The sequence below is a fragment of the Ursus americanus genome, chromosome 2, assembly GCF_024610735.1.
Source record: "Ursus americanus isolate L20-20 chromosome 2, mUrsAme1.1.p, whole genome shotgun sequence".
NCBI lineage: Eukaryota > Metazoa > Chordata > Mammalia > Carnivora > Ursidae > Ursus > Ursus americanus.
The window spans coordinates 4984280-5211366 of NC_142128.1; the positions used below are offsets into that span (position 1 = coordinate 4984280).

Consider the following 227087-nt stretch of genomic DNA (forward strand, 5'->3'; position numbering starts at 1 on the left):
TTCAGTGCTCACTTTTGGGATTAACGCCACAACTTACTTCCTGATGAAGAATGGTTATGGAATTTCACCTTTGTGGCCCTTTCAACACTAGTAAGATTTGTAAGATCAGGAGGGCCATAGGGATGGACTCAGTAATTTACTTGCCTTTCCCCCAAGTGACTTTGAGATGATTGAATAGAGAATGAGAAGGAATTAAAGAGCCAATTCCTTAATAGTCACCTTTGTTTTGTGGTAGTTCAAAATGCTTCCCTTGGAAGTCACACTAGATGTTTGCCTTCCAATTTCATTTTCCATTCAGTGTTCTATTAAGTAAGTACCCCCGCAGTCCACCTTTTAATACAGCACCTGAGCAACTTACATAGGAAGAGGGTTTGGGGGTTTTTGTGTGTGTGTGTTTTGTTAACCATCCCTTAGCGTTCTCCGCCAGAACAGGCTCTTGGGGGCGGGATTACTCAGCCCCTTCCCCCCCTTTCTGTGCCTTGAAATCAAACAGAAGGCCTTTTCCTCTAAAGAATTTCAGTGCCACTTATTACAGCAAACTGACAACATAAGTGGAGAAGTTACAAAAGATATTAGGAAGTCCCTGCCTTCAAACAGCTGGGTCTTTGGCTGAGAGGTAAGCCAACTTGCCCCAGAAACTTGTTTTCTTCCAGAGCAGCGCTTAATCCAAAGTGAATGCTGTTTGGAGATTTCACTTTGCCTCTGTTCGTACAAACTGTATGACCTACACAGATTACTTAGCCCATTGCCTTTACCAAAACTGTCTTTATGCTGAAGGCAAACTCAGCTCGGGTGCTCCACCTCCCAATCCACATAAAGAACAAAAAGTGTTAGAGGGAGAAGTTAGATTTTCCAAGAACCTCCAGACACTTAGGGAGCTTGTAGTGGTTGCTGGAAATGCCCCACCAGATCCCCATTACTGGCTGATGCATGCATTCCCCTCCCAGCTGCTATGAGTGTTAGCTGCGAATAACTCACAGCTGCCCCTCCTCTTGACAGCTGTTCCTGGCCGAAGGCGGGAGCTGCTGCACGGGGAGGTTAACCATGCCTACCACCCCCTTACAGTCTATACCAGTGGCCCGCTGACAAAGGGGTTCAGAAAGGCCTTGCTTCAACTTGTGACCAGCCTCTTCGTGGTGCAGTGCACGCTCCAGGGCGCCAGTGGGATCAGAGAGAAGTTCGTTTTCCACTGCATCCTGACTTGACTCCTTTCCCTGCCCCCTTCCTCCCTTCCCTTTCTCCCCAGAGCACAGTGCATATACAGCATGGGCATCTGAATTCTGTTTCAAGCCCTGCTTCTAGGTAGCCTGGCTTGAGACAGCAGGTACCAGAAAAGGTCCTAGGAAGCAGAATCTAAGGATAAGATTCTAGGTGATTTGTGAGGCACTGATCTCCGTGCTGTTGGGTAAGGTCCCACCCAGGGGAAAGTGGGATGGGAAATGAGTAGAAGGGCATGCACTGGCTTATTCAATCTCTGTGAACGTTGGGGAAAATAGTCATTGAAAGAACTGTGATATTCAATGACCACTGCTGCTTTAAAGAAGGAAAATGATAGGGTCCGGGCAATTATCAATGTAAAGCAAAGCATAGAAGCCAGAGAGACGTTTCAGTGCCCTGCCATGATGATCGTCTGCAGTCAAAGGACAGGCAGGCAGTCCCGAGGACCAGGCTCAGGGGTTCACTTTGAAGAAACACAACTTCAGAAGTGATTGACTTCTCTCAGCCATGGTCAGTCTCCATCACCAGAGTCAGGGCTCTGATAAAGAAGAGGTGGAATCCCAAGACTAGGGATGAGAACGTCAGATTGCTCCGAACCTTTTGGGCCTTCAGAAGTGGCCCATTCCAGCCCCTCAACCTAAAGACGATGCAGAAGCCTCAAATGAGGCAAGTACCTATAAGATGATGCATTCTTCAGGATCTGCCCCATAGTCCCCGTGGCCACGAGACCAGTCGCAAAGGTTAAGTCCCAGTATGGCCCGATTGGACAAGTGTTAGTCCTATTTAGGGAGGAGAGGAATGATACATTGAAGGAGCTGTAGGACCTGGCTGATACACACCAGCAGGACTGTCAGTGAGCCTGTAAATGGATCTCAAGGGGCTAGATCAAGGGTGGGGGAGGGGTAATAAAGGAGACTTTGTAGATCTAGGGGCACCCTCCCACAATATTGATCTAAACTTTGAGTGGGCCAGTATGGATGGTACTTGACAAAAAGAAATGAGCCACATTAAATAAGGACACCACCACGACTTCCATGGTATTTAGGGGAAGATGGGATCAATAGGCCCCGGGGAGGGGCGCCTGGGTGGCTCAGTCATTAAGAGTCGGCCTTCGGCTCAGGGCGTGATCCCGGCATTCTGGGATCGAGCCCCATGTCGGGCTCCTCTGCTGGGAGCCTGCTTCTTCCTCTCCCACTCCCCCTGCTTGTGTTCCCTCTCTCGCTGGCTGTCTATCTCTGTCAAATAAATAAATAAAATCTTAAAAAAAAAAAATAGGCCCGGGGAAATGAACATCCTAGAATGGATACTACCAGCTGACTATACTATGAGCTGAAAAGGCCTGGAGGACACTGCTTCCCAAGGTCGGGGTTGGGGGCACCATCGGCCTTGAGAAACTCAATGATGGCTGTCATCTGTAGGTCAGAGGGGTAATAGGATCCTAGAGTGACAGAGGCTGGGTGGCAGCACTTACCCCTCAGAAGCAAGGTGGGCATGAGTAGGCAGCAGGCAGAGAGGGGCACCTGACTTGCAGGGCTCCATGGAGGCTAACAGATCATCGGGCAAGACAGATGGGCAGTCAACAAAGACATACTAAATATGATTAATATATATATCATTTGATATAGTCAAAATCATCTTTCTAGTTTCACCACCTGAGCCAATTTTCAGATCCAAAACACCCATTCAGTGAAAGGGCAGCCAGATCCATGGATGTGTACGCAATAGTGATTCTCCAAATACTTCACCAAAGAAACCTCTGGCCATTTAATTTGTTTGGGGTAAGCATAGTCTAGGAAAGAGGAATACCTGGATATTTCCAGGCTGTTGGTTTATAGAGACAATGAGGACGGATGGGAACCTAAAGCACCCCAAAGTCTCCCTTTTTGCTAAGGGAGTAAGGACATACGGGGTCAAAAAATACATTGGCTCCATGGGCCCACAGTGGTCATTTCCCCAGTGTCCAAACATAATATCCAAATGGTCATACTTACAGGTTGACCGAACCCTCATATTGGTTTTTTGACTTGTAAAGTATGAGCTAGTCTAGTAGAAAAAGCCACATAGAAGCCCCCAAACTGCCCTCTCTGGCCTAAAGAGTAACTCTTGGAGGGAATGCCTGAGAATATTAGTGTTGTACCTTATGGTTACGGAAGGTGCAAGGCTATTGGTCTCCATCGCATGTGGATTTAATTCACCAGGCTGGACCCTGAAAACACTGGATGAGTCAGGGAGGGTAACAACCAACCTCTGTGAGCATAACCATCAAAAACATATCTACACCAGCTTTGTTCCACCACCACCTGCCCTGCCCCTGAGAGTTCCACACCCACAACAGAGTGGAGCAGTGCTTAGGATCTCTCAGTCAATCCTCGCTCTAAGGCCCTCAGAACAAACAAAACCAGACCCTTCACTGCTTACAGCTCATAATCACTGCAAACAAAGGAGAAATCACATAAACACCAAAAAAATGGGTTAATCATAAAGCATACTCGAAAGATGTGCCTACCATATTTTGCCACAAAAGGAACACAAAGAAAGAAAAGAGGAGTACCTACCTTTCACTATAAGAGTGATCAGACGACACAATCAATAAACTTGTCCCCGCAGCCCGGGCGGAGACACAGTCATCAGAGTGCTGTCTGGGGACAGACACACTAGATATAAATTCCAGCTCCAGCTTTTATTTATTAATTGTGCTCTTTGGTCTTGTTTTAGACTCTCATGAAATGAAAGGTTTGTTTAATTTACCAAAGCCAACTTTATCCTAATGGGTAATTAACACCCCTTTCTCCCAATCCAACATAAGACATCAAAGCCCAAAGTTTTTGTGGTTTTTTTTTAAGATTTTCAAAATTTATTTATCTGACAGAGAGAGATGGCAAGAGAGGGAACACAAGCAAGGGGAGTGGAAGAGGGAGAAGCAGGCTTCCTGCTGAGCAGGGAGCCGGATGCAGGGCTTGATCCGAACACCCTGGGATCATGACCTGAGCTGAAGGCAGACACTTAATGGCTGAGCCACCCAGGCGCCCCAGCCCAAAAGTTTTCAAGGAAAGATACATTTGATTTTCCTGAGGATCACGGTCTCCTATGAAGGAAATCTGCGGCTATGGTTCACCAAATCTTAGACCTGGTTTATTTTTGGGTGACAAATCCCAAGTCACTCCTTTATGTATTGCCAAAATATTAATTTAAAACCCAGAATAAACCACGCATTGGAGATATGATATCTATTTTCCAGAGACCATTTTGTTTAGAATACAGAGTTATACATAATTAGTTACTCCACATCCTGGCAATGCTCCAATTTAGAAGGTAAAGCTTAGGAAGCACTGAGAATAACCCTCCCAGGAGGGGACATTAAGGAAAAGTTTTATGAAGACAGTGACACTTGAAATGGGTCTTTGAGGATTAAGTAGAATTTTTTCTAGACAAATAAAGGATAGGAAAACAATGCCAGGATTTCAGGAGCAAAAGCTATTTGAAAGCAAGCAAAGCTTATCCCCCTTAGAACTCTGTTGCCTGGGGCGTCTAGGTGGCTTTGTCAGTTAAGCGTCTGCCTTTGGCTCAGGTCATGATCCTAGGGTCCTGGTATCAAGCTCGCTGTTGGGCTTTCTGCTCAGCGGGGAGCCTGCTTTGCCTTCTCCCTCTGCCTGCCTCTCCCCCTGCTTGTGCTCTCTCTGTCTGTCAAATAAAGTAAAATCTTTAAAAAATAAAAAAATAAAAAAAACACCTCTGTTGTCCTTGGAAATGTGCAAAAATGAACACTGATAATACAGTTGATAGCAAGGAAAAGTTCAGCATGTAACTTGATTCAGCAGGCTTGGGGTTTCAAAGGAGAAACTCTGAGAGGTCTAATCAGGTCTAACTGGCTGGTTGAGACTTCCCAGATTTATAATGGAAATCAATACCTGTCCAATTCAAAAACATGAATGCATGTTACCCTAAACAATGATTAGACATGGCCCTGGAATTTTGCCCTCCCCCCCAAAAAAAACACAAGATATTTCTATCAGAATGGAGACAATTTATCGTTATCTGTATACCTCAATTGAAGAAAAGCAAAAATATGTGAGACCCATTAAGAGCTTTCAGGTAAGTGGCTGATTAAAACATGAACATAAAAAAGTCAACTGAATGTGAATTTACTTAATGCCATGGAACTATACACTTGAAAATGATTAAAATGATAAATCTTATTTACATTTTATCACAATAAAAAAGCCAGTTGACATCTATATACCAGCAATATCTAATTAGAAAAGTAACAATCACAAGAACGAAAGCAAAATGCTGAGGAATAAATAACAAACTTGAAAAATGTGCAAGGTCCAAAACTCATGACCAAGGGTTCTAAAAAAAGATTTTCTTTTCTTTTTTTTTTTTTTTTAAGATTTTTCTGAATGAAGGATGATACTTTGGTTTGTAAAGATTTTACAAACTATACTATAGTATACTATAACTGATTGTAAACAAATTCTTTCTAGAACTCAATAAAATGCCTAGAGTATAAATATTAAAATTAATTTACAAATGCAGTGCAGTAAGTCCTGGAAGGACTCCTGTGGCACTTTCGAAGATGTTGGAATTTTCATCTGAGCAACAAAGCCATTCGCTAATGCTCTCCACGCTTAACTACCTATAGTAACTACCTAAGTAACTCTCTTTCTCTTGAAACAGTTCACACATTGGTTGAGCAAATACCCGGCTAGCATCTACTCTGAGAGTCAGTAAGAGAAGTGATGTGCTAGTGCCTGCCTTCAGTGAGTTTTTAGAATATTTACATGAAGCAGGTGAGCTATGAGAGCCAATTTGGCAGGAAGGAAGTGTGGGAGAAAACAATGTAATGGGAGGGGGCAGATCAGAGGGAGGGGAAGTTCAGAGCGGGTTCCCTGAGACTGAACCCAGCGGACTGAGTAGCGAGGCGCAAGGTGAAATTAGTAGGGGCAGCTCAGAGCGGAGAAACACGAAACAGATGGGGGGAGCAAGTCAGGACAGGGAAGGAGAACTTGATACGTATTTCACCTTGGCCAGTATCTGAAGGAAACTTCATCAGAACTGTAGCAGAAAAATTTCTCAACATAGCAAAGGACGCCGAAGGAAGAGGCTACCACAGCACTCAGAGTTCCTCTGTTCTGAAGAATGACAATCCATCTCTGATGTTAGACTCGAGGCTTCAGTTTTGAAGAATAGATTAGTGATTGTTAACAGAGGTTATTATGGGCCAGAGGTTACTTGTAAAGATTTACACACATTCTTGCAACTACTTCGGGAGATAGGTACTATGGGGCATTTCCATTTTATGGGTGAGTAAACAGAGGCAAAGAGACATTAACTAATCTGTGCAAGGTCACACCAGCTAGTAAGTGGCAGAATCCGTATTCTTAAAGCTCCAAGCCAACACCGTCCTGGAGAGCTTTCTGCAACGATGGTGAAGTCCTACGTAACATAGTAGGTACTAGTCACATGCAGCTGTTTGCTCCTTGAAGTGTGGCACGGTATGCCTGAAGAACTAGGTTTCAAATCTAATTTTAACTAATTTAAATTAAAATGTCCACAGGAGGCTACTGTATTGGACACACGGCTCGAAGCTATTCTGATTAGAGAATGGTCGCTGTAGAATTGTTTATAATATTGAAAGAAACAACTTAAATGGAAGAATGTCTAAGACGGACTACGAAATATACACAACTTGAATGAGGGGCGTGGAGAAATCTGGTAAGAATTACAAAATCTGGACATTTATCGGGGAGGAGGGTCGGGGCAAATATACATTGCATACAATACAGACCCACCCTGTCTGGGATCCCCGATTATTTTCTGGTCTTCAACCAACTCCAGTGGATCCTGAATAAGCAGTCTCTAGTAATGTGATCCAATAAAAATATAATGTGACCCACATACATATTTCTAAATTTTCTAGTAGTCACATTTAAAAAGGTTTTTTAAAGGTGAGATTAGGGGTGCCTGGGTGGCGCAGTCGTTAAGCGTCTGCCTTCAGCTCAGGGCGTGATCTCGGCGTTATGGGATCGAGCCCCACATCAGGCTCCTCCGCTATGAACCTGCTTCTTCCTCTCCCACTCCCCCTGCTTGTGTTCCCTCTCTCGCTGGCTGTCTCTATCTCTGTCAAATAAATAAATAAAATCTTAAAAAAAAAAAAAAGAGTCTGCTTTCAGTTCAGGTCATGATCCCAGGGTCCTGGGATCGAGCTCTGCATCGGGCTGCCTGCTTGGCGGGAAGCCTGCTTCTCCCTCTCACATTCCCCCTGCTTGTGTTCCCTCTCTTGCTGTCTCTCTCTGTCAAATAAATAAATAAAATCTTAATAAATAAATAAATAAATAAATAAATAAATGAGATTAATTTTAATAATATACTTGATTTAATCCAATATACCCCAAATATTATCATTTAATCATGTGGTATGAGCCACATAGCAGCTTGCTCACTAGCCACTAGCCTATTGGATAATAAAGATCTGTAGAATACCAATCATCAGAGAAGAAACTATTCTATATCTACTTGGAGGCAAAAGTTCCTTAAGGCACATTACTGAGTGATAAAAGCAAGCTGCAGAACTGTACATTAAAAAAAAAAAAAAATCCAAGGGCTCCTGGGTGGCTCAGTCGGTTAAGTGTCTGCCTCTTGATTTCAGCTCAGGTCATGATCTCAGGGTCCTGGGATCAAGCCCCATGTCAAACTCCACACTCAGTGGGGAGTCTGCTTCAGGTGTCTCTCTCCGTCCTTCTGCCCCTCCCCCCCTCAAATAAATATTTTTTAAAAACCCAAAACTCTTTAAGCATGATATTTTTTCTATGATACTGAATAACTTACTTCACAGACATTCCTTAGAGATCCTTCCACTGAAGACTATCATGGTATTTATAAAGCATAGCTAACAATTTTTATCTCATTGCTTTTTTTTTTTTTAAGATTTTATTTATTTATTCGACAGAGATAGAGACAGCCAGCGAGAGAGGGAACACAAGCAGGGGGAGTGGGAGACGAAGAAGCAGGCTCCCAGCAGAGGAGCCTGATGTGGGGCTCGATCCCATAACGCCAGGATCACGCCCTGAGCCGAAGGCAGACGCTTAACGCTGTGCCACCCAGGCGCCCCTCTCATTGCTTTTTTTAAAAAGTGTGGTAAGCTACAACATGAAATTTATTTTTTTAAAGATTTTTTATTTTGAAGTAATCTCTCTACCCAGCGTGGGTCTCAAACTCACAACCCACTCCACACAGGATCGATGTAGCACACTCCACTGACTGAGCCAGCCGGGTCCCCTCAAAGTGTGCAGGTTAGTGGCATTAAGTACATTCTCAGTCTACCGCAACCATCGCACTACCTAGTTCCAGAACTTTTTCACCACCCTAAGTGGAAACCTACACTTCCCATTTGCTCTGCCACCAGCCCCTGGCCACCATTAGTCTGGTGTCTATATCTATGGATTCACCTATTCTAGGTATTTGATATAAAAGGAATCACGTGCCATGGGGTGTCTTATATCCAGCTTTTTTCACATAGCATGTTTTCAAGATTTATCCACATTGTAGGATATATCGGTACTTCATTCCTTGTTATGACTGAATAATAGTCCACGGCATGGACAGATCACATTTTATTTATCCATTCATCATCCACTGATGGACGTTTGAGTTATTTCCACCTTTGGATATCAGGAACAGAGCAACTATGAACATTTAGGTACAAGTTTTAGTTTGAATACCTGTTTTCAGTTCTCTGGGGTACAAACCCAGGAGTGGAATCGCTGGGTCATATATGGTCAATCTAAACCACTATACTATTTTCCACACTGACTGCACCGTGTTGCATTCCCACCTGCAACGTTTGAGGGTCCCAATATCTTCGCATCCTTGCCAACACCTGGTACTTCCTTTTTCCTTTTCCTGGTGAGTGCGAAGTAATCTCTCATTGTGGTTTTCCATTTCCCTAACGACTAAAGATGTCGAGCATCTTTTCACACGCTCATTAGCCATTCATCTTTGGAGAAATGTCTATTCAACTAGTTTGCCAATTTTTAAATTGGGTTACTTGCCTTTTTATTGTTGAGTTGTAAGAGTTCTTTATACTGGTTACTAGACTCTTACCAGATATTTGATGGGGAATTATTTTCTCTCGTGGGGGTTGTTGTTTTACTCTCTTGATAGTGTCCTTTAATGCACAAAAGTTTTTAATTTTAATGAAGCCCAGTTATTTTTTCTTTTGTTGTTTGTTCTTTTGGTGTGGGTTTTTAATAAATTCCCTTTATAATATTAAGGAAGTTTCCTTCTATGGCTAGTCTTTTGCATGTTTTTATCATGACAGAATGTTAGCTTTTATCAAATGTTTTTTTCTACATGAATTAAGATGATCAGATGGTTGGGGTTTTTTCCCCTTACTTCTGTGAATGTGGTGTATTACACTGATTGATTTTCTGCTTGTTGACCCACACTGGCATTCCTGAGATAAATCCCATTTATAATCATTGCAACATGCTTCTGGATTCGGTTTATTAGTATTTTGTTGAGAATTTTTTTTTTAAGATTTTATTTATTTATTTGACAGAGAGAGACAGCGAGAGGGAACACAAGCAAGGGGAGTGTGAGGGGGAGAAGCAGGCTTCCCGCTGAGCATGGAGCCCGATGCGGGGTTCGACCCCAGGACTCTGAGATCATGACCTGAGCTGAAGGCAGACTCTTAATGGCTGAGCCACCCAGGAGCCCCATTTTGTTGAGAATTTTTTTTTAAAAGATTTTATTTATTTATTTGACAGAGATAGAGACAGTCAGCGAGAGAGGGAACACAAGCAGGGGGAGTGGGAGAGGAAGAAGCAGGCTCATAGCAGAGGAGCCTGATGTGGGGCTCGATCCCATCACGCTGGGATCACGCCCTGAGCCGAAGGCAGACGCTTAACCGCTCTGCCACCCAGGCGCCCCTTGTTGAGAATTTTTGCACTTATATTCATAATGGATATCAGTCTCCAGTTTTCTTGTGATGTTTTCATCTGGCGTTAGTATCAAGATAGTGTCGGCACCACAGAGTGAGATAGAAAGTGTTTCCTCCTTTTTCTATTTTTGGTAGAGTTTGAGAAGTACTGGTGGTAATTCTTCCAGAAATATTTTGTAGAATTCAACAGCGAAGCTATCTCGTCCTGGACTTTCTTTGTTGGGAGGTTTTGGATTATTGATTCAGTCTTGTAATTTGTTACACATCACATTAATAGAACAAGATCTTCTCAATTATTGTAGGAAGAGTCTTTGACAAAATCCAACAGGCTTTCACGATAAAAAACACTTAATTCAGATTTTCTATTTCTTTTTTTTTTTTTTAAGATTTTATTTATTTATTTGACCGAGATAGACAGCCAGCGAGAGAGGGAACACAAGCAGGGGAGTGAGAGAGGAAGAAGCAGGCTCCCAGCGGAGGAGCCTGATGTGGGGCTTGATCCCAGAACGCCGGGATCACGCCCTGAGCCGAAGGCAGACACTTAACGACTGCGCCACCCAGGCGCCCCCAGATTTTCTATTTCTTAATTCAGTTTGGGGAGTTTGTATGTTTCCAGTAATTTGCCCATTTCATCTACATTATATAATTTATTGGTGTATACTTGTTCATAGTATTCTCTATTCTCTTATAACACTTTTTTTTTGGTAAGATCAGCAGTAAGGTCCCCATTTTCATTTCTGATTTTATTTATGAGTCTTCTCTCTCTTTTTCTTTGTCAATCTAGTGAAAGGTTCATCAATTTTATTTATCTTTTCAAATAGCCAAATTTGGTTTTATTGATTTTATCTATTGCTCTATTCACGATTTCTTATTTCTGCTCTAACCTTGGTCTTTTCCTCCCTCTGCTAACTTTGGACTTAGTTTGATCTTCTCTATCTCGATCCCTCAAGTGCAAGTTATTAACTCGAGACTTTTTAAAATATAGGCATCATAGCTATAAATTTCTGTTTTCATTGCATGTCATAAGTTTTGATTATTTTTGTTTTTGTTCATCTCAAAATATTTTCTAACTTATTTTGTGATTTCTTCTATGACCAGTTTGTTGTTTAAGAATGTATTGTTTAGGGACGCCTGGCGGGTTCGGTACGTTAAGTGTCTGCCTGCGGCTCAGGTCATGATCTCAGGGTCCTGGGATTGAACCCCATGTAGGGCTCCCAGCTCAGCGGGGAGTCTGCTTCTCTCTCTGCCCCTCCCCCTGCTCATGCTCTCTTTTCTCTCCCTCTCTCAAATAATTACACAAAATCTTTAAAAAAAAGAATGTATTGTTTACAAATAAAAAAATACACATGATATATATATATATATATATATATATATATATATATATATATATTAAAAAAAGACTTGCATGGCTGGTTCAGTAAGAAGAACATGCAATTCTTCATCTTGGGGCTGTGAATTTAACCCCATGTGGGATGTAGTGATTACTAAAAAAATAAATGAATAAATAAACTTTTAAAAAATATTTAAAAACAGAATATTGTTTAATTTACACATTTTGTGAATTCTCTAGTTTTCCTCCTAGATTTCTTGTTTCATTCCATTGTGATCAGAGAAGATATTTTGCGTGATTCCATTTCTTTTGAATTTATCATGACTTGTTTTGTGGCCTAACATATGATCTCCTGGAGAACGCTGCCTTACAGTGTTGTTCCTCCTTATTTCCCCACTGATCTCCTGTCTAGTTACTTTATTCATTATTCAAAGTGAGGTATTTAAGTCCCCAAACTACTACCGTACAACTCTCTATTTCTCCATTCGCTTCGGTCGACTTTTTCTTCATATATCTGGAGACTCTGTTAGGCATGTATATAATTGTTACATCTTCTCAATGAAGTCACCCTTTTATCATTAAATAATACTCTTCTTTGTCTCTTGTAACAATTTTGATTTAAAGTGTATTTTACAGGGCGCCTGGGTGGCTCAGTCGGTTAAGAGTCTGCCCTCGGCTCAGGTCATGATCCCAGAGTCCCCAGATCAGACCCTGTATCAGGCTCCCTGCTCAGTGGGGAGCCTGCTTCTCCCTCTGCCCCTCACCCCACTCTTGTGCTCTCTCCACGCTCCTTCTCAAATAAATAAATAAAATCTTAAAAAAAAGAATAAAGTCTACTTTATATGATAGTAGTGTAGGCACTCCAGCTCTCTTCTGGCTATTATTAGCATGAAATATACTTTTCTGTTTTGTTTTGTTTTGTTTTGTTTTTTACTTTCAAACTTTGTGTGTGATAGAGGGTGGGGTTTTGGTTTTTTTGGTTTCTTGAGGTTTTTAAATTTTTATTTTTAAAGATTTATTTATTTATTTATTTATTTATTTATTTAAAGATTTTATTTATTTATTTGACAGAGAGAGAGACCGCCAGCAAGAGAGGGAACACAAGCAGGGGGAGTGGGAGAGGAAGAAGCAGGCTCCCAGCAGAAGAGCCTGATGTGGGGCTCAATCCCAGAACGCTGGGATTACGCCCTGAGCCGAAGGCAGACGCTTAACGACTGAGCCACCCAGGCGCCCCTAAAGATTTATTTATTTTTATTTTAGAGAGAGAGGGAGCGTGAGCATGTGCATGTGCAAATGGGGGTAGGAGTAGAGAGAGAATCTTCAGGCAGACTCCCTGCTGAGCACAGAGCTTGACTTGTGGCCCAATCTCATCACTCATGAGATCACAACCCAAGTCGAAACCAAGAGCTGGACAGCCAACTGACTGAGCCACCCAGGAGCCCTACAGTTTTGTTTTGTTTTTCCATCCATTCTGCCAATCTCTGTCTTTTAATTGGAGAGTTTAACCCGTTAAATTTAAAGTAAGGAAGAACTAATTTCTGCCAGTTTTCTATGTGCGTTCTGGATGTCACATCTTTGTCGTTGCTCAATTCCTCCACTCCTGCCTTCTTTTGTAGTTAATTGATTGCAGTGTCCTGTTTTGATTCCTTTCTTATTTCTTTATATGTATGGATAGAAATACATACGTGTGCTCTCTATATATAGATGATTATACACATGTATGTAAATATATATAAATATATGAATGTATATATTTAGTTGTGCCCTTAGTTACTTTGAAGACTACAATGAACATCTTAAACTTGTAACACCTTAGTTTGAATTAACACCAACTTAGTTTTAATATTAACAACAAATCTGTTCCTATATTTTGCCATCCTTTCCCTTTACAGTGTTACTGTCACAGATTATATCTGAATACATAGTTTTCACGTGAACACAGATTTATAAATATTGTTCTATGCATTTGTCTCTTAAATCACATGGGAAAATGGATGAGTTACATACAATAACAATAATCGTGACTTTTATATATTTACCTATGTAGTTACCTTTACCAATGTTCTTTATTTCTTTGTATAGCTTCAAGTTACTATCTCGTATCCCTTCATTTCAGTCCATAGCACTCCCTTTAGCATTTCTTGTAGAGAAGGTCTACTAGTAACAAACTCTGTCAGCTTTTGTTTCTTTGGGAATGTCTTAATTTCTTGCATTCTTTTTTTTAAGTTTTTTTTAATTTATTTGAGAGAGAGAGTGAGAGAGCATGAGTGGGGGGAAGGGCAGAGAAAGGGAGAAGCAGACTCCCTGCTGAGCAGGGAACCTGATTCAGGGCTGGATCCCAGGACCCCAGGATCATGACCTGAGCCGAAGGCAGAAGTTTACCTGACTGAGCCACCCTGGCACCCCGATTTCTCCTTCATTTCTGAAGGATAGTTTTGCCAGGCATAGAATTCTTGGTTAACAGGTTTCGTTTTTCAGCACTCTAAATATGTCAACCCACTGCCTGCTGGCCTCCATGGCTTCTGATGAGAAATCTACTGTTAATCTGGCTGAAGAGCCTTTGTATGTTACAAGTTGCTTCTCTCCCTGTTCTCAAGATTCTTTTTGTCCTTGTTGTCCTGTGTCTTGGTGTGTATCAATATGTGTTCATTCTACTTGAGTTCACTGGTTTCTTGAATATGTAGATTCATGTCTTTCATCAGATTTGGAAATTTTTCAACAATTTTTTTCTTCAAATATTCTTTCTGCCCCTTTCCTCTCTCTTTTCTCCTTCTGGGACTCTCATAATGTGTATGTTAGTCCACTTGATGGTGTTCCACAGGTCACTTCGTCTCTGTTCATTTTTCTTCATTGTTTTCTCTTTCTGCTTCTCAGATTGGAATATTTCCTCAGACTAATTTTCACATTTGTTGATTCTTTTGTCTGCTCAAATCTGCTGTTGAACCCCTCTGCAAATTTTTTCATTTCAACTATTGTACTTTTAAGCTCTAAAATTTCGATTTACTTCCTTTTTTTTTTTTTTTTAATAATGTCTGTCTCTTTGCTGATATTCCCTATTTGTTAAGACATTATCCTCTGGTTTTCTTCAGGTTCTTTTTTTTTTTTTTTTTTTTGATAGTTTCCTTTAGCTCTTGGAACATAGTTAAGACAGTTGCTTTAATGTCTGTGTTTTCTCAGGGACAGTTTCTGTTTGTGATATTTTGATTTATTATTTTAAAAATATTTAGTTTCCATCCCCATTCTTGGCAGAGGGCTCCTAAAACCCTTGTAAATTCCTAAGTGAAAAGAGCAGTAGAAGCATCTTTTGTTCTAATGAGTTGACTCTGGGTGGGCTTCTAGATAGCTCCCGGATGGGAGCTGTCCATCTGAAAACTAGCCCATGATTAGAACCTTGGGAAGGGGCTGGAAATGGAGTTAATAACTGATCATGCCTACAGGAGGCAGCCACCATAAAATCCCAACATTGTGGGGGTTCATAGAGCGTCCAGGTTGGTGAACACATTTAAGTACCAGGAGGGCGATGCACCCCAAGTCCATGGGGACAGAAGTTCCTGTGCTCTGCACCTTCTCAGACTTCACTCTATGCATTTCTTCATCTGGCTGTTCATCTGTATCCCTTATCATTTCCTTTAATAAACTGGTAAGTGTGAGTGTTTCCCTGAGTTCTGTGAGCTGTTCTAACAAATAATTGAATCCAAGGTGGGGGGGGGGGTCACAAGAACCTCTGATTTGTAGACAAGTTGGACAGAAGTCTTGGGCAACCTGGGGACCTACTAATTGCTATTGGTATCTGCAGTGGGGGGCAGCACCTGTGTAGCTCAGTTGGTTAAGCGTCTCATCTGCCTTTGGCTCAGATCATGATCCTGGGGTCCTGGGATCTGGCCCTCTGTCAGTCTCCCTGCTCAGCGGGGAGCCTGCTTCTCCCTCTCCCTCTGCCCCAGCTTGCTCTCTATCTCAAATGGATGAATAAAATCTTTAAAAAAAAAAAATGAAGTGGGGGGCAGTCTCATGAGAGTGAGCCCTTAACTTGTGAGATCTAACACTATTGATAGTGTCAGAATTGGGTTAGATTGTGGGACACCCAAGTAGTGTCACAGAATTGCTGGGTGTGGGAATAAACTCCACACATCTAGTGTCAGAAGTGTTGTGGGTGTGGTCATTGTGTGAGAGTAAAGGAGAAACACAGTAAAGCAGTAATGTAGATTTTCCCCTTTTCACCATTCATTTTTTTGGTCCTGGGAATGGGCCATACTTTCTTGTGTCTTTGCACACTTCATATTTTTCATTAAAAACTGGATGGATATTTTGAGTATTGTTAAAAAAGGAAAGAAAGAAAGAAAGAAAGAAAGAAAGAAAGAAAGAAAGAAGAAAAGAAAGAAAAAAAGGGACTCCCTAGTTCTCTTCAGATTGCTTCTGTGTCAGGGCATTCCTTCAACAATTAGCCAGGCTATTTACAACTCTGCCTTAGCCTTCACTTCCTGTTTATGCAGAGTCTAGAGACCAGCCCTCAGTGAAAGCTTATGATCTTTCCCAGGTCTTTTCTAAACATGCATCTTGCCCCGGCCATGCACATGGATTTCTAGGTCCTCCAGTATGTGAGGGAGTCTTTCAAAGCCCCTTTCCCCAAAGTTTCTCACTCTCCAGCTTTTCCTCTCCAGCTTTCAGCATGTCTGTTATTTATCTCAACTGTTATTTCTTGCCCTGGATGGCAGTGGCTTGTCCATTTGGCTTTCATTCTTTTCCAGGAACATCCTCCGTGTAACCATGGCCATCTTTCCACCCTGAGAGAGTTCTGGATTAGGAAGAACAAAGGCAGGTCCCTTGTGTCAGTTCTTCAGGGAGCCCACAGGCAAGTTGAAACAGACTGACAGAATTCCTTCATATCAAGGTCTCCTGAAGTTCTGGACTAGATGTGCACACTGGGAATGATGGCGCCTTCGAGACTGCTGCTGCTTCAGGAAAGGATGGGGTGAGGCTAAGTTCAAGTGCCAGATCCTCATCCCAGCCTGTTTTGGTGACCTTTCTCATGGTTAAGTATTTGCTTAGTGACTATAAACCTTTGACTATCTTCCAGAGTTTTGATAAAGTTGATTCTGATAGTTTTTGCCAGGATTCTCAGTGTTACAGGGAGAGACAGCCCCTGGAGATCCCTACTCTACCATTTTTGCTGACATCACGCTTAAGAATTTTTTTTAATGCCTATTTGTTTTTGTTTGGGCATAATATATAAGTGTTACACATGAAAAATATGGGAAATGTGGTCACTGGGGATCTTCAGAGAGTTCGAGGAGCACTAATCACCAGTCTCTTGGTTATTCTGATACTCCATTTCCCCCACTTTCTTGGAAAAGTGGTAAAAACTATAAACCAAGGTGATGCATTGTTTTGTCTTCCATTGATGCTGAAATTGAGAGTGATCATTTCAGTTGAAGAGAAGGATGGATAAAACAGAGTTGGGGACTGTAGCCTTTCCATGAACATAAGGAGATGACATGGAAATCAGAAGACAAAACCGGAGAAAAGAGCAGTGATGTAAAATGGCATGAGCTTTCAAATGAAGGATAGGAAACATACAAAGGACCATGTAACATCTTAGATTTAAAATAACTTCTCTCAGGAAGCAGCCCAGTGATGAGGGGACATCATGAGGCCTGGTCTCCAGCAGCTGCCCCAGAGCCACTAGAGGGACAGCTGGACCTGCCCGATGGCCATGGCCAAGAGCAACTGGGACACGGTGACAGTGCTTTGCAAGAAGGGCACCAAATCCAAGCAAGCCATCTTAGCAGCTCTGGGACGAGGAGAAGATATGGAGACTTCCAAGAAATGGGCTGCTGGCCAGAACAAACAGCATTTGACTGGCAAGACCACAGCCAAGCTGGACTGGGAGACTAAGGAGCTGCACCACCACTGGGTGACCCTGGAGGTAGGTGGACAAGGTGATCCAGCAGGGTCAGCAGAGCAAGGCGCTGACTCAGAAGGACTTAGTGACGAAAATCAACAAAAAGCCGTGGGTCATAGTGGACTACAAGAGTGGACAGGCCATTCTTAAAAACCAGGTTCTGGGCAAAATCAAGAGAGCTTGGCCTCAAGCTCCAGGGGAAGGATATTGGGAAGCCAATTGAGAAGGGGCCAAGGGTGATTCGAACACAAAGCCTGGAAGTCAGTGCAATCCAGCTGATCATGCCTGACTGGTCCCCCTTGACTCCCAGCTCCAGTGTGGGTCTCTTCACGTGGAGGAGCGGAACGCAGGGCATCTGCCTAGGAACCCTCTCTACCCATACCCAGTCAACCAAAACCTATAAGTAATAAGTAAATAGAACAACTTCTATCTATTCAGGAACAAAACCGTAATGTGTGTTATTACTGTAGTAATTACATATGGTTCCTGTTTTTTGCAGCAATGTAGAAACACAAGAATAAAAATAAGATGAGAGAGAAGATCAGTATCATCAGTAGAAACCCAATTAGAGTATAAAAGGTTGGCTGATTTAGAAAGATACATATATAGGTCAAATGATCTCTACAAATTAACAAGAACAACTTAGAACATGTTATGAGCAGTGATTCTCATGTCTCATGACACAATAGTAAATAGTAAATTACAAACCGAAATAACTTACAGGACTTAAGCGAAGAATGTGATCAAACATAACCAAGGGAGACATGCCAAATGCCAGGGCTGTAACTCAATATTGAACCAGTATCATGTGTCCCCAAATTAAATTCTGACTGTGGTAAATCTGATTGCAAAGGGATTCTTCCTGGAACATAATAAATTGCTTATAAACTAAATATATGATACCTTTTAATGAAGTTATGAATGTCATGTAATGAATCTCAAGAGGATGCCTTCTGGAAGTTAGCGAAAACGTTGTAAATGCTCTCTGGGCAATAAACATTAAGTTATGAGTACTGCTATGCCCATCGGTCATCTTCTTTCCCCAACCCCCCAACAGTTCACGCCTTCATTCACTCATCATTTTTTCCATTGAGCGTGTCCCTTCAACATACAAGTGTGTGCATGATACAGAGAAAAAGGAAGAGTCAGAGACATATTTGGGGAGGAAAGAAGTAGAATTGGCTTCAAAAAGTAACGTCCACAATAAAGGGTACTTAGGGCTCTGGGGGGTGGATACAAGCACTAGGGAAGTCCACAGTGGGGGGCACGGACAGAGGGGGACAAAGGGAGAGCTGCAAGGGGAGCGTTCTGGGCTGAACTGTGTCCTCCCAAAATATGTTGGTGTCCTAACTCCCACTACCCGAGAATGGGACCTTATTTGGAGACAGGGTCTTTGTAGAAGTCACCAAGTTTTAAAAAATGAAGTCCTGAAAGAGGGCCTTAATCCAATAACTGTGTCATTATAGAAAAGGGGGAATTTGGACACAGACACACACAGACACACACACACACACACACACGGAGAACACCATGTGAAGATGAAGGCAGAGATTGGGGTGATGCTTCTATAGGGCCATGGGGACACCAGTGATGGCCAGCATATCAGCAAGAGCTAGGAGAGAGGCGTGGAACAGACCTTCCCTCACAGCCTCAGAAGAACCAACCCTGTTCACACTCTGACCTTGGACTTTCAGCACCAGAACTGTAAGAAGATTCATTTTTCTTGTTTAAGGCTTCCAGTCTGTGGTGGTTGGTTATGGCAGCCCTAGCAAACTAATAAAGGGAGCGAGGTAATGCGTTATGTATAAATGCAACACGTCACATTTCATTACAGACCTGAGGGATAAGTAATAGGAAGTCAGGTGAAGTGGGGCTGGGGCAGGGGAATGTTCTGGGCAGAAGGAACCAGATTTGCATTTATTAATCATGTTTTTTAAATTGTCTATATCTCATGATGTTTTTGACATCTTAAAAAGTTTGCTGGCCTGGGGCGCCTGGGTGGCTCAGTCCTTAAGTGTCTGCCTTCGGCTCAGGTCATGATCCCAATGTCCTGGGATCAAGCCCCGTGTCAGGTTCCCTGCTCAGTGGGGAGCCTGCTTCTCCCTCTCCAACTCCCCCCTGCTTGTGTTCCCTCTCTCACTCTCGCTCTCCATCAAATAAATAAACACAATCTTAAAAAAAAGCTTGCCGGCCAGCCGAGACTGTCCCTCCCAGGGCTGGGGCTAGCCAATTCTTAGAGATAGCAAAAGGCTTGGTCAACCAGTACAAACCAACCCATCCCAGGTATACAGACCCAGCCACCTCCTTATCGAATGACCACACACAAGCCAATATTTCCTCTGCCCTCAATCATCCCAGCCAACTAGAGACCACTCCTATAGCCCAAAGCCTGTCGGAATTATTCCAATGAGCCAGTCCTAAACTGCTTTCGCTCAGCAGAGTGGAAACCCCAACAAAGTCTGTGGCTTCTGCTCCCCTCTCACTCCTGTGTTCTGCCTCCTGACCAAGACCTGATGCTTCCCCTGTGGCCTTGCATGGCGTGCGGTGACCGTCCTCCCCCCCCCCCCCGGACCTGTGAGTACAATACATTTCTTCCTTCCAAGCCCTGTTTTTGTTTCCTCCTGTGGCTGCACTGATACCATGCCACACCCAACATTTATGTTCTTAGGTTTCAAGGAGAGGTGCAGGGGTGTGGGGAGAACCAGAGAGAAGGGAAGCATGATGTCTAACTCACCTTGATGAGTAATGAAGATACAAAATTAAACGCTTGCAGAAGACCTCTTTCTGCCTAGATTCTAACGGCAAAACACCAATGAGCAGAAGCTATCACCAGGGTCAGGGTATCTGACCTGACTGACGTCAGCCAGTGCCGGCAGGAAAGATCAGCGTCCTAGGAGCAAAGATGAAGAATCATCATTAGGAACAGTTCTTAACACTCGCCAACAGTTAAGTTCCTCTGCCCGAGGCACCTCTTCCATATGATTTAAATATGTTAACTCATTTACTTGGTACAACAAGACTCCGAAGTAGGTATCATTAGTATTTCCATTTTACAGATTAGAGGTTAATGACTTCGCTCATAATCTCACAATTAGTGTCAGAATGTATATTCATCAGCATTGAACTGTATGTGCACAGATTTACCGTAAGACTGGAAATGGGGGCTTGCGACAGAGGGGTTTTCTAGGTAGACAGGACAGCATATGCAAAGGCTGAAATAAAAGACAAGGAGGGAAGAGAGCTCAGTGTGTAGATCATCTTAAGGAGCTGGTGGAGAAGATCCACAACTCCCTCTGAAAAATATCTCAGCTTAGTACAATAAAGGAGGATTAAAGAAGTCTTGCTATTACCAGAGTGGTTTCTCTGATCTCGATGTTGTCAGTCAGTGTCTGTGGTGGGATGAAGTCTCCCAGACAGAGTTGCTTACAGGGTAATAAGGTAAGAAATACATGAGTGCTCATAAAATAATGTATTAAGAGTATCTGCTATCGTGATACGCTGTATACCAGCTAAGTCTTCTATACCATCTATATGAATTACACATGCTAACTCATTATGCTCAAAAACACTACGAGGAAGGGAGAAGTAGATGTCTGTTTTACACGTACCCAAAAATGAAAAGAGAATGGCTTAAAAACAGATAACACCATGAGAGCTCCTCCAAGCAAATAAATGGGGAGGAGACATTGGCAACGGTAGTCAGAAGGGGGGCATCATGGGTGATGCCAATCCGTCCTTACTGGGAGATCTGAAAATATTCTCCAATTGTGTCCAACTCTGTTATAGAAATTCTGCACGTGAGTATTTAACACGCAGGAATAGGGGAGCCTGGGTGGCTCAGGCAGTTAAGCGTCTGCCTTCAGCTCAGGTCACGATCTCGGTCATGATCTCAGCATCCTGGGATTGAGCCCCGCAACGGACTCCCCGCTCCTCCCTCTCCCTCTGCCTGCCACTCCCCCTGCTTGTACTCTGTCCAGTAAGTAAGCAAAATCTTTAAAATAAAAAATAAAATGCAGGAATAAAAAAGTTCTTGAAGTCAAATCATTGACTGAAAAAGCAAGTTTTAGAACAATACATACAACATGCAATAAGAATCCAAACACTAGAGGCCAAAATATTATATGCTTTCTTTGGGAACGTCTATCTATGCATGTAAATGAATAGAACAAGATTTGGACAAATAGAAAATGGAAAGAGCTTAATTCTCAAAAGGGAAAAGAAGATGGGATAGAGTATAGTCAAATGCAACTTGATTCAAATGAAATGTTTTAATTTTTCCCAGAAGAGTTTACCTATTCCTTGTGTAGTGCTTTTAATAAAAATTTTGTTTCGCCAAAGATCTGATTTTGTTTTGGCTTTCACTCTATTCATCTAAACTAACCTTGAGAAGGCAAATGTTTGATTCCAGAAATCCACCCTTAAGGCATTGGTGAGCGTAACAAAGAGACTGCTTTCAGGTAATTATAAAAGATAATTTTTTTAAAGATTTTATTTATTTATTCGATAGAGATAGAGACAGCCAGTGAGAGAGGGAACACAAGCAGGGGGAGTGGGAGAGGAAGAAGCAGGCTCATAGCGGAGGAGCCTGATGTAGGGCTCGATCCCATAACGCCGGGATCACGCCCTGAGCCGAAGGCAGACGCTTAACTGCTGTGCCACCCAGGCGCCCCTATAAAAGATAATTTTTAAAAAAGATTTCAGCAGTGTAAAATTTTAGAGCTTGGGTCTAGGATTCCTGGACAGCAAGTTTGATGTGTTTCCTCCAGGAGGAGCAACTTTGTACAACTACCGGGAATAGGTAGGTATTAAATAATATGAAGTTCCTTTTCACAAATGCGTCCTTACACTTTCATGTTAAGAACTTATTAAGAGGAGTCATTCCAGGCATTAAACATGTTTTAAGTGCTCATCTGAGCAATACAATAAACTCATGGGTTCACACATTTAACTGCAGGGTCTTTTTTATGACTTTGCACACAGTTAAGAGAAAGAAATGATGAGTCAATTAGACATCAAGAGTTCTTGCACTATAGGTGAGAAGGGGAGAGAGGTGTTAAGGAGAACTGAGAAAGATGAGTAGAAAAAACCAGGGGGAATGGGGGCTGGGTCCCACAGTAGATGTGGGAGCCAGGGTTTGGAGAACCTAATGGCTACCTCAAGTCAGAAAAATACCCCAGAGTAAGGCTGGATAAAAACGGAAGACCAGGGGTGCCTGGGTGGCTCAGCTGTTAAGCGTCTGCCTTAAGCTCAGGGCCTGATCCCAGTGTTTTGGGATCGAGCCCCGCATCAGGCTCCTCCACTGGGAGCCTGCTTCTTCCTCTCCCACTCCCTCTGCTTGTGTTCCCTCTCTGTCTAATAAATAAATAAAATCTTAAAAAAAAAAAAAAAAGGAAGACCAAAGGAGAGACCATTCCTTGGGCTCCGAGTTTCCCTGGTCTGAGTGATGGCCTTTAGTCTGGCAGATAGAATCAAACCTCCTATGGACAAAGTTGAAAACATCAGCTCTAACAAGGCAAAACACTAACAAGGACGAAAAGTTACGGAAAGATACAAAAGACCAAGTACGTCTTCTATGTGATTTATACACCTTAACTCTTGAGGACCTAAAACCACCTTGGCAGTTTGGTACCATTAATAATTCCATTTTACAGTTAGGAAAAGGAGACAGGAGGTTAAAAGTAACTCTGTTAGCCCATTAGTACAAATCCACCTTTGCCAGAGATCCCAAAATATTTCCTACTGGTTCCTAACCACTCCACCAACAGCTCTGAATAAGCAGGTTGAGACACATCCTGAAACAAATTGAAACAAATGAAGAACAGACCTACTTTTAAGGGGAAGGGTTCTCAAAGAGCCAGAGAAAAAAGCAAGTTGCCGAACAATATGTAAAGTTGCATCCTGTAAGGCAATAAAAACACAAATCCCAAAAAACTAATGATGTACTGTATGGTGACAAACATAACATCATGAAAAAACAAAACAAAACACAAATCCTAAATAATATGTATTTTCTGTGGGGTGTATGTACCTATAAACTTCAAAATATATCTGTGTACATATATGTATATATACCTATAAATATATTTATATATATTGGAGGCGCCTGGCTGGCTCTCTGTGAAGCACGTAGCTCCGGATCACGGATTGTGAGCTGGAGCCCCACAGTAGGTGTAGAGATTACTTTAAAAAAAAAAAATCTTTTAAATAAATAAATAAATAAATATAGACTGGAGTTACACAGATAGTATATAAATAAATATATTTGTTGGGGTTTGTGTGTATATAAATACAATCATGTAAATATGCACGTATAAGCATATGTATTTATATGTATAATAAAAGTATATTTAATATATTTACATCTATCTATATGTATATATAAATACAGTTATATGTACCCACACATATGTCCTCACATTATTACTTGGAGTGTGTGTTTTACCGTCCTACGATATAGTATCTTGCGTATTGATCTGCAACATATATGTATGTGTATGTGTATGCTAATCAATATAAAAATCAGGACGCTCGACAGATAAACTGCTTACTTCTGGGGAGGGGAGAAAGACCGAGATTGGGTGTAACGGTCAGTCGGAGTTTTAGACCTTCTCGAAGACCGCCGAGAGGGTAGGCCGGGGACGCAGATTGGGGTCCCCCGGGGCGTGGCGGGAAGCAGCAGAGCCCACGCCCCGCAGGCCACCGCCCGAGGAGCAGCCCACCTGCGCTCCTGCGCCGGGGGGTGCGCCCGCGCCGGACCGGCCCATCCTCCCCTCCAGGGAGAAGGAAAGGGCGGAGCCTGAGGCAGGACCCGCCCCCGCCAGCGGCGCGCTGGAGGCCTGGGCGGGTCTTCCGCTTCGCGAGGGGCTACTTCCGGATCCGGTGGCGAACGGCGGGCGTTCCGAGTTAGGTGGTGCTGGGCAGGCGGGGAATTTGTGCTGAGGCCAGCGCGCGATGAGAGTTGCTGGGAGGCAGCTTAGGGGCCGGGGAGTGCGGGGCGAGGGGCGGAGGGCGGCGGGGCGGAGGACTCGAACCCCAAGCGTGATGGCTAGGGGTCAGGTTGGATATCCCAGTAAAGGGAAGGGCTTGTGGACCAAGAGTAGGAGGTTGGAGGATGTGTGTGGAGCTCATCTCAGTTAACCGTTGAAAAGAGAAGCCACAACCGTCAGAAAATCTCACCTTACAGCAGGAGAATAAAGGATGTCAGAGGCAGACACTCTCACCAGGCTACTCTGATTCGGAAGATCACACTCAGCGCACAGCAGCTAGAATCCAGTCTTCCAGGAACCAAGACCAAAGGATCAGACCTAACCAAAGAAAATACTGCTACTGGGTGACAGTTACAAAGAGCTGGCCATAAATATGTGAACCGACTTAATCCTCACCGCGATCCCTTAAGGTTAGGTGGTGGTAAAACCTTAACAAAGGAGCTGAGGCAAATGTTAAAGACTTTAAAATCGCAGCTAGTAGTGGCAGAAGTCCCTGTAAACGTTCAACTGGTTACAGAGGTGGTTTTTCAAGTAGTCTGAGGTATCGACATTGGAGACGCCTAATTCAGTTTGGGGAATGGCTGAATTAAGTATGGAATACTGTTGTACTAACATGGGAAGTTCCCCCAGGACGTATTTTGGAGTGGAGAACAAAATGCAGGTTGCGGAACAATATGTATTTAGTCTTTCTTTCAGGCAAATGCTGTTTTATTGTGGTACATACTTATCTCTGTAAATGAACAGAGGAAAAACTGGAATAATGTACATTAAACGATAACATGACTACGGAGGGAAGGGGGGACAGGGATTTAAGCCAGCTATGGCAAAATAGAGCTTTATTCTCATTCATGTGGTTTGGAGGGGAATGTAGCCAGAAAAACATGTATGTTTCTTATATAATAACTGTAAAATGACTAAAAATTACATTTTTATCTTTTTGAGCGTCCACTCTGTTATAAATGGCATTTAAATAGTTTGGGAGAAAAAAATCCACCATTAAGGGGTGGAGAATTGGGGGTTATGAGAATATGAACATGAAAGTATTCCTGGGGAATCCCCAAAAGAATGTTAAAAGACATTTTGGACAGTGCAGTAATTCACTGTTTAGTCTCAAGGAGCTTAAAAAACTGCTATCCGAAACCCGTTCTATGTCTACATCACATGGCTCATTGGGTGGAAACTGAAAGGCATTAAGTAATGTCCACTTTTCAAATAGGCATCCTGATATTTTCAGTGGAAATATTTTGTAGACTAACTTTATAAAATGGGGATTTTTATTTACAAAGCTATTCATTTCAATAATAGTATTAATGATTATCTAACATTTTATACCTGTCAATTTTGTAACCCTATATAAAAATTGTTAAAAATGAAAAACATCTCTTGCACATTGCTCTGGGGTTGAGGCCCCCAAACCGAAAGAGGTAAGTCCTAGGATTAAAATGGGAGTAACCCACCCTCATTGGCAGTAACCACTTGAAATTGCCATTTAAAATATATCAGTGGACATAAGGAATGTAAGGACCAATTTTGGTTTGAAGATCCCTGGATTATTCACTTTATTTAAGAAAGAGGAAAGCAGACAGAGATGTGCTCACCTGAAAAGTCTCCTTTGCTCTGGGACTTCCTGTCAAGTGGTTGGCAAGATCCCATAAATTAGGGTTCTAATCCGGATGACATCACAACTGTTGCCTGGTAGCCAGCCAGATCAACAGAATTTTCATGAGGTGTTGGCTTAGGGCATTCCTTACCCTGGTAAGATGCTTGAAGTCTAGTTTAGGGTATGTATTAATTATTGCTGTGTAACAAATTAGCCCCCTGCCAAACACAGGAAACATATTTTCCCCTCACGGTTTCTGAGGGTTGGGAATCAGATCAGTGCAGCTTGGTGGTTCTGGCTCAGTCCATCAGGTTGCAATCAAGCAGTTGTTCTGGGCAGCAGTCATCTGACATCTCAAGACGGCAGCATCCCATCTACTGGGGATAAAGAATCTGCTCCAAGTGCACTTCTGTGTCCCTGGCAGGCCTCAGGTCCCCATCACCCCTATTTGGGCTGCTCACGACGTGGCAGTTTGTTTTCACCCAGAGCGAGAGATGGGGGAGAGCAAGATGGAAGCCACAGTGTCTTTTAAACTAATCTTAGAAGTTACGTACCATCTATTCGCTGTATGCTAGTGATCATACAGACCAACCTTAGTACAATGTGAGAGGGAACATGAAAAGGGTATGAAGACCAGGAAGCAGAGATCACTGGGGCGATCTTGAAAGCCAGCTTCCACAGTGTGAGACCATTTCCCAAACTCTCACTCTCATTGATAATTACCAGATACCTACAGGGTGCTAAAGCTGTAGTAGAAATAAAGGAATTAGGAACACTACAAACTGGAGGATGAAACACTGATACAATTTCCTTAACATCAGATGGATGACGAGAAATGGATAAAATGTATACAACCACAGTTCTACACACATACTAAACTCATTATTAGTTACCTTGTGTAATATTCTTTTTTTTTTTTAAGATTTTATTTATTTATTTATTCGACAGAGAGAGAGACAGCCAGCGAGAGAGGGAACACAAGCAGGGGGAGTGGGAGAGGAAGAAGCAGGCTCATAGCGGAGGAGCCTGATGTGGGGCTCGATCCCACAACGCCGGGATCACGCCCTGAGCTGAAGGCAGACGCTTAACCGCTGTGTCACCCAGGCGCCCCCCCTTGTGTAATATTCTTAAACAACCCTTTGTTTATCCATCCAACTGAGACAGTATCTCTTAATTACCCACTAGATTAAAAAAAATCACATTTCTACCTCTTACCATCTTATTACTTCCAAACATGTATGGAAATAACATTAACTTTACACTGTTAAGGTTTATAGCATTTACTTTCTGTTGGGTAACCATAACACGTAACGCGATGATTACTAAAGGTAGCTAGTGGTGGCTTCCTCTGACTTTCCTGATATCCCCCCAGTTGAGAGAATTGACTTTGAAGTCCATGTGGGTATTGATTAGGAGGGTTGGTACTGGGGTTGGTAGAGGAGAAACTGGGTTGGCAATTGTGCATACACATACACACAGACACTGCCCAAAAGAGGAAGGCCTACTCTGGAATGCCAACTCTTTTGTTCAGGGTTTCTGGAGTTGGCTCTCTGACTTAGGGTAGATTGAAAGATGTTTGTGACTCTTGTAGCAAAAAAAGCCTGAGAGTCTGTGGCATGATGTGGCAATAGAAACCTACAAAATACCACCATTGCATCCTTCTAATCAACTTTGAGAACTCCCGTCCTTGCCATGAAGAAGTTTCCATCCCTTTAGAGAGTTTGTCTTTGTTTCACTGTGAGGGAAAAGCGATACTGTACATGCAGTGTAGGTGGAGAAAGTGGGTAAGGGTGCCGTCTATGCAGCCAAAGGTCAACAGTTGTTAAGTCATTTCTGTCCTACTTCTTGTGTGACTCCGTCCCTGCTCTAGAGGCTAAAACTACAAGAACAATTTCCAACTCTGCTCTGACCCTCTCTCATGAATGCTTAAGTCATGGGTCTTACTTTTCTGTTCATTCGTGTGATCCCATAGACTACCACGAGAGTGGCCTGAGCAGAGACTGGCAAGGAAGGCTGGAGTAGCTCTTGAAAGGCCCTGTAGGCCATGCAGGGAGTCTCAATTTTGTTCTAAATGCAGTGGAAGGGCTGACCCACCCCAAGACCCAACTGGCCCTCCTGGTTTCATCTTCAGATAACTACTTTCTTTTAGGAGAAATAGCTTTTGGCCTGGTACTGGGTCTTAGTAGAGACTGAGTGCTTAACTATGGACCACCAAATTACCATAGAGCCTGAGCTGCTTATCATGAACTGGGTGTTATCTGATCCGCTAAGCCCTAAAGTTGGGTGTGTGCAGGAGCACATCCATCATGTAAATGGTATATGTGAGATCATGTCCAGGCACGCCCCAAGTGCACAGATTCCATGAAGAAATGGCTCAAATGCCCATGGCCCCCCACTCCTGCTACAATACCTTCTCTTTCCAAGCCTGCGTGTATGGCTTCATGGGGGAGTTCTCTATGATCAGAGCTTGTACAGAGACAGGGAAGACTCGGGTCTTGTTTTCAGATTGTTCTGCACAATAGGCAGGCACCACTGGAAAGTGGACAGCTGCAGCATAACAGCCCTTTTCTGGAACATCCCTGAAGGACAATGGTGAAGGGAAATCCTCCCAGTGAACAGAACTTCCAGGCAATGTATCCGATTGTTCATTTTACTTGGACGGAGAAATGGCCAGATACATGATTATATACTGCTTCGTGGGATGTGGCCAATGATTTGGCTGGATTGTCAAGGACTTGGAAGTAATATGATTGGAAAGTTGGTGACAAGGAAGTTTGGGGAAGGGATTTGGCTAGATCTCTTTCAGATGGGTGAAAAATGTGAAGATATGTGTAGCCCATGTGAATGCTCACCAAAGAGTGATCTCAGCAGAGGATTTTCATAATCAGGTCGTGGATACTATCTAGTCATCCTCTTTCCTCAGCCACTCCCGTCGTCACCCAGTGGGCTAACGAGCAAACTGGCTGTGGTGGCAGGGATGGAGGTCATAGATGGGCTCAGCAACATGGACTTCCACCCACCAAGACCGTCCTGGCTAGAGCCCCTGCTGAGTGCCCAATCTACCAGCAGCAGAGACCAACACTGAACCCCCAGTATGGCATCATTCCCTGGAGTGCTGAGCCAGGTCGATTACGTCAGACCACTTCTCTCATGGAAGGAGCAGTGTTTTGTTTTTACTAAAATAGATACTGTAGGCACAGATTTGCCTTCTCTGTGTGCAATTATTCTGCCAAAACTACCCTTTGTGGACCTACAGAATGTCTTATCCGCTGTCATGGTATTCCACACAGCATTGCTTCTAATAAAGGAATCCATTTTCCAGCAAATGAAATATGGCAATTGACCCTTGCCCGTGGACGTCTCTTGTCTTACCATGTTTCCTACCTTCCTGAAGCAACTGACTGGATGGAATGGCCGTTTGAAGACTCAGTGACCGTGCCTGTTAGGTGGCCACACCTTGCAGGACTGGGGTAAGGTTCTCCAGAGAGCTGTTTATGTTCTGAGTCAGTGTCCAATAAATATATGGTGCTGTTTCTCCCTCATCCAGGATCCATAGGCCTGTGAATCAAGGAGTTGAAATGGGAGTGGCACTACTCAGTATTAACCCCAAGTGACTCTAGTATTTTGCTTCCTGTCTCTGTGACCTATACTCTACTGGCTTAGAGGTCTTCGTTCCAAAACGAGGTCGAAAAGGTCTTATTTCTTCTACCAGCAGACACAACAATGCTTCAACTGAACTTCAAGTTAAGACCATCATATAGCCACCTTAGGCTCCTCATGACCCCAAACCAACAAGAAAAGAAGGGAGTTACTATACTGGCTGGGGTGATTGATCCTGACTACCACGGAGAGATTGGACTTACTTCCACAATGGAAGTAAGAAAGAGTCTGGAATACATGAGATCCCTGAGGGTGATTCTTGGGATTATCTTGCCCTATGATTAAAGTCAATGGAAAACTACAACAACCCAATCTATGCAAGACTACTAATGGACCATACTCTTCAAGAAAGGAGGTTCGGATTGCCCCATCAAGTAAAGAACTATGGGCAGCTGAGGTGCTTGCTGAGGACAAAGGGAATACGGAATGGGTGGTGGAAGAAGGTAGTGAGTTATAAATGCCAGCTACAACCTTATGACCAATTACAGCAACAAGAACTGTAACTGTCATGAGTATTTGTTCCTTATTTTGTTATGACCGTGTTTGTGTAAGTGCGTGCATGCATATTACCCATCTACCGAATATCTTTATTTTCTTCATTCTCTTATCCTCTTATCACGTGACATAAGATGCATTGACTTTGTATCATAGTATTTAAGCACTGTTAAGTTTACATCATAGTTTTTAAGTTATAAGGTATCCAAGAAGAGTGAGCATCTCCCAAGGACTTTCGTCCTCTTCTGAGGAAAGGCGTAGTGCACTTTGGGTTCTGGTCAGGATAGTTGTGTCATGTCAGGCAGGAGTATGACCTTCTCGCTGTCTTTGTTTGGGGACTAAGTATGGGATAACAGGATGCATACGTGTGCCAGGTTGACAAGGGATGGACTCGCGATGTTTAATGTGTCAACATGGCTGGGCCATGGCCAGATATTTGATTAAATATTATTCTGGATGTCTCTGTGAGGAGTTTTTTGATGAGGTGAAACATTTAAATCAGTGGATTTTGTGTAAAGTGGATGGCCCTTCATAACCTGAGTGTGCCTCATCCAATCAGTCAAAGGACTTCCTGAACCAAAAGACCGACTTCCTCCGAGCAAGAAGGAATTCTGCCAGTAGACAGCGTTTGGACTTGACCAGCAACATCAGCTCTTCCCTGGCCCATCCTGCAGATTTTATTTATTTATTTTTAACCTTTCCTTTTTTTTTTTTTTTAAGATTTTATTTATTTATTTGACAGAGAGAAAGCAAGAGAGCACAAGCAGGGGGGAGCAGCAGAGGGAGAGGGAGAAGCAGGCTCCTCACTGAACAGGGAGCCCAATGCGGGGCTCGATCCCAGGACCCTGGGCTCTTCTCTTAAAAGAAAAAAAGTGCTTCTCTTAAAAGAAAAAAAAAAACATTTACAGATGTAGTTAAATTCCTATTTTGAATCATTTCTGGTCCCACTCTTCTCCCTTCCTCTCAAGAGGTAATCTCTTTCTTAAAGTCAGATATCATTCCCATCCATATTTTATTTTATTTATTTTATTTTATTTTATTTTTTTAAAAGATTTTACTTATGTATTTGAGAGAGAGAAAGAGAGCACAAGTGGGTGGAAGGGCAGAGGGACAAGCAGACTCCCCACTGAACTCAAGGAGCAGGATACGGGGCTCAATCCCAAGACCCTGAGATCATGACCTGAGTTGAAGTCAGACGCTTAACTGACTGAGCCACCCGGGTGCTTCCCCATCCATATTTTACTATTTCTACAATAAATACATGTCCCAGAATAATATTCTTTTTTGTGTATTCAAAAAAAAATTTACATACATGACATCATACTGTACTTTACAAGGTCAAATTTAGGGCCAAACTGCCTGTGTGTGTGTTTGCGTGTGTTTGTTTTTTTTTTTTTTCTTCACCTACCACATGAAGTGCACTAACTTAACTAAGCACCTTGAATCTTGTTGAATCATTGTAACAGTTCTATAATATTCATTTGCATATAATATATATATATATATGTATATATATATATATATATATATATATATATATATATATATATATATATATAATGTATTTGCTTATTTCCCTATTGATGGACCATACAAGGGAGTCCAAAGGAAATCCAGCCACAAAGGAATCTCTTTCTGGGGTGGCAAAAGGTGTTTTAAAAATCAGATAGTGGTGATGGTGGCCCAACTCTGAGTATACTAAAAACCAGTCATTTGTACATTCGAGAAGAATTTTAGGATGAGTTTTGTGGTATGTAAATTATCTCAATAAAGCTTAAAAAAAAAGAGAGAGAGAGAGCAATTACAAGTGACTTGAAAAAAAAAAAATCCTGGTTGCCCCAAACACAAAAGGCTGTGTGACCTGAGGCAAGCTGTTTATTTGAAAAGCTCTCTTTGCCTCTATGTTCTCAACTATAAAATGGGATAATTACAGCACCTAACCTGTAAATTTGTAATGAGGACTGAATGAATTAACATTTGTGAAAGCACATTTGTGAAAGCATTTGTGAAAGCACTTGTGAAAACAGGGTGAGGGAGCAGAGCTGACACAGTGCTCAATAAATGTTAGCAATTATTATTTTATTATTATTGTTATCACAAAACCTTCTGCAACTTATGCCGTGTTGTTTTCAATGTTCATGATAAGGCATGTGGACATACACATATGTATGTATCCTTGGGCACATATAGAAGTGTCCAAAGGGAGGGCACCTGGGTGGCTCAGTCAGTTAAGCGTCTGCCTTTGGCTCAGGTCAAGATCCTGGGGTCCTGGGATCAAGTTCAGGGTCCTGGGATCAAGTCCTCCATTGGCATCGGGCTCCCAGCGGGGAATCTCCTTCTCCCTCTCCTTCTGCCCGACCCCGCCCCCCCCCCTCCCGCTCGTGCATGCTCTGTCTCTCAAATAAATAAATAAATAAATAAATAAAATCTTAAAAAAAAAAAAGAGGTGCCCAAATGGAACCTCAATGGAAATTAGATTAGTGGATCTTGGTATGCACCATTTAATGTTACTCATTATCCCTAAGTAGCTCTTTAGTAACGTATGATCTCTCCTTTTCCTCCACATCCTCACCCACGCTTGGTATGAAAGACTAACTTTGCAAATATAATAGTTTGAGATGATAGTTCACCATTTAATTTGCACTTACCTGTACCTAGCAAACTTTGTGTATCTTTTTCTATGTTTATTGGCCGTTTGGGTTCCTTTCCAGTTAACTGCATGTTTAATATTGCATGCTTATATGTTATATCATGTTTCTATTTTTTAATTAATTTGTGGGCAGCCTAGATATAGTCTGGTTACGGAGTAAAGGCCGACTCATGTTTTAGGCATGGACAAGTGGCTGGATTGTGCGCTGCTTGAACGAAGTGAAGCAGTGGAAAACGAATTTTAGAAGGAATATCATGAGTTTGCTTTCAGAAATTTGAGGTGCTTTTGAGTCATCCAAGAGAACAAGTCTGTGCTGCAGAGATACATTTGGGAGTTGTCAGCTTATAGAGGGTATGCAAAGTGATAGCAATGCATATGGTTATCTCCTGAGAGAATTTGGAGTGATGTGACAAGAGCCCTTCAGAATTATGCATTTGGATAAGGAGAATCCAGAAAGGGATCCTGAGATGGAGGGCCAGTAAAATAGAGGAAAAACTAGAATTGTGTGATACCATGGAAGCCAAGAGAGGAATGTGCTCTTCCCCTGCCCCACCCCCACCCCCAGTTTTTGTAATGGCTGCATAAGGTTTTACTGCATGGGTGTACCCCAACTGATCTTCTATTTGGGAACTTGGATTTATCCCAGTGCTTTTCTAATATAAACTACACTTTGATGATCACTCTTGTAGATTTATCTTTTTTCACTATTCTGATTATTTCCTTTGTATATACTCCTGTATGTAGGTTAAAAAGTATGCCTATTCACTCCTCCGCTGGTAGCCTGCTTCTTCCTCTCCCACTCCCCCTGCTTGTGTTCCCTCTCTCACCGGCTGTCTCTCTCTGTCAAATAAATAAATAAAATCTTAAAAAAAAAAAGTATGCCTATTCAAATATTTTCACTATTAGTTGAGTATTGTCTTCTAGAAATGTTGCCTTCATTTATAGTCCTACCTGAATGGGTTTGCTGCTTTCTCCATTCTGCTGGTGGTGGAAAGTGGCAAGAACTGGATATTGCATACCTACATTTTTATTGGTTGCAAAGTGTGCCATTGTATGGATGTTTATAATTTACTCAATTATATTGTCTTCTTATTTTTGGTATTATAACCAGTGTTGCAATTAATACTGTTGCTAAATCTTTTTGCACATTAACCTGTTCCTTAGAATAAATTACTGAAAGTGGAATCGATGAGTCAAAAGTATTTACATGTTTATAGTTGTGGATACATATAGATAAATCACCCTCCATAAAGGCTGTGTTCTTCCCATGAACATAGTGGGGAAAGAGGCATCTCTAATCTTTGGATAAACCATGTCCAAATTGCTTCTATCAGGCCGAATGCATCCCGTATGATTTTATAAGAAACCTGTGCTCAAATAAAATTCTTAAGCAATACTGCTTTTGCAACATCTTAAGCAACATCGCACTGGGGTTGAGGCTCAAAATCTGAAAGGCTTTTCATTCCAGCTGCATTATCTGATCTGGGATCTAAGAATTATTTCCAACAGCATTGTGTTGGCAACCAAGTCATTAGAGACATTTCCAGAGGGCAGAGGATTTTTGAAGCTGAGGGCTTCAAATCACAGTTGAGACAGTGTGGCCATGGAGTCACTTGGGAAAGGTGGTCTCAGGTTTGAAATCAGTTCAATGGAAAGTTCAGTCTTAAAAGCAGCGAATATTTGTTCGGTTGGATTCGCTTTGGAATCGAAGTATTTCACGTTTTGTTGTTTTAACGGTTGACCAAAATAGGTTCAGTTGTTGTTGAGACAGGTCTTGTAGAACCTTTTTTCTTCTTTTGAAAAACAAATGACAAATAGTCACTGTTGTATCTGCAGAAAGTATGTATTTGGATTTAGAAGCTCTGCAGACACGGGAGTCTTCCATTAGCATCCGAGTCTTGACGTGAGATGTGAGCGCTCCGACTCTTGTGCGGGTACTAAGATCTCAAGGGTGGCTGGGAGCGCAGGTTGAGGTCCCCGCCGGCGTGGCGGGCGTCCTGAACCCATACCCCAGCGGCCGCCAGCCACCGCCCGGGGAGCTGCCCACCAGCGCGCCTGCGCCAGGGTGAGCCCGCACGGGACCCGCCCACTCTCCCCTCCTAGAGGAGGGGAAGGGCGGAGCTTGAGACAGGGCTTGTCCCTGCCCGCGGCGCGCGGGAGGCAGAGGCGCGTCTTCCGCCTCGTGAGGAGACAACTTCCGCATCCGGTGGCAGGTGCCACTAGTGCAGAGTGAGGCAGTCCTGGGCTGCGACCCGCGCGCGGCGGGTCATGCTGGGAGGCAGCTCCGGGGCCCGGGAGCGCGAGGCGGAGGGCAGCGGGGCAGAGGCTTTGCCTGCGCCGCCCGCCATCGAGTTCCCGGCCGACGGCTCGGACCCCAAGTATGATGGTGAGGGACCCGGAGTGCCTCGGCGCCCCTCCCCTTGCACCCGTCCACCTTCATTCGCGGGCGGCCAGGGAGGCAGCGAGCATCGCCGCGGCCCCGGGGCGAATTCGGCTGGATCCGGGCTCGAACCGGCAGCGCAGCGGTGCAGTACGGGGGGCGGCGGGAGGGCGGTCTGGGTAAGGTAAACATTGGTTGACACGGGTGTCTGCGACCCCCTCGTTTGTTTTTGTTTCTGTCCCCTGGTTTCCTCTTTGCGGATTCGGCTCCGGACGTCCTAATATTTCCCTCGGGCTGCTTTCCAGCTCCGAGCCCTGTGGTTTTGTCACACGATGAGAATGAACTTTGTAAACCTCTAGAACGGGACTTTGCAGACCTTATCCGCTTAGCAGTTTGGGTTAAGTGTTTTAATTTGTAGCTTCACTTGCCTTTTGCTTCCCTGATAGGGGAGCTAAAGACTCCTCATGGTGGGTCGGTTTAAAGAAAAGAAATGCCCAGGTTTTTTTTGAGGCTTTGGGTTACTGGGGGTTACGGCGTTAAGTCAGGCAAGTTATTCTGCATAAAGTGAGGGGTACTTAAAACATTGACTCCAACCAGTTCAAAGTATCCAGTATTTTATTGAAATTTCATAGGGTCTTTAATTACTACCAGTTGTTTTGGCAGTTTTTAAAGCTAAATTGTGCCATCAAGAATGAATAATATTGATTCAGGGAGGTTTTTACTTTATAGTGCTTCGAATAGGATGATTACAAGGAATACGCGTTCAGTTGATGCATGAAACAAATATTAAAATGTTGCAATGGATTTGAAGTTGCAAGTGGAGTTGAAAATGTTAATTTATTCCTTAAGTCCTTCGATCTTCACCCTTAATACTGTCTATAATTCTTGACCCTAAAGGGAGACAGAAACAGACCGTGGTGGTCATTTAAATAGGTCGTTGACAGAGGACAGTTTTAAGAGAACTGTTTTTTAATGAACTGATTTTTTCACATGTAACCCGGTGTACTACAGGAAGTGTTATGTCAAGGGAAAAGCCTCAGCTGTAAACATGCAAGTCTGTCTTTGCTGTCACATTGTGATAAGGTTTTCTGCAAAGGAAAGATTATTCTTGAAGGGAGTGATCTTAGATAAGCTTTGAAAAATTCCCTTCTGCTAGGTTACTAATAATACTGTTGTGTTTACATATTGGCCTTTCTTCCAAAAAGGCCCAGAATATCCAACATAATTTATCTTTTTTATGGGAAAAATAAGGTCTACGAAAAAATGTAGTTTGATTTTTAGTAGATGTAGAAACAGCAGTAGTCTGGGCAGTAGTCTGTATGATGCAAGGAGGTCACTTTGCCAGTTTATGGTAGAGTCAGAAAATTCAAAACCTAGATGTACCTCTCAAACCTGTGTTCTGCAGTCTTGTTATGTAGGGACCAACTTTGATCAAAGTTACTGTATTTTCCCCCCGCTGTGGAACAGCATGCAGCAGGAGGGCAACAGTAAGCCCATTGCCAGACTCACTGGCTTTTTTTTTTTTTCTTTCATCTGACACAAGTTTTTCAGAATTTTTACCTCAGATTAATCCTTTAGGCTCCTCCCTTATTTAATAATGGACCATTTATTCAGATTCCCTGAATACTTTCCGGAGGCGCCGGAAGTAGGTGATCCCTCTCCTGTTTGCCTCTTCCCCTCGGAGTTGGCAGAAGTCTAGAACTCTAATTCACCTAGGATGTCATCTCATTTCTTCTTCTTTTATAAGAGGGCCTGACCTCGGCTTTCCTATTAGCCACTTTTCCTCTTTTACTTGATCAGGACCGAGACGGGAAGCGCTCAGCTTTAGCTTTCATTTCCTTACGGTTTTACTCCTTGCGTTTGAGTATTTGTCCACTGCTCTTTTTTAAAGTGGCCATTTTCTTGGTGTAGTTGGTTCATTTGACTCTGATCATTGGTTTTTTTTGTTTTTTTTTCCTGTTGAAAAGTAGAATGTCCTCATTATAGAACACAGAAAAGTATGAGCATAGAGAAGCAGAAAACCCTCCAAACGCTAATCTCATCACTGTTGACAATTCAGTGTATTGAAAAGATTTTTTTTTTCACGTTACAAAGTATGTTGAAATTGTAGAAAAGCCTGAAGAAGCGAATTTAAAAACCACAATCTCATCACCCAGAGATTACTGTTTACATTTTGGCATAGCCAGTGAAAATTTATTTGCTGAGTTTGCTTTTAAAACTCTTTGTCAAAGATACCATAAACGATTAAAGATTTCTGATTTCGTCCAAATAAGATAAAAATTTAGAGAAATCATTTGGAAAAATTTAAGGAACTAAAAAAGAGGGGAAAGTCACCTGTATTCACATCCCAGAGAACTCACTGCTAACAATTTGGTCTATTCATTTGCAAATATTAATGAGAGCTGCTGTAAGCCAGGTAGATGCCTAGATACTAAGGATCAAACAGGCAGGTTGAAAAACAGCATGTTCACTAGTTTCATTTCTTTTTTTTTTTCTTTCTTTTTTTTTTTTTTTTAAAGATTTTTAAATTTATTTATGTGACAGAGAGACAGCCAGCGAGAGAGGGAACACAGCAGGGGAGTGGGAGAGGAAGAAGCAGGCTCCCAGCAGAGGAGCCTGATGTGGGGCTTGATCCCGGAACGCCAGGGTCACGCTCTGAGCCGAAGGCAGACGCTTAACGACTGCGCTACCCAGGCACCCCCACTAGTTTCATTTCTTGTACAAATTCTGTTGATATATAATGGGAAACGGAGCAGAGATTTTGTCTGTTTTGTTCTTTGTATTGTCTGTACATTTATATAGCTATGAAATAAATATGTTTTTAAATTGTGAGCATAGAAGTATGATAAATCTTTTATGTCCCGCTTTTTAAATGTGATGTTATATTAGCATTTTCTTATGATAAATTAGCCTTCATAAGAGCATCACATTTTGTATTGTCATTTTAGTCTTCACCCAGTTGTTGGAAAATAGGTTTCTTTTTTATCATTAGAAATAATAATGGGTTTGATACCTATATACAAGTCTTTGTTGATATCTGATTTTTCCTCAAACTACATCTATAGGAGTAGGATTTGTCAGGTTAAAGAAATACATTAAAAAAAAGTTTTGATACATTTTGGTAGAATGATGACTAGAGAGGTGGTGTTGGTTTGTATGAAACTATCTAGCCTCGCCTTCATTAGTATTACTGTTTTATAGCTCGTCTCTTTGACTTGATAATGGACTATCCATGATTATCTTTTTAATTAATTAATTTTTAAACCTGTTTTATTTTATTTGACAGAGGGAGAGAGAGAGAGCACAAGAAGGGGGAGTGGCAGGCAGAGGGAGAGGGAGAAGCAGGCTCCCCGCTGAGCAGGGAGCCAGACATGGGGCTCAATCCCAGGACCCCAGGATCATGACCTGAGCTGAAGGCAGACGCTTAACCGACTGACCCACCCAGGCACCCCCATGATTATCTTCTTATATACCATAATTTCCAATAGCTGCCTAATCTGTTATATGTCTATAACTTAGCAACTTTTCAGTATTCTAAACAGTGTTATGCTGAACATCTTACAGATATATATTTGTTGTGCTTTGTAAATATTTTCAAAAAACTAGACGTGCCGAGTCAAAGGTTTGCGCATTTTGAGTTCTACGATATATTTGTTGCTAAATGTTGCAAACACTTTTACCTCCCTGTGATTGAAAATGTCTCCTTTTCTGTGCCCATAACAATACCATGTATTCCAGGCTTGAAGTGGTGGTTATCAGTCTAATGGCAAATTCTGGTACCATAGTTATTTTACTATGTATATCATTAGTTACTCGTTGTGTTAAACCTATTTGAGTTTTAATTGTGCTTCATTTTATTGTAAGAACTCTATATAAATTTTACTGCCTTTTCTTTTTCTTGTCATGTGTAGTGCAGATCTGTGTACTATATCTGAATTTGTGATTCATGTTTTAACTTTCAGATGTCTTTACGTAGAGAAGTTATTACATGGGCACATTTTGCATTCTTTCCCTGCCCCCATACGTGCAGGTGTTTTTTTGGTCACCTTATAAGTCAGAAAGGAAATTGGTGATGAGGTCTGAATTTGGAAACTTTGACTTTTCCAGGACCTCTGTAGATTATAGAGGAGGATGGAATAATTTGAGATGGGGAGGATTTTTAGCAGGTATGGGATGTATGGTCCCTGTTTTTGCAGGGCATTTCCAGTACATCGGGTCCACAGCTCTTGAGAGTTTGTAGTGTCTCATCTTTCCCCTAACAGCCCTCTTAGAGTTTTCACTCTCATTCACACCTCCATCCTCCCATTCCTGGTGTTGTATGATTGGCTAGTCCATTTCTTTCTCGCTGTCTCTGGGACCTTTTCTTTCCTCCATGTTTCTGTCCTTTACCTCCTTTACTACGCTCTTGTTGCCTGCCTCTTCCTGTCTTCCTGTTACATGTTTCCAGAACAGTTTTCTCAGACATATTTCCTTCTCACTATTTGTGGTCCGTTCAAACAGTAAGCGAGAACTTACAGCTTGAAGTGCCAGCTTGCCCACCTGCTTGGTCTTGTGTGGTGGGAAGACGATGGACCTGGTGTCGTTCCGATCTGTTTACAAGTTCCTTAACTGCTTTGTGAGGTCAGTGTCCTCATCTGTAACGCGAGAGCGGAGACCCTTCTTTCCACTGTTTTGTGAGGATTTGAGGCTGTGCACGTGGAACAGTTGGCACACAGGCAGCACGTGCCCCAGGTGGTTCCTCTGCTTCCTCCTTCGCCCTCTTCCCGCTGCCAGACTCCCCTCTTTATGCTGGCGCCTGGGCTGTCCTCTTGAAGGAAGCCATCCTGTTCCTTTTGTTCACTTGGGTGTTTATTTACTCATTTCTTTTTTTCTGCCTTTGCACACACCGTTACTTCCACAACTCTCACCCTCCCCCCATGGCATCCTACCAGTAGTCTTCCAACTTCCAGAATTCAACTCAACACTCAATTCCAGAAAGTCTGTCTTGATTAACCCCACTCAACCTAACTACCATTTTATGTTTCATTTCCTTAAAGGTCAATAGTTTGTGTTTCATTAATTAGAAGATGCTGTTTTGTCATTATGAGATATGTTTCCTGTTTATTAACATTTTTTCCTCTTTTAATTTTTAGAATCCGATGTCCCAGCAGAACTCCAGGTATTAAAAGGACCCCTACAGCAGCCGACTTTCCCTTTTGCAGTTGCAAACCAACTCTTGCTTGTCTCTTTGCTGGAGCACTTGAGCCATGTGCACGAGCCAAACCCTCTCCGTTCAAGACAGGTGTTTAAATGTTAGTAAGAATAAATCTTGCTAAGTAAACCTTGTAAAAATACTATGTTGTTTGATGTTGTGGGTCTGAGAAGCAGCTGGTAGATAAACATTTGAAATAAGTATTAATAATTTTTATTTTTTGAATGTATTTTATATTTTCCTTTGGGTAATTCCTTATGAATATAATCACCAGGGACCCCCAAAGATTAATAACCATAAAATTGGGTGTATTTACATAAGTAAAAGATGGTTCTTTTGTCTCTATAACATGATGATTCATGTAATTTTTGAAGATCTGTCATGGTTTGGTCCGTGAGCAGGAGAACGAACATCATAGGTACTCATTCTGAGCTAGCTCTTGACCAGAGCCCCGGACCAGCTGCATTCCTTGTTGAATAGGAAACTGTTTTTCTCTACACACTGAATACTAATGACACCAAATGTGTGGTTTTTTTCCCCCTCTGCTGACTGGTTCTCTGACACCAGCTGGGTGTCCTACAATTCAATTCAATCCTGACACTGTCTACCTGGAGTTAGTGTCCGATCCCACGGGCTAAGGGCTCAGAGTACCACAGACTGCCTTCAGATGTCAGTTGCAAGTAATGGGTCCCCAGTGTCCTCAGGTTACCCATCCTTGTGTCCCCCCACCCGGCTGTAAATTGTTCACTATCAAGTGTCCAGCCTTGCCGACTCAGGTTTGATAATGTGCTATAATGGCTCACTGTACCCAGGGAGAGACTTAGGCTTCCCAGTTTATTACATGGGAGAAGGTATGATAACCAGTACAGGTGAACAGCCAGATGAAGAGACAGAGGAGGACCAGAGTACAGGAGCTTCTGTTCCCATGCAGTTGGGACGCACCACTCTCCTGGTGTGTGGATGTGCTCACCCAGAGGCTCTCTGAACGCTGTACTTGAGGGATGTTTATGGAGGCTTCGTCACAGTGGCATGATCAGTGATTAACTCCGTCTCCAGCCCTTCTTTCCCTGGAGAATGGAGGGGTGGAGCCGAAAGTTCCAAGCTTCTAATCATGGCTTGGTATTTCTGGTGACCGATCTCCATTTGAAGCTACTTAGGGAGACCCCCCCCCCCCCCCCCGCCAGTCATCTCATTAGCATACCAAAGACTCTCTTATCGCTGGAGATTCCAAGGGTCTTAGAAGCTCCCTAGTCAGGAATTCAGGTCAAAGACCAAATATTAGAACAGAAGATGCTCCTAGCACCCCCAGCCCTTGGGAAATCACAAGAATTTTAGGACCTGTGTGAGCTTTAGGAGACAAGACCAAATATGTTTCTTATTGTACCACAGTGGGTGAAGTGTTTGTTTTCATTCCTGCCATAGTTTACGTGTGTGAGAAACTTAAGCGTAGACGTGAGCAGAGTACAGATGGTGATGTTTCTGGTCCAGCTCATTGAGAGCATTGTGGCCTCTTCAATAGCTCCAACCACAGATTCTAAGGATCTTTTCTACCAAAAAAGTCTTTCCAAGTCTTGTTTAGTGTCAGGAATCCTCAAACTTAGAGATGCCTAGATGTGAGCTTAAAATGTCATATTTTTAGTTCAAGGTAGATTGTCATTTTGATGAACTTGATGGGACACGGAAAATATACAGGTGTCTATTGAATAAGTGGTGGGAAGGTGTATTGTACAGAAGCGGGTGTTCTGTAGGTTCCAGAGCACTGGTAGCTGGGCATTAGTGTCTTCAGCTCATTGTCTAGACAAGCAGATGATAATGATTTTTATGTAGTAGTCTTGCTCCTAATTAAAGCAAATCTGAATCTTGTTGATTTTAAGCTATTTTTGAATTCATTTTTAGGTGACTAAACTTTTAAACAAAGTATATTTAAAATGTTTTTGATGTTATTCAATTAGTTGATAGTCTAATGAAGTTACCCATATAGAAAGAATATTCTCGGATTCCCTCTGACTCTTGTGCACGGCCTGAGCTTACAACACAGTAAGGCTTCCAAGACTTTGTGAGTTTATAATGAATTGCTGTAGTATTGGGTGCCGCATAACGTCCCTGTTCCTCCTCAGGAGCCTACAGAGCTGTGTGGAGGGGGAGGGCCAAAGTCTAAACCCACAAATAGCTAATTGTGTGGTGCTAACAAGTCAGAGCTGACCAGCTACTGCAGACACACTCCCCCGACACATCTTGGCTCCCGACAAGACCACAATGCCCCAGACTTTGAATGGCAGGTCACCTAAGCCCTCTGGCTTTTAATGCTTTAAAAAAAAAAAAAAAAAAAAATATATATATATATATATATATATATATTCTCTATGGTATCTTTATTCCTTGAATAAGTAAAAGCCAAACACTTCTGTAGAAACTGCTTCTTCTTTTCTGAGGGGCCTGGTGTTGTGATTTCAGACTTACCTTTCCCCTGGTATTTTGTCTATGCACGTCTCGTATGTGCTGTTTGTTGGTTAGAGATAATCAGTCCCTCATCGAAAACAATACTTCACTTTTGTTGTCAGTTCTAATCATGTTTTCACTGTTGCCTTTGTTCTTGCTTCGTTGTCTGTCAGCAAAGGTGATGTATTTGAATGTCAGGAGACCAGTAAGTTTGCCTTTTTCCCTGCCTTTTTAAAAACAGAGCTTTGTGCCTTACCAGCTGACCAGGCATGGTAAACAATGACTGCTCAGTATCATATAGGTAATTTTAGACGTGCTCCTGATCAAGGAGAGTACCGATTGTTCCTTCTCTACTAGAGGGTTAATCTCCAAATTGTAATGTGTATAAATGTAACTTTTTTCTTATAAAGGTTTTTTTTTTTTTTTTTAAGATTTTATTTTGGGAGAGCAAGAGTGGGGGGGAGGGGCAGAGGGAAATGGAGAACCAGACTCCCCTTTGAGCAGGGAGCCCGACCTGGGGCTCGATCCCAGGACCTGGGGATCATGACCTGAGCTGAAGGCAAATGCTTAACTGAGCCACCCAGGTGCCCCGAGTTTTGTTTTTTAAAACAGAGGCTATTATTACTCTGTAGTCTCTTTAAAATTGCCATTTTATTGATGGCCTTTCTGATAATAGTTTTCCATATTCTTTTTCTAGTGCTCTGCCAGACCTTTATCAAAATGGGGCTGCTGTCTTCTTTCACCTGTAGTGATGAGTTTAGCTCGTTGAGACTACACCACAACAGAGCTATTACTCATTTAATGAGGTCTGCTAAAGAGAGAGTTCGTCAGGTAAGCACTAAAATGCAAACTGTGTGTATGACAAAAACATTTTAATTTCAGGAGAACTGTATTTTAAAGCATTACGAAATCCTGGTTCTAATACAGGTTTATAAAAATGTTAACCTTAATTTGTTTATTCCGTAAATATTTATCCAGTGACTACTGTGTGTTAGGCTTGTAGGACCTGGGATTCAAGCAGCAAACAAAACAGACAAAAGACAAAAGCACCTGCCCTCATTGGGGCTTGTGTTTGTTTTGTTTTGTTTTGATTTTTTTCTGAGTTTATGTTCTGATGAGGGGGCAGGCAGCAATAGAAACATAATAAAAATTATATAAAAATAAAGACAGAGTTACATGGTGGTGAGTGTTAAGGAGAAATACAAAGCAGTGAAGGGGCTTAGAAACTATGTGTGGGTTCTATCCAGCGTGGCCAGTTACTGAATCAGGAGCTGCAGTGGAGAGTACGAGCCACGTACCAACCTGGAGGAAGAACGTTCCAGGCGGAGCATTAGTCATTCCCGAGGTGGCAGTGTGCTTGGTGGTTTTGGGAAGCTGACTGGCAGCCATATGGCTGGAGTAGAGGAAGCAAGGGGAGAGTGTGGGAGGGACAGGGCAAGGAGGGCAGCAGAGGGCAGTCAGACGGACAGATGGAATTTTAATGTCTTTGGTTTTTTACTCCTAGTAAAGTAGGAAGCTTTCTAGGATTTTGAGGCAAGGAGTGACGTGATCTGACTTACGTTTTAATGGACCACGGCAGCTGCAGTGTTGAGAATAGATGGAGGGAGGGAAAGGCAGAAGCAGGGGGACAGGTGGTCAAACAGGCAAGAGGTGACAGCAGCTTGGAGAGGTGGTAGCAGTGGAGATGTGAGAAGTGGTCCGTTTCTGCATTTGTTTTGAAGGTGAAGTCAGAATTATTTGCTGATAGAGCTCCTTCGTAAGTTCTCAGCCTTATCAGTAGATGGCTAGAATACAGCTTTTTTAGTAGCGATCCTTTGGTTAAGACAGAAATGTTTTCAATTGTAAACCCCTAGGTGATACTGAAAAAGCCAGAATGTGTTTCTTTTTTTAAATATGGTTTGAGCATTTGGGACTATTAATGTGATATTGAATCTTGTTAGAGTCCTCATTCCATGAAATTTGCCTAAAATGCTTTTAAAGTAATTTTCTGATTTTAGGATCCTTGTGAGGATAATTCTCATATCCAGAAGATCAGGTATGTGTCAGATACTTCTGTGATTGTGCAAAGGGTAAAATGTCCAAAAGAAATTAAGGTTAAGAACTTATCCTGAATTAATCAGAAATTAGTTTTGGAGTTAAAAATAATGTAGTTAGGGTAGTTTATGAAAATTAAAACTTTATTCTCAGAAATTGATGACTGCTCCAAGATTTGTTTTACTTCTCATCCCCCCACCCCATTCTATGTAGATTCCATAAGCCCAGCCCTTAATTCAGAGCACCGATTCTCAGTTAGTCATCCTTAGGATTCCTGCTTTAAACCATTGATAATTTCTAACTGGAATACTAATTACTGTAACGTACTTGATGAACGATCCCTTTGCCATCTCTGTTTTTTCCCCTTGCTATCTTTATTACGTGTTGATTTGCTGAGCAAATAATTTCCTTCCTAGAGAATGAAAAATTTTGTTTCGGCTCATCTTTTCAAATCATCATAATTTAGTGATCAGTAAAGTTTGGCAGGTTAGTGATGCAGTGAATGTAAAATATCCTGGGCACTTGGTTCTCTGGTGTTTTAATATTGATTGGTTGTTTGTATTTCATGTTTAGATCGAGGGAAGTAGCCTTTGAAGCACAGACTTCACGGTACCTAAATGAGTTTGAAGAGCTTGCCGTCTTAGGAAAAGGCGGATACGGAAGAGTGTACAAGGTTGTTTTCCACAAATCCGTTTTAACCTCCTGCTCTGAGTAAATGTATTTTGAGAAGTTGTTCCCATGATTATTGTTTAAAGTGCCCCAAGGGAAGTTCCTAGAAATCATGTGTGTTTACTTTTCATTAAGACTTGTCATTTACAGGGAAGTGGGCAGGTTTTAACTTTTTCCTAACCACATCGGTGGTTTAGGCAGACTCTGGAAACCGCATTAATTTACTTAAAAATGTATCACGGAAGAAAGCTGTGCTTTTGTATTTTGGGCCTCATGTGGGTTTTTTCTGCTGGCATTTCCATTTTTCAGACATAGAATCTCCAGGAGCTGGAGTCCTTGTGCAGTTTGGAAGCTTCTAGTCTAGCTGACTATGGCTGACTTTGCTGAACATAGTAAAGACACTTGTCTTTCGCTTAATTTTATCTCTTTAGCTAAATCCTAAGCTCAAGTTAGAATAACTTGGTCTATTCAATTGAATTTAATGGCACAATATACTTTTTCTTTTCCTCTACTTTTCAGGTCAGGAATAAATTAGATGGTCAGTATTATGCAATTAAAAAAATCCTGATTAATGGCGCAACTAAAACAGATTGTATGAAGGTATGCTTTTTTGAAATGTATTTGTTTTGAATAATTGGGTATTTTGATCCTTTCGAAAGAGTTGTGTGTGTGTGTGTACTTGGCAAATATTAGGTGTTGTGGATTGCTAAGTTTACTAAAAGTGGGTTACAGTAAAATAAACAACAAAGCCAAATTTTTATTTGACTTAATTTTTTATTTTTTATTTATTTAAAAAGTTTTTTGAGAGAGCGAGAGTGTGAATGGCAGGGAGGGGCAGAGGGAGAGGGAGAGAGAAAGTCCCAAGCAGGCTCCATGCTTAGCACGGAGCCCAATGCGGGGCTCGATCTCACGACCCTGAGATCATGATCCTTGCTGAAATCAAGAGTCGGATGCCTAATCCACTGAGCCACCCAAGCGGCTGTTGACTTAATTTTTAATAGACACTTCAGACTGACCACATTTCAAGATCATTGCTGGGGAAATTAATTTTTTTTTTTAAAGATTTTATTTATTTATTTATTTAACAGAGACAGCCAGCGAGAGAGGGAACACAAGCAGGGGGAGTGGGAGAGGAAGAAGCAGGCTCATAGTGGAGGAGCCTGATGTGGGGCTCGATCCCATAATGCCGGGATCACGCCCTGAGCCGAAGGCAGACGCTTAACCGCTGTGCCACCCAGGCGCCCCTGGGGAAATTAATTTTTAAAGTATATTTTTCATATACAGTATAGCTTGTTATGAAAACACATGAGCTCATTTCAGGTTCTGGTTTTCCCCCGACATGGTGTTTGGTCCTGGGCAAATGACGTAGTCCTCTAAGCCACCTTTTTTTTTTTAAGATTTTATTTATTTGAGAGAGAGAGAGAGAGACCAGAGATAGCATGCACATGTGTGCGCAAGTCAGGGGAGGGGCCGAGGGAGAGGGAAAAGCAGACTCCCCGCAGAGCCTGGAGCCCGATGTGGGGCGTGATCCCAGGACCCTGAGATCATGACCTGAGCCAAAGGCAGATGCTTAACCAACTGAGCCACCCAGGTGCACCTCTCTAAGCCACTGTGTCTCCTGTCCTTGACATAGTGGTGACAGCAGGATTGGACTTACTAGTAGTATGTGTGCTGCTGAAGCAAGCCCTGGACTCACTAGGAGGGATGAAATGAGAGAATGAATATAAATGGGCTAAGAAAAGTATAAAGCACCAGATATGCGTGAGTTATTTTGTTGCTATAACAATTCCATCTGTCTCTCAGAAATATTCCAATTATTTTAACATAGTTTAGACTCCTTGTTCGGATGGGTTTTTATTGTTTTGCTCTGGAGCAAGTTGGTGCCATGCCCAGTGACCAAGCTGTCAGTAAACTGCGCGTGTTTCCTCTTTAGGTACTGCGGGAGGTGAAGGTGCTGGCAGGCCTTCAGCACCCTAATATCGTAGGCTATCACACTGCTTGGATCGAACACGTTCACGTGGCGCAAACACAAGGTGAGCCGTTACAGACGGGAGAGCGGCGGGGTTGGCAAACCGCGGCCCGTGGGCCGCACCCAGCCTGCCCCTGCTTCGGTGCCGCCTGCGAGCTGAGAGTGTTTTCTTACATGTTTAAATAGTTTAAAAGGAATCAAAAGAAGAATACTTCGTGAAAGTCATATCAAATTTGGATTTCACGTCAATGAATAAAGTGTGTTAGGACGCAGGCTCCTTTATTCGTGTGTTGTCTGCGGCCGCTTTTGCTCTAGAACAGCTGAAGCGAGTTGCACAGAGTTGCACCGAGGCCTGGAAGGCCTGTAAATCCTACAACAGTTACTCCGGGCCCCCTGCAGAAAGTTTGCCCCGCCTCCGGCGTAGCTGAACGGCTCCGTTTTTATAGTTTCCAGAATGTGCCAGGCCTTTGAATAAGCTTGTCGTATCATATTTTGCCGGAAAGTATTGACGTTTCTAGACTTGTGGTCTCATTTGGTGTTCCTTTAGCTCTGTCTTCGACCATAAATTAGAAAGCTAAGCTGCTTGAAGATGTGTTTGTGTGTGTGTGTGTTTTGTTTTGCAGGTAGAGTTTCTGTTCAGCTGCCATCTCTGGAAGTGCTCTCCGACGAGGAGGAGGAGGACGACCGGTATGTGGACTGGTTGGTGTGTAGTTTGACACGTTAGATGTAACCTGTCACCTGCACTGGGTTGTCTTTGTCTTTTACTCATTTTTATTACAAAGTGTTAAGTGGCTTCTTCCTTTCAGCTAGTTCCTGCCAGTGTTTTCAGTAAACGTTGCTGCTCAGAGATCTAATGCCATGTGCTTCCAGAGTTTACCAGTGAGATTTATGTGGCCGTGAAGGGACAGCTGAGTTACCCTTGGTCTTTTTTAACCTGATTTTTATCTTTACTGGGTTTTTTTTTATTCTCTCCAGAAATCCGTATGTTCAAAATGATGAAAGTAACAGCTCATCCATTATCTTCGCCGAGTTCACCTCAGAAAAAGAAAAGTCCTCAGGAGAAGCTGGCACTGACAGTCAGAATAACAGATTGGTGAACTATGGCACCAGTTTAATCACAAGAGATTCCAGGGAATTTGAATCATCCAGTTTGCTCCAAGGAAATGATTTGGCTGATTTGCCTTCCGGATCGATCATTGAACATCAGCTGCCACTTAGGCATCATTCCGACTTAGAAGGGAATTTCACATCCACCGGGGAATCTTCTGAAAACTTAAGTTTGTCGGGGCAGACAGAGGTAGATCACTTTCCCAGAACCTGCTGATGATTTGATGCTCACCCATAGTCATAGTGCGGAGGACCCGCGACTAGATGTGGCCCCCTCCCGCCCCAGCTGATTGCACGCCTTGCCCTCTCCCCAGGTCCCCTCCCATACACTCTTCATCCGTCTTTGTCAGCCTCTCCCCTCCACGTCCGCCTGGCCTGTGGCCCTTGTGTTGGGTCTTCCTTCGCTTAGTTAACGCCTGCTAATCCTTTTCTGGCCACTTCTGTTTCTTCTCATTTGTGCCTCCTGGAGTTGGAAGCATTGGTCACACTGTTTCTGTTGTGTGTTCGTACCATGCTGTGCAAATGTGTTTATGCATAAAGACCTTCTCTGTTTTGGAACGTGACTTCAGGAGAGGAGCGATCAGGTGTGTTTTCAGGACACTCTCATTGAGGGTCACACCCCTATGCTGGTGAGACTGCTACATACCCTCACCAGTTTGGGGTCTTAGTGTTAAAAAGGACCCGAATGCTCACAGGGTCTCTGTCTAATCCAGCATGCTGGGATGCAGAATTCATTCTCGTTGCCCAGGAATATGTGGCTCCGAGCATGTGCTTTTTATGAGATAGAAAACTTTGAACAGGGGCGCCTGGGTGGCACAGCGGTTAAGCGTCTGCCTTCGGCTCAGGGCGTGATCCCGGCGTTATGGGATCGAGCCCCACATCAGGCTCTTCCGCTATGAGCCTGCTTCTTCCTCTCCCACTCCCCCTGCTTGTGTTCCCTCTCTCGCTGGCTGTCTCTATCTCTGTCGAATAAATAAATAAAATCTTAAAAAAAAAAAACAAAAAAAAACTTTGAACAGGGTCACACAGGAGTGGAGTTTGAGGGACTTTTCATCAGAACCATTCCATTTCTCTGCACTCCATTTGGGAAACTTCCTTGGTGCCTAAACGCATGCGCTGTGGTGAGCTTAACTCTTGCTTGCCTTTCCCTTGAACAAGTTATTTATGGACACAGCGAGGCCTCCAAAATGCGCATCTGCTTTGAGGTGCTCGGAGAGCAGTAGGGTGGCACCCGGCCATTCTCTGACGCTGTGTCTGAGCTTCAGCGACCACATGTGGGGAGCAGACCCGATCCTTCCCGTGCCAGGGCCTCAGCGTCACATTCAGGAGCTTGTCTCGCTCTGCAGCAGCCTCCCCCCTGCCTGCTCGCATTCTGGCGCGCTGTTCGAGGCGTTCCTTTCTTCCTCTGTCTCCTTCACGAGCCTTTGGGCTTCTCGGGCGGTCGTGTGTCTGTCGTCTCTTTCCTGAGCACGTAGCCCCCTGCTTGGCCTAGCGGAGGCGAGTGAGTGTCTGTTGACTGAATGAATAGCGCAAGCAAGTCGTGCCCCGGTGGCAGCCAGCGTGTCGTCCCCCAGGTGCAGTTCCACCTGATGCTGCACATCCAGATGCAGCTGTGCGAGCTCTCGCTGTGGGACTGGATAGTCGAGAGAAACCAGCGGGGCCGGGAGTACGTGGACGAAGCGGCATGTGAGTACCGGGCGGAGCTCAGAACGCTGGGCCGGAAACGGAGACACTGGCCCATCTTCCGATGCAGGGACTACCTGCAGGTGCTTTAGGCTCGGAAAAAAGAATCACCTTTTCAGAACAAACCCGTGTGCTAATTTCAACATTTCCGAGAACATATAGGTATTCGGAAGTTAACTTTCTCTGAGATAAAGACACAGTTTGTGGATATCTAAGCAGTATGTGCTAGAATTTAGGTTCATGATTTTGGGCAGAAAAGGTCTTTTCGAATTTATTTTAAGGAAGAAATTTAATCATTTAATTATTTTTTAAACCTGACGACGTGATACTCTTGCGGAGACATCTTTGAAGAAACCCTTACAGGAGGGTAGGTGGTGAAAAGTTTGTCTCTCTTAAGATCCAGAGCCCCTTCCTTCCCCAGCAATTAGACATGCCCTAGGAAGACTGTGAGGTTAGTAATTTTTAAAATTACTGTAACACTGTTCTCACCTGTGGCACACATTAGAATCGCCTGGGGAGCTTTAAAAAAGATGTTGATGAGACAGAGTAAGAGAAAGTAGGTGGAGAAAGCCGACCACCATGGCCCATGGCTTTGGCTGCCGTGACTGTGGCTGGTGTTCAAGGTCAGCATCAGCAGTGAAAACTGTTCGTAGTGTGTGACCTTGAGAAGGTGCGATGAGAAGGGCATTGTATGTCTGGGGTCTCTCTCCCCAGAACCCATGATGCCAGTCTAACTATAAGAAAATGTCAGGCAAATCCCAGCCTAGGTACATTTCTGTGAAATATCTGACGAGTATTTCTCGAAGCTGTCAAAGTCCTCATAAAATGGAAAAGTGAGGCACTGCCCCAGACTGGAGGAACCTCACGAGAGCTGACCACTGAATGTGATGCAGTATTCTGGCTGGAGCCCTAGAACAGAGAAAGGGCGTTCGGTAAAAACTGGGAAGTCTGAGTAAATTGTGGACTTGTATCAGTCTTGGTGCATGAACTGTGACGGATGTCCCGTACCAGTGCCGGTGTTAATAATGGGAAACTGGGTCAGGGTAAGTGGGAACCGTACTATGGTCTCCGTTTCTCTTTAGATCTAAGATTGTTCCAACAAGTAACGTCTATTTTTTTTTTTTTTTTAAGGGTGTTGTCACGGACCGTACCAGCAATTTTTATATAATTGATATGCGATAGGGCTTGGCCTCTGGTATTTTTCTTGGAAATTCTCTTGATACTAATGTGTAGCCAAAGTTGACAATCACTGTATTCAGTGATCAAGACTGGGGATGCAAGTGACCCGATTTTAAGTAAAGACCCAGCTAAATACTGATTGTTAGTCATTTGCTGTTCACGCCACGTGACACTATAATCCTTTATTTGGTCTAAGCTGTAGATCATTTGCACCCCCAGAAGCTTAGATTAGCTTCCAGGGAGGCAGAAACAGAATGCCTCCGTCAAGCGTCTCCTCGACGCTCCCCACTTCTCTGTTTTACTGTGTAACCAGGACACGCCGGGCTTCGCTCAGCTCAGTCGTGGCAGGTAATGAGTGAGGGTATTTTCAGTTTCCTGCGGGGTTGTATTCCCTGCTGCGCGAGCATCGTAGTACTAGGTGCAGATGTCTCTGTAAAAAGAAGAATGGTTTATTAAAGTCGTCTATGCAGTTGTTGATCTTTAAACTTCCATTTAGAAAGTAAGTAGTGAGTCCCACACGAGGTATGGGATACCAGTGATTTTCACCATCAGGACAATAAGCCTACGAAAACAGGGAGGGCAAGATGTGGAGGTTAGTGCTAGCATGATGCGTATTTTTCTTTTAAAAGTATTTTAAACTAGAAAGGTTTAACTTGGCAGTATTCCCCTTCCTGTTGAGTATAGCTTTACATCAGTCATCCCCAACAATCCACACGTGATAGACCCAGGTTTGAATCCTGGCTCCAGCACTCCCTGGCGGTGAGGTTTGGGGCAAGTCGGGTAACTGCTGTCAGCCTGTTTCCTCCGCTGTGAAACGTGGACCATCCCATTTGACAGGGTGTGAGGATGGAAGTGCTCCGTGCAAAGGATGTGTTGCTGAGGGAAAGTAAGCTGTTCCCACCCGATCAGGCCCGTGTACAGGGGCTCACTGTTTGCGTGTGTTAGGTGGGTTAAAATGAGAACCTGTTACAGACAGACCAAAGGCAGGTCGTTGTTCCGAGTGGCTGTGAGAGTCCCAAAGCTCTCCTTCATCACGGACAGGAGGCTGTCGCTCCAACGAGAGGAGCATGTTAGTGGCGGTACCCGTAAGTGGGACCATTGTGTTTATACACACAGACACCCAGAGTTTCCTGTCTTCTCCAGTCCGTGGGGACTTGAGATCCCTGAGTTATCTGCTTGCTGGTGCAAAAGGAGAGTGGCATAGGTGAGCTGCACAGCAAGGTCGGCTCCTCCAGGAGGAAAGGGAGCACGTCGTATTTCCGTGTTACGTGTTTATGGTGTAAAATGGCTGAGGAGACAAGAGCTGTTAAGTGCTTATTATGATATCACCACATTTACTTAGCTGGAAAACGAGGAATTTTTGCTTTAGCAGTTTGTTTTCATCCTACAAAACTTTCCCACCCCTGAAGTCAGTCATTATATCGTCATGTTAATAGATGAATTAAACCATTTACTTTTCTCCCCATATACTTCGCTTTTCATTTCTCAGTCCTTTTTGGAAAGTACAGCATATTCCAAATCTTCCGTATAATGGGGGCTCATTCCTTGAGCGAGCGGAGCTTATCTTTTTTCTGATTGCATTATTTGTAGCAATGTCTTTAATCCGCAGTAGGCTTGGGACACCAGATTTATTAGCGTTAAAACCCAGAGTGTCAGGGCTTGAAGGACATTTGAACCTAGTTTCATCCAGCCATCTTATGCCTGAGACTGGTGTACGAAGTAATTAATACAAGGGCTCTGGCTAAAATCAGTGACACCAAGTCCATTCACTAGAACACTAGTTTGTGATGGTTTCTTGGCAAGCTGAGGAGCCCTTCTTATTTTTAAGCATTTTGGAGTGTTGACTTTGTTGAAAATCTGAATTATGTTAATGTTTTTAGAACTATGTAACATTTAGATGTTAGTGTAATGAGTAAAAAGACAGAGAAATAAAACTTCCTTTTTTCCTTCAAGGTCCTTATGTCATGGCCAGTGTTGCAACAAAAATTTTTCAAGAATTGGTGGAAGGTGTATTTTACATCCATAACATGGGAATTGTACATAGAGATCTGAAGGTAAGTGCTTTGGGGGCGCCTGGGTGGTGCAGTCGTTAAGCGTCTGCCTTTGGCTCAGGGCGTGATCCCAGCGTTCTGGGATCGAGCCCCACATCAGTCTCCTCTGCTGGGAGCCTGCTTCTTCCTATCCCACTCCCCCTGCTTGTGTTCCCTCTCTCTCTGGCTGTCTCTGTCAAATAAATAAATAAAAAATCTTTAAAAAAAAAAACATTGAAGGTAAGTGCTTTGTATCAGGGAGGACGTGGTGTTGGTTCACTGAGTTAAATGAAATTATGTATCCTCTTTCATTTACTTAGGGGGTTATCATTATTTTTATATAAATCATCCCATGAGTCTGGAACTTTAGATTGAATTTATTTTATTTTATTTTATTTTTTATTTTTTTATTTTATTATTTTTTTAAAGATTTTATTTATTTATTTGACAGAGAGAGAGACAGCCAGCGAGAAAGGGAACACAAGCAGGGGGAGTGGGAGAGGAAGAAGCAGGCTCACAGCGGAAGAGCCTGATGTGGGGCTTGATCCCATAACTCCGGGATCACTCCCTGAGCCGAAGGCAGACACTTAACGACTGCGCCACCCAGGCGCCCCTATTTTATTTTATTTTTTTAAAGATTTTATTTACTTGTTAGAGAGAGAGAGCACAAGCAGGGGGAGCAGCAGGCAGAGGGAGAGGAAGAAGCAGGCTTCCCACTGAGCAGGGAGCCCGGTGCGGGACTCGATCCCAGGACCCTGGGATCATGACCTAAGCCGAAGGCAGGTGCTTAACGGACTGAGCCCCCCAGGCATCCCTAGATTGAATTTAAAGGCAGTGATCTTTGGGCATTTGAAAATTCTCTGTGGACGAATAGTGTGTTTTTCAGGTAGTGAGTGTGTTCTGAGTGCTCACATAATAGATGATGTTAAATGTATTCAGTGCTGGCAAAAATCCTTATATGTTATTGTAGCCTTAAGTTATGTAACTTAAAGGAAATTTAACATGGGAAGTTTTTTTCTACTGTTTAAAAAATCTATGATTATTCCAGTGTTTATTCACAAAAGACTATCAGAGAGAGAGAAAACAGATTTACGTCTTTGGCAGAAGAGTTTTAATTTGCTTGTTTTTTGAACAAAGAAATTAAGTTGTGAAAAATGTCTTTCAAGGAATATTTGGGAACAAAAAGTTAATGTGCAAATCATTTTATTTTTTGAAAAAAAGTTTAAGAACCAGTTTGTACATCTGCGATGTACAAGGTGAGGAGTTAAGTGTTTTCTGGGTACAAGTCTAGCCAGAAAATGTGGTGTGAGTTACTGAAATTGTGTGGCTGGTAAAACTTTGAGGTCCTATTTCAAGAGGTAAGCTAAGTCAAAATAATCGTATAGAGAGTTCCAGATCTTCACTGGGAGGAGCTGCTTTAAGTATTGTTTGTATTTCTCACCATAAATGTTTCTGATGGTTCTTTTACAGATGTCCTCTAGGGATAAGGGTTCTTGAGATAACTTTACTAGGGTTTCCCTTAAGAGGTGGAATTCTGGTAGCATGATTTCTGCAGGTAGAATTCCTTGGTTATTGGTCAGTCTCAAAGGGTAAGAGCGATCCACGAGCCTGGCGAGAAGCCCCGTGTCCCGTATGTTGGAACTGCGCTGGAGGTACTTGTGTATCGGAGACTCCCCGTTTCTTGTTAGTATGTTCACGTTTGCTTCAAATTCAAGCAGGAGGTTGATGATTGCCTCCCTGCCTCCAAAACATGCCTCGTGGATAGCTGTTTGACCTTCATGGTCCTGGGCGTTTACCTTGGCTCCGTGAGTTAGCAGCAAACGGATGCAGCTCACCCCTGCTGCCAATAGTCGGCCTGCTTTGCTCGATGCTGTGTAGACCGCCAGCTTAAGGGCCGTGTTTCCCGTGGAGGAGACGGCGCAGTTCACATTTGCACCGCAGGCGATCAGCGTTTCCATCATCTCCTTATTCAGCGTGTTGGCAGCCATGTGAAGGGGTGTCATGCTGGTTTCGTCAATGGCATTGACGTGGGCACCATTCTGGGCTAAAATGGAGAGAACGGGATAGGTCCCGTAGGTTATGGCCAGGTGGAGGGGTGAAAGTTGGTTGCTGTTGTCCATTCGAGCGTTGACCTGAGCTCCGTGTTTGCACAGAATGCGGAGACACATCACAGCGTTAGTGTGACTGTCTGTCAGGATCCTTTGGATTCTGTCCCCCGATCGTGTCAACATGGTAGAAGTGATTGGCCAGTGCAGTATCATCAGGTGAAGTGTGGTGAGGCCTCTTGTGTCCCTAGAATAGTTATAGATCGCACATTACACTATATTCACAATGAAAACGGTTCTACACAAAGAATTAGTACTGAAGAAGTCAATGTTTATTTAAAGTGATTCCCCTCGCCTACTTGAAAGAAGCGTTTGAAAATCCACATTAGTTTATTGGGATAGCACAGCATTTTGGGGGGATGGGGTGGTATGCATCACAGCATCTTGTGGGGCACTCAGGTGCCGTGAGGGTTTTACAGTGGCCCTCTACTGTGCTCCTCTACTGAAATCTCTCAGGGTTGCCTCCAAAATTCCTTTAGTTTGGCAGAGAAAAGGGAAGGTTTATTACAAACATGTAACTGCTCCACTGAATTTGAAAATGATTTTTAGTTCCCGTATATTTATTTAGCATAAGGCCCCATGCTAGGGAGTCCTTGCCTTTGCAGGGCTTGACAGTCTAGCATGAAAGACATTAAACATATTTAAATAACTAGGTCAGTAGTGCAAATGGGCAAAATTCGAAGAGGTATGAGGGTCCCATAGGGTGTACTGAGGAGCCTCTGTGGGGGACGGGGTGCATTGGTGATGTCGTCGTGGAGGACTGGGAGAGGGTGTGCAGGGCTGGGCAGGGCTGGGCAGGGGTGAGGGTTCGAGCCAGACAGGCCGGGGGGGCTCTTCTGGAGCATGCTGAGGATCTGGGGCTTTACTTTCTGTCAGTGTTATGGGGCAAGAAGTCGTTTTATTTTTACACCTTGTGGTTCTTCCATTCCTTAGATCGTATTTATTGGCACTTAGTGTCAGGCATTGGTTTAGGTGGTAAAGACGTATTGGTGAACGAGATAAACTCCTCTTTCATGAAGTGCACTTCCTAGTGATGGGCACTAAAAAGAAAATCCATTGTCTGTTTCTGTTTACTTATTTTCCATACCTAACTGAGGGTTTTAAGCTCCCTGAGGGCTGTGAGCAGCACTTCGTGCATTTTCCGCAGCATCATGGCTGAGCGCTTAGTTCTCAGGATGCTTGAAGTGGGCTGACTGGTTTGTGTTCCTGCATTACCGCCAGTTTTTCTGAGTATCTCATCTAGTCGGTAAAGAAATTGGTTCATTTAAGACACAGTCATGGTATTTTGTAGTCCATAACCCCTGAAGAATGGGTGAGTCCAGACATGACCGGGGAGAGTACCATCGAAATCACGCATGTCCTCGTTTAGAACTGATCGCTGTTGAGTCAACTTACCTGACTTCTGGGTCGGCGCCATGTTCTAACAAGCAAAGCAAACTTTGTGCCTTGCGGTTTTCGGCAGCCAGATGAATGGGGATGATGGACTGCGTCTGCTTTGGGGAGAAAGCAGACACATTGCAAGTAGGCCTGTGCAGTGAGAAGCAATCATTGTGTCAGCCTGCTCTTTCAGAGGAAATCAGTGTACTTAGTATCTCAGTTCAGTATTTTTCTGGTGTGTGCCTTGAGATTTTCTTTTTGACTATTTTAAAAGACTCCAAACCAGTGAGATTCATATAAAATCATGTAAAACCAGTGAGATTCATATAAAATCGGTTTTCATAAATGCAGATTTACCAATGCAGCAGAAATGACTTCGGTAAAGCTTTGGAAGTTGATGCTAGTGTAAAATTAATGGTACTTGCTACTAAGGTACTTAGTCCTTAAAATAACCCACAGGGTGATTGACAAGTAGGTTTTGTTTTTTAAGACTTGGCCAAAGTCATAGTGTCAGTAGTAAAACCTGCATTTTCAGGGTTTCAAAGATAATGCGGTGTGCTTCCATGGTTAGCAGAGCTGTGTATTCCGGTTCTTAAGATACATCTATAATAAGTAGTGACTTTCACGGCGTGACTGCAAGATAAGGGAAGAAGGCGGGGTAAAGGAGACGGTGACTTTTGGGAAAAAAATGAAATCTAAAGGTAGTAATCATCGCATAAAAATTTAGAAAATGAAAAAGCGTATGTAAAAAAGGGGAAGAATAGGGGCGCCTGGGTGGCACAGCGGTTAAGCGTCTGCCTTCGGCTCAGGGCGTGATCCTGGTGTTGTGGGATCGAGCCCCACATCAGGCTCCTCCGCAATGAGCCTGCTTCTTCCTCTCCCACTCCCCCTGCTTGTGTTCCCTCTCTCGCTGGCTGTCTGTATCTCTGTCGAATAAATAAATAAAATCTTTAAAAAAAAAAAAAAAAAAGGGGGAAGAATAATTCCTTCGCACAGATGTAATCACCATTGGTATATTCGAGAGGACAGCATTAACGTTCCACCAGCCAGATGGGTTCTAGGCTTTTCGCACGGCAGCCTATGTGCGGCAGTTGGAAGGGAGGCGCACAGGGTGCTGGACGTGAGGCGTCCGGCCGCGGGTGTGGTGGGTGCCGCGGGGAGGTTTGATGAGCTCAGAGCAGCGAGGGGGTGGCCTTCCGAAGCATGGCATCTTTTCCCTGCAAGTGACAGAGCGGAGAGGAGGGTACCTGGTTCAGAAATAGTCGGTATCTGGTGGAGCTGGCCCGAATGGTCATGGGCTGGTTGACCGGGTGTCTTCTCAGGAGCGCGTAGATCTGCACGCAGTCCTCCCTCAGGATGGCCTCGTAGAGTCTGGTGTGGAGGGTGGCAGCCGGGCCTTCCTCCAGGGGCTCGGCGCCGTCGGCGACCAGCTCCCTGCTGCTTCTCTTGGTTACGTTTCCCATGGGCAAAACTTAAGAGTGGGGACTTGGAAGTTCAGGGGACACTTGTGACAGAATTGGTCCAATTCAGTCTCATTATGATCCCATTAGTTCTGTTCTAGAACTGTTGAGAATCCTATCTGTGAACACGATTCATGTTTATCTCAGAGCCAGTTTCTTCAAGCTTTGTTCCCGGCCATACAGTACCAAACAGAAGCACTTTTTTTTCTTTTAAGATTTTATTTATTAGAGAGAGAGCGCACAAGAGCGTGAGTGGGGTGAGGGGCAGGCAGAGAGAGAGGCAGACTCTCGGCTCAGCAGGGAGCCCGATGCCGCGCTCGCTCGATCCTAGGACCCTGGGATCGTGACCTGAGCCGAAGGCAGACGCTTCACGGACCAAGCCACCCAGGCGTCCCTCGAAGCACAGTTTTTGGGTCTTGACTCAATCACAAAAACGTACCCAATTTATCATCTTACACATAAGATTATTTCTGTGTTCTCTTCCATTCAGCTATTTAAAAAACAAAAAACAAAAAACCAAAGCTGAAACAGTGGAATTTCTACATGAAAATAAAAAATTAAAATTATTACATTTAAAGTAAGAAAACCCAACTTTTAACCTAAATATATTTTAGTTTTGAGTGGAACCCCTCCCCCCCCCGCGCCTGTATGGGTGCAGAGTTTTCGGTGGCACAGGATTGGTTGTTCCATCAGGAGAAGTTTGGGGTCTACTCCGGTGGCTTAAATGGTGCTAAATGCATACCTTTCATAGTGTGACCTCGTTGCCTCCAACCCTGGCGAACATCAAAGAACCATCTAGGAGCTTTTAAAAAATATCAAAGTTTTCTCATGAAAAAATCAAAGAAAATCAGTGTTTGACTTGTTGGGGAGGACGGTAGTTTTCGAAAGCTTCTCGGGGGATTCTGATGCCCATTGGGGGCTGAGGAGCACTTGAGTACAAGGTGTGCTCCGCGTCAGTGGTTCTCAAACTTGGAGTAACGTGGGGACTTGCACATAACACTGCTGCCTGTGTCCACCCCCAGGCGTCCTGATTGTATTGGTCTGCGGAGTGGCTTGGCTGAAGCCCGCCTGGCGAGTCTAATGTACAGCCAAGGTTTAGAACCGCCGCTCTGCTTTGAGGGGTTACTTGCTCCTGAGTTGAAAACTCTTAACATCTACACATTTTTACTGTGTTAAGAACACCAAGGAGTTGTTCTGTTTGATTACAGCCCAGAAATATTTTTCTTCATGGCTCCGATCAGCAAGTAAAAATAGGAGACTTTGGTCTGGCCTGCACAGACATCATACAGAAGAACACAGACTGGATCGATAGCGATGGGAAGAGTAAGTTTATCCGGGTTTTTTTTGTTTTTTCTTCTTTCTTTCTTTTTTTTTTTTTTGGCGTTAGGACAAAAAGAAACACAATTGAATGTGTCAGTATTTAAAGAGACCCATAAGGACTTAATGTAATAGCAAAAGTAAGCTAAAGACAGAAAGCAACCCTCGTTCCCTGCAGTGCCCTGCTGAGAGTCCGTGTTCTGTAGTGTAGACAGTGGGACCTCTGCAGTGTTTAATATTTGGCTTTTCAAATTGTAGGGATGCCCACACACACTTCCAGAGTGGGTACTTGCCTGTACGCGTCACCGGAGCAGTTGGGAGGATCCGAGTATGACGCCAAGGTAGTTATTTGCTGCTTTTCCCTCTTCTGCCGCACTTGCCGTGCTGTCCTCGGTGACGAGAGCGCAGTAAATGCAGTGGAAGTTCTTGCGTTGACGTGTTGTTGGAGGTGACAGAGCAGGGTAGGTTGTCTGTTACATCAAACTGCCGTGAACGGGAAACCTCACTTCTTACCCAAATCTGACTGCACTGCTTTTCAGGCTCCTTGACCACTTCTCAACCCGTGGGTGTTCTAAATTATTTTTGCAATGAGCTTTCCTTTTGAAATGTCACAGTTCACGCCAGGAAGCTAGAATTCACGGAAGCCTGTTTCAGCCTGCCTTTCTTCTGTTTTCATAAACACACGCTAACTAATGCTCAGGGAAGCGTGGCACTTGACTCCCTTTGAAGTAGAATGAAGATACTGAAAAGTTTTAATTCATTTGTTCCTTGAAGGAATGTTAAAGTAAATCCTTTCCCCCAAATAACAGCCTAGTAAATTTTCTTCCTTTCGATGAATCATTCAGCTTTTTAGTGAGTGGGTGTGAACTGCCAGAAAGAAATCCATGGCTCTTCCTCAGATCCTACCTGGTTAAAGACCTGCCTTGAAAAACGATTTCAAGAAAAGTGACACAGATTTTTTGCGGTTTCTTAAACTTTACCAGAATGCTTCGCTGTGTGTGGAGGCAGAGAGGAGAGGGGAGCAGGCCGTAGGGACGCCGACCCCTTAGCTGGCCCAGCACATGTGAGCTCCCGTCTCTCGCTCAGGCTGCTGCACGCCTGGATTTTTGGGGAGTGCTGGGGTCACTGCTATGGTAGTAACTGTGGATGGTGGGCGTTCTCCCTGCCCTTCACCCCCAGGCCTTTGTGCCCGTGGACGCCCCTTTCTGGAATTGAAGAGATGGGGATTGTGATGGTACCAGTCAGCTCTCCCTCAGGGCCATAATTCTGGGAGGCAGACACTTGCCTCTGCGAGGGGTAAGCTCGCCCACTGTGTTCCCTGCATCGTAGGGTCTGAAAATCGTCCCGTCTTGGAAAGCTTGTGTTTGAGAGGACACTGAAATGGAAGTGTTAGTTTCCCTTTGTGTTTCACTACTAAATGACTTCTCCTCCGCTTTTTCCAGTCAGACATGTACAGCTTGGGTGTGATCCTGCTAGAGCTCTTTCAGCCGTTTGGAACAGAAATGGAGCGAGTACACGTTTTAACAGGTTTAAGAAGCGGTCAGATACCTGAATCCCTCAGTAAGAGGTGTCCCGTGCAAGCCAAGTATATCCAGCACTTAACTGCAAGGAACGCATCTCAGAGACCGTCTGCTGTTCAGCTGCTGCAAAGCGAACTTTTCCAAAATTCTGGAAATGTATGTACCTATATTTTTTTCTTCTTTTTAAAAGTAATCTCTACACCCAAACTCACAATCCCGAGATCAAGAGTCACATGCTCCATGGACTGAGCCAGCCGAGAGCCCCTGTATATATACATATATGTATTTTTAATACTGAGGAAAATATGAAGCTTAAAATAGAATTTAAATTGTGAATCCAATTTCATGAAGAACAGTTGAGCTTAGAATAAGGTTTATGGAAACCAGATTAAACTCATTCTCAGACTTCCCAATAGCACACTCTCCATAGTCCAAGTAAGCAAGGTGACCACGGCCACCTGTCTAAAAGTTGTAATTATAGGCTGTACTTTCTAGCCTTCCTCTTGCTAAGTCAAAAGGCTTTAGTTTTCCTTTCCAACTGGGATATATGTAACCTTCTATAAATTACTACAACGTATCTACTGGTAAAGAGAGGCACATGCCAGAGGGTAAAAGAGAGCACGAAATCTTGTGGGGAGCTGGAGCGACAGTGGCAGAGACCGCCTCAGCCCGTCTGTGATCCTTCATTCAAGTGTGTGATACTGGTTTTCAGTCTGTGAAGTGGGGTCGCCCCAGGGCAGCCCCTTCCTTTCCTCCTTCCAGACCCGTTGTTACTGTGCCAAGTACTACGTCCAGTCTACAAGGACTGGAAACACAATTCATCCATTCTGTTCCTCCAGAAACTTTCTAAGATTTAACAAAAGCTTGATTCAGAGATCCATTCACAGATCCTCTAGGGCTCTTACCCCAAGTGTGGTCCTCAGACCAGCCGTGTCAGCATTACCTGGGGGCTTGTGAGAAGTGCAGGGTCTTGGGCTCCACCGCAGACATACCAGGTCAGAAGCTGGGTTTAACAAGACCCCCGAGAGATTTGCCTCCACAGTGCGCGAGCAGCACTGCGTTAGATGCACTGGTCCGCAGAGTGTAGTCTCCAGGCCAGCAGCATCACGTCCTCGGGAGCCTGATGGAATTCTCAGGCCCTCTCGGCGGCCCTGACCTTAGGGAGAAGTCAGGGGGGAAAGGGGGCCCCAGCCTGTGTGTAGCAGACACCTGAAGTCGTTCTGACGCACACTGGTTGGGAGCTCTCTGTAGTAACTGTTCCGTCGATTTATCTCTGTTTGAGGCTTACTAAGGTTCAGGTAAAACAGTGAAATTTACGAGCTCGAATGGTAACCAGGTAGGCGTAGTACTTTCTGAGTCTTTGGAAACAGCAGATATGGCGATTAAATTTATCTCCTATGGAATGGATTTCCTAACTCCCAAGTTAGCTATTAGAGACCATAGTTATTTGGCATTTGTGGTATTTCTCTTATCTTGTAGAATTTTTTATAAAATAGCCTCCACATGCGTAGAGATTGGTTTGCATGGTCGTTCGTACGGGACTGTGAAAATGACCGTGCTGAGCTCAAACCACGCAAGGGGAGCTTAGTGATCCACGGGAAGTTACGATGGCCCGTGACCTTTAAAAATGTTTCTCAAAACATTAAAAACTCTGTCAGTTGCAGAGGTATGTGGAAATGAAGCATGTTTTAAAACCGTATTTATTTAGGGGCGCCTGGGTGGCACAGCGGTTAAGCGTCTGCCTTCGGCTCAGGGCGTGATCCCAGCGTTATGGGATCGAGCCCCACATCAGGCTCCTCTGCTATGAGCCTGCTTCTTCCTCTCCCACTCCCCCTGCTTGTGTTCCCTCTCTCGCTGGCTGTCTCTATCTCTATCAAATAAATAAATAAAATCTTTAAAAAAAAAAAAAACAAACCGTATTTATTTAGTGCACTGTAATTAAGAACTGACGTGTTCAGGGGCACCCGGGTGGCTCAGCCTTTAAGCATCTGCCTTTGGCTCAGGTCATGATCCCAGGGTCCTGGGATCGAACCCTGCATTGGGCTCCCTGTTTGGCGGGAAGCCTGCTTCTCCCCCTCACACTCCCCTTGCTTGTGTTCCCTCTCTCACTGTCTCTCTCTCTCTCTCAAATAAATAAATCTTTAAAAAAAAAAAAAAAAAGACGCGTTCAAGAGCGGTTTGAACAGTGCCTGCCTACGTTTCACCGTAGAACTTAGGATATGGAGTGGAGCCTCTTTTGTATGCCTTGGTAAACTGTATGCTCCTTTCCAAGTTTGGATCAGCGGCCAAGGTTTTATCCTTTGCACTCCCGAAGTTGTCTGAGATCTCCGAGGGTTCTTTCAACGTGAATTGTGCTGATGTCACTTTCTCTGGGACATCTTCATCCTTTTCCTCGTTTCTGCTGAGTCCTCTTCACCCGGTCCTGGGGCTGCACACCTTGTGTCTGGCGGTGGTGGGAGCAGCACCCCCACGGCCGGCTGTTTCTTCTCTACCACCATGTAGTGTGATTCGATTCCGCCGCCAGCGTCCGTCCTTTTCATTCATTTGCTGCACTTCCATCTTTGTTGGCCAGTTGCACGTGTCGGGACACACGGGGGCCTGGGTGTGTGCTGTGAGCAAAGTGAGGCCTGGCCCCTGGTGGTGACGTGCATTGTGGGCTGAGGTGCCGACAGGTAGTTCCGGAGCCCTGGTGACCCGACACTGGCGTGGCTTTGCTAGCTGCGGGGACTGGAATTCAGGTGCACCTGAGGGAGGCCTGTACATTTTAAATGGAAGAGGCCATCTTAATGGAATTTAAAATTTTCTCTTGACAGGTTAATCTCTCCCTACAGATGAAAATACTGAAGCAAGAAAAAGAAATCGAAGAACTAAGGAAGCAGCTGAGTCTCCTTTCTCAGGACAGAGGGGCCGAGGGTGACATGAGAGATGGGGGTGTGCCTGTCCTGCCTTAATTAGGCTCCATAAACATGGATGTGGACTTCTAATTCTTTAGTCAACCGGAATGTAAATTTTGTCTTTGTTAGGGTATAGATGGTGTAGTTCTATTTAGTGAGCCTGGACAAGACTTATTAAAGTTGTACAAGTTCCCCCAAACTGTTTCCTTAAGGAATTCTTTTATGATCCAGTACTTTGAACTGAAACCTGCTCTAAACTAAACCGATTTTGCTCTTTTCCTTCTATCCCACAAGCTCCCAATTTTTGGTATCACTGTCCACAGTGTCTGCGAGGTTTAGAAACCGTCCTCAATTCTTTCTCCTTTGAACTCTGCCTGTTGACCACCAAGTCCTCCTCTAGAATGTTCTACCGCAGATCTTGGTGTGTGCCCCTACCCTGTCACTGCCCAAGCCCAGGCCTGCACGCTCGCCACGCTGTTCCAGTTGTGACAGCTGCCAGTTCGTTATCAGAAAGACACCTGATGCGTTCAGTCCCTGCCTCAGAAGCTCCTGCGGCTCTCTGCTGCCCGAGAGATACAACTTCAGCTTCTTAGCAGCGCAGTGCACATCATCCAGCCTCTGTGTTCTCTTTGCCTTCGGCTTGGCATCATTCCAGAACCATGCCCTTTCTAAGCGTTGTGTCTCTTGCCCCCAAATCATCTCAGTGTAGCTCTGGTAGGAGTGTTCCTGTTTTCGCCCCTGTACTGTGCCCACGGTGTCCCCTTTATTCAGCACCCGACTCCCTACCAACCTACATTCCTCAAAAGCCCCGATGGGATATGTTCATTTTTTATCTCGAAAAATGTCTGCCATGTTGCCGGCAGTTGTCCTGGTGTAACTGACCACGACATGGCTGAACTTTAAATAAAGCGAAACCCACAAATTATAGGATGCCTTTATTGATTCTAGGCAACTGGCCGAAACAGACGGATTTTAGTACAAGTTCCTTTACCACAACAGGCGTGAAACAGCACCATTCTCGAAGTCAGCCTTTCACAGTCACTGAAATTCACTTCAGGAGCTTGAGGGCAGTGTTGAAGAGGGCCAGGTTTTCGCACGCCTGCATCCACTTCTGCACGTTGGCCGGCACGGGCCCGCCGCCGCCTCCCGTCTGCTGCAGCACCGACCACAGCACCACGTCGGCCACGGTGAGTTCATTCCCGACGAGCCAGGGGCTCTTCCCAAGAGCGGAGTTCATGGAGCGGAACACAGCGGCTTTCTCTTTACTGCTTCCCTCTTTTAGCTGAAAGATGGCTATATCCACCCAGCTATCTATGAGGGTTAGATTTACAGCGTTCTGCTTCTGGCCAAACAGAGAGAACAGAAACCGTGCGATGTTCCCCTCTCCTTCGATGGGACACATTGTTTGTACGCTGAACTTCATCTGAGTCTTCGGCACTGAAAGGCAAGAAGCACACGGTTTATGGTGACGCGCGCATCCCCCGCCCCGCACCCCGTGTGTTGGGGGGAAGGGCTTCAACAACCAACAGGGAGAAGGGGAATCGCTGATAATCGGGAACTGGTGGCAAGGGAAAGAATTTTCACGAACATCATTTTGTCTATCCGTAACATGTGTAAGACAGTTTAAACTGGATATTTACAAAATGCAAACTATGTTAAAAAAGGTAACCATTTCTGGTATTTGATTATGATCATTTTCAAGCAAGAAGGGACCTCAGACCATCTCTTCCAACCCCTGTGCCTCAGAATTTGCAGGATGAGGACTGGAAACCGCAAGTCCCTGTTTACCCTCACAAGGTTCCATCTGTGCTCCTTTTCCAGAACTACCCCACATGCTTACTAGACTTCTAGGGAATTTGACCCGACAGTAAGTAGCCGAAGAACGTCACAGTCCTGGCCCCTTGCTGCCTCTTACTAAAGTCAGGGGGGGCATGTCTCGTTCCAGAGCATATGAGCACAGCCCAGCGGCCTCTGCTTACCATTCTTCCAAATCAGAGTAAAACCCAGCTGATACTCGTGACGGGGCTGTTTTTTAGTCTGCTCGCCAAAGCACTTGAGGAGGTTTTCTGGCACGCTCTTGACTGCGGAATGCGTGTGAACAGTGGACAGGACCCTGTAGTGGTCACACAGTAGCCTGTGCAGCACGAGCAGCGACAGGGGAGGGGAGGCGGGGTTCGCGTTGATCACGATGTCTTTTAGTGCCCCGTAATCCTGCGGGGAAAGCCCAACAGAGCGAGTAATGTTAGCGGCCACTTGAGTGCACGGAATTGTACCGGTGCTGTTCTTAGGGCCTAACCAGGGTTACTGAATGGAATCCTCAGTGCCCGCGATCACCCCACCTCCCAGCTGAGGAAGCTCGTCCTGGGAGGCAAATAACCTGCCCAAGCTCACTGAGCTCGGTAAGAAGTGGAGCAGGGATGTGAGTCACCTCCAACCCCCCCTTTTTTTTAAGATTTATTTATTTATTTGACAGAGATAGACACAGCTGGTGAGAGAGGGAACACAAGCAGGGGGAGTGGGAGAGGAAGAAGCAGGCTCCTAGCACAGGAGCCCGATGTGGGGCTCGATCCCGGAACACCCGGGATCACGCCCTGAGCTGAAGGCAGACGCTTAACGACTGCGCCACCCAGGCGCCCCACGACTCCAACCCCTTAACCTCTGCATTGCTGGCCCCCAACAAGTGAAAGGTTGACTTCGCTGTGAAGTTAGTAAAACACATCTGAATGACACTATTTGTTCCTAAGTTATTAAAAATGAAAGCCACACATGCAGTCACTCCATTTACCAAATCTTTCCAACACTTGACCACCTGACAGGATAGCTTCCGCATCAATTTGTGTGAGTCAATGAAGAGTCCCCTGAATAAGGACCTTGGCTCAAAATGTCATTGGTGATGGCAAGCGAGCAAAGTCTAAAAAACTAAGTGTTAACTAAAGGACTAAAACACTGCCCTTTTAGATGCAGACTTTATCTTACATGTTCACTCTTAATGACGAGCTCCTATAATACAATGGAGGCCAAATTCAAATTCCTTGGCTTTCTGTACACAGCCTGCCACGATCTGGCTGAGACCTGCTGACCAAGCCCTGTCACATCAACCTATGATGAATGCTTTGCAATTCTCTGAACATAGCATCACTTGATGCTGTGCCTTCCGAGGTATCAAAATTCATCCTCAGCACCATGCGCCCTGGGAAGCCCTCCCAGCACCCTGAGACACTGGCACAGCTGGGCGTGATCAACTTATCAACGAGACTGGCTCCCTGGGGCCCTGGCAGGGTCTCTGGGACCTCGGTGTGGGCAAACGTACCGGATGATTAAAGAACCTGAGTGCAAGGGTGCTGAGGTCACCTGGGAAGACCCTGCAACCTGGCCTCCACCTGTTAGGTCTTTAGGCAGCAGCACTTCTACCACCAACTCCAGATGATCCTTGAAACCAGCCCTTTCATACTCTCAATAATTCCACTTAGAAACAAGACATTCTTTTTTGCATATCAGACTGTCACCTAAATTGGCCAAAGCCTGTAGACTGATCTTTAAAGGTGTCAGATGCAACTTAATTCTAAGACCACAAACTGAATGTAGCAAAGGATGCTTGATCTGTGAGACTCAGAGCAACGCTCTGAGATTCAGGCCGCTCTCAGAGTCACGACGGACTCGCGGAACCTGAGAAGCACTGAGCCGAAACAGGTCTGTTTGTCCAGGCTCAGAGGCTGTTGGAGTGACGTCCGCCTCTGGCCTGCGTCATGTGCTGCGTGGAATGGTGGAGAGCTGTAACTCGACTCCTAACCCTGCCTAGGGATCCTCCCAACTCTTCTCCACCGGGTCGGAGAAGTCAAGCGGCTTTGAACTTGCTTTGGCTTCGCTCTTAGCTCATGAATCTGTTCTGTGCAAAGCACAATCATTTAGGGGAGGAGAAAAGAACATGCTCTTTGTACCACCTCCGAGAACTAGAAAACCAAAGCTTGAATCACACAAGCACAATTTTCTGGCACTGACAACAGCCTAGCATGCTGATGTTCTTTTGAGCTCTCCAGATAAACTCACCTTTCCAAGCACTGAATTTAAGTCCAATGCGCTCGTCGAGAAAGCACTGGGCTCCTCAGCCTGGATTATGTTGGTTACATCCATGTCTGCATCTGGTGTCTGAATCATCTTGGAGAGGCCATCAACTGCAGCTTTCAATTCGTACAGACGTTTTAAAATATCATCTTGGCGGGACTCAAGAGCTTGAAGAGATGGGTCAGACTCTTCCTAAACAAACCAATATCAAAACATTCATTTCCTCTAATTATCACAGCAGCGTTTAAATTTGATCACTTGTCTTCTACTGCATTCCATGATTTCATCAAACGCCCCACCTCTGAAAAAATACTAAAATGAAGCAGCAGAATCATCTTGTTTTCCCCACAGTCCAAAAGATACTGCAAAGTGATGTACAGATGCTTTAAAAAAAAAAAAAAATATGGGGCGCCTGGGTGGCACAGTCGTTAAGCGTCTGCCTTCGGCTCAGGGCGTGATCCCGGCGTTCTGGGATCGAGCCCCACATCAGGCTCCTCCGCTAGGAGCCTGCTTCTTCCTCTCCCACTCTCCCTGCTTGTGCTCTCTCTTGCTGGCTGTCTCTCTCTGTCAAATAAATAAATAGAATCTTAAAAAAATAAAAATAAAAAAAAAAAAAACTGTGACTAAAGGCCATTTTGAAATTGTAGGACTCCTATTTCAGGTAATTTAAGAACAGAGCATGGAAAATGAACACAAATCATTGTTCGTTATTCTTAATATCAAATTAGTTCAAAATACTTTGCTTATTTAACAAATAGAAAAAGATGGGGGGGGCAATGAGACTATAACTCAGCAATTTATACTAATAGAAGGGAAAATGGACCACAAGGAGGCTGAACAAAAATGTGTCATTTGACTTGGAAAAGTACGTCCATGCAGTCAGATCAATGCCCCCCATCATTCTCAATGCAGTACTGGCACTCTCCTATCTTAGAATCATCCAGAACTTTCTCACTGCTGAAATGTAGAACTTCCTAAGTAAGGAATGCTTATGTCCTTCGTTCACTGAATCTTTGCATCCTTCTTGCCTGGTATAGTGACTGCTACACAGTAACCAGTAACATCTGCTGAGGAAAAATCTCAACTCTCCACAGACTTACTTATAAAGCACTAACAAGAACCCTCTTGATAAAGTCACAACGTACAACCTATTTCCAGATTCATGAGCTCTCAAAACGGATAATCCATTTTGAGCCCAGGAAAGAATATGTTAAGTCGTAACTAGACAGAACAATCAATATGGCAGGGACCTTGAGTTGCCTGTAAAACACACTCATGATACACTGTCTTTGTGTGCTGGCAAGCCAAATGTTCGTGCGAACTTGTTTCCTCCCACAGTGACTCACAACGCTGCTCTCTCACAGACCCAATTCATCGCTGGGTGCTGTCCATTTTCTGGAATCCACTGGCTTCTAAGCTTGCCTCAGCTGTCACTGCCCAAGTTCAAGACACCACTTTCCACCTGGCCTGCTTCCACTGGTCACCCCTCCAATCCATCCCTAAGATGGCAACCAGAAAGGTTAAAACCAATGTCAATCCCATCACCCCACCTGCGTGTTAACCTTGTGGGCTCTTTGCCTAAAAACCAAAGCCCTTAACCTGGCTTGAGAAATAGCCTGTGTGACCTGTCCTCTGGCCATCTCCTCTCCCACAGTGCTCCCCCGTGCTCTCCACTAGCTGTGCTGTCCTTTGGGTCCCTAAAACACACCATGCCCCCACCTACCACAGGGCTTTTATTCTGTTCACTCTGTGACACTCCTCCCTCTTCTCCTGGAGCTTAATCCGCACTTTCTCACCTCCCCTAGCCTGCCGCTCTTAAGATCAAACGACAAAGAAATGTGAGATGACTGACCTGTGGGTGGAGCAAAGAAGCATAAGGACTTGAGTGGGCCAAGGAAATAGGTGCTGACCGGAAGTAAGTCTGAATGCAAGGTGTGAAAGGCAGGGCTGTAGTGCGGAGTACCCTTCTGTTCCTTGGTGATAATCCTCGAGGAGCATTCCAGTCACTTCTAGCCAGCCTGATCTGTGCACTGTCTTTGCGCGAGCTTGCTCAATTCTACAAATGGCAGTAGGGTCCCTGATGAACCCGGGCAAGGAAGTGCCTACTGGATTCCATGCCCCAGTCAACACAGTACAATGCCTGAAACAAATCCTGCATTCCTCTTTTTTTTTTTTTTTTAAGATTTTATTTATTTATTTGGCAGAGAGAGACAGCCAGCGAGAGAGGGCACACAAGCAGGGGGAGTGGGAGAGGAAGAAGCAGGCTCCCAGCGGAGGAGCCTGATGCGGGGCTCGATCCAGAACGCTGGGATCACGCCCTAAGCCAAAGGCAGACGCTTAACGACTGAGCCACCCAGGCGCCCCAAATCCTGCATTCCTAACGTGGCCTGTGACTGGGAGCCCAGCACAGCTTGATTTCACCTGTCTCGATGTAAGGAATGAGGAAATGCTCAAGTTCTGCTTTACCTGCCCCCTTTCCCTTGTCTTCCTGCTCAGATTAGATCGTGACTTGGCATACTGTGTTTATCTACTTGTCTTATTTTTATATGTATTTTAGAAGCAGTTTATTCTTTGTGTTGCTTCTCTTTGCCTTTGATATGCTTGACTTCTAATTATCTGTTTATATTGTATTCATCTGCTAACCAAGTGGGCCTGGGTGTTTTCTAAGTGAGAAGGTCACAGTTGAAAGGCCAAGGAAGCTAAGCTGTGCACAAAAAAAAAAAAAAAAAAAAAAGAGAGAGAGAGAGAGAGACTCGGTTTCAATTGAGATGTGACACTTCCAACGCTGGGCCTGGGTTTTGCTTTCAGTTCCGTGAGACTGTCCAGTTGACTGGCACTGGATCATGGTGCTATTTCTGTCTTAGCTCCCTAGTGAGACAACTGTGTCATTGTTTTCCAACTAGCCCAACCACTTGCCTTCCAATCTAGGCAGAAGACTTAAGACAAAGTGAAGGAGGGGCGCCTGGATGGTTCAGTCAGTTAAGCCTTGGACTCTCGATCTCAGCTCAGGTGCTGCTCTAGAGTTGAGCTGAAGCCCTTCATTGGGCTCCACACTGGGCCTGGAGCCTCCTTAAAACGAAATGAAGGAAAACGGACTACAAAAGTTACCTGTTCACTCCTCTTCAGCCAGAACAGACCTAAGGTTGTAGACCTAAGGTGGGTATTGGGAACCAATAAAAAACAGAAAGGCCGGCAGGCACTTTACAAAACAGACCACCGAAACGGCCAGCCAACGCGACAAGGCGCTCCACGGATTCAGAAGTCCGGGAAACCTGAACTAGAACTACATCGGGCTCCCACGGTCCACCCACCAGCTTTGGGGAGGGTGCAAGCACCAGGAATTCCATGCCCACGGCCGAGGAGCACACAAACCGGCACACGCGCCGCTCTGGGAAGCGGTTTACCTAGTCCAGGTGAAGATAACCCACGCCCCGGGAGCCGGCAATCCCACCCCACCCCGGGGCACGCCCCAGGCCTGCTAGTGCCCGGGAGCGCCCGCGGCAGCACCGCGCGTCACAGCACCGAGGCAGACCCGCCCGCAGAAGCCCTGGGAGCCAGGTCAGCGGAAGGCAGCCCGACACACCGGGCGCAGGACGCAGACTCAGGACACATGGACCGCGGAAGCCAGGCACTCGGGGCGCTGACAACGTCCTGTTAACTTGGGTGGCAGCGGTGACACGGGGGTTCGCTTTAGAATTCCTCAAAATTAGCATTTACGTGCTTCTCACTTTTCTGTGGCTACAATTTGGTAGCAAGAAAGCTTTAGTAGCCATAAGGGAGAAAATAAACAGATACAAGGGAAATAGCTCTTTTTAACAGACACAACGCGCACACGGAACTGGCGGCAGCGTGGGGCCAGGGTGCGGCAGCCAGGTCGGATCCCAGGGCTCGAGCCTGGGGCGACCCCAAGCCCGCAACCCCGCAGACCCGGCCACGGCGCCTGCGCACTGAGCGGAAGCCCGGCGGGTGACACTAAGCGCCTGCGCACTGGACCGGGTGGGAAAACGTACGTTCAGGGCGGGTGGGGGCGGGGCAGCGCGCTCCTACCTGCACGTGGCCTGCGACCGGCGCGGGGCTGCCTGTCCTGCCGTGCACGTTGGGGAGCCGGTACATGCAGGTGGGAAGCTCTACACGGAGAGACGCGCTGCCCCCGTGATAGGGCTTTACCTGGTACATCGGCATCGTTGGAGCCGAAAGCCGGAAGGTGGCAGATGAGGGACACGAACGCTCAGAAACCGTCCGAGACCACGAGAGACAGCTGCCACCTCCTTTCCGATCCGGCTGCGGCCTTTCGGGAAAGCGCAGTCCGTGTGGTCTAATTGGCCCGCGCCCTCTGGACGTCACGACCTCGACTTTTTACACAACCAATCGGCAAGAAGGAGGTGTGGGAAACGTCTGCTGCCCCATCCGGAAGGGGCGGGACACAATGTCGGAAGCAGCCAATGGGCGGCAGGGAGGCGGAGCCTCCGTGGGAGCGGAGGCGGGAACTGTCCCGAGTCCCGGAGGCGGGTCAGGTTCTGGATCCATGGAGCGATCCGAAGGGCCGAGGTGAGCGGTGCCTGTAGTGTCCCCTCGCGGTCGCCCTCCTTGAGGCCCACGGCGTTCCAGACCCCTGGAAGGGAGGGGAAGGAGACAGCGGCGCTGGGCAAAGCCGCGCCGAGGCCCCGGAGCGGGCTCCTTGGCGCTCCCCGGACCCGCTGCCCTTTGGGGGCGCTTTGTGGTCGGGCTAGGCGGGGGGATCGGGCCCTTTCCCACCGCAGGCTCTGCCCAGACGCCTGGACGCGTCCGTATACTGGCAGCCGGAGCACGGCATCCCAGAAAACTGAATTCTTTTCCTTTCTACCTGGTTTCTCTCTTTCCTTTTTTTGAAAATTGAGGTTATTTTGGGGAGGCTTCAAGGCACATGCTAATTTGCATAGCCGCACAGTTTTCAAACTTGCAGAACGTTTGCATCTCCTTGAGTATGTCATTGCTGGCCAGTAACCCAGTTCGGAGGGGCGAATTTCCAGCTAGCCCTGTTGCGTTCAGTGTCAGGTTCCTGAACCCAAATTCGCTCTCCGTGTTTACATGTTTCATCCCCCGTCCTCAAAATAAATATCGGAAGTGGTCTTGTGGCATATGGTGTGTTGTCAGACAAGTGTCAGAGAAACTTTTTCCGTTTTGTGTTGTCATCTGCAGTTTTCGCATTTAAGAGAAACCCGAGTGAAGTTTTTTGCAAGGTAGAACGAAGAGTAAAGATGTTTGTTGTTTATTTTACATGGGTTTATTGAGGGTCTGCTCTGTGTTAGCAGTTGCGGGAAACTACCCAAAGATTTCTCTCCCAGGGAGCTCCTGGGTTCTATTAAACCCACATTATCAATTAAGCCGTTTACAAGAAATTGCTTAATTAGTGAACATAAGGAATACATTCTTGGGATGAGCAGGAGTTTGCCAGGCAGAGGAGAAAGAGGGCAATAGTCTAGATAGACCCGTATAGACAAGGTGCAGTGTCTAAAAGAGCTTGTGATATGCAGGAAACAGTTTGCTGTGACTAGAATATAGGGGAATTGGAGAGAATGAGAGAAAAGTAGATTTGAGATCCACTTTTTCATATGACTCGATTTTCATACAGCAGACAGTGGGACACTAGTAGATTTATTTTCCTAAAGTTTATTTTATTTTATTTTATTTTATTTTATTTTATTTTATTTTATTTTATTTTTTGGTAATCTCTGTACCCAATATGGGGCTCAAACCCAGGACCCCGGAGATCAAGAGTCCCATGTTCCTCCAAATGATCCAGCCAGGCACCCCTACGCTAGTAGATTTTTTAAGCAGAGAAGTTATTTGTCCAGATCTGTGATTTCTAAAGTAACTGGTGGTAGCATGGAGGGTGGATTGGAACAGGGAGAAAGTAGAAACAAATTGGTTGTGAAACTCTGAAAGTAGGTACAGCAAGACATTTGGGGGTTTTCGCTAAAGCAGCAGTTGTTTCGCTAAAGCAGCCTGGATTTGGAGGGGAGATTGAAAGGCTCCCGTGGAAATAGTTATATAACAGGTACCCAGTTTCTAAGATGGTTTAGATTTTCACATAAACACTGTGTATTTCCCACCATACTCTTGGGTTTTCAAATCGTGTGAGAAGTGTTGCTTTCACTTTTCAGAAGAAGATCCCATTGTGGCCAAAGATCATTGACCCATAGGTTGAGCGGTACGTGTGTCTCCTCAGTGTAGATCCCAGCATAATTAAATTTCTAAATATCCATTGCATTGGAAGTATCTATTCAGATTTTTTTGACAGATGTGTAAGAATTGGAAGACAACATTTATATTTGTGAATATAATCGGTGGGTATGTTAATATAATAAATGAACGAGTTAGACACATTAACTATTAACAGAGACGAATCATTTCCTGCACTTAAAACCAGGATGCAAATACATAAATGCATACTCAGTTCATTTCTTGTAACTGGTGTCTTTAGCACAGAACTTGCTAAGGCCATCAAACCTATCGATCGGAAGTCAGTCCATCAGATTTGTTCTGGACAAGTGGTCCTGAGTCTAAGTACTGCTGTGAAGGAGTTGGTTGAAAATAGTGTGGATGCCGGAGCCACTACTATTGGTAAGTTTGGGAGAGTTTTAAGCCACGGGGAGCCATCAGTTTATACTCTTTTACTCAAGAAGCATTTGTGATTATAATGAGACAATCAAATGTTGGTACAGTGAGAAATTTTATTTTTTAAACTTAAATTTAGTGTCTCTTAGGTGCCTAGTACTTAGGTAGATAGTAGAAATAATAAAAGCAGTTAACTTTTATTGTGTTCTTATATGTGTCACATGGCTATTTTTAAGTTGCAGAACAACTGCACGAGACAGAAATTGTCGTTATTTTGTCTGTTTCACAAATAAGAAAATGAAGGCCCAGGAATTTCCTTTTTTTGAGGGTCTACAGCTAGGATAATATGATTCTGGGAAGTCTGATTCCAGAGCCTCTTCTCTTTAATGACTATGTAAACATCATCCTTTTGCAAGAAAGGTAGGAAGGAAGGAAAGAAAATAAAACTATTTTATCTGGGTTAATAAATTGCCAAGAAGGCCTTTAAAAAAAGTGGAATACACCAAATGACAATAGTACATTGAAGTGAGTATAGCAATGACTCACCTTTGCATTAGGTAAGTTATAAATACAGTCAGTATAAAGGCATTTCATGGATCAGTTCTTTGAGAAATTAATATGTTAAACTTTTCAGATCTAAGGCTTAAAGACTATGGGGTGGATCTCATTGAAGTTTCAGACAATGGATGCGGGGTAGAAGAAGAAAACTTTGAAGGCTTAAGTAAGTTGAATTTTTCTAATACTGTTTTAAAATATTTGGGCAAAATGTTTCAAAAGCTTTGAGTAACACTGTCTTAGGAAACACAAAAGTGACTTTTTAGAAACAGGTTACTTTGGTAGGTATTGTGACTATTCGGTGGTGTTTCACTTGAGACATCTTGGGTCTTACTGTGCACCTCTCTTTTCAGCTTTGAAACATCACACTTCTAAGATTCAAGACTTTGCTGACCTAACCCAGGTTGAAACTTTTGGCTTTCGGGGGGAAGCTCTGAGCTCACTTTGTGCACTGAGGTGATACGACATTTTTGTCTACTAACTTGATCCCTTGCAAAAATCCCTCTGAAAATGAAAACGTATGGATTAGAATCATTGCTTATACTTTTCCATCCCGAATGCCTCAGCTTCTAACTCCCACATTCCGTTTTACCTTACTGCCAATCTAAGTGGTACTACTTCTGAAATGTAAGCCATGAAACGAAGTAAATAGTCTTGTAAAAAAAAATTGTTGCCCTTGTTAAAGCGGTAACTTCTCAATGTCAAAATAGCATGTAGACTGCACGTTAGAGACATGTTGGTTTTAATTTATTTCAGCGTTTAGGAAAAAATGTAACCAAAATTCTAATTACATATAACAGATGCTAAATTTATATGAATAATCATTTATCCATTGGAACGATAATATTTTTTTGGATCCTTGTTAAAAATTGTGTTAGAACAGTAGGATTAAAACTGAGAAGTACGTCTTTATTCGTTAACATATAAGCTCTGAGATCTTTTATTTTGCAGTTTAACTCTAAAAACAAATCTCGAAGCTTTTATCACAACAGAGCCTTTACAGAACTCTCTGTCTTGCTGTCTGTTAGGTGCAAAGCCTTAGATTCTATGATGACTCTTCACTCGTAGAGCCTTTCTTGGATGATCTCAGAGGGATCAGCATTTTTTCCAGGAGGGGTTTTAGAGAACGGAAGTAAGAAAATGAGCATGTGATGAGCACCTGTGAGTTTCTGACCCCGTGGCGCCTGCTTTCTCTCCCAGCGACGTGACTATTTCCACCTGCCACACGTCCGCGAAGGTCGGGACTCGGCTGGTGTTTGATCACAATGGGAGAATTGTCCAGAGAACCCCCCACCCACGACCCAGAGGGACGACGGTCTGTGTGCAGCAGCTGTTTTACACACTCCCCGTGCGCCATAAGGAGTTTCAAAGGAATATTAAGAAGGTACAGTGAATCCAGAAGCCCAGCTCCCCAGAGCCTTCGTCGGGGAATGTACTCGTATAGTAGAAGATCTCCCACACGAAAGTACACTGAAGTTAACTCTTCAGTGAATTCTCTTCCCTGGATTTTTTTAGTTTGCCTTTTCCCACCAAAGACTGAACTTGAGGTTGATTTAACCCCCCTTTTTTTCCTTGAAAAAAAAAATCATCAAAACATATTTATTAAGTGTTCTAACATGGGAATGGGCTCTTTAAGAAGTAACTTTTTTATTCTATCGGTAGTTAGTTTTTAGTAAAGATTTTATTTATTTATTTAGAAAGAGAGAGAGCATGTGCACAAGCAGGGGAGGGGCAGAGGAGAGGGAAAGAGAGACTCTCAAGCAGATTGCTGAGCGTGGAGCTTAACGTGGGGCTCAGTCTCACGACCCTGAGATCATGACCTGAGCCGAAATCGAGAGTTGGACACTCGGGGCGCCTGGGTGGCGCAGTCGTTAAGCGTCTGCCTTCGGCTCAGGGCGTGATCCTGGAGTTCTGGGATCGAGCCCCGCATTGGGCTCCCTCCTCCGCTGGGAGCCTGCTTCTTCCTCTCCCACTCCCCCTGCTTGTGTTCCCTCTCTTGCTGGCTGTCTCTCTCTCTCTGTCAAATAAATAAATAAAATCTTAAAAAAAAAAAAACAAAAGTCAAATACTTGGCCATTCCACCTCTCTCTCTATATATGTAGTTTTTTGTAAGATTATTTTTCTTGGTTTCCTGAAAAATGAATTATTACAACTTTTATGAATTTGAATGAAAATCCAGTAGCTAAATGTTATCTAATTCTGCTTAAAAAGTAGTTATAAACTGTGCATAAATGTATATATATGTAATTATACTACATATGATTACAGTTTTGTAAAAACAAAGCAACTGGCCTAAATGTGCATAGAAAGAAGTCTGGAAGAGAAGACGCGTGATCGTTACCAGTGGTTATCCTGGGATGTGCGATCATATGTGCTGCTTGCTATCTTCCTTGTGCTTTTCTGTTTCGTATGTATATATTTTCATAATCAAAAAGTTATTTAAACATACGCAGCTAAAAACTTTCTTGTAAAGCAATTTGTGCTGCTTGTAACTGTGAAATTTCACAAAAACATATATTTACTATAGACAAAACTTAAACATTTTTTCTTATTTGTTTATTTATTTTTTAAAGATTTTATTTATTTATTTGTCAGAGAGACAGAGAGAGCAGGCAGAGGGAGAAGCAGGCTCCCGCTGAGCAGGGAGCCCGATGCGGAACTCGATCCCAGGACCCTGGGATCATGACCTGAGCTGAAGGCAGATGCTTAATCGACAGCCACCCAGGCATTCCTTTCTTTTTTATTTAAAAATAAAAAAATTTGTATAGAAAAAAGCTTTTTTTGTCTCCCATGGTAAAAAATCAGTGCTTCAGAAATTGTAGGAATAAAGAACTCGTACTTGACAGAGATGACCATTGTTGACGGATTGGTGTATGTCTCTCCAGAGTCCTTTTAGTTTCATGTCGTTATAAATCTTGAAAGAAAATTTCAAGATAAATTAACTAGTTAGTATAATGAAATCAGACAATACAGAACATGAAACATTTAAGTAATGTAGAGTTGTATGTGGTAGAAAGTTGATATTGTCTCTGCCGACCTCCCAGAGTTTGGTATGTATCCAAACACGTATACGGATGTATAGAGCCTTTATGCGTATGTTTTGATTTTTTTCTTAACAATTAGGATCCTATTATATATCGTAGGTATCTTTTTTGGCTCACCCATTACTTTATTCTTTATCATTCTGCCATGATAAGGATATCCCATAATTAGCTCCTTGTTGATGGTTGCTTATGTCCTTTTTAATTTTTCATAATTACCGATTGTTCCAGCAAACATTTCTGTAATCTATCTTCGATTGTGCCAGTCTTTCTATAAGAATAAATTTCTAGAGGCGAGATCACAAGGCCTAAGGGAATGCACTTTTGATTTTTATAGCAGCAGGCACAGGGGTGCAGAGTGGTTCAGGCGGTTGAGTGTCTGAGTCTTGATTTCAGCTCAGGTCATGGTCTCAGGGTTGTGGGATCGAGCCCCGTGTCGGGCTCCGTGGGGAGTCTTTTTGAGATTCTCTCTCTCCCTCTGCTCCTCCCTCCCCCACCTCCCCACTCATGCTTTCTTTCTCTCTAAAAATTAAAAACAAAGAATCAAATACAAATAAAATCATAGCAGTGGACGTGGATACGGTGGTCCTGAGAGAAGTGTGAGTTCTCTTTTACAGCACGGACAGAGTTATACATGGGAGACGATTTATGGCTCATTCTGGCAGGAATAATCTGCCTTATTTGTACACTGATAGGAGAACCTTGAGTTGGATGCTTTAACTTGAATCGTGTAATTCTTGCAGGATGAAAGTAACACAGAGTCTCGCATTTGTGTTTTTTACACAGGAGTATGCCAAAATGGTCCAGGTCTTACATGCGTACTGTATCATTTCGGCGGGCATCCGGGTCAGTTGCAGCAATCAGGTCGGGCAAGGCAAACGGCAGCCGGTGGTATGCACCAGTGGGAGCTCCAGCATAAAGGAAAATATTGCATCGGTGTTTGGGCAGAAACAGGTAGTGGCGACCAGTTATTTAAGAAACACTTTATTGCTGTCGTAGTTAGGGCGGGTTTCCATTGTCCTTTCCAAAGCATAGAGAATAAAAGCTGGTGATTGATTTCCTTTCCTTTTTTTTTTTTTTAACGATTTTTATTTTTAAGTAAGCTCTACGCCCAGCGTGGTGCTCACATTTACAACCCCGAGATCAGGAGTCGCGTGTTCCACGGACTGAACCTGCCAGGCACCCCCAACAATTGATTTTTGAATTAGGCACTAATCACAAAAATTAACGTCAAGAGCTGAAAGATTGTGTTATTTTATTCTTCCAGAGAAGAAAACACTCCTTTTACTGTCTGTCTGAAAAAATATGTTGTGGGCAATGTGTTGGTTGTGGGTAAGTACGTCAGGCGGTCCATCTTTCTAATAAAAACATCACGGTTATTCTTACTGCCAAAAGCAGCTGTAGCCTGACCAGGGAAAGAAAACACAAACCCCTCATTCTGTATCTGTGTTTCCGAAGTTAGGCTCATCCTATTTTTGTTAGGAATTAACTGCGAATCTTGTTTTCTTTCAGCTGCAGAGCCTCATTTCCTTTGCTCAGCTGCCCCCTAGTGACTCCGTTTGTGAAGAGTACGGGCTGAGCCCCGCCGACGCTGTGCAAACCCTGTTTCGGTGAGTAGATTGCTGCGGGGGAAATGGCAGTTTTCTCTGGAGTTTTTCGTTCTTAGAGATAGTGATCTTAAGGCTTATGGTTTCTTTTTTTTTTAATTTTTAAACTTATTTTATTTATCTTTTTAAAGATTTTTATTTATTTGAGAGAGAGAGACAGCAAGAGAGAGCACGAGCAGCGGGGAGAGGGAGGAGCAAGCTCCCCAGGAACAGGGGACCCAATGCAGGGCTCTGTCCCAGGGTCCTGGGATTATGACCTGAGCCGAAGGCAGACGCTTCACCGACTGAGCCACCCAGGCACCATTTTAAATTTTTTAAAATTTTAATTTAGTTTTTTTTAATTTTTATTTTTTTAAGTAAACTCTATGCCACACGTGGGACTCAAACTCGCGACCCCGAGATCGAGAGTCACACGCTCTTCTGACTGAGCCAGCCAGGTGCCCCAAGGCTTATACGTTCTTATGTTCGTTATAAAATTGCAGGCATTATTACTGCTGAGAAAGAGCATTTTCTCTTTCTTTCTTTCTTTCTTTCTTTCTTTCTTTCTTTCTTTCTTTCTTTCTTTCTCTTTTAAGATTTTATTTATTTGAGAGAAGAGAGAGAGAGTGAGAGAGAACACGAGCAGGGAGGAGAGGGAGAAGCAAGCTCCCCATGAGCAGGGAGACCGATTCGGGGCTTGATCCCCGGACCCTGAGATCATGACCTGAGCCAAAGGCAGACACTTAATTGACTGAGCCATCCAGGCGCCCCAGAAAGAAGGTTTCTGTGAAGGGCTCTGTTACTTAATTCATTCAATATTCTGGGTTCCTGGTCCATCTTAGGGAGTTACCTATTGAATTCGCCGCTGTTTAGTGACCAATTAGAATAACTTTTTTTTTTAAAAAAGATTTTATTTATTTATTTGAGAGAGAGAGCACAAGCAGGGGGAGTAGCAGCAGGAGAGGGAGAAGCAGGCCCCCTGCTGGGCAGAGAGCCTGACATGGGGCTCGATCCCAGGACCCTGAAATCATGACCGAAGGCAGACACTTAACCGCCTGAGCCCCCCAGGGGCCCCTAGAATAACTTTTAATTTACATATATGTTTTGCTTTACTGGTATTTGGCAGAGCGTAATAAGAGGCTGTTCCCTTTAGTTCATGCCTTACCCAGCATCTTGTCCAGCATCATTATTTTTACTGTAAGAAAAATTGGCTTTTTCCCTACTTGGGTTTGGCCCTGGGACAGCCCATGTCGCTCACTCTTCCTCCACTTGCCTGTGGCTTATAAGCTTGAAATGAAAGGTGGGGACTTATTTCTTCATGTGGACATATTGTTCTTTATGGAAGTACGCATATCCCTGAGATAGTTCACAGGTAGAGTGAGCACTTTCACAACATTTTAGTAAACAGGAGTTTGCTGATGGAGAGCAGATTTTAAAAGGGCAGGGAATGTGGGCAGAAATCGTGAATATAAGTAGTTCGATTACCTGGACAGTCACTGGGATCAGCTGGAAGGTTCCAGAATGTGAGTCTGAGGTGAAACTCACTCCTTGAGTTTAGGCCAAGAATTTAATAGGGCAAGTGTGAGAGGAGAGCTGAAGCAAATCCGTTTTGAACCCACTGCATTGCCCGTGGTGGATTTGTTGACCGCAGGAGCTGTAGAACATTCCAGAAGTACTGTGTTCTTTTTATGATTTATCAGAATGAAACACAGATACGCATTAACTGAAATGTTAATACTTAGCATGTCACCAGGTATTCTATTTTTATTTTGATTTTACTCTAAGAACGTACCCTCTGATGTGTTACTAACCCTTTTCATTCTGGAATCCTGCCCTTACCGTATAAACATTGAACAGCATCTCAGGCTTCATCTCTCACTGCGCTCACGGTGTTGGAAGAAGTTCAGCAGACAGACAGTTTTTCTTCATCAATGGGCGGCCTTGTGACCCAGCAAAGGTATTTAAAGATCTTTTTTGTATTAGTTTTTACTTTTTGTCTTTAACTTTTAATTTTATTCATTATCTAGTAAGGTCTCCTGACACAGGCAATTTACGTGGAACGTAGGACTTTGACTCAGAAACACGGCTTTAAATTATCTTATTTCAGCCTTTTAAAGAAGTCTGCCATACGGCTGTTTCAATTATGCATGTATAAACGTGGATACACATGTTGATAACCCACATATTTATTACCAAAGAAATTACTACTATTTGTAGAAAGTAAATCATCTCAGAACATTGACTGCCGTGTGGACTTTTCGTGTAGACTAACACACTTGCACAGACTTCGTATTTTCTCCTCTTCTGTCCATTTTCCAGGAAAATGAGGGCCCAGATACCTTCTGCTTCAAACTGAAGCTGGTCATCCTCATAGGGTTACCTGGGTTTTAGTGGTTCTGTTTTTTCATTTTTTTTTTTTTTAAGATTTTACTTATTCATTTGTCAGAGAGGGGGAGAGAGAGAGAGAGAGAGCACAAGCAGGGAGAGTGGCAGAGGCAGAGGGTAAAGCAGGGAGCCTGATTCGGGGCTCGATCCGAGGACCCTGAGGTCATGACTTGAGCCGAAGGCAGATGCTTCACTGACTGAGCCTCCCAGGCGCCCCTGGGGTTCAGTTTTCATTTTGCATCTTTAGCAACATTGTACCCTAGTCACAGGCTCTGATTTCCAGTGATACTTTAAAATGATTTCTCTCAGATGTGGTTCAACCTCTGCATTTCCCCCCGGATTGTATGTAGATGGTGTGATTTTCTAGTTTGTCTCTGATCGTGTTTAATAATCGCATTATAAAGTCATGTAAATATGTTTCTGTACATTAGCATGTGTTTAATGAGCATTTAAATTGCACCTGCAGCATGTTAATGACACCGGAGCCAAAATAACACAACTGGTAGATAAATAGGCCGCACCTGTGTCTCTTGATATTTCTTCAAAAGCATCTTTGGATTGGAAAAAGATTCAGGGTTAGGGGTTGATGATTAAAAATATCCCTTGGAAGGGCACAAGGAAACTTTTTTGGGCAATGGATAGATTAATGATCTTGATGGTAATCTTACTGACCTTGACTGGAAACTTATCAGACTGTATACTTTGAGTATGTGTAGTTTATTGCAGGCCCACTCTGCCTCGATAAAGCTGCTAAAATGCGTCCCTCTAGTTAGAACAGCATGTTGGGGAACAGACATTCTTTTTTAATCTTTGCTTTGTATATAGGTTTCCAGACTCGTGAACGAGGTCTATCACATGTATAATCGACATCAGTATCCATTTGTTGTTCTTAACATTTCTGTTGATTCAGGTAAGTTCCCCTGAGCTCTCTGTCACATTGGTGACTTACCCCGAAAAGAACAAAATGAAATTATAAAGCCCTGATATGACCGGAAAGAGACTTTTATAGCAATACTTACTGGCGCTGTATTTTTCTTTTTTTTTTCCATTACAGACTTTTAATTTTATAGACTTATTTTTTATAGAGGCTTTCCTGCTTTCTGCCTGAGACCAGGTTAATTGTATTATCAGAAAAATGTGACTTTTTCCTAGCACCCAAGAGAGAAGGCAAACTAAATGTTCTCCCTGATTTTAAAAATAATGCATATTTTTCTTCCTATTGGGAAAATTCTGGTTTATTGTTACCTAGTATTTTTTCTAGGCACTTAGAATATGTGCATGCCTTAAAAAAATAGATAATTAACATATATACCTCATATCCTTTGCAGGGAGAAAATTATTTTGAGTAAATTTCTATCAAGTTCTTTATCCTTAGACATGAATGTTTTCTTTCTTCCATGTCATTAAAAATTATTCAGAAACATGGGGCGCCTGGGTGGCACAGCGGTTAAGCGTCTGCCTTCGGCTCAGGGTGTGATCCTGGCGTTACGGGATCGAGCCCCACATCAGGCTCCTCCGCTATGAGCCTGCTTCTTCCTCTCCCACTCCCCCTGCTTGTGTTCCCTCTCTCGCTGGCTATCTCTATTCTGTCGAATAAATAAATAAAATCTTTAAAAAAAAAATTATTCAGAAACATGATTTTAGTAGCTGCATTCATTATATTCAAATGTATTGATGTATCTTAAAACTTTTTTTTTTAAAGATTTATTCATTTGAGAGAGAGAGCGCACACATGTGCGCAAGCAGGGGAGATAAGGGGCAGAAGGAGAGACTATCCAAGCAGACTCCCTGCTAAGCGCAGAGCTTGACATGGGGCTTGATCCCATGACCCTGAGATCGTGACCTGAGCAGACTCCAGGAGTGGGATGCTTAACCGACTGAGCCACCAAGGCGCCCAGTATCTTAAACTTATTAATTTTTAGCCTTATTTAAGCTGTCTTCAGTTTTTAGAAATTTAAATACTACCCTTATAATTAAATTGTTGTTTGTGACTTTGGTCATTTCCTAAAGATACGTTTCTAGAGCTAGAATTACCGTCGTGACCGTGATCGTGCTGTACTAATTCACACATCTACCAGCAGTGCACTGGGTGGTATCATTTTAACCAAACTCAGTGGGTGATAGAAGGACCTCATTCTAGCTTGTAGTTTTCTATCGTATGTTTTCATGTGTTTATTTGCTTTTTTTTTTTTTTTGCAAATCACCCATTCAAATACTTGCATGTTCCATCCGTTTAATAAATGATTCATCTTTTTCTTGTTTATTTGAAAGTTAATTTTATAGTTTATGAATATTAATCTGGACATTGCAATGTTTTTAATAGTACTTTCAGGGGGCGCCTGGGTAGCCCCGGTCATGATCCTGGGGTCCTGGGATTGAGCCCCACGTTGGGGCGGGGTGGTCCTTGCTCAGCGGGGAGCCTGCTTCTCCCTCTCCCTCTGCTCATTCTCTCTCTCTCTCTCTCTCTCTCTCAAATAAATAAATAAAATCTCTTAAAAAATAGTACTTCCAGTAACTGCAAGTGAAAAAAATAGTACATGGGGAAATTTCTCTTGTTAAAGATGATTTTAAACACAAGAAGTATCTTTTTTTTTTTTTCCCTTAGAATGTGTTGATATCAATGTCACTCCAGATAAAAGGCAAATTTTACTACAAGAGGAGAAGCTTCTGTTGGCAGTTTTAAAGACGTCTTTGGTGGGAATGTTTGACAGCGACGTCAACAAACTCAATGTCTCTCAGCAGCCGCTGTTGGGTATGGAAGGTGAGAGAAACACGGGTGTGCGGACAGCTTCTGAAGCTCACAGCTTTACGATGCTTTTCCTTACTCTTTTCTGGGGGATAGTTTTTTCTGACACGGAGCAAAATCTCTCCTAGACAGAGGATGCCTCACACTCGCCAGTGCAGAGCTGCGGCCGTGAGGAAATCTGACCGACGACAGAAAGGGCAGGCACGTGTGGCACATCCCGGGATGTGGTCTCACTCAGCCATTTCTCTTTAACAAACACTTCAAGCCTTCTGTTCATTTCCAGAGTCCGAAAAAGCCGATTGTGACCACTTTTGCCCATTTTCTGATTTCTTTGCTGGAGTGGGGCATTTCTGGAGCCCTCGCTCTGCCTTTTTCCCCACATGTCACCCCCGTGCCTTCTTCACTGAGTGCCGTGTGAGAATGAGCGTTGCCACCCAGCCGATCCAGCATCTGTGATAATGACAGTCGTTATTTTACTGCCTGGTCATACACGAGCAGCCGTCTGTTTAAGCGGTTCGATTCTTTTTTATCCAAACCATGTGCAGCCAGCACATCTGGGAGGGGGACGGAGCCCCAGCCACCCTCCTTGGCAGAGGGAAGACTTGGCCATCACCTCCCCTGATGGCCAGCTCTGCTCCTTGGGGTGCATCCTGTCTTCTGTAGGCCAGCCTGGCCCAGTCTCCAGGTCTGTGTGTACGGGGATGGAGGTGGTGGGTGCCCCTTATTGTGTCCTCTGAGTGGGGGAAGACCAGAGCTCCGAGGGAGCTGAAACTAGGGTTTGATGGACAGCTAAGGTGACAGACGAGTATTGTTCCCGGTGAGAGGAAATGGTTTCGGATGAGGCTTTGTAAATGGAAGGTAGGGGAGTTGCTGTAAGTCAGGGCCTTGGGGGGGGCACGGATACAGAGCAGCTCTGTCCTCGCATTCCCTAGCACCCCAGGGGTGGGGAAAGGCCGATTTGGAAGATAGCAGGCCGGCTCTCCTGTTGATAATCCGGGAATGAGGTGGAAGTGAAGCTCCCGAGGGAGGGGTGGGGCCAGAGCACAGAAACGTGGACAGTAGAGTGGCGGAGCTTTGATTTGGTCGCCGGTGGCCCTGCTTGCTCTCAGTGGGGGGTGCCACGGATGTGGGTGTACGCGGGGAAGGGGCGGAGGATGGTCAGTTGCGAAACGGGCCAGGGTGGCATCTCTGAGCCCGCTCACAGTCACTTGGCCATGGGCTACCCTGTAAGGAGACCCGGCTCAGAATATCGGGGCATCCCGAAGCACAGTTGAACCAGTGTCCCCTTTCAGCCATTTGACTGAATACAGAAACACAGCCCCGAGGTCAAGAAATAGCCCCCGTAAACCACCCTGGGACTCCTTTACTTACACCGCCCCCCTGGTGGTGACCATTTTCCTGACTTCTGATGCCACAGGTTCGTTTTTACCTGCTTTTAATTTGAAGCCACCCAGTGCACGGACTTTTCTGGGATTTGTTTCTTTCTCTTGATACCTCGTGGGACTCATGCATGTCGCATGGGGCAACTGATGCGTTCCCTCTCTTCGCTGTGCAGCAGTCCCTTGTATTTAAATGCCACGGTTCGCTTGTGGACAGTTGGGTCGTTTCCGGGATTGGGGTGTCGATTGCGCTACCCCCAGCAGTATGTAAACATTCCTTTTGATCCTCGCCCTCGTGAACTTTTGTCGGGTCTTAAATCCGTACCCGCGCCCGTGAGGATACGCTGGCATCCCGCCGTGGTTGTCGTCCGTGTGCCCTTTACGATGAACGTGGGGCCGTTTTCGGATGTTTGAGCGGCCGTTGGATTCCTGCCTTTGCGAAGGGCCTGTGCAAGCGGAGATGGCCTCTGGTGCCATTTCCGTGCAGCCCCTGATGCTCTTCTCTGTTCCTGTCTGCTCAGGTCACTTAATACAAACGCATTCGGCGGAATCGGACAAGCCTCAGCCAGAAAAGCGGGATAGTCCTGCTTCGTTAAGGACCGGAGGAGAAGAGAAGAGGGCAGTGACCATTTCCAGACTGAGAGAGACCTTTTCTCTTCGGCACACAGTGGAGAACAGGCCTCAGGGCCCGAAGACCCCTGCCCCGAGGCGGGTTTCCCCAAGACAGACGAGACACGAGCAGCTTCCCGGCGTTTCAGACTCCCTCTGCGCCCGGAGGCCCATCCCTGGCACAGACTCGCGCGGCCCCCGGGAGGAGGTGATGCGTTCAGAGAAGGGCCCCTGTGACCTCAGGGACAGAGGGGACACGGAGCAGGACTCGGGGCACAGCCGCCCGTCAGCTGGCCCGGAGGAAGGGTTTGTCACCCCTGGGGCAGGCGGTCACGCCAGCACGGACTGTGCCACACGCTGCCCTGAAGACAGGTTTTCACAAGGAAGCGTGGCATCTCGGGAGAAGTCACCTGAGACTGACTGTCGCTCCGCGGACCCTGAAGGCCATTTCGACCAAGAGGATGGCAGTCGGACAGGTAGAGTCTTGCCGCAGCCCACCGACGTGTCCTCCTCAAACACAAAGCGTTTTAAAAAAGGTGGAGTCCCTTTCAGTTCCGACGCCCGCCAAGGGTCGGTGAAGACTCGGACCTCGTCAGCATCTCAGGTTGACGTGGCTGTTAAAATCAGTAAGAAAGTAGTGCCCCTCGCCTTTTCTATGCGCTCTTTAGCTAAACGAATAAAGCAGTTGCAGCAGCAAGAACAGCAGAGAGAAGGCAAACAGCACTGTAGGAAGTTCAGGGCCAAGATTTGCCCCGGAGAAAACCAGGCCGCAGAGGATGAACTAAGAAAGGAGATAAGGTAAAGTTCTTCCTTAGGGGTATTTGTGCTCGTGTCCGTGAGGCTTCCAGGCTCCGCTTTTGCTCCCCTGGGTGTCTTCTGCTCTGCCCGCCTCTCCTCTCCTGGCTCAGGGCACAGGTGTGGCCCTGCCTCGGCTCCAGGGCCTGGTCCTCCGGCTGCCGGACAGACAGACCTACCTGGGGGCCTTCCCCGCACCACAGACCCGGCGCATCCCGACGTCAGACCTGTCCGAGCTCCTCTCTCTTCCTTTCCCGGCCTCCTTCCTCTCTGCCTTCTCGAAGATTCTGATTCTGGGGTCTCCATCCACAGATTGGTCATTAATTAGCCTCACTGGTGTGTCCTTGGTGATGCTTTTTCCATGCACCGCTTTCTTTTCGTGGCCTCTCATGTGCGGCAAATTAATTTTCTTCAAAGAGCTCTTTCTCCGTGAAACCTTTCAAGAATTGTTTCCTTAGATTTTCTTAGCATATCCTTTCCATCAGTCCAAATTAATCAATGCCTCCTTGACCCTGACCCCCTTCCTCTTCGTGAAGGTTTCAGCTCACAGTGACTCCTCCCTGCACTGAATTCTTTTTTTTTTTTTAATATTTGACAGGAGGCTTTTATTTTATTTTTTTATTTTATTTTTTTTTAAACATTTTATTTATTTATTTGACAGAGAGAGACAGCCAGTGAGAGAGGGAACACAAGCAGGGGGAGTGGGAGAGGAAGAAGCAGGCTCCTAGTGGAGAAGCCTGATGTGGGGCTCGATTCCAGAACGCCGGGATCACGCCCTGAGCCGAAGGCAGATGCTTAACGACTGTGCCACCCAGGCGCCCCCCCTGCACTGAATTCTTGGTGGTTTTTGGAGACATTGCTATTTCCCATTCGTTTATTTATTTTGATTTTGATTTTATTTTTTAAATTTATTTATCTTTTATTATTTTTTAAAGATTTTATTTATTTGTCAGAGGGAGAGCGAGTGAGAAAGCACAAGCAGGGGAAGTGGCAGACCAAGGGAGAGGGAGAAGCAGGCTCCCCGCTGAGTAGAGAGCCTGATGTGGGGCTCGATCCCAGGACTCCAGCATCACGAACTGAGCTGAAGGCAGACGCTTAACCGACTGAGCCACCCAGGCGTCCCCCATTATTGATTTATTAGTGGAAAGTATAATGCATTATCAAACTTGTGATTTCCAGAAGATTGCATAGGGTAAGGCTAAGTAATAAAGGGAGTTAATTTAAAGAAAACTGTTAATAGAAAACACTGGTCACCACCACTTCGTTGAGAATAATCAGGTACGACGTTGTGACTTCTAAAAATGATGAGTCCTCGTGAAGTATTTAACTTTTATCTTTTTATTTTTTAAATTTTTTTATTTTTTTAAAGATTTTATTTATTTATTCGACAGGATAGAGACAGCCAGCTAGAGAGGGAACACAAGCAGGGGGAGTGGGAGAGGAAGAAGCAGGCTCATAGTGGAGGAGCCTGATGTGGGGCTCGATCCCATAACACCGGGATCACGCCCTGAGCCGAAGGCAGACGCTTAACCGCTATGCCACCCAGGCGCCCCTAACTTTTATCTTTTTTTTTTTTTTTAAAGATTTTATTTATTTATTCGACAGAGATAGAGACAGCCAGTGAGAGAGGGAACACAAGGAGGGGGAGCGGGAGAGGAAGAAGCAGGCTCATAGCGGAGGAGCCTGATGTGGGGCTCGATCCCATAACACCGGGATCACGCCCTGAGCCGAAGGCAGACGTTTAACCGCTGTGCCACCCAGGCGGCCCGTAACTTTTATCTTTTTAAATGTTGTATATGTTTTGTCCGAGCAGGTCCTGAGATGTGCTGTGTCTTGCACATGGTGCATTGAGATTTTGTGGCACTTTTATCTGGACCACTAAGCTTTGCCTAATTTTGACAATCAATTCTTCAACAGCAAGCATTCTATTATATAATTCCCTTGATATCCACAGTGCCTAGCTTACATTGAAAATGTTTTCAGAAAATAGTCCTTTAAAGTGTGTGTGATTAATGGGGGTGAACCTCTTTGGGTGGCATCTGGGGCCTGTGAACTCTGAGGGATGCAGTGATGAGCCAGGATCCTCGCTCACGCACGATCATGGAACACACGCTTGATAGGGAAAGACCTGTAAGGTGCCCAAAATGAAAACTAATTATATTTTCCCTTTGAATTCTTTTAGTCTACTCAGTGAGTGACATCAACTGTAATTTTTAAAAATAGTAATTTTTTAAAAGAACATGAGCAGGGGGAGAGGGGGAGGGACAAGCAGACTGCCTGCCGACTGGGGTCCCCAATGCAGAGCTTGATCCCAGGACCCTGAGATCATGACCTGAGCCAAAGACGGATGCTTAACCAACTGAGCCACCCAGGCGTCCCTAAAAGTAGTGATTTTAAATCAACAGATATTCATCGATCACCTGTCGTCATGGTTCTGGAATTTGGGTACACGTGACAATCGCTGAGGAAGCCAGCCTCAGGAGATCCTGCTTAGTAGAGCCGGTAGATTGTTGATGTGGGGCCCAGGCGTCTGCATTTTTGACAAGTACCCCAGCTGGTCACTTTGAGAACCCTGATCCACAGTGGGCCCAGCATTGGCTTCTGGCCTTCAGTGCACGGCTGCTGGATCGGCTCTTGGTTCCGAGCTGTGGTTCTGCTGATGACTTTTTCCTGAGACACATTCGGAGTGAAAGATTAGGCTGTAATTGAAGGTACTTTGGTTGTGTTTATATTTTGAGTTAAAACTAATTATATCAAGTTATAAGGTTTTGCTATGTTTTAGTTCATGGTGGGAGAGACACCCTCAAAGACAGAATGCCTGAGTCTTCGGGCTGGTACAGCTTCTTCCTGTGGGGAATCTACCTGGGGAGCCAGAGCACAGAATCAGAGCCAGGGAGTTGGCCTTCGTGCCTCTTACTTGTGTGTTGCCTCTCAGCTGGAATCCACTGTACTTTGCCCCACTTTGCAACACTGGAGGCTGGACCATGGAAGCATTTCTCCTGGGGCCCTGCCAGACTTTGTCAGTAGGGGGCGCTGGAGGGACACCGCAAGACAGTGCTCGAGCCGGCTTCTCTCCTTGCTTCTTGGCGGCCCTTGTCTTTTCCTCCTGCAAGGCAGCCGCCAGCAGCAGGCCCAGCAGTGCTCACTCTGTTGTTCCAGAGGACTTGACAGACTTGTTTTTATCCAGTGGGCTGCAGGTCTGAAGCTCAGCCGGGGAGGGGACAACGCTCTTCCAGGAGTTCCTTCTGGACGCGCTCCCAAATCCTTAGAGGTCGCAGCTGCATCCTACATTTGCTGCTCCCGTGGTTCTTAGCTAGGTATTAATCACCTTATACTAGTTGCCAGTACTATTATGAATTTTCCCTGTTCAAATCACGGGTGTGGTTTTTGTATCTTGACTGGACTCTGACATGGAATTACTACCAGGAATGGTCCCAGGAGACACACCCTCAAAGACAGGATTTGGGGATTGGTTTGGTCCTGACCTTGGACCTGAGCTCCGTGCTCAGCTCCTTGCCAACAGGAAATGGGAGGTTAGTAATCCATGGTGCACGGAGGCATCACTGTTAAGACTCTCACCCGTGGTTGACCGGTGAAGCACCCACCTGATCAGGAGCCCAGGTGGCTGCTGTGCTGTGGGAGGGACCTTCCTCGCTGCGCCGGAGCGCTTACAGAAAGAGGGGACCGTCTCCGGTCTCCGCTCCAGGCGCCGTCTGAGAACCACAGTACTTCCATGGCAGGTTTGACAGTGTCTCATGTCCTGCGGCCACAGGGCCGATCCTCCTGAGTTGTGTGGGGTGGAGAATGGCAATGTCAGGGTCTCGCGGGAAGGTCAGTGGTGCTGTCTCCCATCTGCACTGACGCACGTAGTCACTCACGGAGTTAGACTTCGAAGCCACCCACCAAAGGACCCATGGGTGAGCTTGGCAGGTATCAAAAGGATGGATACCCAGGATGGGTAAAAAGGTAGTCTTACACACTGTTGTGGGAGTGCAAACTTCTGTAGCTCTATCGAAGTAAAAAAAAAAAAAAAGTATGTCCACAGCTAGGGATTTATCGCACAGAAATACCCCCAGAACGGTGCAGATTTATGTCCATGAAGGTTCGCTGCAGTGCGTTTTGTATTACTCGAAATGGAAACAGCCGAAATGTCCATTAGTAGAGAATTTGTCAGACAAGTTATGGTCCATCCACACAGTGAGTTCCCATACTCGACTGAAAAGAGTGAAGGAGAGCTGTACGTTTGGGTCTGAGACGGCGCCTGAGATGCATTGTGAAGTGATGGGCGTAGAACAGCGTGAAGAATTAGGATTCCGTTCTCGTTTGTTTCAAACAATGTGTAGACAAAGGTCTGGGAGGACGTACAGTAGTAACAGTAACAGAGCTCCAGTCTCTGGGGAGCTGGATGAATGAACAGCTAATGGTATCTTTCGAGGGTGGAATTATTAGGGGCGCATGGGTGGCTTAGTCTGTTAAGGGTCTGTCTTTCCCTGAGGTCATGATCCTGGGGTCCTGGGATCGAGCCCCGCATCAGGCTCCCTGGTCAACAGGGGAGTCTGGTCTGCCCCTCCATCCGCCCCTCCCCCTGCTCATGCGCGCGCTCGCTCGCTCTCAAGTAAATAAATAAAATCTTAAAGACAGTGGAATTATTAGGGATGTCCTCTATTTTATGGTTTTGTATTGTTTTGTATTACAGTCTATGAAAAGTAATCTTTTAAAATTATAATGACTCATAACGAACATTTTCTCCACGCAGTAAAACGATGTTCGCGGAAATGGAGATCATTGGTCAGTTTAACTTGGGATTTATAATCACCAAACTGAACGCAGACATCTTCATAGTGGACCAGCACGCTACGGACGAGAAGTACAACTTCGAGATGCTGCAGCAGCACACTGCCCTCCAGGGCCAGAGGCTCATAGCGTAAGCTCGTTTTGCTGTTCAGAACTCCCAGTGTTGTCTTCACCCCAAAGTGGAAGACCTACGAGCTTATATGTGTGTGTGTTTCCCTGTTTTTCAGCCACAAGCATCACTATGGCAGATTTGTAATAATAGTCATAGCTGCTGTGTACCGAGTGCTTGTTAGGTGCCAGGCACAGCTGACACGCATTTACACGCACTAACTCATTGACTGCTCCCAGACCTACGAGGTGGCTACTGTTCCCGTCAGTGCTTCACAGGGGTTCACACGGCATCTCACAGACACAGCAGTTAGGGAGCTTTCCCAAGTTCATAGAGCTAATGTGTTCTTTTTTTTTTTTTTTAAGATTTTATTTATTGATTTGAGAAAGAGAGTGCATGTGAGTGGGGGAGGGGCAGAGGGAGAAGCAGGCTCCCCGCTGAGCAGGCAGCCTCACACAGGACTCAGAATCCCAGGACCCTGGGCTCATGACCTGAGCCGAAGGCAGACGCTTAACCGACTGAGCCACCCACGCGCCCCATTATGTGTTAAGTATCAAGCCTTTTACCTTTCCTGGTTGGCCAGAAAATCATCCTGATGAAGGGCACTTTAAGGTATATCGTGTGTCCGTTTCTAGCACACAGGGTACGTGTGTTCAGAAAGGCGGCATCGCCTGTGTGTCCGTCCCCAGCTAGACGAGCTCATGTCCAGTGATTCGTCACTGCGGACTGTGGTGTTTCTCTTCCCTTTGCCAAACTGCCCGCTTTACAAGGTGGTGGGCGGGGGTATCAAGTAAACCAGAAGTCCTTTCTTAAGCCAAGTTAGAAGAAGAGGTCCTGGATTTTCATTTGGGAAATTCAACGACGTAGAGAAACACACTCAGATCCCAACGGGGGTAGATCCCAGCAAGAAGAAATGTTCAACTACAACAGTCAGGCAGCGAGGAAAATACGCTGAGTTTACGGAGTTCTCTGTTTCCTGTGCAGTGGATGAATTCTGTTTATTTTCAGCAGGTGTAAATGGTAACACCAAAGACGTTCAGTAGGCTACTTTATCAGGGCGCCTGGGTGGCACAGTCCGATGGGCGTCTGACTCTTGGTTTGGGGTTGGATCGTGATCTCAGGGTTGTAAGATCCAGCCCAGCGTCGGGCGGCACGCTCAGCAGGGAATCTGCTTGAAGATTCTCTCCCTCTGTCCCTCCCCCCACTCATGCTCTCTAAATAAATAAATGAATGAATGAATAAATAAATAAAATCTTTAAAAAAAACTTACTTTATCATACTGGATTATTCCTGCCTTTTTCACAGAGGTCTTATTTTTCAGCCATTTTACATAAATAACATCTTGTTCGTGACATTTCAGGTTGGCTCAGGTAATCACAGGCTGGGCCATATTTCAAGGATAAAGAACATAGGTCCATCCTTTCCTATGGGGCCCCGTGTGGTCTGGCCCTCCCAACGCCCTCACCTCCTCGTTCTCCATGCTCGAGCCTCACTGGCCATCTTTCTTTTTCAAAACCTTGGCAGGCCTGATGAATTCCCACGTGGCCATTAAGAAGAACAAAGTCGGTCTTTGTGTGTGGCTCTGGGAACATCAGTGGTCCATCCTCGGGCCTTTGCACAGACTTGTCCCTGCCTAGAATGCTTGTCCCTGCACTCACCCCTCCATCCATTACTTGATAATTGCCATCACCCCTGCCCCTTTCCCATCTCAGCTCAGAGGCCCCTTCCTCAGAGACACCTTCCCTGACCCTGTCTCCAGGTCGGTCGTACTTGCTCTGTGCTCTTGTGGACTGGGTGTCTCTTCCTCTTGACTGGCAGCATGCTTTGTAATTATAGTTTGCTTGATCAATGGCATTCTTCCCCACTGGTCTCTTACTCCGTGGGCGCGGAGACCGGGCCATCCTATCTCCTGCCCTTATCAGTCTGTCTCATTAAGCACGCGGGGAATCCAGGAGGACAGGTGGATGGCTTGCCCGGCGGACAGACGGAGACAGGAGTATTGCAGGCGCGGAAGGGGCAGGATAGCAAACAAATGCTCTTTATTCTGCTTTCAGAGGCCTGTAATGCAGCACGGGGAGGAAAAATGCCATCTTCATGTTCTCCCATTATCTTTGAGAGTGGAGTCAGAGAAGCCCGGGGTCGGGGGGGTGGGCTGACAGACTGAGGAAAGCCAGCTGCTTTTGTGGTCGTTTTAACTTTAATAAAAGAAGATTAAAGGGGAATTCTCAGGCAGTTACGTGATAGGAAAGGCACATAGCTCAGAAAGTGTCGCGTTGCTTTTTGAAAGGAATTCAGAGAAGCACGGACTGGTTTAGTTTCCCTACTGCTTTATAGCTAAAGGTTTGACTTCGAGATTGGGTTTGAATCTCCTCTCTCTGTTCTTTCAGACCCCAGACTCTCAACTTAACGGCTGTCAATGAAGCTGTTCTAATAGAAAACCTGGAAATATTCAGAAAGAACGGCTTTGATTTTATTATCGACGAAGGGGGTGAGTTATTAGGACTACGAGGTGCATTCTGTCAGCACCGGGAACAGTCTTTGAGGTTCTGTGGATCCGCGTATTTCATCAGAGATGGGCACGGTTCCCCCAAAAGCATTTTGCTGCTTTCCTCTCTTCCGGCTTTCGTCATCACAGGTAGCCCTGGAGTGAAACGTGCTCTCCAAATAACAGTCTTCTCTGAATTTTCTTCTTTTAGCTCCAGTCACCGAAAGAGCTAAATTGATTTCCTTGCCAACTAGTAAAAACTGGACCTTCGGACCCCAGGACATCGACGAACTGATCTTTATGCTGAGCGACAGTCCTGGGGTTATGTGCCGGCCTTCCCGAGTCAGGCAGATGTTTGCCTCCAGAGCCTGTCGGAAGTCTGTGAGTCAGGAGCGCTCGTCCGCCGGCACCTGCAGGCCCTGCTCGGGCTTGTGGGGGCGGCCGTGTTGTTGACGGTGGCTGGGACTGCCCTGGGTCGTCACATATAACACAGCCACGTGCGTCTGTAAGCACGTGTACCCCGTGAGCCGATCACGGCTTCACTCTGACCTCTGACCCGTCATTACAAGCAGCACGCTCTGTTAGCGCGTTCGCGGATCCCGGGTCGGGGAGCTGCCCAGGCCGTGGTTTGTCTGTGGGCGGGGAGTAGCTCGGGCAGGTGAGCCTTCCTGCTGCCGGCCCTAAAGGCAAGGCCTCCCTCGAGCGGGCACCTCACTGGGCGCCCGGTTCCACGGCCGCCGCTCAGGCTGCCCCGGGGTGGGGGGGGTGATCAGGCCTGATGTCAAAGTAAAGCAGGTGCCTCCGGATCACCTGGCCCCTGGGAGCGGCCAGGATGCCCTCCCTTCATCCAACCCTCCCTGAGCCCCGGCTGTGTGCCCCGTCCAATAGGTTCAGGAAAGAAGTTAGAACAGCGTGGGGCTGGGGAGTGGCCACGACAACCCGGGCAAGCAGTCGAGGTGACGGCAGGGAAGGGCTGTCTTAGGAGGGGTTATCTGAGCTGACGCTTGGAAGGGACAGAGCCCCGTGGGGAAGAGCTCTCCGAACAGAAGAAACAGCAAGTGCAGGGGGTGGGGTGTGTGAACCAAGCCCGAGGCTGCCCGTGTGACCAGAGCGGGGCCGGGGTGCGAGTGCAGCAGCTTCCTCACGTTTGGGGGGCGGGTGGCCTAAGAGCTGTTGCAGACTTGGGCTCTGAGGCCCCGTCAGGCTGTAAGTGGAGGTGTCTGAACCGGTCAGATGAGTGATGCAGAGCTCGGGGAAATGTCGGAGAGAAAACAGCCTTGCGATTGGATGACGTTACTCCAGGGAGGGGTGCTTAGAGCAGAGAGCGGGCCGGGGCTGACTTCCAGCCACGCGGCTTTGCTTGATGAAGACCTAATACCGTTCCCCGGTCCCGGGGTGAGTGGGAGGCAGCGCGGACCAGCCTGTGCTCATACCAGGCGTTCATTTTGGAATCCCGTCTCGACGTGACTCAGAGCTCTCTGGGGCCACAGGCTGCACCCCGACCTTCTGCCCCCTGGCAGGCCCGTGGTGCTGCGGCTCTTCCTCCGTCCATGTGCTCAGCGTTGTGGGCTCCCCTCTGCCGCACCCCGAGGGGCCGTGCTCCTCCCTGCTGGCCCTGCAGCCCTGTCTGCTCACTCAGCTCTGGCCACACGGGCCACCTTCCAGGTCTGCGGCTGCTCCAGCCCTCCTCCCGCCTCACATCCCTCCTTCACGGACCTGGCTCCCTCCGGTCCTTGGGCTCCCCCTGGCACCCCTCTGAAGTAGCCTCTCCCAGGCTCTGGGGCACGGCCCCCTGGGTGATACTTGCCTTATTTCTCTGCGAACTTGTCTGCTGCATGTCTTGCCTCTGGCGCTGTGTGTGGCCCATGGAAGAAGGAAGGAGACGCATAGGCTCAGGCTTGTCGCCTCCCACCATCTCTCTTTGTTTCTCAGGGGCTCAGTTTCTCCGTGTTTGCTGTGGACTCCGTGTTTGCTCATCGCCATGTATGTGTCACATAGAGATACATGCTCTGGAGAAAAGCAGGGTGAGGGCCACAGAGGGACAGACAGGGAGTGCTCCTGAGAGGAGGCAGGGACAGAAGCCTGAAGGAAGGGGCAGTGAGACATGCAAGTATCTGGGGACGGAGTCTCCTGGGCAGAGGGCATAGCCAGTGCCAAGGTCCTGGGGCAGGTGCTTGCATAGTCCATCTGTAAGAGCTGGCCTGCTGGAGTGGGGGCAGGGAGGAATGAGCGCTTGCAGGTGCAGGCACTAAGGCCAGTGAGGGCCAAATCAGGTGATGCGTGTGGGCTTTTATCCAGGTGAGAGGGAAGAGCTGAGAAGGTGAGCCATGTAGGTGATCTGACATGCCTTTTTTTTTTTTTTTAAAGATAGGGGCACTGGGGTGGCTCAGTCAGTTGAGCGTCTGCCTTCAGCTCCGGTCATGATCCCGGGGTCCTAGAGTCGAGCCCCATGTGTGGCTCCCTGCTGCTCTCCCTGCTTGTGTGTGTGTGCGCTTTCTCTCTCTCTCTCTTTGTCTCGCTGTCTCTCAAATAAATAAATAAAATCTTAAAAATAAAACAAAAAAATAAATAAAAGGAGTTGCTGGCTGCTGAGTGCAGAGCAGCCAGAAGGGGGCCACAGGGAGGCCTGCCCGGGTGACAGGTCAGGGCAGCTGCACGGAGGCGGTGATGGAGTCGCCGAGACTGGTCGGATCCTGGACAGGTTTGGTCAGCGTCCCTGGCAGCGGTGTGCTGCTGTGCGGGAGCCACGAGGCGCTGGATTTCCCGAAGGGGGGGGCCTCAGACAGGAGAGAGTAGGTAGGGCTCCTCCAAGAAGCTTTTTCGGGGAACGTTGTTTTTGAGTTGTAATCTTGTCCGTCTCTGTTTCAGAAGAAAATACTACTGAAGAGTTGCTGTTTTGACCAAGACCAGTAAAACTTTCACCCGCTGTGTCTCCTCTTCAGGTGATGATTGGAACTGCTCTTAACACGAGCGAGATGAAGAAGCTCGTCACCCACATGGGCGAGATGGACCATCCCTGGAACTGTCCCCACGGAAGGCCGACCATGCGACACATGGCCAACCTGGATGTCATTTCTCAAAGCTGACCGCGCTTCTCCTTTTATAGAACTATACATTTTATTGCAGATTTTTCTGTTCCCAAAAGCAGGGTTTTAACTAGCCGCTTCTTGTTTGCAAACGAACCTGGCGTTTTAAAAAAATGACCAGATCCTTCGACGTGATCTCGAGAACCTTTTCAGACCACATGGAGCATTGCTTGCCACGTTTTTTTGTTCTGCACTTGAATGTGTGCACGTGTACAAGGGAGAGCACGTCACAGAAACAGGAAGAACGCCTGGCAGGTCCCTCAGGCCTCTGCTGCTGTGGCCTGAGCTATTTTAGCCGCGGCTTTCGGCCCGTAATATGATTACATTCATAATGGTTTGATTTTATAAAATCATGGTCCTTTTGAGTTAGTGGTTCTCAATCCTAACACATATTAAATTAAAAAAAAGAAAAAAGGAATAAAAACAAAACCCAAGGGGGATTCCCCGCCCAGCTGAAAGAAAATGGCCCAGGTGGGGCCTGGGGTCACTATTTTTAAATGGTCCCTGGTGCAGCCCGGGTGGCAAAGCACTGTCGCAGGCAAGGGGAAATAAAAGGTTGATTTTTCTGTAACCTTACTGCTGCGGTTTTGTTTCCTTGGGCTGTGAATTGCAGGATGTTCTCCTTACTTGCCCTGAGTGGTACTGGAGAGAGCAGAAACTCTGTTGTCAAATAGTTTTTCATGGACTCTCGTCCCGTTTGAACCCGGCCAGAGACGGAGGTCAGAGTGCCCTCTGGACCCAGATGGCTGTTGGTGTAGAGTGACCAGTGTGAAGCACCCGCCCCGTGCTCACCCACCCTCCCAGCTTCTGTTTGCAAACTTAGAATTCTTCAGATGTCGTGAGACAATCACGTAATCATTGTCATGTGTCAAACACTATGCAGCTGTGCCCTGCTGCGGCTCATTTGATCATTGCAGGAACTGCACATTGGGGTTTGGTAGGCACCCCCCACATCCCGACTGCCAAGACGGCTGTGTCCTAATCTGAGAACCCTCAAATACGTGACCTAAATGGCCAGAGGGGGCTCTGAAGATGCGGTTGTGGGAGGGGTCATGAATGGGGCAAGGCTCCCGGGTTGGCTGGGTAGATTACCCCGCCCAATCCAGCTGATGACTTAAAAGTTGGAGAACCTGGGGCGCCTGGGTGGCGCAGTCGTTGGGCGTCTGCCTTTGGCTCAGGGCGTGATCCCGGCGTTCCAGGATCGAGTCCCACATCGGGCTCCTCCGCTGGGAGCCTGCTTCTTCCTCTCCCACTCCCCCTGCTGTGTTCCCTCTCTCTGCTGGCTGTCTCTCTGTCACATAAATAAATAAAATCTTAAAAAAAAAAAAAAGTTGGAGAACCTTTCTCAGCTGATACTGAAGATGTAGGAAGGCCGCCTGTAGAAGCTGGAAAAGGCAAGGCAAGAGGTTCTCCTCTGGAGCTGCCAGAAAGGACCAGCCCTGTTGGACTCCTAACTTAGCATCCTAAGATGATAAATTTGCATTGCTTTCAGCCACTTAAGTTTGGGGTAATTCGTTTAGGTCATTGGAATTCCCGTGTTATGGTGAAGATAAAGGCTGCAAGGCCACCCGGCAATTAGCGGAGCTGGGAGAACCCAGGTCCAGGTGCATCCAACTCCAGACCGCCACCTGGCCTTCTGGACCAGAAGCACGGAGTGAGCCCTGATGCTCAGCGGCTTCTCAGCCGGCGGTCCCTTTAAGGGCGGAGCGGGGCCCGCGGTTCCCTGGAGACCGGCCCGCGTCAGGACGCGCCGCGTTACGCGCAGCACCTCCGCCGAGGCCTGGCTGAGCCCCCGGAAGTCCGGAGCCAGGTGAGCGCCTTGCCGGTGGTCCTGCGTGCGCCACCGCAGACGTGACGGCGAAGTCCGGCTCTTCCTCTGCCGGGCGGACGCGGGCCCCAGGACCTGAGCGGGTGCGGTGGGTGGGAGGTGCGGGGGAACCCCAGGCTCAGAGAAGGCGCGCTCCTTTTCTGCTGCCTAATGAACAAATAACGATAATACGACCTCACAGACCGTCAAAGTTAGGGGGCAAAACGCCATGAGAAACGAGATTTGCCTTATTCGTAGGACAGATTTTACTCACAGAGGACCAGAAATCCTATCTATAGCAAAGACTCACCTGGGCTTCACTGGCGAGAGTGGACTCACCTGGGCTGCACAGGACAGTCGATGGGGTGGGGGCTGAAAGAGTAGCGGGGGTTTGAAGGAAGAGAAAAGCAGGATCATGTTGGTGAGAGCAAAGCTTAGGTAGGGGTGGGTTGAGCTGGCAGGCGGGGTGTCCAAAGGATGCTATCCAAGCCTTGGGGGTATGGGGTGCCCACTGTGCCCCTCAGGGTGTGAGGAGGGACTAGACCTTGCCCTGCACCCCAGGACTCATCTGTGTGTCCTGCTTGTTGGACTGAGATGCTTTCAATGGGGCCAGTTTGGGAGACCATGGAAACTATGGCTTCGGGGACCTGCCCTCAGCTCTGTGACCTCGGGCACACATCACGCCGTTCCTTTTCTGGCATGGGAGCACTCAGTCTGGCATAGGGAGTAGGCAGCCAGTGATTTCAAGTTCAAAAACAGGAAAGTGACCTAATCACTCCATCATGGATAGTGTGCTGTATCCCATACTTTAGGGGGTGTCCGGGCATCGTTTCATGTAATTCTTAAAATGAGACGCGGCACTGTTATTTCCATTTGTCAGTGAAGTAGAAGGAGATTGACCTCAAGAGCTCACAGCTGGTGAGGCGCCACGAGGAGCCCGAATCCAGCTCTTGGAAACTCTGCCGGGCAGATGTGTTGAGAGATGGGCTTTTAAAACCTTAGGGATTAAGCGGCCATTTTTCATGTATCAGGTTACCTTCTTGCTGGGACACTATTTGAAAAAGAAAAATGGTAGGTGATGGATCCAGTTGAAACAAAATTTTTTTTAGGTACAACCAAGAAGATATTTCTATAAACTGGTGATACTTGATGGTTGTAGTTTTTCAAGCTTTAGGAGGAGAACGACCACGAAGCTGGGTTGCAAAGCTGAAATTTCAACTCCAAGTGGAACCTGCAAGTATTTAGAGAATTTTTATTTTTCAGGTGAAACTGATCAGCGCTTTGAAACAAACAGTGAAGGAAACTTGAGGACTTCTAAAGACAATGGTGAAAGAAAAGAAAAGAGCCGACAAAAAGGGGGATAAGTCTGGCCGCTCTCCCTCCTCTCTCTCGGATTATCCAGAGTTTGCCAAACAAGACGGCAATGCAGCTAGACAAGAGATGTCCCCAGGTGCTGTCCCACCGTTGGAAATGCAGCCCATCGATTTGGGGCCCCGAGGAGAGTCCAAACATGATCACCAGCAGAATGAAGGTGCCACTCAGTATGAAGAGCCCATTCTCACCAAACTCATAGTCGAAAGGTGATTTTATTGGCTTGCATCTTCCCTGTTCCCCTTTCTATGCTCTCTGTTCTCTCTCTCTCTCTCTCTCTCTCTCACAATCTCTTCTTGTGGCTTTCCCCGCCCCTCCCCTAGATTACTATAAAAACCTAGGTCTCTCTCCTGGAGCTCGAGGTTCAAATTTTTAACTCCCTACTGGACATCGTCCACTGGACTTCAAGCCCCCTGTGTCCCAAAGCAAAGACTGCAGGACTTGAAATGAGATCTGACGTCAACACCATCATTGAACTTTTCTGAGCCTCAGGTTCTTTTTTTCTTTCTTTCTTTCTTTCTTTCTTTCTTTCTTTCTTTCTTTCTTTCTTTCTTTCTTTTTCTTTCTTTCTTTTTCTTTCTTTCTTTCTTTCTTTCTTTCTTTCTTTCTTTCTTTCTTTCTTTCTTTCTTTCTTTCTTGTTTTATTTATTTGAGAGAGGAGGAAATCAGGAGAGAGAGCATGAGCAGGAGGAGGGGCACAAAGAGGGAGAAGCAGACTCCCCGCTGAGCAGGGAGCCCAATGTGAGGCTCAATCCCAGGACCCCGGGATCATGACCTGAGCCGAAGGCAGACGCTTCACTGACTGAGCCACCCAGGCGCCCTGAGCCTCAGGTTCTTAACTGGGGAAAACACACCCCATAGAGGGTTCTTCCACAGGTTGCTACTTCTCAAGCCATTGGCTTCTTCGCCGATCTCTGTTGATTTCTGTAAGGGTGCTACCATTTCCACCCTCTCCAGGCTGTCCTCCTCCTTCCCGGTGCTTTCATTATTTCTTTTCCCTCTCGGCTTCTCTCAGTAGTCCTTTTCTCTATGCTTGCTTCCCCTCTTCATTCTCTCCTGACTGGACTGCTGGCCTCATTTCCTAAAGATTTGAGATTTGCCTTCCTAATTGTTTCCATCACTCCCTGGATTAGTTATCCGTCTTTGTAACAAGTCGCCCCAGAACGTGATAATTCAGACAAATATTATCTCACACAGTTTATGGGGGTCAAGAACTGGGGAGCAGCTTAGCTGGATGGTATTGGGTTAGGATCTCTGGAGGTTCAGCCAAGATGCCAGTCTAGACTGCCATCATCTGAAGGCCTGGCCGGCTGCTCGGTCCGATTTCCAAGCGGCTCCCTGACATGGCTGTTGGCGGGAGGCCTCAGTCCCTCATCCCACGGACTCCCTCCACAGAGCTCCCACACTCTTAGAAACTTTGGATTTCTTTCCATTGCCTATAGGATAGAGGCCTGACACTCTGACCCCAGCCTGCCTCTCTCCTCTTAAACTCAAGAGCCCAGCTAGACTTCTCGCCACTATCCCTTGGCTTTGCCTTTGCTCGCAAAGATAGCTTTGCTGGAGTGTTTGTCCCGTGTTTCTGAATGACCAAATCCCACCTACTCTTAGGCTCTAAGCTTTTCCATTGCTGCTTCCCAATAGGAAGTCATTCTGCTCAAAACATCTTTTATCATACTTCTCACTTTCTGTTATGTGTTACTGTGCACGTAGCTTGTATTTCTTCCTATTACATACATATCTAATGTGTGTGAATCACTGTAATCTGTTTCCAGGTCTCAACCTCTCTGTCGGGGGGAACATTCCATCCCAGCAGAGACACACCCCAAAATATCAAACCCTAGACCTTCGGCCTTGTGGGTGCTCAGTCAAGATTTATCGTTTGAATGCTAACAGTGGCCACTTTTATTTTTATTCTTAGTTGACGTATAGTGACACACTGTTACATGAGTTTCAAGCGTACAACGTAGCGATTCAACCACGCTAGACGTTATGCTCTGCTCCCCGCAAGCATAGCTACGATCGGTCACCAGACAGCACTATCGCAACCCCATTGACTATGTTCCCTGTGCTGTGCCTTTTACCCCCGGGACTCCCTGCGTAACTGGAAACCTGTATCTCCCTCTCCCCTTCACCCATTTTGCGCATCCCCCTAACCATCAGTTCTCTGCATTCGTGGGTCTGTTTTTACTTTCTGTATTTTAGATTCCACCTAGAAGTGAAATCGGGTATCTGTCCTTCTCTGACTTATTTCACTTATAATACTCTCTAGGTCCATCTGTATTGTTGCAAAAGGCGAGATCTCATTCTCTTTTATGGCTGAGTAATATTCCATTGTATGTACATACCACATCTTCTTTTTCTGTTCATCTATGGATGGATGCTTGGGTTGCTTCCAAATCTTGGTTCTTTTTTTGTTTGTTTGTTTAAAGATTTTATTTATTTATATGACGAGAGACAGCCAGCCAGAGAGGGAACACAAGCAGGGGGAGTGGGAGAGGAAGAAGCAGGCTCCCAGCAGAGGAGCCTGATGCGGGGCTCGATCCCAGAACGCCAGGATCAGGCCCGGAGCCAAAGGCAGACGCCTAACGACTGAGCCACCCAGGCGCCCCCCCAAATCTTGGTTCTTGTAAGTAATGCTGCAATAAACATGGGGTGCATTTATGTTTTCGAATTTGCATTTTCATTTTCTTTGGGCAAATATCCAGTGCTGGAATGACTGGATCATATGGTTTTCTATTTTTAATTTTTTTGAGGAACCTCCATACTATTTTCCACGGTGGCTGCGCCAATTTACTTTCCCACCAGTGGTGCACAAGGGTTCCCTTTTCTCCACATCCTTGTCAACACCTGTTGTTTCTTGTCTTTTTGAGTCTAGCCATTCTGACAGGTGCAAGGTGATATCTCATTGTGGTTTTGTTTGCGTTTCCCTGTTGGCGAGTGATGTTGAGTATCTTTCCATGTGTCTGTTGGCCGTCTGTATGTCTTCTTGGGAAAAATGTATAGGCGGGTCCTCTGCCCATTCTTTAATGGGATCATTTGTATCTTTGGTGTTGAGTTGTATGAGTTCTTTATGTAACGTATACATTAACCCCTTATTGGATATGTTATTTGCAAATATCTTTTCCTATTCAACAGGTTGCCTTGTTTTGTCAATGGTTTCCTTTGCTATGCAAAAGCTTTTTATTTTGATGTAGTCCTCATAACTTATTTCCACTTTTGTTTCCCTTGCCTGAGGAGTCATATCTACAAAAATGTGGCTGTGGCTGATGTCAGAGAAATTACTGCCTGTGCTCTCTTCTAGGAGTTTTGTGGGTTCAGGTCTCACACTTAGATCTTTAATCCATTTTCAGTCTATTTTTATGCATGGTGTAAGAAAGTGGTCCAGTTTCATGCTTTTGCATGTAGCTGTCCAGTTTTCCCAGCACCATTTATGACAGACTGTCTCATCCCCATTGTACATTCTTGCCTCCTTTGTTGTAGGTTAATGGACCATATAAGTGTGGGTTTACTGGGCTGTCTATTCTATTCCATTGATCTATGTGTCTGTTTTTGTCCCAGTACCACACCGTGTTGATTACTACAACTTTGTAGCGTATCTTAAAATCTGGGATTGTGATACCTCTGGCTTTGTTCATCTTTCTCAAGATTACTTTGGCTATTCAGCATCTTTTGTGGTTCCGTACAGATCTCAGTATTATTTGTTCTAGTTCTGGGAAAAATGCTGTTGGCATTTTGATAGGGATTGCATTGAATCCGTAGATTGCTTTGGGGAGTACGGACATTTTAACAATATTAATTCTTACAATCCATGAACATGGAATATCTTTCCATTTGTTTGTATTGCCTTCAATTTCTTTCATCCATGTTTCATAGTTTTCAGAGTACAGGTCTTTCGCCACCTGGGCTGAGTTCATTCCTCGGTATTTTATTGGTTTTGGCGCAATTATAAATGGAATTGTTTTCTTAATCGCTCTTTCTGCTATTACTAGTATATGGAAGTGCCACCAATTTCTGTTAATGAGCTACCACGTGCCAGCTCTGGGTTGAGCACTGTAGGAGGATATTAAAAAGCAGGAAATACGGTCTCCGTAGGCAGTACATAATTATATTCTACACTGGGCTCTTTCTAGAGAAACTCAGCAGAGTTTCTCAGCAATGTGCACGGACTTGGTTCAGGGACGGTGGAGCTTGGGGTACCCTGATGTGGGAGCCAGAGGACTTGAATATCCTGACATAGAGCTGGTCCGGATCCAGGCCAAGAGCACTGGGAAACATGTATGTGTCTTGGGAGTGAGGGGAGGTATCGATACCATTGAATGGAGGTATTATGACCTTAAAAGATCCTTGACAGTTTCTTTATTCGTTGTTTTTTATTACCAAAGTGCTATATACTCACGACAGATGACGTGATGCCAAGTTATCTTAAAGAAGGGTTCATTCTCAGGGGCACCAGGGTGGCTCAGTCGGTTAAGTATCTGCCTTCAGCTCAGGTCATGATCCCAGGGTCCCAGGATCAAGCCCCACATGGGGCTCCCTGCTCAGCAGGGAGTCTGCTTGTCTCTTTCCCCTTACTCGTGCTTGCTCTCTCTCTCTCTCTCTTAAGCAAATAAAATCTTAAAAAAAAAAAAAGAAGAGTACATTCTTTTCCGCCACCATATTCCAATTTCGCCCCCCCCGCCCCTCCCCTCCCATGGGTTGCCACAATCTCTCATGAATTAGAAGAAAGTCTTTGGGTTTTACAAGAAAATAATCACATAATCTTCAAGTTAAAATAATATCCTAACTCTTGCCGATAGTTATGCAGATTACTTAAGTTTCCCGACTCTCTGCATGACCTAGAAACTCTAAAACAATATTGAATAATTGGTGGGAAGAGCAGGCAGATTTTAAGGGAGTTGCTTTTGGTATTTCACTCGCAAAAATCATATATACTACCGCTTTTTCATAGTCTCTTATGTTTAGGTAGTTTCCTTGTGTTATTATAGAAATGATTGCTGAATTTCATCAGATACCTTTCTGGCGTCTTGATAATGACCTATGGTCTTTCTCCTTTGATTTGCTGGTGCCATGAATTGTGTTTATAGATTTTCTAATGTTGAATCCTCCTTGGATTCTTGGACTAAGCCCGGTTTGGTCATGGCTGTCACCTGTTTGTTTGCTTTTCATCTCCCTGACCCCAGAGCTTAGAGCTGAGTGAGGTCCCAAATCACACGTTATCCGTCTGGTTCTGAGCTCGAAATCTGCACACGGTTCTTGAGCCGGTCTTCCCCAAAGCCAGCACATCAGCGAGCCCTTTTGGCCTCATATCTAGAATATATTAAAAACAAACTTTTTAAATTATCATAGTAAAATACACATAACATAGGGAGCACCCAGGTGACTCAGTGGGTTAAGTGTCCGACTCTTGATCTCAGCTCAGGTCTTGATCTCAGGGTCGTGAGTTTAAGCCCTGCACTGGGCTCTGTGCTGGGCTCCATCCTGGGTGTGGAACCTGCTTAAAAAATGTACACAGAAAATTTCCTCTTTTAACCACTGTAAGTGCACAATCCAGTGGCATTAAGTACACACACCCTGTTGTGCCACCATCACTGCTATCAATTTCCAGAACTTTTTCATCATTCCGGACAGAAACTGTGCAGAATAAACTGTCACCTTCCATGTCCACTGCCTTTCGCTGTTTCCTCCTGGTTGTTAGCTCCCCGCACAACCTCTTCACACAGCATCCAGCCAGAGTGCTCTCTGCACGACATAAATCTGACCTTGGCCAACTCCCCTCTTGGAGGTCTGGATTTTACTGTAGTCCCTGAGCCTCTGTCTCCTCTTCTCTTCCTCCCTCCGTCCTGTGCCCCAGGTGGGCCACCCTCCTTTCTGTTGGCCGAACTTGAGCTGTCGGGCTCTTTCCTGCCTCAGGGCCTTTGTACTTGCTGTTCTCTCTTCCCAGGATTCTTCACAGGGCTGTTTGTTTCATGACCTGCGGGTCTCAGTACAGCTCCCATGTCCTCCGAGAGGCCTCTGCCCTGACTGCCTGTATGTAGCAGCCTACTTATTCTCAGCCGCGTTCCCTGATCACGTCTTTCCCAAAAATTGAACATGACCGGGAATTACCTTGTTTGTGTGTTTCCTGTGTGTTGTCTGTGTCTCCTCCATGACGTATGAGCTCCCCCGAGGGCAGGAACTTTCCAGTCTTGTTCACGGCACCAGGCCAGTGCTTAGAAAGGGGCACAGTGGCACTTCGGGGGACGTTTGTTGAGTGAATAAACGTGAGATAGCTTCACTGTACTTCTTCACTGATGTTAATTATGATTTCACCCACTGTCACTTGGTTTGCTGATGCCACGCATTGCCTTGAGCTTTATTTCTTTGTAGCTACGAAGGGGAAAAAGTCCGTGGACTCTATGAGGGAGAAGGCTTTGCGGTCTTTCAAGGAGGCTGCACCTACCACGTGAGTGACACATTTCGGGAGCGGGCAGGGAGGAAGCTTAGAATGTTCTGTGAGAGTTTCAGATTTGTGTCTTCAGAAAAGTCCGTGGATTCTCCAAAAGAAATCGGAAGTACTTAATGCTGATTTATTTCGAGTACCTGTTCTAAGGTAAAGCATGGCTCCATACAACTGAAGTTGTCATTTTTTAAAAGAGTTTATTTGTTTTTAAAGATTTTATTTATTTGTTTTTAAAGATTTTATTTATTTGTCAGAGAGAGAGAGAGGGAGAGAGCACAAGTAGGGGGAGCGGCAGGCAAAGAGAGAAGCAGGCTCCCCGCTGAGCAGGGAGCCCGACGCGGGGCTCGATCCCAGGACCCTGGGATCATGACCTGAGCCGAAGGCAGACGCTTCACCGACTGAGCCCCCAGGCGCCCCTCAAGTTGTCATTTTAGGTTGTTTTCTTTTCCTGATTCTTATTTATTGTACAAACAACATCAAGGCGAGTCAAGTAAGTGAGAGTAATATCCCAGTATGGATCCTTTCCTGGTAAGTATTTTGGGTGTGCTGCGTGTCCCTCTTACTCCGTGAATGGAAGGAAGGAAGTATCCGCGTTCACGTGGGCCTATGGCCTTTGCAGATCACGTCTTGAGTCTTTTTTCACTTATGAACACGTTGCCGTATTGCTGCATGGTTTTCGTGACTTAAATATTTCATGGTGAAACGCACATTAAATTTACCGTTGTAACCATTTTAAGTGGGTAGTTCAGCAGCATTACCTGCATTCCCATCATGGTAGAGCCCTCCCCACCCTCCATCTCTGGAACTTTTCACGTTCCCAGACTGAAACTCTGTCCCCATTTAAGCACTGACCCCCATTTCTTCCTCTATAAATATAAAATAGACTTTATTTATATTATAATATTTTATTTATATTATACATTGTTTATATACTATATAGATATTTATCTAATTATATAACTGAAATATAATATGTTCTATATATATTGCATAGCGTTCTGACTTACTACTCAGTACTGTACCATAATTATTAGATAGTTTGAGGCGGTCTCACGTTTTTGCCGTCGTTAATAATGACGCAGTCAATCATTCAGATTACCGAAGAAACATGCGCTTGTCCTAAGAACAAGTTGTTGCGGTCGGGGTCCTAGAGCATGGGTTTCCATACCCTGATTTTTTTTCCCCTGCCAAACATATGACACAGTCTTATTCCTGTGTCATAAAAGCTCCTAGAAAGGCCATTATTATGGCTGAAGACACTCACTGAGGCGACTGTCCCGTCGGCCGTCGCCAGTTTCGGAATAAGCAGCGGCGTTCATCTAATCAGAATCTTCTTTCAGAATCAGAACCTTCTGGCAGCCCTGGGGGGTGAGCACTTCAACACGATCCCCGGTTCTTGATCACCGGGCTCAGGCCCTCCCAGGCTGCTGAGGACGCGGCGTCAGCTCCGACTAGCCCAGAGGTGCTTGGCTTAGTCGCCCGCAGCTCAAGCCTGGCCCGCTGGCCTCCCGTGGGGGCAAACACCCTCCATTTCTAGAGGCTCTCCTCCCCACCCACGGCCTGCTACTTGCTGTGTAAGCTTTCCGTAGTTTCCTCAGACTCTTTTGATTAAAAATAATCATCCCTTGGATCTTTAAGCTGTGAGAGAGGTGGACCCAGCAGAATGACTCCGTAGCCCCAGGCCCCACGTCCTGAGGCCCCGGGTTTGCCATGTGTTTACATCACAATCCCGTCAAGATAGACATGAAACCACACACTTCATGAAACCTTTGCCTTTACCATGCAGAGGCAGTGAGATCCTTTCTAGTTTGTTAAAACACTGGTTGTTGTGACCCTGACGGATCCCACAGTCACACACAAGAGCCAGCCCACAGTTGGAGAACCATTGGCTGCCCCACGCTTTCCTCCGTCCCAGCCTGACTGTCGCGAACCCGGGCTCATAACCTAACGTGTCATCTTGCTGGTGAGCTGGGGCCGAGGTTCCCCAGAGAAGCGTGGTCCGGGGGACCAGCAGCATTACCTGGGAATTTTTTCAAAATGCACATTCTCGGGCCCCAGCCCAGACCTGCTGATGAATCAGAGTCTCAGGGGTGGGGGGGCAGCAGCCTGTGTTTTCACAATCCGCAGGCGACTCCCAGGCATGGTAGAGGCTGAGAACTGCCGGGGTCGGGTGTTGTTTACACGGGATGTGTCCTCCCCTGCACACAGCCCGCTTCTAACCAGGTGATTGATTCCGAGGAAGAACTGGACGTCTTCTTACCCTTCTTTTCTCTGGCAGCATTTAGACATCCAGGTGTGCTAAGCTGTTGGTGACTACTTCCTATATGTTAACAGACACTAAATAGAAGCGGAAAATACTGACAGCCATAGATCGTGTACATGTAAGAATATGTCCGTACACGCGGACACACCCACCCCGACAAATCCCAGCAGGGAACACGGACAAGCATGAAACTTACAAATGGAGTAGCTGCTAATATCCACATCCTGGTTTTCACCAGGTCTACCTAGTTTAAATAAGTTTTAAAAATCCTTGCACTGTGACATGCAAAACCAAAAGCGTGTGAATTCTTTTGAACTGTGGCCTTTTTCGCTGCTTAATTAGGACAGGAAGACACAGACCAAATTTATAACTCATGTTTAACCGTTGCATAGGGCCGCTTGGTGTACGTTTTGGGGAATTTGGACGAGCGTATTCGTGCAGGTGACAGGGGGGAGAAGGCTCATCCTAAGACCTAAAATCATGGTGGCAGGTGGCATGTAGAATGAAGGACTGGTTCTAAGGGTTTGTTGTTCTGTTTTGAAGGGTATGTTTTCAGAAGGACTCATGCATGGACAAGGGACTTACGTTTGGGCCGATGGAGTGAAATACGAGGTAAAGCACGTAATGTGTTACAGTTTTAAGGTGTAATTAATGAAACTTAATGGTCCGCTTCCCGCAATGAAACCTACTACGTTCATAAAAGTGGTTCAGCTCATGGGTTAAAAAAGTCCAGAGAACCAGAGACTGTAGGTGAAAAGTGACTCATGACCGCACGGGCTCCTCTAGCGATCGTTACCCATTTCATCTGTACGTTCTGGAGGTCTCTGTGTTCTCCGTGTGTATTTGTATTTGGCCTCTCTTACTCTTCACAAACACAAATAGTTCATTATACGTTCTCTTCTGTGCCTTTATCTTTGGGGAGATCAAACCATAGGCATCCCTCCAGCTCCAGCTATGTTTACTGGCTGCTTCTATTCCTCTGTTGTGGGTCCCCCTTAACCCGTCTTGCTGGTTTAAAGGGAATGTGCATTTTTAGATGGATTTTGCTAGGCTATTCTAGACGTTGCGATTGCAGAGCTGCTCCTGACGTCATTTGTAAGGGGTAATGCAGATATTTAAAACACGTGCCTGCAATGCACATATTCAAGTAGCAGCCAAGTGAGGGAAACTGAGGCAGGCTTGGGCCAGTTGGGCTGCTCACTGGGGCTGCACAGTGGGAGACGAGCTCAGAGACACAGGGGAGCCTGAGGTTCTGGTGGTTTGGGGCCACCCTTTCCAGGGAAACTCTTTTCCCCCCAACACCCTGTCTCTAGCCTGCGGGCCTAGGTTTATTTCTGGCAGCTCTCAGGCGAGAGTCCTTCTTGTAGGCACAGACCCTACCACACCAGCCTAGATGGGAGGCTTTATGGGAAGGATTGGAACTGTCACAAAAGTACCTTCAGAGAAGTCAGCCGGCCTTGTGGGATCCGGCTGGCTCTCAGGCCAGGTCGCCCTGTCCCCTTCTTCCCACTGGCTGCCTGCCTCTGGCGAGCTCACATTCCCGACCAGCCTGGCCCCGAGCAGCGCGGATTCTCCGGGAGGCAGCCACAGGGCTGGCAAGGCGGCAAGAAGCGTTTCCATCAGTTGATCACCAAGCTGGGCTAATCACCAGAGTCCCCTGGAGAGAACACTAGACGCTCACACGCCCGAGGCCACCTGTTTGCCTCTTGGACCCTTGTCTACACCCAGCTTCTGGCTGTTTTATTCTGCTGGGGCTTCTGCCCAGGGGAGGGGAGGTGAGAGAGGAGGGGGTGTGTAGAGAAGGAAGGAGGAGAGTGGAAACTGGGGGTGCGGGGGAATACTCCACTGCTTCCACGGAGGAGAGACAGGAATAGTATCCAGTAGTCAAGGAGGCATCAGAAACCGCCCACAGAATTAGGGGTCTCTCCCCTGCTTTCTCTCTCTCACTCTCTGGGCCGTTTTGCCCTAGGGGGAGTTTGTGAAGAACATCCCCATGGACCACGGCGTGTACACGTGGCCGGATGGCAGCACCTATGAAGGAGAAGTGATCCACGGCGTGAGGCAAGGATTTGGTATGTTCAAATGCGGCACGCACCCCGTGTCCTACATCGGCCACTGGTGTCACGGCAAGAGACACGGGAAGGTGGGTGAGGCAGCCCCGTGACTCCCGTCCGTTGATAGGATGAACAAACACAGAGGGTGGGAGGTGGGGGCTGGGGTGAAAGTATTTTCACTTTCTGTTGATTGATAGGAAATTCACATCACACGAAATGGACCATTTTGGAATCAGCGGCGGGTGGCATTTAGGGCACTCCCAGCGTTGTGAGAGCTCCACCTCTCTGGTCCCAGAGCATTTTCATCAGCACTCCAAAATTAAACCTGTACCCGCTCTGCAGATATTCCCCGCCCCGACCCCCTGGCGGCCCCCAGTCTGCTTTCTGTCTCTACGGGTTTACCGATCCTGGACGTCTCATAGGAAAGGAACCCTAGAGTATGTGACCTTCCGTGTCTGGCTTCTTCCACTCAGCCTCATGTCTTTGGGATTCCTCAATGTTGTAGGCACTTAATTCCTTTTTGTGGCTGAATAATAATAGTCCAGTGTATGGATGGACCACATTTTGTGTACCCGTTCGTCCATCAACGGACAGTGGGGCTCTCTTCGTCTTTGGGCTTCTGTGAAAGGCGCTGCTATGAAAATGCGTGTAAGGGCTTCTCTGAGTACTTGCTCTCAGTTCTCCGGCGAATAAACCTAGGAGTGGAACGTGGGAACGGGCCGTTTAACGTTCTGAGGACCCTCCAGACTGTTTCCCACTGCAGCTGCACCAGTGTGCCCTCTTGCCGGTGATGCACGTTCCATTCACTGCTTCTGTTTTTTTTAATTTTTTAAAAATGTATTTGACAGAGAGTGAGAAAGGGAGCATAAGCAGAGGAAGGGGGGAGAAGCAGACTCCCCTGCTCAGCAGGGAGCCCGATGCGGGGCTCGATCCCAGGACCCTGGGATCGTGACCTGAGCCGAAGGCAGATGCTTAACCGACTGAGCCCTCCAGTGCCCCACACTGCATTCACTTCTAAGCGAGGTTGCCGCTCCTGGCACTGTTGTCTTGCTTTTTGTATCGGATGATCGAATACCGTAGCCCTGTTTTTGGAAACTGTTGTAAGAAAAGAAACCCTCTACCATTATAATCGTCACTCTGCTCAGATCTAGACTGTTCTGTCTGTTGTATTCTCTTCCCCTCCCATCCCCTCCGGGTCGTGGGATTGAGCCTGGCATCGGGCTCCCGCTGGGTGTGGAACCTGCTTGGGATTCTCTCCCTCTCCCGCTCCCCCGCACTCCCCCTGTTCCTGCAAGTGCGCGTGCGCTCGCTCTCTCTCAAAAAAAAGGGGGGGGGACAGATCTTTGATTGTAGAGAAGGTGCTAATGCTCACTTTAGGTAACAACAGAGCAGAATTGTTTAGGTACTTACTTGACTCGGAGTTACCGAATATAACGAATAGACGAATGTAATGGCTGTAGCCATTCGTGCCTTAATGCGAACCCTTCGTTGTGAGGGAGGCATTGATGTGTGAACAGCTCGTTCTCACGTGGGGGCTACCTTACCAGCTGCTTGATTCCAAGACAGAAACCTACGACGGAGGAGGGGTCTTGCCCAAGTACGACATTGACTTCTGTGCGGTTTAGACTCCCTAAATGCATATATTTTTTAAATCTTTACCTGTAATAAACATTTGTTTTATGAGGCTCGATTTTTTTTAAACGATATTATTTGTTTTAGGGCTCTATTTATTACAACCAAGAGGGTACCTCCTGGTACGAAGGGGACTGGGTGTACAACATCAGAAACGGCTGGGGGGTCCGATGGTAGGTATCGCTGCTGCCACAAGTGGGCTGTGGGTGAAAAGTGTGGGGGGGGCCCAATAATTTTCACTTAGGAGACTTAAAGATAAGGTGCAGAGGGGCGCCTGGGTGACACAGTCAGCTGAGTGTCCAGCTCTTGATTTCAGCTCAGGTCATGGTCTTGGGGTCGTGGGATCAGACTCCACGTCGGGCTCCACACTGGGCGTGGAGTCTGCTTAAGATTCTCTCTCTCCCTCTGCCTCTCCTCTTCCCCTGCTCACACATGCGCTTGCTCTCTCTCTCTCTCTCTCAAATAAATAAAATCTTAAAAAAGGTGTAGAAATTCCGGGGAACACATTTTCTATATAAGCAGGGTGGAATATTTAAATTCACCCCAATATAATCTCCATAATGATGGAAAAATTCTATGGCAAATTTAGAGAAACATTATTTTAAATGAGGTTTAATAGTACAGTTTCATTTTATCACAGGTAGAAACTGTCTTTGTTCTCTATTCATCATGGAAACCTATTACTGTATGTTTTTGGAAGACTCTTGACACATTTGCTTGATTTTATTTTATTTACTTTATTTTTTTAATAAGACATTATTTATTTATTTGACTGAGAGGGCACAAGCAGGGGGAGCAGCAGAGGGAGAGGGAGAAGCAGGCTCCCCGCCGAGCAGGGAGCCCAGTGCGGGGCTCGATCCCAGGACCCTGGGATCATGACCTGAGCAGAAAGCAGACACTTAACCAACGGAGCCACCCAGGCGCCCCCATTTGCTTGCTTTTAGATCGAGTTGATAGAGTCAGACATCTTAAGGGTTGGAATAATTGGGGGAGAAGTGTCAACTAATCATAATCCCATAGGGAGTTAGTTTTAAAAGATTTACAATCCCTGCACTTATCCACTTTCTCGCCTTATTAAATGGTCCGAGGATTTAATAAAGTGGTTTATCCTAAGGTGATGATTTCCACTGACCCCATGCCTATCCACTGGATTTAAGAAGACTGTATGGACATAAGGGTTGGAGTTCTTCAAAGGTGTTAAGAAGTTCAAAAGAGCGTCTTCTTAAAGATAAGTATGGTCTATAAAATAACTGATTGTTTTCCTTTTTTTTTTTTTTTTTGGTCCCAGTTACAAATCTGGAAACATCTATGAAGGTCAGTGGGAAAACAACATGCGCCATGGGGAGGGCAAGATGAGGTGGCTGACGGCGAACGAGGAGTACACGGGCCAGTGGGAGATGGGCATCCAGGTACGGCGCCAGCTCGCGTGACCCAAACACGTCCAGGTGGGGACCCTGCTGTTCCCCACTCAGCACCTGGGTCGCTCTGTGTACCATCCGGTAACTAAACCGAAGCTTTGCTAACTTCAGAATCCCAAAGTATGATTTCTTGGTCCAGACCATCCTTTTTTAAGTACCGTTTCCTCACCTTTCTCTAAAGGTCTTATGCACAGGTGAGGTCCTGGCATGGGCAAATCGTAATTCCCACTGCTCGTGTGCAGACCAAGTCTGTTGTCTACACCTTAGAAGCTGTGTATTTCCCACACAGAAAAGAAAGGCTTTATATGGTCAAGTTTATATAGTTTATACAGCTAGGATTTTCTAATAATATCTGCATAATCTAATAATATCTTCTTAATCCCCATCACCTGTTTCCCCCATCCCCCCACCCACGTCCCTCTGGTAACCAGCAATCTGTTCTCTGTAGTTAAGATTCTGTTTCTTGCTTGGAGTCTCTCTTTCTCTCTCATTTTTTCCCTCTTTGCTTGTTTGTTTCTCAAATTCCACATAGGCGTGAAATCATGATATTTGCCTTTCTCCGACTTATTTCACTCAGCATTATGCTCTCTAGCTCCATCCATGTCATTGCCAAGGGCAAGATTTCATTCTTTATGGCTGAATAATATTCCGTTGTATATAATTGCCACATCTTCTTTATTTATTCATCAGTTTATAGACATTTGGACTCTTTCCATAATCTGGTTATTGTAAGTAATGCTGCCATTGGGTGCGTGTATCCCCATGGATTAGTGTTTCTGTATTCTTTAGGTAAATATCTAGTAGTGTGAATGCTGGATTGTAGGGTAGCTCTAATTTTAACTTTCTGAGGAACCTCCATCCTGTCTTCCAGAACGGCTGCACCGATTTGCATTCCCACCAACAGTGCACGAGGGTTCCTTTTTCCCCCACATCCTCGCCAACACCTGCTGTTTCTCGTGTTGTTGATTTTAGCCCTTGTGACTGGTGTGAGGTGGTACCTCACTGTGGTTTGGATTTGCATTCCCCTGATGATGGGTGATAAGCATCTTTTCACATGTCTGTTGGCCATCTGTAGGTCTTCTTTGGAAAAATGTTCATGTCTCCTGCACATTTTTTATCTGGATTGTTTGTTTTTTCGGTGTGGAGTTTGGTAAGTTCTTTGTGTATTTTGGACACTAACCCCTTACCAGATACGTGATTTGCACATTTTCTCCTTGCATTCCATAGGCTGCTTTTTAGTTTTGATTATTTTCTTCACTGCGCAGAAGCTTTTTATTTTGATGAAGTCCCACTAGTTTATTTTTGCTTTTGTTTCCTTTGCCTCAAGAGACAAATCTAGTAAGAAGTTGCTATGGCTGCTGACAAAGAGGTTAGTGCCTGTGTTCTCTTGTCGGATTGTTATGGTTTCAGATCTCATATTTAGGTCTTTAATCATTTTGGATTTATTTTTGTGTTGGTGTTAAGAGATCCAATTTCGTTCTTTTGCATGTCGCTGTCCCCTTTTCCCAGCACCATTTGTTGAAGAGACTTTTTCCCATTGGATCTTCTTTCCTGCTTTGTCGAAGATCAGCTGATTGTATAATTATGGGTTTATTTCTGGATTTTCTGTTCCATTCATCGTATTTATTTTTGTGTTGGTACCATACTGTTTGGATCACTGCAACTTTGTATTATAACTTGAAGTCTAGAAGTGTGATGCCTCCAGCTTCGCTTTGCCTTTTCAAGATTGCTTTGGCTATTTGGGGTCTTTTGTGGTTCCATACAAATTTTAGGATAGTTTCTTCTAGCTCTGTGAAAAATGCTGTTGGTACTTTGATAGAGATTGCTTTAAATGTGTAGACTGCTTTGGATACTATAGACATTTTAATAATGTTCTTCCAATCCATGAGCATGGAATGTCTTTCCATTTCTTTGTGTCCTCTTCAGTTTTTTTCAGAAATGTTCTATAGTTTTCAGAGCACAGGTCTGGTTTATTCCTAGGTATCTTATTATTTTTGGTGCAGTTGTAAATGGGTTTGTTTTCTGAATTCCTCTTTCTGCTGCTTCATTATTGGTGTATAGAAATGCAGCAGATTCCTGCAGATTGGTGTTGTGTCTTGTGACTTTACTGAATTCATGTATCAGTTCTCACAGTTTTTTGGTGGCGTCTTTCAGGTTTTCTATGTGAAGTATCATGTCATATACAAATAGTGAAAGTTTTACTTCTTCCTTACTGATTTGGATGCCTTTTATTTCTTTTTGCTGTCTGATTGCTATGGCTAGCACTTCTAGTACTATGTTGAATGACAGTGGTGAGAGTGGACATCCCTGGCTTACTCCTGACCATAGAGGAAAAGCTCTCAGTTTTGTTTTTTTTTATCATTAAGGATGATTTTAGCTGTGGGTTTTTCATATATGGGCTTTATTATGTTGAGTTACGTTCCCTCTAAACCTACTTTGTCAAGGTGTTTATCATGAATGGATGTTGTACTTCGTTAAACGCTTTTCCTGCATCTGTCGAAATGATCATGTGGTTCTTAACCTTTGTCCTATTGATATGATGTCTCACATCAATTGATTTGCAAATATTGATCCATGCTTACAACCCAGAAATAAATTCCACTTGATTGTGGTGAATGAGGTTTTGTGTGTGTGTGTGTGTGTATGTGTGTGTTTTAAGAGAGAGGGAGTGGTGTGTAAGTGGGGCACGGGGAGTTGGCACAGGGAGAGAGAGAATCCTAAGCAGGCTCCACACTCAGCACAGAGCCCAACACGGGGCTCAATGTCTCGACCCTGAGATCATGATCTGAGCCCAAATCAAGAGTCAGACGCTTAACCGACTAAGCCACCCATCTGTTTGTTCTTGAATAAATTTTGGAAGTTTGTATTATTGAAGGAATTTGTCCATTTCATAGAAGTTTATTGGTACAAGGTGGTTCATAATAGTCTCTTATGGGGATGTCTGGGTGACTCGGTAGGTTGGGCATCTGCCTTCAACTTGGGTCATGATCCCAGAGTCCTGGATCTAGTCCCGAGTAGGGCTCCCTGCTCAGCGGGGAGGCTGCTTCTCCCTCTGTCTGCCGCTCCCCCTGCTTGTGCGTGCTCTCTCTCTCTCTCTCTCTGACAAATAAATAAATAAATAAATAAACAAATAAATAAATAAATAAAATCTTTGAAAAAAATAACTTCTTTACAAAAATTCTCTCATGATTCTTTTAATATATATTATATGGATCCATAGTGATGCTCCCTCTTCCTCCCAGTACCAGTGACTTGTGTTTTCTCTCTTGTCTTCAGTCTTGCTGAAGGTGTATCCATGTCATGAAAGTTCTCTAAGAGCCAGTCTTAGTGTTATTTATTTTCTCTTGAGGTTTTTCAGTTTTTAATTTGTACCTGCTCTTTGTTATTACCTTCCTTCTGTATGTTTTGGGTTTAATGTGCTCTTCTTTTCCTTGAGTTGTACGATGGAAGCTTTATTGATTTGAGACATTTCTTCTTTTCTATATAAGCATTTAATACTAAAATTTTTCCTCTCAGGACTGCTTTCTCTGCACCCCACTAATTCTGATATATTGTAATTTTTGTTCAGTTCAAAATATTCTCTAATATCCCTATGACTTCTTCTGTAACCTGTAAATTATTTTGACATATGTTGTTTACTTTCCAAATAGTTGGAGACTTTTCCAGATATCTTTCTGTTGTTGATTTTTGGTTTAATTCTACTGCGGTTAGAGAACATCCTTTGTATGACTACATTTCTTTTAAATACCTTATGGTTTAGTTTGTGGCCCAGAATCTGGTCTGTCTTGGTGAACGTTACATGTATTTCTGCTTTTTCTGAATGGAGTATTCTGTGGATGCCAACTAGATGAAGTCGGTTGATAGTGTTGTTCCGGTCTTCTATATCGCATTACTCATTTTCTGTTTTTCTACTCATTTCTGAGAGAAGAGTGGTGAAATGTCCCAGTATGATTGTAGAATCATCTATCTCTTCTTTCAGATCTATCAATTTTTGCTTCATGTATTTTTAACTTCTGTTGTTATGCGCATACATGTTTAGGATTGTTACGTCCTCTTGGTGAATTGACCCTTTTTTATCATCTTGTCATGTCCTTCTTTAGCTCTGATAATTTCCGTTCCTCTGAAGTCTTTTTCTGATGTGAATATAGCCACTCCAGCTGTCTTTTTTCTTTTTAATTTTTAATTATGGTAAAATACACATAACAAAAAAATGTACCATGTTAATCATATTTAAGTGTCCAATTCAGAGACCTTAAGTACATTCACACTGTTGTGCAGCCGTCCCCACCATCCGTCTCCGGAACTCTTTTCATCTTCCCAAACGGAGACTCTGTCGCCATCAGACACTCGCTCCCCATCTCTCTTCCCCCTTCCCCCACCCCTGGAACCCACCATCTATTTTCTGTCCCTGTGAATCTGACTCCTCTTGGTATCTCCTATAAAAGTGGAATTACATAGTATTTGTCCTTTATGCAACTGGTTTATTTCACTTAGCATAATGTCTTCAAGGTTCATCCATCTTATAGTGTGTGTTAGAATTTCCTTCCTTTTCAGGGCTGAGTAATATTCCATTGTGTGCTTATATCATCCCTTTGTTTACCCATTCATCCATCGATGGACACCTGGGTTGCTTCCACCTTTTGGTTATTGCAAATAATGCTGCTGTGAACATGATTGCACGGATATTTGTTGGATTCCCCATTTTCAGTTCTTTTCAGCATATACCCAGTTCTCCGAAGATATGTACAGAGTCAACCTACTGTTGAAAAAATTGTGTGTTTATATGTGTTATATGTACACATAGTATATTGATTTTGTACGTACAATCGAATGTGCCTGGGGAAAATACAGAGGGATTCTCAGACTCTCAAGTAGTGGTTACCGCTGCAAAGTGGGATGGAAGAGGGCATTTTTTTTTTATCAATTTGTATATTAAAAATAAAATTTAAGGTAATAATTTATCAGTATCAAGCCAGGCACTTTTTATACACTATCTTTGGTCTTTACATCCAACCTACAGGATAGGTGTTATTTTCGTTTTATAGATGAAACCCAGAGGGCTTCAGTCCTTTACCTTAGGGCAAAAGGCTGGTTAGTGAACAGATGGCACACGGAGGCTGAACTCAAGGCTGTGTGACTCGAAAACCCACGCTCTTTGTCCTTTCTAATGTGTCCTTGTATCTGATCTAGTGACTGAGTTTTATTTTAATTTTAAAAGATTTTTATTTATTTGGGGGGGGAGTGCAAGTGGGAGGAGGGAGAGAGGGACATGCAGACTCCATGCTGAGCGAGGAGCCTGATGCAGGGCTCCATCTCAGGACTCTGAGGTCATGACCTGAGCCGAAATCAAGAGACGGGGGCTTCACTGACTGAGCCACGCAGGCTCCCTTGTTGACCAAATTTTAAATGGATTCAGGTAAAAAGAGGAACTATTTTGAGCATTTCTCATGGAAATTTGCTTTCTTTTCAGAATGGCTTTGGGACACACTCCTGGTTTCTCAAGAGAATCCCCAACTCCCAATACCCTTTGAGAAATGAATACGTGGGAGAGTTTGTAAATGGATATCGTCACGGCCATGGAAAGTTTTATTATGCCAGTGGAGCCATTTATGAGGGAGAATGGGTCTCCAATAAAAAACATGGCATGGTGAGTGCAGACGTGTGAAGAGCGCATCTTATATATTTTGTAAAGCAACTGAAATACCATAAAAGGCAAGCATTCTCTGTCTGGTAAAACGCATAATCCATTTTTGCATAGGATAACTTACTGTTTTGTTAAGATGATTACATGAATTTAAAAATAATTTCCAACATATCAGTATCCTGTATATTTAGAAGTTATATAGTTTATGTTATGTACACACATGTGTGTGTTAGGGTGGTTTTGGTCACAAGTAACAGAAAATCTAGCTTAATCATCCACAGCTGATAAAGAATAAGTGGGTTTCAGGGCTGGTTTGATTCAGCAACTCAGTGATGTCAGGAGTTTCCTTCCATCTACCCATGATGTTTCCTACCATGATGTCAGCTTCACCCTTATGCTGCCCCTCCCTCGTGACCACAAGATGGATGCTGTGGTTCCAGGCTTCACATCCACATGCCACACTAAGTAGGAGAGAAGAAACTCTTTTCTGAGAAGCTCTCCACAAATATCTTTAATTTAGTTGAGCTGACCTGGGTCATTTAATTACCTCTCCATCGGACCGACTACGGGCGTGGGATGGACAAATACCAGAAGATCCCCTATTCGGTGATGGGCCCTCGGCTGGTCACTAGCATAGTTTAATAAGACACCTTCTGTGACCTAGGAGTAGCTGGGGAGAGGTTGTGAAGCAGATCGAGGAGAAGGAAGAAGAAAGAGGATTTACACAGTGACTCGAGACTCTAGGAGCCTGATTCTGTGGGAGCTAAGTGCATGTCTTAAAACAAACAAAAACCTCCAAACCCTTGAAAGTGGTATAGACGTAGATTATCAGTGGTTTTCCTGAACTGTAAATCTTTCTGTCTGCAGGGCCGATTAACTTTCAAGAATGGGCGTGTGTATGATGGCTCGTTTTCCAATGACCACATAGTGGCGTTTCCAAATCTTGAAGTTGAGTTCTTAAGTCACCTGGACCTGTCTTCAGCGTGTTCCTTTAAGAGCCGCTACCCCAGGTCCTCCCCCAGTGCTGGTAAGGGGGTGCGCACCCGTCACTGCATGCAAATCAACTTCTGTTATCAATGGACTCTACTCATCAAAATACAAAGAATACTTCAGAAACTGAAGTTTCCAGGGGAACCCATAGCGGGTTTTCTGAATACTCTTTTTTTTTTAAGATTTTATTTATTTATTTGACAGAGAGAGATAGTCAGCGAGAGAGGGCACACAAGCAGGGGGAGTGGGAGAGGAAGAAGCAGGCTCCCAGCGGAGGAGCCTGATGCGGGGCTCGATCCCAGAACGCTGGGATCGCGCCCTGAGCCGAAGGCAGACACCCAACGACTGCGCCACCCAGGCGCCCCAGGTTTCTGAATACTCTTGTATCCCACTTGGGTGGAAAATCATTTCCACGTAACACTGAAAAAAAAATGTTAACTTCCAAAAGCATTTTCTTTTCTTTTCCCCAAAGCATTTTAATTTACTGGTTGAAATGGTAACATTGAAGACTTTTAACATGGCTTTTCACAACAATCCCTTCTATTTGCCTTTATTTGCCAGAAATCATCAGAAAGCTGGATGGCAGTGAAAGTAATTCTGTGTTAGGGTCGAGCATTGAGCTGAATCTCAGTTTGTTGCTGAGGATGTATCCTGAGAAAGATCAAGCAGAGGAAAAGAAGCAGGTAAAAACCTTTCGTATTGTTATACGTTTATATTTTAGGCTTAAGTATTAACAGAGTCTCCACGTTCTTGGGAAAATACAGCCGAGGGCGGCTGTCCTGTGTTGAGTGTCTTTTATAAGCCCCCAGATGCTTTGCGTACCATCCCATTTAACTTGCAAGCCAACCCTAGTGAACATCCTTTGCGAGACAACAGAAGCCCAGACAGAGGGACTCAGTGAATTAGCCAAGTTCAAGTTACCCTCACCCCCAGCTCCGTCTGAAGGCCAAGGCTGTGGCCACCCCGACCGCAAGGACATTAATTCTGTTGCGCGTTATCACGGGCTGCTGGGATTGCAAAGAACTTCGAACTCCTAGAAATCAGTACAAATCCAGAAATCCTCAGAGACAGAGAAAATTACGTGTACCCAGACTTCATTCGATTAACATCTGGAAAACCCCGTCCACCAAATTACACGTTAGTATCATGACCCTTGCGTTGACTGGGGCTTGGTGTGATTCTTCCGTGAAAGCGTTGTTGAAGTTGTGGCTTGCAACAAGAGAACAACTGGTACCTCAAAATTGCGAGGCACGCGCCCCTTTGCTCTTCCGCTATCCCGTCTCCTCCGGCCCCAGTTCCGTGGGGCTGCAAAGTGGTGACTCTCCGCCCCCATCCTCCTCTCTTCTTCTCCCGGCCAATGGTGTAACTCGGGCTCCTGGGATCGCTCACTTCATCTGCTGCCAGATTCTTGTTAAAAACAAGAACTTCGATGACTTTCTCTAGTTACAAAAATAGTACACAATACTTGTAGAAAATTTAGAAAATGCAGATGAGAAAAAGTAGAAGAGCGTCTCCACCCAGACAAAATCTGGTGACCATCTTTTCAGCTTTGTTCTTTTTTTTTTTTTTTAAAGATTTTATTTATTTATTCGACAGAGATAGAGACAGCCAGCGAGAGAGGGAACACAAGCAGGGGGAGTGGGAGAGGAAGAACCAGGCTCATAGTGGAAGAACCTGATGTGGGGCTCGATCCCAGAAAGCCAGGATCACGCCCTGAGCCGAAGGCAGACGCTTAACCGCTGTGCCACCCAGGCGCCCCTTCAGCTTTGTTCTGAGCAAACAGAACGGGAGCATTCTTCTCATTTAATCTCTGTGTTTGTGTCTTTAATCATAGCTCTTCAGTGCCATTAAATACTCTCCTACAATATAATTTTTAGGTGAATAAATAAACATGCTTTGATTCATCCAAAAGGGAGGGATATTCTTATAGTATTTATTTTGGTTTACATATGTATCATTCGCTTTCCCCTTTGGAGTTCTTTCCATGACAAAACAGGTAGGTCTTTAAAAACCTATGAATTTGGGGCGCTTGGGTGGCTCAGTTGTTGGGCATCTGCTTTCGATCCCGGGGTCCTGGGATAGAGCCCCACATCGGGCTCCATGCTCCTCTGGGAGCCTGCTTCTTCCTCTCCCACTCCCCCTGCTCGTGTTCCCCCTCTCGCTGGCTGTCTCTCTCTCTCTGTCAAATAAATAAATAAAATCTTAAAACAAAATAATAAGTTAAATAAAAAAATAAAAAATAAAAAACTATGAATTAAAAAATATATCTTGATTGTTTCATAATTGCAAAAGTAGCACAGGCTCTTTACAGAAAATCCAAACATTATAGAAATAGGACCTAGAAAAAAAAATTCTGTAACTCGACATTTCAGAAACGCCTCTAAACATGTTTAATGGCTACGTGGTATTTCATAATATGGACAATATTACAATCTCGTTAGAGAAACTTCTATTTTTTGCCTAACCTTTTGAGAGTCCATCAGACTCCCAGGACAGCTGCTCGGGCCCGGGGTCTGCATCCCTGTCACAGGCTCCTCCGCACGCTAGCATCTCCCATTGCCACGGGACAGAGACCAAAGCCAAGACCCAGGCCTCGCTGCCACTCTGAAACGAAGCCGTGGACTTTATTTGAATTTCACTTTTCCTTGCAATACCCCTTTTTCTGTCCCAGGACCCCATGCAGGACCCCACGTGGCACGTGGTGGTCCCATCTCTCTAACGTCCTCCATCTGCGATGGAACCTCCACCTTCATGGCCCTTCACGACCTCCAGACGTTGGAAGAGTCCCGAGGGGCTCTGGACAAGCTCTGTTGGCCGTCTGGCTCCGTCCTGTCCCATGCAGATGGTAGCTGTGCGTAGTCGGGACCTCCTGGGCTCTGACACCAGCCTGCCTCGCCGCCCGGCCCCAGCAGTCCCCCTCCTCACCGTGCGCTCCCGTGATAAAAGCGGTGGGCACATGTGCAGAAAGCACTTTGCTCTGGGTGTGTTTCCAAACGCCTTTATTTTGCTAGATCCTCCCAACAGCCTACAGGGCTGGAACTGTGGTTGTCCTGCTTTGCCCAGGAGAGAGCTGGGGTGGAGCGTGGGGACAGCCTTTATCCAGGCTCCTGGCATTCCTGAAGCATCTCAACCTCTCTGCTCCCCCCACGCCAGCCTCCACTGGGGGGCCTGCTGTCCATGAGGGGCTCATTTGTTCTGTGCTTCGAGGCTCAGTTCAAGTACAGTGTCCTCCAGGAACCTTCTTCCTTGGAACCCACCTCTCCCTCCTCCATGGCTCTGCTCTACCAGTGGTCCTTCCTTAGGGTGTCTACCAGGTTTTAAGCTTCATGAAGAAAATTCTGCATTCTTCTCTAGAACAAGGCTTTAGATAGGGCCGATTATACATGTTTATCCAATCGAATTGAATTTTAGAAAGTAGGCATTAATGCTGAGAGGGACAGATGCCTGATGCAACGGCCCGGGGGGACTTTTCCATCTCCTTGGGGACCCCAAACACCGTTGCTCACATTTCCTGAATATTTCATTTGGGAGGGCGAGGCACGGGGTAAGTGGTTTTGGAGAACAGGACACTGCGTATGCTGCAGGGCTGCAAGTATGGGGAAGTCGAGGTGGCATCAGGGCAGTGAGGGTTGGGGAGAATTATAGAAGGTGACTGGGGACAGAGAGGGAGATTAGTCAGGAGCCTGAGTATCGTCTACTTCAGACTTTCAGCAGGAAGCCTGATGTGAGCTGTCTGTCTTAAATCAACCAAGCCTGGGGCGTTGCAGTCAGCTAAGCGTCTGACTCTTGATCTCAGCTCTGGTCTTGATCTCACGGTTGTGAGTCCGAGCCCCACATTGGGCTCCACACTGGACGCAGAGCCTACTAAACAAACAAGCATCCGAGGCTGGTTGAACCAACCTTGAATTCCCAGGATAAGCCCCGCTTGGTGTTGACGTATTGTCTTATGTATTGCTAGATTTCATATACTCCTATTTTGTTGGGGATTTGCGTGTCTGTCTTCATGAAAGATACAAGAGAATTTTATTGTTGCCCATTCAAATAGGATGCTGTCACATAGCAGTACGAAAGCACTTTCATTGTACTGATAGCACCATTTTTTTTTTTTTTAGTAACAGCAAATTTTTAAATGTTATTCAGAAATTGCATTTCATTGACCTGGGGTTGAGTGGGAAGAATATGACATTTGTTGAGCTCATACAGGGGTAAGAGGTAAATGCTATTACGTCACATGTGTTATCTCAATTTACAAAACAGGTGTTGTTTCTTTTACTTTTGTTCTTATTAGGCAAGATAAAGATATGCGTGGTTTTCTCTTCATAGGTAGAATATGCTGTCTTAAGAAATATTACAGAATTGAGAAGAATCTATAGCTTTTATAGCAGCCTAGGATGTGATCGCTCTCTGGATAATACCTTTCTGATGACGAAGCTTCACTTCTGGAGGTTTCTGAAAGACTGCAAATTTCATCACCATAACATAACTCTTGCTGATATGGACAGGATTTTAAGTAGTGAGTATTCCTGGTCCTTCGCGTCTTTTGGTTTATTTATTATTTTTTAAAACATTTATTTATTTATTTATTCATTTATTTTATTTATTTTATTTATTTATTTATTTATTTATTTATTTATTTATTTGAGAGAGAGCACAAGTGGGGGGTGGGTTGCACAGGAGAAGGAGAAGCAGACTCCCTCAAGCCCAATGCAGGGCTTGATCCCAGGACCCTGAGATCATGACCTGAGCTGAAGTCAGATGCCTAACCAATTGAGCCACCCAGGCGCCCCAACATCCTTTGGTTTAAAGAGTAGTATAACATCATGTCACCATGAAAGCAGTCAAGAAATGGGGAGGGAGTGAGGAAGGCAAATGCTGGGAGCGGCATTCCAGAAATCAACACATGGTCAACTTCTCAAGGTGCTTAAAATGTACTTGAGACAATCCTGTGAAATAATAGCAGCAGTAAAAGACCGGCTACAGCAGGGCCGAATCCAGCCCCCTGTCTGTCCTTATAAATAAAGTTTTATTGGAGCACAGCCATGCCCGTTTTCTCATGCACTGTCTGTGGCTGTTTGTGCCCGATGACACTAGAACTGAGGGGTTGTGGCAGAGACTGTGTGGCCTACAGAGTCTGAAATATGTACTGCTAGCTCTTGACAGAGAAGTCCGCCTGTCCTCGATCTACCGAACCCACTGAGACTGTGAGATCAGAAGCAGAGAAGATCAGGGGCGCCTGGGTAGCGAGTCGTTAAGCATCTGCCTTCGGCTCAGGGCGTGATCCCGGAGTTCTGGGATCGCGTCCCACATCGGGCCCCTCCACTGGGAGTCTGCTTCTTCCTCTCCCACTCCTCTGCTGTGTTCCCTCTCTCGCTGGCTATCTCTCTGTCACATAAATAAATAAAAAAATCTTAAAAAAAAAAAAAAGAAGAAGCAGAGAAGATCAGGGAGGGCTCGGCGTAGCGGATAAATCACTTGAGGTTGTCTTGGGCGTGGGCATGATTTCAAATGAGAAAGTTTATGCAATAAACAACAGCTTTGAAGGTTTCACTCCTTTCAGCTGAATTCCGGGAAGCAGGCCTTGAAAACCTCAAAGTATCTACTTGAAACACGAAATATTAGAACTAGTACCTATTTACCTGAAATTCAAGTGTTTGACACTTAGACTTAGAAACCATTTAGAATTAGAATCATCAGTCAAATGTGGCTCAGACCACCTTGAAAAACACTGGCACAAGGTATCTTGTAAGTTTCTTGAAAAGTGACCCGATCGAGATCTTTCGAGCGGTACTTAAGTTTTAGGTGGATGTTATACGCTGTTCACAATATTCACTAGAAAAAAACAAAAGATATTCCATGATACTTAGTTCTTTGAATTGTATACCAGGAGCAAATAAAATAGAAGGCTTTAGAAAATATTAGGCAAGAATGAGATCTTGATCTGAAACTAATGATACATTATACGTTAATTAATTGAATTTAAATTTTAAAATTGTAAAAAAGATTGAAATCTTGGTATGTTGAAAATATGGTATTTTATGTGAATGTTACTAAGGGTAAATCTTAAAAGTCCTCATCACAGGAATAAAAGAAATTTTTGTAACTGTGAAGGTGAACAATGTCAGCGAGACCTGTTGTGGCGGTCATTTTGAACATATAGTGAATCGTGTCACACACTTGAAACGAATACAATGTTATATGACAATTATACCTCAATTAAAAAAATACTAGGCATCCTTTCCAATTTTCTTTATTTTAGCCAATAGCGACATTCCAGTTGAAGAAATTCATTCTCCGTTTACAACAATACTTTTGAGAACATTTCTGAATTATCTCCTGCAGTTGGCTTACCACATCCACCACAGAGAATACCAGTAAGTACTACTTCCGGAGCGCTGAGAGGGTGAGGCCGAGTTCATCGCTGCGGTAGTCACAAGGCTAACTTTGCTGCTTTCCTTCAACGTGCATTATCACTTTACATACTTCTGAAAGGAAGGACCAGAAACAAAAGCGTTTCACAAATATTAACCACAAAACCATGAGATACCAGATTAAAATTCAGAAGACCCTTCAAATGCAAGTCATGTTTCCATACTCAATGGTGTTCTCAGCGTTTTAGTCAGAAATGGTCAACACCAACCCTTCCTTAGGGCAGAATTTCCTGTCTTCCTCAGAGAAAAATTGATACTATACCTTTTTTAAAGAAAAAACTTTCAATTTTGAAATACAGTTAGTTTTACAGAAGTGTTGCCATGTTATACAGTGAGTTCCTATACACTCGTCACTCAGCTTCCCTTAGCAGTAACATCTTACGCAACCGGTGCACTTACCAAAGTGGAGAGATGAACGTTGGTATACTACTGTGAATGAAATCACAGACTTTATTAGGGTTTCTCAAGTTTTCCCATTGATGTTCCTTTTCTGTTCCATGTTCTTTGCATTTCATCGTCCTACCTCCTTAGTCCCTACAACCTGTGATGGTTTCTCGGACTTCGTCTTTTATGACCTTGACACTTTGGAAGACCATTGGTCACTTATTTTGCAAAAGGTCCCTTGATTTTGGCCTGCTGGTGTGTTTTCATCATTGCCCTGAGGGTTGGGTTTTGGGGAATACCACGGAGGCGGACTGCCCTTGGCATCACATCCCATCAGGGGAACGTGACACCGGACTGTCTTCTTGCTGGTGATGCTGACCCCAATCGCTCGGTTAAAGTGGTGGCGGTGCCCAGGATTCTCCACCGTAAACACACTGTTTCTCCCCTTCTGTGCTCTCATGGTTTGAAGCAAACTACCAAGTCCACTCCACACTCAGGGAGAGGGAATTAATTAGGTTCTACCTCCCAGACAGAGGGGTGACTAGATGTGTCTTGGCAGAAACAGAAGCCCATCGCTCTTTCTGTGTTTTACCAGACTGATGACTGAGAACATTCACCCAAATGCCTGCCGTGTAAAAGGTAAACACAAACCCAACAGCATTATATTTATGATCATCTTTTTTTCAAAATGTAGCTTTGTGATCATTTTTTGACTGTGTATCTTTCCCTTATGTCTTTAGGCAGTTTATTCAGTGGGCAGCAGCGGACGCTCTATTCCATGAATTACATCGACAAGTGCTGGGAGATTTATACAGTTTACTGCAGACCACACGCAGCTCCTCCCCACGAGCCTTCCATGAAGATGCGACACTTCCTCTGGATGTTGAAAGTAACCACTCATGATTGAGACTGCTTTTATATTAATTAGAGTTTTGGTGTTGTTTTTTTTTTTGAGAGAGAGAGAGAGAGCAACTGTGCATGAGTGGGGGGAGGGGCAGAGGGAGAGGGAGAGGAAGAATCTCAACCAGGCTCCATACTCAGCATGGAGCCCGACTCAGGGCTCAATCTCATGACCCTGAGATCACGACCTGAGCCAAAATCAAGAGTCAGATGCTTAACTGACTGAGCCACCCAGATGCCCCAGCATTTGGTTTTCATTAAAGAAAGGCAAGGTATTGTAGCAATGATACACAAATAATGAGGTGAAGATCTGGGGTGGATTTTCATAGCTGTTGAATGTTTGCTGAGCCTCTTTGGACAGAAGCGAGTAATTCCAGGATCTGTGACAGACCTGAGGCGGAGGGAGCAACTGGCTCCTTGTCCTTCCGAGTGAGGGGAGGGGCACGGGTAGCCGCAGTGCCTTTGTTAACGTGGACCTTGCCATGTAAGAGAAGATGGGATGGTGAGGGAAGTGAATATCATTTTAAAAAATGATTGTTCATCAAAAAAGTAATTTAAAGAAGTTACTAGTTTATAAAATAGCGAGGACATCTAATTCATACAATATTCTTTACTCACTATTGGCAGTTTTTGTTTATCTATGGGAAGATAGATAAAGTGAGAAGAGTCGAATACTAATAGGGAATAGAGTGCTTTTAAAAAGTCTAACAGTATCGTATGTGTACAGAAAACAGACGGTCACCTAGTGTCTACTGCAGGAAAAGAGCTTGTTAGAAGTGTGTGAGTTTTGGGGGAGGAGTATTGTACAGCTGTTTATTTGTTCACTTTCCTCCTTCTTCATGGCTCCTTATTGAAGAGACGAGGTCATCCGTCTGTCTAGATGGGCCAGACTTCCGGTTCGAGCTGGTGGCATCCTCCCAGAGCTCGTTACCATGTTCTTCTTTTCCCTGTATCCCCACTACTGCGGTGCAGTTAGAGGCTTGTTCGGATTCCAGGTTTCTTCCCCTGACAAAGCCACAGGTGGTTCTGTGTACTTCCGTTGCTTCGCCTCAGGAATGTTTCCGTTTAGTGATGTTGAGATGGACCAGCAGGTTCACATGGAGTCAGTACGATCTTTCCATTAGAACAGATGAACCTGGTTTGCACGGTGCTTAGGAGAGAGCAGAGGGTGGGCCAGTGAGAAGCCAGCCCCTATGAGGTGCACGGCCACCTGATCCTTGTTTTCAGCAGCACTAACTTAGGGGAGACTGTGTGTCCTGGACCAAATGCTCTCTGGTTCAGTATCTCTGAGAGCAAAGCTTCTGTTTGCAGCTTTGATGCAGACAGGGCCTTCTCGACAAGTCTTCCTGTGTTCAGCCCTCCCTGGAGCATAACTTTCCGAGGGGCCTCCTCCCTGAGTGCCTACAGCACCCTGACTCCGGAGTCCTCTAGCCAGCGTTTCCCCACCTGTGCAGCTGGGTTGATATCTCACATCTGGACCATCCATTCTCCCAACCCCTCTGTCCTGTGTTTATGCCTCTAAAGACACTTCTTTTTAGAGGGATTAAGTGTTACATGGACATAAATTAACATTAAAAATATGTAGCTATTTAGGGGCGCCCGGGTGGCTCAGTCAGTTTAGCATCTGCCTTCGGCTCAGGTCGTGATCTCAGGGTCCTGGGATCGAGTCCCGCATCGGGCTCGGGCTCCCTGCTCAGCGGGGAGCTTGCTTCTCCCTCTCCTGCTCCCCCTGCTTGTGTTCTTTCTCTCTTTCAAATAAATAAATACAATCTTTTAAAAAATGTAGCTATTTGTAATAATAGGCCATTATGGTTTAATTGGTTGTTTCTTTTGCAGGACTTCAAAATGATAAATAAAGAATTAACAGCAACCAAATTTGTGGAGGTCATCGCAGAGGATAATCCTTTCATACATGACGGCGTAGACAGCAACTTCGAACTTGAGGTTTGTAAAGAGGTGTGACAAACAGCACAGACACAATTTAGGCTGTTTGCCTGGGATACTGAGAACCAAGATTTGACGGAAAAGCATTCTGGCCCCAGTGCATAACTATGTGTACGTCTGTATGCATGTGTATATTTACACACGTGTGTATATCTGTGTGTGTCTGTATAGCTGTATCTCCTTGATTGTATTAGAAAACTGGAGTGCACATAAGAAAGAATATTCCAGATGTCAGGAAATAACAAATGAAGTCAAAAGAATATTAAACTACAGTTGACCTTGAACAACGCCAGGGTTAGGAACAACGACACCCCCACTCAGCCAGAAATTCAGGTATAACTTCGACCCGCCAATACTTCACTACTCATAGCCTGCTGTTGACTGAAAGCCTTACCGATAACATAAACAGGCAATTCACACACATTTTGTATTACATACTGTGTTCTTACAGCAATAAAGTAAGCTAGAGACAAGAAAACATTAAGAAAATCATAATGAAGAGAAAATATATTTACAGCACTGTCCTGTGTGTATGGGAAAAAAATCTGCACATCAGTGGCCCCACGCAGTTCACACCTGTGTTGTTCAAGGGTCAACTGTACGATGCTGTTTCTTGGAGAATTGAGCAATTTAATACATGTTTATGTTTCTCTGGCTGACATGTCCTATACCTGTCAGACACTAATTGATCTCCTCCTAATTGTCTTCAGTTTTCAGCACTGCTTGCCGAGGGGCTCTGGGCAAGTTGGCCACCCCAGGCTCAGTCTTTTCTTCTGTAAACGGAAGTGTGGCAACTAGTTGGCCCCACTGTTTTTAGTATCTGCCAGACCTCCTGAATCCCCCCCTGCCCTGGCCCTGCTGCCAGGAGTCTACTCTTTGTCCTCGTGCCTTTGCCTCTTCTGGACAGGTCCTAAAGATGGCATCTGTGTAGCTCCTCCCACTCGGCTAAAACCATTTGCGTTCAGGTCACCAGTGACCCCATGATGACCCGCCCAGGGGGGCCTGCCGTGGCACCTGAAAGGCCGTGTCTGCCACCTCAAACACGTTCTTCCCTCCATGTCCTTGGTCTTCCACTTCCTTCACTGCTGGTCCCTTTCCAACTTGTTTGCTGGTTTCTCCTTTTCTGCCACACTCATCCTGTCTAAGTGCCATAGACTCCCGCCGGGGTCCCCTTCTCTAGGTGTGCTCACCCCTTGTCTCATAATCTTAAATGCCACCTTTCTGAGGACAAGGCCAGTGTTTGTATCTCCAACCCAAATCACGCTTTCCAGCTTGACGGCCTAGCCAGAGTGGCCCCTCAGGTTTCTCACAGCCCAGACTGTCCCCGCCTGCGTACCTCAGCCTCCCGTGTGTGGAGGGAGGATAGCACCCCGCCCTTCAGTTGTCAGGCCCCGTCTCTGTCTCAACGACTCCTCTCTCTCATACCCACATTCAGATCTTCAGGAGATCCTGTTGGCTCCACCTTCAAAGCATTTCTAGAATGTGGTGCCTCCTATCACCTACACTGCTTCGTCTGGAAAGTGGCTCACCCATCCTCCTGATTCGTCCCTTGTCCTCCTACCTCTCAGGGCGGCAGCCAGGTCATGTCACTCCCCTGCTCACACCCCCAGCCTTCCCATCTCACTCAGAGTGGAGGCCCTCAAGACACGGATGGCTCCACCTTTCTGAGTCCTTGTCAGACCACTGAGTCACACCTTCCTCCCTGCTGTCTGCGGAACGCAACTGTCACACTCCTATCTCAGAACATTTGAACTTGCTGTGCCCCACTCCGCCATTTATTGTGGGGACTTAAATAACAGAAATGTAGTGCCTGCAGTTCTGAAAGCCAGAGTCAGAAATAAGGTAGAGCTGGTTCCTTCCGGGGCTGTGGGAAAGGCTGTGCTCTGGGCCTCTCCTCTTGACTTGTAGGCGTAAGCGGCCATCTTCTCCTCATGTCTCTTCACATTGTCTTCCTGCTATGGGTCTGTCTCTGTGAACCAACTTCCCTCTTATGAGGACAGTGGCCATGTTGGATTAGGGCCCACCCTAATGATCTCATTTTCACTTGATCTATAAAGACATTATCACCAAGGTCACATTCTGAGGTGCTGGACTCCAACCCTTTTTTCGGAAACACAATTTGGCCCATAACAGCCTTTCCTTTGGTCCCCCCAAATTCATGTCTTTCGTATGTGTAAAGTATATTCACCCCATCTCATCATCTCCCAAGGGCTGTCATTCCAGTGTCCACACTGGGTGAGCTTCCCACCTGCCTCTGTGTAGCTCCCACCTCACGACGCTTGTGAGTTCCTTCTGCTCTTATCCAAACTGTAAGAATAACTTCATCTTGAACAAAAACTTTAGGCTGCTTTTCTCAGGCTGACAGGCAAACTCATAAGCCGGGACACACACAGTAGGCTGGAACTGCAAATCTAAGGCACAATTTTTTTTTTAAGATTTTATTTATTTATTCGACAGAGAGAGACAGCCAGCAAGAGAGGGAACACAAGCAGGGGGAGTGGGAGAGGAAGAAGCAGGCTCATAGCGGAGGAGCCTGATGTGGGGCTCGATCCCATAACGCCGGGATCACACCCTGAGCCGAAGGCAGACGCTTAACCGCTGTGCCACCCAGGCGCCCCCTAAGGCACAATTTTTATCCGCCTGACGTTGACAGAACCTCCACAGTGCCAGGTGGGGTCGTATGCTTCAAAGTTTGCTCTCTGCTGGGAGAGGAAGAGTAGGAATGGCATGAGCAGAAGAGCTAATAAGAAAACAAAACTCTTCTTGTAGGTCATGCTTCCAAAGTGGATGTTTGGTGTCACCTCAAGGCTGGTGACAATAGCTGCCTGGCTAGGGGCAGGGACCCACTGGCCTGTGCTTTTACTTAAGACAACAGCTACGAGTCCCAGCCGCTAATGATCCAACACGTGGGATGACAGGCACTTTACACCGGGATTTCACCTGACCCTCATGACAGAGTATACGGTACTGACCGCACCCTACTGGTGGAGAAACTGACGCTCCGTGTGATTCAACGAGCCAATGGCAAAGCCTTTGGAGGAGGGGGCTGGCATATGGGTAGCACACTTTGGGAGCTTGGCAGGTAGTGAGTGAGTGTTAGGTGGGGGTCACAGGAAGAGTCAAATTTGGGCACAAGAAACAAAGTGTCCTACCTTTGAACTAAGCAAATGTCTCATTTAGCAGCCTGACCCTTCTTTGGGCAGGTGTCAGCAAACTGTTAGCCTAGGGGACACTGGGACTGCGGGGATGCTAAGCAGATCCCTGGGCAGCAGGAAGAGGCTGACCTGGCGCCTCAGGTCAAATCAGTGAGCCTCTTCCAGCTCAGACTCAAAGGGCTCTGGGTTCAGGACCAACAGACATGACAGGTGGATGATCGAGGCAAGCTGTCCCCCCGTGCAGGTGCTGCCCCGGTAGAGGCAGGTCTGTGTGTCAGAGGCACACACAGCAGGGAGGGGCGTGGCTGCCAAGTGGGTAATTCCTGCACTTGTCACTTGGGTTCACAGGTGGGTTCACTTCTCTAAGTTGTTCAAGAAAAAAGGAAACCCTGGGTGCGCCTGGGTGGCACAGCGGTTAAGCGTCTGCCTTCGGCTCAGGGCGTGATCCTGGCGTTATGGGATCGAGCCCCACATCAGGCTCCTCCGCTATGAGCCTGCTTCTTCCTCTCCCACTCCCCCTGCTTGTGTTCCCTCTCTCCCTAGCTGTCTCTATCTCTGTCGAATAAATAAATAAATAATCTTAAAAAAAAAAAGGAAACCCTTTTGAAAATGTTAATTAGCTAATATAATATAAAATATTTCCAACAAAATAGCAAAATGGCTTATAAATCTAATAACAGAACACACGTAATCTTTTAAGTGTTGTCATTTTTGTTTCAAATTTGTGTGTACCTATGATGCTTGAGCGTTGAATGAGGTGGCATTCTCTGGAAACAGAAACCAACACCCAGTCGAATTGCTGGTCCACCTCAGGCTACGTCAGAATGAATAAGACCCTTTATATTTTCTTATGTTTCAGCTGGTTTTCCTGGAATTCTTTGAAGCTCTCTTAAGCTTTGCACTCATCTCTGTCACTGAACAAATGACTAAAGCCTATTTAAATTTGCCAAATGATGACCTGTCTGGAAACAAACATGGAAGCCCTTATACGACGAATCAGGTAAAGGTATCTTAGAATTTACAGAGCAAGAAATGGTTTCATTCTGGAATGGTTAAACCATATCAAAACTACCTTGGGCTTCTGTAACCCTTCAGGAAATAATTTAAGACTTAAGAAAAAACTTAAGCCTTCTTTTCACATTTTGAAAGGGTGTATTGTCTTTTTGGTCATGACCCAGGACGTACCCTCCTCGCCATAGTAGCGGAGATGTCCTAATGACGGTCAGAGTGCGTACCAACACGCTGGGTGGACCAGGAGCCTTAGAACATCTGAGATATTTTGTTATGAAATGTTTCATTACGCGATCTAGTGTTTACAAGAGTAGAGAGCCTGTCCCAGGTGAAGATGCTAAGAAACAGCTCCTGAGTGTACATGAGATGCTAGATGGTTCTCTTAGGATGGGGCCGGCTCATAGGACGGGCCTGCTGAGCACAAGTCTCCACTGCAAGACCTCAGCGGAGCAAGGGCAGTGTCAGCCACCCTCCTGAAGGATCTAGCAGCTGGGGCAAACTGACACTAGTTTTGGGTGAGGTTTCAGGCTAAGTAGGTTTAGAGGATTTCTGATTTTCGGGCCATTCATTTGGACCCACAGGGAGAGTCTTGGGGGCCAGTGGAACCTCACAGCTGGGAAACTCTTCAGACCTACACATACAATGTCATGTTTATTGTGTCAAGAGTGGCTCTTCCCACAAATCCCCTGATGTGTCTCAGACTCCTCGTGAGATGAGAGCTTCATGTTCAAATTCACCGCACAGTTCACCCCACCAACCAGATATGCCTTGTCCGGGTTTAGGATATGACTGATGGCCTCTCCAGGTCGTCTGGGAGCCTGATCATGGGCCATGTTCTGGAGCTTTGCTCTGAGGGAAATGAATGTCCACCCCGAATTCGTCCATGTTTTCATGGATGGCATCACATGGACTCTAATAGCTAAGTGTGAGCACGGTCTAGGGGGTCATCCTCAGAAACTGTCTGATCATGTTCACTTCTGGTTTTTAATATGTCATTCCAAATGTCCAACAAGGCAAATCATATTCTATCCATACAATGGAGTATGACTCGGCAATGAAATAACTCGTGATACAGGATACAAGGATGAATCAAAATAATTATGTTGGGTGAAAGAAGTCAGACAAAAAAAGGTACAATTATATGAAATTCTAGAAAGTGCAAAGTAATCTGTAGTGACAGAAAGCAGATCAGTAATTGCCTAAGGATGAGGGTGGATTCCCAAGGGGCACAGGAAGCAAGTTTGGGGGTGATGGATATTCTCGCCACCTTGACTGAGGTGATTGTTTCACAGGTATAGACATGTCAAAAATCATCAAATAGTAAGTACACTTTATGTGTAGCTTAATTGTAAATTACACTTCATTAAAATTGTGTGTGGGGGCACCTGGGTGGCTCATCGGTTAAGTGTCTGACTTTGGCTCAGGTCATGATCTTGGGATTCTGGGTCGAGCCCCGTGTCAGGCTCCCTGCTCAGCGGGGAGTCTGCTTCTCTCCCTCTCCCTCTGCCCCTCCCCCAGCTCGTGCTCTTGCTCTCGCAAATAAATATTTTTAAATTTTTATTTATTGTTAAAGGTTTATTAGAGAGAGAGAGAGAAAGACAGGTGTTGGGCAACCTAACCCACTGAGCCACCCAGGTGCCCCAGTAAATAAAATCTTTTATTAAAAAAATCATGGGCGTGTCTCCATGAAAATCCCAAATCCTCTTATGTATTTGTCCTTGCTCAGAACATCCAGAACAGGAGTTCGAGTATAGGAACAAGCCAGGAATCAGATCTGCAGGACGCCAGCACCAAGTCATCTTCAAGCAAGCTAGGACTCATGCTTGATCTTAGCAAAATAAGGAGATCAGAGGTTCGTATTTCAACCAACTACGTAACAATAGTTACCTGGTTGCGGTATCAACGAGCTTTGCGTACCTCCTGTGTGATCAGCACACTTCTGTGTGCTGGCGATCTGCAGTGAAGCAAAAGCCTGTCCCCTCGCGGACTTCACATTCCAGGGAGGATGGGGAGACGAGTGGATGGCAGTGACAGCTCACACTCCAGGGTGTTTACCAGGTGTCACGCACTCCGCAGTAGGAGCTCATTTAACACCCCAAACCACCTTCGGGTGCTGTTACTATCTCTAGGAGGGAGCTGAGGCACGAAGTTAGGTAAGCTGCCCACAGTCACGCCTCTAGTAAGCACTGGAGCTGGGGGTGCGTATGCAGCAGTCTGACTCCAGAATTTGCACCCGTTACCACAATGCTCCACTTCCTCACACTTACGAGGTGTAAGGGCTGCGGTGAAAAGCAAGGCAGGCTGTGGAGTGACAGGATGAGGTAGTGACAGGTCTTCTGATGAAGTGACATTCAAGCACTCATGAAGTGGGGAAGCAACCATGGGATTATCTGGAGGAAGACTCTTCTGTGCCGAGACCCTGAGGTGGGGCATGTTTGGGTTATTGACAGACACGTGGCTCAGCACGTCAGAGTGGCCTGGGCACGGGAACTCAGTGGGGCAGTGGGGCCAGACCAGGAGAGCGCGGGCCATGGTGAGGACCCGGCTTTCCTTCTGAGTGAGGAGGGAGGGCCCTGGAGCAGAGGGTTAGTAGGCTCCCCGTGGCTTCACTGTTGACAAACCGGTAAGAAAGGTTTTGGAATTACATGTAGGTTTGTTGAAGACTGTGGAGTTTGAGAAGGAAAGACATGGCCAAGATGATTCTAAGCCTTTTGGCCTGAATGACTGGGAGATATGGTTGTCATTTACTGTGAAGGGAAGCTTGGGGTGGGGGACAGGAGTTAGGGGGCTGCTTTTGGACACGTTAAGCTTATGGTGTCTGATCAAACATCCAGGTGGTATAGACGGAGACACAAGCCTGGGGTTCAAGGGCGAGATCTCATTGGAGGCAGAAACGTGGGTGTGAACAGCATATATCCACTAATTAATGACGTTAATATCAGACCATAGGTACATTTAACAGTATGTGGTAAACACTTTCCCAACAGACCCAGGGAAGACTTTCAAATCTTTGGTTTCTTGGGAGGAGAGTTTTAGTGGATACAATAACTGTTATCCATTTCCTTAATTGTACAAATAGCTATATATATATTTTAAAGATTTTACTTATTTATTCGACAGAGATAGAGACAGCCAGCGAGAGAGGGAACACAAGCAGGGGGAGTGGGAGAGGAAGAAGCAGGCTCATAGCAGAAGAGCCTGATGTGGGGCTCGATCCCAGATCGCCGGGATCACGCCCTGAGCCGAAGGCAGACGCTTAACCGCTGTGCCACCCAGGCGCCCCAAATAGCTATATTTTATGCAAGTTAAACATAGTCAAAGATAGTCTCTTGCTTAAAGAGAATGGCCTCATTAATAATTTTCTAATTATTTATAATGTAGCAAGTTGGTTTTAGTCCACAATGATGCAGAAGTCATATTTTGCTTTATTTATTTTTTTTAAATGTAAAAGCCCAAGATCAAGAAGTCTCTAAGTGATGAAAGAATTTCCAAAATGAACTTTAGATCTCCAGGAAAAGGGCTAACGTTTTTTTTATCTCAAAATGGTGAGTATTTTCATGATTGAATTCTAATGTTTGCACACTGTTGCTTTATAAATGATAGGAGATTTAGAAAAATGTACAACTATCTTTAAAAAATATAATTAGGCTGCTTTGACAGTATGTATTGTGCAATGATCACCACAGTATGTTTTGCTAACATACATCATCTTCTACAGATAACCAAAAAAACATTTTTTTCCCTCTTGATGAGAACTCTTAGGATCTACACTTAACAATTTTTGTCTATATCACACAGCAGCGTCAACTATAGTCGTCACGCTGCAGATTACATCGCTAGTACTTATTTATTTTACAACTGGAATTTCATAGTTTTTGACCACCTTCATCCAATCCCCCCTAACCCCAACCCCAGCCTCCGGTAACCACAAATCTGGTCTTTTTTTTTTTTTTTTTTTTGAGTTTTTTTTTTTGTTTAAAATTCTACATATAAGTAAGTTCATAGAGTGCTTGTCTTTCTCTGGCTGGCTTATTTCACTTAGCGTAATGCCCTCAAGGCCCGTCCATGTTGTCACAAATGGCAGGGTTTCCCCCTTTTTAACGGATGAATAAAGTTCCATTGTATATACGCCACAACTTCTTTATCCATCAATCCGTTGGACACTTAGGTTGTTTCCATGTCTTGACTGTTGTGGATGATACCGCAATGATCGTGGGGGAGCAGACATCTCTTCCACAGTGTTTTTGTTTCCTTTGGATATCTTTCCAGGAGTAGAATTGTTGGGTTATATGATACTTCCATTTTGAATTTGCTGAGGAACCTCCATACTGTTTCCCAGAGGGGCTGCACCAATTTACATTCCCCCCAACAGGGCAGGAGGGCTCCCCTATCTCCACATCCTCACCATCATTTGTTATCTCTTGTCTTTTCGATGCTCACCATTCTGACAGGTGTGCGGTGATCTTTTTTCCCAACACCAGTTATTGAAGAGACTATCTTCTCTCCATTGAACATTTCTGTCTTCCTTGTCAAGTACTGACTATACACATGGGTTTATTTCTGGGCTCTTGATTCTGTTCCCTTGGTCTTTGTGTGTTTTGATGCCAGTACCATACTGTTAACTTTTTATACTGTGTAGCATAGCTTCAAGTCAGGAAGTATGATGCCTCCTGCTTAGTTCTTTCTCAGGATTGCTTTGGCTATTTGGGGTCTTTTGTGGTTCCATATAAATTTTAGAGCTGTTTTTTCTACCTGTTAAAAATGCCATTGGAATCTTGATAGGGATTGCATCAAATCTATAAATGGCTCTTGGTAGTATTGACATCTTAACAATATTGAATTTTCTAATCCATGAATATGGGTTACCTTTCCATTTATTTTTGTCTTTTTCAATTTCCTTCCATCATGTCTTAAAGTACTCTGAGTAGAGATCTTTTACTTCTTGGCTAAATTTATTCCTAAGCATTTTATTGTGTTGATGGTATTGTAAATGGGATCATTTTCTTTAATTCTTTTCCTGATAATTCATTGTTAGTGTACAGAAACCCTATTGATTTTTGTATGTTAATTTTATATCCTGCAACTTTCCTGCATTCATTGATTAGACCTATCAGTTTTTTCATGGAGTATTCAGGATTTCCCACATATCAAATCATGTCATCTACAAATAGAGACAATTTTACCTCTTCCTTTCCAATTATGATATTTTTAATTTCTTTTTCTTGCCTAACTGCTCTGGCTACGTAGGACCTTCCAGTACTATGTTGAATAAAAGTGATGAGAGTGGATCCTTCTCTTGTTTCTGATCTTAGAGGTTAATTTTTCAATCCTTCACTATTGAGTGTGATGTTAGCTGAGGGCTTGTAATATATAGCCCTTATTTTTTAAAAAAAGATTTATTTGAGAGGGACAGAGCATAAACATGGGGAGGGGCAGAGTGAGAGGGAGAGGGATAAGCAGACTCCCCACCAAGTGGGGGGCCCAATGTGGGGCTTGATCCCAGGTGCCTGAGATCATGACCTGAGCTGAAGTCAGACACCAACCAACTGAGCCACCCAGGCGCCCCATATATAGTCTGTGTTATGTTCAGGTACATTCCTTCTGTACCTAATTTGTTAAGGTTTTTTTTTTTTAAATCATGAATGGATATTAAATTTTGTCAAATGCTTTTTCTGTGTTTACAGAGATGATCATGAAATTTTTTCTTTGATTCTATTAATGTGATGTATCACATTGATCGATTGTATATGTTGAACCATCCTTGCCTCCCAGGGATAAATCCCAGTTGGCCATGGTGAATGATCCCTTTATATGCTGAATTTAGTATAATAGTACTTTATTAAATATTTTTGCTCCTATATTCAAAAGGGATAGGAGCTCTTTTTGGGAAGAGTTAGAGAAGGATTTGCATTAATTTTTTTTCAAATGTTTGGTAAAATTCAACAGTAAAACTATCTGGTCTTGGGGTTCTCTTTGCAGGGAGATTTTTGGTTACTAATTCAACCTTACTAGTTATTGGTCTGTTCAGATTTTCTATTTCTTCTTGATTCAGTCTTGGTAGGGTGTATGTTCCTAAGAATCTCTCCATTTCTTCTAGGTTGTCCAGTCTGTTGGAGTATAATTGTTCCTAGTAGCCTCTTATGATCTTTATATTTCTGTGGTGTTGATCATAGTGTTTGTTTTCGTTTACAGTGTTGTTGATTTGGGTCCTCGCTGTTTTTTCCTTGGTTAGTCTAGCTAAAGGTGTCATTTTTTTTTTTCAAAGGATCAACTCTTAGTTTTGTTAATATTTTCTGTTTTCCTGTTCTCTGTGTATTTCTAATCTTTATTATTTCCATCCTTCTGCAACTTTTGGATCTGGTTTCTTTTTCTAGTTCCCTAAGTCAGAGTTAGGTTTGTTTATTTGAATTCTTTCTTGTTTCTTAATGTAGGTGTTTATTGCTATGAACTTCTTTCTTAGAACCACTTTTGCTGCATCCTGTAAGTTTTGGTATATTCTGTTTCTATTTTCGTCTCAAGATACTTTTATTTTTTTATTATGTTCAATTAGCCAACATAAAGTACATTGTTAGTTTTTGATGTACTGTTCAACGATTCATTAGTTGCATATAACACCCGGTGCTCATCATAACACGTGCCCTCCTTAACACTCATCACCCAGTTACCCTGCCTCCCACCCCCCTTCTGTAACCCTCAGTTTGTTTCCTGATACTTTTACTTATTTATTTTTAAGATTTTATTTATTTATTTGACAGAGAGAGACAGCCAGCGAGAGAGGGAACACAAGCAGGGGGAGTGAGAGAGGGAGAAGCAGGCTCCCAGCGGAGCAGGGAGCCCGATGTGGGGCTCGATCCCAGGACTCTGGGATCATGCCCTGAGCTGAAGGCAGATGCTTAACGACTGAGCCACCCAGGCGCTCCTCTTTTCTTTTCTTTCTTTGTCTTTCTTTTTTTTGTAAGTTTATTTAAATCCTCTCTACACCCAGTGTGGGACTCAAACTCTCGACCCCAAGATCAAGAGTTGCACGCTCTTCCAGCTGAGCCAGCCAGGCTCCCTGGGGCTGTTGCTTTATGTGTGCCCATCTTATTTATTTATTTATTTATTTATTTATTTATTTTATTTTTTAAAATATTTTATTTATTTATATGACAGAGAGAGAGAGAGAGACAGCCAGCGAGAGAGGGAACACAAGCAGGGGGAGTGGGAGAGGAAGAAGCAGGCTCCCAGCAGAGGAGCCTGACATGGAGCTCGATCCCAGAACGCCAGGATCACGCCCTGAGCTGAAGACAGACGCTTAGCGACTGAGCCACCCAGGCGCCCCAGTTTCCTGATACTTTTAAACTTCCCCTTTAATTTCTTCTTCGATCCATTGGTTGTTCAGGAGATAATTTCCATGTGTTTCCAGTTTTCCTCCTGTTACTGACTTCTATTTTATACCATTGTGGTCAGAGAAGATACTTGATAGGATTTCAATCTTGAATTTGCTAAGACTTGCTTTGTGGTCTAACATGTTGATCTATGCTAGAAAGTGTTCCATGTGTGCTTGAGAAGAATGTGTATTCTGTTGTCAGAATGTTCTGTATATGTCTGTTAAGTCCATTTGGTCTATAGCATTGATCAAATCTGTTTCCTTATTATCTGTCTGGATGACCTATCCGTTGTTGAAAGTGGGGTATTAAAGTCTCCAGCTATAACTGTATTGCTTATTTCTCATTTTTGCTCTGTTAGCTTTTGCTTTATTTAGGTACCTGAAGTAGGCTGCATAAATATAAATGTATCTTCTTGATGGATTAACTGCTTTATCATTATGTAATGACCCTTTTTACTGTTTTTAAAGTCTGTGTTGTCTGGGGATGCTGGGGTGGCTCAGCCGGTTAAGTGTCTGCCTTCAGCTCAAGTCATGATCTCAGGGTCCTGGAATCGAGCCCCACATCGGGCTCCTTGCTCAGTGGGGAGTCTGCTTCTCCCTCTCACTCTGCCCTTCCCCCACTTGTTCTCTCTCTAATAAATATAATCTTTAAGAAAAAGTCCATGTTGTCTGATATTAGTTACTCCTGCTTTTTTTGTTTTTAAATTATCATTTGCTTGAAATATCTTTTCCACCCCTCCACTTTCAGTCTGTGTGTGTCTTTAAGGTTAAGTGAAGTCTTGTAGGCAGCTTATTCTTGGATCTTGTCTTTTTATCCAATCAGCTATTCTATGCCTTTGATTGGAGAATTTAATCTTAATTTACACTTAAAGTAATTATTGATAGGTAAGGACTTACTGTTGCTCTTTTGTTAATTGTTTTCTGATTGTTTCGTAGAGCTACCATTCCTTTTTATCCTGCTGCGTTTTTTCGTGTTTTGATGCCTTTGGTATCAGTATGCTCTGACTTTTTAAAATCATATCTTTTTGTGTTATTACTACAGAATTTTTCCCCTTGTGGGTACCATAAAGCTTATATAAAATGTCTTAAAATTGTAACACCCTGTTTTAAGCTAATAACTTCATTAGCGTTCTTAAATTTTACACTTCTCCCCCTCATGTTTTTTTTTTTTTAAAGATTTTATTTATTTATTCGACAGAGATAGAGACAGCCAGCGAGAGAGGGAACACAAGCAGGGGGAGTGGGAGAGGAAGAAGCAGGCTCATAGCGGAAGAGCCCGATGTGGAGCTCGATCCCATAACGCTGGGATCACGCCCTGAGCCGAAGGCAGATGCTTAACCGCTGTGGCACCCAGGCGCCCCCTCCCCCTCATGTTTTAGGTTACTGATGTTACCATTTACATATTTTTTATGTTCTGTAACAACAGATTATTTTTTTTAACTTTTGAACTAGAGTTAAAGTGAATCATGCACCACCATTACCATATTACGGAATCTATGTATTTACTATTACCAGTGGGTTTTACACTACCAGCTTATGTTTTTATGATGTTAATTAGTATCCTTTAACTTCTACTTAAAGCACTCTCTTAAGCATTTCCTGTAAGGCAGGTTTAGTGGTGATGAACTTTTGTTCAGAAAAGTACCTCTTCACTTCTGAAGGACAACTTTGCTGGGTATAATTCTTCATTGACACGTTTTTTTTCTTTCAACATTTGAATAGTTCATTTCATTCCCTCTTGGCCTAAGTTTCTATTGAAAAAACCAGTCAGTAGTCGTATAAGGGGTTCCCTTATAGGTAACTTCTCTCTTAATTTCAAAATTCTTTGACTTTTGATGATTATAATGTGCTTCAGTGTAGCTCCCTTTGGGCTTAACCTATTTGGGGTCTTTATGACTTCATAGATCTGGATGTCCTTTTCTCTCCTTAGGTTTGGTAAGTTTTTAGCCATTATTTATTGCTTTAAATATACTTTCTATCCCCTTGTCTCCTCCTTCTGGAATTTCTATAATGAGAATACCATTTCTTTTGATTGTGTTCCAGAAGTTCCATAGGCTTTCCTCACCTTTTTAAAATTTTTGTTCCTTCTGCCCTGTCTTCTGGGTCTCTGATTCTTTCTTCTGTATGACCCAGTCTGCTTTTAAAGCTTACTATTGAATTCTTCAGTTCATTCATTGTTGTTTTTCAGCTCTAGGATTTTTGGGGTTTTTTGATGGCTCCTTTGTTGAACTTCTTGTTTTGGTCTTGCATGGTTTTCCTCATTTTGTGTAGTTGTACATTCTTGTAGTTCACTAACTTCTTCAGGAGGATTGTTCTGAATTCTCCAACAGTTCACAGATCTCCACTTCTTTAGGGTCACCTACTACAGCTTTATTAGTTTCCTTCGGTGTTATGTTTACCTGGTTTTCATGATCCTTGATTTCTTGCTTCAGTGTCTGTGCATTTGAGCCAGTGGTATCCTCCTTCAGATTTTACAGGTTTGCATTAGCAGAGGCCTTTGCTCACCCATCAGCTCAGTTTGGGTTTCTGGATGTGTCTGGTGGTACTTTCTTGGGCCGGTAGGGCTTATTATCAGGTCTATTTTGTGGCAAGGCTACTGTCTGAGCTCTGAGATTGGTGGGGGAAGGGTGCTGCTGACTGAAAACAGTTTTAGGTAGGACTAATGGCTTGGTTCCCTGCCCAAGTGAGGCTACAGGATATGCTTCATGGTTGCCTGGGTATTCTGGTCAGGTTGGGTAGGATACTCAGCTGTAGATGAGGCTATGAATTAGCTTCCCTACTCTGGCGGGGCAGCAGGGCAGGGCCCAGGGCCTGCATGGCTTGTTGTTTGGGTACCTGAATCAGGCAAGTGTGTGAAATAAATTCCCTGGCCAGACAGGTTGCTGATTTTGCTCTGCAGACAGGGAAAGTCCTAGGCTGTGCTCTCTGTTCAAGTGCAGGACTGCTGGGTGGGCTAAAGACTGTATCCAGCAATGAGGTGGGGTGGAGGTGGGGCGGGGGGAGTAGTGTTATGAATTAGTTTCCTTGGCTGAGTGGAGAGGGAGAACTGCTCCAAGGCTGATAATGCTCTTTGTAGTCTTGACTCAAGCCAACCCATGCTCCCACATTCCCTGGCTAAACAGGGCCACTGGCTTTGCTCTGCAGTCTCTCAGCTCTGCCTACCAGACTGCTCAAATTTTGCAGGGCTATTGCAGCTTTGCAGATGTTCTGGTCAGGCTTTCTGGCTAAGCAGGGCTGGGAGGTTTACTTAGCACAGGATGGAGCTATGAATCAGATCCTCTGCTTGGACAGAGCAGTAGAACCCTCCATACATGAACTGGCTACCATACTGTGTGCTTGCGTGTTCCTGGGCAGGGGCACCAACCAGTCTCCAAGGGTAGCACAGCTCTTCATTTGAGGACATTAATCAGGCTGACCTATACCCTGTGGAGTTTCCTGGTCAGATTTCACCACCAACTTGGTTCTGTAGGTGAGCAAAGACACTGTTTGGGGGCTGACACTTGGGTGCTGCAGGTAGGAACTCAAGTCTGCCAAGATCTCAGTGCTGACTGTTGCAAGCCCCTCCCCCTTCTGTCACTAACAAATTCCCAGTGGTTGAGCCCACAGATTCCCTAGCAATTCCCATGGGGTAAGACTGCAGTGGGGGCCCCCAAGAAGTGACCCACATGCTGGGGGAGCTGGATGTCTACCCTGGACTCTCTTTTCCCACTGAAGGAACCACAGACTCAGGGGAGACCTCAGTTTGGTGCTGTGCCAGCCTGGGGGTGGAGGGGAGAATGCGGTCAGCAGGTAGCCGTTCCTCTTACCCTTCCAGTGCTGTTTTGTTCTCTGTGGTGAAGGAGTGCTTCAGCTTCACCCCTGTAGTCTAGGATTCTCTCAGTGGTGTTTTGTCCATGAAGAGTTGTTGGTTCTTCTTTTGAAGGGGGAGTGAAGTCAGGCAATGACCTATGTCACCATCTTGGTGATGTCACTTCTCCTGGAGTTGACTTTCAAAAGCATGCTCTTACCAAGTTGAATCAGTCTGTTAGGATGGCTGTTCCCCCAGTGTGGGCCCTGCATGTCCATCTCTCAAGCCTGATACTGTTGACGGTATCCTTATACAGTTGACTTGTCTTTCTCAAGAGTTTCATTCATTTTTTAAAAAATTGAAGTATAATTAACATACAGTGTTATATTAGTTTCAGGTGTACAATATGATTCAACAGTTTTATATACTACTCCGTGCTCATCAAGATAAGTGTGTTAAGTGTTGAACCCCTTTTTAAATTTCCCTCATCCCCCCCACTCATCTCTCTGGCAACCACCAGTTCTCTGTATTTTTAAGAGTTATCTTTTTTTTTCTTGGTTTATTGATTTGTTTTCTTAAATTCTACATGAGTGAAATCATATGGTATTTGTCTCTCTGACCTCACTTTATACACTTTAGGTCCATCAATGTTGTTGCAAATGGCAAGATCTCATTTTTTATGGCTGAGTAATATTCCATTGTATGTATGTATGTGTATATACATACATATACATTCCATTCATTCATCCATTCATCTATGGATAGATACTTGGGTTGCTTCCATGTTTGGCTCTTGTAAATAGTGCTGCAGTAAACACAGGGGTGCATATATCTTTTCAAATTAGTGTTTTCATTTTCTTCGGATAAATACCCAGTAGTGGAACTACTGAATCATATGGTAATTTTAATTTTTTGAGGAACCTCCATACCATTTTCCACAGTGGCTGCACCAATTTGTATTCCCACCACCAGTGCACGAGGGCTCCTTTTCTTCCACATCCTCATGAACACTTATTGCTTGTGTTTTTGATTTGAGCCATTCTGACAGGTGTAGGTGATATCTCACTGTGGTTTTGATTTGCATTTCTGATAAGTGATGTTCATCTTTTCATGTGTCTGTTAGCCATCTGTGTCTTCTTTGGGAAAATGTATTCAGGTCCTCTGTCATTTGTTTTTGGTGTTAAGTTTATATATTCTGCATATGAATCCCTTATCAGATAGTATATCATTCCCAAACATCTTTTCCCATTCCGTAGGTGGTCTTGAGGATTCCTTCCATCACTGTGCAAAGGCTTTTTATTTTGATGTAGTCCCAGTAGTTTATTTTTGCTTTTGTTCGCCTGAGGAGACACAACTAGGAAAATACCACTAGGGCTGATGTCAGAGAAACTACTACCTATGTTTTCTTCTAGGAGTTTTCTGGTTAGGTCTTTAATCCATTTTACTTTTGCATACGGGGTAAGATGGTTTTTAAAGATGCTCACGTTAAACACAACAAAGCCCTTATTCGGTGCCTCATGTTCCTTCTAATATGATCCCTTTTCCTGGTAAAATCCCTCTCACATTCTATCTGCTGCCTCCACTTCCCCAACTTCCAGGTCATTACTCAGCCCTGTCCACACTGGCTTCCAGCTTCATCCCTCTCCTTTGCCTGGGGTCATCCAATGCCACTGGGCTCTTCCTATTAAAAAAGGGCCAGGTGCGTTAAGAAGAAAAATATCATACAACCACTTGGACATTAAAAGCAAAAACAATACAACAAAAAGCCCCACCAAATATGAGTTCCTCTATTCTAAATAGTTCTTAAAGTAAAATTACACTTCTGAGAACAGTTAGAAAAGTGAAATAGAAACATTCCGAGACATGGTCAAAACTATAACCTAGAAAATGTATAGTGTTAAATGTTTTCACTATTAAACAAGAAAACATGGTAACTTCAACATTTGGCCCAAAAGGGTAGAGGGAGGAGTATGAAATACAAGGAGAGAAGGAGGAAGGCATTAATGAGAATATAAACTCACAAATTATACATAAAAATACTAAAGTTACTAAAATTGATCATTCTGAAATCTGGTTCTTTATGTGAGAAGACAGACACTCTCAAGACAGGATGAAAGTGATAGAACACATATCATCTCACTTGGAAGGAAAAAATACCCATAGACAAGATTTTTTTTTAAGTGTAGTGAAAGGATGCTATATACATCTCTAAGCTAATACATATGAAAAATCTGAAATTATTTTCTAGGAAGATATTAGTAACAAAAAGACTCAGGAAAAGACAGAAAACCTGAATAATCATGGGGAAGAAAACCATCAGAAAGTTACTCTCCTAAATTTAATTTTATGAGCAAAAAACTTAAGACAGTACCAGTATTAAAATTGTTCTTACATGCTTATTTTTAAAACTCCAAGCATAAAAAAAACCGTTCATTTAACAAAATCAGTATAACCAAGACCTGAAAACGTGACGAAGATTAAAACAAAAATGAAACCCCGTTTCTCCCCCGGGAAAGAGGGGGGTGTATAAAAACCACCTGAGCAGGACGATCACGGCTGAATTCCCAGAGCCTAAACCACGCTAAGTTAGTGAAACCCAAGCAGTACTAATTCAAAAGCTCCTGTCTTTTAATCCACAGACTCTTTCTTCTGCTGGATCCATTCTGTGGTTGATGCTCTACTGCACTTTCATCTCACGCACCATAGTCCTCAGCTCCACAACTTGTTTTTCTTGTGATTTCCATCTCCTTGTTATCAACTCCTTTTGTTCATAGGTTGTTTTCCTGATTTCACGTAACGGTCTTCTGTGTGCTTGTAGCTCCCTGAGCGTCCTTCAAATGGCTATTCTGAATGCTCAGTCAGCTCAGTCGCAGACCTCCATACCTTTGGGCCTGGTTACTGGAAGATTACTGTGCTCTTGCGGTGGCGTCATGTTTTTTTAGACTCCTTGAAGTCTTGTGTTGCTGTCTTTGCACGCGAAGTCTCTACTAATAAAACCTTCCTTCAGCGCTGTTAGGGATTCTGAAGCTTTCTCAGACCACCTAAGGACACACCTGCTCAACATTTCTTGGTCCCTTTTGTGGCAGAATTCTTACCTTCTCTCGATCCTGTGATATGCCAGGCTGAGTGCTGGCAGGCTCCCTTTTGCTGTCTCGGGGCGGGTGCTAAGTCAAGTTTGTGGTCCCTCCCTGGCCCCCATGCTGAGGGCTCACTCCCAGCACTGTTATGTGGGGGAGGTGCATTGGGTGCTGTGGGCCTGGCACCAATGACCTACCCTGTGTCTTCGTGCATTTGCTCCTCTTGAACATTTCATATAAATGGAATCTTGTCTGTTCTTTCACTTAAAATTACTTTGGGATTCATTCATGCTGTAATGCGTCTTACTATTTTGCTCCTTTGTATAGCTGAGTAGTGTTCCATTGTAGAAATAAACCACATTTTATCTCTCCATCAGTTGCGAGGGACAGCTGGGCTATTTCCACCTTAGGCTATCATGAATAGTGAAAATTGGTGTGCAAGGCATGGTGGGCATTTTCTCGGATTGGTATCTAGTAGTGGAATTGTTCTATGATATAAACAGCCAGGCTGTTTTCCTAATTGGCCATACCATTCTATCTGCCATCAGTGATATATGAGGAGGTCTGGTCTTTCCATGTCCTCTCCAACACTTAGTGGTGTGTTTAAATTTTTTTTTTTAAGATTTTATTTATTTATTTGACAGAGAGGCAGCCAGCAAGAGAAGGAACAGAAGCAGGGGGAGTGGGAGAGGAAGAAGCAGGCTCCCAGCAGAGGAGCCTGATGTGGGACTCGATCCCAGGACTCTGGGATCACGCCCTGGGCCGAAGGCAGATGCTTAACGACTGAGCCACCCAGGCGCCCCTAATTTTTTTTTTTTTTTAATTGGGTTGTCTCATTGAGTTATTTATGTAACCTGGATACAAGTCATTCTTTATCCGATATGTTTGGCAGGTATTGTTCCTAGTGCATGACCTTCTATTTTATAATTATTTGCTTTGGCAAAATGGCTTGTGGGAAAAGCACAAGCATATCACTGAGCATTTACTACTAAATCATTGAGACTTCATACCACCTCTGTGAGGGGGGTCCTACATGGTTCCCCTTTTGCAGATGAGGAAACCAAGGCACAGATATTCACTTGCAGATTACATAGCTAATAAGTGGCAGAGCTGAGCCTTGACTCTAACTTGCTTGGTTCATGTCTGTGCTCTTTACTACTGCACTCTGCTACTTCTGAAGTAGAGACTGTGCCTGCCCCGTGACATGGTGCCCAGAGCAACAATCCCAGTGGGCTGTTTTTCATCAGTTACCTCCATGCACAACATTCTCCCAAGCCTAGGCCCGCCACGGATTATACAGATGTCCTAGAACCTAGGAACTCACGTGGGAAGTGCTGATGAAGGTTTCCCTCAGTCTTTGTAAAATCTGGCACTGGCATCAAGGTTCTTCCTATTAGCGTTCCACTCTGTGCTCGCCACAGTGGCTCCTGAGATGGGAAGGTGGGCTGCTGACAGCACCGTACCTTTCCATTGTCCCCATCCTCACCCTCCTCACTGATCCCTGCCCTCACACAGCACAGTAGCCCATGCTAGAGACACAGTCTAAAAACACTTGCTGTCTTCAGAGATCCCTGAGCTTATTGATAATACAGAACTATCCAAAGATTATCATCCCAGAATCAGCTATTTAAACACATTCCAAAGTGGATATCTGTTGGCCCTAGTAGATGTGAAGCAACTCTCACCAGGTCAGTAGTTCTACCTACCTTCTTACTCGAGTTAAAAATCCTCTTTCATTAGGGCGCCTGGGCGGCTTAGCCGGTTGAACATCTGACTCCTGGTTTCGGCTCAGGTGATGATCTCAGGGTCGGGAGATCAAGGCCCACATCGAGCTCTGTGCCCAGGGCAGAGTTGGCTTGAGATCCTCTCCCCCTCCCCCCACTTGTACCCCCTAAATAATAAAATCTTTAAAAAAATCCTCTTTCATTATTTTCTTAATGCAAACTGCCTTTAAAGACAATGCATGCAGGGACGCCTGGGTGGCTCAGTCAGTTAAGCAGCTGCCTTCGGCTCAGGTCATGATCCCAGGGTCCTGGGATCAAGCCCCGCACTGGGCTCCCTGCTCATTGGACAGCCTGCTTCTCCCTCTCCCTGTCGCTCTGCCTACTTGTGCTCTCTCTCTGTCAAATAAAATCTTAAAAAAAAGACAATGCATGCAAAAACCAAGAGGCTTTTTTTTTTCTCCCCTGTGAAACATGGAAGATGAAAATTTTCCACAGTTTTAATTTTAGAAAACTAAAATACTTTTACCATTAAGAAAAAAAATACCAGGAAGACTCAAAATGTTGACAATCGTAGCTCTGGTCTACTGACACTTGCCTTGTTCCGGGTGGTCGGTGAAGCACTTGGTGGTTACCTTAACCGTCCCAGGGATGGGGGGAAGCAGAGCATCACCCCACCTTCAGGGGATGAAGACGCTCAGGCATCGTACGAAGTGGCAGAACTGGAATTGTGTGCACGCTCATTTTAAATTTTCTTCCAGAGAGAAAAGAAAAATCCAAGGACGGACAAAAGGAAAAACTTGCTGTGTGGATCACGAGTATGTATATCTTTTTTGTGAATATACTGTTCCCTGCACATAAACATGAAGAAATCCTCAAGGAGAAAATAAGGGAGGACAGGATGCGTCAGGCGGCCATGGCCGACCAGAGGAAACTCGAAAATGATGAGCTGGAAGCGAGGTAACCTTACAGAACCTCCCTGCTCCTCTCCTCTGTCTTTCCTTCCCATCTCTGTGTCTGGGACCAAACACTTTCATTAAAAGTGTACAACTTCCTAAGGGAGGCAGCTCCTCCGGTGGCACCAAGGGCCTGGAACTGCCAGAAGAATCCTGCCTGCCTGTGACCACCAGTTCTCTCAGGTGGTGAGAACACCTGGGGCCCAAGGCTCACCAGAGAGGCGAGGCCCCATGGTGGCTGGGAGGCCACAGAGCCAGTCTACCGGGTTCAGATCCCAGCCCTGCCCCTTGACATGTGCGTGGCCCTGGGCAAGGTCCACTCATCGTGCCTTGCTTTCCCCATCTGTAAGTGCAGATAATCGCCCATCAGGCTGTTGTGAGGACTTAGTGAGGGGATGTTGTGAAGTGTCTGGAACAGTGCGTGGCACATGGTAAGCACCACAACCTGCCGCTCACCTACCTTTCTAGAACCACGGTCGAGAACTGTGCAGTCGCAGCTGGCCAGAGAGCTAAAGCCTGCTCTTTGCAAAGTACACGTTGAGCCTGTTGGTCTGTTGGAGAAAGCATTAAACTATACTTACAGGCAAAGACCATAAAAGTATTTTAAAAGGTCACTTACTAGCTGCTAAGTTGCTACAGAGGAAAATGGTTCAAAAATCACTTTAGATACATGAAAATTTCATTCTGGACTGTCTAGACATGGCATCACTTTGTATTTCAGGCAAAGTGAGGACAATTTACAGTTCTGCTTACAAAAACTGTTGAAATCTAGTTTTGGCCTACTTGGCATAAACAAAATACAGCATAAAACTGGTTTTGATACTGCAAAGAAAAATCAAAGGTACCTTCCTGTGTTTGCTTCTTGTGTTAGGCTGAACAGCTTGAGAGAGGAAGAGGCCAGAAGACCAGACTGTGATGTCGACATCACCGTGATCAAGGAACCGGCGGATGCCTCATCCTCAAGTTTCACACCGAGCACCCCTAAAGAGGACACGGCAGTGTCCCAATCCAGCAAGCCCGTCACAAGTAAGAAAAAGAAAAAGTAGAGGTTACTGGGTTTGGAAAGGAGCCCCAAGAACAAGCAGATGTAGAAGGGGCTTCCAACTGAAGCACGGTAACACCTTTCCTGACCAATAAAATCGTGTCTTACTTCTTGGCGTAGTGCTTGTAAAATACCACTGCCCAGGCCACTGCATTTTGAAAACGGAGCTGAATGATTAAAAAAAAAAAAAAAAAAATTTGATACCTGTGTGTGCTACTTTCAAAGTACAGTGTTGGTGATGAAGGTTAGAATTTGATAAAACTCATCAGAAGACAGTTGGCGGTGGGCAGATTTAAACATTTCTTCAGGGCCCCCTGCCAGAGATTGGGCCACCTCCTTTGCCCCTGTCACCACCCTGTGTCCAGCCCTGTGTCCAAATCGTACCTGTCCTCCCGTGCTGCCTCGTATCCGGCTCCTTCCCTGCTCCCACCAGTTCCCCAGCACCGCAAAAACTGCAGGAACAAAGGCCAAGGCGGAAAGGCTGAGGCACAGGTGTGGAGCCAGCAGTAAGTGAAACTTTAAGGCTGTGTTAGAAAATGTTATGCTAATTTGTGTTAAATTTAAGGGTAACCAGCAAACGCATGAAAATATAATCTACAGCTTCCAAACTAGCAGAAGGAAGGACATGGTCATCCAACATGAAGCTGGGGAAAGGGAAAACAACAAAGAAAAAGGCTAGAAACCGAAATTACCAAAGGTGGTGGGAAAAGTGCCAGTACACCTCACCATTGTGACCAGGTTCAACTCCCCTCTTCCTTCACCCAATCCCCCAGATGATTAGACTGGGTTCAAAATCAAAATTCACTTCATTGGTACTCTTTACAAGGGAAACCTCTTAAAACCAGACAGAAAGGATGAAAATAAAGATATGAAAAAAGATGTACCAGGAAAATTTAATCGAGATGACTGGAATCGTAAGCAATATTAGAACAGAATTTAGGGACACCAGGGTGGCTCAGTTGGTTGTGTCCAACTCTTGGTTTCACCTCAGATCATGATCTCAGGGTCGTGAGATCGAGCCCGGCGTCAGGCTCCACACTGAGTGTTTCGCCTGCTTAAGATTCTCTCCCTCTCCCTCTGCCCCTCCACCCCTGCCTGCTCACTCTAATAAATTTAAGAACAGAAATTTAAAGCAAACTGAATAGGGATAAACCCAGAAATAATGATAAAAGGACCAACCCCCCAAAAGACACATTATTCATAAACATCTTACATCTTGGCCTTGCAAAAGCTGGCAGAATTACAGGGAGGAAACAGATCAAAAAGACATTTAGTAAGGATATAATTTAAGCAAGGCAACTGAAAAGTTTGAACACACAGAAACAAGACTGCAACAGAGAATAAACACTAACTGCATTTTAGGTTGAAATGTACAACTACAAAGGATACATCCGAGACCACGAACTAATTGTGCTGCAATTAATAAGTCAGTAATGAACGCAGGATACAGAACTGCTAGAAACAAACACAATCTCAGGTAACTCGTGGGTTAAGAGTGATTCATGATTTCATAACGGAAAGAGTAAATTACATAAATCATGAGAACGGCAACAAAACTTCCAGCCAGGCTACATCTCAGCTGTGAGGATGTAAGCAGCTGTGGCCACTCGGGGGTTGTACACGACAAATGAAGAATGCTTCATGTTTAGACCACACTGGGGCCTTTCCATTCAGCCCTTTGTACTATACATGGTCTAAAAATCACATTACTACTCAAGAGAAAAACCAAGTCTAGCACTTACTTTGGCCAAACGCTTCTGGGTTCGCTACCACAGGTCTAGTGACTGGGGGAGGGACCCGATCTCCGAGCAGCTCTAGCTGCTAGAATATCCCCAAGGACGAGCCAGGGGCCCACGGGGCAGAGTGGTCCACAGCAAGCAACAGGTGAGAGACTCAAAGCCAAACCAGAATTTTAAAAACCTTAACAATTTATTCGTCTTATTTTCCAGTAAAATATTCACATAATGTCAAAAGAATGGAATGAAAGAGATGTAGCCAACTACCTTTAATTATGTCCACATAAATATTTAAAATCTAAAAACCCCAGCGGATCATCAGACTGAGTAGAAATTTGATTCTTCAAAGCAAGTATTGCTTTACTATTGTCATAACCCAGTCAATAATATGACCGAGACCCTGCAGTGGTAAACAAAATGCCTGCTGAGTTGTTTTTTACAAGATGTTTCGTCGCGCCATTATGGGTCAATCCAAGAAGAATATGTTATTGAACTGCGTTGCACAAAGTTTCTTTACCTCTTCTGCAAAAAAACCACAAACAAACAAAAAATGGAGGTGAGAAACCGAGGTTTTCACGCAAGCGCCTGACACACCCACGGGCTGGGGGTCTGCAGCGCGACTTCTAAACCGCTAAGCCAGCGAGTGCAACCCTCCAGGACCCCTAGCTGCCACCTGGCAGTTCAAGCACGCTCCGCAGAGGTGGCGCCATCATGACCCAATTCCCCCGCACCGGGCGCGCTCACTGCTGTGTCTAATGCACACAGCTCTCGCTACAAGTACTAGTAAGAGAAAAACGTACTGTGTCCTAGCAGGTGTGTGCAGAAAATGAAACCACACACCTGACTTTTGTCCTGTACACAGCACTCCCCCAATTGTCCTGCTCCAACAGAGCAGCAAGGGAGCCCGATGCGGTGAAGGGGACACAGCCCTCTCCCCGGCGCAAGCCGCTGTCAGGATCGGCCGAGGCAATCGCTGGAAGCACGGTGCGCTCGGGACCAGACCGACCACAAGGGCCAGAAGGCGGGCGGGCGGGGAGCTCCCGCGCCATCAGTCTGCTCAGCTGCAGACTGGGGGGGGGGGGGGGGGGCTCTGACCTGCCCAGTGAACCCGACAGCTCTGCCTCGGGATGTCTCTTTATCACCGGGAATAAAAGGGGACATTTTTACACACAGCGAATAAAGACAGGGGACTTTTTTTTCCCCTTTTAGCATTATAGAAAATTCTCCTTCGGCCACTGCCACATTTCCTGTGGCACAGGGAAGTTTTCCACATCCTTTTGCAAGGAACTGTGCTACCGAAGAACACAGAGTGGATCGAATCATGGTTTCCTTTAAGCAACGGGCATCTGTTCAACACCCCACAGGCGTGACTCGCGCTCTAGCAGGTGTCCCAGCACAGCGAACGGCCGGCACTCAAGTTCTGCTCAAGCACCAAAGCCTATTTACCATTGACTTCAATCAGGTTTGCGTTTTTTTGATTCAGAATAACATACAGCTCCCGCTGGTCAGACTTCTTCCCGACAACCCAGTAATCGCTCATTGCCTTCACGATGACCTCTTCGTCCTCATCCACTCTGCAAGACACAAGTTCCAAAACGCAAGTCTGTTATAGGGGGGGCTAGAACGTGAAAGACACACACACTCTAAGACCAGAAACTGGAAACCAGTCACTTGAAAAGTCTGGGGAGTCACGCACAAGTGACCAGTGACCTTGGGGCCTCCTGGTCTCAGAAGGGGGGCCCTCTGAGGCGGCTCTGGGCCACTCCGCTTTGAAGAGGATTCCTTCAGTGCCTCTTCTCTCCTTAGAAAGGGGATGCCTAAGTCGAGAAGCTGTTAGAGTTACCTAGTAAAATCGCTGTTGATGTCACCCAGAATCTTCATTAAATCCGGATGCACAGATGTAAGCGACACGCTAGGTGTTTTCCTCATGTGAATTGTACTTTTCTCGGCTAAATTCATATGGTTGAAGTAGATGAACTTAAACTGGGGTTCTTTTTCAGACCTGTGAAAACATGTTATTAAAATGGTAACATTCTCAAAGAATAATTATCCAAACAATAGCACTATATTGTTAAAACCTTAAATCCATGTGGCTAAGGCCTTGTATTTTCAATCAAGAATCTCAGTTAAGATGTAATAGGCTCTTTGTTCACTAGTAACTTATTTGATAACAATGAAGTATTCAATATGATGGAATTTTCCAGAAAGCTGAAGTTTATCTTTTTGAAAAACCAGTATTATAACCATTTTTGTGATGATTTTCTCAATAATAGTGCTTTAGAAATGGCAATCACTTGATTATTCTCTGCGTTTTGAATTTTTAAAAACAAATGCAAACTACACACAGGCCACCTGTCTTCTAGCAAAGGGGTCAGCAAACGATTAGTGGCCCTGGGGCCAAAGGTGGCCACTTTTCTAAATAAAGTTTTAGCGGCACACGGCCACACCCGTACGTTCACGTATGGTCTGTGGCCACTTTCACGCTTCAACGACAGTTAGAATTTGCAACATATACAGCCCACAAAATCTAAAATGCGTATTATGCAGCCCTTGACAGAAGTTGTCTGCTGACCCATTTCAGGAGAGTAAGGGCTCCTTTATCCCGCGGTGCTGGGGAATGAATGCGCTCCCTGTATGTAATCCGCCACAGAACTGAAGCTTACTCCTGTAACAAAGCTTTCATTGCCCTGGAGGGAGACTGTTCTAAGGCGTATTAGGCTTTTCAGCTGAAGCATAATGAATACTTTAATTGGAAAACATCTTTTATTACGTGAAATGACTGCATAAGGCAACTACACGGCCTCCCAGGTCAGGGTGTGGACTCCTCAGGGAACTGCTCTGACGGCAAGGCCACAGCTCCCGGGGCCTCCCGCCCTCCCTGCTCACCGCACCCTCACTTCAGTTACACTCTGGGGTGTGGTGACCGCCTGAGCAGCCCTGCCACTGGGGGGCTCAGAAGGCTTCTCTGCTTACTTCAGGGTTAGCAGCCATGTTCTGGTGGGCTGGGGGTGCCGGAAAGCCGACCTCTGGAAAAGTGGGTTACTACTGTAATACTTTACATCTAGGCAAAGAAAGAATGTGGATGGCTTAGTGTCCAGGAAAATGAAAAGAGAATTCTTAACAAAACCAGAATATGTCTTTAGTAGGCCCCTAAAACTAAGAAAAGCAAATATAACTATAAGAAACACTGTCTGGAAAGATGGAACATGTAGGAAACGTTTAGAAAGGGTTGGGAATTTCATTGGCCCTGCAGACAAACTTCTACCCAGCCGCAATCGGGCTTATAGTCCTGGCTGTTCCGTTTCACCTCAAAACACTCTCTGTGGCCTCCCTTTTTCCCTCATTCAGAATATGTAAAATATTCTTCTAAGAAGATCTAAATTATTTCTTTTGTACCCCTGATGGAAATTTACATTAGCAAATGTTATGTAGTTAAGACAGGGACCAATGTGGCCTCTTTCCACTTCGCCTTACGCAAGGATAACATAAAAACAGGAATAGAAAAATTGCTACTTGCTCTCTCACTATTAACTTGTCCTCTTAATAAAAGAAAAAGGAGAGATCGGCTCATGATAAAAACAGCAAGGATGATGTTCGTCCTACGGGCTTATTAGTTCTATTAAAAATGACATCTAACAAACGGTGCGCTCGTTTTGAAGGTGTAGCAGCCAAATTCACCTGGTATCTTTTCCAAAGAGCGAAAACAGTCTCCTTTTAAACACCAAAGCATTTTTTCCCCTAAACACAGAAATGCAAATTTCTTGCCTTCTTAAAAAAGAACACGCTAAATACAGTTAACTATGTCAATATAAAAGAGACTGAACACAGGGAAATACAGAATTCTTCTTGACGATCTGTTACAAAGTTCGGCTTAAAATCTCATAGCACAGTAACGATATCCTCAAAGAACATGAAAAGGTGGGGCCTGTCTTAAATGGTTGTATTCTATACTTTTTCAGTTCATATGTCCACTAATTTTTTAGAGAGTATTTTCTGTTTTCCGTCAAGCCTTTCTTCACATCCTTTGCCTCTTTCTTCTACAATCGGCAGAAAACCCAAGTGTCTGTGATTGGCAGAGTCACAGGGAGGTTTCCCATGAGTAAACAGCATCAGTTTTACTGAGCTGCCAGAGACCAGGTATGTGAAGACCCATCCAAGCTCCAAGAGCATGCCAGGAAAGGCTTTGAACCAAGGGAGGAAACCAGCAGCTGTTCAGCAGGTGCTTGACTGCTTGTGGAGTTTCCCTGTGGACGTCAATGGCTGGCTGGGAGCACCGAGACCATCTGGTGGCTTTACTTGTTCTGGGCCTCCTTCCAGACGGCTCAGGTTGCCAGACACATGGTTTCTAGGTGAGGATGGCTATTCTTCACTTAACAAACCAAACTAAAAAATAAGATTCTGAATTGACCGATGTGGATATTGTAAGAAAGGAAAACTTGTCTTAATTTAGGAGTTACACAGTACAGCTCTTGCTCCTTTGCATGTCTAGGCTAATCAGGACATTAGGCACAGCAGAGCCCTTGGAATATGCTCCTGGACTCTGGCCTGGAAGGAAGGCTTCCCCGCCCCTGCTCCCCCTGCACCCCCTCTGGACACCAGCCGGGCCAACGCATCCCTTCTCGCTTCCCTCCTGCCTGGCATCCCGTCCTGGGTCTCACTGTCACCAACCTGCCGTCAATGGTTCCGTCAACGGGTGCATTTCCGTCACCGGGTGCACCTCCGTCAATGGGCGCTCTCCTCAGCAGAAATCCTAGCACCATCAATCTCCCAAGCAACCAGGCTGGTTTCCAAATGTATCCGAAATGACTGATAAAAAAAGATTATAACAACTGCTCACAGGAAGGAGTCTCCTTTTCTGGTAACTCTGTACTTCCTCCTCCTCACACCTTTCCAAATTTAGCGTTCAAAGTGGCTAGTGAGTAGGAGTAGGTGAAAGAAGCAGAAAGAAATGTCTCAGATTCAGAAAACTACCGATTTGGGGGAAAAAGTCTTAAATCAGAGCCCTTCCTCTAGCCCTTACAAATTCCAGGTGAATTAGATTGAGACAAAGATAAAACCATATAAGTACCAGATAAAAATGGCATTTTTAAAATGATATTGGGATGGAAAGCTGCAAGTATGACAGTGAAAACAGAAATCTAAAGGAAATGCTCAATGAAATGGACTACATAAAAATCCCAGACATGTTATCAAAAATAGTAAAACCAAAGTCAAAAAAATACGTGTCTGACTGACGAGTGCTGATGTAAAAGCAAAGATACAAAGCGCTTCAGAGGGAAGAGCCGTTGGACATGCACGGGCGGTTCGTGGAAGAGACAGAAATGCCAACCGCGGTGTCACCTAGATGTCAAGACACAGCACAGAGAATGAGCTGGTGGCCCCTTGTGGGAGGCGACCCGCTGTCACTGAGCATTCCCTTTGCCCCGGAACTCCATGCCAGCGACGTCTCCTAAGAGGATGACCACACGTACGCACCCGATCGTTTTATACGAGCTGTTCTGATGCTAACGGCCAGAACCAGACTACCCATCAACCGGAGCACTGAGTAAACAGAGCACACCTATCCAACTAAGTACTGCGAAGCCATGAAACAGAATAGGCAGATCCATTATTTATTGGTTTAAAATGATGCTCATGCCATATATTTTTTAAAAGCTACAGATTTACAACATGACCTGGGTGGCTCGGTTAAGCATCTGCCTTCGGCTCAGGTCATGATCTCAGGGTCCTGGGACTGAGCCCCACATCGGGCTCCCTGCTCAGCGGGGAGTCTAATTCTCCCTCTCCCCCCTGCTCCTGCTTGCTCTCTCGCTCCAATAAAATAAATGTAATCTTTAAAAAAAAAATTAAAATTAAAATTAAGGACATAAATTGCTTTAAAAAAATTTTTTTTTAAATAACTGAACTACAAAGTTCCTGAGTAGAAAAAAATTGAGGTGTCACACAAGTAATAGAAACCAAAGACCAAACAAACCTACTTCAGGCCATTCTTTAAAAGGGTGATATCAATTTTCTAAGGGACATTAAAAGAACTGCAGCGTAGAAATATGGATTCAACACTAAACCTAGGGTCAGGACGGGGATGTCTGGCTGCCTCATACAGCACCCGTCACCCCTCAGCAATGCCAGGAGGAGACGGGATGTGAGTCTTGGAGTTCCTAGGACTGGCATGTAAATTGGTTAGATCTGGCTCAGGACTTCCAGAAGAAAAGCACACTATCTTTTGTACTCAAGAGCATTTCCCTCTAGCTGGCTGATACTCATGGCTTGGCGAGCCAGAGCCCCTTACTTGTAAAATCTCAGATGCATCGAGAGCAACCCTAAGGTCAACTTACAAAGAGAAAAATAACTATGGCTCTGGAGTCTCTGCTCTTGGGCTGTGCCCTAAGTTGTGCGTTCTACCACCAAGTTTTCCAGGAGCCCCTCCTTCAGGGGCCCCTGATACTACAGAGAGGTTCTGTTAACAAACACTGTCCCCCTGCGATCGACAGAGCTGGACCACACGGCAAAGTGTTAACCGCAGAGTCTAAGTGGGGGGCTGTGTGTGTGTTCACAGTGTCATTTTTTCCACCCTCCTATGTTTGGACATTTCCATAATAAAATATCGGAGAGAAAGCTGCTTTCTAATGAAATGCGATTATTAATGTCCACGGCCCCCGCCTTTCTTCAAATTATTGGTTTGGGGAAAAAATCTTACAGCCCTTCCTCTAGCCCTTGAAAATTCCAGGTGATTTAAAGATTGAAACACGGAAGATAAAACCATAAAAGTAGCAGAGATAAAAATGGCATATTTTTGATATCAGGGTAGAAAGCCGCAAGTATGACACCGAAGGTAGAAATCGAAAGGAAATGACTAACAAAATGAACTATATAAGTCCCAAACTTGTATGTTACAAAAAAACAATAAAACCAAAGTTAAAAATGAGAACATGTGATACGACTTCTGGACAATCCCAAGGACAGTTGACCTTTGCAGAATAGAAGGTCCCTGACAAGCAAGACCACCCCAGATATTCGCTGGTCAGTTAATTAAAATCCATCACATCCACGAAAAGCACGGGCAGAACGGTTAACATGTCCTGCAATCTCCCCGGGGTGGGGAGGATGGGGGGGGGGGGGTTGGGAAAGCAGGAACTACCCTTTGCATGCTACCAAACAGATCTGACTCACTGATGCTTCGCTCAGAAAAGAAAACCTGACAATTTCATGGTGAAAAAATTAAACCTCAAGAGACAAACCATGAGAGACTCTTAACTCTAGGAAACAAACTGAGTGCTGCTGGAGGGGAGGGGGGTGGGGGGATGGGGTAACTGAGGGATGGGCAGTAAGGAGGGCAATTGATGGAATGAGCACTGGGCATTACATGCAACTGATGAATCACTATACTCTACCTCTGAAACTAATACTACACTGTATGTTAGTTAAACTGAATTAAAAAAAATTAAACCTCAAGATGGAAAGTGGTCAGGCATATTCATTTCTTGGCCTTATCTTTTCTAATGCGAAGCGAGCTGTTGACAATTAACAATCCACGTGCAGATACAAAACCTACGCGTACTATCACCTGGACCCTGTGTGTGACCTCCTTCTGGAAGACCATATACGCACAGCATGGAATCACTATGAACACCGGTTACACATAAAGTCATACACGGTAGTAACTTCTCAAACACGCAGGAAGTCCATATAAAGAGGGCTTCTGTTTCTCAAAGTACTTCCCACGTGCTCGCTTAATCTTTACAGCATATGACTTCACATTGAGAAGACAGTAGAAAGAGGTTCAATGACTTCCCAGTGTTCTTGGAACCAAAATGAGTTTAACCTGAGTCTCCCGTTACACTACTCGAGCTAGAGTCCTTCAAAACACCAGACTCTGGCCCAACGCCCTCACGGCCTACAGCACAGCTAACTTTACCCCAAACACGTATGCACAAGAGGCAAAGTACTTTTTCTGTCTACACAAGGCAAAACCCTGCTGATTACCACTGCCAGTGTGAATTTTACAGTCTGGGCTGGTCAAGTGGGATGTGAGGTGGTACTCGCGAGCTCCGGCCCACGCGCACAGCTAGCACACCCGACCCCGTTCATTTACGCCACAGGCAGGGGATTGCTGAGGGAAGGTATTCACAGAAGACCCAGCCCCTGCCATCATCGCGGAGCAGAAAAGCTCAGGAATAGGTTCCCAGGGAGCTTTTCGGACCGGACTGAACTGCATGTTTGTTCTCTGGACTCTTTAGAAAACACAAATGATATTACCATCCATTTTCTTAAGTAAAAACTACCCTTCTTCTTCCCAAACCAGTTAAATGCTAGAAAGTAAACACGAAGCAAAGTACAAACCCAGACATTCTTTTGTTGATGTTAAACTGCTCACAAATGTCAGATGCCAGCACTGTGAGCTGGGGCCCAACAATGCTGTCCAGTCTTCGGCAAAAATCCAACGTGGGCTGTACAGAGGCTAACGAGTAATTTAAAAAATACCAGTAAGTTTTAGAACTCTTTGTGTTGAAAAGCTCAGTATTCATCTAATGGTCTTAATTACAGTATTCCAAAGAAAACTCTACTGATCAGGAAAATAAAGCAATTAAATGGCTCTCCCTCCCATCCCAAAGAGAAGAGAAACAGAAGAGTCAAAGTTAGCTATACTTAAGGTGTAAAAGAGTCAAAAACCTATCTCAACTGTGAATATCAATTTAAGCACACCCCGTGGGGTGGTAAATTGGCTGGCTACCCCCAGTAGACCGAAGAAGGTCAAATATTTAATGCACGCCACACAGCACTCGGGGGCCAGATGCCCTCTGGTGCCTTACAAACACGACCCCATTTAGCGCCTCAAGCCCCCTTTGAAACAGGTACTCTTGTTATCATTTTACAGGCAGGGAGGCACAGAAAGGTGCCCAGGGCCTACTGCTAGGAAGCAGGTAGGCCAGGACTTAATGAGAAAGAGCTAGTTCGCTGGCAGAGATCACAGAGGGGAGCCATGCTTAATAGAGCCTCTATGACAAGTTTACTGTTTAGGGATAGAACACAGCAAAACGTAAAAAGAAAAGGCTTATCTATGCGGGCTGAAGTCAGATACAGGTGTGTACCTACCATCAATCATAAAGCACACAGCTGCACTCATGGCCTGGGAAGAGAAAACAAACCAAAGATTACAAAATGGCACAAAAAAAGAAATCTGACGACCCAATGCAGTGGCCCTGTTTGAATTTTGACTTGAATCACTTGGTCAAGATATTTTTTAGTCAACTGGAGACATGTGGATATGGACTGGAGAGCAGAGAACATTAAAGAAATAGTGTTTATTTTGCCAGGTGTGCTAATAACACAGCAGTTAGGTGGAAACAGATGCCCTTATTAGAGATGCAAATTGAAGCACTTATGAGTGAAACGACATGATCTAACATGCTCCAGCAAAAAACACACGCCCGGAAAACAGATGAAAGATTAGCATGTTAACTAAATTAAGCTGTATGATGGGCACCTGGGGATTAATTATTCTAGTCTCTATTTTTGTGTATGTTTGAAAATTTCCATGAACACAGTTAAAAAGCCCCCAGCAGATTAATGTCCCCTTGTCTCCCTTTTCATGATAGTGACTGTTGCAATTGTGACACTGGCTACAGCAACCAAGACCATCAATCAAATAACCAGACATGTTTAGATGTATCACTGTTTACTGCATACACAGCACAGACGTGAAACAGGCACGCAGAACATACGACCATAGGAGAAAAAGCCACCGAGCTCCTCCTGAGGCCTGTTCCTACAGGCAGTCACTTTAGCAGTTGTAGATACCATGGCTCTACTGCTGTGGCCTTCAGATGTCACACGGAATCCCTACTCACGTCACGACAGAACGACCCCTCCTCGGCCCCTCTCTTCCTCCCCGCTGCTTAGAGCCACTCCAGCTTCCCCACCGGTCCCCTTACAGCTCCAAAGGGCCCATTGCTCACGCCACAGTCGCAGGCACAAGCTCCCGGACTGCTGCTTGTTCCACGAGCACACTAGCCCTCTGTCTCTGCACCTCTCCCCACATCCCCCTCTCGACCTCCAGCAGCTGTAGCTGTTGTCACACGGTCACACTCAAGCACACCTGCACTCTTCTGTAAGTGGATCCTAATTATCACCTGCTTTTAAACAGGCTGCAACACCGGGGCTCACAGGCGAGCGCCATCCGGTATGTGTTTCTTTTGGTGTAATTTTGACTTAGATGCCAATGAGTTTCCTACGAAGATTCCAACTTCCAGCCTCTCCTGAGATACCAGGACATCTGAGACCACCAGCTCTGCCACCTAGTGGACGTGAGTGGCCTCTGGCCGCCTTGCGACTCCACACTGCACTGAAGCTCCATCCGCGTGAGTCTGCAGGGTTCCTGCAGGCATCTGCATGAGTGACTCCTAACAGGCTGATTTTTTAAAATGTGTCTTTCAAGTCCTTGTTTAAAAACTTGAAGAATTTCCAATACACAGAAAAGCACACAGAATGGCATAATGAACCCTGCAGACCATCACTTCCCCAGGGACTACCCGCTGACACACAGCCCTACCCCCCCCACCTCCCCCACCTACATGCTCATCTCAAAGGCCGCGTCAGTTACTCCAGACCCAGATCAGCAGGTATCTACACGGCACCAGAACTCGGTTCAAAATGGCGGCATGACGAACTCCACAGACTCCTCAAACACCGTAATTGAAAAGAATTATAAAAAATAAATTTCCAGAGGGAAACTGCCCGAAGGGCAGACAGCAAATGAAGGAATGTTTCTTTAAGAACATCCACCAACTCTGAGTATTAACACCATCAGTCTTTACTTCAGAGCCGTCAGCACATACATTAAAAAACAAGATCTCAAATCAAGAACTTAAATTTCCATCAGACCTTGGAAAAAAGAGCAAACTAAATCTAAAGCAAGAGAAGGAAGAATATAATGAAGATCAGAGCAGAAATAAGTGAAACAGAGAACAGAAAAACAATACAAAAAAACCCCACAAAAAAACAACACCAGAAGTTGCTTCTCCGGAAAGATGAGCAAAACTGAAAAACCTTTAGCTAGACCGTCTAGACGAGTTAAAAAAGGAGACACGAATCACTAAAATGAGGGATTAAAGAGGAGACACCACCACTGATTTATGGGGGAAGAAAGATTTTAAGGCTATTAATACTATGGAAAGTTATATACGAACAAACAGAGTAACAAGCAGAACAAATTCCCAGGAAGACACAAACAACTGAAACCGACTAGAGAAGAAACAGGCAATGACCTAGAACAAGGCCGGAGACTTTTTTCATAATGTGAAAGTTTCCAACAAAGAAAAGCCCAGATGTAGATGGCTTCGCTGTGACCAATTATTCAAAGAATTAACAGCAATCCTTCACAGACTCTTCCAAAAAAACAGATGAGGAAACACTTCCCAACTCGGCCTGAGGCCGGTAGTAGCCTGATACCAAAACCAGACCACGACTTCAAAAGGAGAGAAAAACCACAGGCACACATCCCTTCCGGCCCTGAGCCCACGCGGCATCAGCAGAGCTCTAGAGAGCTGGAGACTAAGGCCAGGGACGCCAGCGGTCAGCTGCGTCTGCACGGCCAACGCCCAGTAAAAACTCTGGATGTCAAGCCTCTAGAGAGCTTCCCTGGATGGTAAGACTCGTCACACGTCCCTGCTGGGAGAAACAAGCCCCATGCTGTCTGCGCAGTTCCACCGGGAGGGGACAACTGGAAACTCGGGCCTGGTGACTCCCGGGTCCTGCCCCGGATCCTGCCCCGTGCACCTCTTCCCTGGGCCATCTTTCACCTGCACTCCCCTGCTGTAATCAACTGCAACTGGGAGGCTGCCGGCTTCTCTGAGTCCTGCTAGCGACTCTGGTGAACTCCTGGGCCTGACGGTGGCCTGGGGGCCCCTGAGCTAGCAGTGTGTGTCAGGAGCAAGGGTGGTCTTGGGGACTCCTGCACTTTGCAGCGAGAATCCACGGAACTGAATACATTAAATGGGCTAATTATACGGTATGTGAATTACATCTCAATAAAGCTGTTTTGAAAAAAAAGATAACATTTTAAAATAACTGTGATGCCATCATCCCATTTAAAATTCTATCTATTGATTGACTCTAAAAATGGAAACCCAATAAACAACAGTGTACCAGGATATTTCTTCCACTAGGGTTCCAAGTCATTACCCCGTGTCATTCAGAGGAGAACGATTTTAACTTGCTAGAGAAGTGGGCTTTTCCTTACCCCAGTTATGGTTCATTTTCAGACGCGTGTCTGAATCCCCCTGGAATCCTCTCCTCCTGCGCCATTCCTTAGCACAGCCAACATCTCGTCAAATCTCGCAGGCGTACTGTTTTATGAAGCTAGCATCTTTTTGCTCAGAAGCCCGAGCGCAGAACACAGCCCCCTTCCTCTGTTCCACTGCGCAAGTCCCTGAGATGCTAACCTCATCACAGACTCACAGCCCTATCACCTCAAGCCCCCTCTTACTCTTCTCATGCATCAGGGCCACGTTGGGGATTCCAAGGGATTCTCGTTCTTGGTTTCCTCACTGATTCTGACATACAACCCCAGGCAAACCAGAAGAACGGATGCAGGGGGTAACCTTTCTGAAACTTTTCACCATTAACACGCCTTTCTTTGATCTTACCTGTGATGGAATTGTTTGGCTTGGCAAAGAATTCTACACTGAAAATCACTCGCTCGGAACTTTGAAAGTCTTCCTTCCCTTATCACCTAATATCTGCTGCCCATAAGGAAATGCTGCTGATGCTGGTTTTATTTACAGGTGACCTGATTTTCCTTCTGGAAGCTTCTGGAATCTTCTCTTTATATTTCTTTTTTTTTTTTTTTTTTTTTAAAGATTTTATTTATTCATTCGACAGAGATAGAGACAGCCAGCGAGAGAGGGAACACAAGCAGGGGGAGTGGGAGAGGAAGAAGCAGGCTCATAGCAAAAGAGCCTGATGTGGGGCTCGATCCCATAACGCCGGGATCACGCCCTGAGCCGAAGGCAGACGCTTAACCGCTGTGCCACCCAGGAGCCCCTTCTCTTTATATTTCTGAAACTGCCCACTGTGGGCTGGAGTGGATCTTTTGATTTGCTGTGTGAGACACTCAGTGGGCCTTTTCAATCTGGGAAATGTGTTCCTCTTCAGCTAAACATGTCCTCATAATACACTTGACTAATCTCCTCTCCACCAATTTTCTACGAATCAGATGTGGAAATCCCTCTCTTCCATCTCTTCTCCGTATTTCATTTTATTTTTATTTAAAAATTTAAAAAAAATTTTTTTTAATTTAAATTCAATGAACCAACATATAGTACATCATTAGCTTTTGATGTAGTGTTCAATGTTTTTCTCCATATTTTCATCTCTTGTCATTTTATCTTCTATTCAAGGCAGGGCAACTTATCGTTAACCCATCTAATGAAGTTCTCATGTCAAAAATTATACTTTCAGTGGACATGAACTGAAGGGTTATTGTTTAATGGGTACAGAATTTGGGGTGAAGACGAGTTTTGGAAACAGTGGTGATGTTTGTACAACACTGAATGTACTTAATGTCACTGTACACTTAAAATTGTTAAAACGGCAAATTTTATGCTATGTATATCCTGCCCCAATAACTTTAAGAATTATGTTTTCAATTAACCTAAGTTTACTCTAACCCTGACTCTTTCATGTCCTCCTGTTTCGGTTTTATAGATACATTTCTCTAATCTCTGCAGATGCCAATTTTTAAAAGTTCTCTCTGTTCCCAGAGTGATTTTTGTTTCTTTCAAGATCTACAGTTTTGTTTTTCCAAGCACACTAAAGGATGAGGGAGTGCGCGGCTGACCAGGGAGGGAGGCTCTACTCCGGTGCGGGACGAGGGCAGCAGTCACACGGGCGCCCACAATCACCACTTGTTCTCAGGTGCTCACACCCACCCACACTAGCCGCTCTAGGGCTCCACAGATTGTTTTTCTTTAAAAGGACCCTTGAGGGGCGCCTGGGAGGCTCAGGCCATGATCCCAGGAAAAAAAAAAAAAAAGGACCTTTGACTTCCACCCGGGGATAGGTGCTCGGCTGCCTGTGTGTACGTAACAATGGGAGAAGGGGTGGCTGGCCGGTTTATACACAACACCTCACTCACTCCCCTTCCTTCCAAGCTCACTTCTCACTCCCGACTCCTTAGGTGCTGTCTCCAAACCGGGAGCTTCTCTGGGCTTCTGTGGGGCAAGCAGGTTCTTGCCTTAGTGTACCCCCTCCACTCACGTCCTTGGCCAGACTTCATCCATTGGCACCCCACTTATACCCCCTTCCTGCCCTCCAAAGAGAGACGGATCCCTCGCGCTCTGATGTTCACCTCCGCCCTGTGCTCTCACGCCACCATTCCTTGGCCTTTACAAATCAAAACATAATTATACTCTCAGGTGGCGAAGAAGATAAACACACATGCTTGGCTTTCTTTCTTGAATCAAAAACCACCTTTAGAAAAACCAGCCTAACGTATCTGAGTTGTAACTGGACTGCCGTTATAGAACCAGCAAGTCCGTGCTTTCCAATCCGTGAAAGCAGATTCACTGAAGTGTGGCCAGCCCACATCGGAAGGCATCTAACGACGAGGCAACACCACCTTTGCTGGCCTCTGATGTGTGAGCACACAGGACTTCAAATGCCTCTGAGTCACAGCCTCAGACAGTGTCAGACAGTGATTCTTTCACTAACAAGAAAAGCACTTTTGAAAAGAAGCTGGAAATAAACCCACTGTTCCAGCGGGGCACCCATTTTGGGTTTTACAGTAATTAGAACTTACAACATCTGTTCTGTGACATATGTAAGAGGTGTGTAGGCACACACACTCGTGTACACATGCAAGATTTACTTTCGTGTTAATCTGTAATGCTGGAGGGAAAAACAGTGATTACCTTATAAACAATTAAATGCAGTGCTTCGTAAGTGTTATCTGTATTTACAAAAATTTTGGGGAATCTGCATTTTGCCTCTGGATCATTAAGGTTCAAGGGTCCAGTTAGAAATCTGAAAAGTAAGCACAGAAATGACTCAATTAGGTAAATGATAAACAGAAATATATAAGACAGAATATGTTCCCACTTAATATATATTCATTTTCCTTTTGGGAAGCTAGACACTACTTGGAAAACGCCAAATCAGAGTATGATAAAGTTTTAATTCACTGGAAACAACAGCATTTCCTTTGCTGATGACTGCCAACAAATAGCACAAAGGTAATTCAGTGTTGATGATTTTACCTTTACCAAAAAATAATAAAATCCAATACCGCATATCAAAGAACAGAAGTTCTACCTTCCGTAATGTTGAAGATTTCCTGGCATCTCCGCCCTTACTGGAGAATCCCTTCCCGCCAACTGTAAACAAATTCAACAATGAGAAATGACTTATTAGATTTTCTCCTTTTGAAGCTTTGAAAACCGCATTCATACCTACTAGTGGGCTCCATGCCATTTTTTCTGTATCATTTACTCATATTCCTCCCACCAATAAGAGGGAGGGGGGATTACAAGAGGTGCGTAAAGAATGCATTGATACGAACCAGAACAATCATCACTTCATCATACCCTGAACTCCATACGCTGATTTAGTTCCTTTTTTAGCAATAACCGAAATTTCCCATGCGGTTAATGTATGCTAGGCAACGACCACCTCATAGGACCCCTAGAGGCAGCACACTCTTCCTATTTTCTGGTTGTGGAAACTCAAGCTAGTAGAAGTTCCCCAGTGCACGCGGCTCCTAAGCGCAGGGCCAGGCGTCAACCCCATGCCTGTGTGACATCAAAGCCTTCAGCCAGGACATCACGCCTCCTCATGGGTTATTTGTAGCACACTCCTAACACTCTTTGCCGAAGATGTACTATTTCAATACACACAGGAAAAGGAAAAAAAAATCCATATCCAATAGTCATGCTAGCTGAAACTTCATTCTTCTACAAAATTCTGACATTTTAGTCTACATAAAATTTCACACACACACACACACACACACACACACAAAGACTGAAAAACATTCTAAATCCAAAAATGGATATCTGACTCTCACGTAGGCAGTCTGTACTGAGAAAAAAGGCCTCATGCATCCACACCACGTTGCCGTGTTGAATACTGCGGCTCCCCCTATGTTATGAGCCCGGCTCTTCGGGTTTTCTGTTGGGGCAGCTGCACCATCACACATGGAAAAGCCTCCTGGGGTGTGGACGTAAGCAGGTGCTCCAGCATCAGGCAGATCCTGAGATCAAGTCCTGGCCCTGCCACTTCCCGGCTAGGTGACCCCGGGTATGTCATTTACGCCCCCTAGCCTGAGTATCCCATCTGTAAGGGGGGGGATAAGGTGTCCCACTCAGGATGGTTTCAGGATGCCAGGAGATAATGCAGGTTTGCTGGGCACTCAGGACAGTGTCTGGGACACGGTACGTACTTGAGAAACATAAGCCACGGTACTCAAACTGCCTAGAGAGGACCTAAGTGCAGGACCTGGTCCTTCTCAAAACCTTACTTTTAATTTCTTATCAAAGAGATTTTTCCTGTTGTTTGAAGTCACAGCCTTAAATGGAGGGAGAGGAGGGAGCGAGTGAGCACGTGTATGCATCTCAGCCAAAATGATTTGGGGGCTATGAATATTTTTCATCTCCAACCTAATGAGAGCTGCAAAAGGACACTTTAGGGGGAAGGCTGCAGTATTACTTAGAGGTCTCTGCAGAAAACTGGGAAAGTAGGATCACACTGGAGAAGCCAGACGGCCAACAGAACACCTACTGAATGACACGTCATGTTTGTAGGTGACAAGACCACAGGATTCACCTTTCTTCTGTCAAAGATCCCAGGTGTTTTCAAGTTTCCAGAACCCTACCTGAAACCCGTTTCTCTGCTACTCAATGAACTGCTCCTCTTAAAAACAGATTGCTATGTATTTGAACGTAACAAAACAAAGAAGGGCTGACATACATGATTTCCTGTGCTAAGGGATACACAGCCACATAAATATCCATGTAAAATAGAACGATGTAAAATATAGTGAAGTATTATATAGATCGGAGCTGCCCCACCGATTACCGAGTTACTCCGCCCTCCTCCCCCGCCCCCAGCCCCCCTGCCCCCCAGCCCGGGTGTGTGTGCGCATGTATACATACAACATACATACGCATAGAGAGGGACAGAGGCGGGAGGCGGGAGGGAGGGAGACCAGTGCCCGGCCATACCTCAGGTTCGATATGCCTTGGAAACAGAGACGTGGTGAGGTATTTGTATAAAATTCTCATGTCATCTTGTTCTAACCCACTCCTGAAACATCAGAAAAGCACGGTGTTAAAAGCCTGCAACTGGTCTTCTGTCTTCCTGTGGCTCTGATCATAAGAGCTCCTCTTTTTTTGTTTACATTATACCCAGAAGCCCTCTCCTTGACTGGGAGGTTCCAGAAGGGACTGAACTAAACTAGTCTAGCACTCGCACTTTATCCTGAGCCAGCAAAGGCCACTACTGTGTCACCCCTGTATTCTATATGCCATGTGAAACAAAGTCGCTGGTCTGATTTGATCTGACTCGATTCTCTGCTTGCACTCCATGTGGGATTCTTCAGGGAGCATTAATGACCACAACGCTCTCTCCACTTCAGGTAGCAGACGTCTCTTCGCTTTCCAGACTACACAGAAATGGCACATGCTTTCACCCAGACTTCCGGGAAGCACTGGCATGCTGTCGAGGGGTACCTTTATTCCTGCTCGGTCTCGGAAACCTATGTGGATTTTAATTCTATGACTTCAGGGTAAGCACAGAGGAGGAAGAGAAAGAAACTTCCAGGCAAGCCTAATCTGAAACGAGGCAAGAATAAGCAGCACGTAGAAACAGTGCCAAGACGCTAGCAAGCAGCAGACCCTGTCTGAGATCCATTTTCTAGGAGGGCTCTAAACAGACCGAGTCTGTGTCTGATTTTCTTCTATTCAAGACGACTGAAAAAAAAAAAAATCCTGTGATGAAATCCAACTGTATTATAAATCAAGCCTCTACGCCATATCCCAGAGGCTCTCTCTTCTTTTCCCAGTGAAACCATCTGTTAGAAAAATTTGGGGGGCGCCTGGGTGGCACAGCGGTTGGGCATCTGCCTTCGGCTCGGGGCGTGGCCCCGGCATTATGGGATCGAGCCCCACGTCAGGCTCTTCCACTATGAGCCTGCTCCCTCTCCCACTCCCCCTGCTTGTGTTCCCTCTCTCGCTGGCTGTCTCTATCTCTGTTGAATAAATAAAATCTTTTTTAAAAAAAAAGAAAAGAAAAAAGAAAAATGTGGCTTTCCTCGGCAAAGACATGCTGCTCCCTTCCTGAGACCCCTCCACTGCTGTCTCACCTCTTCCTCTTCCGCCTCTCTCCTTTCCCAGGCCAATTTTCGTAAGGTCTTGTCCACAACTAAAACTATCAGGGAGGGAGCCCTAGCCCCTTAAGCAGGTTTGTTTTGTTCGTCCTATGGCAACTCTAACCCTCAAAGTATCATACAGCCAACTGGGCGGATGGAATCTCCAAATCAAACACATGAAAAGTCACCCGTTTTTTTCTTTTACAGAAATAACTGAGGTAAGGAGAGAGAAAGAGGAAAACAAAACAAGTTGTGGATGTTATTTTCCTTGTCAGACATAAGTACAAAGCACTGGTGGGGAGGGGTTGTCGATGATAGGCAGAGACACTACACGTTGGACTACATGCTGGGCAATTTCCTCCGGAGCTGCATTTCCAGTAAGAGCAGCTACTGGGGCACCTGGGTGGCTCAGCTGGTTAGGCCTCTGCCTTCGGCTCAGGTCGTGATCCCGGGGCTCGAGGGGGTCCTAGGACTGAGCCCTGCATCAGGCTCCCAGCTCAGCGGGGAGCCTGCTTCTCCCTCTCCCTCTGCAAGTGCTCTCTCTCTTGCTTGCTCACTTTCCCTCTCTCAAATGAATAAAATATGAAGAAAAAAAAGCAGCTTCTGGGCGCATCTGGCTACTGAACACTTGAGATGTGGCTTGTTGAAATGACTGCAAAACAGACTGGATTATTAAGATTTAGCTTGAAAAGAATAGGTCATTAATAACTGACACTGTCTATGTGTTGAAATAATAAATTTATAATAGCTCATTAATAATTTAAGCTTTTACATGTTGAAATAAATAATTTTAGATATATGGGGCTAAAATGTTAATTTTACCAGTTTCTTTCCATTTGAACATAGCTACTACGAAACTTAAAGTTATACATGTGGCTTGCGCTATATTCGTTTTTTTATTTTTTAGATTTATTTTATTTAGGGGCACCTGGGTGGCTCAGTTGGTTAAGCATCTGCCTTTGGCCCAGGTCATGATCTCAGGGTCCTGGGATTGAGCCCTGTGTAGGGCTCCCTGCTCAGCAAGGAGTCTTCTTCTCCCTCCCCTTCTCCCCGTTTGTGCTCTCTCTCTCTGGTAATAAAATCTTTAAAAAAAATTATTTTATTTATTTGAGAGAGAGCAAGCCAGAGAACAGGGAGATGGGCAGAGGGAAAGAGAGAATCCCAAGCGGACTCCTGCCGTGCATGGAGCCCAATGCGGGGCTTGATCCCACAGCCCTGAGTTCATGACGTGGGCTGAAATCAAGAGCCAGATGCTTAACTGACTGAACCACCCAGATGTCCCTGCACTATTTTCGTACTGAACGCCACTGTTCTAGACCACAGGACTCAAAGTAGAAAAAACCCTGTAAGAAGAGATCGCAGACAACACTACTAAACTACTCACCATGTATACTGTGACTAGGGCTTAATTTTATTATTTCCCTTCAGATTTAAGGCTAGGCATTAAATACCTTGGCCGGTCATCTGGATAGAAAACTTAAAAAGAAAAATACTAAGTTGCAGCCAGGTATTCAGAGCACAAAACCCCAAGAGTAACTGATTCCCACTTTGCCTTCAGAGGGGACTGCCCTCGTTGTAGGGTCTCTATGCGCTCGGACCACAGCAGCCCTCTCTCCAATGTCTGCCACCCCCATCCCTACTTCCACTCCCCTACAATAATAAATGAGGCAATAATGCATTGAACTTATGGAAGATGTTACTATTGGGGAAAAGTTCTTAGAAAAAATTTAAAAAGTTCCTTCCTTAGTGCAAATAAATACACAAAGGCAAAAAATTCCTGCACTGACAGGTCCAAATGATTCAGGACTCCATCAATGGTGCACATCAAACAGGCATAGCCCACTCACGCTCAGAAGTGTAGGTGTTCTCTCAAAGTCTCTCAAATATGGTTGTTTGTTGTGAATAGTTTTCTTAAACTTATTTTTTTAAATAACTTTTTATTTATAAAGTTTTTTCTTAAAAAAAAAACCAACCACCTAAAAACTTTTCTTCAGCTTAAATCTCAACTTATCCATTTGAATGCAATGCAGAATCCTTCATACCAGTATCAGTTTTGTCTATGATACAGACGTTATTGTCATGTATTAAATATAAAATAATCTAGTCAAGATCCCAGAGTACGATCAACTTTGATTAAGAAATATCTAAAGCATTTATTCATAAAAGCATTAACCCCTGGAAAGAATATCAATTCACTAAAAAGAAAATTCTCTCAAAAAACAGGCCAAGACCTCTGGACAAGAAAGTTGACTGACACCCTCCTACCAAACAGCAGTACTGTCTGATCCTATCATGGTCAATGCAAAACCAAATCCATCCATTAAACGCAACAAAGTCCAAACAGAACTCAAAGATATTTTCTACTAACCATGTGCTTTGAGCTCACAACCATTTACCAAGCATCTACAGTGTACCAGGTTCTGGCCACGTCCTGGGGACAGACAGATGTTTCTACCCTCAATCAGATAATTTCAAAACCACATAATAAGTAGCCAACCAATCCAACAATACATTTAAAAAAATCATTCGCCTTGATCAAGTGGGATTTATTCTTTTTTTTTTTTAAGATTTTATTTATTTATTTATTTGACACAGAGAGACAGCCAGCAAGAGAGGGAACACAAGCAGGGGGAGTGGGAGAGGAAGAAGCAGGCTCCCAGCCGAGGAGCCTGATGTGGGGCTCGATCCCAGAACGCCGGGATCACGCCCTGAGCCGGAGGCAGACGCTTAACCGCTGTGCCACCCAGGTGCCCCAAGTGGGATTTATTCTTGACATACAATGGTGGTTCAATATTCGCAAAACAATCAACATGACACATCAGATCAATAAGAAAAAGGATAAAAACCATATGATCATTTCAATAGGTGCAGAAAAAACGTTCAACAAAGTACAACATCCATTCATGATAAAAACTCTGCAAAGCAGGCCTGAAGGGAACATATCTCAACACAATAAAGGTCCTATATGAAAAACCCACAGCCAACATCATACTCAATGGGGAAAAACTGAGAGCTTTTCCCTAAGGTCAGGAACAAGACAAAGCATGTCCATTCTCACCACTTTTATTCAACATAGTACTGGAAGTCCTAGCCACAGCATTCAGACAACAAAACAGAAAAAAAAGGCATCCAAATTGGTAAGGAAGAAGTAAAACTCTCATTATTTGCAGACGACATGACACTATATATGGAAAACCCTAAAGACCACCAAAAAACTATTAGAATTATAAATGAATTCAGTAAAGTCACAAAAATCAATGTACAGAAATCTGTTCCATTCCCATACACTAATAATGAAGCAGCAGAAAGTGAAATTAAGAAAAGAATCCTGTTTACAACTGCACTGAAAACAATAAGATACCTAGGAATAAACTTAACCAAGGAGGTGAAAGACCCATACTCTAAACTATAAACCACTGGTGAAAGAAATTCAAGACAACACAAATAGATACTCCATGCTCATGGATTGGAAGAACAAATACTGTTAAAATGTCTACACGACCCAAAGCAATCTACACATTTAACACAATCCCTATCATAACACCAAGACTATTTTTCACAGAACTTGAACAAACAATCCTAGAACTTGTACGGAATCACAGAAGACCTCAAATAGCCAAAGTAATCTTGAAAAAATAAAGCTGGAGGCATCACAATTCCAGATTTCAAGTTACACTATAATGCAGTAATGATTAAAACAGTATGGTTCTGGCATAAAAATAGACATAAAGGTAAGTGGAATAGAACAGAAAACCCAGAAATAAACCCACAATTATTTGGGCAATTAACCTTCAACAAAGGAGAGATGAATATCCAATGGGGAAAAGACAGTCTCTTCAACAAACGGTGTCGGGAAAATTGGACAGCAACATACAAAAGAATGCAACTGGACCGCTTTCCTACACCTTACACAAAAATAAACTCAAAGTGGAATAAAGACCTAAATGTGAAACCTGAAACCATAAAAATCCTTGAAGAGAACACAGGCAGTAATGTCTCTGACATTGGCTGTAGCAACATTTTTCAAGATATGTCTCCTGAGGCAAGGGAAATAAAATAAAAAATAAACTGCGACTAATCAAAATAAGTTTCTGCAGAGTGAAGGAAATAATCAACAAAACTAAAGGCAACCTACGGAATGGGATAAGATATCTGCAAATCCGATAAAGGATTACTATCTAAAATATATAAAGACTGATACAGCTCAATACCCAAAAAACAAATAATGCAATTAAAAGACAGGCAGAAGACATGAACAGACATTTCTCCAAAGACGACTTACAAATGGCCAACAGATACATGAGAAGATGCTCAACATCACTTATCATCAGGGAAATAAAAATTGAAATTACAGTGAGGTACCACCTCACACTAGTCAGAATGGCTAAAATCAACAACACAAGAAACAACAGGTGTTGGTGAGGATGTGGAGAATAAGGAACTCTCTTGCACTGTTGGTGGGAATGCAAGCTGGCGGTGATGCAGCCACTGTGGAAAATGGCGTTTCCTCAAAAAACTGAATATAAAACTACCCTACGATCCACCAACTGCACTCCTGGGTATTAACCCCAAATATGCAAAAACATTAATTCAATGGGATCCATGCACCCTCCCTACGTTTATAGCAGCATTATTTACAATAGCCAAATTATGGAAGCAGCCCAAGTGTCCATAAATAGGTAAATGGATAGAGAAGATGTGGTATATGCACAATGGAACGTTATTCAGCCATTAAATAAAGAATGAAATCTTCTCATTTGCAACAATATGGAGAGAGCTAGACACGATAACACTAAGTAGAGTCAGTCAGAGAAAGACAAATACCGTATGACTTCACTCATATGTGGAATTTAAGCAACAAATGAGCGAAGGAAAAAGAAAGAGAGAGCGACAAACCAAGAAACAGACACTCAGCTATAGAGAATAAACAGATGGTTACCAGAGGGGCGGTGGGTGGGGAGGCGGGGGAAATAGGGAATGGGATTAAGAGTATACTTATCATGATGAAAAAAAATGACTGGAAAAAAAAATCAGGCTCCACTTGACAAAGCATTCAAAACTGAATACACGCAAGCACACGTGCGCGTGCACACACACATATACAATAGTAAGCAATAAGAACAAATATATATCCTGTTCATGAAATATAAAATACTTCATTGGTATTTAAACACACCAGCTTTGTAACTAACAGCTGCCTCCCACAATGTGTTGCTTTTTTGGAGGCTCCTTAGGATGACTGCCTGGGACCAACCTTGCCCGTTGGCATATTGGGGTGGTACCCCAGAGCAGCTCTGTGCAGCCACCAGAGCTGGGCACTGCTTACCTCCAGGGGCTGTCCTTCAAGAAGACAAAGATGCCAAGAGGATCCCCAGGAGTTGGGCAACAGGCAGCCCTGAGCTCAGGGTTCCAGACCCCAACCCCACTCACTGGTCATGCTGGCTCCACAGCCTCTCAGGAGGAGCTGCTGACTTTGAGGGCGACCCTCTTGCTCTAGGTCTGTACCTTTTCTCACCCCCAGAGTTCACGCCTATGTCAGGGGTTATGCTCTATCAGGCAGTTGGAAAATGACAGGGGCACCAAGGCCACGGACTGCTACAGAATTCTAGTACATCCCTCCCCTCGCCGGGTGCAGCCTTCCCAGCACCGCCCTGGAATTTCTGGCCACTCCCTCCTCAGATCTGACACCCCCAACCCTGGGTAACTCCCCTTCAACCTCTCACAGCAGCATTAAGAATTTCATTTTGCTACCACAGCGTGAATATTATAAAAAGCAACTAGAACAGGGCCAGCTAATACAGCATGAAGTGTCCTGCAAAACAATTTGTTAAAACAAAAAAGGAGACACATTTTCACCTGGACTTCATGTTGGTTTTCATAGGAGAAAAATTCTACACAAAAACTCATCAACATGTTTAACAAACAGATTCATATTTCTTTCGATTAGCCTCTGTCTTCCTAAACTGATGCTACAAGATCTTGGCAGGGAGAGGATGGGTTTCCAGAAACCACGACTGCCCTTTCTGTTAGCTGAACTCAAGTTTTCTGGCTCAAATACGGCCACATCCTTACTGGCAGAAAGTGGGATACGGTCCACGTAAACGTGGAAACTGAACACGGGTGAGCCCCCGGAACAGCTCCTGAACCCCAGCGGCCCATCACAGACAGATCAGCTGGCCCCAGGCCCCTCTCAGAGCCACAGCCTCAATACGATCACAGTCACTGCATGTTCGTATGGCTTTTCCCGAGCTGTCTTAGGTAGCTGAGAGCACTTGGTTACGATTTCTCTCTTCTTATCAACACTTTCAAAGAAATTATGTTTTTGTTCTTACTACAGGATGCACCTTTGGTTGCCAGTGGGTAAGTTCCTGGTTTTATAGCATATTTAACTTCTTGGGTATTTTTAAAAACCTAGCTTTAAAAGAAAGTATGAAAAGTATGTTTTCCACATTTACTATACTGTTTCTTTAAAGAGATTTTTGGAAGAACTCCGAAATAAAAATAGGGTTCCTATACTTAACTAGACAGGAACATTTTCTCCACCTTTCATGCAACCAGTTTTAAACGCCCCTGCCTAGTCATTTTAACCCAAATTACCCTACTTTTGGTTTTAATAATCACTGCTTCTACCTTGCCCCCTTGCTATTCATTCCGTTTGACAATCTGCTATCAATCCAGTCAATGTTGTTTTTATCATCCTAAAAGATTTTCTTCTTTTATATGCCAAGCCTTAGGGTGTACATACCAGATTAGTTGATCGTTATAGAGAAAGGCAGTGTATTTGACTATACTCAGGCTTTCCTCCATTCTATTAATAAAGGACTGGATTTTCAAATAAGTCATTTTATCCAATGGGAAGAAGCTGATTCCACCAAAAATGTCAAGAAGATCACATGACTGCAAATGCAACGTTTGCAAGTACTGTAGGAAAAAATAAGGCATTAAACTTACTAAGAGTACATGGACTATAGCACTCTGACAGCTGAGAAAAATTCGTCAATTTATGGTACGATTACATACTAGCACACTGATAAGACCAGTAAGCAGGTGAGCCACAGCTAACTGGATGTGAAATCAGTGCCCAATTTCAAAATATAAAGTTCAAACACAAGTCATTAATAATTATTCAGGATCGTCTTATCTCTTTGAGGTATTTAATTCCTTATATGCGTACTCCTCAAATTATACTAATCTCATTAGGGATCTATACAATGATATCACGGACAGACAGTGCCATCTTCTAAAATAACATTGAAAGGACAGGTAGTCAGTTGTTGATAGACAGGAGAGTAATGAAGCAAGAACAGGAATTAGGAGACAGCATGAGAATAATTAATTATGGTCATTAAAGTGCAGGAACAAACAGGAAACAAAAGTAATTCGTAAAAATGAAAATTCAAAAGCAGATCAAAGGTAGTCTAGGGAAAAGAAATAGAGAATTATTTCCTAAAAGCTAACCTGAATTCTACCAGAGATAAGCTATATAAAATTTAACCGACAGTATAACAGAGGGACAACTATATTGGCACATTCATCTATCATTTGGGAAAAATCTCACAAATAACCACTATCATGGCAAAACATTTTACCTTGCATCAATACAGATTAAGCAATACTCGGTTTAGTGAACAATAATCAATCCATAAGAATGTAGGACTCAGCTAAAGAGTTTAAATTCGGCTAATTAACCAATCACCATGCAGTAAGTTCGCTTTTGAGCAAGCCCACACAGACAGACACAGGCAGAACCAGGATGAAGCCAAAAGGTGTCTCTGGGATGATGTAGGGGTGCACACAAAGGGCAGGAGGCTCTGATCCCGCACAGAAGGTTACAGAAAGACTCAAGAATGGAAGGGAGTTTTCTCCCTGTTCTGGTTTTGCCACAATGTATCTTAGTTTCTTTGTCACTTTCAAGTCCTAAGTTTTTTGTCAATAAGAAACAAACTTGTATGTGTATTTCTAAAAGTCTGTTTGAAGACTACTAAGATTATAAATAAAATTCAAAATACTTACCCGATGGAAGAATTTCTCTAATCTTTCTTTTAGGAGCTTGACACCTCCATCTTCCATGGCCCTCAGAAATGTACCATTAAAAAGCTAATAATGTAAAAGTTTTTTAAAAAGTCAATTTCTTATGCCCTTCGATTTGCCTGTATAACAAATTCTTTTTTCCTTTTAGATTAATTCAGCTTATTTAATTCCCTCCATTACTTCTAAACACAGAAAATATTTACATGAGAAAGCCTGAATTATAAAATAAATCACAAAAAATCAACACTTTGTTAACTGATATTTCTATGGAATCACCTAATCCCTTGGAGCATGTTTTTTTAAGTAGGTTTCCCGCTCAATGTAGAGACCAACACTGGGCTTGAGCTCACGACCCTGAGATCAACACCGGAGCCGAGTCGGACAATGAACCAACTGAGCCACCCAGGTGCCCTGAATTTTTTTTAAATCTCAACTCCTAAGCTTCACTTCACATAAATAATATCGCCAGATGTCTTAAATCATACAAATATCTGCAGTATGCCTTTTCCTCAAGCACATGGACTCTCTTGTTTACCAACGGGGATACGTTCCTAGTACAAGGCTGAGACTAGAGAAAGACCCGATACTCAGTGAATAAGGGTATACATAAATCTCAGTGCTGTTTCAAAGGCCCCATTATTTCCTCCCCTAATACAGAGACGTAGTCACCATACAGTCATCAAAGAATTAAGATTTTTAAACAATTCCTGTCAACAGGGGTAACTGGCTAGACTCAATTCAAGAACACCATGCTTACCTTGTACATGCTGTAGCACTGCTGTAGCACGGAACTATAAACCTTGTCCTGCAAACACAAAAACATACATCTCAACAACGGGGAAAAGTCCATGGCATAGCCAATACACAATAACTCTGGGCAACACAGTCTAATGCTTATAAGCTTGGACCCAGACAGTTGTGTGCTATCAGATGTGTTCAAATTCAGTTATGAACCAGTAAGCCCAATTTTAGGAGGGCTTTTAACAGATGATTAGAAGGCATTAGTAAGATATACATTTTTACACAATAGTGCTAATGTAAATAGACATGAAATTTCATGATGTATATCCTGAGAATCTTCTGCCAAAGTGACATAGCTTAAATTTGACCAAGTCACTCAACATATTCAATAATACATTTTCTAGAAATAGGAAATGAAAAATGACACATTACCAACAACTCCTCCTCTTGGTATTCAACAATTGGTTTTCCATCTTTACTTTGCTTTTCAATTATAGGATTCCGAACAACCTACACAATTTTGATAAAACAAAATTACACAATGACCCACTGTATAAGTTTTTAATCTTCCCTTAAATGAAGAAATTTATACATGTCACAACACCAAAAACACAACTTCTTAAAACAGCCCCAAGAACAAATACGCTGAATAGGAGTTCGATTTTAAAACTGCAACCAACTTTATTGTAATTTTATTTTGCAATAGCTAGAGGACTTTCCTAAAGTCAGTCCTAACAGTAAAGATCACCCGTGACTTCACTACACAAATGCAAAAAGATGTGCTGTGTACGTAAATACCATGACCATCCAGAAATTCTCTTCTGGTTCATTGAAGAACTGTCTATTCTTCTGTGTATGTAAAGACTTTGCAGGTTTTGATGGACTAAAGGTCCTAAAAAGGTTGAAAAAGAATATGTTGGGGACAGTCCTCCAAGTTGTATGAGTTGTAAAAATCCACTGAGCTCTGAAAAAGCACATTTAAAGGCGTTACCTTGTAAACTGTACAATAGCTTCACATAATCCAACATTTCTAATTTTCTCATTCTTTTCTACTTCATTTGGATGGTAAAACAAAATTTTATTTTCCTCCTAAAGTATGAAGAAACAGAATCACATTAATAGAAGCATTTTTTTCCCCATCTCGCCTATTGAAAATGCTGTTTAACGTCAACCTCTCACGTCACACAGGTTAGCGGCAAAACGAAACAAAAAAGCCTTTTAAGAAAATCAAGAATTATCTTCCCCTCCGTCTGTCAACAACGCTCATCAGCCTGGAAGGCAACTGTGATATTGCTGTCACATGTCATCTGGAGGCGCACTAGACAATTATTCTGAAAACTCGATCTTACGGTTTCTTTCCTCATGCTAATTTCTTTCCTCCTGCTCAAAACACCAACGTTGTAAGAAATAAGCGTGTGCGCACGTGCGTACACGTACGCCTCCCGGCGAGTAAAACTCAGCAGGTTCACGCGTATTTGGACTGACAGCCTCTGAAAGGACCGTGATCTGCTGCCAACAGAACCGGACATCCTTGGAGGAAGTCACCGTCCCCACCTATAAAACAAACAAAAACCCCATCCCTGGAATTTATTTATCAGTTCGGAAAAAACTTTCCTAGGGTCCTCCAAGCTTGCGTTATTTCAGGGTTACAGTCCAGCACTCTCGATCCACGCTTCTAGACGGAGACTTCCAGGAACAAAAACATAAGCTCCATTTTAGTCACCCAGGATTGGCGCAAAAAGACTCAGCCCGTGAGGAGGAATAATTAGCCTGCTGAGCCTTCATTCAATACACTGGCTTCGATCCCGGACCCGAGAGAGACCCTGCCGGCGTTGTCTGGCCCCCCACTTATTCCCTGGCCCGGGCGCAGACCTGGCACAAAGCCTCGTAAATGCCGCCCGAGGAGGGGAGTGACAGGTGCTGCGCGGTGTCCCCTCCCGGACGCGCCCCAGCTCTCCGGGCCCGTCGCCGGCCGCCTGGCCGCCCCCGCCCTCGGGCCCTCCTCCGACCGTCGGCTGACACCGGCGCGCGGCCCCGCTCCGCGTACCTCACCCTCGCGCGGCCCGAAGCGCGGGTTGTAGATGAAGAAGCTCAGCAGCGCCGGCGGGAACTGCTTCTCCTGGGCCGCCCCGGCCCCAGCCCCGGCCGCCGCTGCCGCCATCCCGGCCCGGCCCCCGCCTCGGGAGCCTCCCTCTGCCCGCCCAGAGACAGCTGCCCTGAGGAGACCGCACTTCCGCCTCGCTCGCCGTCGCCCCGGAAGTGGTCGCCGCCGGCCCGGAAAAAGAACCCGCAGCCCAGCGTCCCCTTCTGGCTAGCGCCCGAGAGGGTTCGTTCCCGTTTGTTTCTCTGGCAGGTGTGAAGGTGAAAGTGAAACTGTGTGGTTGCTCCCAGATATCTGTCATGGCTGAAGCGAGGACTGCGTATTTAAAGAAAAATAGAACGGGCATAGTTTTTGTTTTGTTTTTCTAGAAGGGAGAGTGGAGATGCAAAGGAAGGCCCTGCGTGATGTGCGTTCAGCTGGGCGATTTGCCCACTTCCATCATCTACAGGGTCCCTCCTGGCGTATATGGGTTTTCTTGATCCCTGTTTGAGTGACCTCAGGTGGCCGCTGGATCAAACCAAACCGATGGGGTTTGCGCCTTACCCCTACACCTGTGGCTCCCGGGAGGAAGATTGCGCACAGATGGGAAGGCGCTGGGCTCAGCGAGGCGTATGTGGTCAAAGCGGGACCAGAGTGTGGCGTTCCCCGCGGAGTGCCCGATCCCACACCTTGGCGAGCAGGGCCATTGCCCTTTCTTAGCTTTGAGGAGTCACTTGGTTTTGAGCTCTGTGGATTGTGGCATGGTTGGAACAGCTCGTTATTTCTAGCTTCTCGTATTGGGAGTTCAAACCCTTGCAGCCGACCGCTTGGCCAAACTCACGACGATCTTGGTTTAGGTTGCCTCATTTGTCACATGAAGTTTAGAAACAGGACCTCTTATTCAGCCTGGCAGAACAGACGTTCGTGTTTAGGGAGGAGATGCATAGGAATTTGGACGTGAGACGGATCTGGGTACTTACCTAGCCCTAAACCTTGGACCGATTACCTAGACTTTCTCCGGCCTCTAGTTCATATTTGTAAAATGACTAATAGTAAATGCTTACCTAGTAGAAACTGTGCTTTAAGAATTAATTGGGACTATGAATTGTACATATAGTGCCCAGCACTTGATCATTATTCAACAAATGGTTATCATTACTTGCTCTTGAAAGACTTTCCCAACTAACTTGCTCAGGTGCATGAAATTCTCCACTAGTTTTGGTAGTAAAGCAATAATTTAAAAATATTTTAAGATAGCAGAATCCCCTCTCCTCTCTTCTCTCTTTTATCCCCAAAAAGTCTATGGGGGAGTTCTAATACATGAAATAGGTGCAGAGCTACCATCTATGATCTACTGAGGTCTAAGAGTTCCTTCTTCTGGCTTTTTCCAGGTGCTACCCACCATTCCCATCTCCCTTGGGGACCCTAAAGCACCTGCCCAGGACCATGTGACTCCAAGGACAGTGTTTGAAAACTTCAGGTTAAACAAGTCTCTCCTTTGTCTCTGAGTAAATACTTCTCGAAAAGAAGAAAGAGCCCAGGGCTGAAGTTGGAACACCTGAATTTTTAGTTCTGGTTTTGCCATTTATCAGCTGAATGACCTTTGACTAAGCACTTACCTTCTTTAATCTCAGTTTCCCTCCTTGGCAGAATAAAGTTAGTATCTGCCTCACAGGGTTATTGCAGAATTAACTAGATGATCCGAATGAAAACGCTTCGTAAAGCACAAAGTACTATACAAACGTGGTGCAAGAGCACTTTATAGTAGTCAAGCTTTCTCCCCAGCACACTTCTACCTCCTTGTATACTTTGCCTCCTCTGCACCCATTCAATCAATTGAATTAATTGCCACAGGAAAGAGATGATGCAAAACCAAAATGAAACAAAACCCCAGAAATCAAAGTGCCTTTTAAGTTTCAAAAGCCAAGGAAGCAAGAAAGCTTAGACGTTGAGGCATCCCTCTCTCTCCCAGTCTGAGGGTGTGCATGGGTGCGATGTGAGAGGAGTGGTATTGATAGACACTCAGATGTTTTGGGAGACTTCAGAATAGAGAGGATGTGTAGTTGCTTCCTTGTGAAGCTGGGGGTGGTGATACAGAAGGCTCCTGAACATCCTTCCTCCCACAAATACACTGAATGTACAGCTACACGTAGCGCAGTTCCTTCTGAGAGAAATCCAGAAACAAGCTGAGTGACTCCTACACATCAGTCGGATGAGGAAATACCCAGATCAAAATGGGTAGGAAAGGCTGAGACATGGTTTCGCCCCATCCCCCACCCGCGCACAGCATCATACAATGAGGAGGGAACCCTCAACTCCTAGACTCTCTCTGGGTTTGGATTGTACATCTAGCACCCCAATTTTTAAGACTCCAACTCACAGCCCTATCTCCAAAACACCTGACTTTGAATGCCAAGGAGACTTGCACTTTTTAGACCCTCAAGACTATAGCAAAGAAGTAGTTCTTAATGGGCACGTGAGCACTCACCATGGCGATCCCCTCAAAGCTCAGTAGAGAGGGAGCAGGCAAAATGCCTGTCAGTCTTTCCCTGGAAGGAATTTGACTGTATACTTTACAAGCTGCTGCCTGAGGGTCTGGCTTCTAATTTAGCACACATGTAGGGACTGGCTGCAATCCCTTCTGGAGCCCGAAATAGCTGGTTGGCACTACACCCGATTCTCCCCTCTGGTTCACTTGAAGAATAAAACCAGGTGCCCAGTATCTCCCTGGAAGACGCTTGTCCGCACATGTAACGTGCCGACATTTACAGTCACCACCCATGGGCTGGGCCCCAAATTACCTGGCTCTGATAGCCAGCAGGCATTCGTGAGCCCCACCGCACCATAGCAAAAAGCAGGTTTTAAATAGGACAGGAGCGCCCTCGAGTGGCTATACACCTGGGCTCAGTGCAGAGAGAGCTCTCCTCCCACCAGAATATCATCAAGAAGGAAACATCCAACTTAAACCACAAGGTAGACCAAACGGCCCCAACAAACATTTACAGAACATACCACCCAACAGCAGCAGAATTCCCATTCTTCTCAAGCACACACAACAAATTGTCCGTGATAGATCATGTTAGAACACAAAATAAGTCTTAGCAAATTTTAATGAGATTGAAATCCTATCAAGCACCTTTTCTGACCACAAATGACCTGAAGCTAGATATCGGCAACAAAAAGAAAACTGGAAAACTCACAAATATGTGGAGACTAAACAACATTCTCCTGAGGAACCAATGGGTCAAAGGAGAAATAAAAATGGAAATGAGGGGCACCTGGGTGGCTCAGTTGGTTGAGTGTCTCTTGATTTCAGCTCAGGTCATGATCTCAAGGTCATGAGATCAAGCCCCATGTTGGGCTCTGAGTTCAGCAGGGAGTCAGCTTGAGGACCCTCTCTGCCTCTCCCCCACTCCCTGCTCGCACGCACGTGTGTGTGCACACTCTCTCTGTCTCTCTAAAACAAATAAATCTTAAAAAGATGGAAATAAAAAGCATCTTGAGACAAATGGAAATGAGAACAACAGAGCAAAACTACTGCGTGCAGCAAAAGTAATTCCAAGAGGGAAGTGTATAGAGATAAATGCCTCTATTAAGGACAAAAAAAAAAAAAAAAAAAAAAAGAGGGGCGCCTCAGTGGCTCAGTTGGTTTAAGCATCTGCCTTCAGCTCAGATCATGATCCTAGGGTCCTGGGATCGGGCTCCCTGCTCAGCAGGGTGTCTGCTTCTCCCTCTCCCTCTGCCCCTCTTCCCTGCTCATGCACTCACTTGTGCACTCTCAAATAAATAAAATCTATTTTAAAAAAAGAGAAAATCTCAAATAACCTAAGTTTATACCTCAAGGAATAAGAACAAACTAAGCCCAAATTTAGTAGGAAAAAGGGAGAAAAAACAAGGATCAGATTGGAAATAAATGAAACAGAGACTAAAAAGACCACCAGAAAAGGTCAATGAAACGAGGAGGTAGGTTTTTGAAAAGATAAACAAGATTGACAAACCTTTAGCTAGACTGAGAAAAAAAGACACAAAATCAGAGGTGAAAGAGGAGACATGACAACTGATAACACAAATAATAAAGGTCGTAAGAAACTACTGTGGATAATTATCAACCAATTAGATAACATAGGAGAAATGGAGACGTTGCTAGAAACATATAACTTACCAAGACTGAATAACGAAGAAATAGAAAATCTGTATAGAGCAATTAAAGCATTTAAAATGTATTTCAAAGTTTGTTTCAAATGATGTTACCAAGTAATAATAATCAAAACACTATAGTACTGACATAAAAACAGACACATGGATCAAATGGAACAGAATTGAGAGCCCAGACATAAACCCATGCATATATGGTCAGTTAACTTAAGACAAAGGAGCCAGGAATATGCAACAGGGAAAGGATGGCCTCTTCAATAAATGGTGTTGGGGAAGCAGGATAGCCCCATGCAAAAGAATTAAACTAGATCTCTGTTTTATATCATACACAAAAGTCAACTCAATATGGATTAGAGACTTGAATGCAAAATTAAAACTTAACTTGAATGTAAAGACTGACACAGTAAAACTCCTAGGAGAAAACCTGGGTAAGCTCCTTGACATTGATGTCAGCAATGATTTTTTAGACTTGACACCAAAAGCAAAGGCAACAAAAGCAAAAATAAGCAGTTGGGAGTAAATCAAACTAAAACGCTTCTGCACAGCAAAGAAAACCATCAATAAAATGGAAAGGCAACCTATGGAATGGGAGAAAATATTTGCAAACCACACATCTGATAAAGGTTAATATAAAAAATAACAAGGAACTCATGCAACTTAATAAAAGAAAAAACCAAGTAACCCAATTAAAAAATGGGCAAAGGACTCTAAAAGACATATGTCCAAAGAGAAGGGTCAATGGGTACATGAAAAGACACTCGACATCAATCATCGTCAGGGAAATGCAAATCAAAGCCACAATCCGGTATCGCCTCACACCTGTTAGGTCAGTTTTCCAAAAGGACGAAAGAAAAGTGCTAGCCAGAACATGGAGAAGAGGGAGCACTTGTGCACTGATGGTGGGAATGTAAATTGGTACAGCCACTATGAAAAACAGTATGGAGGGTACTCAGAAAAATTAAAAATAGAATTACCATATGATCCAGCAGTCCCACTTCTGGCAGTGTATCCAAGGGAAACAAAATCATTATCTAGAAGAGATATCTGCACTCCGTCTTCACTGTAGCATTATTCTCAATAGCCAAGGTATGGAAACAACCTGAGTGTCGATGGAGGAAGGAATAAACAAAATATGGTTTATATGTGTAGGATCGAATATTATTCAACCATGAGAAAAAAAAAAACCCTGCTGTTCAGGACAACATTGGATGAACCTACCGGGCATTCTGCTAAGTGAAATAAGCCAGAAAATACCGTGTGGTATCCCTTATAGATGGAATCTTAGAAAACAAAACCAAACCTCATAGAAACAGAGTACAAGGTGGCTGCCAGGGATTTGGGAGGGGGGCGAAACAGGGAGAGGCTGGTGAAAGGGTACAAACTTTCAGTTATAAGAGAAATAAGATCTGTCCTGTCTCTGTCACTGCTCTCACCACAAAACTGATGCTGAATGCTGTTTCTCCCCGCACCCCCACTTTTTTATAAAGGTGAAATTGATTCCTTTCGTTTAGTGAACAGGTACTAATAAGGTAGGTTTTTTTGTAAAAGTGAAGTGATGTAACTTGAGCTTTTGAAAAACAGGAGATACCTGTAGGGATCTGTCTTTTCTACAGGTATTGGGTGCTAATGAGAGACATAACAGTGTCTGTAAGGCTACTGCCTTCTTCGATGCTGAAGTTTGAAGTCTGCAGTCAGGAAGGGAAGTGGGGACAGGAAGAATGGGGGAGAGCGAGGACAGACTGGAACGTACAGGAGATCTTCCCTGCCTCCAGCCCTGCTGCCGGGGGCTCCACCAGGAAAGGCTGGTGTACTTTGTCAGAGCAGGAAAGACATACCTGGAGCTGGGGGCTGAAGAAGGACCCCACACCAAGGAGGGAAGCCGGCAGATAAATGACACCCCCCCCCATGCTGAGTTTCAGAGCATAAGAACAATGGCTGTTGCTTCACTCCCCCCCACCCCCAAATCTCAGGCCCACCTAAGACCGGGAACCTACAGCCCAAGCAAGTTTGACATATCACAAAAATGCCACACGAGCAGTGTCAAGATTTGATAAAGTGAGGGGGTAGGGACGCAGGTGTTTCTTGTTGTTGAAATATATTTTATCACCCCAAAATAATTCAAGGATTTGAATGCGTTTACCTTCATCGTAAAACTCCTAGGAAAACGATGTCAAAATCTACTCCTTACCCGAAAAACGTTGACTTTTGGAAACCAGTTAAAACCTCATGTAAATGAGTAGTCTTCCCAGTGAATAAGTTAACAGGCCAGGTGGAAACGAGCCTCGTGATTCCAATTTCATCTGTCGTCTTAAGTGTTTGCAAAGTAATACCATACCTTCACATCAGCAGGAGAGATATAAGATAGGTTTTTGCTTGAAACTGGATTCCTGAGTACTCATTACACAAAATTAAACTGCATCGTCACACAGAATTAACTATGCAGTTTGTCAACGTGAACAGACAGAACTTCACATCTTTGCCATTTTTCTGTGTTTTGTTTTCGAGCTGGGAATAACTTGGGTGAAAACCTATATATTTAGGGGCGCCTGGGTGGCACAGCGGTTAAGCGTCTGCCTTCGGCTCAGGGCATGATCCCACGTTATGGGATTGAGCCCCACATCAGGCTCTTCCGCTAGGAGCCTGCTTCTTCCTCTCCCACTCCCCCTGCTTGTGTTCCCTCTCTCGCTGGCTGTCTCTATCTCTGTCAAATAAATAAATAAAATATTTAAAAAAGAAAAAGAAAAAAAAGAAAACCTATATATTTAAAAATTAATGTCAATATTTCATAATGTGTGGACGCTGCAGCAAAATACCCAATAGTGTTTAAAGTATTTTAATAATTCTTATTAGCGTCAACAATGAAACACATTCAGGAAACTGGCTTTCAGATCACATCCCATTAAATTATAAACTACCAAACTATAAGTCAAAATTACAGGTAAAAATAGCTCAAATTAAAGCCACTGCCGCAGCCCTATTTTATAAGCAAGTAGGAAAAACAGACTTCTATAACCTATCATGAACTCTAGGCCCTCAGGTCAAAGCCAAAATACAACACTGCACTGCTGAGAACATCCCCGTCTGAGGTAGGATGTCATCGGCAAGTTAGTTAAAAATCGAGAAATCAAGCACAAAAGTAAAGTTGTTTCCACTCTGGTCAATTTCTTTTCCAGACGGTTACAATTTCAGGATTTTTTCCAGTTTTGCTTCGACTCTGGATATGTTATATTTAAATTTTTTCCTCAGTATGTAAAAATACAAACGAGTCCAAAGAAAGGAGTAGAAATTTCAGGAACAGAATAGCATGCTGGGCTTTCATTCATTTGAGTGTGGGATACATCTCTGGCATGAAAGTTAAATTTTAAGATCGAAATTGTTACTTTGGCCTAGTGACAAAAATCGGGTAGATTTTACATCTGTTTTTCATTTCTCTAGTTACTATGCTCCGTTTCTTCAAAGGCCTCGGTCTTATCACACTGTTCTGTAATCCTTCCAGATGGAGATAACCGGTGTTAACATTTTATGTGCCCTTTCTCTCTTTGGTGAGGTACATACTGAGTAAGACTCATTTAGAAATGAATTACTTCGTACCAAGTTTGTATAATGACTGAACTCGAGTAATTTTCGAAAACATTTTGTTTTCGAATTATACTTACCAAAGATTTGGAAATGCTAACGTCCCTGCAAAATTTAAACTTAGAAAAACAAAAAGTGCTAATGAACAAATATATTCAAATGCCCAGAGTTATCATTACCTGCCTTCAGGGACGGAGTTACGTGCCGCCCGCCCACCGCCAGCACGCTCAAATAGCCAGACAACGTAACTTAAAATTGTTATGAGTAAAGACAAGACTGTTTCACGTCAGCATACCACCTGACACTTTTGGGGTGTTAAATACAGAGAGAGGGCTCCTTTTGATTGCTACTTGTTGGCTATTGAGAGCGACTCTGAAATTAAGTGCCTAAAACTGGGTTGGAACAGTATAAAAGCCATGTACCTGACGTGGGCAAACAGGATGGGACTTGTCATTTTGAAGCAGCAGAATGAATTAAATTCATGGATAACTGACCATAATCCTATCTGTGGAAAATTTGTGGCCATCTATCCTTTTTGTAGATATCCGTCTTCTTCAAGCATCCTCCCCAAGACAGGACATCAGTATGACCTAATGACAGTGTCCCCTGGGTGCTCCATATAACCCCTCCAGGCATTATCCCTAGACAGATGCCCTCCCGAGTGACGGAAAAGAAATAAGAGAAACTGACGATCTTCGCTGAGATTAGGGCGATGTTGCCTTTGCAGCTCCAATGGGTTGCTTGGTCAAAAGCTCCTGACCTTATTTTAAGACATCATCATCCACTTGGCTTCTCTGAGGCGTATGGTGGCCAGAGCCCCCCGGAAAAAGTGGGGCAGACTCACTTTGAGGTATTTAGAGCTGTAACTGGAGATAAAGAACCATTGGCTGGGAAAAGCTAATGGGGAGCCTTGAGATAACAGAAGGATCAGAGTATCCGTGGAGGTGAAGGCAACACGTGGGTTGTCTGAAGAGTCAAGGCTCCAAGCTTGTCAGTGTTGGTCAGAAAGGCCCTCCTGCTGTCTTTATTTTGAACGATTCACAGAGGCACCTGGGAGACATTTGCACACACGGAGGGAGGGAAGCTGAGGTGGGGAGGACCTGGCCCGATTCCTGCCAGGAAGGCTGGGGCACGAGGGGGGAATGGGAGTGCCCTTTATGGGATTTGTCGCTTCAGATACCATCTCAAATATTACTTGACATTGTTCTTCAAATGGATGCGCTTTGAAACGTCTGATATTCCCCTTGGCCTCACTCGAACACGATAATATTGCAATCACGTGTTTGTGCTAGTTGATTTTTTTCCAAATGCATATTAAAATCATGGTTATTAAAATAAAAACGTTGACCCCTGACCCTCTAAAGTCACCTAAGGGCCCCCTTGTCATATACACCCCGCATGTTGAAAAGCTGCCCTAACACGGCCCTCCAGAAAACAGGGGTTTGAAAGTCACTGAGCTACTTAAGGGTGAAGGAAGCAATCCAGGACAGCCCAGGGCCTTAGGAGCCTGGGTGTGGAGTGAAAGGTGTGAGCCTTTCAGCAGGCTCCCAGAAAGATGCCTCAGTTCCCCCCTGGAGTCCTTGACTCTTGGGGTCAGCCAGAGACAACACCTTGAAACTGCCACCTGGACATCAGCCTCGCGAGAGTTTCCCGGCTTGAAATCGCCCCACCCCCCCATGAAAACTCTAACAGGACCGCGAGGCTCACTTCCCAAGTGAAGGCAATTCTCGGTGTAATTGGCTCAGGTGGTATTTAAGGAGAGCCAGGAACGTGAAGACTGAGAAAGAGAAGGGGGGAGGTGGCGGGAGGTTGGGTCAGAGCAGGCAAGTCTCAGATAGCTTGTTTTTCTAAGAAAAAAAAAAAGGCAAGCTTGAAAATGGGTCTGTTTGTGCCCATCTGCCAGAGCAAGCTTCCTTAGCTTTGGGGCCACTGCAGCTCCTACTTTTTTCTGTCCTGTACTATTGGCTTTTCAATCTCTCTTATGGCCATCTAATGCATAGGCAAGGATGATTTTATGCTCATTATAAATTTCTTCATATTACTTTCAGACTCTGATAACTTCCTGGGAAAATGCCAGTCTGACAGTGCCATTCGTTTGTGACTTTTTTTTTTCCCAACCTGTTTTCTCTGTTTGCTGGCACACTCCACTCTGGCTGGCTTAGTACTTGATAGGACCAGAAATCTTTCTGAAAACCCCCTTGTAAAAGCCCCAAATTGCTTTCATCCCTGTGCCTTGCTGAGAAAAACAACAACACACCCACACATTAGCAGATGACCAGAAACATATCTTTATTGGGTGAATTTTAAAGGCATTGTCTGCCGAGGGCCTTACAGGAGTCATCAGGGCCTACTGACCACCGAAAATTCATGAATGACTGCCTTATTATCTTGCTAAAACAGGGAGCAATTGCAGAAGCACTGGGGGGGGGGGATGAATAAATAAATTAGGGGGAGGAAGTGGGGTTTCCCATTCCTGGGGCTTTGGAGGCCTTCCGGCTGACTGTCTCTATCTCCACAGCCTGGGGCTTTTAAGAATGCACCATTTCCTGGAATTCTAGAACAGAAGAGGGGAGAAAGCATCAGTGGAGATGGCTGGGTATTTTTACAGACATGTTGTGACCAGTGGGAGTTCTGAAGAGGAGAGGAAACAGATTGTCAGATGATGGGCTTGGCCCCCTCCAAGGGCACAAAAGGAAGGGAAAACATGAGTCACTGACTGCAGATTGAGATGGTCCATAGTGTCCATCTTCCTGCATAATCGAACAGACATCTTCAGCTTTGCAGTAGAGCCCCCTGTATTAGAACGTGTGAGCCCAGCTGTTGCTCTCTGACAATGCACGGGTTTGGTATAATAGCCTCTTAAAATCTGGGATCGCTCAGCTCCCTGTCTAGCTACTTTAAGACAGAGATGGGCGGTTTTCTTCCTCTTTTCAGAAGCTATGTTGTGCAGATGTAGGGAACAATTCATAGGGTGGGCCTCGGAACTCACTTTTCTCTGATGAACTCTAACCTTGCCCCCAAGAGTTTATATTACTAAAAGACAATGGTGATAATGATAAACACAAGCACATGTGACTGATTGAAATGGAAAACCGGGGTTTCACTTTATATTTATTGGTACACTTTATCTGCAATTTTTTTGTGGTTAGATTTAAATAAATCAATCTTCTCTTACCTAAACTATTTTTCTGAGCTATTTATAGAAGTTACCTTAACTACTGTGCAGTAAGTTATAGTGGTTTAATTTTGGATGGGTTTTTAAAAGGGGGATCTAAACAGGAGTTGTTAATTTCCACATAGTCACACCACAAAGACCACGCATAAATTCTCCCGAGGCGGCATGCAGGCGGCATGCGCAGTGTAGCTAAAAAACATCTAAGCCACATAACTGAGCGGGTGAAAATAATCCTACAGCCATGCACCCATACTAAAATTTGAATATAGGGTTCTGCACACAAAAGACTCCATACGTGGTGCTTGATCTACTCTCTAATATTGTCCATTCGGTGGTCTAATGTCTAATGAAACGTGTTTATGTAAACCCTTGAAGGCTAAGAGGCTTTCCTCTTCAAGTCTATAGACATTTTGATACGAGACACACTTGAGCACGTCAATCCTTCCCTTATTCAGAAGGGCTCAAAGGCCAGTGGTGGAAATTCCTTACACTACTTCTGTGATGCCTGAGGGTGTCTTGCAGATCATTAGCCAGGCCACCGCTAGTCCCCAGCTCAGGAGAAGGGTATTTTCTGGGTCATAGACAGTGACTCAAGGACCAGCTGCCACGGTACATCTCCAGGCATCACACTAGTCTCTACATACATTGTTGGTATCCTCGCAGAAGGCCCATTTTACAGATGAGCAGACTGAAGTTCAAGGTTAAGAGAGGGGGCTTTTCACTAACCACGTCTGCCTGATCTCAGGGCCCAAGTCCCCCCGGATTGCTTCCAGAGCTCAATTCTTTTGTGCTGGGTACAGGCGTGAACATACCGTCGGCTCCAATTTTCCCATCTCCGTCATTATCTGCAGCGGCCATCAAGGACTTGGTCTCTGACTCAGTCAGCTCTCTAGCACCACTCTCGAACTTCTGGAGGAAAAACCTGCAGGACAACCAAGATTGATGGCAATTTTCTGGAAGACCACGTGTCTCTGTGCTTACCCTTTTTCTGTTGAAGCAAACCACCTGTTCCTGGCCACGGCGCTATTCTGGTCTTCACAAGCCACACTCGCCTTCCTTGTAGAAACTACTGGTGGGCATTTTGTTTTTAAAAGTTGTTTGTTTTTTTTCCCAGACGGGCACCTGGGTGGCTCAGTCGGTTAAGCGTCTGCCTCTGGCTCAGGTCATGACCCCAGGGTCCTGGGATCGAGTCTTGCATCGGGCTCCCGGCTCAGCGGGGAGCCTGCTGCTCTGTCTGACCCTCCCCCCTGCTCAGGCTCACGCTCTCTCAAACGAATAAAAGAAATAAATTTTTAAAAATTAAAGTTTTTTTCAGAGTTTTGTTGCTAAGTCCGTTTGCCAAAGAAAAAACCTACAGTGAATGAATTTTTGCACCGATAATCTTCAGTGCCTGTGTCCAGTGCTTCACAAGGACAGATGTGCGGCCCACTGACTCACGGTCTTCCCTCTCATGGGGCTCTGGTGAGCAACCAGTGTCAACGCTGGCCACTGAAGACCTACGGACCAAACTGGCGTCCGCGGCTCCCAACCCACACAGCAACATGGAGGGCGCCATACAGGCTCAGGCCAAAACTCACTTAAGCTCTTCTTCATCCAGATATCCACTCTGGTCATTGTCTATGAACCGAAAAACATCCTTCACCTGACTGGCCGACATCTTGGAGAGGCCCGATGTCTGGAAGAATTTTTGGGGTTCGAAAGTATCTGGGTCTAAAGGACAAAGAGAGGGTTATTCGGAGGCTCATCAGGTCACATTCTGTATTTGGGCCCATGGGCCGAAACCATAGGTTATCAGAACCCCTCCTCATGATATCATCGGGCTACAGGGATGCTCTATTCTCAGTTTTTAAGAAATACAGGGCTCCTGAGTGGCTCAGTCGGTTAAGCATCTGACTCTTGATTTCAGCTCAGGTCATGATCTTGGGGTCGTGAGATCGATCCCTGCGTTGTGCTCTGCTGGGCATGGCACCTGCTTAGGATTCTCTCTCTCCTTCTCCCTCTGTCCCTGTCCCCTGCTCTGTCTCTCTCTCTCAAAAAAGAAAAAAAAGAAAGAAAGAAAAGAGAAAGACGAAGAGGGCTGTGACTAGTGCAAGATTTCGAGGCAGCCAAGACTGGGAGTCTTTGTGATAGATCTCCTGTCTCCTTCCCCACCCTGTCCTTTTGTGTATCCCCCCACTCTCTCCTCTGTGCCTCCCCCTTCCCTTTGTACAGACTGTGTGTCTGGGACTCCGGCAGGGCTGATCTGATCGGCTGGGCGAAATGCAGTCTTGCATTCAAACAGGCTACATGGTATCCACATGTTTCTTTTTTCACTTCTAGTAAGTTTCTTTCCCCTTACAGCAAGGGAATCCTATGCTCTATAATTGTAGCTATTTCGTTGGTAACAGTTTTACTCTCTGATCCCCTGAATTTTCAGCAAAGTTCAGGTTTTAATCTTCGCAGCTTTGCTGGACGTGTGAACAGGTGGGAATCACCCACCCCTGCCCCACTGCCCTTTACCTTGGCACTCCTGCAGGGCTGCGGCAATGTCGTCGGCGCTAAGGACGTCTGTGATGCTCATTTTCCTCCTGGTCGCACAGAATAAATGAGACGTGGTCAATGGCAAGCAGGAAGACGCAGATCTAGGGGTACTACGCCCTCCTAGGCCCACTGAAGCTGTGCGTTTGTGGGGAATTGTTCAATGTGATAAGCGTGGTATTGTATTAAGTGATGGGACAGGAGAGCCACATACAAACCATACACTGAAAAGATTCCAGCCCCTTTTGTCTCAGCGCCTTCTCCTGAATATTCTTCAAAGACAAAATTTAAAACTACAGCTTAGAGAATGACTTGATTCCACTTTCTTATAAAAATGATATTTGCACGATCGATCGCTTACATAGGCATCCAGAAGTAAACCATGTTACAAATGCGATGGTATTTTCATACACTGAAAATGCAATGTTGCCAATTGCACACAGCTTGGGCTACTTGGAGACCTTCTGTGGAAAAGACGATCTCTATCCTGAAGGATGGGAATCAGAGATATGGAAAGCCCATCTACCAGAGATCAAAGAGACTCCCTTCAGATGTCAAGTCCATGGAGAAAGAGAAATCTGAGCCCAGCATGCACCAATCTAATATGAGCGCATGTAGGAAAGAAGAGTCTGGGGTCTTGTAGGTCCACCAGCTACTTACTGTTATAGATTTTTCCCCCAAGAAGAACCAGGAAAAAGAGTTGAAAGAGCACAAAACAGATGTGCTTTTGCTACCTTACTGACCTCCCTTATATAGGATTGAAAAAGTGATAGCAAGAACCTCTTAGATTTCCTTTTCAAGGATCAAGTAGACATAGCTCGAATGTCTTGCTTTGCTAATTAAACCTCTTTTCGTTTCTATTTATATCACAAGGGAATGTGGGTGGGAACAGCCAATTTTTAAAAACAAACCTCAACAAACCTTAACTAAGGTTTCAGTTCTGCAAACGAACCCCACAAGCGGTGTGGAGAAGAGACCAGAAAGTTGGTTAAGAGGAGATGGTGGCCAAAATGAAGTGAACATAGTGGGGGCATTCTGTTAACTGAAAAGGGCCCCCCAGGTGTTAGTGGCTGCTGTTTTTTTTTTTTTTAAGATTTTATTTATTTATTTGACAGTGAGAGAGACAGCCAGCAAGAGAGGGAACACAAGCAGGGGGAGTGGGAGAGGGAGAAGCAGGCTTCCAGCCGAGGAGCCTGATGTGGGGCTCGATCCCAGGACTCGGATCACGCCCTGAGCCAAAGGCAGACGCTTAACGACTGCGCCACCCAGGCACCCCAGTGGCTGCTGTTTGAAGCAGGCCTGCTCTTACCCTCTGAAGCCGTAGACATGCGAGGCCGACCTTGGTCCAGAGTTGACAGATTCAAAGTCAGTGTCAGATGGACAGACTACTCCGTCAAAGGGGTGATGCCGGTTGGGTGACTTTCCAAAAAAGTCTTGACTTGGATTTTCCCAGGGATATCTTAAATCGCACACACTAGAAAGGCAAAAAGGACGCAAGCAACCAACCATTCCCAAACCCCATATCTAAAATGTGCAGGAAAAACATGAGGCCAGGATTTGAGACCTCAAGGTTTTTTGCTTTTTGTTTTTGGCTGTCAGCAATTATCTGTTGAGTCCCTGTGTAGCCAGCTGCAGGGCTAGACTTTTTTTTTTTTTTTTTAATTGTGGCTAAAACATCATGTAACATAAAATTTACCATTTTAACCATTTTAAAGCCTACATACAGTATCATAGTCTATATGCACATGGTTGTGCAAGAGATCTCCAGAACTTTTTCATCTTGCAAAACTGAACTCTATGCCCATTGTACAAGAACCCCCCTCCCCCTTCCCCTCCCCCTCCCAATCCCCTGGCAGCCACCATTCTACTTTTTTTTTTTAAGAGTTTATTTATTTGTCAGAGAGATCAAGCACAAGCAAGGGGAGCAGCAGGCCAAGGGAGAAGCAGCCTCTCCACTGAGCAGGGAGCCAGACGTGGGGCTCGATCCAAGGACTCCGGGATCATGACCTGAGCTGAAGGCAGACGCTTAACCGACTGAGCCACCCAGGTGTCCCACCATTCTACTTTCTGTCTCTGGGACTTAGACAACTTTAGATACCTCTTATAAGTGGAACCTTGCAGTACTGTCTTTTTGCGACTGGCTTATTTCAGTTAGCATAATATCCTCAAGGATCATCCATGTGGTGGTGTGTGACAGGACTTCCTCATGTTTTAAGGCTGGATTCAAGTTTTTCAAAAGTCAAAAACCAATCCCACGTTGCCATCAGAAATAGTCAGTGGCTTCAAAGCAGATAATTCGAGAGCTTTAGACCCTTCCCTGGGTCATATCCTCAGGGTGGTCATTTTCAGTTTGTCCCCAAATATATCCTCCTACCTCCCCCACCCAGCAGTCTACTTTCACCGGTGTCCTCAATGAGAAGTTTCTCTCAGGGGCACCCACAGCATTGTTTGGTTACCAAGCGTCAGGCCGGCACCGTTCCTGTCTTGCCCGCATAATATGCCCCAGTGCCTGGCACGGTCCCCAACCTAGTTCGGCGCTCAGTAATTATTTGATGAATGGATAAACAAAACAGCAACAAGAGCTTGAAAACAGGATTACCAACCCGTACCAACTTGCCCTTAAACAGCAGTTTCTGGAAACCAGTCGCAAGAATGTAGGTTGCTGACATTACATTGCCATAGAAACTCGGGGAGTCTTCTCTTTCCGTTAGTGTTCGACAGGGGCAGAGTTTGAGTTTGAGAAGGTGAAATGTGTTCTGGATGGTGGCAATGGTTGCACGACACCGTGAGTGCGCTTAAAGCCAAGAACTGTACACTTCAAAATGGTTAAAATGGTAAGTTTGATGTTATGTGTATTTTACCGCAATAAAAAAAAAAAAGATGTTGATTCCGTGGTCTACATTATTTTGGCCACCAACTCACAACTGCTCCCAGGAAAGAGTAGAGAGAAGATTTGAAAGTAGAAGACCTTAACTGGAGCCCCGCTCTGTCCTTCACTAGCCTCAAGACTCCGGGCCTCAGTTTCCTCTTGTAGCAAATAGGAGTAATGCAGGCGGCAGCTCTGTCAACTTCCCGGGCTTCTTTTGGGGATCAGGGGACCAAGTGCAGATCGGCAGTCCTCCGGAGGAGTCTTGGAGTCCCCCGTTGAATCCCACCGCTGTCCTGGGATTGCAAGAGGATTTTATCTCTTGTATCTACTCCACTCGATTGGTAGGGACTTCCCGGAGTGGAAGGAGTGGACTCTGGGATCAGCTAGCAATGTCTGCAAGGAGGAGAGCTGGCAGGTGGAAGCAAAGAACTTGGCGACCCTGGCTGGGCTGTGTATTTGGACTTTGCTACTGCCAGTGAGTGGCCCCGTACTCTCAGACGACACTTCTGCTTCATATATCTGATGCTGTCCCCGGTCAACCACCTGTTTCAATCCAAATCCCCAGCGTGCCTCTTAACCCCGCAGACTTCCTCTACCCTGAGACCCCATGCTGGTCACTCGCTGCGTAGCCCTGTGAGGTCTCTCCAGCCACGCTGGCCAGACCTATCTCCCGACCCACTGGCCTGTCCTAGATGTCATCGCTGCTTGTGCCCAATCCCGGCTGCCTTGTTGATGACAAGTTTCTTGTAAGTGTCTAAGGCCCTCTTTTCAACATGTATGACGCGGTAGACAAGAGCGCAGCTGGCCTCTCCCACACTTGCTCAGTAGATGTCCTCTCCTAAACATTCGTCAGCTTTGTCTTCTCTCCATCCATGCCCTACTTGTCACCACCCGAGCCCAAGCTACCATCTTGTCTTTGGGAGACAATCACAGCAGACCCTAACTGGCCAACCCTCGTCCACGTGGGCTCCCCTTCAACCTAACCAGATCGATTTTTTTTAAAAACCCTAGCTTTTCCTAGGGCAATCATAATAAAGGACCACAGACTGAGTAGCTCAAAACAACAGAAACCTATTGTCTCAAGTTTTGGAGACCAGAAGCCTGAAATCGAGGTGACGGCAGAACCACACTTCCTCCAAAGGTGCTCGGGGGGAGGGAAGATCCTTCCTTGCCTCTTCCAGCTTCTGGTGTTTGCAGCCAATCCTCAGAGCTACATCCTTCCAATATCTGCCTCTGTTATCACATGGCCATCTTCTCTGTGTGTCTTCTTGTAAAGACACCAGTCATATTGAATTAAATGTCCCCCCTACTCCAGTATGACCTCATCTTAACTAATTACATCTGCAAGGACCCTATTTCCAAGTAAGGTCACATTCTTTAGGTAATGGGGGTTAGGACTCTAGTGGATCTTGTTGGGGACGTAACTCAACCCATAACACCAAGCATATGGCTCCCGTCTCCTCCCACTGCCATCCTACAAGTCCATCACTAGCTTCAACTTTTCCTTATGGTAGAGGCAAAAGTCCTTCCCATGGTCTTGAAGGCCCTGTGTGATCTGTCCCGTGTGGACCCCTCCAACCTCATCACACCATCCTCCCACCCTCTCTCCAGCCATGTCTCCTTGTACTGTTTCCTGTGTCTGGAAAGGGCTTCTCCCTTACAGCCAAATCGCAGCTGCACGGTCCCACTTGCTGTGATCGCTTGAATAGTGTGTCTCTCTGCTCACTGGACAGTGAGACCCATGAGGGTAGGTTGAGGGTCTGTGTTTGCTCAACTCTGTACCCCCACTGTGGACATGAACGAAGACCAATCAAATGAGAACAGGCAAAGGCTATTAACTCAGAGCCTCACCTGTGTTTCAAAGTGACTCAAAGTCAGGCACGAGAGCAGGAAAGCTTTATAGAGGGACGAAGGGAGGATTCACATGTGTCCTGATAGGGGGCTCTCCACCTGGGACCGCTGGAGGGAGGCTAATAGAAGCTGAATGTCCTCTGTGATTGAACAACGGGGCATGTTCGGTTTCCTCTGTTTGGTCCCATGTTGGAAGCTGGAATAAAAATGAAGGGAGCTGTCAGTTACGACTTAAGTCCCTGCTGTTTTGGGCCAGTCATCACAGGGGTTGGTGTTTGGCTTCCTGGACTGCTTGCTAGGGACAGTGGTCCGACTCCCTACAAGCCTGATGTCTATATGGCAGGCTGGCTTCTGGGGCTGGTTGCTGCAGAGAGCGGGTCAGAGCTCTGTTTCTATAGACGGTCTGACCATTATCCATTTTTGATTGTTTGTTTGTTTTACGATTTATTTATTTATTTATTTATTTATTTATTTTAGGGGAGGGTGAGCATGAGTGGGGGGGCAGAGGGAGAGGGAGAAAGAATCTCTAGCAGACTCTGGACTAAGCATGGAGCCTGACGAGGGGCTCAATCTCAGGACTCTGAGGTCACGACCTGAGCAACAAGCAAGAGTGGGATGCTTAACTGACTGTGTCCCCCAGGCGCCCCTCATTGTCCATTTTTATATTCAGCCTCTCTCTACCACTTTCCTTGTTATACTGTAAATTCAGTAGCTGGATTTGTGGAACAAGTGACCTTGAACCGGTATCTTTCCCTGAGCCTCACCTTTCCCCTTTCAAACTGGAGATGATGATACAACTTGTTCCATGGGATTGCTGACGGCTAATCCAGCTGAAGCACCTGGCAGTGAGCCAGACACCCAGCAAAGGAGCAATAAGTGGTGGCCTCTGTTGTTGCTGTTGGCCTTACCGCCTTTTAAAAACAGAGATATTCCAGGTAAAGCTCATCTAAAACGCTAGAAGGGGATAGCGGTTACCCTTGAAGGGAGGGCAGCGACTGGGGGTGGGGAGGTCCTGCTGTATTGGTAATGTTTTATTTCTTGATCTGGGTGCTGCTTACATTTTTAGGAAGCTTTAGTGGGTACTTTTCTGGATGGATTTTTTACTTCCATAGAAGGTTGCCTTTTTAAAAATGGCTGAGCACAGAAAGACAGAAGGTCCTACTCTGTGGTGTGGGGTGTGGAGGCCGTGGGATCAGGCATTGGCCAGCTGCAGCCTCTCTCTGTCCTCTGGGCTAAATCATCACAGGGCTTGCAGGACTTCCAGCAGGTGAGACCCAGACACTCAGCTGTGGTGCCTCCTGCGTTCACAGCAGGGCTGAGAAAGAGATGCTTAACCATTAGGTGGCTGTGCCCTGTGACTGAGGAAAATGACCTCACAGCTCAGAAAGAGAAGTCACTCTGGCCCCGAAGGGGATCAGATTCTGCCCCCCCAAAATTTGCCACTTGGACTCTTTCAAGACAAAGGCAATTGAGAAACAACAACAACAACAAAATGCGAGAAGAGGTCTCTGCTCTCTGCTTATCTGCCTAAAAATAGGGCAAAATTTTCCCAAGAGGAAAGTGCCTTCCTTGTACCAGGAAGAGAGAGCAACCCATTGTTGGGGATGGAGAGTTGATGCTGGGAGGAGTCTGCATAAACAGACCTTTCTAGAGTACCCCTTATCTTCCATTAGTCCCCCATATATTTCCTGGTCACTTCCCCATGGTTTATCACCCCTAGAGCCCAAAGCCCCTTTCCTTGGTCTAGCCACTTCTCCACAATTTACTGCTCCTTGTTAAAATGGTATATAAGCCCCTAAGTCTAGTTGCTCTTTTGAGTTTTGCTTCTTTCTTATGAATTCCATGCAAGTTAAATAAAATTGTACCCTTTCTCCTGTTACTTTATCTTTTTTGTTGGTTTAATTAGCAGGTCCCAGTAACAGAACCTAAGAGATTAGAGGAAAAGTTTTTTCCTACCCTATAGCCCCATCACAGAGAGACCGCCCTGTCTACCACATCAATCTCATCACTCTGTATTTTTTTCTCTAGAGCACTTACCATGATGTGAAATGATCTGCCCCCCCCCCCACTTGCTCATTGTCCATCTCCTCTTCCCAGATGAGAGCTCCTGGAAAGTAGGGACTGTTTGTCTCATGTTCACCTTCAATCCCTGAGGCTTGTAATTTACTAGCACCAGAGGCTCCAGCAGGGGAGATGAGAGGGCCTGGCCTCACCTGAGAGGCAATGACTAGTCATAAGGTGGACCTGGTGGGAATCTGAAATCTTACTTACACAATGGCCAGTATGGTTAAAACCATTCCTCATGCTTTGTTTTTCCCCATCTATTCCAAAGGAGTCTCAGGGGTGCCTGGTTGGCTCAGAAGAGCGTGTGGCTCTTGATCTTAGGGTTGTGAGTTCAAGCCCCATGTTGGGTGGAAAGATTGCTTAAAAATAAAATCTTAAAATTAAAAAAAAAAAGTTGCAGAAGAGTCTCCAATGTCTTATAGGACTACGGCAAATTATTCGAGAACATTAAGAGCTGAGATTCTTAAATGTGATGAAAATGCAAGAAACATGGGAGAACAATTCCTGACTGACAAGATAGGAAACCCCCCAAATCTTGGGGCACCTGGGTGGCTCAGTTAAGTGTCTGCCTTCAGCTCAGGTCATGATCCTGGGGTCCTGGGATGGAGCCCCACATCAGGATCCTTGCTCAGCAGGGAGCCTGCTTCTCCCTCTCCCTCTGCCTGCCACTCCCCTGGCTGTGTTCTCTCTCTCTGTCAAATAAATTAAGCCTTAAAAAAAAAAACCCAAAATCTGAATTTTAACATCTAGCTGATGCATCTGTACGATGATATGGGGAGACATCTAGAGTTACTGGAGTATGTTTACTTATAAATGAGATGTTTCTCTAGTGAAGGATTTCCTTTCCCACTCAAAGAGACTTGGCAAAAATTTGTTAAATAAGGTTTCACATGGGAGCTTAGAATAAGCTCCTTAGTGAGAAGATATTGCCATTTGCTAACCAAAAACCGTACAATGTCTTAGGGCTGAACGAAAAGGACAGCTTGCAGGTTTCACAACAAAATGCGTAATGAAGGGATGGCTGGATACAGTCTGTGTCTGTAAGGATTGATCTCCACTGGATTTAGAGTTTTTACGAAACCTTGGATAGGATACATCCCTTGTGACCTCCTATGGGTATGGCCATAAAGTAAGGTTCATAACCAACACCAGCTACATAATCTGCGGGACCCAGTGGAAGGTGAAAACACAAGTCCTTTTGTTCACAAATTAAGAATTTCAATATGGCGGCAGCCGAGCATTAAATCAAGCATGGGGCCCTTCCAAGTGCACCCACAAAGCCGGCCCCGCTCGTGACTTATGTTTGTTCAACATTGCCTGGTTTACCAACATTATGTTGTGCCATTAGTCATTGCAACAGCTCTGTAAAATGTTATCATCCCTATGAGGAAAAGGGAGCTTAAGAGATACTCCAGGTGTCAATTAGCAGCTTAAGCGGCAGGGCCTGAACTTATCCTCAGAATTTTCCATGGTGTCCACTGAAAAATTCCCAAGACAGCCAGGCTTCTGGATTTCCACAAGCCCTTCCTTCCCTTAGAAAGAAAAAGGTCCGAGTTTGCTTTCAAGCCACTGGACAAAGCACGATGGGCTCTCCGGCATAGGGAACTCATCACCCCAGTCCACCAAATCCACAGTACGTGGTCCTGAAGCATCATTTCCAGCCAGGGAGCTGGAGATTGTTTGGGAAGTTGGGCATAAACCTGCCTATCCCTCTTGATGATTCACTTCAGGTCCAGGGTCTTGCATGTGCTGGACCTGTTTCCTCAGGGGGAATGTGTAAGGGCAAGACAAGGTACCGTACTTTTAACAATAGGATAGCTTGACGTAAGCATAACGTGTACGTACACTACCACGTACGCTTACGATCGCGAGCACTAACACGCTACCTGGCGAGGCCGGGACACGTTCAGCAAATGAATGAACAAGGCTCTAGCCTGGTTTATATGCAATATTTTTCTCTCTCTCTCTCCGTGTGTGTGTGTGTGTGTGTGTGTGTGTGTGTGTGTGTGTTAAGTAATTTTGAAAGTATTATTAAAAACATAATACCTGTTTTTTGTAGAAAATACAGAGAAGCAAAAAAAAAGAGAGAGAGAGAGAGAAAGAAAGAAAAGAAAGGAAGAAAGAGAAGGAGAAAGAGAAAGGAGAAAAGAAATGGATGTAACTCACCACTAGAAATAACAATGCTAATATTTCAGTGATCCTTTAAGATATGTTGATTTTTAAAAATATTTTATTTTATTTATTTATTTTTTTAAATTTATTTATTTGACAGAGATAGAGACAGCCAGCGAGAGAGGGAACACAAGCAGGGGGAGTGGGAGAGGAAGAAGCAGGCTCATAGCAGAAGAGCCTGATGTGGGGCTCGATCCCAGATTGCCGGGATCACGCCCTGAGCCGAAGGCAGACGCTTAACCGCTGTGCCACCCAGGCGCCCCGATTTTTAAAAATATTTTAAACATTGAAATGGATCCATGACCTCAGCAGCCTGCTTTGTCACTTTATATATTGTGAACACTCTCCCCATCAGTAAGTACAAATCTATATACCATCATTTTTCACAGCTATGTATGATTCTCTGGTACGGGGCAGGGGGAGCTCTAATGTCATCAGCCCCCCATTACTGGGCCTCTAGGTTTCTTCACATCTTTACCCTTATAAGAAGTGCAGGGATGAAATCCCTGGGAGCAAAATCTGTGAGTCCACCCTTAGTTATTTTTTTCTCCGGGGTACATTCCCAGAAATGTCTTATAATACTCATTTGTTCAGCCAATATTTGTTGAGTGCCGTCTACAGCCAAGCATTGTGTTAGATGCCGAGTTTTAAACAATGAGTGATTGAGCGATTGCCAGTTAGTTTCATCTAACATCACGTTCCGGGGTTGGTGTGGCTGGCAGAATTTCTAGGGATGACCCTCAAGAGCCCATATACCCAAATACCCAGACATGTGATTGTTAAAGAAAGAAAAAAGAGTAAAAATGTAATCCTACCGATCACTAATGAATGCATACTTACAAAATGAGGATTATTTGCAAGACTTTGTTGGCCATGTTAAGGGCTTGGCATTCAGAGCAAAAGGGATCCATTGAAAGATTCCGAGGAGGGAGTGACTGAGTTCGATTTGTATTTACCTTTTTTTTTTTTTTTTTAAGATTTGTTTATTTATTTTAGAGAGAGAGCTGGAGAGGAGTAGGTGGATTTGAGAGGCATTAGAAGGGTCAGTGGACCGAATTTGGTCATGGCTCAGGGCAGGGAGGGAGGGGGTGTCAGGGATGGCTCCGGGAGAACAGGCGTTGCCCTTCACAAAGGTGGGCGCTCAGGGTTTGGCCAAGCTGATGGAAACAGCCACGAGAATGTGTGCATCTGGAGCTCAGAGGAGAGGTGAGGGCACAGCACGCACATTTTTGAGTCATTCTTGAATAGCTGGCCATGGAAGCCACGGGTATGGCTCTGCCTGCCCAGGGTGGGGGGTACGGAAAGCAGGGATGATGGCTCAGGCCGGAATCTTGAGTCTTGGAATCTTGAGTCTTAGCAGAAGATGGTGAACCTGAGAGAAAGACAAAGAGGAGCCGGCCAGAGAGAGAGAAAGGTGGGGGATGGCTGTACTAAGTAGACCAGGTGTTATGGGCCGAACAAGCCCCTCCCCCAATTCATATGTTGAAGAACCTCAGAATGTGTATTTGGAGATGGGACTTTAAAGAGGGAATTAAGTTAAAATAAAGCCATTAGGATGGGCCTCAATCCAATCCGACCGGCTGGCGTCTTTATAAGAAGAGTAGATTGGGGGGCGTCTGGGTGGCTCAGTCGGTTAAGTGTCTGCCTTCCGCTCAGGTCCTGATCCCAGAGCCCTGGGATCAAGTCCCACATCAGACTCCCTGCTCATTGGGGAGCCTGCTTCTCCCTCTCCCTTTGCCCCTCCTCCCCGCTTGTGCTCTCTCTCTCTCTCTCTCTATGTGTCAAATAAATAAAATCTTAAAAAAAAAAGAGATTGGGACATAGAAAGGGACACAAGGAATGGGTGTGCGCAGAAGGAAGACCACACCGGGACACAGGGAGGAGGTGGCCATCACAGACCACGGAGAGACTCCGCAGGAGAAATCAACCCTGCTGACACCTTGACCTTGAACTTGAGCCTCCAGCCCGTGAGAGAATAAATGCCCATTGTTCCAGCTGCCCAGGGTTTGGTGTTTTGTGAGGGAGCCCAGAGCAGGCTGACGCACCCAGGGAGCTGCGTGCCCTCTGGGTAGGCGGGGAGGGAGCCCCTTGTAGGCCAGGTGCCCTCATAGCACGAGCGCACACGGAAACGTACAGAAGGACGCGCGGGCCCTCCTGTCCCTTGAGACCCCGCGCAGCGCGTGTAAGCGTCTGCGGTCACGGCCGACACGGCTCAGGCCCCAGGGAAATGCTCCTTAACATCGGAGCGAAAGATGACAGCGTGTGAGGACGTGGAGGCTGTGCCCCTCCACCTCCGAGACAGACAGGGAAGCAGGAGAAAATTTGAGTGACGGGAACCTTTAGAGCGGGGGGGGGGGGGGGGGGGGGGGGGGGGGGACGACACACGTCAAATCCTAAGTCATCAAATCCTTTGTCTCAGGCACACTGAATACAACCGATTCTCCTGTAACGAAGTATTGTTTCCCGTCGTGCTGAATGTCTGTGTTTCCCCTTCTCCTGGTGTTTTAATGTGCAGTTCGGGAGGTATTCGCAAATGAGCCTGTTATTTACAGCAGTGGCACATGTGACTCAAGAAAATCTGCAAGATCAAATGACTCATGTTTTCTAATTTTGTTTACAGGTAGGCATGTGCATACAGGTAACGTGGGAGAAGCACGGGCTCGGTTTTCTACACTGGCAGCTAGCTGAATATCGAATACTAGGATTGTGAATCATCTGGGTTTGAGAAAAATATAATACAGTTTAATAAAATTCCATAGGCATTTTAAAACACTACACATTTTAGTTTTATTTAAATAATTTCGATCAAAATTTCTGGTATTCCTTAAGTATAACTCGTATTTTACCTTTTAATTTTGGTAGCCGATTTTGAGTTTTTGGAAGAAGAAGCAATCTTGTGAAAGCATAAGGGTAATCTGAGTTTTTAATTTTTTTACCTTTCATACACATTTTTGATGAAAATACATTCAAATGTCGTATACCCTGAATACAACCCGATTCTCTTTTTAGTCTTTGAGATCATTCTTGACAGTAGAACAGTTAATTATGTGAAGATTTTATTATATTACATAAATTTGTTTTTGCTAAAATTAAAGGAAGAAAAATTGTATGGATTTGACATATAACAATTTATGGATTAAATCTGTGTTTATTACTCATTCAAACGTTGCTGACCCAGCAACACAACACCAGACATGTAAAATAACAAAGGTTAGTCATCTTTGACATTCTGCCTATTTCGCTCATGCAGAAAAGCCATCCAGGGGCGCCTGAGTGGCTCAGTCGGTTAACTGTCCCACTTTTGATTTGGGCTCAGGTCATGATCTCAGGGTCCAGAGATTGAGCCTGACCTTGGGCTCCGCACTGGGCGTGGAGCCGGCTGAAGATTCTCTCTCTCCCTCTCCCTCTGCCCCCACGTTCCTCGCATGCCTGCTCTCTCTCTCTCTAAAAAGAAAAAAAAAAAAAAGCCACCCAATAGCCTATGCACTTATGAACCAGTGTTAAGTCTTAAATTACACTATTTATTTAAATTTTATTTATTTGACAGAGCGAGACAGCAAGAGAGGGAACACAAGCAAGGGGAGTGTAAGAGGGAGAAGCAGGCTTCCCGCTGAGCAGAGAGTCCAATGCGGGGCTCGATCCCAGGACCCAGGGATCATGACCTGAGCCGAAGGCAGACGCTTAACCGACTGAGCCACCCAGGCGCCCCCAGTGTTAAGTCTTCTGTGCTCAGCATTAATAAGGGCCCATCCTGGTCTCTGCCAATGGAGAGGCTGTCATTAGAGTGCATAAGGAATTCTGCGAACATTGGCCTGCCAAAAATATTAAGACACAAAGAAGCTGTAGGTATGATTTTAGGATAGTGCCCACATACTTTTTCACAGCTCCTTAGCCTCGCTTGCCCTTCACAAGCATGTCACCAGTGCTCTCACCCTGGGCCAGCGAACGTCAGGGGCGAAGGTAATAAATAGTATTTAGAGAAGGATCGGCAGGGTCGACTGCTTCCGAGGGGTGTAGACGAGGCCTGAGGCTGTCCTGAGGTTCGGCAGTCAGGGATAAGTGTGTTGCGGGGTAATGCAGGTGGAGGAGGTGGCGGGGGCGGGGGCGACCATGGTGAGCCGTGGGAGGGGCCAGAGATGCAAGGGTCTGCCTGTGACCTTGCAGGAAGGGAGGGTTCAGGAGAGGATCTGAGAGGGCCCAGCACCCCACTTGTGGGAACATTAATGGTTCCTGGTTTTCTCTTTTTAGTTCCTCTCTGTTCTTCCTCCAGCTTTCTCTAAGGACCAGAGAGTCTGAATGCTAAGGGTCCAAATCAGCCAGCTCTTTGGAACTTGGATCAGTCACTCCTGGCTCCAGGAATGGCCCAGCTGGCCTTCTGGGTATCTCTGGATTCCTAGTGGGCTTCAGGCCGCACCCTACCCTGTACCCCCACCCCAAGCCCCAGCCTTCCCACTGACACGGAAAAGCATTAGCCATACCACTTCTCACGCTAATGTTGCTGGAGAGAGGACAGTTCTTTCTGTCTGCCCCCCCCCCAATAGGACAAACGTCAGTTCCCCTGTGTCGCCCTCGCTGTCCCACTATGACACACAATGCTTCCGACACCAGGGTGAGGAGGTTTCCCGCCCCAAACAATTCTGGGCAGCACCAGCTGCGCGCCCCGTAATTTAACGCAATTCTGACACTGTCTACCTGGCTGTAGCGTCAGATCCCACAGGTTAAGGGCTCGGTCCCCAAGGCGGCCCCCTGCCCCACCAGTCACAAGTCTGAGTTGTCCCCTATGCTTCTGACCCACTGGCTGCAAATCAGAGGTTCCCGTGACCCCCTCCTCGGGTTTGACTAATTTGCTAGAGTGGCTCACAGAACTTAGAGAAACTTCTTACTTCCCCGATCGTCAGTTGACTATGAAAGGATATAGCCCAGGAACAGCCAGGTGGAAGGGAGACACAGGACAGGGTCTGGGGGAGGGGCACACAGCTTCCGTATCCTCTCCAGGTGCGCCCCTCTCCCCAAATCTCCATGTGTTCGCTGACCCAGAACCTCTCTGAACCCCACACTACTGGAATCTTATAGAGGTTTCCTCATGTGGCCATGACCGATCATTAACCCATTTCCAGCCCCTCTCCCTTCTCTGGAGAATGGCAAGGAGGGGTGGGGCGCTGAAAATTCCAAGCTTCTAACAATGGCTTGGTCTTTCTGCTGATGGAGCCTCACCCAGGAGCCCAGCCACAGTCACCTCATTAGAACAAAAGACATTCTCATCATCCAGGAAATTCCAAGGGATTTAGGAGCCTGGCATCAGGAGCCAGGGTCAAAGACAAATATTAGAACAGAGGATGCTCCTAGCTTTCTTGTCACTTAGGAATTGACAAGGGTTTTAGGTCTGTCCCTGGAACTGGGGACAGAGACCAATACGTATTTTCTATGATCTACCTGGTGAGACCTTAGGGCCTCTGTGATGCATATACACATTTTAGATTTGTATTTCTTATTTCTACACTACATGAATAGCTATTTAATTAGCCAATCCATTAACTAATAACTTTAATTCCTAATGCCAGGCACCTAATAGGCACTTCTTAAAAATTTATCAAGTAAACAAGTAAGCTGACGTCTGAGAGCATAGGTGAACACCCCAAGGTCAGACGGCTGGAAAAATCAGAGTGAGGATGGGCTCCCATGTCTTCTGATCGCCTATGGCTAGATAAGGACAGGAAGAGGCTCACGAGGCTTTAGAACAATCTCCTAGCTTGGAACCTGTTTCTGACCTCTGAGGTCCCTAGCACCTCTGGATGACAACGCCGTCTCCCCGAAGTGTGTCTTATTGGATCGTTTTCCTGGGGACCTGATTCTCAGGGGGGATGTGTGGTCAATTCAAGGAAGCTCCCCGGAGCACCTGCGTTACAGAGAAGAATAGAGAAGGAAGAGCGTGTGCCCCAGAGCAAGAGACACGGCCCCTCTCTCACTAGGTTGGGTTTAGTTGCGATTTCTCCTTGATTAACTCACTTCGCCTTCATTAAATGTTACCTCCAGCCCAGTGGCAAGTGGAGACGGGGATGCTCAAGTTTCTTGTTCATGAAAAAATCAGCCTTCGAAAGCATTTTATTTCTCTTCTCCTCTAACATTTCATAGGCGCCTGAGCAGTTTGGGGCTCTCCTAATATATACATATATATATTTGCCCTTGGTCAAAAATCAATCAATTGATCAAATAAACCACAGAGTTGGTCAGATGGCAAAAACTCCAAGGAGAGGTTTTTAGTGAAAAACGCTCAGGAACTTCTGGGCGAGAAGTCCGCAGACGTGGGAGCCCCGGGGCCGGTCCCCACTGCTTCTGGGTGAGAAGTCCCCAGACGTGGGAGCCCCGGGGCCGGTCCCCACTGCTTCTGGGTGAGAAGTCCGCAGACGTGGGAGCCCCGGGGCCGGTCCCCACCGCTGCCCGGGAGCGTGCTACGGACTGTCCTGGTTGTTGCTGGTGTTTAACGGGATGGGAGGCAGGCTATGCTTCGGGAAGGTTGGTCCCTCAATGGAGGAGGCTGCATGGAATAGCTGGGTCATGGAGTAGCCGTCACCAGCCTGTTTTTGAAAGAATATTACATTCAGGAGAGAAAACATGGAAAAGGAACCTAGGAGCCCAAGAGAGCCTATTATCGTTTGGGCAACACATTCTGATTCACGCAGAGAAAGGGCTCAGCAGGGAGTGAGAGTTCTAGTCCCTCCACGCCCTCACCGCCACTTACCATGGCCGGTCTTCTCAATTTGGGGCGTTCCGATTGGTGTGTAGTGCATCTTTGCTGCGGTTTTAATCTGCCTTTTCCTAGTAACTAGCAATGGTTAGCGTCTTTTCCTGTGCTTGTGCTGTGGACTGAATGTTTGTATCTCCCCACAAATTCAAATGTTGAAACTGATCCCCAAATGTGATGGTATTTGGAAGCAGGACTGTGGAGGGGTGATTCCCTTGGTCATGAGGGTGGAACCCCCATGAATGGGATTAGTGCTATTATACAAGAGACCCCAGAGAGCTCCCCCTGCCCCCTTCTGCCTTACGGGGATGCAGTGACAAGGGACTGGCTGTGACGCAGGAAGAGGGTTCTCACCAGACGCCAGATGTGCCAGTGCCTTGATCTTGGACTTCCAGCCTCCAGAACTATGAGAGAGAAGTTTCTGTTGTTTAAGCCCCCGGTCTGTGGTATTCTGTGACAGCAACCTGAACAAGACAGCTGACTTGCCATCCATATTGAGAATTGGATTTAAAGATAGGATCAGGGGGCGCCTGGGTGGCTCAGTCGTTAAGCGTCCGCCTTCAGCTCAGGGTGTGATCCCGGGGTGCTGGGATCGAGCCCCGCATCAGGCTCCTATGCTGGGAGCCTGCTTCTTCCTCTCCCACTCCCCCTGCTTGTGTTCCCTTTCTCGCTGGCTGTCTCTCTCTGTGTCAAATAAATAAATAAAACCTTAAAAAAAATAAAGATAGGATCAATAACAGCGTGTTTGTGTGAAAAAATCAGTGATGGAGGAGAGGGAGGGGGCAGGAAGTGGAGAGATGTCCTTGCATGGGCAGGAGGGGATGGGGTCCCAGGTGCACCGGGAGGGGGTGACATAGAGAGGGTGTGGCTAGTTCTTCTTACAGGTGAGGCGCAAAGACAGGTGTGGGGGTTGCAGATGCTGGGGTCTGGTGGAGGGCAAAACGCTCTCTTCTGATGGTTTCTCTTTTCTCCATTAAGGAGGAAGCAAGACCATCTGAGGGAGAATGAAGAGGTTTGAGGTTTGAGGAGTCAAAGACTGATCTGGGTGTGTGTTGGAGAGAGAGAGAGGTGGGGAAGAGAGGGAGAGAGAGAGAGGTAGAGCATGGATTCCTGACAGGAATTGTCACTTGCAGGAGACACCGCGGACTTCGAGGACCTGCAGAATGTGACAGGCTCCGTCTGTAGTTTGATACCAACTGGATCTGACCTGGGATTCCCATTAACCAAATTTGGTGTCATCGTGACCCAGTCACCTGATCTTGTCACCTGGAGCCTCTGTGTGAGTGGTTAAGGTGTATTTTGGCCAGGGTCCGCACAGCTGAGCAGTATGAATGGCAAACGCCTGAATTATTTATGTTTTGACCTATTCTAACGAGAACTTTGCCCAAAAGGCTGAATTATTAAGCACCTGGGTGCGATCTTGCAGCATGCTGTCTAGAAAACCGGGACACAGTGAATTTTCTTGCCTGTTTTGCCTCTTAAGGGAGTTGAGACTTTACTAACGATTCATAATTGCTCCCCAAATGAAAGACGGTGATGCGAACAGAAGAAAATTAAATTCAAGAAACCAACCATACTCAGCAGTGCCCTCGGAGCCCGTGAGAACAGTCTGGCCCTTGGGCAACACATACCCTGTGCATTTAGAGAAAGTGAGTCTAGCTATAATTGTAAATAAATAGGCAATGACAATCCTGAAATCTTTAGTTCTGTTATTCATTTTTGGAAAACAAAATTAATGCACACACCTAGATGTGCCAATTTTTAAATGATAGTATAGTTGTCTATTTTTTTGCTCTCTGTGTAGATAAAGATTTTAAAGCATTCCTCAAACTACAGAGCAATTTGAAGGCTATTTCTGAATATTATATATATTTGTGCGAAAGTAAACCGGTATTCTTCACAGATGGTAGTTTCCAGAGCCAAGACAATGGGAAAGAAACTGTAGGACCTCTTGAGGCCCGGATGTGGACCTCATGCGGCGTCATTTCCACTGCATCCTCTAGGACAGATCATGAGCCAATCCAGACGTCACTCTTTCTACAGCAGGTGTAAAGAATTGGTGGTCATTTAAAGCTTTTTTTTTTTTTAAATATTTTATTTATTTATTCGACAGAGATAGAGACAGCCAGCGAGAGAGGGAACACAAGCAGGGGGAGTGGGAGAGGAAGAAGCAGGTTCATAGCGGAAGAGCCTGATGTGGGGCTCGATCCCAGAACGCCGGGATCACGCCCTGAGCCGAAGGCAGACGCTTAACCGCTGTGCCACCCAGGCGCCCCAAGAATTGGTGGTCATTTAAATCCTGCCCCAGCGCCTGGGTGCCTTAGTCGGTTAAGCGTCAGCTTTCGGCTCAGGTCGCCATCCCTGACGAGCAGGGAGCCCTGAGTTAGGCTCCCTGCTCAGCGGGGAGTCTGTCTTTCTGCCCCTCCCCTGCTCCTGCTCTCTCTAATAAATAAATAAAATCTTAAAAAAAAATCTGCCCGAGAAGGCTTTAAAGATGTTTTATGCCTTTAATGTCATTTTGACACCCAGTACTCTATTTCATTTTTACATAAAATCCAATCCGGTGAACTTTTCATCTCTAGAAGTTGTTTGGGTCTTTTTTATGTCTTTTGTGCTTCCTCTTAACCTGCTCATATTTTTCTCTATCTTTTTGACCATAGCAAATATAGTTGGAGTACCTCTTTTAATGTCTTCAGCTCTTCATTCTGTCTGTGTCATTTCACTGGATTGATTTTTCTTCTCATGATGGGATGCAGTCCTTGTTTCTACGCACATATGGTCATTTTGACTGGATGTCAGATATTGTGAGTTTACCTTTTTGGGTGCTAGAGAGTCTTCTATTAAGACATATATTGGGGCGCCTGGGTGGCACAGCGGTTGAGCGTCTGCCTTTGGCTCAGGGTGTGATCCCGGCGTTATGGGATCGAGCCCCACATCAGGCTCCTCCGCTATGAGCCTGCTTCTTCCTCTCCCACTCCCCCTGCTTGTGTTCCCTCTCTCACTGGCTGTCTCTACCTCTGTCGAATAGATAAATAAAATCTTTAAAGAAAAAAGACATATATATATATAAAGAGAGAGAGAGAGAGCACGCACACGCTTTGTTCCAGGACATAGTTAAGCTGCTTGGAAATAGTTTGATCCTTTTGAGGCTTGCTTTTAAGATTTGTTAGGTGTGGGGGAGGGGTGCCTGGGTGGTGTAGTCGGTTGAGCATCCAGGTTTCGGCTCAGGACGTGATCTTGGGGTCGTGAGATCGAACCCCATGCCAGGCTCCATGCTCAGTGCGGAGTCTGCTTGAGATTCTCTCTCTCCCTCTCCCTTTGCCCCACCCCCACTTGTGCACACGCACGCTCTCTCTCTCTCTCTCTCTCAAATAAATAAATCTTTAAAAAAAAAAAAGATTTGTTAGGTGGAACTGGAGCCATCTTTAGGGTCAATTTCACCCCACCACTGAGACAATACCCTTCTGAGCACTTGACTGGATGCCCATGTATTATGAGGTTTTTTACTCTGCTGGGAACATAAAACTATTCCCAGCAACGTCCGGGCTTCTGCCTGCTAATGCTTTGTCCCTCTGGTCCTGGGTAATTTCCTCATGTGCCCGTGCTGAAGACTCTAGAGGGCTCCCGCAAATCTCCAGAGCTGCCTTTCTCAACACCTTCTGCCTTGCAAACTCTAGCTGCTTTGGCCCCCCCAGACTCTCAACCCAGCGACACTGCCAGCTCTGCCTGGGACCCCCTCCTTGCACAGCAGCCTGGAGACACTTCGCCTCCCTTGCGTGCCCTCTCTTAGGGATTGCTGTCCTGAGCTGCCTGTTGGCTCGTGTCTTAAAACTGCTATTTCATACGCTTGGTCCAGCTTTGTAGGTGTTTAAGGCAGGCGGGTTAATCCCGTCTGTTTCTCTATCTTGGCCAGAAGTGGAGGAAGTCTTCACAATTTTTAAAAAATTCATAGTTCTTAGAAGGGGAATTTTTGGTTAAAGTACGTAAAGTATTAAGGCTTTTGATAATAAGTAAAAATGATATTTAAAAAATTTGTGTGTCGAGGGGGCCTGCGTGGCTCAGTTGGTTGGGTGCCTGACTCTTGATTTTGGCTCAGGTCATGATCTCAGCGTCCTGGGATCGAGCCCCAAGAAGGGCTCCATACTCAGTGGGGAGTCAGCTTGAGGATTCTCTCTGTCCCTCTGCCCCTCGTTCTGCTCTCTCTCTCTTTAATGAATAAATAAATATTTTTTAAAATTATGTGTGTGTTGTGCATACACCAGAGTATTTATTTCCAGAGGAGCTCTGAGTTCTCCAGACCCCTTCTCTGCTAATGGGCATACACTTTGCAGCTGCCTGTAGATGTCACCAGAGGAAGGCAAGTCAGAGGGGACAAAGTTCCAAAGTGAAAAACATACACTACAGCAGGGGGCAAAAACTGAACAGGAAGTTTCCAGGTCAAACAGGGAAGAGCGTTGTGTTTTAAATCAGGAAATTCCATCCACAAAACCAAAATTTGTTAATAAGGATTTCACTATATCCTTGTTAAGACAAATATTGTTATCAGCAACCAAATAAAATATTGTCCAAGCAAAGAGCAAATGAGGAAAGATTTGGTTATGTTCGGGGATTTGGACGAGTTTATTTATTTTTTTAAAGGTTTTATTTACTTATTTGTCAGAGAGAGAGAGAGCACAAGCAGGGGGAGCGGCAGACAGAGGGAGAAGCAGGCTCAGCACTGAGCAGGGAACCTGACGAGGGACTCGATCCCAGAACCCTGGGACCACGATCTGAGCCGAAGGCAGACACTTAACTGGCTGAGCCACCCAGGCGTACCAACTTGGACACGTTTAATCGAGGTCAAATTTTATCAAATTCTTTTCAAAAGCTGGGTCTTGGCTGGAGCGTAAGCCCATGTGTCCCATAAAGAGTCCTTTGTGTGTCTGTTCTGGTGAGTGGGATATCATCACTTGATCATAACTCTATTATTCAAGATGCTGGGGATACAGTGTTGATCAAGACACAAGATCCCCACTGCCGTGAAGAGGGACGATAAACAAACACATAAGCGAGAGTAAACACCAACATGAAAATAAGACCGCAAGCCGAGGGGCTCACTGTTACTGCCTTAAGAGCTCATGTTCTCCCAGCACCGCGTGCTCGTCACTAGGGAAGCAGTTTGGAGAGTTAATAATGTAAGTGTCTGAATCTCTTTTGGCAAAGCAGTTGGACATGTTTCTAGTGGAAGATACGAGTTTCTTGGGGCGTCTGGCTGGCTTAGCAGAGCATGTGGCTCTTAGGGTCGTGAGTTCAAGCCCCACATTGGGCACAGAGATTACTTAAAAGAAATAAATTAATTTAAAAAGAGAGAGAGAAAGAGAAAGGGTTTCTTTCCAACCTAAAAGCCAACCAGCAAATGCAGAAGGAGACGTGGTGATCATTGCAAACCCGTGTTTGTGCGGGAACGATGACTCCCCAGGCGGGGTCTGCCGTTCCAGCCTCATCCTCTGTGATACGCTTTGGAGCGCATGGTTGCTTCATGCAGGAATCGCCAGGCCACCCCCGGGGAGACCTGGGGTCCATCCCGCTCAGCTGTGTCGACAAGCTGTGTGATCTCGGGTGAGCCCCGCCGCCTCTCTGAGCCTGGGTTTCCTCAGCTCCGGCGGTCGGGGGTGGCGATAAGACCTCGCGGCTCAGAGCAGCACAAGATATGCATAAACAGCGTGCAAAGCTAGGCACGCAACGCAACTTCGTGCCCCGTGGGGATCTCCACACCTGCCCGTTTATCTCTGTAACGTCGTTGCACTTTTCTTTTCTTTTCTTTTTTTAAGGGTGTTGAAATTTCATTAGAACAGAGAGATGTAGAGCAGTGAGGTCATGGGGTTACAGGGCTTGGGACTACCCAGCTCGGGTTGGCCAGATTCCGAAAGTGCTTGTTCTTTCCAGGACCCAACACGACTGTGGATTCACTCCACATCGTAGGGCTTGTAAGACAGAGTTTTATTCTTTTCTTTTACTTTCCTGCCATAAGCCAACAAAGTGCCCTCTCCAAACCTGTTTTCTTCTCTTTGAAGGGAGAAGTGTTTCCCTGGGGTGCCTGGGTGGCTCGGTCGGTCCAGCATCCGACTCTTGATTTCAGCTCAGGTCATGATCCCAGGGTCGGGAGACCGAGCCCCACATCAGGCTCTGCCCTCAGCGTGGAGTCCGCTTCTTCCTCTCCGTCTGCTCCTTCCTGCAGCTCTCTGTCTCTCTCTCTCAAATAAATAAATAAATAAATAAATAAATAAATAAATAAATAAAATCTTTTTAAAAAAAATTTAAAAAGGAGTGTTTCCCTAAGTTCTGGAAGGCTGCCGTACAACCCTGGGTGTGTAGTTAACAGTACCGGGTTGCACACTGCCATGTAGATGTCATGTTAAGTGTTCTTACCGCAAAAAAATCATAATAAGGTGTTTTTACCCCAGAGGTGCCAGACATCAGCCGAACTGGTGGTGTCTGGTTGTACTTGTGGCATCCCACACTCTCCTGGTCCCCAGGGTGTGACCTCAGTCTCTCCTGGTTGCCGCGGGAGCACCGCTGCCCCTCTTGGTCACTCCCTGCTGCCCCCTTGGTGGCTCCTACTGACCCCAAGCTACAGGCTCCTTTCCCTGCGGCCTCCCAGGGCCATCGAGCGCCACCCTCAAGAGCTAACCCTACCTGGGAGAGGCCGGGCCTTTGCCCTTGGCTCTTAGGGGGTCATCTCTAGGCTCCCCCCATGGGAGTGTCTGTGTGCTGGGCTTTTGGCCACCGGACAGTCTAACCCCGTGATTGATGTTTACGCCAAAGGGAGACAGAGCCGGACGTTTGTCACAGGTGGCAAGACAGGCAATGTTCAGGCTACTGTAGGAGGGGCTTCCGTATAAAGTGAGGGCAGCTCCGATCTGCGTAGAGGCCACTGGGCCTTTTAAAGGGAGGCTGAGGAGGTGGAGAAAGGACTGAGTGCTCGGGGCCTCAAGCAGAGTCAGGGGAGTGCAAGACCACCTAGGTGGGTGGGGGCTGCTTTATGACAGTGGGGCAAGGCGGGCGTCGGTCCAGGGTGTATCCCAAGGAGCAAATCCCTCATCCGTCTGGAGCTTTTCCAGGCACGAAGTCGGAGGGGGCTCATGCACCCCAGGGACGTGACTGGGAGCTGTTAGAAATCAGGCTGGTGTTTGCTCAAGTCTCTTCATGTGGGAGGTGGACAGAATTGATTGTGCGGGAAGTTTGCAGTTCTCACAGGCCAAGGCTGAGGCCTGGTGGTGAGGGGGGCTCAGAGGAGCCTGCCTCTGGGGGACGTGGAAGCTCGGACATGGAAGGCTCCCTTGGGGGACTTTAGTCTGTCTCCTTTGCTCTGGGTGAGTCTTGTGAGTCCTTCTAGAGAATTACCAAACGTGAGGGTGGTTTGGGGGAGTCTCTCAAACTTTTAATAGGTGTCAGAAGTAAGGGTGGTCCTTGGGGACTGTTCCTGTGACTCTGTCGTGGGCCAAGCTCCTGGGGTCCTGAGGGCCGGCGTCCCATCTTTGAGGGTGCTGGGGCGTGCAGTACAGAGCAGGGGTGAAGGCAGAATGTCCCTGCAGGGTGTGGGCCTGGGAGCACCGTCACCGCTGCGGGGTCCTTAGGCTGGGGCCTGGTGACCACCTGGCCACTCCGGACACACGTGCTGTTTCAGAATTTGAGGCACATTTGCCAACCACAAGCGATGACTGGTCCCGGCTGCCGCTGTCTGTGAATCTTGCAGAGGGGATTTGGGGGTCATCGTTCTGCTTGTCTCCATCTCACCCCCGCCAGCTTCTCCCAAGGACACAGATTCGGGGGTGCCCATAGAGAAAGCCCTGGGTGCTCCAAGCCTAGGCCAGTCTGTGGGGGCAGAAGCCTTGCTCTTTACACGGGGCTGCTCTGCTTCTAGAAGTTTCCGTTGGCTCAGCACCCTCTTGCCCCTCACCCTGTGTTCTCTACTTTTTATTTACTTCTCCCACTGCATTCAGTTTCCGATGCATTCAGTTTCAGAGCTGGACTGAAACCCCAATCTGGGGCTAAATGTCATAGTTTTGGAAGCCAAGTCCATGCTAAAAAGAAGTTCACAAAGATAAGATGTAGGATTCCAAGTACTGAATTCACATGATTTAACAACAACAAAAAAAGCAACCCACATACTCTTTCCTTCAGATGATGCCTTTTTTTGTCCATGACATCTGACAACATAGGCAAGTCCACATAATGTCATCGAGAACATCAATCTGTGAAAAAATATCCGTCTTTCCAGACTTTACGGACATTCTGCATTTTCTTTCCTTCTCCCCCTTTAAAAATTAATTCCACGGGAAGAGTAAAGTATTTTCTTTCCTTATTCATTGTAATATCCACCGAACAAATGTTCAAATGTCTCAGAATCATTCAGAAAAGGACAAGAATACGTAAGTGTGAACGACTGAGACTCAGCACATGTGAGCACAGGAACCAGGCACTTCGGATCTGAGGGAAGATCGCTGGGAAGCACGCGTTTGGCTGGGGGTGAGGGCTGTGCCTACTTTGCACGGTTCTCAGAGCAGACGGCGATCAGTGACGGGGACGTATCGGCCATCTGAGCATTGTAAAAGATTTATAAAATGCTACATCCGGTTTTAAATATTAATAATCCCTTGAGGTGGGTGGTGGCAGTTAACCGAGAGAGCAGCACACAAACACATATTTCTCGAAACTGAAGCTTCAACCAGTCTCCCCCCAAAGAAGCTTCCGTGACGCTCGGGAGCAGAAATGGCTGGAAGAGAGACGGTGCCGTGAAGGGTTCCTCAAGGACCTGGTTCGCACCGAGGCTGTCAAGAATCTATTTCATGGAAGGTCCTAAGTATGAGTTCTGGGGAGAGAACCCCAAGAACTAGAAGACGTGGTTCCTGTCCTCGAGTGGCTTAAAATCTAACAGTAAGGGTTTCCATTAAAAAACAACCAACAACCATTTTTTCAAAAGTTTTTATTTTTTTATTTATTCAGAGAGAGCAAGAGACAGAGCTCACGAGCAGGGAGGGGGCAGAGGGAGAGGGATCAAGGATCTCAAGCAGACTCCGACGTTGGAGTCCAGCCGGGGCTCGATCTCACGACCCTGAGATCACGGACTGAGCTGAAAGCAAGAGTCGGACGCCCAACCGACCGAGCCACCCAGGCGCCCCAAGAAATAACTATTTATGGAGAAAACATAACTTACGCTCTCGTGAACTGGGAGGAACGACACTGGCGAAGGCCGGGGGAGATGTCAATAGTCTGCATTATTTATTTATATTTATCCTCCTCCTTATCAGAGCGACCATGTAGCTCCTACCACGTGGTGTGGGTTGAAGTATGTGCTACCTCAAAAAAAAAAAAAAAAAAAAAAAAAAAAAGTATGTTGAAGTCCTAACCCTCAGTTGCTTAGAATATAACCTTACTTGGAAATAGGCCTTTACAGGGGTCAGCAAGTTAAAATAAGGTCGTGAGGGTGGGCCCTACTCCAAAATGACTGGTGTCCTTCTAGAGAGGGGAAGTTTAGACGCAGGAACGCCACAGGGAGAAGGCCACATGCAGATAAAGGCCAAGATCGGGGTGATGCAATGATCATGGGAAAACCCTAGAAACCGGGGAGGGAGCGGGGGTGGTGGTGGGGACGGGGTTGGGGGGGAGCCTGGAGCAGATGTGCCCTTATCCTCAGAGAGAACAAACCTTGCCCCACCTTGGATTTCCGGCTTCCAGAACTGCGAGACAATACGTTTCTGCTGTTTCAGCCCCTGGGGATGAGGGACTTTGTTATGGCAGCCCGGTGAACGAATACATGTGTGACAGGGGCCGCTCGAAACCATTTGTGTGTATGAAATCGTCAGTGTTTCCAACAACGCTCGGGTTGCTGTTAGTATCACCCCATTTTACAGATCAGGACACGAAGGCCAGGAGCAAGGTTCAGTGCCCTGCCTTGGGCCATATGCTAGTAAGTAGGGCGCCCAGATTTTGCTGTGCCTTTCCTCACTGCACTGCCTCTCCATTAGCCTCTGGAAGGAAATGTGTGCGTTCCAGGGGCGAAATGATGAGCAAGGGACAGGATGTATTGCTGTGGGTCATTGAAAGACAACAATTAGGGAAAAGCCTTTAATTGTTAGTACAATAAGGGGGTGCCTGGGTGACGCAGTCGGTTGAGCGGCTGCCTTCGCCTTGGGTCATGATCTCGGGGTCCTGGGATCGAGCCCCGCATCAGGATCCCTGCTCAGCAGACAGTCTGCTTCTCCCTCTGCCTCTGCTTCTCCCCTTGTTCATGCGCTCTCTCTCTCTTGCTTTCTCTGTCTCAAATAAATAATCTTTAAAAAAAAAAGAAGAGTTAGTACAATAAGATGTTATTTCCATGGGATGAGGGTCCACAGTGCTGCCCAAGGGTCACTCCGTTCCCCTTTGATTAAGCAGTAGTATTCTGACCACTGTAACTTCAACCGAGAGAATATTTTCCCCCACCCTCCCCTTTGCCCCTTAGGTGGGCGGTAAGGGTCACTCTGTGGAGAGCAGAGCAGCCAAAGAGCTGGGAACAGTGGCTAATCTGCTCAGCACAGTAGGGGCTGGAAAGGTGCCCCCGAGAGAACGTGGAGATCAGTCCTCTCGGCAGAGGACCAGAGTAGTGGGGCAACTTGCTGAAAGTCTCCCACAGTTGGCTGGTTCTCCGTGAAAGAGGAGATTTTATTAGAACACAGGTGACTCTTGAATGCCAGGAAAGGTGACAAGGACAAGGCTGGAAAAACAGGAATTGGAGAAGGTCTTCTTTCTAGCATTCACTCGAAAAGACAGATGTTTGCTTGATTGATTGATTTACTTAAAGATTTTATTTATTTATTCGACAGAGATAGAGACAGCCAGCAAGAGAGGGAACACAAGCAGGGGGAGTGGGAGAGGAAGAAGCAGGCTCCCAGTGGAGGAGCCTGATGCGGGGCTCGATCCCAGAACGCCGGGATCACACCCTGAGCCGAAGGCAGATGCTTAATGACCGAGCCACCCAGGCGCCCCCAGATGCTTGATTTAAATGAGAGGTTTGCTGCACTCTTGTTCACGCACGGGGCCGGGCGATCCTGAACGGCAGAGCGAGCCCATCTGTGCGAAATTCTCCCTGGAGCTGAGCTCTGGGGGGATAGAGATGATGTTACACCCAGTTCTCTTTGATCCTCGTTCTTAGGTCCGGTTTATGCCTTCATTTTCCATAAACATGTCAGCAGTCGAGCGAATCCGTGATAGCTGCTTGGAGTCTGAGCTGGCGCTAAGACCCTGGACTGCCTCTCTGTCCCTCGCCAGGCCACGGAATAGTCCCACTTTACAGATGGTCACACCAAGGCCCAGAGTAGCCATCAGCGTCTCAAACTACAGTAGCAACAGCTAACTTCCTACACGGCCCCGCGCTGTTCTGAGCACTTCACCTGCATTGACACCCGGACCCTGCATCAGAGCTGCTGCTGGCATGGTCCCTATTTTTCAAATGAGGAAACCAAGGCCTTTCAATTAGCAGGAAGTCATAGAGCCGGGATTGGAGTCAAAACTGTGTGGCTTCAGTGTGGCCCAAACTCAAGCCTTTCAGACTCAAGCAAAGAATAGGGGGGAATGTCAACAAAACAGAGAGAGGGGACAGCGTGGTCCCATCTGCCAGATCTTTTCACTCAATATCTCTTCATAGTCTCTACCGTTGTCCTGTTGTCTTTTTTTTTTTTTTTAAGATTTATTTATTTATTTTGGAGAGAGAGCGCGAGGGGGAGGAGCAAAGGGAGAGGGAGAGAGAATCACCACCATTAACACCTTTACACCATTATTCTGCAGATGGGGAAACTGAGGCCAGAGGGATTGACTCAAAGTTAGCACATGATAGACCTGGGGCTTGATCTGCAGCCTCTGATCCTAGCATATTTATCTTTACCCTCTGGCGACAAAGGGGGCTCACAACCCAGAGGCTGCCTGCCTCCTGGCAGGGGTGAGGGATGGAAAGAAAACGGGACCCCGCTCCCTCTTTTGGCTCCAACAGCAGGACCAAGACCGAAATTGGTATCTCAATAAATCGTTATTATTTTGTAAGGCTGGTGTGGCTGCCCTTTGCACGCGGTTCTCAGTCGGCTGGCGTGGGGGTGAGCGCGAGTCTCACGGGGAAAGTTCTGTCTGGGTGACGGGAGCTTTGGCTGTCGGACGTGTTAAAAGTTGCCAGTGTTATCGCAAATCAGGTGGAGAAGCAGCACATGGAGGCAAAAATACGAAAGAGTGTCGTCGAGGCAGGCAAGAGCGAGGAGGTATTTTTATAGACTTTGTAGGGACTTCTTGGATCAAGCTGTCAGGTCCGCGGCTGGATTTAAAGAGAAGCTGGGAAGAGTCTCATCGCTGAATGTATTTGAGAGCAGGGCCGGGCGCTCTGCTGCCCTGGGGAACCCTTCAGTCATGCTCTACCGCTTCGAGGGGACCCCACCCCCCAGGGCCACACTGAGCCCTCTCCCGGCTGGAAGGGCCTGACCGTTCTCGGGAGAGGGGGATGAAGGGAAGGCGGTAAATATGGAGAAGTCATTTCATTGCTGTGACGCTGGTCACAGGCTGACGAAGCCTGAGCTTCCCTGCTTGACGCCGGCAGCCAGCCAAGCTTGCCTAAAGCGTGAACTTCGACTTGAACCTCTATTAATAATGTTTTTATTTTATTTTTTCCTGATTTTTTAAAAAAGATTTTAAAGATTTTTTTTTTAAAGATTTACTTATTTGAGAGAGAGAAAGCACAAGCGGGGAAGAGTGACGGAGGGAGAGGGAGAAGCAGGCTCCCCACTGAGCAGGGAGCCCAGGCAGGGCTCGATCCCAGGCCCCTGAGATCATGACCTGAGTCGAAGGCAGACGCTTCACTGACTGAACCACCCAGGCAGCCCCAAACTATCTTTTCAATGCCAATTGTCTCCCAATACACTGGCTTCACCACGACTGAATGATGATAAAACCTACATTTTAATACAAGGCCCAGCAGCAGAAGTCTTTCCCTTTATGTGTGTCGTGGGGCAAGGAAGGTTGAGAGGAGAGAGAAAGGAGAGGCTGGACATCTGATACTTGCTCAGCAAAGTGAGAGAGAAGACAAATAATTTTGGCTGAAAAACAGGTCACTCAGAAAAGAGGGAGGTGGCGTGACCCAGAAGGTCCAGAGGCCAGAGCCAAGAGAGGGAGCGTGACGCGGTCCAGGTCCTGGTCAGCGTGCGTGCACTGACCGAGGAGGTGAGGCTGAGGCCCAGGGGATCAGTAGGGGGGTTTCAGAGA

General features: G+C 45.2%; 7 protein-coding genes and 1 pseudogene across 16 annotated transcripts; 4 read left to right on the forward strand and 4 right to left on the reverse strand.

The window, feature by feature from the left end:
- Positions 1-17202: 17202 nt before the first annotated feature.
- LOC123802591 (endothelial differentiation-related factor 1 pseudogene) lies at positions 17203-17798 on the forward strand (annotated as a pseudogene).
- A 17147-nt stretch (positions 17799-34945) lies between these two features.
- On the forward strand, positions 34946-65061 carry EIF2AK1 (eukaryotic translation initiation factor 2 alpha kinase 1). 2 transcript variants are annotated; one of them, XM_045813234.2, is made up of 15 exons: positions 34949-35168; positions 40295-40453; positions 43490-43623; positions 44790-44827; positions 45400-45499; positions 46015-46095; positions 47429-47528; positions 48088-48151; positions 48440-48761; positions 50146-50257; positions 53387-53487; positions 59614-59728; positions 59981-60063; positions 61165-61398; positions 64056-65061. In XM_045813234.2, the coding sequence occupies exons 1-15, from the start codon at positions 35051-35053 to the stop codon at positions 64191-64193; spliced, it is 1899 nt and encodes a 632-aa protein (XP_045669190.2). In that variant the 5' UTR covers positions 34949-35050; the 3' UTR covers positions 64194-65061. The 2 variants fall into 2 exon arrangements, 1 of the variants encoding a protein (XP_045669190.2); XR_006782558.2 differs by lacking the exon at positions 59981-60063 and having other exon boundaries at positions 34946-35168; positions 64056-64195.
- Positions 54668-59618, reverse strand: ANKRD61 (ankyrin repeat domain 61). The gene is made up of 3 exons (XM_045813237.2): positions 58193-59618; positions 56964-57061; positions 54668-55755 (listed from the first exon to the last, which is right to left on the reverse strand). Exons 1-3 carry the CDS (start codon positions 58406-58408, stop codon positions 54810-54812), a joined length of 1260 nt encoding a protein of 419 aa, XP_045669193.1. The 5' UTR covers positions 58409-59618; the 3' UTR covers positions 54668-54809.
- On the reverse strand, positions 65055-72519 carry AIMP2 (aminoacyl tRNA synthetase complex interacting multifunctional protein 2). 3 transcript variants are annotated; one of them, XM_045813236.2, is made up of 4 exons: positions 72366-72519; positions 68184-68390; positions 66116-66347; positions 65055-65573 (listed from the first exon to the last, which is right to left on the reverse strand). In XM_045813236.2, exons 1-4 carry the CDS (start codon positions 72378-72380, stop codon positions 65185-65187), a joined length of 843 nt encoding a protein of 280 aa, XP_045669192.2. In that variant the 5' UTR covers positions 72381-72519; the 3' UTR covers positions 65055-65184. The 3 variants fall into 3 exon arrangements, with proteins under 3 accessions (XP_045669192.2, XP_045669191.2, XP_087723380.1); XM_045813235.2 differs by having other exon boundaries at positions 72246-72508; XM_087867254.1 differs by lacking the exon at positions 72366-72519 and adding an exon at positions 70051-70198.
- Positions 72485-98936, forward strand: PMS2 (PMS1 homolog 2, mismatch repair system component). 2 transcript variants are annotated; one of them, XM_045813232.2, is made up of 15 exons: positions 72485-72746; positions 74662-74801; positions 75430-75516; positions 75704-75806; positions 76551-76734; positions 79178-79345; positions 79904-80001; positions 81835-81934; positions 83188-83272; positions 84968-85123; positions 87009-87894; positions 92648-92815; positions 95182-95282; positions 95491-95660; positions 98222-98936. In XM_045813232.2, exons 1-15 carry the CDS (start codon positions 72625-72627, stop codon positions 98363-98365), a joined length of 2712 nt encoding a protein of 903 aa, XP_045669188.2. In that variant the 5' UTR covers positions 72485-72624; the 3' UTR covers positions 98366-98936. The 2 variants fall into 2 exon arrangements, with proteins under 2 accessions (XP_045669188.2, XP_087723372.1); XM_087867246.1 differs by having other exon boundaries at positions 72521-72746; positions 74667-74801.
- Positions 98937-100132: 1196 nt separating this feature from the next.
- On the forward strand, positions 100133-153935 carry RSPH10B (radial spoke head 10 homolog B). Of its 5 annotated transcripts, none has more exons than XM_087867263.1 (20): positions 100133-100175; positions 101436-101752; positions 107910-107985; positions 110789-110857; positions 112215-112388; positions 114019-114104; positions 115220-115340; positions 120820-120996; positions 121861-122020; positions 122545-122666; positions 126307-126496; positions 128240-128354; positions 129355-129434; positions 129536-129684; positions 131532-131639; positions 135654-135794; positions 137532-137657; positions 139257-139350; positions 152521-152719; positions 153587-153935. In XM_087867263.1, the coding sequence occupies exons 2-20, from the start codon at positions 101496-101498 to the stop codon at positions 153759-153761; spliced, it is 2619 nt and encodes an 872-aa protein (XP_087723389.1). In that variant the 5' UTR covers positions 100133-100175; positions 101436-101495; the 3' UTR covers positions 153762-153935. The 5 variants fall into 5 exon arrangements, with proteins under 5 accessions (XP_087723389.1, XP_087723399.1, XP_087723400.1 ...); XM_087867273.1 differs by having other exon boundaries at positions 129391-129434; XM_087867274.1 differs by having other exon boundaries at positions 152521-152577; positions 153587-153624.
- Positions 153936-155667: 1732 nt separating this feature from the next.
- CCZ1 (CCZ1 vacuolar protein trafficking and biogenesis associated) lies at positions 155668-184878 on the reverse strand. 2 transcript variants are annotated; one of them, XM_087867278.1, is made up of 16 exons: positions 184674-184878; positions 183618-183715; positions 183425-183518; positions 183059-183136; positions 182643-182690; positions 181868-181951; positions 180600-180775; positions 172710-172791; positions 170803-170864; positions 170403-170514; positions 164587-164620; positions 163834-163951; positions 160162-160299; positions 157337-157495; positions 156940-157067; positions 155668-156015 (listed from the first exon to the last, which is right to left on the reverse strand). In XM_087867278.1, exons 1-16 carry the CDS (start codon positions 184785-184787, stop codon positions 155960-155962), a joined length of 1581 nt encoding a protein of 526 aa, XP_087723404.1. In that variant the 5' UTR covers positions 184788-184878; the 3' UTR covers positions 155668-155959. The 2 variants fall into 2 exon arrangements, with proteins under 2 accessions (XP_087723404.1, XP_045669271.1); XM_045813315.2 differs by lacking the exon at positions 160162-160299 and having other exon boundaries at positions 184674-184877.
- Positions 184879-194822: 9944 nt separating this feature from the next.
- On the reverse strand, positions 194823-198172 carry LOC123802590 (oncomodulin). Its single transcript, XM_045813427.2, has 4 exons — positions 198112-198172; positions 197190-197322; positions 196425-196534; positions 194823-194991 (listed from the first exon to the last, which is right to left on the reverse strand). Exons 1-4 carry the CDS (start codon positions 198170-198172, stop codon positions 194966-194968), a joined length of 330 nt encoding a protein of 109 aa, XP_045669383.1. The 3' UTR covers positions 194823-194965.
- Between the last annotated feature and the right edge of the window lie 28915 nt (positions 198173-227087).

Bases quoted from the DNA above. Each gene is read 5' to 3' on its own strand.
- EIF2AK1 (XM_045813234.2), top strand. From the start codon at position 35,051: ATGCTGGGAGGCAGCTCCGGGGCCCGGGAGCGCGAGGCGGAGGGCAGC. The intron at 50,258-53,386 runs GTGAGTACCGGG...TTTTCCTTCAAG, and splicing joins GTACGTGGACGAAGCGGCAT to GTCCTTATGTCATGGCCAGT. The intron at 59,729-59,980 runs GTAAGTTTATCC...TTCAAATTGTAG, and splicing joins GATCGATAGCGATGGGAAGA to GGATGCCCACACACACTTCC.
- ANKRD61 (XM_045813237.2), bottom strand. From the start codon at position 58,408: ATGGGAAACGTAACCAAGAGAAGCAGCAGGGAGCTGGTCGCCGACGGC. The intron at 57,062-58,192 runs GTACCCTCCTCT...TTCTCCCCAAAG, and splicing joins ACCGACTATTTCTGAACCAG to CAGACGCAGTCCATCATCCC. The intron at 55,756-56,963 runs GTAAGTTGACTC...TAACTATTCTAG, and splicing joins GGCGCCGACCCAGAAGTCAG to GGACACAAGAGGCCTCACCA.
- AIMP2 (XM_045813235.2), bottom strand. From the start codon at position 72,380: ATGCCGATGTACCAGGTAAAGCCCTATCACGGGGGCAGCGCGTCTCTC. The intron at 66,348-68,183 runs GTGAGTTTATCT...CTTTCCCCGCAG, and splicing joins TAAATTCAGTGCTTGGAAAG to GATTACGGGGCACTAAAAGA. The intron at 65,574-66,115 runs GTAAGCAGAGGC...CTTGCCTTTCAG, and splicing joins TACTCTGATTTGGAAGAATG to TGCCGAAGACTCAGATGAAG.
- PMS2 (XM_045813232.2), top strand. From the start codon at position 72,625: ATGTCGGAAGCAGCCAATGGGCGGCAGGGAGGCGGAGCCTCCGTGGGA. The intron at 92,816-95,181 runs GTAAGCTCGTTT...CTGTTCTTTCAG, and splicing joins CAGGGCCAGAGGCTCATAGC to ACCCCAGACTCTCAACTTAA. The intron at 95,661-98,221 runs GTGAGTCAGGAG...TCTCCTCTTCAG, and splicing joins CCAGAGCCTGTCGGAAGTCT to GTGATGATTGGAACTGCTCT.
- RSPH10B (XM_087867263.1), top strand. From the start codon at position 101,496: ATGGTGAAAGAAAAGAAAAGAGCCGACAAAAAGGGGGATAAGTCTGGC. The intron at 122,667-126,306 runs GTAAAAACCTTT...TTCTCTTCATAG, and splicing joins AAGCAGAGGAAAAGAAGCAG to GTAGAATATGCTGTCTTAAG. The intron at 126,497-128,239 runs GTGAGTATTCCT...TCTTTATTTTAG, and splicing joins TATGGACAGGATTTTAAGTA to CCAATAGCGACATTCCAGTT.
- CCZ1 (XM_087867278.1), bottom strand. From the start codon at position 184,787: ATGGCGGCAGCGGCGGCCGGGGCTGGGGCCGGGGCGGCCCAGGAGAAG. The intron at 170,515-170,802 runs GTAGAACTTCTG...CTTACTTTTCAG, and splicing joins AATCTTCAACATTACGGAAG to ATTTCTAACTGGACCCTTGA. The intron at 163,952-164,586 runs GTAGGTACACAC...ATTACTCGTTAG, and splicing joins TGTGTGCTTTATGATTGATG to CCTCTGTACAGCCCACGTTG.
- LOC123802590 (XM_045813427.2), bottom strand. From the start codon at position 198,172: ATGAGCATCACAGACGTCCTTAGCGCCGACGACATTGCCGCAGCCCTG. The intron at 197,323-198,111 runs GTAAAGGGCAGT...TTTGTCCTTTAG, and splicing joins AGCCCTGCAGGAGTGCCAAG to ACCCAGATACTTTCGAACCC. The intron at 196,535-197,189 runs GTGAGTTTTGGC...GTTGTCCTGCAG, and splicing joins CTGGATGAAGAAGAGCTTAA to GTTTTTCCTCCAGAAGTTCG.